The sequence below is a fragment of the Dicentrarchus labrax genome, unplaced genomic scaffold, assembly GCF_905237075.1.
Source record: "Dicentrarchus labrax unplaced genomic scaffold, dlabrax2021, whole genome shotgun sequence".
In the NCBI taxonomy this organism is placed as follows: Eukaryota; Metazoa; Chordata; class Actinopteri; family Moronidae; genus Dicentrarchus; species Dicentrarchus labrax.
In genome coordinates this window covers 17,770,279-18,002,015 of record NW_026136713.1, presented here as the reverse complement: position 1 = coordinate 18,002,015, position 231,737 = coordinate 17,770,279, and the positions used below count along the sequence as shown (strand labels likewise).

The 231,737-nt window shown below is 39.8% G+C and overlaps 15 protein-coding genes across 38 annotated transcripts; 8 read left to right on the top strand and 7 right to left on the bottom strand.

Annotated features, from left to right (window-relative positions):
* The first annotated feature begins 550 nt into the window (after nt 1-550).
* On the top strand, nt 551-3,746 carry dcps (decapping enzyme, scavenger). The gene is made up of 6 exons (XM_051419098.1): nt 551-799; nt 1,475-1,625; nt 1,699-1,844; nt 1,944-2,057; nt 2,895-3,005; nt 3,122-3,746. Exons 1-6 carry the CDS (start codon nt 593-595, stop codon nt 3,386-3,388), a joined length of 996 nt encoding a protein of 331 aa, XP_051275058.1. The 5' UTR covers nt 551-592; the 3' UTR covers nt 3,389-3,746.
* A 2,319-nt stretch (nt 3,747-6,065) lies between these two features.
* Nucleotides 6,066-58,244, top strand: zgc:66433 (uncharacterized protein LOC321250 homolog). Of its 6 annotated transcripts, XM_051419063.1 has the most exons (17): nt 16,638-17,273; nt 27,971-28,180; nt 33,278-33,360; nt 38,318-38,492; nt 40,401-40,527; nt 43,046-43,186; nt 43,275-43,334; nt 48,040-48,195; nt 48,748-48,844; nt 49,515-49,785; nt 49,879-50,413; nt 51,692-52,985; nt 53,160-53,263; nt 54,404-54,536; nt 54,631-54,749; nt 55,487-55,577; nt 56,575-58,244. In XM_051419063.1, exons 2-17 carry the CDS (start codon nt 28,131-28,133, stop codon nt 57,054-57,056), a joined length of 3,918 nt encoding a protein of 1,305 aa, XP_051275023.1. In that variant the 5' UTR covers nt 16,638-17,273; nt 27,971-28,130; the 3' UTR covers nt 57,057-58,244. The 6 variants fall into 6 exon arrangements, with proteins under 6 accessions (XP_051275022.1, XP_051275021.1, XP_051275024.1 ...); XM_051419062.1 differs by lacking the exons at nt 16,638-17,273; nt 27,971-28,180 and adding an exon at nt 6,066-6,204 and having other exon boundaries at nt 48,748-48,840; nt 49,514-49,785; XM_051419061.1 differs by lacking the exons at nt 16,638-17,273; nt 27,971-28,180 and adding an exon at nt 6,066-6,204.
* Nucleotides 58,245-64,293: 6,049 nt separating this feature from the next.
* LOC127374102 (LON peptidase N-terminal domain and RING finger protein 3) lies at nt 64,294-77,058 on the bottom strand. The gene is made up of 12 exons (XM_051419082.1): nt 76,206-77,058; nt 73,641-73,759; nt 73,391-73,513; nt 73,140-73,256; nt 72,677-72,881; nt 72,500-72,572; nt 71,766-71,880; nt 70,802-70,923; nt 70,221-70,379; nt 69,959-70,121; nt 69,672-69,821; nt 64,294-69,430 (listed from the first exon to the last, which is right to left on the bottom strand). The coding sequence occupies exons 1-12, from the start codon at nt 76,915-76,917 to the stop codon at nt 69,272-69,274; spliced, it is 2,217 nt and encodes a 738-aa protein (XP_051275042.1). The 5' UTR covers nt 76,918-77,058; the 3' UTR covers nt 64,294-69,271.
* A 5,303-nt stretch (nt 77,059-82,361) lies between these two features.
* On the bottom strand, nt 82,362-89,284 carry commd5 (COMM domain containing 5). The gene is made up of 8 exons (XM_051419101.1): nt 89,274-89,284; nt 87,419-87,631; nt 86,561-86,721; nt 85,928-85,956; nt 85,764-85,814; nt 85,445-85,540; nt 85,143-85,218; nt 82,362-83,178 (listed from the first exon to the last, which is right to left on the bottom strand). The coding sequence occupies exons 2-8, from the start codon at nt 87,537-87,539 to the stop codon at nt 83,077-83,079; spliced, it is 636 nt and encodes a 211-aa protein (XP_051275061.1). The 5' UTR covers nt 87,540-87,631; nt 89,274-89,284; the 3' UTR covers nt 82,362-83,076.
* On the top strand, nt 87,705-97,004 carry fam199x (family with sequence similarity 199, X-linked). The gene is made up of 8 exons (XM_051419096.1): nt 87,705-87,800; nt 89,315-89,495; nt 90,476-90,695; nt 90,897-91,055; nt 92,536-92,697; nt 93,202-93,385; nt 93,494-93,597; nt 94,313-97,004. The coding sequence occupies exons 2-8, from the start codon at nt 89,329-89,331 to the stop codon at nt 94,484-94,486; spliced, it is 1,170 nt and encodes a 389-aa protein (XP_051275056.1). The 5' UTR covers nt 87,705-87,800; nt 89,315-89,328; the 3' UTR covers nt 94,487-97,004.
* Nucleotides 97,005-99,422: 2,418 nt separating this feature from the next.
* On the top strand, nt 99,423-106,825 carry LOC127374109 (apolipoprotein L1). 2 transcript variants are annotated; one of them, XM_051419093.1, is made up of 12 exons: nt 99,423-99,708; nt 100,298-100,381; nt 100,543-100,598; nt 101,596-101,724; nt 102,636-102,726; nt 103,022-103,116; nt 103,238-103,321; nt 103,615-103,676; nt 104,330-104,410; nt 104,562-104,616; nt 104,727-104,915; nt 105,425-106,825. In XM_051419093.1, exons 4-12 carry the CDS (start codon nt 101,611-101,613, stop codon nt 106,235-106,237), a joined length of 1,584 nt encoding a protein of 527 aa, XP_051275053.1. In that variant the 5' UTR covers nt 99,423-99,708; nt 100,298-100,381; nt 100,543-100,598; nt 101,596-101,610; the 3' UTR covers nt 106,238-106,825. The 2 variants fall into 2 exon arrangements, with proteins under 2 accessions (XP_051275053.1, XP_051275052.1); XM_051419092.1 differs by having other exon boundaries at nt 100,514-100,598.
* LOC127375129 (apolipoprotein L3-like) lies at nt 106,672-110,768 on the top strand. The gene is made up of 7 exons (XM_051420963.1): nt 106,672-106,687; nt 106,964-106,983; nt 108,604-108,665; nt 108,760-108,846; nt 109,065-109,119; nt 109,665-109,853; nt 109,989-110,768. The coding sequence occupies exons 1-7, from the start codon at nt 106,672-106,674 to the stop codon at nt 110,766-110,768; spliced, it is 1,209 nt and encodes a 402-aa protein (XP_051276923.1).
* Nucleotides 110,769-112,332: 1,564 nt separating this feature from the next.
* On the top strand, nt 112,333-114,808 carry smim19 (small integral membrane protein 19). Its single transcript, XM_051418982.1, has 3 exons — nt 112,333-112,646; nt 113,484-113,608; nt 114,226-114,808. The coding sequence occupies exons 1-3, from the start codon at nt 112,513-112,515 to the stop codon at nt 114,282-114,284; spliced, it is 318 nt and encodes a 105-aa protein (XP_051274942.1). The 5' UTR covers nt 112,333-112,512; the 3' UTR covers nt 114,285-114,808.
* A 398-nt stretch (nt 114,809-115,206) lies between these two features.
* On the bottom strand, nt 115,207-125,271 carry pld7 (phospholipase D family, member 7). 3 transcript variants are annotated; one of them, XM_051418973.1, is made up of 13 exons: nt 125,185-125,271; nt 124,869-125,009; nt 124,014-124,115; nt 121,035-122,018; nt 120,624-120,811; nt 120,294-120,468; nt 119,783-119,897; nt 118,927-119,054; nt 117,975-118,178; nt 117,575-117,714; nt 117,256-117,421; nt 117,069-117,168; nt 115,207-116,423 (listed from the first exon to the last, which is right to left on the bottom strand). In XM_051418973.1, exons 2-13 carry the CDS (start codon nt 124,998-125,000, stop codon nt 116,221-116,223), a joined length of 2,637 nt encoding a protein of 878 aa, XP_051274933.1. In that variant the 5' UTR covers nt 125,001-125,009; nt 125,185-125,271; the 3' UTR covers nt 115,207-116,220. The 3 variants fall into 3 exon arrangements, with proteins under 3 accessions (XP_051274933.1, XP_051274934.1, XP_051274935.1); XM_051418974.1 differs by having other exon boundaries at nt 124,869-125,233; XM_051418975.1 differs by lacking the exons at nt 124,869-125,009; nt 125,185-125,271 and adding an exon at nt 124,566-124,838.
* Nucleotides 125,272-125,358: 87 nt separating this feature from the next.
* gpr137 (G protein-coupled receptor 137) lies at nt 125,359-130,913 on the top strand. Of its 3 annotated transcripts, none has more exons than XM_051418980.1 (8): nt 125,359-125,441; nt 126,935-127,405; nt 127,763-127,812; nt 127,952-128,192; nt 128,539-128,688; nt 128,823-128,948; nt 129,035-129,153; nt 129,902-130,913. In XM_051418980.1, exons 2-8 carry the CDS (start codon nt 127,025-127,027, stop codon nt 129,996-129,998), a joined length of 1,164 nt encoding a protein of 387 aa, XP_051274940.1. In that variant the 5' UTR covers nt 125,359-125,441; nt 126,935-127,024; the 3' UTR covers nt 129,999-130,913. The 3 variants fall into 3 exon arrangements, with proteins under 3 accessions (XP_051274940.1, XP_051274941.1, XP_051274939.1); XM_051418981.1 differs by having other exon boundaries at nt 125,360-125,436; XM_051418979.1 differs by having other exon boundaries at nt 125,384-125,615.
* A 641-nt stretch (nt 130,914-131,554) lies between these two features.
* Nucleotides 131,555-142,101, bottom strand: syvn1 (synovial apoptosis inhibitor 1, synoviolin). 3 transcript variants are annotated; one of them, XM_051418977.1, is made up of 16 exons: nt 141,879-142,101; nt 139,886-140,037; nt 139,661-139,753; nt 139,398-139,550; nt 138,387-138,435; nt 137,793-137,896; nt 136,578-136,704; nt 136,367-136,466; nt 136,106-136,171; nt 135,554-135,670; nt 135,171-135,328; nt 133,863-134,009; nt 133,558-133,704; nt 132,980-133,163; nt 132,666-132,781; nt 131,555-132,582 (listed from the first exon to the last, which is right to left on the bottom strand). In XM_051418977.1, the coding sequence occupies exons 2-16, from the start codon at nt 140,015-140,017 to the stop codon at nt 132,374-132,376; spliced, it is 1,902 nt and encodes a 633-aa protein (XP_051274937.1). In that variant the 5' UTR covers nt 140,018-140,037; nt 141,879-142,101; the 3' UTR covers nt 131,555-132,373. The 3 variants fall into 3 exon arrangements, with proteins under 3 accessions (XP_051274937.1, XP_051274936.1, XP_051274938.1); XM_051418976.1 differs by having other exon boundaries at nt 141,905-142,101; XM_051418978.1 differs by having other exon boundaries at nt 141,991-142,091.
* A 1,736-nt stretch (nt 142,102-143,837) lies between these two features.
* smad5 (SMAD family member 5) lies at nt 143,838-154,941 on the bottom strand. 4 transcript variants are annotated; one of them, XM_051419129.1, is made up of 8 exons: nt 154,262-154,457; nt 152,469-152,516; nt 149,644-150,584; nt 147,579-147,869; nt 146,341-146,457; nt 145,450-145,671; nt 145,102-145,358; nt 143,838-144,972 (listed from the first exon to the last, which is right to left on the bottom strand). In XM_051419129.1, exons 3-8 carry the CDS (start codon nt 150,044-150,046, stop codon nt 144,829-144,831), a joined length of 1,434 nt encoding a protein of 477 aa, XP_051275089.1. In that variant the 5' UTR covers nt 150,047-150,584; nt 152,469-152,516; nt 154,262-154,457; the 3' UTR covers nt 143,838-144,828. The 4 variants fall into 4 exon arrangements, with proteins under 4 accessions (XP_051275089.1, XP_051275090.1, XP_051275087.1 ...); XM_051419130.1 differs by lacking the exons at nt 152,469-152,516; nt 154,262-154,457 and adding an exon at nt 154,830-154,941; XM_051419127.1 differs by lacking the exon at nt 152,469-152,516.
* Nucleotides 154,942-157,167: 2,226 nt separating this feature from the next.
* ap1ar (adaptor related protein complex 1 associated regulatory protein) lies at nt 157,168-169,292 on the bottom strand. Of its 4 annotated transcripts, none has more exons than XM_051419132.1 (10): nt 169,096-169,292; nt 167,093-167,141; nt 166,981-167,007; nt 166,555-166,580; nt 166,346-166,442; nt 166,063-166,161; nt 165,160-165,224; nt 164,614-164,687; nt 164,352-164,474; nt 157,168-163,072 (listed from the first exon to the last, which is right to left on the bottom strand). In XM_051419132.1, the coding sequence occupies exons 1-10, from the start codon at nt 169,164-169,166 to the stop codon at nt 162,801-162,803; spliced, it is 903 nt and encodes a 300-aa protein (XP_051275092.1). In that variant the 5' UTR covers nt 169,167-169,292; the 3' UTR covers nt 157,168-162,800. The 4 variants fall into 4 exon arrangements, with proteins under 4 accessions (XP_051275092.1, XP_051275093.1, XP_051275094.1 ...); XM_051419133.1 differs by having other exon boundaries at nt 165,160-165,221; XM_051419134.1 differs by lacking the exon at nt 166,063-166,161.
* A 2,806-nt stretch (nt 169,293-172,098) lies between these two features.
* On the bottom strand, nt 172,099-178,024 carry cfap100 (cilia and flagella associated protein 100). 5 transcript variants are annotated; one of them, XM_051419122.1, is made up of 16 exons: nt 177,914-178,024; nt 177,503-177,594; nt 177,325-177,396; nt 177,131-177,234; nt 176,779-177,010; nt 176,602-176,666; nt 176,094-176,257; nt 175,838-175,918; nt 175,245-175,417; nt 174,779-174,863; nt 174,524-174,566; nt 174,260-174,414; nt 173,835-173,964; nt 173,099-173,301; nt 172,910-173,003; nt 172,099-172,445 (listed from the first exon to the last, which is right to left on the bottom strand). In XM_051419122.1, the coding sequence occupies exons 2-16, from the start codon at nt 177,519-177,521 to the stop codon at nt 172,320-172,322; spliced, it is 1,746 nt and encodes a 581-aa protein (XP_051275082.1). In that variant the 5' UTR covers nt 177,522-177,594; nt 177,914-178,024; the 3' UTR covers nt 172,099-172,319. The 5 variants fall into 5 exon arrangements, with proteins under 5 accessions (XP_051275082.1, XP_051275085.1, XP_051275083.1 ...); XM_051419125.1 differs by having other exon boundaries at nt 177,503-177,563; XM_051419123.1 differs by having other exon boundaries at nt 177,919-178,024.
* A 19,251-nt stretch (nt 178,025-197,275) lies between these two features.
* gabra4 (gamma-aminobutyric acid type A receptor subunit alpha4) lies at nt 197,276-219,755 on the top strand. 2 transcript variants are annotated; one of them, XR_007887284.1, is made up of 10 exons: nt 197,276-197,791; nt 197,938-198,056; nt 199,358-199,425; nt 199,891-200,111; nt 200,996-201,078; nt 204,857-205,000; nt 205,554-205,706; nt 212,389-212,645; nt 215,302-216,305; nt 219,085-219,755. XR_007887284.1 is itself a non-coding variant. In XM_051420528.1 (9 exons), the coding sequence occupies exons 1-9, from the start codon at nt 197,391-197,393 to the stop codon at nt 215,833-215,835; spliced, it is 1,980 nt and encodes a 659-aa protein (XP_051276488.1). In that variant the 5' UTR covers nt 197,276-197,390; the 3' UTR covers nt 215,836-219,755. The 2 variants fall into 2 exon arrangements, 1 of the variants encoding a protein (XP_051276488.1); XM_051420528.1 differs by having other exon boundaries at nt 215,302-219,755.
* Nucleotides 219,756-231,737: the final 11,982 nt, after the last annotated feature.

Below are 231,737 nucleotides of genomic sequence, written 5' to 3'. Positions count from 1 at the left end.
ATCTGTGTGAACAAACCATAGTGCTTACAACATAATGTCCAAACCTTTGTGTGATTAATTGATTACTAACTTATAATATGCACTAACCTACACTAAATTTTATACTACAAGTCTTATATTATATTTTGTAATATTCTTATTTCATGATATCTTATTGTACTTCCACTTCTGTACTCTTGCACTACATTCCCTTAAACTGCTGTGTCTAATTTGAATTTCTCCTACGGGGATCAATAAAGGTACATCTTATCTTATCTTATCTTATCTTATCTTATAATAACAGAAAAATATATGATCAATTATCTTATCTTATCTTATAATAACAGATAAATATATGATCAATTATCTTATCTTATAATAACAGATAAATATATGATCAATTATCAGAGAGGCCTATCTATATCTTTCTATTGAACCAAAATAAGATTGTTGTTGCAATTATAATGTTTTCCTCTGACGGTTTACTACAAGGCAAACAAGAGGATGGCCCTCTTGAGGCTGCAGCTCCACGTTTGCTGAGTGGATTTTGAGGTTTTGAGTTCTCATCTTAACCACAGCCGATCTGTGACCGTAAAGGCAGCAACAAGAAAACATGGCGGACACAACGACCAAACGGGAGGCCGACAGTGTTGGTGCGGATGAATTGTCTCAGAGAGTCAAGAGGACGAAGTCTGACGGTGAAAACGGCGGCGGGGAGGTCGGAAAGGAGCCCGAATCTCAAAGTATTCTGTGTGACTTTAAAACGACCAACGTCCTGAGTGATTCTGCGCGGGAGAAAAACATCTTCCTCCGCGGGAAGGTAACGGTTGTTGTGGGTAACTAACGGACTTCACTCCGCTGTTAGACGGTGTTTAACTAACTGTGGCTGTGGTGATGGAGTTGGGAGCCATTATCAGTAGAGGGAAAGGTTTTTTTCTGTTGTTATATTCATTCAAAGTGGAGCGAGTAGTTTTCGGGAGGAAGAATGTAATGTTTACTTCCGGTGTGATGTTTCAAAATAAGAGTCGGCGTAATAGTGCTTTGTTGTGTGTGTGATAGAAATGAGTGACACCCTGACAACTAACCCACATGCTTATAAAAGGACTGTTGTGTGTTTATTGTTTATTTTCTGCTAATGATTATCACATGCAGACGATGAGGTCTGTGAGGTTTTAAAAGGTCTAAAATCCAATCATTGAATTTTAGGCCTTAAAATGTGTTAAATGTGGTTTTAACAGGTGTTGGATTAATTTAGTTGACACTGTATAAAGCTGCATATTTCAGTCTCTTTTTAAATATGTTTTTGGTTAAAATAAATAAATATAATGGATTGCTAATGCTGTAACAACTATAAAACAAATCCTTTATATCTTTGGTCCTTTTTTCTGCCAGTATCTACAAGAAATAGGTCTTAAATTGTATTCATAATGGTCTTAATGTAACCTGTTGAAACCTGCTGAAACCCTGATAAAACTCTTGAACGTGTCCCCACCAGCTCGCCGATCAGGAGGCTGTGGTCATCCTGGAGAAGACTCCCATCAGAGAGGACACCCTGGCTGAGCTTTTCAGCGGCTCCACGCTGAGGCTGGAGATGAGGAACGACATCTACAGCACATACCGGTTACAGGCGCCCCCCCATCTCAATGGTACTGTCAAGGAAAAAGCTAAATCCAGCAGCCACTTTGGCCAGCTAAAGAGCAGTGTGTTTCTGTTTCACAGAGATCAAGACCACAGTGGTGTGTCCAGCTACAGAGAAGCATGTAAAGAAATACCAGCGTCAGGAGAGTTTCCTGGTGGAGGAGACGGAGGAGGATTATCAGTCCATCACTCGGCCCTACATTGAGAAGCAGAGTTTCAGCGTGAAGGTCAGCCTTAATTTGCTCGTCTGCATCATAATGTGTACTTGTGAATGTACAACATTATCTGTGGATGAACTTAACATCACTTTCAACCCCCCCTCCCAGTGGGTACACAACATCCTGGAGAAGAAGGCAGAGGCCGACAGGATCGTTTATGAAGATCCAGACCCAAAGGTTGGCTTTGTCCTCCTCCCAGATTTCAAATGGGACCAGAAACAGGTGAGAAACCAGAATATTGACCTCAGCCGAAGCTGAATGTGTTCTTGTTGATCATCAAACATACAAAAACACGACTTTAGACTTTATACATGCTGTTAGGGACTGCTGAAAAGTTGTGCACATGCATGATTAGGATATTAACATATATTATAATCATGTCACTGATGACATTTGTCTTCTGTGCATTAAGAGACAGCTTCTTTCCACCGGCCTCTTTCTGTTTCAGATTAATTAACACTGTTAAAACTCTATGTGGTGGCCAGAATTCCTTCATTTGTTAACAAGGCTTTTATTGTATTTATCAAACTCAGTGTAGAAAGATAGAGCTGGCAGCGAGATAGTTATCAAACATTGCTCATGCAGGCAGTGTGGATGGGAGGTAAAGTTAACTAGTCAGGGTTCCTTCTTAAGCCCATTAATGAGTTACATGTTGTTGTGGTTGATACATGCATACACAATGTTAATTGTACTTGCAACAATCCCTTTCTACTTCTTCCTTTAATAGGCTTAATAGGTAAGAAGAGGAATTTTCTGCCAAATCAAATAAATTCTGCTCTATTTGAACTGTTATTTATAGGCTGTGGTTGAATTAATGTCAGAGGAAAACAGCCAAGCACGGCATGAAAGCGCACTAAGAGTGTCCAATATAAACTTAAGAAGGAGAAATAAAACTGGGGTTGAATGCGTCAATACAAAGCCTACAATGTCCTTGAAAGGTCCTGGAAAATGATTTCTTAAAAAAGACTATCAGATAGAACAGGGTTGGTGTGAGCCATACTTTAAGATCCTGAGGCCACTCGACTTTACAGTTACACAATATCTCTCTTCTTCTTTCAGGTTGACGATTTATACCTGATCGCCATCACACATCTGCGAGACATCAGGAGTCTCCGAGACCTGACGTCAGAGCATCTACCGCTGCTGCAGAACATCTTCCAGAAAGGGAAGGTGAGGTTACAAAATAAGAGCAGAAAATGTGCTCTTCTGTCATTAACATAACTTTGAGTGTTGTAATCGTCGTCTTCAATCAATTCAATAACGATGCCTGTTTCATTGTGACTCAGGAGGCCATCCTGCAGCGCTACGACCTTCCAGCCAGTAAACTGAGAGTCTACCTGCACTACCAGCCGTCCTACTACCACCTCCACGTCCACTTCACCAAGCTGGGCTACGAGGCGCCGGGCTGCGGCGTGGAGCGGGCCCACCTCCTCGCAGACGTCATCCAAAACCTCCAGTCCGACCCCAAATACTACAAAACCCGCACGCTGTACTTCCCCCTGAGGGCAGACGACGGACTGCTTGGCAAGTTCAAGGAGGCAGGGAGGCTGTAAATGATTCCCCCCCGTTGGTAGATTCCTGTCCAAACTGTGTCTGGCTGATTTCAAGGTGTACAGATTAGCTACGGATGTTTTCTCCCAGTGTCATTTTCCCTCAACTCAAGTTTGTAATGTTCCATAAAAATAGTAATTATTTAATTATTGGAGTGTTTTACACTTCAGCTGATTAATAATCAGGTTTTATACGTATTTGGATACATTTTTATAATCGCATTTCATATTATTCCTGCTTTCATTTCAAGAATAGGAGAGAATATAACCAATGGATATTTTAATGTTTTAATGTTTTTCATACGTTTTCTCTGTTTCTGAATGCTGCTTCTTGAATTAAACTTGTTGTTTTTTTTACTCAGCCTGTTAATGTTGTCACTTTTTATGAATGTGAGACAGTTAAGTCTTAAGTAGACACTTTAGTTACTTTACTTTTGTCCTGAAGTGCCAGATTTTAATCACATCTCATGTTTGTGAAGTAAAAGTAAAGGATACGTGACTTAAGGGTCCAGTGTGCAACATTTAGGAGGATCTATTGGCAGAATATAATATTCATAGGTATGTTTTCATTAGTCTATAATCACCTGAGTAAAGGAATCATTGTTTCATTCCCAGATTGTCTAATACAGACGCGAAAGGTGTTCAGTTAGTTTAAATATTTCTATACTTTGTTTAATCAGGAAGTCACATTGAGATCTGAGAACAATACATTACAATAATTTATATATATATTAATACACATTCATAAAAACAGCAGTGTGACAAATTCTAAATAAATAAAATAAAATATCCTTGAAACAGAATAAAAGAAATACAAGCTTATTATATAAAATCAATAAAACCTCAAACCAATATCAGTGTGTAGCTTCACTGTGCACTATCTGTCTCTCCAAGATCATTAATCCCTGCCTTTACAGGCAAATAGATAAAAGTTCTGATCTCATCTGACAGAGAGGGAAGGCCAGTCCACCTTCTGACTCAATGACAGGTGACATATTGGTTGTAAATCATAAATAAAGAGCTGAGTGATACACATCATCCACATGTTTAAGATGAGAGAAGTCTATAAATAATATCACCATAATCCAGTGCAGAGAGAAAGCACCTGTTCCTATTCAAAAATCTACGCTGCAGCCTTAATTTGTGATTTAAATTGGTTTTAAAAGTAAGTTTGTCATCAATCCAGATGCAGATGTATTTATAATGAGGAACTTTCTCATCAGTGTATCATTTAAAGGTTTATATCTTCAGCAATGTGATGCAGTATGTGCCCACTAGATGGCAGCGTTCATCCTAAAAGGGTCCAACTTTGTTTTCTACTGTGCAACTTTCTTTATGCAAAAAACACAACTCCAGTCTTTAGAGTATACTGGGGGGGGTTCTGCTGTGTGTCCCCCCCTTACAGGAAGAGAGCAAACAGTATGTTAGCTGCTATAGTTTTTGCATGTTGTGTAAACACAAGGCTATCATTTCCAACCAAACTATATTTAACCTGAGTCCGCTTACATAGCTTTGGTGCTGAAGTACCATGTTTAGTTGGATTGATAGCCACAACGCCAGAGGTCACAGCTACACACACACACACACACACACACACACACATGCACATACACTCCTCCTGCACAGTCTGACAAACACATGAACTGAGATCGAGCTGCTTTTTTTTAACAGTTTTTATGTTATATATGAACTGTGCAAGTACAGCATTGTTTTTTTTTTTACACTTCCTCAGATGTTCGGACCTGATACAGGATTAAATTGTTTGTTAATATGAAAACGGACATCATTTTCTTATCTCATCTGAAGTCAGTTTGGGCGGTGCTCCGCTTTGTATTGAAGGTGCCTTCAGGTGTTCCTCGGAGTAATGTAAACTAATTAACAGCGCCCAAACCTGTGAGGGAATAAAATGATAATCTAATTTAATAATTATTATATTAAACATTTTAGTGTTAAGAAGCTACAACTTCTTAATGTTCTGATTAATAAAACATAATATAGGGAGCACATAGCCTATATTTAAAATGATTTTAAAAAGTCAATAATTAAACATTTAAACTTTTCGAAGTGTCAGTGGGTTCTTAAAGAGAATTTGAAGGGGATTAATGGATTATAAAATCAATTTATTTTTTACTTTAATAGCCACACAGATGTTGTTTTATGACCAAATGATGTAGTTAGGGTTTGTTTTCAGGTTTTTATCTGACAGTCGAATATGTATTTTATATGTATTTTCTTTTGCCCATGGTATCTATTTATTTATGTTCTTTATGTGTATGTTTATGTATTTGAATAAGTATAATTTACAAAAAAAAATCCCAAACTTTATTTTAGTGAATCATGGCAAATGCAAAACAATTTAACGATTAACATTTAATTAATTCAGAGCCACAAGAGAAGCAGCACCTCACTCATACAACTTTCTTGTTAAGACATTATTTTGGACTATCAGATGCCAAAAAAGACGAAACACAATACTCACTCTGTCCAACAGAAAGTTAGTTTAGGGATAATATTTATATTTATAATTTTATGCTTTCATGAACCCATGCTGAGTAATAAGCCTAAAGCTAAACAGTGACTAAAAATAAGGATTTTTGTGCAGGCTACAGATGCTTTAATGATCTGTAAGTTTTCCTTCATTTTTCTTAGTGCCTCCTACATTCCGAGCTGCCCCTGAACGCAGCGCCGTAGAGCAGAGGACGCCAGGGCACGACTGAGACAAATAATCCAATCATTAGTCCACTAACAGCGCTGATGTCTTGGTTTCAGTCTCTGAGGGATGACTTCACTCTGAGGCCGTTTGAGATACAGCAGACACAGTAAGTGTTTATCAGCTGGACTTCAGCTGGCTCACACAACAACTTCAGCTGGAGTTGGTAGTTTACTGGACTGCGGGGGATTATGATGTTTGATCGATCTGTTGGTCCATACGGTGTCCTGCAGTGCTTTGCTTTTTTGTTTGTGCATCGGCTGAAGTTGTTGAGTGTATGGGATCAGGGTTTTACTGGCAGCACTGAGGCTGATGTAGGTGGGCTGTGATTACTCTGAGGAGTTCTTGGAAGTGTAATTCTGAGTTTTTAAAGGTTTTATTTAGACCATGGCTGTTATATTCCCACTGAGAACTGCAATTTGTGCTATGATATATGATTATATTTATTCACTTCCCATAAATAATCTGTGTTCAATCAGTGTAAAACGTTGGCTGAACTGTAAATTGTGTTGTGGCTAATTAGAACAAACCTTTGCCAGCAAAATAATGAAGTCTACTCACATACAAACAAGAGTTTTTCACTACATTATCCAATGCCAACATAACTGATTTAGGTCAGATTAGAGGTTATTCTCATTTATTCTGTATGAGTTTGGGTCATTACGATGTGTTTCTGGTTGAAATATGTGCAAGTAGGTTTGGGTTGAACTGTCTTAAATTGTCTGATCTGTCAGTGGGACCCTGGTTATAATCCACAGCTGTTCTTAATGTGTTATGTTCTCCCGTAGGAGTTCACTGCTTACACACATTTCCTCACAATTTACGGTAAAAAGCTCGACTGTTTACCAGCTCTCATGCAGATTTACCCTATTTCTTTTCCTGTTAGAATAGATTTAAAGTCATATTCCGCTGTTTTCATGATACTGTAACACTGTGACATCATACAAACACACACTCTCTCTCTCTCTCTCTCAGTGTGACCGTGTGTGTATGAGCTCAGTGTTTGGTGGAGGCAGGTCAAGGACGGTCCAGATTAAACAGTTATCTTTCACTGTGTGGGAACCTCTGTAATCCTGAACACAGACTGATTCAGAATAGGCTCGTGTTGTCTGTCAGCGTGAGAGGATGAATGGCTCTATTGATCTGGGCTCTTGATGATCTGATCCTCATGTGGACACCCTGTAGAGAAATGTCCGACTGTGGTGCGCCTTTAAACGACAATGAAGCAGACAATGATGTTAGACTAGACTTTTGCGGTAAATCGAGTTAGCATTATCACCCTGGACGAGGATACGTGAGTTTAAGGGCATCAGCGCAGGTAATCTGACTGAGGAGCTTGATAAATATGCTTGTGTGTGTGTGTGTGTGTGGCCTGTCAACTGTCAGCTTTCCTGATTAGAGGGCTGATCAGGTCATCTGTCACCGGGTCATTGAACAAACCCTTTTACAGAGACGTCCTGTTTACCTCTCTGTGAGGAAATCCTATCATGATAATTCACTGATACATAATTAGATCATTGGACGTGCGGCTGTCGCTGCGTCCTGCTCGCTGTGTATTTGTTTGTGGTTTATTTCGCGCATTGTGTTGCCGACTGAGTGACAGCCGACTTTGAGACTATGAGTCTTAGACCATTTCCTGCTTTTATTAAAGGGATGCTGCACCAGTTTTACACATGGCAGTCAGAGTAGTTGTCATAGTACTACTCAACCTGGGAGCGAAGTTGTATAATGTCTTGTGTGGCTCTGGAGGATGTTTACCAGGCAGCATCAAAGAAAAGGATGTTGTTGGTTGCATTATGGGAAATGTAGGAGCCTCAGCTGCACAGATTTGTGATATTTTATTAAATAGTATTGGAAGTTTCTCCTATACTGCCTTTAAAGGTACACACACGTATCAAATCAGTACTCAGTATTAGCCGATAAGCAAAATTCAGGTATTGGGAAGGAAAACTGCCATAACATCTTTAAATAATCTGTCCCTTGTGAGTCTCCCAACTATGGAAGTGCAACACAAAATCATTGTAGTGCCCCTTTAATAACAAGCTGACATTAATTAGGACAGCTTGTAGATGTAGTTAGTCACAGCCCAGAAACCTAAGTGAAGAGAAAAAGTACATTTCTCCCTCTAAAGGTACGGTCACATTAGTCCTCTGTTTAACTACATTCATCACATGTCCGATATAGAGAATAAATGGATATTGATCCGAGCGATCAGTGTAAACATGATGGTGAAACGTGCTGGAATAATTAACCTCTTAGTGCATCAGTGTTTCTATGGCCGCTCTGTCGGAGTTGACCTCTGACCTGCGAGCCTGCCGCCCGACTTTGTCCATTACCTCCTATTACAGCGAAATTACAGACTATAAATACTCATAAGACCTAAGTGTAATGCGACTGTACCTTTAGTGTGTGTTGAGGATAAAGATGATGGAGGAGTTTTTAGACAGTGAGTGAAGATTCTTGTAGATAGTTTGTTTGATTTCCTGTGTGTGGGGAAGAAAATTGCAGCCCCAGATGATGATTTAGGCTGATAAGGTATTGTTACTTTATTTTACATAAATGGAGTGTGTTTGCGAGCATCTTTGTAGTCTTCTTATTTGCTTCATCTGTGGTCAGAATAGGCAGCAGTAGCCTGTTTCTTAACAGAGATAATCAGCAGCGTTCGCTGCCCACAGACATCACCCTGGGGGGAGAGAAGAGTTTGTGTGTTCCTCATCCTTTCAACTATTGTGTCCCTCTGCAGTGTGTATGATACAAAATACAGTTAAATACAGAAAAGTAGTGGTACTGTACTGATTTTAAATGGCTAATTGGCTACTTAGAGAACAGGACTGCCAATATATAATGCTGATATCAAAACCAAGAAAAACTATGGACAATTCTGTTCTATTTTATAGGAAATTCAGGCATTATGTGTGCAGCTGGATGCAGGAAAGTTATAGTACAGGGCTCAAAATTAACTTTTTCTCCACCCTCTCAAAACTCACGAGAGTACTAACATTGTACCACAGCAGCCACACTGACAAGGCTGCCTGCAGATGTGTCTGAAGATATTTATCAGCCTCATGAGCGCAGACATCAGATTGAAGACGAGTTATGACTGAAAAAGATTCCTTTTACTTAAAAATATAGTTTCTTTATTAAATTATAGAATTCTTTTTTAGAGGTAGAAACTGTGCAAAACAATGCCCATTTCCTTTTCTTTGTAAAAGTGAAACTGAAGTCTTTGCGCCTTGATACCACGATTCATATTTGGTAATGTGTTTCTGTCTTTTGTGTTTCATATTCTGTTTGTTCCTGCAGCGTTTTAAACTAAGTTAACATACTCTTGTTTATTAACTTGTCAGATCAGAACTTACCCTTGAGAAACAAATTCTCCGTCTGCAGGTAAACAAGAAAGCACATCTGTTCTAAAACACTCAGACCTGATCACAAACTCACTGACCATCCACCACTGGACCGACGAGATGCATCATTCGTGTGCTGACACTCTATAAAAGCTTCACTTTCAGGTTATTAGGTTGTCGTCATTCAGTTAAACCCTTTGAATCCTTGTGTCCCTCCTGTTGCTTCAGCACACACACACACACACACACTCAGAATAGGTGCGTAGAGTTGAAGACGGCTGTTTTGTTTTTATCGCCCCATAAACCTCAGCTGGGACCTGAGATGGAGAGAAAGAAGAAGAGTTCTTAGCTTGTTGGAGGAGTGTGTTCTGTCTAAGATCTCACACACAACACACACACACACACACACACACACACACACACACACACACACACACACACACACACACACACCACCCAGGGCGGCAGGCTCAGGGCAGGAGTATGATTACAGGGCTATTTACATTACAACATAAAGCGAGAGAGAAAAAGGGGGCGAGAGATTGGCAAATGGAGAGAGAAGAGAGAGAGAGAGAAGATGGTTTCCAGATGTGAGGTGGAATTCAGAGAGCTACAGCGACTCCCCTCCTCCTCCTCCCTCCTCCTTCTCCTCTGTACAGAGAGAGATCTGGATCAGCCTGTGCATGTTGTAATGGAGAGAATAGGAGACAGAGAGAAACCACAAAACAGAGGAGAGGGAAAAGGCGTTGCACTGCAGGGGTGGGTTAGAGGAACTCCAGCCAGCAGAAAGAAAAGAAGTGATGGAGATGAGGAAGGGGATGGAAAGAATAAAGAAGAATGAGGAGAAGGAAGGAAAGCAGGGCCTCTCGGTCGACCACAAGTCCAGAAATCCAACTGGGGGGAATTCAGTCGGTGGAGGTTGTTTTAGTATCTGTGGGCAAAAAAAAATCCAGCAAAACGAAACACTATTTTCCAAAATACCAAGCTTTATTCCCCAATCATCTTATCTGAGGTTGTCTCAGATGTCTTTGTACATAGCACATCAATTATAAGTCATGGTAAGACAGACATAAGCACTGTGTGAAACAAAAGTAGTCCTGCATTGGCAGAGCCAGGTTGTCGGAGAGCTCTGCCTAAAACCACACCATGGCCAGGCAAAAACCTGTACTCTAAACACATATTAAATCATGTGATTCATTAATAATATAAATAAGAGGTACCCAAAACATCACAGCAACCACATCACCCTGCTCAGAAAACATTTGCCTTCTGGAAGAATTCAACAGTCACAAGGACATTTTATTGTGAAAATCCTGTGTGCAGAGTGTAGCAATACAAAGAACACCCATTAACATAAAATCTGTAGCAGTGCGAAGGCGCCTTTCTCCTGATACTGATTACTGTGCTCTCTAAAAACTCTTTCCTTTCTCATTATTCACTCCACAGTGTTACAGACACCACAAATTATCGGCTCTTTCCCGCTTTTTTTGCCATTGTGATTTCCGAGAGAGATTCCAGACAGTACACCCCCCTCGATGTAGGCGGGATTCTTAGCTGATCGCCATAGCGATGAAGTTGCGAGACATCATCGTCAATGCAACACAAACATAGGAGGTTACAGGTTATAGCCACAATGGAAAATCAATAAATAACGGTTCCAAGAGAGTCGAGCCGAGCTGTACCACGCACTGAAAATGAGGCGGTTTAGGTTTAAAGTAAGTCTTTTGTTTTTGTGAACCTGAATTAGGCTAATAAAATAGCAAAATTAAGAGTTGCCTAACACTAAAAAACTGTCTAAAATATCTTTGTGAAACCGGCTCTAGGACCTTAAACTGAAGCAGCTAAATGGAATTCAGCCATCACTGATGCTTTGCTTTGCCAAAATTTCCGTGGTCCATCCACAAAGGTTATTTAATCAGTCCTCTTCTCAGGACTGTGTACGTGTGGCCGGTAATTGACATCTCCACGACTCCAGAAGTTTTGTTGCAAAGCTAACAAGAGTGAGGATGACACCACTTACAGCTTTATTTGTATCAATGAGTTTAGTGAGCTCACGTGACTCACAGCTCCGCCCAACATCAACCTGAGCAGAGTTAGAAACACCTGTGTGTGTGTGTGTGTGTGTGTGTGTGTGTGTGTGTGTGTGTGTGTGTGTGTGTGTGTGTGTGTGTGTGTGTGTGTGTGTGTGTGTGTGTGTGTGTGTGCGTGCGTGCGTGCGTGCGTGCGTGCGTGCGTGCGTGCGTGTGCGTATTCACTAAAAACTATTTTAAAAGATGATTGTAATGTTTTTTATGGTTATTTAAGTCACATGACGAACCGACTGTATATCAAGCAATCAGAAACATCCTCCTATTGGCTGCACTTTTACTGGAATTCAGATAGCTCTGCACATGAAGTTAAAAGCTGTAAAAATAAATCCACTACTTCACGCAGATACACAAACAATAATAATTATTGATAGGAGAGACCTCCACTTTGTCTTCCAGTTGGTGTCAATCTCTCTCGCTCTCTCTCTCCCCCCTCTCTCGTTTTCAGTGGGCTGCCTCAGGAAATACCAACATCCACTTCTTTTTTTTTCTTCGAAGGGAAACTGACCGACATTCCTCTTGGCTCTATAAACAGAAAGCTGTATGATTGATATGTGCATATACACATATATATACACACACACTCACATTTCATTACACATATCGTGAAGAATTGAGCCATGCTCTTGGATCTGTTTTGACGTGTCAGCATTGAGAAATTCATACACATACGCAGTCAGAGACATTGGATAGCTGTGTTTTGAAAAACTCCCCCTGTTGATTTTTGGGAGCTAAAACGAGTGAGGAACCAGGTGTTTCATATACTGACATTGGGGTCATAAATCTCCCTCCACAGGGGCGTATTTAGATTCCTTCACGAACGACTCAGAGCAGAGTTCATTTTCTAACTTAAAAAGCAAAGCAACATGCCAGGATTGGGTGTGCTGTGACTAATAATAATGGGTCAAATGACTACGTGAGAAGGGGTCGCTGGTGGCGACAGAACTACAGATAATTATTACCCCGCAGTTCAACTAATAGTGCACAGATCAGCCGATAGGGAAACCAATAATTACCTGCTTCTCATGGCCGATACTGATAAGATATCATAATAATTTTACATTTTTGTATCTTAAAAAGAATTCATAACCTCTTTCTTTTATACACCTGGGATAAGAAAGAGTAATAGGGCATAAGCAAAGATGGATGATTTAATATTCCATAGCTCTGTTATAACCAAATATCTATACCAAACATTACCTAAAAAAAAAAACAAATAACAGCCTGATATATATCGTACATTCCTACACAGTTTTTTAGCATCTTTCAGCTCATTGTTTTGGTTTTACAGCCTAGAACTTTGTTTTGGTTCACTCTCATCGGCGGTGTTTTCAGTCACAGGAAGCTGCAAAAAAGCCACTATACACAATCTCCTCAGCATCAAATGAGAGACAGAAGTTCAGCTAGAGACTTGATTGCATGACACATAATAGCATTGCTGTCTGATGGTAAAAGTATTGCATTAAAGCTATGAGAAGCAGGTTTCTAACGCTGGAGAAACTAGCAAGAGACGACCTCTAAAGCCACTCCCCCCTCACACATGAACATCCAGGGCCTGAGTTGTCATCGCTAACCGTATCCAACTATCTCATGTTTCATTCATGTTTTCATACATAGTTACTACATGCTACATAGTTGAGGAAAATAACAAATAAAAAATGACGTCTTCAAATATTTTCTTATGGAGGTGATGCCTCTGTAATGTCATACAGCCTTTCTGTATTTAATGGCCTCTATATAGTCCAGATCCTGATATTTTACACCTGTATACTACATGCTGTGTATTTATTTAACATACATGAATTCCTGGATTTATACACCCAGAATGTAAAACTCATTATTATATTATTATAATTTAATTGTATATTATTACATTATATATAATATAAGAATTCTTCACTGTGAACATCAGTCTGTACTGTATTGCTCAATCAAACCTCTGCGTCACTGCCTTCTCCACTTTCTGGTAGCTGAAGGCTAGACTTAACTTGTTTAATTGGTTTGACCCAGTTTTACCAGACTAGATGTGTTTTACATTTCTTTGATTTTTAAGCATTTTTTTTGGTCAAGTTTGTTGTAAAAAAAAAATCAGCACATATTACATCTTTTGTTATCGCTGTTGCAGCATCGAGAAGCTAAATTGTAACAAACTTGTTTCTTGAATGGAAAAAAGGGAGAACATGTAGATTTATGTGACTGATTTATTCAATTTCCTGAGAGTCTGACATCCCTGCTGCAGCGAAGACGGAGAGATTCAGGATGGGAAATCCCAGGATTCTGGTTCCTGGAATTAATCTCAAGGAAAGCCGAGACCACACTGAATGCATTGGTGGAAACGCTTATTAACACATACATTAAAATGGTGGAAATCCTCTCTCAACCCTACTTCACCCTGAGAGGGTCCTTCCTGATGGTTTCTTGGCAGTGTCATGTGGTAGACACTTCTATGGCGAGCTGTGTGTGTGTGTGTGTGTGTGTGTGTGTGTGTGTGTGTGTGTGTGTGTGTGTGTGTGCGTGTGTGCAAAGGAATTTTTCAATCCCAGCATGCCAAAACTGATCTTGGCGACTGTGTGTTTGTGTATTATGCTTTTGAAATAGAGCTGCTGAGATCTGGAACTGATAGAGGTTGACTCTGTTTACACTGACACACACACACACACACACACACACACAGATGCTGCGGTGTCTTGGCTTATATCACTTTCAACATGTTTGAAATTTAAAAAATGAATCACACAGACAACATTCAGTCTGGGCATGTTGAGATTGAGAAATTCATTCCACTATCACAGCCGTTCTGATGATTAATGTGATCTGAATGTTGCTTTCATGGGAAAATGTTGCAGCGACATTAAGATCATACTTTATGTTATTGTGTAGGATTCAGTTCAGTGCTGTTATGGGGTGACAAAACAATTTCCCTTTCACTTTAAATCTCACTCATCCTCCTCGGACTAAAAAAGCGTGTGAAGAAGTGCCCTGTCATAGATGATCATTTAAAAGGTCTGATTATTTTTAACTGTGATCATTTTAGGAAACTGGCCAGTTCGCTAAAATTGACTCCTTCTCTTGATTGTGTCTGAGAGGATCTAGCAGCAGGGAATCAACCCTTATGTCACCTCGCAGCCTCACACATATAAGCACTCGGAGCTGTAGTGGCTGTAGGTAGATAAGCTCCCTTCTTATAGTGATTAGCTGCGACAGGCTGTTGCGCGACCGCCAGGCCCCTTACTGAGGCAGATACAATGATTAACATGAGGCTCTGTTTTTGTGCAGCATTCGACGGACAGTGACTTGCAGGAGTTGGCCAATTTAGTTAAATCAAGCTGCACATTTTTAATATTGTAATACACAGTAAGGCATGTTGAAATCTCTACTTCTGGTTCTTGAACCGTGGTTCAGGATTCTTGGAACTAGCACACCAGCCCGTTTCCACCAGTTCTGTGTGAAACCATTGTTATCAAGGATGCATCTTCAATGGAAGGCGCTGCACAATGCACAAAAACTAGAGTATGACACGCCTACTTTAAAGGAAAACCTGCTTCTTGTTTTTTTTTACCTTCCCATAACTATTGAAAACTAGGTACGTGAACCAGAACTGAGCCTGTTCCCTGTTGCTGTAAAAGCCCTAAGATGGTGTTTTTCCATTCCATTTAAGGTTCTTAGAGACCTTGTTGCTCTTTAGGGAATCAGCCCGGGTTTCCAGCAACCATTGAAGGATGTATCATCAACAGAGAGCGTTGAACAATGCACAACAACACACCTACTTTGGTTCCCAAGGAATTGACTATGTTTTGGTTCTAGCTAGAAAACCAGTTTCTTCTGAACAAATTAAATTTGGTTAGCTCTGAATGGTTTAAAACTAGGTTCTTGAGCCAGAGCGTCACCAGTTCCCTTTTGCTGGACAAGGCCTACTACTTTTGACACAGTTTCCACTTTTATTAAACATCCATATTTGCTAATGGTGGTGACGCACACGGTAGCCTACATACGTTGCATTTGAAATCAAACTACCACCTCCATTATAGAGGTCCCATCACAAGTATCTGTCAGCTGAGAGAATCAATGCTGTCATCACTAAGTGCTGTATATTGATTCATTCTGAAAATGCTAATCCATTATATGAAAGTAGAACACAACAGTGTACCAGGATAGTCTATACCGAATGGACCTCTTAGGATATAAAATCCAATATGGCCCTAGACACAATCAAAGTTGGGTTTTACATTTTATACGGCCTTAACTTCACTAAATTGGTCAAAAACTGTTTTCAGCAGAACTTAACTTAAGTTTATAGATACATACAACAGCTAAATATTCCACTTTGTTCAGCAGCTGGTGGCTAACTTTCTGTTGTGTGGTACGGGGCAGGTAGCTTACAGTTTACAGCTGGAACAATGATCAGAGCAGTGAGAGTGATTTAAAACGGTGTTGTTAAAGTTGCCATTTCACCAAAACAACGAGCTGAAAGATGCTGAAATGTTAGTAGATCTCTGTGTTGGATTTTCGTGGCATCTAGTGATTGCAGATTGCCACTTTACTGCTGATGTCTGTATGTAGAACGGGCTGTGAACTGTGTAGGAGCAAACTACGGTGGCCACAAAAGTCCCCATCTAGAGCCAGTGTTTGGTTTGTCCATTCTGGGCTACTGTGGAAACATGACGATTCAACACGGCAGACCAAATGGTCTGTAGATAAAAAATAACTCATTCTAAGGTAAGATAAGAGATTGTCTAAGATATATCACTTCCTCCCATCACTTACCCCCTTACCATAACAGAAAGTTCAGCTTTCACAGTTGCCAGTCCTGCTTTTTTTCTCCAGCTAACTGATCATTATAGTGGTGTTCCTCCAATATAGCAGTTAAAGTTACACAACTTCAAAACAGTGCGATCAATGCATCTGTTTAAAGTATTCATCGGAGAAATACAATATTGCCCCGGGTCAGTTTACAAAAGAAATACGTTTGTACAAAAACTAAACAGAGAGAGAGAGGGAGAGAGTCAAAAAGGAGGTCATGGGGGGCAGTCTCTTGTTCACACTTTGCCTCCTCCCTCACTCCTCCCTCTTCATCCTCTTCCCTCCTCCAGCCCTCCCTCTTCTGCATTACCAGTCATGGTGACCGGGAGGAGAGGAGGGAGGCATGCAGCAGCCACTCAGTCAGTCATTTAGTCATTTGTTTTCCCTCTAGCTCACTAGCGTGTTGTGACACTCCAAGGATTTTATTTTCACTACACTTATTCTGTAAGACGCAGCTCTGTAAGAAAAACGTCTTTTTCTTCCTGTTTTTGAAGACACTCAAAATCTTGATTCACTTGAAAAGGAGATCCCTATAATTCAGTGCTTCTTGTGTGATGTTCTGATCCTGTTTATAATCCCACATTGGCTGCTGTTGTGTGCTGGTGTGGCTGTTGTGCCTCTGCTGCCAGAGTGTGGAGAAGGGAGCTTTGTAGGAAATTCAAAACAGGGGGGGAGGAACCTCAGAAGATGGTTTGACTTGGAAGACAGAGAGAGCGATCATCTGTTGTGGAGCGGCATCTTCTCTGTTGCAAGGAGAGACAAGTCTTTGGTTTTCAGGAAGAAAAAAAGGGATGTGAGACAATTGAAGGTTTTATATCCCATTCTTGGACAAATTTTCTTTAAGAAGGAAGAAGTATTTTGCTTTGGGAAAGAATCTTTTAAGTTTTTGCTTCAGTTCAGTTTTACAACATGGCTGGGATGTATGGATGCTTCAAGAGCAGGAAGTAAGTTTCTATTTGTAGTAAATCCATTGTATTTATTACTAGTAAGATGTGATTATGATGAAATTCTATTGGGATTCTTTCTGTTGAACCAACTCATAATAACTTACTCAGATTTCTCCTGAAGATTGCAAGGTCCTGTTTTGCCGTCACACTTATGACACAATATTACTCATCTATATTGCTTCATCACACTGTCCATTCATCATCATGCACAATGTTTTCAAATCTCTGTCACAGGATGGGGGTGTTGGCTCCTTAAAGGGATCTGTCATTTCCATCACATAATTATATCTTAATAGAGGACTACTTGTAACAGCATGTGTTTAACAGTCACACACTCTGCTACTGGAAGCATTTAAATTCACAATTGGCCACATCTTGTGCTGAAGAGCAAACATATTGACCACAACACAAATCTGCTGACAGAAATTACAAATCTCTTCTTAGAGTGCACTGATTTCAATTTGCATGTTGGGGGTTTTCCCAGAGTCGACTCTGTCTTTTGTTTCAGCGTCTAATAGAACTTTTGTTTCTCTTTTGTTCATGGAGACAATTAATGGCTTGTAGTTGGCGCTGCCTGACAGTCAGCTGTATGAGTCAGGGCTGATTGACTGAAGAGATTTTATACTGGAAGTGAATGATTAGTCAGAAAGTCCCAGAACTAAACTTGGCTTTCGTTTTTGTACAGAATAATCAGAAAGATGATTTCCTGTAAGATCTCGCTCATGCAGCATCAAAGCCATGTTGTTGCTCTAGCTGTGGATATATTATACTTTTTCCTCATTTAAATTTAAGTGCATGTTTTCTGTTGTAGCTCATGGAAGTCCTCAGTGATTTTAATGCTTTGAATTGTCTATAAATAGGACTCCGGGCTTGGCAGTGTGTTTGGACCACAGAGGGTTTAGGATAATGAGTGCCTTTAGCTTTTTGACTACAGTGAAATATCTTTTTTTGTTCTAGAGCTGTGGAGATGTGGCGTTGGGCGCACTGATACCCCCTTCTACTTTCTTTGTCTTTGGCCTTTCAGTCTCATGACAGGACAACAATACAAGCCTTTATGGCCCACTCAGCAGAGTTGACTTAGACAAACATTTTGTTTGTGCGTGTGACACAGAGAAAGAAAGTGAGTTAGGAGAGGGGATGAGTTGCAAGACAGCTTCAGATCCAACTAAAGAACCACAGTTGTGTTCTCCTGGAAATGGTTCATACTGAAAACCAATTATTAATCACTTCTCACTACCAACTGTCAACACGCAGACAAATCCAGACATGAAGTTGTATTTTCAACATGGGAATTCTTGTACATCATATGCTTGGCATTTAAGTGGCTTAAGTCCTAAGAACACTGTTAGGCAACTGACTGAAAATGATGTTTCTGCATTACATTTTCATTTGTTTGGATTACAACGTCCTCGCCTCACCCTCACGTTCAAAGTGTGTTGGAGAAACTACAGCGGCCGCAAAACTCGCGAAAAACACTAAAGGCCCTAGAAGAGGACCCGCTTCCTCTGTAGACAAAATCGGCTAAATGTTACACACTAAGCAGGGTACCTAGATAGATAGAATACTTTATTTATCCCGAGGGAATAAATAAAGACAATATACAAAAAGTTTGGAGGGTGGCGTCTCTTATTTAGAGAAAAACACAGGCAAAAGTGTAAGGAATTGATTAAATAGTGTGTTTAGCTGATCTAATGTATGATGATGATTATTATTATTATTATTATTATTATTATTATGTTAAAGTACCAGTTACTAACAATAGCAGCTCTGTCTTGCTTTCTGTGGGCTATTTTAGGGAATTTAATCTCTGCAGTCTCACACAAACTCGCTATGTAAGATAGTGCTGGGTTTACCAAACGTATTGGAGAGACCTCACTCTCAAAAAAAGTCTTCTTGTTGTTTCATTACAAGTGAAACAAACTTGCAGAGTTACTGTTAGCTTAATTTACTGGCTAGCTTCGTTGGTAAAATCTGCCAGCGACAGTTGTGATTTCAACAGACTAAAAATGAGAAGCCTGCTTTCGTCTAACTTTGTTTTATGTCGAGAACCCACTGTTAAAAATATGAATTTCTTCAACAAAAATGTTAAAAATCTTAAAAAGCATGAAAAAGCTTTACTGACTAAAGATCAGATATGTGATAGATTGTGATATCAAGACAAAGAAAAGTAATGTATATTTCTATTCTTATGTACATGAAATGAAGGTATCTGTGTATAGCAGGATGCATGAGAGTTACAGTACAGAGCTTGAATCCAGCAGCCACACTGACAAACCTGCCTGCAGATGTGCCTGAGGACATTTTTTGTTTACTGGCCTCAAGAGCGCAGACATCAGCCTTTCACTAGTTTATATTCAGCCCACCAGAGAAGAGTGTAAGTAGGTGGGAGTCACAGCAACTGTGTGTCCTCACTTTCTCACCAAGCCACATCTTTCCCTTTTTCAACGCTTCCTGGCCCAACAGTCATTATGTAACCACAGCAGGTTGAGTTTGTTCAGCAGGAATGGTGATGCAGCCGTAGATGAATGTAGACTGAGCGGAGTGACTGATGAAAGTGTTTGGTCAGTTTCTGTCTTGAGTCCATGTAAGGCTTGTTGCTAAGAGCACAGCCACATTTCAAACAGGAGGTGGTGGTGTGGGGGGAAGGAGATGGAGGAGAGGCAAAGAGAAGGACAGCAGGAAGACAAGAGAAACCCCAAACCCAAAAGAATGGTTTCTACATTGTAACTAAACCTCAGAGGGAAGGAAGCTTTTTGGAGCTATTTGGACAATAATGGTATTTTTTAACAATGATTTTAGTTCATTCAGTTCTTGTGGAGTTTTAGAAAAAAAGGAGTAAAGATCAGAGATGTGATTTTTGAGACCACTTTCAGCTAATTCAGAATGCCAGAATAAACTCTGGGAGATACTCTGAGTACATCGAGCACTTCCAGTGGTTTTTCAGCCGCTATCGTTTATTCGAGGGATAACAAGATATACTTTTGATCACAACAAATTCTTCTGAAGCTTTGGCGATTTTCCCTTAAACTACTCAAGCTTTGACTGCTTTAACCCCCGACTGTGTCACCACTCTGGTTGCGGCCAATTACTCTCCATGTTTACCTTGCTCCTGCTGGATTACAGTACTAGATTAATACAGTCAGGCATGCTGGACTAAGAAGCTATAAGCTCTCTTTTCTAGCCGGGAACTCCGAATACAGCCAGGTTTTGTTTTAGTCACGGTGTCTCACTATCACAATCTGTGGTGTTTGTTTTGTTTACCATTTTCCTCTTTATAATTGCAGGTTTTATATGATCCACATAGACATCGGTTACATTGGACTCACGTCAAACCACATTTTAAAACTCGGTGATTTCCAACAGATTGCTGTCTAACTTCACCAGCACTGGGATCTGCAATGATTCTGCTCATATTTTGTTTCTAAATCTCAGTTAGTCCTATTTTTCACTCTCAAGGCCTTTTTGATTTTGAGTGGCTGTTCCTACATCTGATAACCAAGGCAACTGTTTTTTTTGGCGTTCATTCAAACAGCACAGATGTGCTGCATTAAAGTCTACTGTATGTTAAAGGTCATTGTAGTTCACTGGCACGTTATGATGCTCAGTGGGTTTAAATCATGACTGCTTGAATGCTAAATACAATGCTGGGAATTTCAAGGTTCCTGTATCGAGGTCATTCATTCCCAGGGTCCCAAAGGAACACGGATATGCTCCCAATGTATCAAGGCAGAGGAAGTTGGATGCTTTACCCATAGACAGGTTTCCCATACAAACAATGCTGGATGCATATGTGCTGCAGGAGAGTAGAAAACACATTACCACATTTTCTTGATAGCTTGATTATTTAGAAATGAAGCAACTTTCTCTGGTTAGCTACCACGACATATATTACAGAAAGAAATGTCTGCTAGTAGCTAATGCTAGCTGGGACTATATGCAAAGTTAGCTGTAGTTAGGGGAGTATAATCCAGAGTTACATGAGTTGGACTCGAATAAGTCAAAAGAGACTTCTCGACTTGGACTTTAACACCAATGATTCGTGATCTTACTTAGACTTGTAGCCGTTTGACTTGAAAATACCTTAACCCAAGCCCAAAGACGAAAAAGAATCAGTCAGCCACAAATCAATTAATTTCCCTTCATTTATTAAAACAACTTAACACTATTTATTCCCAGCAAGTCAAAACTTCCCAAGATTCACTTTGTTTGGACCAATCCGACAGCGTCCAATGAAGTTGCAGGACAGACGTTGAAGAACTAACGTTACAAATTGGAAAAAAATTATACTAAAGATGTTTTCTTCTTCTTTTATTAAAATTGCATTTCATATGGCGAAGAGCACATTATGAACTCACAGTTTCGGTCTTGGGACTCGACTCTGGACTTGAGACTAACCTCTGATATAATCCACTCTGATCCATGCGGTTATTAAAAATAACACACTTGCGTCTTTGTGGCCTATGAGTTTTGAACAATGACCATGTATATAATTGCAATGTCCTCAGTTCCCTTTGTTACCCATCAGCTCTCCAACACAGGTAAGAAAATACCCAGAAAGTACTTAAAAACACACACAAGTAGCTTCTTTGATCAATCGTTATGTTTTTAATAACCGCATACAGCAACTCGTGTTAGATCATCATTTTTTCCACCCCTTTAAATCAGTGCTGCACCCTGTTACTGTAACAAAGTGGCATTCTTTCGCCTGAAATTTAATGAATAATTTCCTTCGTAGTCATCCTCTCCTGCTGACCATGCAGGCGTTGAATAGTTGAATGGGTCAAGAGGAAATACCGCAGTTCTAAAGGCCATGTTCCCAGTTAGGTAGCTATGTGCGGTTGGACGAGAGACAGAGAAACAGACAAAGAGAGAGAGATAGAGAGAGAGGAGGGATGGTGAAATAATGAGACTGGAGGTATAAAAAAAAAGAATGAAGAGACAAAAAAGAGGAGGAGGGAATAAAGAAATGTTGGTGTGGAGCTGTGTTATCTGGCCACATTCTTTATATATTTCTCATATCCTTTTAAGGCACTTTGGCTTAAATTGAGCTCCTTCAAGTAATGGAACTGGGTGAGACAATAACAAAACCCATGTTAAAGCTCTTTAACATCTGGGGAGAGAGAGTAATGGGTCAGTGAAAGATGTGTATCCTGCGTGCTGTTCCCCATTAATGTTTTATTAGATAACATGCAGAGAGACATGTGACAAGATGGCAGAAGGAAACAGCCAGAGTGGACCTTGTACAGCGATCAATAATCTGCCACAGGATGAACCACATCCTGGACTTTCCTTTAATCTATGATGTCTGAATCCCTGATATATCTGATATTTCTGTCTTGTTTAAAGAAATAGTTTGATTTATTTTGTTTGGAAAATACATAGAATACATATTATTAATAACGCTCTCAAACAACAACTGACTGGCTAACAAACAATGGATGTAAACGACCTCGTTGGTTAGCTCATGTTTTGTTCTGCAGCAAAACGCTAGCAACTAACCACTTAACTAGGTAGCTAATGATTGGTATATTAGTTAGTTAGTTTTCTAGCATTTTGCTAATATTCGCTAACTTTTATGTATATACATCTTCAAAATATAGTCGTCTTTTCAACGTAGCACATAGCGAATCTAAGAACAAGAAAGGAGAAAGGTGACCGAGGCTTGCTCGACTGTCATTGGAGCACAGAGCAAAAAGGGGCGGGACATAGGAAGGTTCAGTTGTACTTCATTTCAGAGAAAAGTGAAGGATAACGAGGAGAGACAACCAGAGATTGGAGATGAGATACAGCCAAGATTAGTAGCTCTGAACCTAAAGCGTCATAATTCTCTGTAATGTATCTGTTATTATTATTCCAGCATGCCAAATACAATCTCGTGTCGTTTAAAATATACAATAATGGCATGCTGGAAATGTTTAAACATACACTTCTTCAAATTGCATATGACACAGACTGCACTTAATGTTGTGTACACACTTTGTAGTTGACATGCATGCTGCCTATGTGTGTATATACAACACGTCTGTCTATAGCTATATCTGTCCTCGCTGGCTCAGCCCAGTTTATCATTTCAGCTGACTGGAAAAATACTTCTACTCCCTCTTTCTTGATTCATTTCTGCCATCTCGCTCTCTCTCTCTGTTTCTCTCTGTGGAAATTGAAGGCTTGCGGCTCGTCATAGATCTGCTAACATCATATTACTGTGGCCAATTCATTTGTACTCCCCTCCGCTCAGCCTCTCATCTCCTCTCTCCACGCTGGGAGTCAAGTTAAGGACTCGTTTTTTTTTTTGTGTCTCAAACATAGGGAATAGATTCTTGAGCTCTCGGGCCAAGAAGCTAAAAATACACTTTTGCCTCGTCTTTTTAGGGTTCCCACATGAATTCCACAGTGATATATTGATGGCGATCCTTGCTACTGAATTAAAAGACTGAAGATTGTAGCCAAAGTTTGAATAGTCCAGATGAGTCCATCCCACAAGAAACCATCACACTGATCATCACCTCAAATATCACTTTTGTTTTGTCACAAAATGTTAAAAAATGAAAAAGCACTAGGTTTTCTGCAAAGCATTTAAAACCCACACGGAAGAGTGTGTGAATGAGCAGCCCTTTCTTCAGGGGATGGATTGTACGACAGAAAACAGAATTTCATTCATAAACAGTGTTGGCTCTTTCCGCTCTAACAGCTCTCACATGACTACGGTTTAACTCTGCGTTTACTGTGTACAACCACACAGCCGAGGGATTTGTTCTGTTAGAGCCTAATGGAAAATCTTTACTGTAATTTCATTATGTCATCTAAGGGAGAAAGCATTACAAGCTTTCTTGAACTATAGTCACAGTTATATGCACTGAAACTCAGCAGCGATCGGCGTTAGATTTCAGTGCTTTTCCTCAGCGATGTCAAAATATCTGTTAAAAGCTGCCGTACACAGAACATTTGTGCTTTTCTAAGCTCCTAACCTCTGTCTCTGCTGCTGATACATTGTAAATCTCTTACCCTGTGGTCCCTAATTGCTGTAGTAATGTAATCAGGTCCATATTAGCCCAGTTTAGTCCTGGTGGTACAGAAGGATTAGGACTGGAGCGGAGTGGATTTGTGCTCAAAGTCCGATATGGGACCTACTATAGAAGCCTTACTAGATTGGATTATCCGTTTTAGATAGACGAGAAGATCCATGTGTCTGTTTACAGAGAGATCATTTTATAATCATGGAGGGGTTTATTATCCGCATTAAAATTATCGTATATTTTTTGAGTCCGCTACCTCTGGTGAGCATGGCTATACCCACCAATGTGGTCACTGGTATTTTTTCCAAGTGGTATACCATAAAAGTTGTGAAATATTTGTCTAAAAATAACTACTTGTTGCTTTGATGTGTACCCCACAAGGTCAGTTTTTGGACCTCGGTATTTCTAAAACCCTGCAAAAAGCAATTCTGGTGAGATACTACTAAACAACTGCGTCTCTGTGTAAACATAGAGATTTAACTAGCTAAGAAAAGAGCTCTAAAAGACTTTCCTCGTTAAACTGGTTAAAAAACGGCAAAAGAATTAGGATTATGTTGTGTTTAGGGTTCGGGTTGTGCTGACATAGGGTACTGGTATCTGGTCCAATTCAGGCGCTGCTCAAGAATCTGTGTCTGTAATGTTGCTATGATCTTCAGAGCTGTCGCAGTCAAACGTCATCTCAGACCTCTTCAAGTCGGTGCTGCCAAGAGCCAATTAGTCAGCACCATCAGCTGGTGGTGCAAGGAGTCTGGCAACACTGGTTCCATTGAGGGATTAAGGCTGAGCTAGATTGGATTTGCTTTACGTCAGAAGGACAGTAACCCTTTAGACAAAGTCAAGTTGTTATCTATGACGATGGTTTTCACTCCCATGTTGAACCTCTTTAAAGGTCCAGTGTGTAGGATTATATAGCAGCTAGCGTTGTGGTTGCAGATTACAACTCTCGTTTCACCCTCCCTTTCCAAACGTGAGGGAGAAACTACAGTATCTAGAGCCAGTGTTTAGTTTGTCCCTTCTGGGCTACTGTAGAAACATGGCAGCCTGCACAGCATCTGTAGACAAAATCACCTCATTATATGGTAACGAAAACATAAAACGATAACATATTCTTATTTTCAGGTGATTATACACTAATAAAAACATCACCTATGCATATTATATTCTATTTCTGCCAATAGAGCCTCCTAAATGTTACACACTGGATCTTTAACTTGCATTTATGCCATTTTCTCCCATGCTGATCAGTAGGGTTGTGGGTTGTTTTCACTGTGTAAACCTGGACACTGTTCAGTCCAGTCACGGATATGTGTTGTCTGGATTTGGACTTTGTTTACAGCAGATGGTGTGGCACTGAGGTGTGTGTTAACTTTTATTTGTCTGTGTATATACGCCTCATTTTAGCACAGATTTAAGGTCATGGACAAATATGGACATGCTTGTCTTCACTCTGTGTGTGTGTGTGTGTGTGTCAGTGTGCGTGCTGACTGTATGTGGGTGTTAATGAGGTCTGATGATCTGTCTAATAAAGGCAGACCCCCTACTGGTCCGAATACCTCTCCGTGCTAATCCATTGTTATGTAATGAGGCGCATACACTCGCTCTCTCTCTTTCTCTCTCATGCACAGACGCACACTTGGTAGCTTCCAAATAAAGCTAATGGTGTGCCTGAGAGTGTTTACACTGCATGCAAAGCAATGCTGCAGAAGAATTAGTATCTAAAATGAAGCCAAGTTAACAGACTGCGGCCAGAATGTCAAAATGTTATGGTAAATGGAAACTGTAGGTAATGTGAAAGTGGTCTGAAGGAAAACAATATTGGTGTTGTGGTTTTGCGTTTTATAAAATAGAGTTCAGATCTACAAAAGGATGTATCTTGCTCTTGTGTATGAGAATATAAAGTGATGAGGGAGCTTCAGCTTGTTAAATGTTATGCTGTGTCTGTATAGTTTTTAGTGTTATGAGATTTATAAGGTTTCCACACCCTCTCTAAACACGTTAAACTGTAAGATGATGTTTTACTCTTTGATTTTTGCATTATATTTGTGTCACAAAGCTATAAAATTGACTTTAAATTACTTTCTAAAGCTCTTTTCAGACATAGAATACATGTCTGGCTTCACTTATGTCATACAGACATAAGTGAGTTACTTAAAGTAAAAAAAACTTTTCCACTTTCACAGTATTTGGCCCTTTCTGAGAGGAACAATCAATAATTCTTAAAATACCTAAATAAATTTCTGCAGTATCGAAACTCAAAGCCTCTTATGTTTGTTTTGTTTATTCTGGTTTATGGTTCAGAAATGCTGTAACCTATTTACCTACACTACGTGCTATAGAGTGCAGTGCTGTAGCCTACAGTGGGCTGTAGTTGGAGTCTACTAGAAATGGTCTGAACAATAGATTAACTAATGGATGTATTGTGAACTGCGTATGCTGAAAACTCATTGACAACACTTGTTGCTGCAGAAATATGATTTTTAATTCTGTATTATTTTCATTATTGCTACCTGGCAAAAACACTGTCAATATAAAGCGCAATAGCAAACTATTTATTACCCCCTCAGCTTTCTGACATTAACTGTCAACAAAGACAGGATTTCAAGCTGTTGTACTGGATTGAATTATACTATACAAGTGTATATAAACCCTATTATGGGGTCAATATAGCACTTTTGCAATAATGGGTCCCAGTAACATTGTAAACCAAATTTGGTAACCTTACCACGTCATCTCTCTTACATAATCTCATTGTTCTTATATATCGCTGTTATTTCTGTAATGTATTTATATATTATATTGCATTGTATTGTTTTGTAGTACTGATGACACTAATTGGTTGTTTGATTAATGAGCATTGTCCCTGGTAAGTAAGTAGTATAAACATCGGGGCTATGTTGACCTCACTCTGGCTACATTTTAAACCCAGTGTTTAAATAAATCGGCAACATGTCCCAAAGCTTGTAACAATGTACCTGATTTAAAGTATAACCTGAGTCAAACTGCATCAATATAAGCGACCCCTGAGCAGGCAATTAGTTGCCGTTTCCAATAATAGTGGTTTACCAGAGGGCATATAAACTACACTTATAATCAGCCAGCATATTAAAACCTTTATGTTTACATGAACAACAAAGAGATCTGAAGCTATTTACTATTCACCAAGGGCTTTCATTTTTTGATGATTAAATCGTTTGGCTGATTGCAAAGTCTGAAACTAGCATTAAGCCTGCTCTGACGGTAAATTTATTTTTTGCATCATTTTATACTTTTTTCTTTTACAAAACCCCCAAAAGTTCCATCATTTAAGGAGAATTTGGTTTTAAAATATGTCCATTGAATCAGAATCAAGCTATACTAGATTTATTTTTCTCCTCCCAGTCCGACTTTGTTGTTGCCAAGTAATTTGTTTGCTTATTTTAATGTTTGAGTGAGATAATAATTTCAATTGCTTACCATCTTTGGTTGAAAAACAGATCACTGCTTTGCACAGGAAGGCCTCTGTGTTTACTGTAAGTCTGTTTTCTCTTTTGTCCTCCTCTTCTTGCTAATATTCGTCTGTTTATCTAACTGACTCTTCTTTCCTTTCATGCTGCTCTTTCCCACAACCCCTCTCTTTGACCCCTTCCCTCCCTCTGCCTTGTATTTATCCGTATCTCCCCTGTTTTCTCACTGTCTCCCTAGGCTCTTTGCTTTCTTTCACTCCCCCTTGCTCTTTATTTTATGTGTCCCTTACTCATCCTCTCATCTATAATCCTCTTCCACTGTCTTCTCTTTTCGAATCTATCTTTCTTTTTGCCGGCTCCCTCTCCTTCCCCCTGTCATCCCTCCATCCTTCTCATAGATGAAGCGGAGGATGTCACCGTGGGGAGCTGGCTTTGGAAGTGGCCGCAGGTCAGTCATTTTGCCCCCTGACCATCTGATCTTGAACTTTATACTTATCCGTCTTTTAGAGAAACATACATTTTCAACATTTCTTAAGCCCTGCAGTTGCAATTTCCATAACACAAAAGTTCCAGTTGGTCTTCAACTTAAACATTTGGGAAATATACTTTATATATCACTTTCTTGCCAAGTCAGTTAGCTTAGCTAAGACTGGAAGCAAGGGGGGGAGTTGTGTGTTTTTGCAGGAGTTTTGGGCTGTAACCATTTCTGATGACCAGCAATTAGACACTTCCTGCAGTCTTCATGTCACTTTGAGGTTAGCAGATGAATTAGCAGAGCAAGTTAGCAGAGGCTCCGGGTTACTGTGTCCAGGCAAGAAATAGTAGCAGGACAAAACCTCCTGTGAAACAACAATGTGTAGTTTTTACATTTCTGTTTGTGTATCACATGAACAACATCATGTGTTAATAAAGCGTTTGAGGTGTAAGCAGGCAGATTGTTTCAACAGACAGAGCAGGACTTTCTGTTTCCCCAGCGATGGAGGCGGCGCTCTGTTCGTTCTGAAAGCTGCTCAGTGGCGCATGAAGCCAAAAAAGCCATTTCCCACTCCAAATAAATTACCCGGATAAATACGGACTAGAGACTTCTGCTTGCCAAGCCGGCTAACTTCCAGTTTAGCCCTCCGTTGGCTCCTTGAATGGGGATAAATAATTTAATCTGGCGAATCTTCTAGACTTTAAAAGTGTTATCGGACTGTGAAACTTCCTTTTATGCTCACTGCATTTACTTACCGTGGGAGTTGGGAAAGTTGCATTCAGATAAAATATAGTGCTAAAATAAAGTCCCTTCACGTGCTAAAGGTCTAACCTGTAACTTAAATAAGTCGACTGAATCAATCAGAGGGCAGAGATGTTACGAGCTAAGGGCCAGAATAGAAAAGGTTTATTATCTAAGTTTAATATAACGTGTCCCACATTGTTCCACACAAACACTTTTGTTGTGATCTGGTCACCCTATTTATATCTCAGCAGTAATATTTCCATTGACATTTTATGGCATACTAGAATTTCAAATAGTAACATCCTTCAGGCAGTTATATTGTAGTATTTAATGGAAAGAAATACGTTATAGAGTTGCATTCAGGGCCAGTAGCCTTCACCTGTTGATAGAACATGTAGTCCTGTAGTGGTGTTATTCTGTGTTTAGAGTGGTTTCCATTCTCTCCCTGACACTTCATTGTTTCCTGACTTCATATCATAGACAACATGCTGTATCATTGACTGTTTATTTGTTATTTTCCTTTGTCTGTCTGTTTCCTAGAGATGTTATTAAGGCTCTTGAACCAGTGTGTGTGTGTGTGTGTGTGTGTGTGTGTGTGTGTGTGTGTGTGTGTGTGTGTGTGTGTGTGTGTGTGTGTGTGTGTGTGTGTGTGTGTGTGTGTGTGTGTGTGTGTGTGTGGTGAACTTCTGGCTGCAGTGTCTTCCTGTGGCATCAGACAGGAAATGGATCAGGCCAGCACTATCTATCAGCTCATAACCACAACAACAACAACAACAACAACATCAGCATGTGTCTTTGTTTACGGACGTGTGATGCAAAAAAAGCAAATATCAGAACGGTATTAAAGACGTTATATCTCAGACTGTTTAGTTTCAGTAGTTTCTGTCTCTGCTGTAGAGGATCAGAAAGGTAAAGGTGGCGACGATGACTCTCATGACTTTAACCAGGGTTAAGATGATAATGGTTATGTAATGGTAATACTGACGAAAGCCCCTCAGCACGTCAACAAACCTTTTGGAATTTTCCATCTGTTTCTATAACACAAACTCTCTGTAAACACAGTTGACAAGAAGCTATCCAGCTGCTTCCTTAATGGAGAGAGAGAGCCTGTTCACACTAACAGCCAGCGTGGAAAACATGGCTGTCTTGTAAACTTTCTTAAAAGGAATGACAGTAATTTCTCTACCCTATTAAAACATATTTAGTATTATACTATATAGTATTATTATTATTATATACTATATATTATTGCTACATGGAAACTATTTTAGCTGTATGACTTGATCCTGGTATAATCATAGCTCTGTTTTATAGAAGGTAATTATTATTATTATCTATTGATAGATAGAATTTTACAAACGATGAAAATATTTATTATCTCTTTCATCCTTTTCGATTTCTGTCACTTTCATTTATTTTCTACCATTTTCTAACAGGTCTGTAACACTATTCCCTACAATGCATTGTATCTTATTAGTATCTTTCGTGTTTAAGTCCCTGTATAAAGATTTCCACCTGGCCCTTGTGAAACCTGTTCTTTCTCCTTAAACTCAATATTTCTCAATTATTCAATTCAGTTGTAAATGAATCGCGTTTTTATGCGTCTCTTTGTTAAGTATTTCACTTTCCACACAGTTTTGTGAGTTTTGACGTTGTTCTGTATAGTCTGTGGTTTTCACCAACAGGACACTGTTAGAAATCTTGAGGGAAAGGAGATTGATGACCTGCCTAATGAACAGTTTGGGATGCAAAGTCCTCAACAAGATTCACTCCACTTAAAAACAAATGTTCTCGGTATACCACAAGGGAAAACACAACGATAACATGCTGATGTTTAGCAGGTACATGAAATGGTCACCATGAAGTTCAAGACCTTTATTTGTCTCCAAGGGGCAATTGCCAAAGTAACAATAAAAAACAACAACAGCAACAGCACTACAGGGTGAGACGTACGGACATAAATAAAAAAACACCCATACATAACTATACATATTAAAACATGTATAGAGTACATGAGTACAAGTTCAAGTACACATAGTGAAAGAACACAGTGCTGATGTTAACATTAGCTAATAAGCCCTGAACAACTGAGGCTCATGGGAATGTCAACAGATTTGTACATATGACATAGTCACAAACCGCTGGAGGAGAAGTCAGAGGATAATCAAAGTTATTACAATTCATCCTCAACGCAATATTAATGTTTGATTTTTCTTAAAACTACAAAAAGAAAAACATCAAGGTGGCACTAGAAGAAAATTCAACATCACTGGGAATCATCCAACAGTTGACAGACTGACCCGACCATGAGAATAAGAAATTAAGTTTATTTTCTCAGACCAGTGTAACGTCGTCAAGTTTCAGTTTAGTTGTTCATTTTATGAATTTTGGCCTAAGAAAACATCTCTTTCCTCCCCAATCCTATTCTCATGACTGCACCAGATTAATGATGAAATAGCCACAATTATTCTGAGATATCAATTTACTGAAAATTGTATCAGGAACGAATCGGCTTCCTGCCAAACTACGCAGGAAGTCTTGTTCATAAAGTGCATAGCTAATTAGATTTGAGACTAGAATAAGGAGTCGTGTAAAACTTGGTGCATTAATGGTCCCTCTGTATGAGAGAGCATCTAACTGGTTCAACATGCTGGAGATGAACTCTCACATGGCCTCCAACTTCCTGTCTGCTGGACATGGCTCATTAATAAATAGTCCTGTTACATAAAGGGAAGCGAGCGCCTGAAACTTGTGGTTTGCAACGATAATCGCTTATATATGTCTCACACAGTCAAGTTAAAGGCCTCTATGCTGCTGCGCAGCGAGAGCCATAGCGTGATATCAGTAAAGCGGTTTCATGTGTTTGAGTTTGTGTTCGGGGGTTGCTGGGTATCTGCTGGTGCTCTGACGTGAATGTGTCAGCAGACAGAAGTGGATGGCAGAGCAGAGCACTGGAAACATAGCTGAGATGCTTCTGTTGAGACTGTTTGGACTGTAGTGAAGGATTGGACTGGAGACTGGATTCAGATCGGACCGAAGTGTAACACAACAGCTTGGACTAGAAGTTTTAAAGAGCAAGTTAAAGTTTGTCTCAGCAATTTAAGACACATAATTTATTTTATAAGGCAGCAGCTGTGTAATCCTGTTCTGTCCCTGGTGATTTCAGTCCATGCCAAACCACTTTCTGGGGTGGATCCACCAAATGCAGGGGGGATAAAAAAAAAAGGCCTGGCCTTTAAAATTTAACAGATTACTTTATAGTGATTTTAAAAGTAACAATTTAAAAAGCAGAAATTAGTTTAATGATCTGTTAGGGCCACATTTTAGAGACAATTTATTGATCTCAAAAAGCACCTTTAGATATCTCTATTTAATGCTTTACTAATGTGCCACAATAATGTAAGATTTTTGAGTTGAAGTATCTTAATTTGGGGCGGTTCTCCAAGTAAATATTGATATATGTGATTGTTTGCGATTAACTCAGCGTATATTTCTGCCACCCCATGAATATTCCTGAAGATCCATCCCCGCCTTAATGGGATTTCAGTCACATTGTAATCCAGATCACAGCGCAAGTGGTCAGGCTGGCATGAGTGATAAAAGGAAAAAAGGCAGATAAAGATGATGAACAGCCACAAAAAGCCTTTTTCCACATCCACAATTTGCACACACAGACCTTCCCTAAATCTGAATACCTTTATCGTATGTTCAGTTCAGCCTCTTTCACTTAGTTCAACAATTTCAGAGTCTGTAATGAGTTAAGATTAATAAATCTTACCTCATTACGTTCACATCACTGAATAATCGGATTATTTATATTGATTATTACACCTGTAGCCATCAAACAGCAGCAGTGAGCGTCTCCAAATTAAGAATGGGCATCTTTAGGCACAGTGGCACCGCAGTAGTAGCGTAATTATAGTTATTAATTATTCTGTCACTCAGACAGGATCGGTCAGTATCTCATGGTAAATCACATTCTGCACTTTTCTACACAACAGACAGATAAACTGTTACTCAGAGGTTACAAGCTTATCCAATCAAATCTTTCAGAATGAAGGATGAGCCCTGCAATGTTCTACCAAATTCTAAATTAAATCAACGATTGATTTAGTTTTCCTAGATTTTTAATGGAAATTGTTTATATGGATTGTTGTTGGGAAACATGAACATCCTCCCTTGCCTTGACCTTTTTTTTTTTTTTTACTGCTGTGTTATGCAAACAGTATATAAATCAATGCAATTAGTCGAGTTATCATTAAATCACAGCACAAGTGTTGTTTTGAGGAGCGGTTCTGCTCATCAGCGTCTCTCTCTGTCTCACAGCAGTGACAGCGCTGCCATGGCATCGGGACCTCCAGATGTGATGACCAATCAGGATCCTGCTGAGGTCGCGGAAGAGTGCTCAGGTAACAATTTGATTAAATGCTGAAAAGTTTTCATGTGATTGCAGTGAAGAAAGTGTGAATATCATAATAATAATGAGAAGAACTAGACACCCAATTAAACATTGTCTTTTCCTTTTTGCTTGAACTGGAAGTTTACAAGGTCATCTAGTGCAGTGGTTTTCAAACTGGGGTCCATGAACCAACAAGGGTCTGTGAGTGGGTGGTAAGGGGGACCCCCAGGGAAAGGACGGAAGTTGGGAAAAGGGAAGAAATGGGGTTGGCTGTTTTGATTTGTAGTGATCACTGATTGACTGTGAAGGGATTATTTTAGATAAAATCCTCTTAAATTGGGGGACTGTACAAAGTGTGTAAAAATGACTTTTTATGGTTAAGTCTATATTAATTCCAACTCATTCAATTTTCACAAGTAAAATATTGCATTATTAATTGCATTGGCTAATTTGAAACAGCATTAGACTCTCAATCCCTCGGTTGCCATTCATATATACACAAAGGCTCTGACCAATGTGATGACAGACATGATGTGCAAAGTTTGTAGTTAATTCATATTGTGAAAATGAAAAGCTTATTTACAAAATTTGACACCTAAGATATTTTAAGGTCCAGTGTGTAACATTTAGGATCTATTGGCAGAAATGGAATAAAATATACATAGGTACTATTTCATTAATGTATAATCACCAGAATATAGAAATCACTTGAATAAGCCTTTTTTATCTACAGACACTGTGGGTTGCCTTCCGTGGAGGCCATGTTGACCCACCATGTTTCTACAGTAGCCCAGAAGAGACAAACTAAACACTGGCTTACACGTTTTTAGCGTGTTTCACTGTAGTTTCTCCTTTGTGCTAGATCCTACACACTGGACCTTTTTATAAGTAAAAGTATAAATATTGCAGCAGCATTATAGATAGAGAACAGTCGTCTGCATACAAATAGACATCGAACAAATTAAAAATATAGAACTTATTGCTTTCTTTTGGCTTTCTTTTTGGCAGCTCCAGACAGCAGCAAGTGACTGAAAATGTTATAAATACCAAGAAATCTTTGATGTTGAGACATCTGTCCACAGAGCACACTCGGCTTCATCTTCCATCCATAAAAAGACACTGAAGCAGATCAACTGTGTTTTTTTTCTTCAGGTTTTGATGGGTCACTCCCTTTATATTCTGTCACCAGGTCTCACTCAGTAGGAATATCCACAAAAGTGGTAGATTTTGATATAAACATCTTAAACTTTAGCTTTAAAGTCAAAATGTTTTCTCAGGAACTGCTGACAAACATAACAAATTATATTACTGGGTGGATAGTAGTATATGGAAGTCTTATCATCTTATCAGCTATGAGATTTTGTACACACACACAGCAGGGAAGATCAGGCCAGGCTTTAACAGTCTAGATCTCCTCGCTGCTGTTGGCAGGAAATGAAGGAACAGAGAAAGCTATCATCATCTCTCACTCATATACAGACACACACAAAACACAGATGCACACTGTCTATACAGATGGAGAGCACATATGCTGCTGATATAATGGGAACAAGGAGGACGTGCTTGGGGAGGTCAGAGAACATGAGCACACGCCCACACTGAAACAAAGTGGAAGCAGTCTTTCATGTCTGAACTTTAGACTAGGTCTGAACTAGGACATATTTTATTTCTGACATTTCAGTGAAAATCTCTGAAAATGTGTAGTTTGTTGCAGGAAACACACCATTAGTGTGTAACGTTTGGTGAGTCACTTCTGTTTGAATCCCATATGGGAGAGTTGAACGTCAGGCGTGGATCCACAGATCACGGAGTCGTGTCCGTCTCAATCTGTAGGTGTTAACCCTGTGATGGTGCCAGACTGGCAGCTGATGTCTGATTATGTGCCGTGTTTGAATTGGATCTGCAGTTTCAAAGGGTTGAAGTCTTTAAATAGAAGTGATACAAGTCTGTTCCCTTCTTCCTTTAATTCTGCTCTTCGGGAGTTTAAAGTGTATGAAAACTTGGTTTCAAATCTAAAGTCATGTTTTTTAACATTAAATATTCATGACGTGGTACTGTAAATAAGCAAAAATCTGAAGTTAAAGTTCAGAAAAACACATCCTTGTGAATTATTTATAAAAATCTCACTGAAATTAAAATTCGTTTTTGCTAAGAGATCAATAAATATATAATATTGGTGTTGTTTTGACTTGTATACTAAGTAACTAAAGTAAATAGTAAAGTAAGGTAACCAAAATAAAACAACACCTCTATTCAAGTGATTATACACTAATGAAAACATACCTCACCTTTACATTTCTACCAATAGATCCTTTGAAATGTTACATAATGGATCTTTAAAGAGACCCTATATTAGCTTATAGATACTAACACCTGTTGGTATGACTTAAATAAATGATCACAATGACAATTTATTACAACCTTCACATACTGACAACAATTGAGAGCTAAAATATTATTACTGACATCAACCTCTTTTACATTCATCCTCTCCTCACCTCCTCATCTTCCTCTTATTCTCCACCTTAATCCTCCTCCTTCTCCTTGCAGTGAATAGAAAACAAAATTGCATCAGTTTTGGGGACAAAATAACCAATGTTGCTCTTAGAATCTGTATTATTAGGCACGCAGCTCACAAATACAAGACCGCCACCGTAAGTTTCACTCCAGCTGACAACGACCATGTCACAACCCAAAAAATTTAAATTATAAAATTATATAGGTTTAGGTTCCCTCTCCTCCTTTTTCTCACTTAGCCCACGACATTGTTTCCCAGTCAAAGGTCACCATCTTCTCATTAAGCTGAGGTCAGTTCCTCGTGATATTGACCTTAAAATTTACTATTTTGAATGTGTGCATGTATTCATGTTTGTAACTGAGCGAACGTATATTGGGAAATAACACATCTCTAGACCTACAATGACCATAAAGCTTAGCTGACCTTCCATTGAAGCAGTGGCCTTCTCCTTTGAGTGCAGACCTTTAACTTAATAGTCTATTGTGCCTAAAATAGCACAATAAATGGCAATGTCGACTGGTGTTTCCCCCTGATTTTTCATCTTGGCAGTGAAGAAAGGGCCTCTGAAGCCTCATCAGAAAGAAGACTGGAGAGTAAATATAGCAGTTCATTTTCAGGCGCAGACAAAAGAGAGGAGAAACTGCAGCCAACATTTCTTCACAGAAAATGGATGAGAACTGAATTTATCTTCTATTAATAGTCTGACAGGTGTTATATTTAGCACTCCACGCAGAAAAAACTGCTCTTTGATTTTGATTTATAGTTCATTTTTGTGATGTTTTTGAATGTGTCACATAAAATGTACCAATAACACACACAAGAGCTATAAAAAAGAAAAGAAATCAAGCTGCTATGATATCAAATGTAATATCGATGACATGAAAAGAAATAAACTCAATCATTTTGTGATTGTGTTCTTTTACCAAATGACCCAGAAATGCCACCAGGTTTAGATTCCAGACATATTTTTCAGCTGTGATTTCTCTCCAACCAGAAAGAGAGTATTTTTAGAGAAAGGAAGGAATGCTGAAGGATTCCCCCACAGGGTGAAGGACAAAAATGACACAGCAAGTAAAAAAAGAATGTGTTTTTTTTGTGGCCGAGGGATGTGAATTCTCAGAATAGTTGGATCGCAGTCGGTTTGTTTTTCTCCCGGCTCCTTCTTTTGTTCACAGTTCCTTTTTCCTATGTTTCCCCTGCGCCTCAGCCTCAACGACGATCCGCTGTCTGGGGAATAATATATCCGTATGTTGGGATAGGGCGTTCGATCATTTCTCTCCAATGGAGATGCTCCAAATTTGTTTTTGTGACAGTGAGTTTTGCGTCAGTCTGGGATAAGAGTTTCTTTTTTTTTCTTTTTCTTTTTTTTTTTAAGTATTTTTTGGGGCTTTTTATTGCCTTTATGATAGAGACAACTGAAGATAGACAGGAAAGGGGGACAGAGAGAGGGGATGACACGCAGCAAAGGGCCTCAGGTCGGATTCAAACCCTGGACCGCTGCAGGAAGGACTCAGCCTCGGTACATGGGTCGCCAGCTCTACCCACTGAGTTAACCGGGTGCCAGAGATAAGAGTTTCTAACTTTTGTCTGTATTGTAATGTTCATTTACAATGCCTAGTCAGGTCAGAGGTCAGGGAACATTATGCAATGCTCGATGCCGCCGACTGTCCTATAGCACTGATAGAGGTTAGATGCTGCTTCAAAAGAGATTAAGCGTTACCTATAACCAGATGGGGCAAATGTACACACATTCTTTACTCAAGTAGAAGTACAGATACTTGCGTAAAAGTAGAAATACTGCACTCTTGGTAAAAAGTAATCTACCAGGAATGTACGCTTGGATGTATTGGACTGGTCCTCATTTAAATAAATCTAGGGGCAGCATTTTTTGAGTGAAAGTTGCTCTGTACATAGCCATAGTCTTGTTATTGACACAAAGATAAGGAAATGCATCTCTCTTTATACTGATTATTTGACTTGAATAGAGAAACTACATGTGGAGACAGTCCACGGCCCTTCTGAATGTGGGACAGAGAGAGGACCGGTTGACATTTAAAGTCCTGCATGAGCGCCTTGCTGACTGAAAGCAGTGAAAGCAGTTTGTAGCTGTTTAAGGAGTTATAAAAGAGTTGTTGAGTTTTCCACTGCGGTGCTAATGGAGGTGGACTCACTGGGGGGGGTTTACAAGCAGAAGAGTGTGTGTCTTTATGTACATCAGTCCTGGTGTGTAGTTTCTCCTGGGTTGCCTTTACAGCCAACACAGGGCTAATTGGTCAAACTAGAGTTCACATGAGGGCTGTGTGTAAAGTTGCTGTGTGTGTAATTTTCTCATTAATACATAACTGTGCTGTTAGTTGTAATGGCTCACTGTGGTGCTGTCAGGAGAACTGTGAGGGGTATTAAACCAGCTTCTTTACGTTCCTTTCTTCCTTTCTCTCTTTTCTCACAGGAAAGAAGAAATCCAAGTTCCAGACGTTTAAAAAATTCTTCGCCAGGAAGAAGAGAAAGGAGCCACCAGCCGCAGGAGCAGACGCGGGGCTTAAAGCCAGCCAATCAAGCGACAATGTCAGCAAAACATCCGAAAATAACACGCTCACTCGATCAGAGAAGGAAAAGGGCTCTGGGTAAGATCAGACTAACTGTGTAACTGTGACTGCAACTCTCTTATATGAACCACTGACACAAGCTTCAAATACTTCTATGTGGTTTACTGGGGGAAATGTTGGGTTAATGGTTTCTTATTATCAGAAGAAGCTCAGTAAATGCACTTTGGATGAACTGAAAAGCTAATTTCATTATAGAGGAGAAAGGCTTTTAGCAATCTCAACCACCGTCTCTTCACATATAGCTTTATATTTGCTAGAGAAGGTTTACTGGATGCCTCATCTACACATTTCTGTTAGGAGTTCGAACTGACATCATCACATTTTCTCTAAACTGCGCATTGAAATGGATCATTGATTCCTTCCACGATGGTAGTTTTGCTGTAGATTGAGCCCATTTTAACCCAAAGTGTTAAAAAGTGCTTGCAGATAGTGATCCAGATCATTTGGCTCAGCTCAGGTCCTCGGCCCCCAAACGGCTCTTCATTTAGTACCCCTTATGGCTTTAATGATTCAGCCAAATTTAGCATTATTTGGATCTTTGATTGGTATCTTTGCATATATATGACTTAAATTATTCAAGGTAATTATATGAAACCTTATAATTTCCATAGTTTTACATTATGCTTGATTTAAAAACCTTAAATAATTTAAAAACATCAAATACTATTAAACATTTAATTTATATTGAACTATGTTTTGTATGTTGTTGTATGTATGTATGTAAAGGACGACTCCCATCTTTCACATGAAGGAGCCAGAACAAGAAGCAGTGTAGGGACCATGTTCACTTGTTCACAAACAACACTTCTTGAGATTTTTTTTTAACTTTTGAGCAAATCTGTTGGTGTTTGCCTCATAGTTGTGTTTATATCTATTATGGGACACTAAAACCCAAGGTAATTAAATCATTTTTGGTGGGTTGACAGATTCTTAAAAGACCAGTGTGTAGGATTTAGTGGCATCAAACAGTAAAGCTGCAGATTGCAACACCATGAACGCCTCTGGTGTCTGTATTTGACCACCTGGGAATGAGAACGAGCTGTGAAGTGAGTAGGAGAAACTACGGTGGCCATGAAACTCAGCAAAAAACCCAAAATCTACAACCAGCATGGAGGGTGAACCGCTGCCCATGTAGATAAAAATGTTTCATTTTAAGGTAACAAAAACACAACAGTTCTTATATTCTTAAGTGATTATACACTAATGGGAACAGATTTCTTCCAATAGATCCTCCTAAATGTTACACACTGGACCTTTTTAAAGGGAGTTGACCCACCCCAATGAAATATGAACAGTATTTTATTCAGCCATCACTTATTGTACACCACAAGAATTTTAAAGGAGTTCACCAACAAAACAAAACCACTGGGAGAAATTACAAAAATTAATTTTCCTGCAGCCCAGTATTGTGTTTCTATCCAACTGGTTGGCGTTCGTCTGTCCATTTAGATAAACATCTCCCCTTCTTGTGAAAAGGACAAATACAATTTAAGAAAGGAAGATCATGTTTTAACATCCATCTCCTGTCCTTCCTCAGCTGGGGCTCATGGTTTCCTGTTTTGGTAACAATTGGTGGAATCTTTCTTCCTGTGGACAATCTTAATTTCCTTTGTTTTTCTAAGCTGTGCCACTTCCTGCCTTGTCTACTTTTGACTTTTCCTCGTTGTGTCACAGGATATATCTGCCCCACTTTTATTGAAGCCATTCTGTGTTCATCATTATAATCATTAGTTAGTCAATATCAGTTTATTTTGAATGATTTTCTTTGAATAAAAGAAATTGCTTTTCAAACCCTCACCATTGTTGGTCTTTGGTATTTGTTGGCCTCCCAACATCCAGTTCTTTCTATTTTGTTTATTTTGTTTTAGGAACTGTGAAACATCACTTTCCCCTTTGTTTATTTCTTCCTCTTCCTGTTCCCCAAAGGTCAAAGATCAGCCTGGGCAGCAAGGCCTTGTCACATGACTCTGTCTTTGTTTCGGACTCATCGGAGGCCAACGATGCTCTGGGGGCATCTCAGGACAGCATTCATGGGAAAGTGAAATCACTACAGGTAAATACACATTTAAAAAAAAGCATACCAGGTCTTTTAGTTTGAGCTCCTGTGTCAACAAGCCTCTCCCTCGAGAAAAGGTCCAGGATGCCTCTGAAGAGACAGGGCAAGAGGGAGGATTTGAGTGCAGCTTAATAAGCAATAAAGAAACATCTTCTAATAAACAAATAAGGAATCACAGTCTGTGTGTTAAATTGGGAGTGAGAATGTCTATGATCCTGTGCTGTTCTCAGCTGTCATAAGCAGTATTTATCATTAAAGGAGTTGATGGAGTGAGACAGAGCGGGACCAGCTGATCTGCTGTATATTTAGTCAGACGGGCTGAGCTGAAGTGTATCACAGAGAGAGGTTAAAACCGAAGCGTCTGTCAAAGCAAAATGAAGGACCGGATGATGAAAAGAAAAGCGGACAGACAGAACAAACGTCTGTCACGACAACGTGCTAAAATGGGAAGACATGAGACGCAGACAGGCGGACCTGACCTCCAGTTAAACTGCTCCACTAAGCTACCTACAGGGGAGTGAGAATTAAACAACGTCTTAAGGGGATTTGCTAAAAAGGAAAACTTTCTCTGGCAGCTGTAACACAGAGAAAGTGTTTAGCTTGGCACCTGAGACAGCGATCACACAGCGTGTACGAGAGGCCGAACAGGCAGAAAGACACAGGGAGTAATAGTCCACAGTGCATTTATTACGCAATATTCAAACAAAAAGCTGCACAAGCATGCAGATGAAATGGAAATAAATAAAAATAAATACATCAACTGAATTTACTGTGGGAAAACAGTCTGATGGAGATTTCCTGTCCTTAATCCTCACTCTGAGCTGAGCTGCGTGTTGAGGTCCAGAGCCAAATATAAACACACTATATAAGCATTGATATGTTATGAGGTGTATAGTTAGAACATAATGCACAGTGCTAACAAGTAAAGTGCATATTACATGGTGCTCACTATGGTGGTGTTAGCTTGAATCCAAAACAACATTTAACAGTACAATTTATACAAACTTTTTTTTGTATAAATTGTACTGTTAAATTATATTTTCTGTAAAGTTTAGGCCCTTATGCTACTTCAGAGCTGTCTTCAAAGTGCCAGGACATAAATCTGATGGAAAAATACCAAACCCCTTAATGTTTCTCATTAATATTAGTTGCATTTAAAGGCAGAATGAATGGGAAAATCCTAAAAAAAAACACCACCCTCTAGAGGTGTCTGGTGGTATCTGCAAACACTCTTCCCTGCCTGCTTGTATTTTCTTCTCTTGCTGTGTTCAGGGTGTTTCTTCATGTCAAACTTTGGGCTAAAAAGCGTGTACCGCCCAGCCAATAACATTTCATTTCTGGTGTTGTCGAGCCAGTCAGGAGGGGCCATCTTTGAACGTTGTGTTTACAAACCGCAAGCGACATATCCTGCTCATTCTGCCTGTAAGAATGCTGACAAAAGGAATAATACATTAACACTACCACATGTAATTGGATCCTCAGTGGTAGCTAACTGAATTTGACATGTTAATGGATTCGGTAGCATATCCTGTAACAGTTGAGATATTCACTAAACAGTATCATTTGATGTAAAAGAAATCTATCTTTTCAAAAAGCTAACTTTTTTGGTGGTCACACATACGCCACATACATGAATTATAAGCATTTCTTTTTCATCTTGAATCATATGCAGTCATTTCACAACAGCAAAATAAAGATAAATGTATATAACACAACATTTTGTACTGTAATATACAAATTTAAACTCAGAATTAGCAGTAAACTGAATTTAATGTACTAGAAAGCTGAGTTTCTCAACACAACTGCCGATGGTGAAATAAGCTGTTTCCGTATTTTAGTTGGAGCTCCTCTCTGTTTCTGGATGTGTTAGAGTTACCGTAACAACACTGAAATATTAACGTTGAAATATTAACATTGAAAACTGCAGCGGTCGATTTTTTTTCTGTCAAGGACTTGTTGTGTGCCGGCGTCCAGCCCGGCTAAAGAAAAGCTGTATTGTCCAGTGTTTGCGTTGCACCTGAGTAAATGAGTCCTTGAGTGACTGTTACAGGGCAACACGTAACAGTCAGATAACAACTCTGTTAGTTTGAGTTTCTGTGATACCTACCACACACACACACACACACACACACACACACACACACACACAGCCTAAATAAACACTGTCTCTCTTGAGTGCCAGCTGACTGTCCTCCCAAGTCATTCTCTGTTAATCATACTCTACACTACTGAGGATTTCCTGACGGTAAAAGCGGTGAAACTTTGTAAGACACACAAAAGCTCAGTCAAACACACCTTTGTTCCCTTTCTTTGTAAAGCTGTACTTTATCTAACCGGTTGACAGTTTTGGCTCTTCTCCATCTCTGATAACATAAACTCACACAAAACCTGGAAAACACTTTCACTTCCTGCTGTAATATGTTTCCAGGTTTTTTTTTTTTTTATTCTTTTCCAGGTGTTTTGAACATAGATGACACACGCACACAAAGACAATTTTATTTTTGTTTTTCTGCAGCTCCAGCTGAAGCACGCCATCGGACTGGGCTCGCCTCCATCCCTCATCTGCGTGAAGAGAACAGAAGATGCTGGAACCATGTCCGAGGATGACGGCCTGCCCTGCAGTCCACCTGAGTACACGACACTCCACGCAGTCATGGTAACACATAATGTCCTCCTCTGTCGTCGCCTTGATTGCCATTTGCTGCAGACCGCACTGCTAACGCTGTTGTTATTTTCTCTCTCAGAATCAGGCGAAGAGGAACAGCTCGATCAGTCTGGAGAGAGTAGACAGCGATGACGACCAGGTAAACAAACACTTGAAAGATTACTCCACCTTTTTAGCTTTGCACTCAAATCATTACATAGATATTGTTCCAGACATTCCTTTTACTTGTCTAGACCTGGGGCCTACATCAATTACCCACAATGCAACTCGACCTCCAACTGTTTGGTTGGAGATTCAGGTGTGTTGTGCTAATAGAGGCTAATGTAGCCTCGGTTTTTGGTGACATGGGGACAGAAGAACTCTAAATCAAGCTGACAAACAGCCCTGGTTTATTATTTATTACCTTTTAGAGTTGTCCTGGCTAGGACATTAGGAGTCATTTTTTGGCCAATGTAAGCAATATTCACTCTCCCTTTAGATCTGTTTTGGTTCCCAAGTCTTGTGGGAAATATTTGAGCTTTTTAGGAGTTTGACATTAGACTTTAGTCACTAACGCGTTACTATGAATCGCACCAAAGTCCATGTTTGTGGAGGAAGTTGTGGTGGGCGAATGGGTTAAATACTGGACTTTCATCTATGAGACTGGGGTTTGACTCCTCTGTGAGACAATGTCTCTGGCTTTTTATTTTCAGTTTTTGTGTAATCTTCAGTTTTCAGTCACAGTTCTAAGTTTAGGCAACAGAAATGATTGGATAGGTTTAGGGAAAGATCATATTTTAGGTTAAGATAGCCCATTTTCATATTATTAACCAAAAGACCTGAAGGCTAACTACTTGTTTTACCATGAGCACCTGACCTATCCTACACAGGGTGTGTATTGCCAAGAAAAGCGGCGGGATTCATCAACATGTGTCGCTAACTTTGCCTTTCCTGCCATAAAACCAAAACAAGGAGCTAAAAGATGCAAAAAAAAAGGCTCTCCTGTCACTGCAGAGTTTGGTGTTTTTGCAGTGACAATGTTGCTTCCACACTGCAACGATAAATCCCTGCCCTCAGGAACCAGACTGAATCCACAACTCCAATGCGAGGCGCTATTGTAAAACAAATAGCCTGTAGCATGGTGTGAATTTCCACGGTGTGAAACAGTCATTCAAGTGATCTCATGGTATGCTTTGTGATTTTTAAAGGCCAGGAGGAACCTTCAGGCTGTGTGATTGTGACATTTCTCCTCATGTGACTACGATGGTAAAAACATCTCATGATCCAATCTAATCACAGAAACACCGCTCTTGCTTGTAAATAAAAGCCCCCTTCATACGAACTGACCTCCTCCATCTCTATTTGTCTCTCTTTTCCCACCTATATCCCCATTGTTTATTACTGTTTCTCCCTCTGTATCCTATTAGTGTCAGTCCCCTGGCTCATTGTATGAGTGTTCATCCCCTGTGACCTGATGTCTCACATGCTCTCTTAACAGTTAAAACAATCCACTGAAGTACTTTTCAGATGGACAGAAACGAGTGCCAATTCGTGATAAGACAAGTGTCCTAAAAAGAAAAAACCTCAACTATCCATTTAGTCCCGCTGGCTATAATGTGGGCTAAAAGCTCAGTCAGCAAAGTATGACAAATGAGCATTTAATGATAGTGTCGTTTTAGCAATTTCAGAAGGCTTTTGGCCAGTCATTTCCCCACTGAAAAGAACCACTAATGGCCAGCTACAAAGACATGCACACAGAAAACCTGAAAATATCCCTTTTTAAAGTGCATTCCACACACAGGAATGTGGTCAAGGACTGCAGTGACTTATGAATTGCAGTCGCAGTGGCACTTTCCGGAGCTTTTCCATTCACCGAGAACTCATGACAGACTTCATGGAGACGCATTTTATTCTCAAAATGAACTTCACTGCAGCACTAACAGTTTGGAGCCATGTCAGCCTAAACTCTGCTGGTCTTGGTCAGTCTGTCTGTATTTATTGTAAATAAAAAGCGAGGCTTTGTCATTTGGCTTGGTCCTTTCAGTTTGTGGCTTTGAGACTGAAATATTCAAGATGACAGAAATAATTTGGAGCTCTTGGTGTTAAAGGACCAGTGTTTAGGATTTAGTGGCATTTAGCAGTGAAATTGCAGATTGCATTGTCTGTATTTGACGACCTGGGAATGAGAACGGGTTGTGAAGTGGCTACAAACAAGCGAAAGTCCCTATCTGGAGCCCGTGTTTGGTTTGTCCGTTCTGGGCTTCTGTATAAACATGGTGGTTCAACATGGCGGCCTCTGTAGAGGAACACCTGTAGATAAAAACGACTCTTTCTAAGGTAATAAAAACACAACCATTCTTATTTCCAGGTGATTATACACTATGAATATTATATATATCATTTAGTTTCTGTTTGTATCCATTAAAATGTTTTTATCTTTGAGGACTCTTGAAAGAAAAGCCCAGTTGTGCTTAAAGAGGTAATTAACTCCAGTTTAACACCTAGATGATGGCTCCCCATTGTGGCAATTCATAATAAATCAGGAAAACAATATAGGACTGCACATTAGCGAGGCGCTAGTTTTTTCAAGTCACTCATATGAGGATATTCACGACAATATACTTATCTAATTGTTTTTTATTAACCCACAGATTATTATAACCCGACTCCTCCCCTCAGCAGCACTTCAGTGCTTTGTAGCTTTTGGTTTTCTGTCCCAAAACGTCCCTGTTTTGCTCCACTCTCACCGCTCTCATCAGTGTTGTTTTCAACCACAGCTGGCAACTTAAAGAAAACCCACTTGTATGCTACCTGCTCAGCACTAAACAGCAGACAAAGTTTCTGACTGGCTGGTGAACATTTCCCTTTGCAGTTGGTAGAGACCAAAACAGAGCTAAAAGAGAGCGAATATTAGACTTAAATTCTTCATCGTGTCCCTGCTGGATGTGTAAACAGGCGTGTGCCATTTTAATCTTTATATGGTGATAAAATGTCAGTGTTGTGACTACAGCTTGTCCAAACAATCAATTCATGCACGTATAAGGAGGCAATATAGAGGCTTTCATTTAGTCATCAGCAGATAGTCACAGAAAGAAAGCAGCAACATCAGTTCTTCTTTCTGTCTCATAAATCTTGAAAATGATCAGTATTTGAATGATAGAGGATTTAACAACTTCCTGCAGTGCTGATTCATACAGTACATTCAGAATGAAATGCATACTGCATCTGTAACACAGTAAATAGCTGTCATGTGCTTTGTGTGTGATGATGGACCTTGTGTGTGTGTGTGTGTGTGTGTGTGTGTGTGTGTGTGTGTGTGTGTGTGTGTGTGTGTGTGTTGATGGGTGTGGTCACCTCAAGCTGCTCTTCAAACCTTAAATGGAAATCTGCTACTTGACCTCTTCTTGCTCTGTGTGTCCCGTTCTCTGTTTCCTTTCTCTGTTTTTCTGACCTTCTTTCTCATTTCTCCGACCATAATACTGTACGTGTTATTCCACTGACCCACTCTGTCTGTGTGTGTCTCTGTCTGTCTGTCTGTGTGTGTGTGTGTGTTCAGAGTGCATTCCAATGGTTTCTCTGGCAGTCAGCGTGTCTGCTTGTAGTTATGGCGTTTAAATTCTGCCTCAACCCGCCTCTCTCTCTCTCTCTCTCTCTCTCTCTCTCTCACACTCACACTCACGCACACGCACACACACACACACACACACACACACACACACACACAGACACAGACACACACACACACATACAGACCTGAAAACTCCATAAACAAAAATCTAGATGTCAACAAAGAAGAACTGTGATCAGATTCCTCCAAATGTGACACAATCTCTCAGTCCTTTTTATGGCTTTTGCTCACAATCAGACAATAATGTGTGTCCTAAATAGTGTATAAACAGTTCTGGTTTCATTTGCTGATGTTTAGAGATATCCATCTCTGAAACGACTGCCAATACAGTGGAGATGATTTGACCAGAGAGTGGAGCTCAAAGCATCAAACTTAAAAACTTAAAAATACCAGTGTTTAGGATCTAGTGGCCCCTAGGTCCGCTCTAGAGCCGATGTTTAGTTTGTCTGTTCTGGGCTCCTAAAAACATCTCATTCTAAGAAAATTCACATTTTCAGCTCATTATACACTAATGAAAACATACCTGTGTATATTGTATTCCATTTCTTTCCTAAATGTTATAGTTTTGTCAACTGAAACAGTCACTGTGCTCTTTCAGTTTGCCAAAGCATGCATGGAGATGTCAAAATGTGAATAATATTGACTCTTTTTAGTTTTTTTAATGGATTAATAGATGCAATGTGGATTTGTCAGAGTAGAGAGAGAGAGAGTGATACTTCGCCAGTGATGACAGAGCAAGTGTTGGTCCTACAGATAAGGACTGCTAATATTTATACAGCTGCACTCTCTCTCCTTCCCTCTTGTTACTGGTCTAGCTCTATTTCCTCTGGTTTCTTTATCTGTCGCCTTTGCCATTTTAATGAAAATCCCCTTTGTTTTTATCATAATCAACCCCCAACCACTTCCAATGTTTGGCTCTTTGGTCCCTTAAATCCAGGATCACGATTAAGAGCGATGACTCAAAGCTGTGACGGCTGTCTGGACAGCCTTTGTGGATACTTTGGCATGTGGATATAATTTTCCCAGGACATGGGTGGACAAAGCCCAACTTTTGTGAATGGTTCCCCATCAGAGTTGTCTCCAGATGACTTCACAGATCTAAGTGTTGTTTTCCAGCTTTAGCAGAGAGTTATTTTACCTGTATTATCAAATGCCTGAGGGGTATTTCCTCTGTTAATAAGTTTATTTGTGAAGCTTTTTAGTGAAACCTTCTGTCTCTGTCTCCCTCTCTCCCCAGCTGTCCTGTGCTGCCTCCAGTAGAGCAGTGAGCCCCCTGGTGGTTCCCGGGGACTTCAGCCAGCCGGCCAGTCCCTTCGGATGTCTGGATAACTCTGCTGCCAAACATAAGCTGGGCCTGAGATACAAAGCCTGCAACAAGAGGAAACCTGTCACTGTAAGACATTCAGACACACACAAACACACAAACATGAGCACATACATTCTGATACATACATTACGTATACTTTAAAGGATCATTCTTGTTTATTATTGTAAGTGTGAACCTATTGTGACGTCACCTGTTTGTTTGTTAAGTACCGTTTTGAAGCCTCAAGTTTGGTGTAATGGATGTCTCCATGTCGGCAGTATGCAGTAACACAATCTCGATTCATTACTTGATCAGCACTGCCTAGTTTGACAGTTTGATCTGAGTTTTGTGCGCTGCGAATTCACTGAGAATGACTTGTCAATCACAATGTAGCCACGCCCTAAAACATACCCTGCTTTATGGTCTATTTTACTCTAAATTGGACCATAATTTAAGAAATTAACATCATGCTGTTTGGAACAAGAACTGAATCTAGTGATTGAGACCATGAACTCATTAGGAAACAGTTTACTGCACTAATAAAGAAGTCATTTTCAATGAAGAATACAAGCATCTTCTGGTTAAAGGAGTGTCCAACCATCAGAGTGGTAATGAGACATTGTTATTCTGTCCCTGCAGAGGCTGGAGATGAAGGCAGGAGGAGACTCTGTGCTGGAGGACCTACAGAACACCTCCATAACTGAAGATTTGGAGGAGCGAGAACAGAAGACAACAGGTCAGCACACCTTTTTTGAATTCATGTCAGTGACTCTGTAAGCATGGAAGCCCCTTAATCAAAATTAAATCCCTTATTTCATCTGTAAGGGAATAATGTAAGATACTATTAAATATCTGATTTCCATTGTCATGTGTCATGTGTCGTGTGATAATGCGCAATTACTATATAAAAACAAATAATTGTCAGTTTATACCTGAGCATAACACAGCTATGTTTTTGTCATTTTCAAATTGAAATTCAACTTGCCAACTAAACTGCTGCTCTATGTAAATTAGTGTCCTGATTTTAGTTCATTACAATGAAAATAAAATGATAAGGGTTTTTAAAAGGGGCCTGAAAATGTAACATATTTATTATAAATCAGGACATTTGCAAAATCTTTCCATTTATTTTTAAACTTAAGGTCTCACATTATCCACCAATCTGACAAAAAAGTACATTTTACATTTCATTTCATTATCATCATGATGGTAATATGCATAGAAGTGCAATTTAAAATGTAGATTTTTTTAATTTTAATATAATGCACATAGAAATTGATCTTTGAAACTCTGATTTGGTTAAATTATTTCCTCTTAACATTGGCAGCAGTAGACTTCCATATGCTTGCTGCTACTGAATCATATCAGGTTGATTTTTGAGACCTTTGCTTCTGTTTATGATTCAGTTGTTGATGAGCTAAAACCAAAGGTGGAGAAGGAAGAAGATGATGAGGAGGAGGAGGAGGAAGAAGAAGAGCGACCACAGAATTCCAGACAATCCCTGTTGAGAGATAAGGAGGAGGGAGAGGATGAGTCGGAAGCAGAACAGGATGTTTCTCGCAGTCTGGACACTTCCTTTCCACCCGAGCTGTGTCTCTCAGAGGAGGAAGCTCCGGACACCGAGCGCCCGCCCTCCTCCAAGCCAAGCTCAAGCGCCTCCTCTCTGGACAGTCCCAGGTGATTAGACATAATTTCCTCCTCGCTTTTGCCACCTCCTTGTTTTTTGTTTTCTCCTTCTATGAATCTGACCCCCTTGATATCTGCTTCTAGAGCCACACCAGAGCCCCCTGCTGATCAGAGAGAGTACTTGCTGGACCCCCCAGGCATTGGGTATGGAGCCGTGGAGAACAGGGTTGACAGTGACTTGGCGCTGAGAGGAGAAGAAGATGGAGTCCAGGAAAACAGGGGGGAGGAGAGCTCCTTCTTACAGGAGGTGCTGAGCTCCTTGAAGACCCCCCTCGCGTCTTGCTCACTGGGCGTGGAGACTGAGGGTGTCGTCCTGGAGATAGAGGAGGAGGTGAAGGAAAAGGAAAGAGAAGACGTAGAGGTAGAAGAAGGCGAGGAGGTGAAGGAAGAGGAGGCAGAGGTGGAGCAGCCTGTCAGTTACCAGGCTGCTCCTGCTGGCTCCTTCCTGTCAGATCAGACCAACGAGGAAGAGGAAGAGGAAGCCAGCACTGCCTCTTGTCAAGATGTTGAAGAAGAGGAGGAAGTTGAAGATACAGAAGAAGAAGCAGTAAATGCAGAGGAGGAGGAGGAGGAGGAGGAAGAAGAAGAAGTAGTGGTGGAACTATTCAGTCGACATGGTGTATGTATCTTTGATTCATTTGTAATATTGTGATTGTAGTAGCTTTGAAACCAGAGACTTAACTTAAACCTCTCATACTTTCTTTTTGGGAAGGGGGGGTTCGTATGAGTGTTTCAAAGTGGGATTCATTCTCTCTCTCTCTCTCTCTCTCTCTCTCTCTCTCTCTCTCTCTCCCCCTCTCTCTCTCTCTAAGGCTGTTTGTTCTGCTCCATTTCTGTGCAGGTTTCATTCACAAACATGTCACCCAAGAGTAAATAGATTTTTACACCGCAGAGCTTCAAGTCCCGCTGTTGGAAATCAGCACACAAAAACAAATTTAGCAGTGTCAGTAGTGGCTCTAGGGGGTCTCTGAAGAAATGATAGCATATTTCTACGGTGTCAACACTGTCATAACAGAATGACACAGGGATATGGTTTGATAGTTTGATAGCCTAAAAAACGTCTTGCCAGGCACAGTCAATGGGAGGTGAAAAATTATATCCTACTAACTGTAGACGTTGTCAGGTTGCTCATACTCTAGTGCTTGTGGACTAAAATCTATCAACAAGCCTCGATGTAGGCTTCAATACACTCATATGTTTTATTTTATCATTTGTATTTTAGTCCATTGGTTGTCATATTTCAGCTCTAAATTAATTAACCATTTAGGCCTTTTGGGGGCAGCAAAGACATGTGTCAGCACAAACATTAACATCCTGTATTATCACCTTAATAAACAGATGCTTATTTACATACTCAGTGCACACAGAGATGAGTGTACGTCACTCGTCTGTCAGCTCAGTTTTGGGTCTCATTACTCCTGAAATATCCGCCTCTTTAGCTGCTAAATGCTCCACTATGTTCACCAGCTAGTTGCATCCATCTGCTGTTTGCTGCTGAGCAGGTAGTGTGAAGTGGATTTTTCTAATTATTATCTGAAAATAACTGCCTTCTACGTCCAAAAGGTGCTTTTTTTCGGTTGTGAAGGAAATATTTTGTTGTCTGTTTTCCTGCAGTTTTTCTGCCTCCACTCTCTCTTAAAGACACAGCTGTTTGTGAAGATTGAATCATGCAAAGCTGAGCACAATAGGTCTCCTTTAATATAAAAGTGTTGATTGTAGTGGAGAAAGCCAAACTGTCTGTACGTGACTCGTACGACAGATCTGCACCACTTATGAACTGGTGAATGCCATTTTTTATTCAATCACTCGTACGTGCCACTGACAAAAAAATCTGTTCAATCAAGCTCAATTGAAAAACTAAAATCTCTTTTATTTCCCTCTCTTCTTTATCTTCCAGCCCAACAAGGAAGGAGAGAAAGAGGAGGCAGAGGAAGTCAAACCAGAGGAACAAAGTGATACGCTCACAGGTAACACTGTTAACCAGGCAGAGGAAGAGGAAGGAGAAGAGGAAGAAGAAGGAGAAGAGAGTGAGGGAGAGGAAGAGGCGATAGAGCTGGAGAAGGAGCCAGAGGTGGAGGAGGAGGGACAGGAGAAGAGGGAAGAGGAAGATGAAGAGGTGAAGGAAGCAAGAGAGAGAGTAGAAGAGGCAGAGGAAGCGATAGAAGACGAGAGGGACAACGCAGAAGAGGTGATGGAGGTGCTTCCTGGTGGGTCAGATGAAGGCGTTAAAATGGCGCTGCAGGAGACGGATGAGGGCGTGGACGTGGTCGGAGACGACCCCGTGTACATTCCTCATCACCCGAGTGATGACGAAAGCTTTGGAGAGGAGAGGGAAGAGGAAGAAGAGAGAGTGGAAGAAGGTGTAGAGATCAACCACATGGAACAAAGATCAGACCAAGAGAAAGAAGAGGATGAAGAAAACCAACCTGATGAAGATCAAACTGAACAAGATCTGGAGCAGGAAGGTGTAGAAAACTACCATCTAGACGTAAAGCAAGTGGAAAAAGATCAAACTGAAGCCGCAGAACAAGCTGATGTTTCCTCCAAGCCTTCTTCTTTGTCTCTCCAAGAGTCCCATTATGAGACCCAGTCACAAGAGAGCGGAACCATCACTCCCAGTAAGACCAGCACTACCACTCTCCACATAAATCTGATCTCTCCAAGCTCAGAGAAAGTCACGTCTTTCTTCCCACAGTCTCCAACTGCCGCATGTCCCAAAGAAAGCGAGGCGTCTTCTCATGCTGTGGCAGCCACAGAGCAACATGTGGCATCCACAGAAGAAGAACCAGCTGACACCGTGGAAACCATAGAAGAAGATACACAGTTGGCCCTGGAAGAAGAAGCTACACCTCCCGCGTCTGTGGAGGAAACAGTCGGTTCAGATCAGAGTAAAGTCCGCTTCACCGTCGCCCCCGCCTGGCAGAGGTCACACTCTGTAGAAGATGCCAAAGAGAGTTCTCCCTCCTCTCCGCCCGCCTGCGTCTCCTCTCCGTCGTCTGCCATCGCAGGGCCTGGAGGTCTGGAGGCGGAGGCTAAGAAGGACCCGGAAGTGAAAGAAGAGCCAGCGAGTCCGGCTAAGGTTGAACTGGTGTTGAGTCCTGGGAGAGGGAGGAATGCAGGGACCACTGCTGCCAAACCACAAAGCATCACAACGCCGCCTCAGTCCCCGGTTAAACATCAGAGCTCAGAAGGTGAGGATGTAGAACATGTTTAAAGGCCCTCTAATGGTATTATTCTCAGTCCAGTGTTTCTCTTCTCTTTGCACTACATGCACTGAGAGTAGTCCAACATAAGGCAAGCTTTCTGTTGGAGTTAAAATAATAAAGTTTAACCACAGACCAACCTTTCCGCCCTCCCGCCTGCAGAAAGCTCTGTCATAGCGGAGGGAAACCCCGACAACCCGTTTGGAGTTCGGCTGAGGAAGACGTCAGTTCTGCACCGCTTCAGCTCGGAGGAGGAAAACACAGAGGTGATTACACGGACTTACACAGTGGAAAGAAAACTGTCATTCTTTAAAAAGCATTGAATACAGACGGAAAGACCCATTTCTCTCAGAAGCAGAGAGAGGTTGAGTAACAGTTAATTTCTCACTGCCTTTATTTGAGATCTAATAAAACTGGTTGTTGTACAACTGGTAGTGTAATATTTCTATTATTATTTATATTATTTATGTATTTTTTATATATATTCTTCCTTTTTACTGGAGTCAGCCTTAAAATAAAATAATAATAATTTCAAAAAGATGTTCAACTGTCTGCAGGAATCTAAAGTTCTCTTTTCTTTTGAGTAAAATACAATAAAACTGAACCATAGCTTAATGCTCCCTACCTAAGGGATTTGATAGCATTAAAGCTGTTGTAACAATGATTTAACTATAGATAAAATGACCGCTTATATGTGAAAGGTGGCGCCACGTCTTCCCTCAGCTCTACAGAGCGTTTTAGTGTCTTTATAGCCTTGGACACACTACAGACTTTCAGAGTTGTGAGATCTCTGTACAGTTCACATTACGCAACTTTCAGCCTTGTAATCGGGAGTTTCCAAAGTATGTTTCATCAGGCATTAATAACCATTAATAACAAGCACGTCATGTTTAATTAGGAAAGTAGTTTAAAAACATGCACAAAGGGCAGACTGCTGGAACTGAGCGGATTATTAGCCTGATCAGCCAGCGTCAGTAATCAATACACACATTATTAAACCATTTATCAAACTAACAATTAACAGCAGTTACATCAGACAACATTATCATACTACAGCAGTTTTCTAGTGTTTCTGTAGTGGTGAAAAGACGTTAAAAATTATACATATTATCAGTTTGAATTCCACTAAAAGCTCCGTGCACCAAACTCCCTTTAAGAAATCCGACATTCCTAACGTGTCCGTAAACTCTATAAGCACGAGCTAAAGTTGTGTATTGTGTGTACTGTTTATAAGTTTTGTGGTTTTCAGCTGCAGCAGGCAACTTTTTTTAGCTAAAAGAAAAATATATGTTGCTTTTACATTGGACTTCATAAACACTAATCTTTCTCTCTGTCACCTGGATGTGTAACAGCCGACTGTTCAACGTTTTGTGTTGAATCTTGTATTTATTTATTATCTTCTTCAGCCTCCCATCGAGCCACAAGCTCAACCAACCAGCTGTAAAGTTGACTCGCCGCAGCCAATCGGTGTAAAGCCCTCCATAAGTCAGCCAGTCAGCAGCAAGCCAGCCCTCCCCAAGAAACCAGAGCGCATCTCAGGTGTGTATACACACATAAACACTTCTGGAGGAGTAAACAGTGTAGAGTTCAACCCATGGTGTAACAGTGTGTGTGCGCTGTGTTATTGATTCAGACCCAGCTGCAGCTCGAGGTGTTTCCAGTGGATCTGAGTCTCCCAGCTGGATCTCTGTGGCCAAACAGAAACAGAAGATCTATAAAGAAAACTCACTGGAGGAGATTACTGTCAAGAAGGTAAACTGTCTCTGTGTAGTTGTGTTTCATGTGGACACAAATTCCCAGCAATGCTCTGAAGTGACATTGAATAACTGACTATTATGGGGGGGGGCCCACAATAACAAAGGCCTCATATTTCTGTGAAAACTGCTTTACCAACCTCAATAACTGCATGCAGGGGCAACGTGACATAAGAGTCACATGTCAGTATGATCACAACAACCCCAGAAAGTCCCTGCTTACAGTTCAGTTCAGCATTATTCTGTAATAATCAAGGAGACATAACTGCTTTGTAGCCCAGATTTGAGCTTAATACCAGAGACACAGTCTGTTAGTTACAGTCCAATATACCGAAGAAACATTTTTAACACCTTGGACTACAGATGAAATTAATATTTTAGCTAATTCTGGCATTGTTTCCCCTTGTTATCTATATGTCCTGCTTGTTTACAAGTCTTGTCTGCTAATGTCGCTCTGTATATACCCTGTCTGTCCTTTTCCAATCTCTAAACTGCATGTTGTTTTTGCTTTGTTGTATCTTAGGAACCCTATTGAACTCCTTGGACAGGGACTTCTGGCATTATTTTTTACCACTTGTTAACAAAGCTGGGATATTGGCAGGCAAATCAAACTCTAAACAAGACATTAGATAATGTTTAGGTTTAGTTCTCCAGCAGTTTATTGCCCCCCTGCCTCCATGTGTCTTCACAGTACATCATCACACATTTATAACTTGTGCTGCTCTCTGTCATCAGGAGGAACAAGAGAGGAAGACTTCACTGCCAATGTACGTCAACTCAGCTGTAAGCAGGGAGCACGGCAACAAAACAGAGTCTACTGGCAAAGGTCAGGCACACACACACACACACACACACACACACACACACACACACACACACACACATACGGTCATTTGAAATAGCAAAAATGAATGTATAAAAGATTTATCAGCTGCAGCGGGAAGCATTTTAACAGGGTTTATTTTATTTAGTTTTGTCTAAAGCTACTATTTGTTCTGCAACTATAAGTAAAGGTTTTGACTGATGCAATGCTGCCCTCATCTGGACAAACTCTGCCACTACATCTGACCCAACAAAAATCAATTCACCTTATTTACATTTATACGGCATGTTCTCTGAGGTACTTAATGTTTGAATTGATCACAGATGACCGCTGGCTCACAAAGACATTACTGGTAAAGATGATAATGTATCAGAAATACAACTGTGAGATTTGTTTTAATTGCGGAGGAAGAGGGTGAAGCTAATTGTACAAGAAAAAATAGAAAAATAGTGTTGGTCCAGGATGTTTTATAAAGAGAAAAAACAATCCATCTGTTCTAGAAAATAGATCACCAGACCAATGAACTGTGCTGTTTTACATAATATTAATTGGTGTGCGTCAGCAAGACTAATAATTATTATTATTATTATTATTATTATGCATCTTTTCCTCACCTGTAACTCAAAATTATGCTGCTAATACCAACTGTGCATTAGCTCGTTGTGAAAACATGCACAGTGAATAATTATTTTTAGTTATATAATGCTTTAAAGGGCCCATTTAATGCTAGGTGGTATGACTTAAATTTGTGTCACTGTATTTTTTTAAGATTCTGGCAGATTCACAGTATTTCACTGTATGTATGTATAAATGAATGGGCCATTATATAGGTTTATAGTGGCTCATTCTACTGTTGGGAGACATTTTAAAGCCTCTATTCAGTCCCATAACAAGTACATTAAAATGTGTTTTCATATGATTATAGTGTTTTATAAAAATACCACTCTGCATGAACACACAGAAGCAAGTTTTGTTCAATGTGTTTCTCTTTTTCTTCCAGTGAGTCCAGAGATCAGTAAGTCTTCAGTGTCTGTAGAAAAGGAGGCCAGGAGGCTCGTTTCTCCTCCAACTCCAGTGCCATCTCAACCTCCTAAATCCCAGTCGCTCCCCTGCCCTGTCCCTCCAAAACCCCAGGTTCCCCCTGTCACTGCGAAACCCCCGCCCCAAAGATCCCTGTCACCCCCCACTCCGGTTCCTGTCCCCCAGAAACCTGTGTCTTGCACAAGCCCCCCTTCTCTCTCCAAAACGGCCACCTCATCCAAGACACCCCAGCCCCAGAGCACAACAGTTACCTCCCCTCCTTTTTCATCGAGAACCGCCCCGGAAAAGTCTGGTTCAAGAGCTCCAGGGCTTTCCGGCCAGAGCCCGTCCTCCCAGCGAGGCCTGCCTACCCCAGCGTTACCCCAGGACGAGCCACCCTGGATGGCCCTGGCCAAGAAGAAGGCCAAAGCCTGGAGCGAGATGCCCCAGATTGTCCAGTGACGGGCGCAGGTTGCAGTGAGGTCTAGTACGTGGGCCCCAGCTGGCTCAGAAAAGATCTGAAAGCGGCTTCATGTGAGCGCCTGAATGGACCACAATGCATTTGCACACAAAGAGTTGCTGTTTTCTCTTGTTTTATTATTTTTTTTACATCCTGGTTTCTGTCCTGGCTCAAGGCTTTGGATTGGTACAAACCCTCCAATCACAGCTAAAGACAGGCTCTTTCTTTAAGTCCTTACGTTGTACATTCATGTTTTCTAAATGACTTAAGTCTCACTTTAAGTGGATCCATTTTCTTTTTTCTTCAACAGTCTTGTGTGTTATAAGGTGCCTGAACGAGAGAAAAAAATACCTGTAGTCTCACAACAGTAAATATTAATTTTTATCTATGATTCCATTTGATTTCACTAAACATTTCAGGGAGGAGAAGAAGGAGACATTATTTTATAAAGATTTATTCACAGAAAGTTGGTTACAAATGAGGATAAAAAGTGTTTGTGTGTGTGTGTGTGTGTGTGTGTGTGTGTGTGTGTGTGTGTTAAAGCTCGCATTTTGAGGAAAGTGGAAAATATTGTGACCATAGAGTAACACAGGATAACATCCAAGTTAAGCTGAAGAAAAATGTGCTGATCCACAACTGCTGTCTGTGTGTCGGGTTCTTTAGACAAATAATATTTCTTGTAACATAATCCGCAGACGTTAAACTAATGATGTGTGTTGTGTTAGAGAGCGCTGAGTGTGTCCAATATGTTCCAGGTTTGTCGATGTAAATTATATTTTTAATTTTTTCTCTTTTTGATATTTTGAACCACAGATTATCTGTCAGCATCCTACAGAAAACCTCCGAATCTATTCAGGAATCAAGGAAATCTATCATCATGTTGACTTTCATGTGTTTTTAATACTTTTCGATGCATCATTATGTTGGCAGCATGTTGCAGATTATGAAACATTTTACATTGTAAATGAAACAGAAATCAATATATTGTTAATTAGCCACTCGGATGTTGGTTTTCTAAAGGAAAGAAAGTGTCACGGCTGAACGTTTTCTTTCTATCAATTAAATCTATCTATCTCACAGTAGCTATATATGTTTTATGCATTTTGTTTTATTTTGTATTGCCTTTTGAAAATTTGTCTTGTACATAAAATGTGCAGTAAAGAACAAAATAAATCTGTTTTTTTTCTGTGTTTTCTTGTTATCTGCCTGTATGTCCACGCTGAGTTTCTGCAGTGGAGTTGTAAAAGAATTACATTTTTATTACAGCATAAAACAACCGAGTGCAGCAATTTGAGTGTGAAAGTTAAAATGTAAAGAACACTCAGATGAAAATGAGAATGATTTTTAATAGAATACATTTTATGGTGATAATATCAGTATGGTCTCCAACAAAGTTATTACTGTTAACTAAAAACTAAAACTAAGTGTGAAAAAACCTTTTAGTGAACTGAAATGTCAAGGTGTTTGTATTGTAATACCTATATTACAGACAAATATCCCCCATATTATAGTAAAAATACAAAAACTAATACTGGAACTATTAAAAACTCAACTAAAAATACACATTTTAAACAATAAAACCTAAAGTAAAACAAGCAAACCCAGTCTGGAAACTAACTCAAAACTAATTGGAATTAAAAACAAAAATTAAAAACAGAATTAAGATTTCAAATCTTGATGCACGATGATGGGAAATTTATATTATGAAATAATATAATTAAATTACAGCTGATAGAGAAAAATGTAATTATTAATTATTAAATAATACATTAATGCTCACTAGATCTTTCTATTGTCTGTAAAAACTACAGGTTATAAACTTATTATTAAAATACAAAAATGTGAAATGATCAGCCATGAGAACCCAGTAATTATTGGCTTCTGTGACTCTGCAACCACAATTAAACACTTGGTAAACATTTTATAAACTGGTTCCAGTGGTTCATGCTAGCATTATATTTAAATTTCATTACTGTTTGGCAAATAAATAAATAAATAAATAAAAGGATTAATTATTTCCCCATCCACAGTTTAATCCCTGGGACTGTAATAAGATATAAGTAAAGATATAGGATTTACAGCACTTTGACTGCATTCCCCTGTACAGTGAGTGCTGGCATTCACGCAGGCCTATGTGACTTCCTCCTCCTGTGCGGCCTGGAGTTTGAGCCAGATGTTTGTGTGCGCTTGTGTGCATCAGTTGTGTGTACAGCATGAGCGAATGTTTGCATGTGAACGATTGATAGCCTGTGTGAGTGTATGCACATACAGGAAGCTGCAATCAGTGAGAGGGCTGCTTTTAACTCCCCAGATGTCTTTTCTGGGTGAGTTAGGTAACACCGCTGCTGCCCTACTTCTGATACATGCACTATTACACACACACACACACACACACACACACACACACACACACACTGGACCAGCCAAGATGTGCGATCTGTGTGTGAGTCCGTGCCAAGTATCCATAGCGATGACTGCTGGGTGCTGACCTTCTCATTTACAGGTTATATAACCAACCAACTTGGCAGGAATCACAAGCACAGAGGTGAGGAGACAAGTAGAGGAGGTGGGGGTATTAATGTCCACTTACAGTGCTAGGATCAGTAAAAGAAACTTTTAAAGACAGACTTGCACAAACAAAACAGCTAATAATGCTGCTGTGCTGCATTTTTAAACTTATTTATTCTAGTATTTATTTATTTTTGTCTTTTTTGTTCGTCCTGATTTCTTTATCACATCTGTTGTCTGAGTTGTTTGTAAGATATTTTGTCAAAGAGAAAGGCCTTGTCTTTACTGCAACCTAACCTGAATATGAGAATAATATTGTTAATGTTACGACAGGGTGTCTTTTAAAAACAATGTAATGCCAAACCACTCATGTGTGCATGGGGCTGCAGTACCCCCTAAGATATGGCATAGAGAAAACCATTAGTTTATTAAAATCTTTAAACTTTTTTAGTGGGATTTACATATACACTTGTATTTATGGCAAAAACAAGTTAGTTTACCACGTTTTTTTAGCCACTAAAAAGTTCAGTTTGTGTAAAATGTTGTTAATATCTATTAAAGGACCCATTTGTAGGATTTAGTGGCATCACATTGCAACATGGTGGCCACGAAACACGTGAAAAACACCCTTATCTAGTGCCAGTGGTTTATTCTTCTGGGCTGTTAGAAACATGGCTGTTCAACATGCCGGACTTTATGGAAGGCGACTCACAGCATCTGTGGATAAAAATGGTTCATTGTAAGATAAAAACACAACAATTAGTATTTCCAGGTGTTTACACACTACTGAAAACATATGTATAAATATTATATTTCAATTCTGCCAATAGATCCTAAATGTTACAAACTGGACCTTTAAATAGGATTTAAACTATCCCGGCCATTCAAATTAATGCAAAAACCATGAATGTCATGCCCATTGTACACATTTATTTTCAGAGGAGTGACCAAAAAAAGATAATTTTGCTGGACCAGTGTCACATATCATTTGGTGAAGTTCAGAGGTTTGTTTTTGTATCATCAGGAAACAACAACAGAACTGCTGAGTGCAAGTTTCTCAGTTTAACCAGATAATACAATATTAATTATGGCAGCACAGTCAGGAAAAAAAATCATATTGTGATTACGATTTTGATGGGAATGGTCATTTTTGCATCACAATTTTTAATTTTCCCTGAAAAAAAAACTGTTAAAAACATGATCATGTGACGTTTGTTGGGCTCTCAATAGAACAAGATGTGCAGGCCAGGACGTCTCTGCAGCTCTTGTGCTGTCAGATTGTTTGCTAAAGCTTCACTGTGTTGTTGTTTTTTGGACATGAGATGATACAACAGCTCTCTGGCAGCAGAGGAAGAGCTGGAGAGGAAGCACAGCAGCAGAAAAGACTCGGCAGGGCTTTGAGGTTTGGTCTGACTGACCCGACCTCGTTGACCTGTGTGTACGAACCCTGTGCCGGGTGAGGTCGGATTCTCACACTGTCATTGTTTCCAGTGACATTATAGCTGACCATTTGATCTCCAGTGTGACAATGAATTCCAATTAACAAGACAGCGACGACACCGGCTTGTTTGAGACTTGCAGGAAAAACTGACCAGTGCAGTCGATGAGGGCATTATCATATTTACAGCTGAAGACAAATTCAATCGTATTCTTCCCCTCAAAAAAGAATTCACATTAACAAGTGTCAGTCAACGCATCCTTGATACAGAACTGGCTGCCAGAGGAGAGACTCTGCTCCCAATGTGAGAGGACGGGTAGAGATACACTTTCCCACCTCATGTCCAAAGTACAAAACTTTAATAGGGAAATATTTCCCAGATATAACCAAAATATATCCTGAATTTGAATCAAAAGCATAATCTCCCCTATTTACTGGGAGAAATCCCCAAATGTGAAATGACTGCAGCAACAACCAGCACAAATAGAGATTAAAATAGAAAATAAATAATGCTCTTTGGCTGTTGTTTGTTTAAAACAACCAATGATTATTTTCATTTTTGATTAAACTGTCAATTATTTTCTCTATTAATTGATTGTTTGGTTCAGAAAATGCCAGAAAATGGTGAAAAATGTTGACCACCGTTTTCCAAAGCACAAGGTGACATTGTCAGAGGTCTTGTTTTGTCCACAACCCAAAGATATTCAGTTTACTGTCATAGAGGACAAACAAAAACACAACTTTTCTTATATTCATATGATTACACACTAATGAAAACATACCTATGATTATTATATACTATTTCTGCCAATAGATCCTCCTAAATGTTACACAATGGACCTTGAAAATCCACGAAGACCGACCAGTACTGAATCATCACGGTGAGTGCTGATTTGCATAAACAGGATAGATCCTAAACACCAATGAGAGCCTTTGATGACGAGTATTTACAGTATGCAATATGCTTGTCTCATTAAAGCCTCTATACCTCTATATTTAGAGGCGCTGGGATTGGCATAAGTAGGCCTTCAACCCTCCAAGAGTCCTTATACAACTGCAGCGAGCTGTTGCTAATCTGCAGTGTAATTATACTGAAGAGCAACAAATAAAAGGTTGAGCCAGGAAGGGAAGAAGACACTGCTCCTCGTCTGCCCTCTATCTCTCCTTCTCTAATACAGTTTGTCTCCTTTCTGTCTCTTTGTAAGTTTTCTAACTGTGACTGAGTGACCTACATTTGCACTGCTTGCATAAAGCGTCTTCCTGTCTGTCCAGCTTCCCCAGTCTGTCTCTGTGTTCATGTGTGTTTCATTCAGCCGCGCATTAACAGTCTGTGTGTTTTTTTCGGTGAGTGCGCAGCTCGAACATATTGGAGACATATGTATGTGTGAAAACAAGCTGTCACTTTCTCCGGCTGTAGTCCCAAAATGTGAAATCTCACTCTCTGCATCCACATGTAAGATTTCCTTCACACATTCTCTCTCGTGCTTGTTTTCTCTCTCTCGAAGTGTCAGTTTTGTTCTCTTCAACGGTCTTTTCTTGGCTTCTCACACTTGTTTATTCTGCCTTGTTTATCCCACCACACACCACCCTCCTCTGTCTCCACTCTGCTTGAATCTGCGTCCATCAGTGGTTTGCAGGCTTTTCCCCAGAGACCTTCTACTTCTGAGGAATGTTTGTCTTGACCCAAATGTTGTTGAAAGGTAACTCCACTAATGTGAGCTGTTAGCTAACTGGTTAATAACAGGATTCACTTATGAAATCCAACGACTCAGATCACGCTGCCAGCATGAACATATGAGCCAGTGTTGCATTTATCTAACTTAACTCAGCTCAACTTGAAATGTTACCCTGCTTCATTCCTCCTCGCCAACTACAGCTACATTTTTAACCCCGTCGGGCCCACTGTCCACATCAGGAGGGCAGTTATACACATTGTGTGCAACTAAAAAGCGTTTTAAATTACAGCAGAGAATCCAAAAATACCACATATGTCAGGCAGAATCTGAGGGGAAATGTGTATAAAAGGATGCACAATGAAGTATTTCTATTTGGAATAAAGAACACGGAGTCTTAGTTTTGAATATAGCTTCAATGAAGAGCTAAAACTGTCTGTGAACTGTGAAATTAATTTACCTTAAAGCTACTTAAGGGGGAAATTACAGCAAAGAATACTGAATGTTAAGAGGTTAAAATCACACAGTAGGTCACGTAAGGTCAGGCCAGCCCACATATCATATCAACACATGTGCACACACACTCTCTCTCTCTCTCACATAAACACATACATGAGAAAGACCTACAAGAGCTAAAGGCACAGTCACACACAGGTGGCAGTGGCTCCTTCACTGACACTAGCTACCTACCAGCTCTTTATCCAGGCTTAGAGCAGCTTTCAGAGCTGACTGACAAAATTTGGTTATTACATTATTATCTGGGATCTTTCTTCTAGGCATCCCAATTTATGTGCAGGTCCTGGCATAGCAAGGAAATTAACTCCAATATTAGATAGTAATTAGATTAGATCAGTATCATTTTTCGGTCATGTGGCCGGACAAAAAAAAGGTTTTCATCATGAAACAGGCTCAATTTTAAAACAGCAATACATAAAATGTTTAGTTTTGTTGGTTTAATAAGTAATACTAATAAGACTAATAAGCAGCTGTGAGCTACAAAGAAAGTCAGTTGTCATTTTGCAGATGCAGGAAAATAATATTAATATTAATTAAAATAATATGTAGTTTCTTTATTACAAAGAGTTAGTTGAGAAGATTGACACCACTCTCATGTCTGTGTATATAATATAAAAGGTTGAACAATTATCTCAGCATAACGACCAGTTTTTGTACAGATTAATCAAATTATGTTTATTGATTGCTTTATTAATATGTTATTTGTGAGCTTTAAAGCTGCCGGTATGTGGATTTTATGCTTATGCTAAGTTAGGTTGATTATAGCTTCGTGCAAACATTAGATTGGTATCAATCTTTGTATCTAACATGTGAAGGTAATCCTTTGTTTTTGTTTCTTTGTGAATCCTTCTGAAACCTTTTTACTGGAGCTATTATGTAGTAATATGGAGATATCTTAACAACAACATGTTGCTGGAAATGCTGACTACCTCCCACATCTCTCAGACTACTGTGCTTTGAAAGAATTGAGATTTCATCAAAGAGTTTGATTCATCCAGTGAATTATTGAACACTAACTCAGTGGTGTAGCCCAGTAATCTGACTCTTTACTTTCTAGAAACTCAGCCAGCCCTGCAGAACACAAACAAAAGAGACGTCAGACTCTTGTCCAGTCCAGCGTGTTCGTGAATCCCATGCAGGATCGAGAACACAAAAGCTTTTGGTTTATTCACAAGCTGTAGACTCAGACTGTACTTTTGCAAATGTAATGCATACTAAAGTTTTTTACTATCAAAAACAGACATGTACAGAAAATATCAGAGAGATGTCGAGACATAACATACATTCATCTTGTGCAAATTCACCCGGACACATTTAGAGGCCATGGAGCTCTACAAGAGATTAACAACCTTAGAAAGAAGCAGGCAATGTAGTCACTGAAGTCAGTGCAAATATTTGAAAACATGAGGAGCGCTTGGCAAAGTAAAGAAGGTTTTTTTTTTTTTAAGTTAGCAAAGCAAGAATGTGATATATTGTCAGTTGTGATTCCTCCAGACCATTGCTGTAAATCAGATGTGTTTTAGTCAACTCACACAAGAGGACAAGTGCTCCTTCAAATAAGTCAAATATTCTGGATCGGTATCAAATACATTACATTACATTAGAAACCTTCGCAGTCGACAAGTGACATAATCTCTCATCTGTGTGAAGTGTTGATGAAGATGATGCAATTTCAACACAAATTTGAAAAAAAAATACAAAAAAGACATTTTGGACCACAGAGGATACACATTATTTGTTTAGACTCTCAAATTACACTTTCAACACAGATTAAACAACGACAGGAAAACGACACAATTAGGAAGCATATTTTTTCCCCCTCTCTCTCTCTCTCTCTCTCTCTCTCTCTCTCGGTGGAAGTGCCAGAGGTAGTTACACTACTCAAAAGGTCAATGATTGAATTCTGAAAGGTCAGGATATCAAATGGGCCATAATCAACCATCATACTGTTTTTGCATAGCTCGTTATTTTGCTGTTGAACAGACCGGAGGCGTTGTAATCACAAGCCATTTCCAAGCAACAAACCCCACAGTGTAGAGGAAGAGGGTCTGTGGGTAACTCTGGGATCCTCTGTTAACCCCTTTAGGTTGGTGTCAGAGCCGGTTTGTCTGCATGATAAAATGTTATCGTGAGTTTGGAGTGCTACAAAAAGTCAAAATGATACCAAACCCATCCTGAAGTTTAAGAATTCAATACTTGACAAATGCCACTGTGTTCATGTCCCTCCTGGGTCACAGTTTATCACCATGCTGTTTCCTAATTAACATCTTCTCTTCTGAAACCATCTCTGTGATAATCCAAGAATGTGGACTCTCATCATAGATTTCAAAAAGCACAGACAATAGTTGTAACTGGAGTTAATTTCTCATTAATATGCGTCGACCGCAGTTGCAGGGGATAAGGCTGAGTTTGCCACAGTGGGAAAAAAGTCCTCGACAATGGCGGAGGTGTTGGTGCATTAATGATTAGTGAATTCATTTGAACCATCTGTTATGTAATCTGGTTCCACTAAAGTTTGACATTTTGGGAAGTGACGTGAGAGCAGGTATTGATCATTTCCTAAAATGTCAAACTGTTGCTTGCAGATACAATAGTCCCTAGAGGTTTTTGATATTTTAGATCTTTTGTTGTTGGTTGACAGTTGTTGAATGTTGTATTGTAAAGTTAAAGTGATAAGCAGAAGAGGTTTTGGACAGAGTATCCAACACTTAAATCCTTATATTTTAATTAATCCTTCCTAAGTCCCGCCCCTATTTGCTCTGTGCTCCAATAACAGTTGAGCAACTTTCGGTCAAATTTCTCCTTTCCTGTACTTAGATATGCCACGTTTAAATCTTAAAAAACATAAAACACGTCTTTTTCAACAAAGCAGAGCCTAGCACGTAGCATATCTGAGCGCAGCTGACCGAGGGCTTGCTCAACTGTTATTGGAGCACAAAGCAAAAGGATCAAGAAATCAAATGCTGTCAGTTAAAAAAATAAAACTTTGGATGTTACTTCAGTGGGATTTGTTTCAAATAATGGGACAAAAACTATGATTATCTTAAGATGTTAATTGGGGAACCCAAGGTTGTCGCACACACCATTACAACAGTTGCCATAGCAGTTTATACATCGAAGTGAAAATGGAAGAAGTCCAACTTAAGGCACTAGAACTGCCGCCACAGATGAACAATAATTCACAGATATCAGTGTTAAGCCAAAATCCATTTTGGTGTCATGCTTTGACTTTTTGGATGAGAACTCTCACAAATGAAAAACCCACTGGCTCCTCGTGTGACGGTATCTACAGAGGCTTTACTGTCACCTCATTCAGCAGGGGGGAGTTACTCACGCTCACAAATTGTAGAAAAAAAGAAATTATAGGAAAAGTATATAAGTGATTTGATTTTAGGTGGATTTTCCCTTTATGTTGTTTAAGGAAATACATTTGCCTCTGAATCTTAAATGTTTAAGAGTGATATGCTTTTATACTGGAGGGGTAATTATATTTGACTAATAGATTTTCCCTTTCCTGTCCCGTTTGAGCCAACTCATCGTGGCTTGTTAGTGGTTACCAGTTACGATATTAGCAAACATTACTGGCAAAGTTATATTACAACATGGTGGAGGGATAGTAAGCAGTTATTTGACTTGTTCATTAGTACAAATTAATATTAAATAACATCTTCAAATTGTGGGTTAAGACTCAAATAATGCATGAAGAGAATATAATTATGGGGGAAAATTAAAAGATTATGGTATTACACTTCATTTTACAACATTACATGGCTTTGGCCCTTTCAATACAAAATAATAAATGTGGATGATTTGACATGACACTCCCAGTACTATTACACATGAAATAAGGAGAGACAAACACATCAGTAAGTGAAGAAAATTATAAAAGACAAAGAACCAGATTGACAAAGAACCATGTAAAATCAAACACGTGTATATAAAATAAAAAGGTTTTGAAGGCAAAGCTCAACAATCTCTTGTAATTTCCAGAGATGAGCTTTTTGCCATGTAAAAATAGTTATGTCACAGACATCAGCAAGGCCTCTATATTGTTCAAACAACATACTTTTTTTCATAAATACGTTTGCAGGACTTCTCAAAATGTTTTATTCCCACTTATACTTATTTCCTTTCTGTGAAAATCACATTTGATGAATGGAAAAATCTCCATAAAAGGGGGAAGAAATGTACTACTGAACATGTAAAATGACTCCACAATATGTTATTCTGTGGATAGAAGGCACTGGCCTTTACTCATAGCATACATCAGTCATTTAAATGGAGATCACTGCAGTAGTGTTGGCCTGCAAATAGGCTTACACACTGTTTTAACTAATTTAACCGCCAGAAGATTTAACTTTATTCTGCGGTGACCACTCTAGCAATAGTGGACGTACATATCCTGAGGCCTGTTTCTTTCCCTTACTTAAAGTGGAAGTGCAAAATAAGTCAGAATAAATACTGAATAAATACACTCAGGACAAATATCAGAAATCCAGATGTTGCTGTCTGTATCACTGACAGGCTGTGAGCGTTACAAGTATCTCAGCTAAAGAGAGGCGGACAGTGAGGGAATCCAAATATGTTTAAATCAACATAGCTCGGATTGTGACAGGCCAATGACAACACTAAATTTGGGTCACCGGCGATCTAAAAATATGTGGTCTGGGAGAGAATCTGCCCTCAACTCCAGTTTCCAGAGTTCGCCCTGTGCAGTTGTCAGTGGCTGCCATGTTGGCTCCAAGCCGTTACCCCTCCCCACCCCTCTCTTGATGGTGCAAATGGTGTTTTTGTGCGCAATCTTAAAACTCTGGGGCTCTTTTTCCCCCCGAGAGAAACGTTGTTGCTGATGTTTGGGGTAAAAAAAAAAAAAATAGCCTTTGGAAAATGAGCACCTCAGCATCTCTTTCTGTGAAATGTAAACAATGTCACTGCATGCATAAATAATAATGACAAAATAAATAATGGAGAAAAAAATCCAACAAGTTTAACAAAAAAAAATTAAAATAAGGATGGATAAAAACACAAGAACAAGAGCCTTAAAGCACACCAATGTAAAGGGTCAGTCCATTGTTATTCAGCTGCAGGATGCCGGGTCAGACAGGGACAGAAATGAAAAGAAGGAAGGAAGGAAGACGGGAATAATAGCTGTCAAATATGATTATAGTAAAGGTGTCAAACTAGTAAACACATAAGTTTATCTGTAAATGTCTAACTTAGTAATGGGCGTTAAATTTACAGAGATTTCAATCATTATAATTAATCATTATCTAATCAGTTATTCTATATAATGAATCACTAAACTGTAGTGAGTGCATTTACACAAAAAAGGTTAATTGGTCAGAATTTATACGCACATTTAAAAGACACACAGTATGGGGACATTGATCGGTTGAATTAATGGAAGATGCCACTCGCAGTAGATTTGTATGATTCTGAACCGGGGGAATTTGCTTTAAAGCTATGTTCAGATAGGCAGCTCAGTCTGAGAAATCCCTCCCATCACACTGCAGTTTGTTTTGTTATTTTTTTTTTCCTTCTTTTTTTTTTTTTTTTGGCATGTCCACACGCAATGTGTATGCAAGAGGAAGAGCGTGGAAAAATGGAGGAGGGGCAGAAAGGAAAAAGTGCAATCTGGAAAAATGAAGACAAAAGGAGCACAGCAGCTTGTTGCTGTACACAGGGAGACAAAAACATACACTTAGCATGTGCGCATTAGCGTTGATACACTGATACATCCAATGTTAAACGGAAGGTGATGATTCAGAGTTCCCTCCTGTCTGAACCTAGCTTCTGCAGGTCTGCACGGTTGTTGTTTTCTGTACGGTGTGAAGAGTTTTATGCATGGAAGATGTCTATTTATTGAGATCTATAGTATCTTTCTTGCTGCTTTTTGTCTGTTGTTGATGTGTAAATGGAGTCCAGCGCTGCTTTCAGAACGGGATAGGGTGCTACAACGTCACTTCTTTGTGCATCAAAAAGGAAAAACAACAGGTCAACTGCTGCTTTTGAGGAGGGTAGTGTGTGCGGGACAGGTAGTTTACTGCATTTTCCAGGTGGGTGCACACACGTTGAGAGCATGTCACCGGTGCCTGCTGTGGGCCATGAAGAGCAGCACCTTGCGGATGCCGCTGAGGCGATCCTTCAGAGAGGTGAGGGCCAGGAACGGCAGCTGGGCTCGGCCTTCTAGCGGAAGAACGGCTAGCAACCACCAACACCACGAGGGACCGTTGGGACTGGTCTGAAGGGAGGAAGAGAAAGGAGGAGACTCAGTGAGAAGGATTTAAATACAATTCTATTCTTAGAAATAACTTTAAAGGAAGCTTTGGGTCTGTGATTATGGGTCATTGAACCTGAAGTAGATCTGAGATTAACTTAAATAATTAGACATTATTTAAAAAATACTCAATCAATCCCTCCAGGAAGTTTGGAGAATAAATAATTAAAGTGTATGACTTTGTAAATGATGTGTTCGTGTGTACCTGAAGTACAGGGTCTTTCCCAGGCATGGGTCCAAAGTGTCCTTCAATGCGATCCTTCTGCTCACTCTTCAGGGAGTTGACCCACACCAGGGCCTGGTCGTACACTGTGTCATGCAAAGACTGCAGCTCCCGCTCTGCCACGCCCTCCACCTGCATACACACACACACACACCCACACTGTTGAGCTATAACATCTCCAGGTAATTCTCCATCCCACCAATCCTGTCTGGCTCACTCTACTCCAGCTACCCCCCCGTCATCCACCCTCACCTTCCACCCACTCTTACCGTAACATCCTCCAGGTACTCTATGTCAGCCGTGTTGTATCCATCCTTCTCCCTGTGCTTAATCACTTTAAACCTCCGTCTGCCGATGGTGTCCACAACCGACCGGCCGTCGGAAAAGAACTTCACATCTTGGATCTCCAACAGGCACCCGTAGTCTGCAAACCTAGAGATCGGAGGAGGAAGAGGAGGAGGAGGAATGTTACATTTCCTTCGTATATTAAACGCATAAGCAAGCACACACAGGTACTATCCTTGTACTGACCCTTTGAGGTCGTCTCCCAGACACATGCCAAAGCAGTTGGTTCCCGTCTCAATGCATCGGCGAATCATCAGTCTGTAGCACGGCTCGAAGATATGGAGAGGACACGGCACAGTGGGGAAGGCCATGGTGCACACAAATATAGGCACATTCTTGTTAAGGCTGGAGAGAGACAAGGAGAAAGGAGAATGTGTTTAACAATCACAGTGTAAGGAAATAACAATATTTTTTGAATTAAGTCCTTAAAATTATAAAAAAAATAAAATAATTCTAGTCAATCAGTTTTGCTCCAGTTTAAGAGACGTAATTTATTGGAGACAAGTTTGTTCCAGACTCAGTGAGGTGATACTTGATGCCTGACGTGACGTAAGCTAAGGGGTCAGTGTGTCAGACCTGTGTTATCTACAGTGGGTCAGTAGGTCAAACAACAGAGGAGGGGATTCACATAGAGTGAGCTATATCCGTCACAAGCGATCAACCACACGCCATAACCTCTAAGAAGACCGGATTTGACAGGATAGGAGAAACCAGACTAAGTAGAGCATAAAGAAGTAATAATAGGACACAGGTGGACACAAACTTACTTGGAGAGCTCAGCCATCTCGTCCTGGTGGATTTTCTGTCTTTCTATGAGCTCAGAGGGAAGATACTTAGATATCAGGTTCTCCATTAATACCGTCTTGCAGTACTGCCTCTGGACCAGGTACTGGAGAGAGATACAGACAGAGACAATATTAGAAATAAGCAGAGGTAACAACGTACAAATACTTTGTTTATTTATTAGTTTATTTTTCTGAGAACTTGTTTATTTTTACACAAATATGTGTACTTTCTACTCCTTACACTCTCAAAACAGGCTCGTAACTTTAGTTTTGAATGCATTTGAGTGTAATTACTGTCTTTCAGGCTGTTGCATATGATGCCTGACAGACGTTACATAAAGAAAACTAGAGGGAGACTCCTATTCCAATCCCTTTTGCAGTTTAGCTTTGCACAGAAACACAGGCTGGTAGAAATGTCTTTCTTTACTCAAGTATAGAAGTTCAATCAGTACTTCCGAGTACCTGTACTTTTACTTCTAAAGAATGTCTGTACTTGTGAAACACAGAGAGACTGAGTTGGGCTCACACTGTTTTCATCCCTGTTAAGGCCTGTTCTATATTTATGCCATAACATCATCTTATCTATCATCTTCCTCATTCTCGGGATGCACCGAATCCTTACTCGCCATCATAATAACCATATTGAGCGATCGGCTTATTGGCCATGGCGTAACCGATCCAAATTAAACTCAGTTTCTGCGTCAGTGCCACTATAAAAGTCAGCATTTCCACTACTATCGGTTACATTCATTACTGTCTTGGCAGGCCACCAGCTCTGTTTTTAGCTCCATAGCAATCCCTGGCATCATGTTACCTTACATAAAGACGACCTCAATGAGGTAAACAGACTTTATATTTGGGAAAAGGTTGGATCAGTGCATCCCCGCTGGACGTCACTGAATGGGGCCTTATGGACTCATGTATCAGGGAGTATTACAGTGCGTACCTCAGAAAGCTCCTCTTTACAGAGCGGACACTTTGGGTTGTGGTCCAAACATCTCTCCAGACACTGAAGACAGAAAGTGTGACCGCACGGCGTCGTCACTGGCTCGTAGAAAAGTCTGGGTGGAGAAACAAAGGGTATTTTTTTGTTTGACCAAAAGCTCAAAGATATTTGTGATATATGACAAAGAAAAGCAGCAAATCCTAACATTTGAAAAGCTGAAATCAGAGAATGTTTAGCATTTGTTACCCTATTATTGTCTGATAAAAGACTACAATTAGTAATTTTAGTTTATTTGACATTTCAAAATATACTGTATGTCAAACACTGTGACAAATACATACATATTAATTGAAAATGCTGAGAATAACACAGGAAAGTTAGAAAAATAACTTATTTCTAGTCACAGATGACTAAGGTATTGTAAACCAACACGAGGCTACATTAAAATACAGAATAACATAATAACAAATCCAAAGTTCAGGTTATCTGCTGGGGTGTTAAAGTCTGCAGTCTACCAGCCACAACAAAGATTCTTTTTTTTTATTCTTACAGGCTGTATTTCTACATATTGATGTCCTAAAAGCAACCGCATATCACCTCATTTTATTACAGGCTGTATAACTGCCACCAGCAATTTAGCGCACGTTACATAACCGTTAATTGATATATTGTACGGTGTATGACTGTTACAATAAAAATTTAGATCAGAATCAAGCTGTAAATGCAAATCTCACCTCATACAAAGAGAACACTCCATATCTGTCGGGTCCAAGGTGTCGCCGACCCCTGTCGCCTCTGCTGCTGGCTCTGAATGGAGAAAATAATCGAAATACAAAATAAGACACGCTGCAAACAGAGAGCGGGTACGCGTGTTGCTCGGCATGTTTTGCGCACAGGCTCCAAAAACTCACCAGACTTGGATTTCTTGTGATCGTCGCTCCTCTCATGACCTCCCTTCTCCGCCTCCCCCTCTGTGCTCCTCCGTTTCCGTTTGAGGAGGGAACAGTGGTCGAGCCTCCTGACCTCAGGATTTCCCTGACCTTTGCCCTCGCTGCACTCTGACTTCTCAGGTGCAGGAAGAGTGAAGGCGAGGCTAAACTCTGGTGGCAGCAAAGTCTGAGAGAAGGAGGATGGAAGGAGAGGATAATGAGACCTCATGTACACCCAGGGTCATGATTTCTTTAACTACGGACTACCACACTGCCCTAAAAACTCCAGAAAAGGGTTTAAAGTTTTCAACTGATTCGGTAAACTGCAGCAGATGGATAGGATGTACTGTGTCTTTTTCTTTTCTTTTTTTATTTAGCTTCTGTCTATATAGTAAAAATAAATGTCTACATTATGTCTACATGATTTTGGTCTTAACCAACTTACCTCGGAGGGAGTGTTAATGCTCCTTTTGATGTGTGCCCTGAAGGACAGTATGTTGGGGTGGTCTGAGATGTGTTCAGGGACCTGATCTGTAACTGGAGTCAGGAGATCACCGAGGAGCTGAGAGGAGACAATAACAATTTAATAAATGTACACAAAGACGCTACATAGCTTTAAGCTGTTATATAAATAATAAGTATAACTTGAAATAAATACATTTTAAAACCATATTCAGTAACTAATGTAGGATTTACCTTGTGAGCCTCAGTCTTGGCCACTCTAGAGTCAGGTTCTACGGACAGACAGACCAGGTACTCTCTCAGAGCTTCCTCCGTCCTGCCCAGCGACACCAGAGCCTGGGCCTTACGGACATGACCCTGCAGGTAGGAGGAAGATATATTAAGTATTTTTACATTTTACTAACTGATTATCACATATATATAATATATATATATATATATATATATATATATATATATCAAAGCCACAGTTTGTCTGCCATACCTTGGACCAGTGAGGCATTAGTCTGCAGGCCATCTCGGCGTCGCTCAGAGCCTTTTCATAGTGTTTCAGACTGGAGTGGATCTGAGAGCGATTACTGAACAGTATGTGGTCCATAGGTGCTGAGGAGGAGAGGAAGGACAGTATAGTTAGGTACTAACAACCACAGTTAGATTATTAGTGTTTTTTCATTATAAACAGTAAAAAGAAAAAGATCATCACAATTCCCAACAGCCTGAAGTGACTTTAAAGTGTCTTCAAGTTGCCTGTTTTTGTCTGAGCAACACAAATATATTCAATTCACAATCATCTAAAACAGTAGAGATGCAATTATTAGACATATATAGACAAAACTAGATGTTTTATATTTTTGTAAGCTGAATATCCTCTAAAAAAAAGCCTCTATTATACTTCACATTTTTTTGCTGCCATTTTATAGCCCAAACAATGAATTAATCAAGTGAATAAACTGGTAGATTACCTGATAAGGAAATTAATCGTTAGTTACAGGTCTAAGTGGAACAGAATATGAAAGGAAAGGCCGCAAAAAAATGATTCTTTTTAATTCATATTTAAACTATTAATATGTTTTAATTAATATGTGAAAAATGTCCCAAAGTTCAGGAAGACATTTTCAAACTGTCTAAAACCAAAACATATTAAATCTACAATGATCTAAAAAAAAAAAAAAAAAAGACTAACAGTAAATTTATTATCAATAATTAAATACTCTTTTGATCAGCTAATCAATTATTGGACCAGCAGTTTTCCTCCAGCTTTTAAAACCTTTAAATGCTCAGTATGATTAATGACCCCTACACGGAGGCAACTGTTTCACAACATACTGCAGAAGAGAAGAAATTCACAACCACCACTTGTTTATTTTCTTAAAAACCTGAATTCACTGACGACGTCAAGTTTATAGTTACACGAAAGAAGGAAATGTTTTAAATGCATCAGTTTCCACATTACAAAAAAACATCAGGAAAAAAAAAAAGAAAAAGTGCTGTCTTACAAAACCATGCAGCACTATCAAGGTCACCCACATTCCAGGTTTCATAACTATAAAAACTTATGCAAATGTTGCGGTAGCCCGATGAGAGTCGGAGGGAACTACTTCACTGGATCTCTTTCCCACACGGGAAGTAAATAAACAAATCAATAAAAATTGAAATGCAGGTATAGGAGACGCCACGAGCGGGCGGTGTTATTTTACATGGCAATTTTAAAAGGTTATACAGAAGCGTGGTAGCAGAGTATTTACTGCACAGTGCTTACTTCCAACAAAGCTGCTTTGTTACACACACACACACACACACACACACACACACACACACACACACACACACACAGCCAAGTACAAACATCATGCAGGCCACTTGACCTTGTTTAAGAGCGTAGATTGCACTACCCCACCCTATTTTCTTTTTGCTTTGTTGAGCTCACAAACTAATTTGCCCTTATTTAACAACCCAAAAACATGAGTCAGAATGATGCAGTTAATGAGGCAGCTTTACTCCTCCACTAGGATCAACATCCGCTGCAGGCCAGTTCTGCAAGTCACTGCTGGTACATCCAAAATAAGGAAGGATGTGTCATTCTTTTGTCGGGTCATTATTTATTTAAAAAATAAAAAAACACCTTTGCCAGTCATGCAGAATCACTCTGAATAACACAGAGGTGTACAATGAGACCTGGAAACAGCCCAGGACTTTCCCCATTCTTATTACTGTGGGAGCTCACCCTGCTCAACAACAGCCATTTGTAGGTGTCTGAGCAGCTCCACTGCAGCAGCTGGCAGATATATAAACGCTCTACTGGTGGTGGTGGTGGTGGGGGGGACCCAGTGTACAGCAATGTGTTTCCTTTAAGGTAGGGTCGTGATCGGCTGGGGGAAATCGTGGTTTACTTTAACTCTCACCAAAGCAAGTAACTTTTAAAACTTACACAACGAGCCTGCAGAGCAAAATTAGGTCAGGTCAAGTATTCCTGGCATAGAAGACTACACCGATCATAGAGAACAACATAAAGTGTATGTATATGCAGGGGAAGTCTTCATAAGCAACATAAGATGTTATTTCACCACCAATAATCCCTGTCTGGAGGTTACAGATCTCCTCCCCCCCCCCCAATCACACCACCACTGCCTCTGTAACACCTCTGGTATCTGCTGGGAGCGTTAGTGTCTCTAGTGGTGACCTGCAATAATACCCTTGACCCACATTTGCCTGAATCATTGTCTGACGTTACACAATGAGGGAGCTGGAGGGAGGCGGGTTACGTGCTTACGCAATGTTTGGTCCACTAGCCCAGCCTACATAACGCTGTTATCCAACACATGGTGATAGGAGCGTCAAATGCCATCAGAGAGAGAGAGGGGCCGCGAGCCACTGCAACACACTTATGAAACTAAGTCATATAACAGTTTCTATTGTCAGCTTGATGTGCCATTATGTGATAAAAAACAACATAAAGCATGATGTTAAAGTAGAAATATGACACACACACACACACACATTGGTTTTTAATGTTTAACAGTGAGCAGAAGCAATAATAAAATAAACCTACCTATCAGTATGGCTTGGTTGTATTTCTCCAGAGCTTCTTCCATCTTCCTCTCGGCATACAGTACGTTGCCCTCCCGCCTCAGCTGGCCGGCCTGGTGCGAGGTCGGGAACCACTTGGCCAGCAGGTTGCTGAGGACCACATTGACCCTGTAGCTCTGGACGTCGGCCACCCTGGAGCTGTCCTTGCACTCCTTACACATCACCGGTCGCTCCTTCTCCTTCCTCTCCCTCTCCAGACACTTCTTGCAGAAGCAGTGTCCGCACGGCAGAGTCACCGGCTCGAACAGAAAGCTCAGGCATATCCGGCAGGTGAAGTCTTCGTACCCGCAACCTGTGGCACCGACTCCCGGGCATCCAGCCGCCGCCGCCACCGCCGCCGCCGCCCCTGCCTCCTCTCCTTTCCTCGGGCTCCTGTTGTGGCTCTCACCCCCGTCCTGCCTCCGGATGCTCCCGGACAGGTAGTCCACAAGGTTGGCCAAGTGGACAGGTCTGAGTCTCTCTATCTCCGAGGCTTGTCGGTACACATCGAAAGCTTCGGTGAATTTGCCCCCGAAGGCGAGCGCGTCAGCCCGCTTGACCATCAGCTCCTGCCGGCTCCCTGGATCTCCAAGACCCGCTAGCTGGCACTCGTAGATATCCGCCGCCAGCTCGAAGTTTTTAGACTGGAAAGCCTCCGCTGCAAGCTCCAGCATACTCTCACTCTCTGTCCCCATATCCCGCAGGTTGTCTGAAAGGCTATCACCTCACCTATGTGGTGCATACCTGGTGTCCGCTGCCCTCCATGTGTGCGTCCTCCGCTGGTGAGCTCCGACTACACTGCACGCTCATATTCAAGTCCAGGAAGTACCGATATTATTCTCAATGGAGCAGCGGAGAAAAAAAAAAAAAAAAAAGTGTTATGTAAAAGTTGTGTCATGTGACGCCGGACAGCTGTTCTCATTGGACGAGTTTAGAAAAACTGTTACAAAACAATCTGCCATGTAACAGTTACAGTGTCGGGGCGAAGGGGCCGGGAGTCTGTCTGACCTGCATCCAGGATTCTAGTGAACAGTGGCGGGTCAGTGTGGGAGTCCAGGTGGGGTCGGTGGGTCGGTGGGTGTGGACCATATCAGGGGTCAATGATTATAAATGATACATTTTATTAGTATCACATTTAAAGAAGTTATATCAAAGTAATATATGTTTATTAATTTAGTCTTTACTGCAAAATACAATGGGAATTTTTCTATTATTATTTTTATTATTATTATTTTTTTTAATAATTTTTTTTATTGCAGTTATAGAGATATTTTTCACAGCAGCCATTTTGGCATTAAATAGTAGGATGAACACAGTTGTTCTAAAGGGTAACTTTATTCCATTAAATAAAATAATTAATCAGATTACAGTTACATTAAAAAAAAAAAAAAAAAAAAATAGGGATTATTTATCAAGATTACAACTTTAAAATACATAAATTTTTTTAAATTTTTTTTTTTTAAATACACTAAGCAGACAAAATCTTTCAATTTCCCATTTTTTCCATTTTATTTTCTAAGGTCACATTGTTCTGTTATCTAATAGAATACAACTACATCGATACTTCTTACTGATATTTATTTTCTCTTGTCTTTATTTGCATATTTGATGTTGAAGTAATTCCAAAAGTAACAATAAAGTAATCAAGTTACGTTACTTTAATATTGTGATACCTGGATTAGGTTACTATTTTTCTAACAAGTAATTAGTAACTGTATCAGAATACATTTTTAAAGTCCCAAACTTGGATATTAATTATAATTTATTATAGGTTCATTTCCTTTTAGGTAAAATATGGGGGCTGCTATTTATGAAAGTTGGCTCACGCTACATTAAATGGACTGCAACCTTAATTAGTATCATTGTTTACTATTTAAAGTCAAAATGGCTGCTGTTCATAAGTTTCACACTGTTAATCTGCCAATCTATAATATAAACGGCATCCCTCATCAACAGAGGAGGCAGACCTATAAATAAGTCATATGTCTAATTTAGGAAACCTGATTAAAAAAACCCACAATGGACACAATAAAGAACCCGTCAGCACCATTAACATCAGTAAGATAAGAACTGTTCAGACTGTTTACAGGAGTATTTTAAGGCAGTAAAGAAGTTATTGTGCCAACCCCAGTTGGGTACAGATGCAGACTCAACAGCAGTTGTTTCAGATATGTACCAGTAAGACGGTATATTCATATCATACAGGGAATTAATACCGGTAGTTAATCCGGTACATCGCCCAGCACTACCCCATATGGAAATCTGCAAGCTCCTAAAGCATGTAACATTTCGACCTGCAGGGTTTTTCATCAGGACAAATATTGAAAGGCAGTCCCACAGATTGACGAACCGACACCCTCGATGATCAAACTGCATTAATCAGTAACTGTAGAGCAAATGTTCAAGTGTTTTAATGCGCTTGTTTTGGCACAGAATTTAATGTGTTATCGGTTCAGTTATAAAACTGATCTGGGGCAGCTGGTCAAAACATTTTGTGGCATAATAATTTGGGTGTGGGCTTTTAGAGGCCTCGTTCATATAATTATACAAGAAACATAGCAAATACGTGACCCTATTATGAAATGCTAATGTAACCTGTTATGTGACTTGTAAAGCAGTTATGTGACGGTCACAAAACTGCTTTACATAAGAAAATCAGCATGAACTCATTACATCTTATATGGATCGAGCACCTCTCTTTAGAAAGGCACCACGAAACGTTGCAGCAGTTATAATGTAAGCTCCGGACCACCCTCGGATGAATGCGAGAATGTGAATGCTTTTGCTCATGGGAAAACCTTCTGGATGCAACACCGCTCACTTTCACACTGACAGCTTCACAGAATAAGAATATATATATAATATATTGCTGTTAATTCTGGGAAGTAAACCAACGCCTCCACCCACTAGACTACTTCAGCGAGGCAGGTGCAGGGCAGGTAAACACGATCAGCTCTTACACAACCTGTAATGTAATGTAATGTAATGTCTGGAAAGAGATCATTTTAATCACATATACCAACGCAGGAGGATGTCAACCCCCTTGTTGCTGCCCCTCAGATCTCTTTCCTGGGCGTCAGACAAGGCAACAAAGCCTGGCCAGATGTGAACTTATCAAAGTGTGACAGTGACACAGGGCCCACAGTGTGTTTGATAACTGTGACAGGCAGCAGTTGCTCACCAGAGCTTTGAGGTTTAACCAGTCATTGTTGTATAAAAGTGTTTGCATAATGACAATGAATCATACTGAGGGAAACACAATGATAGTTTTGATAAAGTGAGATTGTATCTGCATAATATGCACCTACAAAGTTAGCACTGATAATACAACATCCCCAGTAATGACTATTTTAATGGTTGTGATATTGTCTTATACTGTATGTGTGAATATATAAGACACAGCGTTATGCCACTGAATCCCGGATCTTTAAGGAAGACTATGCAACTTTTAAAGGATGAATGACACATTCGTCGTCTTGCAAATGAAAAGAATTCATAAGCTGTAAAACACACCCTTTCACAGTACAGTACACACAGTGCTACAGACTTACTTGGTCTGGTATGTACTTGTAGTACTATTACGGTACATTTGAGCATTTTCCTATTACTGTTCTTTAGGCTCGCTATAAGGCCACAAGTAGCAGAAGAAGTAGGTTACGGTCAGAGTTTAATGACTGGTTAAGGGATTGGATAAAATAGCCCTTATACTACACGGTATTATTAGCATTACCCAAAGTAGTATTTCCTGCAGCCTCAAAATAAAACCTGTCTGCTGAAGGGGTTTGCTGTGTGTGCGCGTGGAGATTAGTGAGTCGATCAGTGTCCATGTAGTAGTGGTGCTGCTGGTAATATAGGTCGGCCGGTCTAGCCTGTGAACTCAATCCCACACACAGACTAAAACTCTGGGTGACATACAGTAAACGCTGCAGCAGACACAGACAGACTGACACACATGTAGGAACAGACAGACTGACATATATGCAAATGAGGGCACTCGCAAGCACGTTACGCAAGCACACAGACACACGCTGATTACACACACAAACATACACACACACACAGATAGTACACAATAGTCAGAGATCCTTGTGTCCCTTCATACCTTCAAAATTTGTTATGCGTATCTAAATAGGCCACCAATGCAGTCTAGCCAGATCTTCTAGCACAGGCTGTCTGGACATTGTATACTGGGTTTGGATCCAGCAGTTGTCCTCAAAGTCACCTCACAGACTATACAAGGTCTTATTTGGCTGGAAAGAAAGATGGATATTCATGTATCCGATAACAAGCCCGCGCTTGTGCTTGTCTGAGACGCCGGCGGTGTCTCATTTCACTGTGAAAACCTCATATTTGAGGGCATTGCCCCAAAAGAATGCATAAACAAACAAGAATGAAAGGCATGAAAGAATCAAACATGTGACAAAGGTCTTAAATTAGATTTGAAACTTGAATTCTGAGTTTGAGGCTACTGTGTGTGCCGAAGACTTGTATGACATTTTTTCTTATGGTTGTCTAAACAAGTAAAATCTGATTTATCTTGGTCTCTCTTTGTGGTCGAGCTAAACAGGATTAGATCTGTTACTTATTAGAATAAAGAGCAGATGTTTTGTGTAAAAAGTAGCCTTTTATTTGTATTGAAATCCCATTAGATGGTAATTATTGAAGGTTGGAGGCTGATAGTAAGGGCTTATTAGAGTGATGAATTATGTTACCATTAAAGATCAAAGTTTTGGCAGCTTTCACAGCTATATAAAGTCAATTACTGTGTTTTCTCTTAAGGGTTTAACCAAATCAGTTACGGATTTGAAAGGCTAATAAAATAGTGATTGATCATTAAATGACTTGTGTGCATCTCATACTTAATTTTCTAGGTTTTTTATTACTTAACACAGCACAATATTTTTGTTTCAGAGTTTTCTCTCTGAGTTGAGCCCCTAAATAAGCATTCAAACTCTGAGGAAACTCAAGTCCCATAATTCATGGGGTGTGGTCTCATTAAATGGACATCAGTGGTCTTATAAATATCAATAAAATAGGCTTCCTAATATTAAATAGAATGAAGCAGAACCATGAACATCATAACAAGACATGTTTCCAAAATCTGTCCCTCATTTATTTCTCCCCACACTCAGTAGTTTACTCAAGAGTGAGCAATCAATTGAGAACTTGGGACAGTCAAATAAAACGGGGGGCAGTAAATAGTTAACTTTTTAGTGAGTAGGGAGGGATTTAGGACAAAGCCTGTAAAACCATATCCATGATGCTAACATGCTGATGCTGAGCAGGCATAATATTTATCATGATCACTGTCTAAGTGTAGCATCTGCTAACATTTACTAATTGCTTGTAATGACAGCTGAGGCTGATGGGAATGTCACTAGTTTTGCAGATATTTGATGATCAACCAAATTAGTGGACAAATTCAAATTTCTACCCAATGATCGCACTAAATGAAAAGTCAAATCTATTACTATTCATCCAGAAGGGAACATGAATATGTGTAACCAAATTTCATGGAAAACCACACAATAGGTTTTGAGACATTTCACCCCAAACCACAAATGTCAACCTCATGGTGGTACTTGAGGAACATTTCAGGGATCACCAAAACCATTAGGATTCACCCTCTGGGGGTCATGAATGTCTGCACAGTTTCACGGCAATCCATCCAAACGTTGTTGAAATATTTTACTGTGGACCAAAGTGGTGGATTGACCAGCAGATCTGCATTGCCATCCATAGATTCATCCTGCTGATAGTTGACAAACCATATGTTCAACTGTTTAGTCTATATATATATATATATTAAGAAAAGTGAATTTTAAATGGGGGATTTAGGTGATTCCAGAGCAATTCTTCAAGTGTTAAGAGGTGTTTTTTCAGACTATTTTTCAGGAGAGGAATCAACGATTAAAGAGTTATGTGGGGCAGCTGTTATGAAACAATGTCAGTGGAAAATTAACCCTTGGGTGTGGTTTAGCTTTCTGTTTCATTTACTTATACAATAAATTGTATAAACCTTCAATCCTCGTGTGACTGAAGATGTTTTCTCAGCTATTTGTCACTTCTGTTGAGGCAAGCTGTTAAAAGTGTTGGCATATGAATTGTTACCTGCTGACAGTGTTAAAATCTTAAATCATTTCTTCTTTGCAAACACAAGAATGGATAGATTTTATTAGACAAATGTGGTTCAAGAGGTAAAAATCTTGATGTTAATATGGAAAACACATACAAAATAAAATTTGTTATACAATAGCGCTACAACACAAACGACAGCTAAATCTTTTGTCACTGGTTTGAATGACGTGTATAAAAACACGACATTCATGTACAAAAACAAAAAATGACCTTGTTCTTCCTCGTGTTTCTGAAGCATGTGAACAAGATGTTCAGCCTCAAACGCACCAGATCACATGACACCAGTTAAAGTGGTCACTTAGCCAGAGAGTGTCTGAGTGCTCACTTGACTGCATTTGTATTTTGGCACAATGAAAGCTACGCAGCCGTCTGAAAACGACCCGCCAAGGTGAATAATACTAATATGTGCAGTTTATAACACAGCAAGAAAAAGAGTGATAGTCTGATTTTATAGATTTGTTTTTAAATATAAACTGTGGCACAGTAAACTGTCTTCAGTGTGGTCATTAGGTATTCTGTATTCATGTTGCACTCTGTCAATAGTCAAGTATGTTGGATGCCAACACAATCAAATCATCAACATCATGACAGGCAGATTATGATCTCTCATAACATCATAGTTGAATTTTTTTTAAATGAGCGGCGGTTCGGTCAGTAAATCTCAAAGACTAAGAATACAGGAGAGTGTAAATCACATAACAGCCCTGTGTGACACATCAATCTTGAATCTGGAGAATGCTCCTCTTCTCCAGATCGTTCATCTCTTTGAGGATCAGAGCCACGTTGTATCGGAGCTCCTGGAATTTAGACACAGGCACCTGAAAAAGAAAACAACAATTCACAGACAATGGTAAGGAGTCCAGTGTGAACACCACTGCACAGCCAAGGTGGAGCTAAAATGTTGATACAGCATTAGGTTACCATGACAGGACGGTGGCCTTCACTGGGATGTTTGGAAGTAATGGCTGAGAGATTATATTGTTAATTGTTACTGTGCATACTTTCTTCTCACTGTCAGCACTTTCACTAAACTTAGTGCTGACTGTTTGCAGGAATTCCAACTTTCTTTTCCATGATTTCATTTTCCTACACACCTGGGTCTTCCGGGTGTGCAGTGTTTAAAAATAGTCACTGAAAAGAGTTTTTCTTGAACGTCTGAAAAAGACTTCACACTAAATGATTCATGCCAGAGTTTGACCTCTGACCTCCCTACAGGGTAAGTTTGGCTACTCGTAAAACAATGTAATCTAAACTAACACACGCATGTGTGGAGGTTTATTTATAGCTACTTTAATTTTCGAGCTCAAGGCTCAAGCAGACTGCGAGTTAACCAGCAGACAGCCGTGTAACTGAACTAAAAAGAAGATACAGCGACTAATTAAAAAGTGCAGCCACGTCTTCTGGAACAGTTCCTGAGGAGCACATATCAGGTGGAGATAAGGTGCATCCATCAATAGAACCCGCACATCGGATGTTGTTTCTACCAATCTTCTAATTCTGCTGTAATCTGATTACATAACCCGACGACAGCCGTAGTGGAAGACCTCCCTCCTGCGTCTGTCCACATTAGTAGCCTACTTTAGAAACCAGCGTCTATCCTGCCGTTATAGAGCAGGTGTGGAGTGTGGCGCCCCCTGTTGAGGGAAGCATTTTACTAACTTGCTGAGGACTTGATTCATTTTGCTGTAGAGTTTCTTTCTGAATAATTCATCACTAATTGCACTTATTTCCTATAATTGCTTATTTGTGAAGTGAGGATTGGGTCTTTTATACTGTAATATGAACTAATAGGTTTGTATGAACAGACAAAGACACACAGTCAGATACTGAGGCTGTAAACATTTAATAATAATAATAATAATAATTATTATTATTATTATTATTATTATTATAAAAAGGATTCAAGGTTATTTTACTGTCATTCACAACACAAGTTTGTAGAATGAAACTTAGATATAGTTCAATTTATTCTACTTTTAAAAAAACTAAAAATTGATAAATAAGAGTCAATAAATAATTGAGATATAAATAAATTAATAAATAAATAAGACTGATAAAAATCCTATATTCTTCTAGAAAAATACTAATTTGCCAATCGATTCTATAATGCTAGCCATTATTGTTTCCTTTGTAACAAACGTTGCAGATGCTTTAGGAACCAACGCTGTCACAATATATAAGAAGCACGTGGTACAGGTTCTAGGTTGGGCTGTAGTTACCTCAATTATTCCACTGTGATCCTATTATGCAACAACTGAAACACACCTACATTAGCTCATTGGCTCACGACCAACTTCTTTCTACACACAGGCTGAAGATAAACTGGGCCTACACGCTGTAGTGGAGAACTAACATTATCCACAGGACAAAGCTTTCACATCAAAACCAAAACCTTTATAGTCTGAAAGTCTACCTAACACCAATTTAAACACAAACAGCTGAAAAACCGGAATGCACTGTAGCTGATATTTAGATGTATTGTACAAGTATTGCCCAAAAACAGTATCTAGGTGAGGAGAGGGCACGAAACCACCTTCGTCTCTTTCAGTGGCTGTTAGAGTCAATGTTCCTTTTAACTTTTACTCCAGGACAATAACTGGAAAACGCTGAGGGGCTAATACGACTGCTAAACGCTGTCCTTCCTCAGGTCTTTCTTCAGTCTATATTATATAGATACATACTGGTGTAAAACAATTAGACATATATTCTATATATATATATATATATATATATATATATATATATATATATATATATATAAACAGGTCATATATTGAAGTACCTCAAAGCGGTGAAAGCTCCCATCTGACAGTTTCATCTGCATCAGAACAGAAGGCTGCAGGGCTCTGGCTAAAGAGCTGTGGGAACAAAGGAGACACAGAACAACATGGACGTCACTAAATATCGAGTTAAATCTCTTTAATGTCTACAATACTATTACATCTTTTTCTACTGATGGACTCGATGCGCAGCCCAACTACCCTTTTCTTCTTGTTTTTATTACAAACAAATATAAAAACACATTACATTCTCAGCTTCAGTCATCTGGTTACAGGTTAAAAAACAAAAACACATCTTCATTACCTTGTAGAAATGGCAACATCCACTCTCCATTTAAAGTCTTCTACTGTGGGGAGGTGAGGATCATTGCGGGAGGTTGCTGCCTCTAGAGCTGCACGGCTGCAAATACAAAGAGAGGTGTGACACAGCAATGATAATGCCTCCATGAACTGCATCTTAATGCCATCCACAGCAGCCACAATAGTGACTAAACAAATTTAGGTTACAATATTAAAAAACTAATGTTGTGTTCATTATTATTCGTGGTGAAGAGAGCTCTGGGGCTTCATGAGTGGACATAAAAACAGAAACTAAATGTAAATTTAGAGTAGATTCAACATACCGATTGCCGAAAACCACACTGGAGAAATCTGTGATAAAGTCCTCAGGCACCCTAATTGTTAAAAACACAACAGAAACAACAAACTCAGCATTTGAGGTTTAAACTGTCTAAAAGCAGGAGTGTTAATCAACACACTGAGGATGTGATACATTGAAGATCCTTACCTCAATTCTCTAAGATCTTCTTTAAAGGCCTAAACAAGGACACAAATCAAAGTAGCTTTTTATTTTGGATTTAAAATGTTTAAAATGTGTAATTCCATATTCATAAAGAGGAAGCAATTAGCATGTTCTGCCCACAAAGGAAAAAAAACAACAATAGATTATGAGAACTACAAAGTGAACAGAGGGTGAAACTGAAGCGGCTAAATTTAATTCTACTATATTTATTTTTATTATTTCACCTCTGCTTTCCCCAACATCTCAAAATGTCTTCTGCTTAAAAATCAAGTGGTATTTTTGAGCATATTTAATTTTTCAGAATTAATATGTAGATTGGAATTAACACACATCTCATGTGCTGTAATAGCAACAACAGGACATGTGAAACCAATAATATTAATGATTGTTTTGTTCCTTTTAGCCATGACGCTGGGCGAGAAATCAGAATACCAGGGTCCTAAAACTGAAACACCTGAATCAAACAGAGTGAATGAATGTTATTAGTTACACCTGTGCCTTTCCTGCTTTGACACGTCACCATGTTTGTAGTGGAAAATCTCTAAATATGTATGACGTCACTGACAAAGACTCAATTATATTCCGACATATAATTTCCAGTGTTTAACTCCAGCTTACCTCCTGTTTAAGTGACGATGTCGGGATGCGGATGGCCTCAGACAGAACTCTGTACATCCCAGCTACGATGTGACCGAGCCTCTCCTGTGGGATGGTGCTGCTCTCTGCTATCGACTTCATCGCCTCTCTGCAGTCCTTCCCCTCCAGCGCACTGACCACAGCTGGAAGAATAATTCATAGTGACATTTAACTCTCTTATTTAATGGCTTCAACTGCTGGTAGTGTACTTGTTATCGGGCAGGCCGCCAGTCTCCTGCAGATTTTCACAGTAGCTAATTCCTCGCAGTCGAGGGATTATATATTATTACATATATAACATGTCAATGTACCAAGGACTCTAGTAATAGAGGCGCTTTAGACCAGTGGTTCCCAACCTTGAGGTCAGCAAAGCTTTGTTGTCGTGTGGTTGTGAGGACTTCTTCTTTTTTTTTTTTTTTTTAAGGAGAGTAAGAAAACAAAAAGGAAATAGTTCATTTAGATTAGATTATTTTTTTCAGACCTGAACACAATCTTTATTCACTCTCTGCATTAGAAAAGTACGCAGAGCCAATGCAACAATGTCCAGCAGACACACAAAAGAAGGCTGTTAAACATGTATGATTGTTAAAATTAAAATAAAATACATAATACAGAGAGAGATACAAACATATCAGGGAAAACGCATCTCTTACTCAAATAATCCAAATGAATAAAAGTAAACACATTATACCCTGAGTGTTTTTTTTAATTCTTACTCTCTCACCACGCATTCAGACAGACATGTTAAACAAACAACTGTAGAGAAATTACACACATATAATTATTATTATATTATCTCATAATTGTTGTTTTAGTTCATCTGCGTTAACTACTGTTTACCTTTCAGCAGCTTCCTGAACAACTCCTGGTCCACATCCTTCACGTTTCTCGACATTGACTCGATTTCTGGCGGTATCCTTCCTCCCAGAAAGCTGGAGTCTCTCGCATGGCTCGCAGACATGACCCACCATGCACTAAAAATCAGAATATATCGACAACAGAGAGCAAAACAAGAGCTATACGTCCAGTTTTCTTAAAGCTCTCTCTCTCTCTCTCTCTCTCTCTTCTGTTTATGTGACAACCTCCGACCTTCACGTCACATGACGCAGATCTCGCTCCGGTAGTCTCGCGATGACAGATTAGCTCATCGGTAGGAAAGAAAGGATTTTGCAAATGGAGGTGGCAGAAATTATCATTCTTTGAACGACCAAAAAAAAAAAAAGGTTGGTGTTTTTTTTTTTTTAAATGTATGTAGCTTCTTAAATACAACTTTAACCGCCTGTTAACCCGCTAATATCTCACTACAGGAGGGAGGGGGGGTAGTTCAGGGTCGTTTTGTAAACGCTTCGTGGACTATTAGCATCTGAGCTAACGACGGTAGCTTGTGTTGTGTCCCAGTCACAGAGCCCCAAAAGCAGCTACCTCCTCTAATATCCTCTGCCCTCTTTCTTTCTGTGTGTGCGCGGCTGTGGGGATTGCAGGAGAAGCATTTCTAAATGTTGTCAGTAAAAAAAAATAAAATAAATAAATATTAAAAAAAAAGAAAAACAACAATTTTCTGGAGTTGGATGCTTCAACGTGGATGACGTCTAGTGTCAACATCAGGAGTGTCTTCCTTTACTCAGAAAAGTCAGGATTCACTTACAGTAATATATTAAGACTGTAGGAACTCTGTAGGGGAAAGGTTTTGGTTATTTTAGGATTTTAAGAATATCAGACAATAGTGGGAGAAATGTCCATCCCAGTTTCCAAGGTGATGTCTTCTCATGTCTTGTTTTCTTAATCCAAAATTATATATTATATATTCCTTGTAATGATATAAACAGAGAAAAGCAGGAAATATTTCATATATCAGAGACTGAAAATTATTTTAATTTTTTTTGCATGAAGAGTTGCTTTTTGGCTAATAATTTCACAATTTTGTATTTTAAAAAGAAATTCATAACCGGTAGTTTTTACCCACCTGATGGTAAGAAAGGCTGAGATGTAGTGAGCAAAGACGGGTGATTTAATATTCAATAGCTCTGATATAACTCATCTCACCGTGACACAACAAACACAAACAAACAGATCTGTTCTCTTTAACTGTTCATTTATGTTTATTTATTAAACTACATAATAATACAAAATATTACTATGGGCCAATAATTTATTGCCTTTAATTTATTATTGGGATAATTTATGAGGGTATACATTTCCTGTGATCAGCCAATAATTGTTGTGCATCCCCATTTTAAGGATTAATCAATTATCAAATGAGTGGATTAATTATTGCAGCTCTAGTCATTTTAGCTTTTTCATTCACTATAGCTGTAAACTAAAGTGCCATACGGCTGGAGTACCATCACAAAACGTAAAAAAAGCAGCATTTCTGAATGCAAAATGTTCACCGAAATGAGCAGCAACTGATGTACGTAGGAAATATCACTGCACGTACTTTAATCTGCACATGTTGTTTAACATTCAGAACATCAGCAGTGTGTCTGTTGTCTGGACTTTGCATCAGTAAATGTGTATACAAACGAACCTTTGTGGACACAGTCTTGAACAGCTGTACAACAGTGCAGTCAAATACAATACTCCTCCAATCAGTGCATACTTTGTAAAGCTGTTTTAAGTGTGTGTCAGGTGTCTGAGAAGAAATTTAAATATAGCGGTTATTACTGAGACTATAGCTAGCTGCATTGAAAGATGCTCTGTTTATGTTTGTCTCATCTTTGCCTCTGTTTCTGTGTCAGGTACTTTTGGCCATGTCTGAATCTCTGTATGAGAAGTTTCTGGCCCCGGAGGACCCTTTCCCTCTCCTCTCCCAAAGAGCCAACCTCAGTGATGTGGGAACTCTGGACGTCAGTGACTTTGGCTGTCAACTCTCATCTTGTCACAGAACAGATCCTCTACACCGCTTCCACAGTAACCGGCAAGTAACCGAGAGAGTGTGTGTGTGTGTGTGTGTTTGTTTACATGAATATGTCACCTGTCTGTGGGGTAAGCTGACTTTTAGAATGTATTTGTAGATTAAAAAAATATGGAAATTAAATCAAGATATCCGCCTTTATGGTAGAGTATCTGAAGACGCAAAAGCTGGACCTGCCAGTAACTGTCGCAGGATGTGCCATTGCTGCTATTGGTGGCAGTTTCCACATTACTGTTGTTGACGAATGTTAGAAATGTGCTTGTCAAGTGCTCATGTGCCGTGACCGTGCCAGTAAAGTCTGTTTACAGTTGTGGCAGTGCACTAGACAGCGGTCAAAATTAAGGCGACAGTAAAAAAATAGCACCTGGGACATAGATACAGTGTCTGGGACAGTAGAGAAATGTACCATTACAGCACATATGTAATAATTGAATTACATTTATGTGTCATGGAATACATCGTTTTAATTTTTACGTGTTCAAATTCACAAAATGTGAGATGGCACCAGCACAAGCTCGTCTGTCGGGCGCAGTGAGTCAATGAAACGATGAGAGTTACTGAAACAAAGTTATTAAACTACTTTTATAATGTAGAATGTAAAAACTTAGTTTGGGACAGCTGCAGGACACTGAGATCAAATAAAATAAAAACCACAGGCCTTCACATAAACCACATTACACCAAACTACACCATGCCCTCTTGTCTCTATAAAAAGGGAAACGGTGTGTTGAATGTTACCACTTACAGCCTGAGATACTAATTATATTGTGACATGACACTGGCACTGAAAATTGTCTCTATTGTCTCCTGACAATATGCCGCCTTCATATTTTCATACGACCTTTGTTAAGATGATCTTTGTTGACATTTGTTATGTATTTCACAGAGAAAGGCATTTACACAGTTGAAATGTACGCACACAACACACAATTTCTAGAAATGACTCAGAACATACTTTGACGTTGACTCATTGCTCTTCCCAGGTGGAACCTTACTTCCTGTGGGACCAGTGTTGCCAGCTCGGAGTGCAGCGAGGAGCTCTTCTCCTCTGTGTCCGTGGGGGATCAGGACGACTGCTACTCCCTTCTGGATGACCAGGAACTAACGTCTCTGGACCTGTTTCCAGAGGGCAGTGTTTGCAGTGACGTCTCCTCGTCCATCAGCACCTATTGGGACTGGTCCGACAGCGAGTTTGAGTGGCAGGTGGGTTGTTAGCCGGCCGGTTATCTGACTTAAAGTGCTTTAGGGAGGAAGTCATGAGTAATGAGTTGCTTTATTTGTTTGCACCAAACACAGAGGATGTGGATGTTACAGTGATTACAGGGCTAGTGTGTCCATTTCTAAATATTCTGTCGTTCTTTGTCCTCCTGCTCTTCATTGTCTGTCTATCTGCTGTCCTCACAGTTGCCAGGAAGTGACATTGCCAGCGGCAGCGATGTCCTTTCTGACATCATCCCGAGCGTGCCAAGTTCACCCTGTCTGTTTTCCAAGAGGAAGCCTAAACCCCACCCTCACCGCAACCTCGATGAGTTACCATGGAGTGCCATGACCAACGACGAACAAGTAAACAACACACATTTCTGACTCTGACACTCTAAAATGCTCATAATTAACAACAGTGAAACTGACAAACCTGCTGACTCAGCTACTAGATTATGGTTTTTGTTTTCGAAAACTGGAGTCAGCAGCATAATGGCATTGCATTGACTAGCTCACATCTTATAAGTGAAGTCATTTTTCCTTTCAGTATACCTGGATATGAGTGCTGAATCTCTCTAGACTTTCTTTCAGTCTTCATTTACAACCAGTTCCATCATTTGTATTATAATGTGAGATAATTAATTTGATTATATAGCGTAAAAACTGTTTTCCTCTATCAGTATTTAGCTGTGTTGTAGTTCGGGATGTCCTGAGCTGACCTACATTGATCAGGACTGATCCAAGGCAAATTTGTTTGGATGGATCTGTACCAGGAACCCATAGCAGTCCCTTAAAGTCAAATAATTTATATAACATAAGACAATGGCTGAATTTATGGTGATTAAAGACTGAACGCTGAGTAAAGATTCTCTATCTCTCTATATAGATATAGAGAGATAAAGTTTACACTTGCAACTTTGTAGTTAGCTGCCCAGACGTTAACATAACTGTCTCATTCCTTTAAGCTGTATCATTTTATAAAAATTCTCCAGTTTTTGTTTCTCGCATTGGTTTTGTCAGTTAGCTACTTCTTGCCACATCGTCTGCTTAGGTGTATTTGTTTTGGCTCGGTTCAGTTTACTTTGAATGATGAGCTTTCCATATTCTTCAAGGAGAACAGCAACCATGGCAGAACTGCGCATGTGCTATGATATGACAGTCATTACCATAAAATCCGTAGCTTAAACACTTAAGAGGCTTTGTGCAGTGCTCCTAAATGAACCCCTCAGCTTAGTGAAATATTTTGCTCAAGGGACAAACTTCACTTTATTCAACCGAGCACAGTCATTTCCAATCCATTGCTTGTTTGCTTCAATTACACCGGCAGTCTAAAACACCCCCTTACACTTCAGTGCAGGCAGCAATGCTTGGAAAAGAAGAACAAAGCTACGTGTCTCAGGGTTCCCACGCGTCCTGGAAAACCTGGAAATTTAGAGACTAGTTTTCCAGTCATAGAAACACCTGGAATTTGCTTAAAATGACCCAAAATCCTGGAAATATTTTAAGTTTTCCTGGAATGTTTTTATTGTATTTTAACTCCTCACTCACATCGCTGAATCTTCTGTAAAACAAGATAAATTCTGCTTAATCTGTATTGTTACTTCTGGGCTCTGACCATAATGTTATGGTGAAAAGTGTAGTAAACTGTAGTCGATTCACTGGAGACAGTTTATTACGAAATAACTGTAATAAACCAGAACACTTCATCATGAACCCTGCATTGTCTGGTAAATTAGATGACCGTTTGGGAGCAAATGCTAAATAAATGCTGTCAGTAAAAACTCCTGGAAGAATGATTTCTTCAAAAAAGCGGGAACCCTGATGTCTGTGTCCCCTTTTCCAGGTGGAGTACATCGAGTACCTGAGTCGGAAGGTCAGCACAGAGATGGGCCTGAGGGAGCAGCTGGACATCATCAAGATCATCGACCCCTGTGCTCAAATCTCCCCCACCGACAGCGAGTTCATCATAGAGCTCAACTGTCTCACCGACGAGAAGCTCAAACAGGTGGGTAGTGACACTGAAACGCGCCACTTTAACAATCCAAGTCTTCTAAGACACGTAACAAGGCCAGTTTTCTTCCACACGTAACCTCTCACTTACACCACAACCTGTCACCAAGTTGATCCACATGAGAGTGGTTGATGAGCATGAAACTGCTTTTAGAGTTACTTTATAATCTATTTACCCTTTAAATGCAGATGAAGCATAAATATAAATGCATTTTGGTTATTTAAAGACACTATGTGTACATTTTGTGATTATGGCGTCAGCTGATCCACTTGGTAATTAGCTCATGACAACATGTCCAAAATCACTATATATCCCCCTTTTGGGGAATGGGTAGCATATTTATTTGCCCTTTTGCTTCAGCTGTTATCATCATTGTTGTTTATTGAAGAGAATCACTCCTTGCTAATACATCAGCTCACCAAGGTACAAAAGATGGTAACCTAGAGTTATACAGCAGGTAAAAAAAAGTAAATGTTTTGACCTGTGTGTCGTCATCAGGTGCGTAACTACATCAGAGAGCACAGCCCCAGGCAGCGGGCCAGCAGCACCAGAGAGGGCTGGAAGAGGAGCAGCCACAGCAGCGCCAGCACCGGCGGCGTGAGCGGAGCCAGCAGCAGCAACGCCAGCATGGTCAGCTCCGCGAGCTCCTCCACTGGCTCCACAGCCTCCAACTCCGTAGCAGGTAGGATGCCACCCGGTTAGCTAGCAGTCAAGTAGCAGTTAGCGGCTCAGTTCTTATACTATTTGGTGTTCCAGGTTGTAATACCGTCAATATTTCCTTTTGTTCCAGGTGGTACAGCGTCCGCCTGTAGTGGGAGCAGTGTTGCCAACATTAGCAGAGCTCACAGTGATGGCAACCTTTCCAGTGCTGCAGAACGTATACGAGACTCTAAAGTAAGAAAATGATATTATTATGCTGGACAAGTAGCACACTATTTCCATTACTGGGAACACAGGAAAGAATGGGGACAGGCATTTGTGCAGCCTCATCTTAAAACATTTGAAGTATATTTTCCTCTGGACCCTACAATTTCTGATCCTACTCTGTCACATACATGTTATATTTACTTCAACTAATTCATTCTAGTTACTTCTTTGTTGCATTATGTTAGTACAAACTGTTTAAAGTGAGTTAAATACCTGTACAGTGCACATCTTTTACAGCCATTTTTTTAACCCCACCATTTCACAGAGCATGTTAGCCAGTTATGTCAGCACTAAGGCTGGTGGAAACACTTTCTTCGTTCTCTGTGACGTGAAAACTTCAGATTTCCACACAGTCAGATGAAGTACATCAGTGCATCCTGCTCATAGTTCGGAGCATTGCTCCTGCCGGGCTGCTGCAGCAGACGAGGTTGTAACGTCGTCAAGATCAAAAGGGGTTTAGCCACAACCAATTAACAGATTTGCGCTGCCCTCCGTTGACTGTCACTCTTCTCAGCTTCCATCACAGTTAGTTTTGTGGTCATTTTACTGTCGCTCTGTGTAGTCCACACATTTCAACTGACAAAATGAAAGTGGACTGATTACTTTAATCATGGCGTTTTTGGGGGGCGGCCAAAGTCATCTAGGTATCATCTCTAACCCCTTTTTCTCCGCTGTCTTTCAGAAACGTTCGAAGCAGCGCAAGCTTCAGCAGAAAGCCCTCCGGAAGCGTCAGCTGAAAGAGCAGCGACAGGCCCGCAAGGAGCGTCTGAGTGGACTGTTTCTGAACGAGGAGGTGCTGTCACTGCGAGTGACGGAGGAGGACGACCACGTCGACGACCTGGACATACTGATGTGACACCAGTGAATCAATCAGTGCTCCCTCTACGCCTGCTGTCTCGCCACTCGGCCGCTACCCTAGAGCTCATGGACCACGCTAATCCAGATCACTGCATGCATTAGCTTTGAGTAGGCTAATATGCTCAGAATTTGTAAGAGTAATGTCTCAAAGGCAGTAATAGCTTGTAGTAGCCTCTAACATGTCATATTGCTTGCTAATTCTAGTGTAGTACCGTTAATGCTCAAACGGATAGCCGCTGCAATCACTACTAAGCTAGCTACAGCAATAATACTGCTAATGCTTTGATTAGATTCAGACCTCAGTCTAGCCTGCCAGTGCTAATGAACCTAGAGCCTCGCAGATACACATAAATATACACTACCAATCATTTTTCAGCTTAATACGGTTAGCAAGAGGATTGCTTATAGATGCTGTAACAGCTACATCCACTGCTACTAATACAGCCACCACTGGCAGAAGGACAGATCAGGTAAGAGAAGGCCGAGTTTGGCCACATTATGCCGCTGTCGCTCTGTGAAAAACCAGGTGATGGCAGCAGGTTTATTTCTTCATAACATACAGGAGCAACTATATGCAAGTTGGCAACATTTGAGCTAATTTGGTAGTCGATCTCACCCACCTGCATACACATACATCCAAACTCTACAGGGCTATATCTGCACTGGCCAAACTCTGTTCGTCTACAGCTGTAGTTTAAACTGCTGCAGGTGACGTTACAGCGTGAGGCCTACAGTCAAAGTAGCTACAGTATGTGTCAGTTTTAATGTAACAGCAGATTTATTGTAAATACGAGTGCCCTCATAGGGACGCTTCTGGGGAAAACACAAGCTTTAGATTGAAACCTCACATTGATGAGCGACTTCTCTAAATGGTGAATTCAGATTCATTTCGGGGTAAGATAATTGGTCAAACTCATCCTTCAAAACTAACAAATAACATCTGAGATTCAAAGGTTCCTGGTGGAGACTGTAGTGAGCTGGTCTGTCTTTCTATCTGCTGAGTGTTGTGGTCCCATTTCACTCTTAAAGGCTTAGAGGGAGCACTGAAAACAGTGCATGTTTAAATCGCCACTCACATCGAGTCCCCGTGTGGTCCAAAAACTAACAACTCGCATCATTATTTGCAGACACCTGTTTAAAAATAGCTTATGTGTTGTAAATAAATGATAAATAACAGCATATTTACTGCTTGTTTTAAGGTTCTCCTTGGTGATAAAGGTTTGATATAAAGTTTTTTTTCCCCTCTGTGTACATATATAATGACAAGGTAGTGAACTAATTGGTTATCATAGCTTGAAAATGCTGTCAGTTAGCACTGGGTCTTTGCTATGTTTTGAGTCTTATTTTGAAGCATTTAGCTGTTCTGTCACGTACTTGAGTTTGGTCGTCGTCTCAGACATCCTTTGAACTCTGACTTTGTCAAGTCCTCTTGGTTTCTCTGCCAGCACTCCTACTGTATGTTTTGCCTGAGACAGACCTAAATAATCTTCATCATTTACCTCTGTTTACATTTTTGAATGATTTGACCTCCGTGGTAAGTTATAAGCATTTGAGCGTAAAGTCTTACAAGAAGTTTTTTTTTTTACGGATCACCTTGTGTCTGTCCGTGCACTGTATAGCTGGTTCGGCTTTGGCGCTAAACTTGAGCTGGTTTCTTAAGAATGTGCATCTAACATCGAGCCATTAACTCAGCTTCCAGAAGTGTGTTCATTTCGCTCCGTTAAAATATTTATGATGTACGAAAAGGTGTTGACGAAGCACTAACGCCTCAAAAACAGCCTTTTGTGGAGGTGTAGCTACCATGCCATTGTCATGTTTGCTAACCTGAGATTTTGTTTGTGTTTTTTTCCCCGTTTTTTTTGGTTTTGTTCTACCTTGTATAAGAAACACTTTCCCACAGCTTCTCGGCTGTATCGTGTTAAACCACTGCAGTTATTGGGCTTAAAAGCCTGCTGTCATTTCTAATACTTTATGTGTACTGAGCTTTGGCTCTTGTCTCTGTCTCATGTATAAAAGTTATTAATTACAGCAATTATGTTAAATGCAGCTTTATGTATTCTGTAGTTATGAATTAGTAAAACTCTATTTTGAAAAATAAGATAATTTTGAGAAAAAAAATAAAATAAGCCAGTGTGATGCAACAAAGTTATTTGTGTATATACCATGTAATTGCAGAAGATGAATGATATTGAACTGATTAAATATGGTTAAAAAAAGGCTTTAGTGTAAACTTTTTGTTGGGGAAAATGCCCTCACTGTCATTGTTAGATTTATTTTACACCAGACACACGTTGAGGTAAAAACATTTTAACTATCAGCTACAATAACAACAGTGTTTGTTTTTTTTTACATGTATTAGTTCTTACAAACCACTATGGAGCAGTGTTTTCCTGCAGCCTGGCTGAAGCATATTGGATACCGGAGATGTTGGTGCTTCAGGCAGGACTGTGTGCAGTCCACCCAATGATTCTGATTCACTGTAAACTTGACAAATAAACTTACATTGTTGCATCCTATTGTTCTTGTCTATGATGGTGTTTTATTAAAGTGAGGCTCTGTTATTCTGTCATATTCGTAAGAGAGTGCCTCAACATTACAAAGTCAACCCACCGCTTTTGGGTGTCTGGGGCAGTACAAAAAAAGAAGCAGAAATATTCTTTTAGTTATATATTTGTTGGTGTTTTTATTTCAGTAAGTATTTTTTGAATGAGTGTTTCTTTAAATGCTGAATAGACTGCACACTACATGCCTCTTTCACTCATTAACACACATTCAGTGTCTCTTCAGGTGATCATTTGTACCTGCGTTAGAATTTAAATGGGACTTCTCAAGCGAGCAAGGAAAAACTCAGAAAAACTCCCAGATGTGGAAGTTTTGGAGGAAACCTTGAGAAGGACCACGTGAGAAGGGACCACGTGAGAAGAGACCCCCTTCCTGGGCTGTGTTGCGATGCCTAGAGGATTTGTGATCCAAAACTGCCCTCAGGGGTGTTCCTGGTCTGCAGAGGTCACTACCTATCTAAAGGTCAGGGTGGGCCTGTGTGGTCCGATTCAACAGACGAGCTACTGTGGCTCAAACTGCTGATCGGTGATTGTGTGCCTCTGATTGTAAGAATGGATTCTCAGTGGAGGAAGAAGTACTCGGAAAAACTCCTTGTGGTACATTTAAAGGACCACTGTGTGGGATTTAGTGGCCGGCGGTGGAGCTGCAGATTGCAACTAGCTGTATTGGACGATCTGGGAACGGGAGCGGGATGTGAAGTCATTTTATTTGTCTTCTTTTATGATGAGTCGAAGACAAGGACTTGTGGATTACTTGTGCAAACTCAGGTACTGAAACACAAGGACAAACAAGTGGTGGAATTTCCCCTAGAAGTCTGTCACTCTTTCCTGTTATGTACATGCAAACAATGGATTTGGGTTATGTAATTAATCCCGTGGGTCTCCTGTTATTTCCTTTTGGAACATAAACCCACTTGGCATGAATAACCGTGTCCTCACATAACCTTTCTTAAGGTTATATAGGTCAATAGGTTACACACTGCACCTTTAAGTACAAGTAGTATGCAGGCTGCTTGAGTACTTTGACCCACATCACTCCTCACACACCTGCACTCCGGCAGGGAAGACAAACCCAAAATCATCGTCACACACGTACGTATAGTGCCGCGGGCCGTCCTCGACCTCTTCGGGGTTCCCTTTTGTCCGGCTCGGGTTTGAGAAGATCTTTTTGCATTTTTTCCAGCAGGAGGAGAAGAACTTTTTAAACTTCCTCTTCTTGCCTCCAGCGTGACGAGGGCGCTCCTCCTCATCCTCAAACTTCACGCAGTCTCCTTCAAAAAAGTCATAAATGACAGAGCCGATGTCTTGTTGAGGCTTCAGCTGCACGTTTCTCACCGTCACAAACCTCTCGCCAACTGCAGCTTCTCGCCTGTCTTCCTCCCTGTCTTCCTGTCTGCCTTCCTCTATGTATTCCTCCCTGTCTTCCTCACTGTATTCCTCCCTGTCTTCCTCCCTATCCTCCTCAGTATCTTCCTCACTGTCCTCCCTATTTTCGTCAGTATCTTCCTTACTGTCTTCCTCTATGTCTTCCTCACTGTCTTCCTCACTGTCTTCCTCTACGTCTTCCTTATTGTCCTCACTGTCCTCCTCTTTGTTTTCCTCTATCTCTTCCTCACTGAACTCCTCTCTGTCTTCCTCACTGTCCTCCTTCCTGTCTTCCTCTCTTTGAGGCACGGCCTGTACCGGCCCCATCAGAGACTCTTCACTTCTTCCCAGCATGCTCAGGACCTTTATTTCCAGCTCATCTTTATCTCGGAGCAAACTTTTCTTTTCCGCGTCCCAGATTTTGGCTTTTGCATCCATTTCCCGGGCGATGGTGTCCCTCTCCTTCTGGACATCGTTGAGCTGCTGGTAGAAGGACACGTTTTGTTGGAAGAGCACCTCATTGTGCTTCATGAGCGTGTCCAGGTGTGCTTCTAATTTTTGATTCACAGCACGGAGACTCTCATACGCATCAAGGGACACTGTGAGCCGGGAGGAAAGCATGTTTGTCTTCAATCAGTAGGCCTATGCTACTATAATAACTGTCGCTGTTGGTTGGGTTTGTGTGCTCTTTTGTAAAATGACTTGTAGCGAAAGTTAAAGTTGTTCTCTGCCACAGAACGCCCCATGGAACCTAATGTGTGCGTCATCACATTCCAAACGTCAACGATCAGAGGGAATCGAACGTGACGTAACGTTCGAATTGCAGCCGCGGGTCGCCCTACGTCAAATCAGCCTCACGGTGAAATCACTGCGCATGCGCCAAAGATTTCTGCATTTCAAACAATCACAATCCAAATCTCAAATATCCACAAAAAGTAGTCAGACTTTTTAAAAGTGCTTTTATTTATATTTTCATTCTACTCAGGTCCTTTATAAAGTAGAAATGCTTGCACATGTGCAGTTATCCACTCTAGTTACCCATAACCACAATGTACAAATGCAGTCTAATTGAACCTATAATATTCTGACGTGTGTAGTAGAAAATGGAGATAATTTTACACGAGTAGGCTACAATGAGACAAAGTACATAACAAGTGTGTTGCTATGTCAAGGAACCGAAAGGAGGGAGACGCCCTGACCGGGACGCTTTCGCTTTCAATCCCGCACTCACCTGGCGCGGACATCACCATCAGGACACCTTTCCGCCCACCTGGAGACCAACAGTTACGCATAAGTGAGTTTAATAGTCTCATGAAGTTGCTTTTTCTTTTTCTGGCGTGAAAGCAATGCGCTTCCGTAGTTTTGACCTTTTGAGATGGAAGTGTGCCAGATACTTCTGTTGATTACTCATTCATGAATGATTAACCTTCTTCCGTCTCAGGCCTCAGTACACATCCCTGTACAGCAGGTGCAAAAAGAAAATGTGAATTTAATTCATCAATCCACAATTATTTTTATTTTCTTAATTGTATCATTTCTTTGTGTGTGTGTGTGTGTGTGAATTGAAAAAAACATATATAAACTAATAAAAGTAAACTGAACTGAAAACTGAACTAAAATAGAGAATTAACTGTAACACTGAATTAGAGCAAGTGAACGTACTCTAAAACTAAACCTGTAATGAAGATATAAGTAACAGTAATTCTGGTACTCAGTCATAATCAATCCCAAATAAAATCGTAGCTCTCTTCTATTGGTGGAAAAGGTTGAAAAACAAGATATATCTCTGCTTTCTCTTACCCTGCATAGGCCTACTTATCTAGTCGGCTGCCACATGTCATTTGGTTTGCAAGTCTGTAAATTGTGAATTTTCTTCATCACAGGTGAAGCATATGAAACTGCTTTAAAATCTTTCACTTATCTTTCCTCACCTTGTGGTCCACATCATGTGAACAGCAGCAGCTCAGGTGAGAATAATGATGGTTACTACTTTACTTTTATTACTTTACTACATTTAGAAACTGAACACTCATACATACCTTTTCATTGCAACACATACCTTTCACTACAGTGTACCATACAAACTGTATCCGTTTCAGATTAAAAGCTCTCTGTGGTTTCTGTGGAGGCCTTTCTTATTGTAGCACACAGAGGAGAAGATAAGGGGACCTTGACTTCGTCCTTGTAAGTACACACAGGGTAATGCTGGCTATATTAGAACCAGCAGTGCTTCTTGTAATACTCTTTCTTTCTTGTTTTTATGTTTCTGGGACTTTATTTACTTTAGAGTTCAACTATACTATCAAATAGTTTAAACTATTTAAACCAGCATGAATATTAGTTTTTTTGTTGTGGCTATCAAATAACAAATTACAGATAATTCATTTATTTGATACTTTGGTGCTCATGGTTTCCATTTTACATATATATATATATATATATATATATTACTGTGGAGAATTGAACCAATCTAACGATGTGTGTGCTTACTGGCTGGCAGAAATGCTCTTTGTGTGGACACCACACATTATATTATATTACATTATATTATATTATCACTATGTCAGTGATGGTGGTGAAAACTCAGCTGTGGGTAAATAAGGGTTCAATGTTTAAAACCCCCAGCTGAGAACTGTTAGTGCTTTATCCAACCAAGATTAATTCTGACTTGATGCTTTTCTAGTTATCCTACTGTTTTACATTAAACATTTTCTCTAAAATGATTAGGCCAAAAACAATCCAAAGTTGTGAAACTCTTTATTGATCCCACACTGGGGAAATTCACTTGTTGTAGCAGCTGATGAGAAAAAAAGAAAACAAAGAAAATAGAAGAAATGCAAGATATCACGAAAAAGCAAACTACAAACAAACTATGTACAGTATGGTCATATAGATGTGATTCAAAGTTAAATTATAATATTGCACAGGTTACAGAGAGAAGTAGTGGCATATTGTAGAAATAAATAATAAATAATTACACCGGACATTTTATATGATTACTATTTCGGCCTCTTAAGAAGGTTTTCCTTGCCACTGTTGCCAAGTGCTTGCTCAGGGTGGTTATTGTTGGGTCTATAAGGAGTACAGTCCAGACCTGCTCTATTTGAAAAGTCTCCTTCTATTATGATTTGACACAAATAAAACTGAATTGTGTGTGTTGGTTTATGTTGTGTGCCATTAGGTGATTACAACGAAGATGGGTAAAGAACAGAGCACCCTTCAGCAGAAGGGCTACACTATTGAAAAGGAAACAGAAAACTGGGTTACAGCCACGAAGGACGGTGACAGATTTTTCATAAGAACGATGAAGGTAAGTGCTGAGCACATTTTCAACTTAACTTCACACTAAACAGAGTATGCCAAGGATTTCTCCCAATTAATACATTTAGTTGGAAAAAGTAATAATATAAACATCTGTGAAAAGAAAGGGTTATAAACTGATATAATGCTTCTTCCTCGTCTGAGCTTTAATTAATTGCATGCAGTTGTTGTTGTTGGTGGAGTACAGAGCCATTTGTAAATCTGTACCCTCGGATTCATAATCTGTATTTTAATATATGTATAGCAGAATTGGAGTCAGCAAGTGGTGTTAATCTGGAGGTGTATGTTCAGTGTAGTGTGTTAGAATATATATAGACAAATACAAACTGTATCCATTTCATATTAAAAGCTCTCTGTGGTTTCTGTGGAGGCCATTCTTATTGTAGCACACAGAGGAGAAGATAAGGGGACCTTGACTCCGTCCTTGTTGTTCTCTGGACTTTCTGTTTTTCCAAGTACACACAGGATAATGCTGGCTATATTAGAACCAGCAGTGCTTCTTGTAATACACTTTCTTTCTTGTTTTTATGTTGACTGGGACTTTATTTACTTCAACTATACTATCAAATAGTTAAAACTATTATTTAAACCAGCATGAATATTACTTGTTAATGTGCCTATCAAATAACATCAATGAACTGAACGATTAAACTGTGCAGAATTGAACCGATCTAACGATGTGTGTGCTGACTGGCTGGCAGAAATGCTCTTTGTGTTGACACCACTCATTATATTATATTATATTATATTATATTATAACTCTGTCATTGTTATCATGGTGAAAAGTCTGCTGTCTGTAAATAAGGGTTCATTGTTGACTACTACAGGCACACAGCTTTGACCTGTTAGGTGCAGGTGCCTCTTCCAGACCATTCGTACACAGTGCTATTTTTTTAACAGATTTCCCCAAATGCAGCATTAATCTCAGAGATGGAAACTCTCAATTCAATAACCCATCCTCATGTTACGAGCACCAACAATTCTTTTAAAGGTAAGTCGTCAAAAATGTGCAACAAATGTAATAGTCTTAATAGTTGCAAAATATAATATTATTGTACATGTAATGAAGTTATGATACTAAAGGTAGAGTATTAAACCAGTGATTGTTTTGAGGTGTATGAATGGAGGTTCTTGGAGCCAGTCAACAAACATCACAGGTCCATTTGCTACATTGACGAGAGATAGTCTCCTTAAACTGAACGGACTTTTGGAAATACAGCTATCAATAGTGAGAGATGACTCCATTGAACATGCTACCAGTGACTATTTTCCCTTTTGTCATTAAGATGAAGATCATGACGTGTACTACCTAGTGGCGGAGCACTGTCACAGTGGGAGTCTTGCAGAAAAGGTCAAAGGGACGAGTCTTGATGAGTCTCAGGTATTCATGCAAAAGATATTCCATCTCTACACTTTTGTCCTAAGCAATTCAAAATAAGTGCATCAATAAAAGATCTTAGTAAATGTTTATTTATGTTGATGTTTATGTTTATGTTTTCTAGATACTGAGCTGGATTGTTGAGATCTGTATGGCACTGCGAACCATTCATGAAAACGACTTGTTTCACAAAAATCTGACACCACAGGTACAGCAAATCAGTGTGTACATCAAAAAAATACAAAATATGTAGCCTCTAAATAAATAAATTGTAACGTTAATAGTAATATAAATAAATCAAAACACAACTAATAACATATATCTCTGACTCTGTTGCACTTACATACACTTAAACACCTCTATTATTCCCAGTGTAAATCAAACAGCAGGTAACTGTGACCCCTGAAATGTAATAACCCCCATATGAATGAATGAACTTTCCAGAAACATCAGTAGTTACTTTACTGACAAAGTAACAGTTTGACCGTTTCTTCTTTTTAGAACATATTCTTCACAGAATTTGGAACTCTGCGCTTGGGTGGATTTGGGAAACTCAAGGGAAAGTACTGTATAACTCCTATTTTAATTACAAACATATAAAGTGTATATATACTGTACATTTTTGGGTGTCGAGCTTCCAATACATACACATATAATACATTACATAATAATAATGTAAATAATATTTATTATTTAAATGCACTTAAGTTGTATTTAAACCTTTTTTTTACATAATAAAATTATATGTGTCAAGACTGTATTAAATTTTTTTAAAAGGAAAAAACACTCAAACACAAAAATATGCATGTAATGTCATCGACCCACATAGTGAGGGGGGGTCTGACTGATTGTTTCATTACATGACAGTTTTGTGACACTGTGTGCCTTTTGTTCTGAAAACAATAAAAATATGTTATGTAAAAAAACATAGACTGGAAAACCTGTAAGCCAATCCTTTAACTCCTTAGTAAGTGGAACATATTTCAGTCAGGACCACGTTTGTCAAAAGAAAACTTTATTTCCAAATGCAGAATGTTATATTCGGTGGTGTGGCTCTGTTCTTGGACCTCACTGCCCTTCCATGTGCACACAAAGCTTAAGACAAGGAGAGCAGCAGTAAAGACCCCACTGGGTACAGAACAGAGCTAGCATCAATACTGTATGCATATATATAGCATACTGTATGCATATATAAATCTGCTTGTTGTTTACACAGCATTGTAAGTTCTGCAGGAGGGGAAGCAGTTAATTATCTGGCACCAGAGGTCTTCTCAAGTGCAACATATGACGCTAAAAGGTAAAAAGCTTCATACCAGAATATAAAAATGTACATCTTCCAGTCCAATGTTTGTTATTTTTATTGAGACTGTCCCTTGTATTCACATTTGTTTTTCTACTTCAGTGTGCAGTATAGCAGAAAAACTTAAATCATCTCTCTCATTTTGTAGTGACATTTGGTCGGTGGGATGCATACTCTACGAGCTCTGTACTCAGAAATTAGCGGTAAGTTTCCCAGAGATGATCATGTCATAAAAAATGATAAATTGATATGATAAAATAAATGACAAACATGAAACAAAATTATGTCAAGTGTTTTCTAAATTCTTCTTCAGTTCTCTGCAGAGACCACAGTCGATCTCAACCCCAGAATTATTTCTGGTCCTGTCCCTCGTCTCCAAGACACGTGGTCATCTGAGTTTCAGGAACTCTTTAGTGACATTTTGCAGAGAGACCCTGACTCAAGACCTACAACCTATGAGATTTTGGGGCGTCCCATTGTTTTACAATGTCTCTTAAAAAAGGTTTGACACTTATTAATAATAACATCAGTAATTGTCCTCACTATCACAGATCCCAACCTTCTTCCCCAACTATTACAAAAATCCTGCAGAATAGGCATGTAGCCTCGTATATTAGCAGGCAAAAAAAGGAAACTGTAATCCATAATAGTGACAGAAAAAAAGAAAAGAAAGTGTACACTGAGCAGAGGACATATTTATCATACTAAAAATCTTGGTTTCCATTTTCTTTTCTACGGTTACACTGTTTGTTGTTTTATACACGAATACACGTCATCTTATTTGTATTTCTCTCTCTCTTCTTGTCTTTATTTGTATATTTGAAAATGTGGTAATCCAAGATAAACAGAAAGTAATCAAGTTACCTTACTTTAGTATTGTGATACTTGAATTAGGTTATTGACTTTTTAACAGGTAACAGGTGTATCAGATTGCATATAAGTTACCCTCCCAGCCCTGGATAGTAGTTGTATGTTTCTGTATCTCTGACACTGACTATGTCTTTTCCATAGAGTGAAACAACTGTAGAGAACCTTCAGATTCAGTTGGGCAAGCTGAGAGCTGTGGCCGACAGTTTGGAAAGTGTGCACCAGGGCGCCACCATCGGCAGTCTGGCAGGAGGAGTGATCGGAGCAGCAGGAGGGATTACCTCCATCGTGGGTCTTGTTCTGGCTCCCTTCACTTTGGGAACTTCACTTATTGTCACTGGTGTGGGAATCGGGGTGGGTGTTGCTGGTGGGATCACTGCCGGTGCCTCAAATATCACAAACATGGTCAACCAGGCCTCTGATCGCAAAGCTGTTCAAAGCATCATCAAAGAGTTTGATGAGAAAATGAAGGCAGTGGCCCTCTGGCTGCAGGAGATCAGCTACAGTTTGGAGGCAATCTCCAGACGTTACTCAGGTGATGTGCCTAGTGATGAGGACAGCAGTTTCAATCAAGAAAACTTTGCAAAGCTTGGCGCAAGGATAGGAAAGGGCTTAGGAGGCGTTAGTGAACTGTTTCGTCTACTTAGAGTAGCAAACGTTGGCAAAATCGCAGCACAAGCATCCAGGGCAGTACGAGTGGCAGAGGTAGCCACTGGTGCACTTTCTGCTTTATTTGTGGCAGCAGATATCTTCTTTATTGCCATGGATGCTAAAGAGATTCACCACATTAGGCAGACAACAGCAGATGGTCAAACACAATCTGAGATCATGAAATTCGTCCATTCCATCAGGCAGACTGCAGACGAGTTGCAGAAAGGTTTGGATGAGATCAAAAACCTCATTCAAATCATCCCCTCTCTTGAGGATGAGAGAGAGTTGGAATGGGAATGTATTTAAAGTTGTGTTGCTTCTGGGTCGTACATGTGTTTTATAAGATTTAGAGGGGAATATCCAAAGAAAAGTATTGTTAATCTATATTAATACAATAATACATGTGTTTGTGACAGTACTACTTGAAGAAATGCTGAATATTTATTGTGTTTAGAGTAAAAACAGCACCAACTCATGATGATAATAATGGTTATTAAGAAAGGACATTTAGGAGGATCTATATATTCCCTCCTAAGCTTCCTATTGGAAAATGACGTGCAATCAGCTGATTCCCTTCAATTGCATCCAATGGGCAAATGTCATTCAGGGCACCGTATTTAAGCTGCTTTAGCCTGCCTACCTTTGCTCCCTCCTCTGCAAGCCCAATGCAACCCACCCCCACCCCAGCTCTTCCTTTTATGCTGTATCTGATTTAATCAATGTAATTTATGTTGCCATTGATGCTAGCTCTGTTCTGTACCCAGTGGGGTCTTTGCTGCTGCTCTCCTTGTCTTAAGCTTTGTGTGCACATGGAAGGGCAGTGAGGTCCAAGAACAGAGCCACACCACCAAATATAACATTCTGCATTTGGAAATAAAGTTTTCTTTTGACAAACGTGGTCCTGACTGAAATATGTTCCACTTACTAAGGAGTTAAAGGATTGGCTTACAGGTTTTCCAGTCTATGTTTTTATACATAACATATTTTTATTGTTTTCAGAACAAAAGGCAGACCTCATCCTCATGTTATGAGCACAAATAATTCTTTTAAAGGTAAGCCCTCAAAAATTCTTCCGAAACATAATTGTGCCATAATATTAAAAAAAAAGTAATGAAGTTACGATGTTAAGAGTATTAAAGCATTGATTGTTTTGTAAATAATTATTTTAGATTTCGTTTGCAAATGGTGCAAATCTGACAGGATAGAAGGAATCACACAGGTATTTAGAGTCAGTCAACACATATCAATTCCATTTGCTGCATTTACGAGACCTAATCTGCAGATCTCCATAAACTGAATGTGTTTTTGAAAAATAAATGTGTCATATGTTTAAATATTTCATTTAAAACACACTCTGATTTTGTTATGCAGCTAACTTAAACGTGACAAAATACAAAAAGGGCCACTTGGTCCACAGTGATCTGACACCACAGGTACAGCAGATAGCTTTGTGAGCCACATATGGAGGTGTGGTATTAGATCACAGCCACACAACTTGATAAAAAAAACTTCTGTGTAGGATGCATTTAAGGAATTGGAAGATCCTCCATGATGGCGGAGGGGGAAGATTTTTATGTCGCAGGAGGAAAGAGGAAGCATAAGTTAGCGTAATGAAGAGCACCGATGTTGCATCAGAGACAAAGTAAAATAGACCATAAAGCAGGATATGCTTTAGGACGGTGCTACCTTGTGATTGACAGCTCATTCTCAGTGAGTCCGTCCAGCTCAACGCACTACACTCAGATTAAACTGTCAAAGTGGACAGTCTCGATCAAATATGAATCAAGATTATGTTACTGTATTGCCTATTTCTCACTTAAAAGCTTTTCAAAACACATATTTTAATGTACTGTTTATCTGTGATACAAGAACGTGTGTGACCAGGAAAGTCCCCATTGTTTCCTACTATGAGCAAGTTGAAAACTAAGCAGAGCCAATGAGAGCCACTTAACACACAGTGCATCACCTCTGCCGGCCCCGACTCTATGGCGACAACCATAACCATTTAAAACCGTACTCCACAAACCAATAGGTGACATCACAATATAGGTTATAGGTTAAATTAAGTGTCTGGAGTGTCAGTCACCTTATGTCCCACAAGCGTGTGCCTCTGCTACTCTCAACATGAATGTAAAGGAAATAGACTCAATAACAGTTAAGAACACCAGATCAGATCATAGACATGGACAAAATATTTGGTCCGTCAAAATAACACCACTCTACGTCTTCTGACCCCTTCATGTCAGACAGTCCATGGGCAATTAAAAATATTGTAGAGTCTGCCTTGTACTCATTCCCACTGACAGGACTGATCTATTTGTGGACGATCTGCCATTCAGATCTGTGTTTGGACAGCCTCTTTATGGGCGGACTTGAGCCGGAGCTTTTAATCAACATTTATTGGTATTTCATGTCTTGATGAACTCAAGACTTCATCCTCTCCCTGTGGTACGCAAACTCACCTTATTATAACAACTTCATTGTGAAGACAGCAATCGCCTGCCACACCACCTCTGTTCTTTCCCGTGTAAACTACGCTGTAACTAGGCAGGGCTGCTGTTATGAATAGAGAAATGTTTACCCCTGACGTGAACTATAACCCCTACATTTTGGAATTAAATGTCCAGAAGAAATAAAAACAAACTTACCGTTTGACCTTTTCTTCTTTTCAGAACATATTCTTCACAGAATTTGGAACTCTGCGCTTGGACAGATTTGTGAAAACCAAGGAAAAGTACTGTATAACTCCTTTAATTACAAATATAGTGTAAAGTATGTGAGGAATATACTGTATGCATAGATAAATGTTGTATTTCTTGTTTACACAGCAACACTAATGTGAATACTGCAGGAGGTGAAGCAGTTAACTATCTGGCACCAGAGGTCTTTGGAGGTGCAACGTGTGATGCTAAAAGGTAAAAAGCTTCATCTTCAATGTTTGTTAAGTTCTTTTACTTCACATTTAGATGCCAAAATGTCTAACAAACCTATCTACTTGTTTTGACATGTTTCTGCCCCTTAGTGGCAAAAAAAAAAATTAATGCATCTTCATGTGACGCTTCACTTTACTAGTACCTTTTCCTTTTTCTTCTGTACTACTACTAATAATATCAATACTTTCTTCATTTTGTAGTGACACTTGGTCAGTGGGATGCATACTCTATGAGCTCTGTACTCAGGAATTAGCGGTAAGTTACTCAGAGATGTGCATGTCATCAAAAATTAGTCATAAAAAAATGTATGAGAATAGAAATAAGACAACAGCTGAAATTGATAATAAAAACTTGCCTCTAATGTGGCGAACTTGGCTACACTACATATTATCTTTTTTTGTAAAACTCAAAATGGTAATGTCATGCTTATCACAGATCATTAGGACAACATTCAATATTCTGTAACTCTAATGGGGATAAAAAAACAAAAAAACTGAAAGACTTTTTAATTGATTAATCTGTGTTATAAATATAACATCAAATCTGATCTTGACAAAGGCCAATATTTGAACTAAATCTTGATTCTGACCCAACTGAAAGAAAAGAGAGTGTCTACTATGATCACATTATGTTTTACGGTAGTGTGATGCACTTGTAGTAAGTAATTGGTCATACGCACACCAGACTTGGGATTACTTTCCCTAATGTTTGTGATGAGTAATTGCAATGACATTACTTTTATATTATTTAATGATGATTATAATTATATCAAGTGGTTTCTAACAATAATTCTTCTTCAGTTCTCTGCAGAGACCACAGTCAAACTCATTGCCAGAATTATTTCTGGTCCTGTCCCTCGTCTCCAAGACAAGTGGTCATCTGAGTTTCAGGAACTCTTTAGTGACATTTTGCAGAGAGACCCTGACTCAAGACCTACAACCTGTGAGATTTTGGGGCGTCCCATTGTTTTACAATGTCTCCTAAAAAAGGTTTGACACTTTACAGAAATAAAAAAATTCTTTATCACAGATTCAAATCTTTCCCCAACTATGATCCTACAGAATAGGCACTTAGCGTAATATAGTAGTTGTATGTTTCTGACACTGACTATGTCTTTTGCATAGAGTAAAACAACTGCAGAGCACCTTCAGACTCAGTTGAGCAAGCTGAGAGCTGTGGCCGACAGTTTGGAAAGTGTGCACCAGGGCACCACCATCGGCAGTCTGACAGGAGGAGTGATCGGAGCAGCAGGAGGGATTACCTCCATCGTGGGTCTTGTTCTGGCTCCCTTCACTTTGGGAACTTCACTTATTGTCACTGGTGTGGGAATTGGGGTGGGTGTTGCTGGTGGGGTCACTGCTGGTGCCTCAAATATCACAAACATTGTCAATGAGGCCTCTGATCGCAAAGCTGTTCAAAGCATCATCAAAGAGTTTGATGAGAAAATGAAGGCAGTGGCCCTCTGGCTGCAGGAGATCAGCGACGGTTTAGAGGCAATCTCCAGAGGTTACTCAGGTGATGTGCCTACTGATGAGGACGGCAGTTTCAATCAAGAAAACTTTGCAAAGATTGGCACAAGGATAGGAAAGGGCTTAGGAGGCGTTAGTGAACTGTGTCGACTACTTCGAGTGGTAAACGTTGGCAAAATCGTAGCACAAGCATCCAGGACAGTACGAGTGGCAGAGGTAGCCACTGGTGCACTTTCTGCTTTATTTGTGGCAGCAGATATCTTCTTTATTGCCATGGATGCTAAAGAGATTCACCACATTAGGAAGAAAAAGGCAGATGGTAAAATACGCTCTGAGATCATGAAATTCGTCCATTCCATCAGGCAGACTGCAGACGAGTTGCAGGGCGGTTTGGATGAGATCAAAAAACTCATTCAAATCATTCCCTCTCTTTAGGATGAGAGAGAGTTAGAATGGGAATGAATTTAAAGTTATGTCTTGCTTCTGGGTCACTAAGGTGACATGAATACATGTGTTTTATAAGATTTAGAGGGGAATATCCAAAGAAAAGTATCAATAATCTTCAAGTGGGTTTATTTAATGTAACTTTCCAAAACAGAATGCCTCTATATACCATATCAGTTAATCATAACAGGCTTAAATTTGCATTTTTGTACTATTAACTATTTCCTCCATAGTTATAGTACTTAATTTACTTCTCTGAATCTACCTCTAAAGTGATTATCACGACTTACTATTTTGTGTGATTACATCTTGTTTTTAACTTTGATTGGATTGTCAATAATAATTGTATTTGTGATAGTACTCCTTGAAGAAATGCTGAATATTTATTTTAGTAGAGTTGTATTGTATTGGACATTTTCTTATTCAACTTTAATAAATTCTGCACCACAAATTTAGTATATAGATTTTTCTGGTAGTTGTGTAGTTGTGTACAATGTACAGTACAATCTGACAGGTTACATATTAATTTAATGTAAATTAGACAGTCACAAATAATGACTTGTTTTGATCTGATTGTAGCTCTGTGGTTGCTGGCAATTTGAACATAGAGTTGATTATTTTCTGTTTTCTTTTCATTATTTTGTACATTAATGTAATGCACAGTAAAAGCCCCTTTGTGTAGGGTTGAAAAAAATCTCAATTTGATGAGTTATAGTTGTGCACATGGCTGTACCCACAAATCTGACCGATGGATCCTGGACTTTTTTCCCAGTTTTTACCAGTATGGCCTCAAGAAAGAAATTTTGAAAGTAGATTTTTGATCATATACATTCTGCAAACATGTATTCTTATGAGTTATTTTCCAAGCTCAATTTCATCTTGGTAAATCTAGATAATTGTGTATAGACTTGCTGGTCGTCTCCTCAGTTAAAGTCGCTATAACCATATAAGTGCATTTATAATACATGTGATTATTCTATATATCCATACTGATGAAAATAAAGCAAGTTATAACACAGATTTCCGATCATATTACTTTTGTCTAGGTGTTTCTGTGACTCTGTGATTCAGTGCTGTTATCTCATAGCAGGGAGGGCTTAAGTTTAAATCTGTCTGGCTGGAGCCTTTAGTCAAAGTTTCCCCTGTGACTGTGTGGGTTTTCTCTGGTTTCTTCACATCATTTAAAATAAGATGTTCTTTTATTGATCCCCCGTAGGAGAAATTCCAGTTTTAACAGACATGCAGATTATGTTAAATGGAAAACGTCCATAGCTGCATGCAGAGGTGTTATTAAATAAAATAAATAAATCATTATTAGGTATAAGAATTGACCTCACTATTCTTACCTTACCTAAAATATGACAAAAATCCTGCAAATAGCCTCATATATTATTTGTATATTATTATAATATTATTATCCTGATCAACTGGAACTTTTACATCTATTTATTTTTGTATAAAAGTTACATAATAAGGCTTTAAACAGACTATTTATAAATGTTTCATGAGATTAAATGTTTGCCTGCAGGGGGGGGGCAACAGCGCCCTCTGGAGCGTGCGAGCTACCCAGAAACAGTAGCAGAAGAAGAAGAAGGCGGAAGCTGTGTCGCAGTGTTGTTTACATTGTTGAGTCGGTCGCTGGTAAACCGGAGCTAAAGAAAGCGGATTTAGTGGGATTTCTTTCTGTAAAATCACACATTTCTCAGCACAGTTTGGCAGCGGGCGTCGTGTTTCAATGGGTGCTCACGGGGTTTTGGGGAACGAGCCCGAATCTATCGATTATTCGGTGCACGAAGCCTGGAACGAGGCCACTAATGTCTACCTGCTGGTTATCCTGGTCAGCTTCGGCCTGCTGATGTACGCCAGAAAGTAAGCTCCGTTTGAACCCTTCACTCTGTCCCAAAGCTCATCATTGATGTGCTATAAGCGTTTGGTTCAGTTACAGTTATCCCTTTAACGTCCTCTCTAAAAATATAAAAAAGTTACGCCATACTCCATTCAAGAAATTCACATTTTAGTATTTACATGGTTTTATGGTTGTGTGCGCACTTTTTGTGGAATTATTTCATTAATAAAACTATTTTTTAGGGTCTTCTGGACAATTCGGCGTATATATATATAATACTCCAAACGTAATGTAATTTAATTATTAGTGTAATCTACTGTCAGAAATTGGGACAATCATTTTTTGCACATTATTAAACTGTACATTTGATCTTTTATATCTATATATATATCTATAGATATATATATATATCTATAGATATATATATATATGTATATGTATGTGTATATATATATATATTGTTCTTAATATATGTTGTTTGTATACCTGGAGTTTGTAACAGAAATAATTTCCCCCTGGGATTATTAAAGTATTTCTGATTCTGAAATAAATGATGATATTCTTTATCTCGATAGAGTTCAGTTCAAAGGGGCTTTATTGGCCAAAGCAAGTGTAAAATATATTAATGTAGAGATTAGTAAGAAGAAAAATACTTATAATAAAGAATAAATTAAATTAAAGGTACACTTAGTAGCCCTGTCTCCTTCTCCTAGGATTATTTTTAATCTGGGTGGTGATTTAGAGATTTAAACTATCTAAATGAGTTTAAATTGTTTAAATAAATATTCCTTATGTTATCAAATGTTTTACATTGCACTGTCTCTCTTTAACATCTCTCTCTTTGTCCACTTTTAATTTAGAAACAAGAGGAAGATCATGCGCATCTTCACTCTGCCCCCCCCGCCGGCAGCCACCCCGGAGCCCAACTTCTACGACAGCCTGCAGAAGGTCCGCCTGAGACAGCAGCTGGAGATGTACTCGCTGGGTGAGCATCAGTGGAGCTCTGGGCTGGTTTTACTGGATTGCACTGACACTCAACTGGAGAGATAATGGGGCAGATTTCCAATGTGATCAACTTGGGGTCAGCAGGGGGCCACAGAATGGTTGATAATAGGGTATATATATATGTATATGTATATCTTGGGTATAGTTTTCCAAATTTGGAGACATTTTTTTAAATTACCACAACATAAAGTCTAGTTTCACACATTCATATTAAGGCTTATAGTCCATAATGTATCGTTCATCCTTTCTTACTGTAGAGAAAAGAGATATAATAAGTAGTTAACAGGCATTGAACACCTCATAACTAGGTATGTATGAACTGTTTTATTATCTCTGCATATTAAAACAGTGAAATTAAGCCACACTTTGGACCATTTCTTCCTTGCTGTCATTAGAGTTTGAGTTCGACGTCATTGTTGTACCATTGCAGCTGTCAGAAAAACATGCTGGCTTGATTTCTTGATTATCTGTCATCCCTACTCATAGCTGGCAAACGCTTCTTATGTTTTAGTTTCAGTCTAACTAGGCGCCTGTGTTTCTTGTCATCTTTCGGGCTAATCTTGAGTTAAACTGTCTTCTGTTCTTCTTGTGTTTTAGCCAGAAAGTTTGAGCAGCAGCAGGGCCAGACGGACAGTGTGCAGCTGTCCATGGAATGAGAGCCGCAGGGGAACTCGAACCTTTCTGTCAGAGCAAACACTCCTGCGTCTTCAAGCACTCTGCACACACGGATAGGAAAGGACTCGGATTGGCTGTCGTGATCAGAGATCGTTCAGAGGCCGCTAACTCCTCTCCTGGTTGTTTCTGTTTGGCTCCTCCGATGAGGAGCGTCTTCATTCACCTTCGGTTGTCTCTTCTTCGTCTGTTATGCTTGGAGTAGGTGTCGCCGGATGGAGGGAGAAGCCAAGGGCAAAAGGGGGGGAATGTGGCATCGAGCAGTGAGTCTTCCTCCGCTTCGAGGAATGATAAACATGTAACTGCAGCAGATGTCCTTGAGATACTTTTTGTAAGGCGTGAGATTGAAGTCCACCATGAAGAATTTTTTTTTTTTGCACGTACAACAAATGTCCTTTAAATGTAACATAGTTTCTAGTTTCGTTTGTATTTTTACTCGTTTTTAAATGTTTTCTGGGTAGTAAAATCTAAATTCTTGTATGTGAAAATAAAGACACATTAACTGAAAGCAACTGGAAATGTTTTAATTATGAGACCTGAGTTAATTTAATAATGATGACGCTTCATTTCTCTCTGTGGCACAACTTCAAAAAATTAATCCAACTAGCCAGATGAAATAACCCCTCCCTTCAACCATCATTTCATCCAGCGCCACCAACTGGTCAGAATTTACTTCACTGGGATGTTTGAATTTCATTGTGCAGGATGTCATGTGCACAGTTTGACACTAGAGGGCAGTTTTCACATTCATTTGCTGAAGTAGGAAAGTTTCTCTGTGCTCACCTTAAATGTCAAACTTTAGAAATTAAAAGTAATTTATAGATTGTAAAATGTTCCAGTGAGGACGGAGTAGATGTAATTTAATAAAGTTTTAACTTCTTTGTGGAAGAAAACATTTCAGACACATTATTATTCCAAGCAGAGCCTTTTTATTTGTCTTAAAACATGTCTGGAGGGGATCTTCAACTGTTTCCAGTACTTTGGTTTATGAGCAGATACAAAACTACTGACATTCCCATCAGCCTCAGCTGTACTTTGAGTTTAGTGCTCATTAGTAAATGTTGCATGCTAACATACTAAACTAAGATGGTGAACATTATACCTGCTTAACATTAGCATATTAACTTTTACTGTTATCATGTTAGTTCAAAGCACCACTATGTCCGAGTACACAGAGCTGCTAGCGTGTAGAGTTGTTCCACAAATGAAATCCTCAATGTCTTAAACCAAAAGGAACTGCATGGAGAGGTAAGTATGAAAAGGTTTGGTAACTCTGGTCAACCAACAACACTTAAAACCACTATGACTCCATTAGTGGAACAATGTTTAACTCCTTTCATGGCACTCAAGAAGCTTTTAAAGATCACCAATCAGGTTTTATTTATACTGATCATACAGTAAACTGCTCCTGTTTCATCCACAGTCAGGAAGTGGAATAGTTTGAACTGATGCAGCAACAAGACCTCAGGTATACAATAGATAACCCTTGTCAGAAAATGATGAAGGATATGGATATTCCGTAATTATCAATACAGCAACAGTAGCCAGAGAAGAGAAATATACAACACACACATCTGACTACCTCTCGCACCTCTTTGGCAAAAGTGTTTAAAAAAAAATGCTCCAGGCATAAAATTAATTGTACAAAGCGAATTCCCTTGCGTCTTAACTCATGTAAGACAATTGTCGGAACAATAGAGTATAAAAATAACACGTTTTCAAAACGAAATATAAAAAAAAACGCAATTATGTACAAAAAAAGAATCAGGCAGCCAATCAGGTTACAGCAATAAAATAAACAGTGTTCATTCACACAGTACAGCAAGCGGATTCTTCACAAGTAAAAAATAAAAATTCAAGTGGCAGGAACAAGCGAGATGCTCATCTACAATGCAATGTGCTTTATTGAACAGCGAACCCTCAGTGTGGACCACGAGGGCAGGCGTCCGTAGCACCAACAGAGAGCGCGCTGGCATACTGGGACGTCCAGTCTCTGAGGAAGAGCTCCTCTGCTTGACTCTGCAGAGTCTCTTGGCCTTTTTTAACCTCAGAGTCGGTCTGGTTGACTACCAAGCCCACGCCGGCTGTCTGGGTGAAGTAGTTCTCCGACCAGTTGGACGTCCCTGTGGACGCAGAAGCAGTCAGTTAGATTCAATGACAGTTGAAGGAACTAATAAGACAAACATCTTTCTTTTCTCACCACCACATCGGTTCCATTAAAGAAAATATCTAGTAAATACTAAAAAGCTAGAAGGCAATCATGTTGGCTGCATGTAACGATCTTTCCCACATTGTGCGGTAAAAGATTATTTACTGTTAGAGTGGTTCGAATTGTTTTAAGGGTCAATAAAATTACAGGATTACAAATTAGTGACACCGAACTTTGTTGTGCTGTTAAATCTGCAAAAAACCTTTATCTTATAGGACGTTACTGTCTATAACCTAAAGTCCTAAAAAAGCTTATAGTTTGCGGGGCATAAAGAATATTTAAATATGTTTAATTTGATATTTAAAGCAATTTCAGCCAACTTATTTAAAAGGGAGACAAGCTGATCTGCTCCTGGTGGAATTGTTTTTTTTAAATTACTTTTTGTTTTTATGAAAATAAAAAAGGACTCCAGACTAAAATGTCCTGATAAGAGTGACATATATTTATTCTCTGAACAAAGCATCATGTTTTGTAGCTACTTATATGTTTTCTGTGAAAAATAATGTGCATGTCCCAGTTGATACTGCTTTGTTTGAAGTAATAAGTGCGAAAAGCGTACCTATATAGACCACTCTGTCTGTGACCATGTACTTGGCATGATTGACTCGTGCAAAGGGAATCTTCATCTGCTCTGCTGTTGAAGGCACTATAAAGATTTTCTGCACAGAAACAAAAAAACAACAAGAGTTTAGGACCGATCTCCGTCCTGTTAGGGGACACTGCGTCTTAGTCATCGTGCAACGTACCACGTCAATGTCACACTTCAGTGGAGGCTTGTTGAGCACCAGCAGGGACTGCAGGAAGGTGAACATGGCGCCAGGGGAGTGTTTCCAGCAGCTCACCAGGAGTCTCACCTGTACCTCTCTGGTGCAGGCTGCAGCACGCAGCGCCGAGTCGATGGCGGGCCAGAACCTGAGAGAGACAAACACACAGCTTGATAAGGGTCCAGGAACTAGTCTGTGTCAATTTGAAAAACATCATGCGTTACATTACTTGTGACTGTAATCCCTGTATCTAATCATTTAACTTTAATTACTATTATAAATGGTAAACACTGGTCGTCACCTGAGTGGCTCTGTGTACTCAGACAGAGGAAGATAGTCCATGACAGAGATGTAAATGAATTTCTGGGCGTCGTCGATGACGGACAGGATGGTGGAGAGATCATCTGAGCGGCCACGAGCGGAGAGCTGCGGAGGGGCGCTCTGCAGGAAACGGATGTAAGACAGGAGGTAAGAAACCATGGGAGCAACCAGAGTGAGGAAGAAGACTCCAAACACAGCTGGATGCAAAGCTGGACACACCCCTCCTCTTTTTCAGAACATCAGAAATACCATTATATCAATATACTTTATAAGGATAGGAAGAAAATACATACCCATTAATTACTGTCAGTTACTGATCAATTTTGTATTAAAAAATATCTGTATTATCCCTTAAAATGCACAGTAAGAAGCAAACTTACAGACAGATAGACTCGAGCAGGCACACCGTTGAACTTCAGGCGCAGGGGATTCTGGGAGCTGGACAGGGCAGAGACACGAGCCGGCCAGTACGGTGGCAGGGAGCCGTTGCTCGCACCGCCGAGGCTCCAGTACACCCCAAAGATCCGAAACGCATCCTGGGCCAGACAGCTGCAGTCCTCCACCGACAGGCCGACCTCCTTCACCTTGATTCAGCAGAGCACACAGGAGGAACGAATCCGGTTACAGACACAACTACGACTGTGACTGCATGCAAGCAGTGGTGGGGTCATCGGCCATCTTGTTCCACGAAGCAGATTTAATGAGTCATGAATTGAATTTCCTGATCACAACCTGGAAGGACCTTCAATCTCTAAGCAGCAAGATTATTTCAGTCAATATATAGATCAGGAAAATGTCTATTTATCCACCTTTTGGAACTAAAGTTGCTTTTACTTAATAATAACCACTAATAATAAGCTTTAAGTTGCTTATAAATATTACTTCTAATGAACACATGAATATCAGGCAGGCATTGATATCACAGCTGATTTAGTTTATTACACACTTGTGCAGCCAGAAGTTAGAAACTCCTTTCAGTAGGTTTAAAAAGTCTGTATCGTTGAGCAGTGCACCGTCTGAAGCTAATCTACAAACTGCTGTCTCACTGTAGCGCACTTAATTTCACTTGTGTAATAAAACACTAAGTTAAGGTAATAAAAGTGCCTTCCTTCTCAGTTTAATCTAGACTGGAGAAGAGCTTTTACCTCAGAGTCAGGCTCATGCTATTAACTGTCTGGGACATCAGATCTACAAATCTTTGAGTGAACTGTACTGAACCTCTTCCTCCTAATGCAAATGATCGTGTGGGGTAAACGTAATGACCACTATGTCTTATCCCGTGCCCCCGCTGACGCAGATACACTTGAAAATGCAAATTTTTCTCCGTGTTACCTGACTTAGAGAGCGCCAGTCCATGTTGGCACTACCCAAGTACAAGTGCTTTTGATCCACCACCCACAGCTTGGTGTGGACAATGCCTCCAGTTACAGCCTTGAGGTCCACCTCTCTGACTTCTGCACCTGAACAACAACAAAAACAAAAAACACCCGATGAGAAATCACTGCAGGGTTATAACCCCCACAATGTTTGCTGTTTTGTATCTTGGTTTGAAAAACTGATGAGTTAAATTTGATTTTTTTTTTTTTTTTAAAAAAGGTACAAACATCTAACGTTTTCTATGGATAGAGAATTCCCAGACACCTTTCCCCTTTTGCTCTTAATTTTAAATTCCTGAGGGCAGAAATGTATCTAAATCTCACATTTGGATCAACAGGGTGAATCTGTTGGCTCTCAGTGGTGATGGGATGCTATTTCCTGTCTGCAGCCTCAATCAGAAACTAAGGGCTTGTGTCCATATAGCGTTTAACCCTGTCCATATAACCCTGGCAGGTTGCTGGGATGAAGTGCTTTTGTGGCGAGAGAAAGAATATCTTCTTAAGTTCAAGTTCCCCATCTAATATGTGACTGGTTGCAGTGACTACACCAGTGCCTCTCAGTTCAGATGTTCAACTAGAATCGCTCTGAGCAGCCGCACATAAAAAAAAAAGACGCTGGGTGCAGCGCTTTTTCTGTTGGTGGCTGCATGTGCTCCTCACTGGGACAATACACTGTGGACACAAGCCCTTAGGCTGATAAATGTGTTTGTTTTGACCTACAACTGATGCTGCCTAGTTCAGCTTCAATTTGAGCTGCACACAATAGAGAGATGACACAATGTGCTCCATGTTATCAGGTGATGATGGTGTACCTGTTGCTGCTAATTCTGCCGTATCTAGAGTTGAGGTCTGGGGGGCGTTGACGGCAATCTGGAGTTTCACACCTTTGGATTCAAGTTGTTTAAGCTGCTCAAAGACGGCTCTTCCCTGCAGAGCATGTGGAAATATATAATAACACATTAGAGCAGGGATCTCCATCCACGTCCCTCTGGCATGATGTCAAAAATATAATATAATCCAGCCTGCAAGATTAGAATTATGCTTTTCTATTAGTTTTATATACATTTAAACTACCCCTTCATACACAATTAAAATAAAAACACAACTCTATATTCAGAAATGATAAGAAAGGAGCACAACAAAAATGTACAGAAACTGCTGTTTGCATTGCTCTTTCTTGTAGTAGTTGAACACTGAAGTGGGCCTCTTATGAGATGACAATACCAGCAGTGACCACAAGCCGACCTGAGTTGGGGTCAATATATTCAGTTATAAATGCTTGATATGCTGCGTCACGAGACCAGGGCATGACACTGAACTAACCTGAGAGTCAGAGGACTCAGCGGAGTCGCTGCCTCGTAGTGTGAAGTAGAAAGCAGCGATGTTGACCGAGCTTTTGGCCTTGTCCAGCAGATGTAGCCAGCTGTCTGCGATGCTCTGTCTGGACGAGGGAGTATACGGGTAGAGGCCTACAGGGATACTCTCCACCAGATGCACTCTGAGTAAGGGAGAGGAAAACTAAAGCTAGAATCCAGTCATCATTTTAATCACAATAGCTGTTCAACCTCTGAGCTCTGATAAGGCAAGTTTCACAAATTCAACTTATGCAGCAAACAGCTCAAAAGAACAACTCTCTGAGGATCATTTTCTTACCTACAGTCGGTGCTGCAAGGCTCTGGTACTAGGCCAAAGCCCTCCAGCATGTTCAGTTCCAGCTGAGCTGTGAGCTGAGCCACAGACATGGGAAACCCATAGTGCCAAACATGCTGGCCAAACCCTCCTAGAAGCAGCAAGGTGGTGGGCAGGATGTAGAAGAGGGAGAAACTGGAGCACCCGGAGCTCTACAAAACAAAAGTACAGTTTTAACTTGTGAACAAATGTGTAAAGTTACAAACATAGCTTTGACAGGAGAGTGGGAAACAGCTGAGGACTGTGCTTCATACCAAAGCTGTTACTGCATACAGGGTGTGGCCAAATTCCCAATTTATATGCCTGACTCTGTTGAGGCTACCGAGAACAGTATGTGGAATCTATGAGGCAAACAACAACAACAACATAACTCACCTTGGTTGATCTGGCTTTCGCAGCCTTCTCGGGTGTCACAGGAGAGGTCGATTCATGACCACCAGCTCTTTCCATCGCAGGATCTGAAGACTCCAACTTGCTTGTAAGTGGTAATGCATGAAGCTCCTTCACCTCTCCTGAATCACGGCCCTCAGACTTTTCACCTGCCGAGTCATCCTCACATTCAACGTCTGACGAAGATCTGCTGTCCTTTAATTCGAGTGTGTTCATCGGTTCCGTCTCCCACGGCGGCTCTTCGTCCATAATGGCCTCCTCTTTGCTAACCCCGGTTGCCTGAGGGATCTCCGCAGACTCCAACTTTCTAGTATCTCCGGAGGGAGAGAGGGTAACCCTGCTTTTAACCGCAGCAGTGTACTTCTCCTCTGTGTCTTTCGGTGGCTTTTGGTTGACGGAGCCCTCGTGTGGAAGTCGAGATATGGGGGCGTCCGGTATGGTGTCAGCTTCTATTTCAAAGGTTTTGCTTTTGTCTTGGTCTGGTAACTGTTGCTCTGACCCTTGCTCTGGTCTGAGGGCGGGCCTGGGGCTTACAGTCATAAGAGGGCACTGCACAGACTCAGACAAACTCCAGCTCTTTGGTGTGGTGATTAGAGAACTATGGGCCGCTGCAGTGGCGTGCTCTGTGCTGATGAACGGTGAAGGGACTTCAAAGCCGATCTTGGGGGTGCGGACCGACGGCAGGGGGAGTGCGGTTTCTCTGCCATCGGGCGGCTTTGACTTCGAAGCCTCGACGCTTCCGCTTCCAGCTTTCTTGGGAGGCTGAGCTACGTGGACGGGGGTATCTTTCTTGGGAAGAGGCAGCTCCAGGCCCTGGCTCGCACTGTTAGGTCGTTTAAGGAAAGTAGGGATTCGGGAGACGGGTTTCCCACCTTTGCGGTTCATTTCGTCTCTCTCTTCGAGCTCTCTTCTTGCAGCCTTGTCGTCAGCCCAGAAACGGTCCAGCACAACACTACAATCCTTCAGTTCCTGAGGAAGACAGAGCTTCATAAGAAAAAAACAGACATCTTGTTTGCATGTATAAAAATGTATTATCTAATATAACATCTCTCTCATCATATGCACATTAGTTTTAACCCAGTGACTCTGAATAGCTTCACAAAAGTACCTTTAGTTGCACACAACACACAAAATACCTTTTAAAAAAGCTAGCAGTTAAACATCAACAGACATTTTCAAACTCATCTGGTCTTTTGTTCCTCGTCCTGATGCTGTTCACCAACAATATTTCCACCTGTAATTACCTCGAGACGCGTCTGTAGCACTGCGGCAGCTAGAATAGCCACACCTATTCAAATGAGCTCTCCTGTCTGATCCACCTCAGCACGGCCACCACCGCGGACTGTTTGACACGTTTGTCATGGATGTCAATATTTGTTTATGAGTGTTACCGTGGCAACGGCATCTTTTCACAATCCACAATGCTTAGTTTTTTTTTCATAAATACACTGACACAGATGGCAACCACCTGGCATTTTTCAAAAGAGATACAGAGGGCGGTTCATCAGGGTGTGGCCGGTCTACTGGTCCCATTTCTGTGGATGCTGTAGTCACTTTACAACAAGATGTATTGTTGTCCTCCCATTAACAATAAACGCTGACATGTGTCTTTCTTTCCCAGCAGTATTTAATTTACGTTATATTGAATGTAACTGAATATCTGCCACCTGTTTTAAAAGCCGATTCTTTCCTCTTTTTCACATAACACCTTTTTACATGTTTTATTAATGATGGATTCCACAGAGCGTCTTCAGTTTCAGGGCCCTGGTATCGCTCAGGCTGGCTCGCTGTCACACTGTTATGACTACTTGAACACTTGAACAGAGCAGACCATTGTTAACATTGTAAAAAAGGGCCTATTTTAGCCTGATTCATACTGGATTTTTGAGTCAAATACTAATATCTGCAGTAAACTAATATTGGTTGATATGTCGGTTTAGTTCTAATTCACCTTTTAAATAGTGCAGCACTTGTATATGTATGAAAGTGGCTGTATATAAATATATAAAACTGGGGTCTCAAACTTTCGGCCCAGGGTCTTTTTCCAGGGTTATTAAAATATAATATAATCCTGGCTGCTGATTTTTTTCCCCCTAGCTGTTTCATATGAATTTAAACTACGGTACTCCTTCATATGCAATTAAAATAAAAACACAATTCTATTTTTAAACTAATGGCAACGCTCAAAGGTTCGGACCTTCATTTTTTATCGTTTGGCTGCAAAGATTATAGAAAATGACAATTGTTGTTATTGTATGATGTTGGTAATGCAATTGTTTTCAGAATATTACTCTTTCTTGTAGTACTTGAACTTGAAGTGACAATACGAGCAGCCTTTGAGACCCCTGACTTAAAGACTGGTAGTTGATATTGTCACAGACATATCAGTAACAGCAAATATGTGGACAGATATTCAAAAAGTAAGGTCATATCTAATACTTCTTAATTTAAGTTTGATGTATATATGTTTCATACTTATTCTTTCAAATAAATGTATTTATATTAAACAATACTGAGATCTTTATTCTCATAATCATCTTTGTTTATAAGTTTATTATATTTAACAGTAAAATAATAACCTAACTTTCTTGATGTTTACAGTATGTGATAATGATAGAAAACGAAGATATAAACACACACATACTGATTTTAACACAACCTTAAACCTCCAGTAAATGGTTGAGCTCTCCTGTTTAAATAACTTACTCAGGGGCTTAATATTTAATCAGCTTTATTCCTCTACAAGCAGATAAAGACTCTTCAGCACCTGCCTGACAACACTTCCTGGTGGGGATCACGTGCTGCTGCACAGACGTTATTCCTCTCACCACATGGCTGAATGAATAGGAGTGGTGCCACACCCAGGCACAACTGTGGACAGCTCGCTGGGCCTGTACAGCTAAACATCTGACAGCCAGAGGTGTGTGTTTGTTTGGGTTTTCTGTAGGGTGAATAATAGTCTACCGTAACATCTGCCTCCTCAGCAGTTTCCTCCTCCAGCTCAGCCAGGGGACTCGGATGCGTCTCCATCACTTGGCTCTGGACAGAGTCTGACTCATCTGACTCCTGACAGGACAAAATCGGTTATATGTGCACGGAAACATCCGCTTCAGTTATATATCTATATATAGATCTATATATCAGATAAGATAAGACAAGATAGACTCAAGAATAAGAGTTATTGATATTGAAAATAGGAGGTAGGACAGTGTAAATAAATATAACTGCACAGGACAAAACATATGTACAGTGTATTTTAAAGGCACTTAAAGCCTATATAATATAATCTTAATGTGTCTTAATTACATTGCACAATAAAGCTATAAAATAGTGCTAAAAAAAAAGTGAATCAGTGTTAAATGTTGGCTGATCCCACATTATCAAGTCAGCTTTACATGCCATCATGTCACATTTAAAAGGTTATAATCTTCATCTCCAGTTTAAAAATGGGAAAAGCATGTAAAACAGTACCAATCATAATAATCTCCTGCACACAGACACACAAATAAAACTCACCATGCTGCAGTTGAGTGTCTGTGTGGATGGAGGTCCAAACAATCAGCTCTGACTGTGAACGCTAACCAGCTTAAATAACACCCGAAAGTGCGAACAGCGGCACATAAACGGTGAGTTTACAGCAGCCTGGTCGCCTCCTGGTTGTGTTGTTATGATTCTCCTCCGGGTTGCACAGACAAACGCCGCTTTACAGTTGACATTGGCGAGCTACGTGGCCGACTGTGAAGTTTTCAGCGGCGGAGGAAGAGGAGGCGGAAAAGCTGAGTTAAAAAAAAAAAAAAAAAAAAAAAAAAAAATACCCACCTCGTACGTAGTGCTCCAGTTCAGGCGGGTCGACCTCCTCTTCCTCCTCCTCCTCCTCGGTGTGGCCGCCGGCTCTCCTCCTGCCTCCCCCCGGTGCTGGACGGACTTTCTGGAGCGCAGCAGCATCGGCATCTTGTGTCACTTTAATAATGCAGCACGAAGAAGAGAGAAAGAAAGAAAGAAGCGTCACCGCGAGATTAACGGTCGAACCGTTACTAGGAAAAATAAATAAAAACCGTTTGTAATGAGCGCCCTCTGCGGCGTTAACGTTACACTAAACAAACAACAGTTAATAAAACACATTTTCTACGCTGACCTTTATAAACAAACCCTTCTGTTTTTGAATTAGACTGAGTGCTGCCCCCCTTCGAGACAAGTAAACATCAAATTGAACAAACCGCGATTTCCTGTCATCGCTGATTGGCGGTTGGGATCCAAACCGGTGGCTCCGCCCACCCATGCGCAGATCTGATCAGCGCATTGCGGACGTGCAGCCGGTAGACGAGGGGGGGTCAGGGGGGGGATTACCGCCGTCAGCTGCGTATCCCGGAGATCGATGTTCACCAAAGTAAGGTCTGTTGTTATCGATACTGGGTGATCGATCAGCCACAGCTCACGTCTGGGGTTATTGGGAACATTAACGAGGTAGTGGACGTTTATTGTCGCTTAGAAGAGAGTTGGTTTCAGTGAGATCAGCCGCCTGTGGAGCAGAGACGAGGCAGCAGGCTGGGTTACTGGGGTTCAAAGGTCGGTGATAAATACCCTGCACAATGCCATACAGTCAGATATTACACATATTATATCAGTGTGACAGCTCTGTGAGAAATTACTGTGAATGTGTGTGCCTGTTGTATTGTTGTTGTTGTGTTTGAGCCTCTATAATGTGCCTGTTGTGTTGTTGTTGTTGTGTTTGAGCCTCTATAATGTGCCTGTTGTATTGTTGTTGTTGTGTTTGAGCCTCTATAATGTGCCTGTTGTGTTGTTGTTGTTGTGTTTGAGCCTCTATAATGTGCCTGTTGTATTGTTGTTGTTGTGTTTGAGCCTCTATAATGTGCCTGTATTGTTGTTGTTGTTGTGTTTGAGCCTCTATAATGTGCCTGTTGTATTGTTGTTGTTGTGTTTAAGCCTCTATAATGTGCCTGTTGTATTGTTGTTGTTGTGTTTGAGCCTCTATAATGTGCCTGTTGTGTTGTTGTTGTTGTGTTTAAGCCTCTATAATGTGCCTGTTGTGTTGTTGTTGTTGTGTTTGAGCCTCTATAATGTGCCTGTTGTGTTGTTGTTGTTGTGTTTGAGCCTCTATAATGGGCCTGTTGTATTGCTTTATAATGAGGTCTCTGTCTATAGTTCACATTGATGTGAATGTTATTAATGTGATGGTCATGTAGCGTTGTAATTGTGGCATGGGATTGCTGTTGCGTTGTCATTAATGGTGAACTGTTTGTAAACTTTTTTTGGAAATGTTACTGGTAAATTAAGTCCAGTGTGAAGAATAGCAGCCAGACAACGTCGCAGGAGATTTAAACTGTACTAAAGTGCACTATGATATATAATATTAGAGCTGCATGGTGAGATAACATAAATCATATTGGGATTATTTTTGAAAATTGCGATTTTTGCATGATAATCTTCATTTTTACTGGAAGAAACTATTAAAATTGAGATGATGTGACATTTGTTGGGTTAGATTTGTACTTGGATTTGGATATTGTACTCATTATTTGTATGCAGCTCTATAATATATACAGTAAAACTATTTTAGAGGGAGGCCTTATGAGAATAGCAGAATCAGATATTATAATTTTTGTGATATTGACAAATCTACCGAATGTAAATGTTCTTATTTATATGATTTCAAGCATTTATTTGCCTAGTAGAGTTGGCAGTGTGGTTAAATGATTCTGTTAGGTCTATATTTTATATCACAATACCGTCAATGACATCAAACAATCTGTTGAGTAACTGTTAATATAACCAGATATTAATCAGTTAATTAAACAGCTGACTAATGTCCTCCTCATTGCTCATGTGTTGCTGTTGCCTCTTGTGATTTTGTCCCTCCCCTGCAGGTCTCCCACGTAAACCCTTCAGGCTGAGAGGAGAAGGTTCGGCGGTTTCTTTGTGAAGATGGACAGTTAGTTGGTCCTGTCAGTACTCCAATGGAAGCTCCAGTTACAGCTGCCCCTCCTCCCAACTCCTCCACCCTGCCTCCCCCGTTCCCCTTGAACCCGGCCATCGCCCCCTCGGTCCAGCTTGGCTTCACTATCTTCTATACCACTCTGTACGCCGGCCTGTTCCTGGTTGTGTACGTCCAGCTCTGGCTTCTCTACCTCTACAGACATAAAAGATGGAGCTACCAGAGTGTTTTTCTGTTCCTCTGCCTGCTCTGGGCGGCCCTCCGCACCACCCTGTTCTCCTTTTACTTCCGTAACGCTCTGGAGGCTAACCACCTACCTGTGGCAGTCTACTGGCTGCTCTACTGCTTCCCTGTCTGTCTGCAGTTCTTCACTCTCAGCCTTATTAACCTGTATTTTACTCAGGTAAGACTGAGGTTATTCTCTTTAATGCACCAGAGGGAAATACTGATGGACATTTACAAAAAGATTGTAAAAAGAATTATTCTGATGCAGCCACAGTGATAAGAAAAAGACTTCATGTCATAAATAATAAAACAAATAATAATCAACATTTTTAGAATATCAGGGTCATAATCTTTACATAATCTTTAATCTGGGAAATTCCTTTCAATAACTTTGTGCCAACCGGATATTAAACTGAAGTTAGTAAGAAGTTAGTAAACGCTTCAGAGCGACCAGAAACAGGATGTTTATTCAATGTTTCTTTTGCTTTCAGTTTCATGCTTAATGTCAGATTTTTATTTCTCTCTTGTACCGCAGGTGTTGCTCAAAGTGAGAGAGATTTACAGTTCAGAGGTGGAGAGAGGACTGTAAGTTTCACTCTACAGTACAGACTATACATTTAGAATAATATTGTATCACACTTTCTCTCTGAACGATTAATTAAACCTCAGAATCAACATATAACCACTAATCCATTCGTTACTCTGGCTTCCATGTCTTCCTCAGCTGGCTGGCACGATGCATGTATGGTGCACTGAGCGCCATCTTCCTCTGCGTCAATGTGGTCTGTGCGGCTCTCGAGGACAGAGGTGCTGCCGATGGGTCAGGCAAGTGGACCTGGAATCTGGTCCTGGTTCGAGTTCTAGTCAACGACTTGCTCTTCATCCTGGATGCGGTGTTACTGGCCGCCTCGCTGCTGCTCCTGACGAGACACTCGCGCTCCACCAGCCCCTACCTGATCAGCAAGGTGAGCTCTGAAGTGACGTGCAAATATGTAATATAATATATAATATATATATATATATATGTAATGTAATATACGTTTTTGCTATGAAATTGTGGTAAAAAGTAAAAAGTTGCAAAAATAGTTGAGAATTTTTTGTATAATTCATTAAAAATTCAAGGCAACTGTTCCAGTGAGAATAAAATCACTAGTAGTTTAGTGAGGAATATTATAGGAATTATAGTTCCCAGCATTTTTAACCCATAAAATGGACTTAAAGTCAGGATATATATTTTGAGAATACCCCTGTAAACACTTCTTACCCTCCTGTATAATTCTGAGGCTAACAGTGGTTTTTATACCTGACCAGGGGACCACAGTGTGCCGTACAGCCGCTCTGGGAGCTGCAGTGATCTTGTTGTATGCCAGTCGAGCCTGCTACAACCTCACAGTCCTCATTCTGTCGCAGAGCCACCGGGTGGAGTCATTCAACTTTGACTGGTACAACGTCTCTGACCAGGTAATCCTCCCACATCTGAGTGTAACACACAGTTGGCAGTGATGGTTGTCAGTATTTTATAAGATTGAAAAAGCAAGAGCCTGTAAAAATGCCAGTACACTACTAGATAACTGTGTGTGTGTTTTTTTTTGTAGGCTGACTTGCGTGATGAACTGGGCGACCGGGGCTACTTGGTCTTTGGCGCCATCCTCCTCATATGGGAGCTGCTCCCGACCAGTTTACTCCTCCTCATCTTCAGAGTTCGCCGGCCTACTCAAGAGGTAGATAGAACATCTGACACAAACTGCACTGAATGTGTATCGCTGAGTGGAAGTCATTGCAACCTGTGTTTTCTCTGACTCTACAGACCGGCAGCATGGCCATCAACAACAGGGTCCTACCTCGTCCATATTTCTTTGATGACCCTCAAGGCAGCGATGAGGATGCGCCTGTTCCGTGGGCACGCAGTTCGCATCCACATGCAAGGTACTGACACTAAAACCACGTTAGACTCACAGGTAGAGCTGGAATTATTAGTTCAACAAGAGAAAATGCAAACACTTCCCAGTTGCAGCTTCTCTGATGTGATCATTCACAGCTTTTCTTTATTTTATATAGGTCTGCAAATATTGTTTGATCAATAAATTGTCCAAATAGGGCCATCACAGTTTCTTAGAGCTGAAGCTGAAATGTTTAAATGACTTGTTTTGTCCAACCAGGAGTGTAAAAAAAACCAAACCTTCAAAAGTAGTCACTGTACTGTGATAGAAACCTAAAACCCACTTTACACTGGACAGAAACCACAGTAACACTCACTAACATCTGGCCTATATCTTAAGTGGGAAAAGTGCAAGTTCAATCTGCATGTGTTTGGTGTAAAAGGATAGAAATAAAGCAGCAAATAGTCTCATTTGAAAATCTGGAACCAGAGAATCGTTGGTGTTTTTACTTAATAAATGTCTGAAACAAATAAGTGATAATCACAATTGTTACATCTAATTTCCCTGTTGGCTGACTAATCGATTAATTGTCTCAGCTCTAATTTTATATACTTGGTTTTGGACTGTTTGGTTGGATTAAACAAGACATTTGAAGGTTCGGTGAAACTGTGATAAGCATCTTTCAACAAACAACATTTTATGGACTAAAATAAATTCATACCATATGATGATCCTCAAACACTGCTCAGCAGGCACAGCTGTCATCTGTTGCTCCTCTTCTCGCTCTGTTTCAGCTGGTACGGATCAGAGACCGCTCCGCTCCTGTTTGCCAGCAATCCTCCAGACCAGAACCACCAGCACCACACCTTCTACTCCACTCCCCAGAACTGACCCCGACTCCTCACCGCCATCAGGGTCATCGTGTCCTCGATGACATTTATCTCGAGGACGAGCGACACACAGCAACCACTCAGTAGCAACCCCCTCTCCCTCTCTCCTCTGCAGTGTTTTTGCACTGTAAACCTCAGGAAACCACCACCAAACAGTGAATATGCACCTTGTAGTTTTTGAACAGAGAATATATATTTAAATCGTAGCTCAAAGGGAACACACTTTGGTGGGAACGACCAAACACTGTGCTCAGTGATCTCCTTGTGAAGGTTAAGCTGAGATTGTGTCAGTTTGTTAGCTTGTTTTAAATAAATCCATGCCCCATTGTTGAATTAAAAAAAAACAAACGAGCTCTTACAAAGTCCTAAAAATGGCACATTTAGCTTCGTTAGCATTCCTTATTAAATGAATACACGTTATGTAATGTAGCTCAAAAGCTCGCAGCTGTTTTGTGAAGGTAACTTTTCTCTTACACTGTTTCAAGTGTATAAGAAATTGACTAAAATACAAAATGTCAACTATTTTTTTAAAGACCAGTCATTTCTTTTGACACCTTCAATAAATAATTCCACATCCACAGGTTCTGTTTTGTAATCTCAGACCTAAACATTACTGAAGGTATTCACATCGCTTGTTATTTTTATGTTTTACAAGTTACCTTTCGGGCCAATGTCTGCTGTTCCTTTTGTTCCTCACATTTGATTTTCATCATTTTATTCCCTTCCTGTAAAATTTTATTTTGATCTTAGTTTAACTTATTTTAAACAAATCAAGAAAAATCTAAATGTTATTCTCCTTCATGTCTTTACTGGAATGAGGCTTCCTCGGAGCACGTCACTCAACTGTGGCGTTGACTTTACTGCATAACTGATATTTACTATGTAAACAACAAACTAATAAAAAACATCAAAACAAGCTTGTCCGACCTGTAAAGCTGCAAACTGTGGAAAATAGTTGTTTCTCAAGGTATGTCATAATGTTTTTACACTTTTAAATGTTTTATCTGTTGGTGAACATCACGTCTACTTTTATTTTTGTCTTTTATGTTACTGTTTAATAAAACAAATAGTCTATTGCATTACTCTTTATCTTACTGGTCTGTGATTTCTGCATTATTTGGGAAGTTTCCCCAGAAAGAACAATGTCATTTGGTACTAATTATATTAAAATCATTTGTCGGTACACACAGGGTCCGATATGGATAATTTTGACAGATGTGTCAAAAAAACAAATACAACTCAACATATACAAAGACTTAAATTTCCAATAATAAATGAGTAGTGAATGAAATCTTTCGAGGAAATTCGTCCTTCCTTATAATTAGTACCAAAACACATACTTCTATCAGGAAGCTTCCTGGGAAATTACAGACCTGTAAGATAAAGAATTACTGCATTACTTACAAAAAAAAAACAATAAAAGCAGACATAATATTTACAGGGTTTCATGTCTTTTACAGAATAGCTCACATTGCTTCATTTGAATGATGTTTAGAGGCCTAATGAGGTAAAAAAAAAAAAAAAAACGACATTTCACAAGGAAACAATAGGGGAAAGTAACAGAGATAACTTCCTTTAATCATCCTTTGACCACTCAGATTCATGATGGGAGTCTTTGGGGTGGGGGTGGGCCCGACCCCGAGAACATCCGTATGTGAACATACAAACCAACATACGTGTTACGTCGCTGCCATTTCAGTCCAACAGTTTATTCTGCATTATGTACAGATCATCCTATTAAAACTCTTTATACAGTATGTACACATTCAAATAAATCAGTATGTTACAACGTCTGCAGTGGCAACAGAAGAGTGATGAATGTTAAAAGAAAAAGAGCCAAAGCCAGAGTAGTTAATCAACTTCCTTTGATTTGAATTCACTGGATCTGACACTGATCCAGGTGCTGTGTAACATGTTGATGTGGTGAATGGAACCACCTTTTTTGTTGAAGAAAGCTGAATTAAACAAAAATCAAAGTGCCTCACCGACAGTAAAACTACCAAACACATATCCAAACACCATCTCTCTCTCACACTGACCAAATAACTGGGTTCCACGTTCCTCTTCCATCTGATTAAACTTACAAACATCTGCAGCACTCTTATTGCAGTAGTCATTTAGGGGGGAGGGGGGGCAGGGGGAAGGTGGTGAGAACAAAAAAAAAAAGAAGTCGTGCTATTGCTTTCTGACACAGAACAGTCCAGATAAGCGGCAAAAATCATTGCGTCTCCCAGCAGTCTGAATCCAACTCGACACAGTGAGCCTGTGGAAGGCGAGGGCCACGAGGAAGAGAGGCAATGAGGAACCAAAGCAACGATCAATCAGCTCAGAGTTCCTGTTGGTCCAGAGCAACCTGTCCGAGTCAGAGCGCATGGATCAGTTGTCCGGAGGGGGGGAAGATGACGATGCTGTTGCAGTCTCTAGTTTACGAAGGCGGCGGCGTCTCAGCTCAGCAGCATTTGGCTCTCCGTTCTCGTCCCCCACCTCCAGTCCTTCATCCATCGCCTCTTGCCTTTCTGTGTCCGAGGCAGCAGAAGTGGAGTCCGCTGGCTGAGAGGAGACTGTAGCTCCGTCCACCTGCTCAGCTGGAAACGGAAATAAAATACTGACTCAGGGTCCAAGTCTTTTGATTGAATTGTCTCTTGAGTTGACCTGTCAGTTTACTTACAGCTGGAAGAGTCCTTCTCCTGGCTGGGACTGTCTGTGCTACTGCCGGCTGCAGGGGATGAAGCAGTGTTGTTGGTCCCACTGGCTTCTCCGGTGCTGCTCTCAGTCCGAGGAGGACTGTGGAGGCAATGAAGGACAATTCAACTGAAAATTGCTTTTTGGAAACAAATGTCGTCAGCTCTAAGGTTTCCTGTTACAAAAAACAAACAATTGTGCCACTTGATCTTAAATTACTGAAAAGGTTTTATACATATTTCAATAATTTAAGCTTAAGTTGTGAGAACATGCGACTTAAACTAGAGGAGGCTCAGTTACGTGAGTGTGGCGACGGTGCTGAGGTAGTGGTGGATGTTGAGCATGGCGGCGTCCAGCAGGGTGTGGATGTTCTGGAGGCACTGGAGCCTGGCCTCGAGGCCGCGTCGGCCTTCTGCTTCCAGCTCCCTCAGCTCCTCCTCCGACAGCCGGGACAGAGACGGAGGAGGGGGAGGCATTGATGACACTGTAGGAGAGGAGATGAGAGACATTGACATAAACTAGTTCAGGTGAAAGAAACTTCCACTTATGGCGTGTCTCCAATGTGTGGTACGGCCCGGCTCAGCTTGCTCTTTTTACGATATTCCAAGTGTGCTGAGCCGATACTAAAGGTGGAGTGAAAACACTACAGACCACCGATTGGTCAGATAATCGTCACTTAAAACACAGAGCAACCAGAGTTGTCTCGTTACACTCTGATGCTGGATTTCCCAAACTCTTCTGTTTTTTTTTCCAGCAGAAATGCAAATGCATTTAGCCTTTTCAGAAACAATGTCCATGTACTTATTTTCTGCAACAGTCAAGTCAGCAAGTGTATATTCATTTAGATCTGCAAGACAACACAGAGTGTTTGTGCTTACCGAAGGGAGGAGGAGGTGGCATGGGCAGCCATGGTGCAGTGGGGAAAGGAGGAGGGGGGAAGGAGAAGGGGAAGCCTGGGATTGCTGATCCTGCAGCAGCAGCAGCTGCGGCAGTGTCTGCAGTCGATGAGGTGGGCTGGCTGGTACCTGAAAATAAAACAAACCAGGTGCACCGATATCATCTCTCTAACTCTGACACATTGAATTAACAAACTGCTTCAGATTGTTTAGGTTTGATTTCCTTTTGTGTGCTGTGGAAAATTGTGGTGGCTAATTTGTTGCAAGAGAGCACGAGGTATCCTTACCAGCTGCCTGCGTAGCCTCTGTGCTGCTTTGGGGAGCATCAGTAGCCCCGGGAGCTGCAGCTGCAGCAGCAGGAGGAGGGACTGCAGGGAAGGGACCCCAGAAGGGGAAGATGCCAGGAGGAAAGCCAGGTAACATTCCTGGTGCGACTGCAGAGGAAACAGAACCAAAAGAGATCCTTACAGACACTGGAGAAGGGTCCAAATATGCATTTACCAGAGGAAATTAATATTCTCTGGGGATGCAACGTGTCGTTCCTCCAGTCCGACCATTTAATATTGAGTATCCGCTGAGCCGATACTTGTATTTTCCAATTTAATACAGGTGAATAGCTCTGCATTGCATTAAGAAAAGAATTGCATGCATCCATGCTGTTCCCTAATGTTTTTTTTTTTATTTCTTTCACAAAATTTCATAACAAAGAAGGTTATAAAATAGCCCAACAAACCCTCTCTAATCTTTTTTGGCCTTTGTCCCTGTCTCAAAGGAATTTATCTCTCCCTTCAAAGGTGTCCTGCAGTGTTTGTTGCTTCAGGGATTGATAACATTAATAAATTACTCTCATTGGCCTTTTGTTCATGAGGCTTTTTTTTGCACTTTCATTGGCATGGCGAGTGTGCAGCTCTCCACCGCTGTCAGCAGAGTAGAGAAGAAACACACAGTGGAAAGTTGACAACAGCTGCACCGTGCATGAAAGCTTCGTGAGTGAGAACACCTGTGTGACAGCTGACGTAAAACAAAGGGTCGGATCGGGCTCAACGTAGCTGATAACAATTAGTCAAAACATGCTTTGATCCGCCCTAATACCAATCCTTGAGATCCCTAATAGTGCTCAACATGATCAGCAAGACTATTTATTAATTAAGCTGGAAAAAACTGTATTTAACTTAGATCTCTGGACTAGTTTCTCCAAACTTAAAGCCACAATGAGTGAAAATGTGCGATAGAAGACTGCACCAGGATTGTCTAATGTTTCTACAAACAAAAACTATAGTTATCTATAGTTACTAAAGTTGTGCACATAGAGGCTTTAAGTTCACGAATGGTGAAACAGTCCTGATAGCAGCAGGTATAAAAGTACATACCGTCTGTCAAACAGGTAAATGTACCCAGGTGAAGCATTACTCTCAGGTATTGGAATGTGCACTGTTGCATAAGTTGTTTCAAAAGGCATTTTTCTCTTCCTCAGTGGCAGTTTTACTGCTGAGGGCACCCACATGACATGCGTTCTGGACTGCACATAATTTGGGTGTGCGTAAGGCTGGAAGCAGGAAGACAGCGTTTGTGTTTGTACTGGTTTTGACTCTCACCATTGGCAGGTGGGGCTGCGGGGGCGTTGGCGGGGGCCGCGGGAGCAGGTGGCGGGGCCTGGGCTGGAGCTGGAGTCTGATTGTTGTTGGAGGCCCGGAGGACGTCCATGCGACAGGTAGGACAGGTCTGCTGCCTCTGGAACCAGGAGCGCAGGCAGCTGTGGGGAGGAGAGGAGGGCAAAGCAAGATAATTTGATGTACTACAACAAACAAACAACAAATATTAAACACAAACGCAGTTACAAAGGTCCTTTTTTATGTCGTGTTTAATTTGCCACACTGACTCGTTCACTGTTTAAATACAGGAACTGTGTGTAACGTCAGTAAACATCTACTCTACGTTCTGTTTGTTTGCAGTCTAGAATCTTTCCTGCAAGACTTACCTGGAGTGGAAAATATGATTACAAGGCAGCTTCTTGGCTCCAGTGACCATTTCCTCCCGACAGATAATACAGACGTTGTCAGAGGCCTGCAGGTCTTCAGGAGTAGCGTCAGGGTATCTGAACAAAGGCAGAAATGAGAAGAGAACGTATTAGTTGGGTTTTTATTCAGCTTGTACTGTGTGTCTGTGCGTATTGTCTGATTGCAAATAACCCACGGCTAAAGATCATTAGATGAGATGAAAGATGAGCTTAGAGACAGTAGAAAAACAAACTATCCAAAATTGTACATGCGGCTCAACGTGTAAAATTTTCTGTAGATATTCTGAAAAATTAAATACGTTTGCTCCAACCTGATTAAGAGCTTGTCAAGGTTAATGTGTAACAGTGTGTTTATCTCCAAATGGAGGATGGGCATTCATTTGTATAAGGGCCATAGTCCATGTCATTAAATGAGAATTAAACTTGACCATGTTTGTTTAACCGAATGACATGTTAATGACAATTAATAAGACAAACAAATAGAACATGGTGCAATCAGTAAGAAATACTCACAGTGTATTCATGTTGCGGATTGCTCTCCGAGACATTATAGCATCTGTTACAGCTTTCTTGAACTGCCTGAGAGAAAAATGAAAACAACACCAAACTCAAAACATGCAAACAAACTCATATTCCAAACATTTAAAAGATAATTGAGACCTGTGTGAGAACTCTGACTTACAACAACAGAAAGCAGTGTAGTGAAAGTAATAAAAATTAAAATAAAAGAAAACATCCTCACACACAAATACAAAAAGGCACACAGCTGCTCACCTCATAGCCAGATACATGGGCCGGATGGCGAACAGGGGGAAGGTGTGGACTTTTATCATGATGGTCATGAATGCAATGTACAGGAGCACTTTGATGAAACCTGGAATAAAAACTAACATTTGAGTATGGCTGCCACCATTTCATCTTCAATTATATCACATTGTCTGGAAGGAAAATGTTCCAGCATCACGGATTGAAGTGAACGCAGTACCTGTGAAGAGCTCAGTGTAGAGCATATAGCCGGCCTTGTTGTCCCAGGGATTCTCACTCTGCAGGTCAATAGTGTGCAGAAGGTATTTAACGAAGGTCGTCAGCACCATGGTCAGCAGGATGGCATACTGAGGGGGAGATACAGACATTTATATCTTCTTCTTGTCTATGATCTCAAGACGCTTGAAAAGTGCCACTGCAGCTGGGATACTGGATGTAGATTAAAGATCGATATGTTATTTCTGGAGCTTTAAAAAGTAAAATGTCTATACAATAAATAAACTGTGGCCATGAGAGTGCACATAATTCTCATCAAAAGTTGAGGGAGAGTGAAACATAAGAAAGAAATATATACTATGTGGAGATGAATCACATTTGTCCAAAGAGTCTTACCCACATTTCTGTCTTTTATTTTTAACATTTTAGGACTTTTGTCCTTTGTTGGAGGGGCCTACAGAATGGCCGTTGTAGAAAGTATTTAAATATTTCTATATTTAAAGTATTACAAACTGTGTATCAGCGGCAAAATAACGGGAGGACGGCAGTATTAAGTTCCTGCTAATGAAACCGAATATTCTCTACTGCTGCAGCTTCACATTAAAAGTATTCAACTGGTGAAACAAAAGTACATTTTTATCATAAAGTAGTTGTCACAGGAAATGCAGTTTGCTTGTCTGTGAGCTTGTTGAGCCGTTAGATGAAGAGCTGCAGCTGCACACCTCGACTTCCTCAGCAGAGAGATGAAAAGTGCTATAGGCGGGAATCAAACCCAGGTCGCTATGGAAATGATTCAGCCTCAGTACAGGTGAGCTACCAGGGTGCTCCTCAGTCTTGACCACATTAAAAACTTTTAATATCACAAGAGAAAAAATTACTCTTGAGTAAATAAAGGAATGGACTGGTTGCACAGCAGACATTTTGTCTTCCCAAAGCCAGAAAAACAGGTCGATGGCTCAGTTCCATTAAGTGTCAGTGTGACAGTGAACCAGCAACGGTGAACCCTCTTCTAAGTGGAATGCAGCCACCATTAATACACCTGTGAGTTTCCTGCTACCACATGCCAAAATGTCTGCTGTGCAACCCGTCCATAAGCCTGCCAAAGTGGGATGAAGGATTAAGATTTGGAAATGATCAAAGGTAGGTTAAATAAGCCCTTTTTAAAAAAAAAAAAAAAAAAAAAATGCTTAAATTAATCTTCAACTGAAGTAGGACAAACCTCAAATCCAAAGACAAGCTGGACAGAGGCTCCTCGGGTAATGATGCTGTAACAGGCATGGTTGACAAAGAGGAAGTCCAGAATACCCAGCAGTCCCATGAGAGCTGCAGGAAATAAAGAACAACACTGAATAACACCTCTGTGGGGAAGGCTGCAGTACCTACATGCAGAAGCTCCGGACAAGTACATTAAGTATTTAAAGATGTACACTGATTTTCTAAGTATCCGATGGACCCTTCTTTAGAAACTACTGGTTCTGATTCTGGAAACTGCCATGGATAGAGAAATGAGCTGTCCTGAATGAGACACAGTAGGCTGGATGTCATCACCACAAATGAAGTCTGACAAGGAGTGGATTTTGTAGTAGTGTTCAGAAAATGGTGTCATGGTCTGTTAACGTCAATCATTCAGGTGTTACGTTCAGGGGCTCCATTAAACCGTGGTGCACCTGGCCTCATGTGCAAACAGCGATGATTTGCATAGTTTCATTTACACTGCTTTCATAAACAGAAGCAACAGAACAGAAAGAGAGAGAGAGAGAGAGAAGTCAAAGAGTTTAAAGGATTTCTGACATGGCTGATAACGTGTACTTACATAATACCCTGAAGTGAAAAAGCCAAGATATGTTTGGACTCCGTTCCATCTGACAGAGAAAGGTTTAAAAACAGAACGTTATTCACTTGTAGTTAAAACATGCACAGTCAATTGTGACAATGAATTATCACTGTACATATGAATGTCAACTCACTAACAGAAGGACAGAAACCTGTAACGTGTTCCAGGTTGTTTGATATTCAGAAGCTTCCTCCGTTCACAACATCCTCTCCTTCCAAACAATACTTTACTCTGCAGTTCACTATAGTTGTTTACATTAAATCTGTAACTGAATAGAGTGCTGCGGTAATGAGTCCTAAAACCCAGAAATGAGTAAGCATTTTTTGGTACTTCTGGTTCTCACACCTAAAAGTCTTATAAATGGGTTTCTGGTTGAATGGCTGACATAAGATTTTTGCGTTTTGTTCTACGATGTAAAATACATCAGTAAATATCCCACCTGTGAATTTTTAAGCTTTTATGTAAAAGGAAGTTGTTAAAAAGTGTCTAAATGACATTAAATGTCAACACACTAGTCTGCCTTTACTACTAAACTATTCTCAAACTTCCCAACTTGTAGATTTTAATTAAATGATTTAATTACAAGTTGAAAGTTTAGTGGTGGTGATGTTGAAGTCATGCGACTGTGCTGCAGGTAATTTATAGCCTAACGTTAGCTTTTTTTTACTTCTGGTGATCGCATTTACGCCTCAAAAATCATAAAATTGGTGTTGATTTGAGAAGATTATCTTGCTGAACCAAACATGTAAGTATCATAAACCTTTGTTCACCACATTTTCTGAAATAATCCAATGGAAAAATCCCAGAATCAGATGCAAAACTTCAGATAACAACGTTTGTTCAACTCTGGTATGCAATCTTAGTCACACGCCATCTGTCCCATCCTTTGTCCCATATTTCCTTTCTTCCTTTAAACAATGTGCCGTACAGTGGATGAAGTATACTGTGTGCTATGTAGGATGAGGAAGTGGTTTGTCTCTCGTCACTCACAAAGTCCACCCGGTCCTCAGCAAGCCAGTGGAAGCACTTAAGGAAGAGCAGGAGGGTGAAGAGGGCGACAAAGCGGGGGGAGAAGTCGTCCCTGAACACAGTGAACGCCAGGCACGTCTCGGTCACCGCGTACCAGGAGCGCTCAATGAGATGCTGACGGTAGAGCGGAGTGATTGCACACGTCATTTACAACAGAGACAACGCATTAAATATTAAAACTGAATGTGTCCTATGATGAGTCATAAATATAAACAGAACTCTACCTCCATTTCTGCAGCCCTTAGCTGTCCAAAGAAGACCTTCCTCATGAACTTTCCCAAGAGAAACACCAACACGAAGGCCTGAATGTACAACACCTGATACCAGAAACAAAACAGAAAACAAAAAGGCTGATTCGTCACATTGTTACGGATACGGCCTCCGAGAAAATATAGTCAAATTTAAAAACACATTAATATGGGTTAAAAGTGACTCAGCGCTGCTCTTACCGCCATGCTCGGGCTGCTCTTGGTGAGGTAGACCACAGTCGGGTAGAACTGATGTTTGAGGAGGTAAGCATGTGCCACCACAGCCCCAGTCAATGTAAGACTGGTGGCGGTCACCAAGGCTGCTCGTACCATTTTGGACTCAGCTACAGATACTGCGGTAGGGAAACAGATGACGGGAGAAGAGAAGGAGAAGGAGGTGGTTGTTACATGTGAATGCTGACTGAATGTAGCAGAACAACACATAAAGAAAGGGTAGCGCTCTGCTGGAAACCATGTGGTCACAAGGAAATTGTCGAGCTTTTGCAGCCTGTCATTCATTTGAAATGAGATATCTGCTCTGCAAACTATGTGGTCATTGATAAATAAATAAAGCTTTTCACCGTCTCTTTCAGTTCGTAAATGCTGCCTCTCATCCCAGCAAGCCTAAATGTTCTGGAGGTTAAAAATAATAATCGAAAAACATATAATTATGATATTTGGGGGGTTTATAGAGTATTAGGATGCAGCCACACTGATCCTTTGTGTCTACTCTAGGCCTGATTCATACAGCTGAAAAATGTATGACAGCAAAATGTTTCATTTCAGTTAGTTTAGATAATTATTAATAATTTTAAAATTACATTCTTTAATGAAGACCAGGAAAAAAAAGGTTTAATTTAACTGCTGAGAGTATCACAGCACACCAGTAATGATTTTAATGTTTTGCTATATGGTATTTCTGATATATATCTCTCTCCATAGTGCATTGTTTCTTGAGATATACCGGATGTACTGGGACTGGGAACATGTTGCATACTCTGAAGGGTAGTGTGGATTCACTCCGATTCACGCCAGGGTGTATTCGTTATGGTGGTTTACATTTAAATGAAACTGAAGCTAAAACATCCTATTGAGCAATTTTCTTCTTACTAATGATGAAGTGTGTCTGATGCAGATTAATATTACGATTTGTTTCATTGCCTCGTCTATTCTTCTGTTAGGAAGTGCCTGATTTCACCTGAAAAACACCTTTCCGGGGGTCATCATCTGTTCAGAAACCAGCCACAAATTAAAGTTTCTTATTGTTATCAGTTCATGCTGCTGCTTTCTGTGGCAATCTCACTCATGCAAAGTAGTATTTTCAGAACCTGCAACGTGGAAGCCGTTCAGAGCGAGATGATATGCTTGTTGCTGATTGGAGGGAGGGGGGAGGCAGATTTGTGAGGGTCACAACATGTTCACTGTTTTGTTTAAACTAAATAGTGTCCAGGGTTTAATATTAACCAAACTCACTCTCAGGTCTTAACTGGATACACTTAACTAACAGAAGACCTTTAAGGGCTGTTTGAATAACATCTGGTGAGACAACACAAGAGCTGACAACCTGCCAGGTGAACTTAAGTGTTTGACTTTGAGACATTCAACCCTTCACAGCAAATAAACCCTTTTTAAAAAAAAAAAAAAAAAAACAGCATCACATTTTAATTCTAATTCTAAATAAATCCCAGCTGGAGTATTAGGTGAATGTGGTTAGTGTTTGTACTGGGCAGGAGATGCAGGTAAAATGTAAAATGAAACTACTGCTCGGTTTTTATTTTCACCTGTAACTTGCACTTGCGTTAGCACTGCGTACACTCCCACTTTTCTTGCAGCTACGTTAAGTTACAGCATCCCTCCATACACTTGTACATTCATCACATCGGGAGCAACACAATATAATCCCCCCCCCATTAACTTCATATTAAACACCAACACGCAGCTTTTCCCTGGAGAGGAGGTGGCTAACGTAGCTCGCTCACATTAAATCCAATATGGTTTAAAAATCCTTTATAAAAAAGCTTCCCGGGATAAAACAGAGAGAAACTTAAACTAACAAGCTAGTAAAAAAAAAAAAAAACACAAAATAGCAGATATATTAATAAGGTTACTCCAGAAACCAACTAACTGTCACAGGTATGTTAATTAGGGTTAGTTAGCGATAGCGTTAGCTACCGTTAGCTCGCTAGCTGCTTACAGCTGTCAGTAGTCTGCGGGACTCACCGACTCGATGTCTGCGGAAGACTTGCTCCGTGGTTAACTTGACGTTTGTCTCTCCCCTTGCCTGCTAAAGATCTCTATTTTCTTACCGGCTACTCCATGTTTGTGTGTTTTTCGCCGCAGCCTGTGTAATAAGTGTTATCCTCGCCCCTGCTCGTCTGGCTACGTGTTTATCTTTGGCTTGCTCCTCGGAGCCACCTCACATCCGGCCGCGGCGGGAATTTCACGCAACGGCAATTTCGCGCTTCACCGGCGTGTTGCAGCCACTTGGTGTGTGTAAAGCGAGAAATGAAGATAGTTGTTTTAAGTATTTAGGGATTGAGACTTAGTATTTGCGTTTGAGCGGTGATTTTACGTGTTGCGGGATTTGTGGTGTTGTATTTGTATATTTTGCGTGGCCCGTCTTTTAGGAGATTTACGGTAAACACCAACGTGGACCAATAGGAAGTTGTCATGCTGATTCATTTGTGGTTCTGTTCCTGGTGCTGCTGCACTGCTGATATTAATGTTTAACTTAATATCTGCTGGGTTAACGTCCATTGCCATTAATAATATAAATAAGGGGGCAGTTTCAAAGGGGCCAGGGTATTTATTTAAACCAGTAATAAACCTTAATTTAGTCATTTCGCCTCTTATCCAAAGGTTTCTTCAGTTAATCTATCATAGTTAACCTCTAGCTTCCAAATGTGGCTTACTGAAACATGCATTTTTTTATTTGGATGCTAAGGAGGCTGCAGAAACACCTCAAATGTGGTAGAATATAAAAAAAATAGTTCATAAAAATGTTTAAGTCTTCCTCCTTTTTTACTGGATATGTGCGTGTACGCTGGTATTTATGGAAGGAAAGAAGTGTTGCCTCGTTTTTTAATCAGTTTTATCTGCTAAAAAGTTGCAGAATTTATGTTAAATGTTGTTAATTGATGTCAAGTAGGCTATAAATTATCCTGGCCGTTCAAATGAATGCAAGAACAATGAGTCTCATGCATTCAGCATTTAGTATGATATCATATAGACAGACTTTCTCTCGGCATCACTGTTTGGATTATATGGAAATCAATAGAAGCAGAAAGAGTAAACATTCAAAATACTAACTGAATGAAAACAAACAACATGCATCCCCTTATTAAATAAAAACATACCTGAGTATCAATTGGTAATCAACCTAAAGCTGATAATTAAAGGACAATATCCCAACTGCAGTATCTGTTGACTATTATAGTTTAAATCTAAGCAGCAGGTGATGGCATCATGCAGTGAAGGCGTATTATACCTGTATGATTTCTTCCCCTTGTTTCCAGAATACAGTCAAACATCTGATCCATTTATCATTACATAAAGACAAACCACTTTATTACATAATGTGTAATCCTCCACACAACAGGATCTTCTCATTCGAAACACACATCTCATTTAAATCTGCCTTTTTTTATGTTTGAGTTTTCCATTGTAAGCAATAAATGTTCTTAATTAAATGTTTGAGTATCATAAAGAACATTATTATTGTGAGTCACTGTACATTTATTGATACTCAGAGAGCTTTACAGCAAATAGAAATAAGCTGCAGGCTCCATGTACTCAACATTTCAGTCATTAAAATTTTACTATTGTCCTTGTTTGCTTTTATGAGTTTGCCATAGCGACGTTTAAAACTGTGATCAGTGTTGTTTAGATTATAAATTTAACATCCACTCGGCAGCACGTCTAATAACAGCTATTCAAACAAGTGTAATCAGAGTAGAATGGAGAAGTGGTGATGTGCTGTAAATCTAACATCAGTCTGAATCAATCTGTCTTCTGTACGCATGCCTGATTGTATTGTTAGTGTTGATCCATCCTGATTCGACACAGTTCCACACTGTTCGTGGGTATCGAGAGGGATTTCAAGTATAAACTAAAACCCTACAAGAACCGAGAAACAGACAAAATTAAACAATCATTGTTACCAAATAACCTGTTTATTTCATTGGGCTAATGAAGTAAATTATCTATCAACATAATGCCTTGGTACCCACGCCAAAAATTTAATATGCCTCCACAAAATCCATGAGTGCACAATATTGTTAATACAGTGAGTATGGAAAATACAGTCACTCTTCCTTGAACTTTAGAGTACAAACAAGAATCAATAATGATGATGTCCATTGTCTGATTATATCATAAATGACTACTTCTATTGCAATAGATGTAACATTCACAATGTTGTTAGCTTATGGCGTGTTAAACTTGTTCAGTGATTGATCTCCCATATCAAAAAAAAAAAAACTATCCGGTCGGCATACATAACCTTCTCTTAAAGGCAGTAGCTCAGTGTTCATGTCTAGCAGTAGAGACTATAAAAAGCATTTTGTTATATTTGAGTCTAATGGTAAACATAATCGTGTCTATATCTTAAAATTGTAAATATCTGACATTGAGACAACAATGTAAAAAGTGTTCAGTAAAATTCAAATTTGTCTGTCGGACATAAGGCAGAGTAGTGAAACAGTTCTGCTTCATTAAAAACTACACATACAGAGAGATAAAAACGTTTGAGAAAACGATAAAACTTTATGCAAAAAAATTAACATTTGACAGATCCAAGCTTGACAATGGAGCCCTCAATTCTTGCAGGTGTCGTCAGCATTGTCAAGCAGTAGTGTGTCCGTGTCGTTACTGCTACTTGGGCATTCCTTATTCCTCTCTTTCTCCAGGTATTTGCTTGTAATGTTACTCTGTTTCAACAACTGATTCCAGCTGCTGCTGCTGTTGAACTTCCAGCCAGAGTTCAATTCAATATCCCTTCCCAAAGTTAAGTGTAAACAGTTCAGCCATTAAGACCACCTTAAATTATAAAATCACTGGAGGGGGAGAAAAGAAAAGTAAAAAAAAAAAAAAAAAAAACAACAAAAAAAAAAAAAAAAAGTAGAAAGGATCTCCAAAGTCCATCATTAGGACACAGAGGAGATTGGGTTGAGAGGTGAACCCATTTGTGTTAGCACCTTGTCCAGCCACTGGAGAGGCCCATGCAGATGCACCTCGATCCAGCAGGGGGTGCTGGTGACGTCCTGTCGGTGATACTCCGCTCCCCAGCCCTGCGAGGAGGCAGAATAAAATTAAAACAATGACAAAGATGATGTTAAAAGAGAGGATGATTGGCGTATATAACTGTGCCTGCTTTACGCCCTCCCCATATCCTGTATTATAGTTCATGAAGGCCTTACCTTGACGAAGCTCATCCTAATGGTACACATCTTAGTAAGCTCATAGACGGCCTCAAAGCCGTGGTTGACTGACTGGGCCAGAAGCTGAGCAAACTCCTGGTTGTTGAAAATCTTTAGGCTACATCCACTGGGGATCTTGCAGACAGTGGTGGGGTGGAAGCCGTGGTGGTAATTACAGTTACGGCTCTGGACAAAAATGCTGGTGTCACTGAGGCACTCCGCGTACACCTCCCCTCCAACATAGTACAGGTGCACTCCTGGTTAACAGAGACGGACAAATGATGGTCAGGACATTCAGACAAAACGTGAACCTCACACCAACTTCTGCTGTGTTTGGGTTAGTCGTACCTTTGCCGATGTGTCTGCGGGTGTTCTCGATTGTCGAGTTGCGGTTGACGTTGGACAGCAGTCCGAGGCAGAAGCGGTTCTTGTTGTTTGAAGGGTCAGTGAAGCCATCCACCAGCACGCTGGTTGACGAGGCATGGTAAGCCTCACCTACGCGATTGTTAAGTTCATAGTAGACGATAGAGCACCAGTGGCTCGGCTCCTCGTACTCCACTGGTTGCACATCTGGAAAAATTGCACAACAGGACGGATAAAAACAGGTGAGTCATAAACTTCGCTGTCGATAATCTTCCCACACACAAATATCTTCTGGAAGGCATAAGACATTAATTAAGATGCATCTTATAAAGCAATATGTTTTTAGTTACAGAGAATAAATTTCCCATTGCTGTATATAAATCTGTCACTATGTGCCTGTTACTAGCGCACACAAGTCTGTATTGTATTGTTATTTAGTTGAATCACAGGAGGTGGACAGAGCAGTGTACTCCACCCTTCTAAGACACTACACAAATACAAAATACCATAAAAACCATTAAAAGAAAGGAATGATTTTATGTATTATCAGGCGTCAAATAAATTTAAAGTGCTTTTTACAAATCTTAATGTAGAAAGAAAACAGAACAATAATACAATAAATATTGGATTAGACAAATATTCACTATTAAATGTAATTGATAAATGTAATCCAGACTCCTCAATAGTAGTGCACAGCATTAAGCTGCACAAACAAATACACGTTGAGACAGAGGAGAAACTTTTTTACTGCAGTTTTCAAACAGTGCCTCAATGGACGATTCTCTAGACTTTCTTGTTGGTATTTCACCCTTTTCACCGTTGGGTACTTTTTTTGGATGTAGTTTTATTGTCAGTGTAAATTTGTGCACTCCTCACCTCCTCTGGCCATGTTCTGCGGCACCAGGCTGCTGCTGCTGCTGGTGGTTTCCATGGACTGGCTCTCCTGGCCCAGCTGCTCATCTGGGGGCATGTAGGCTGGGGGTGGGGTGTCAGCTGAGACATTAAGAGAGCAGTTAGTGAGGATGAGACCAGTTGTTGCTGCTGGCAAATAGCCTTACACACACACACACACACACACACACACACACACACACACACACACAGATGTCTCCCTAGACTTGAACAATCATCACAGGATCTGTACCCCGGAAATGGTGTCAGATTTCACATATCCCTCACTTGCTAAGCCACATGCTAACCCATTCCCGACAGAGATGCAATATGAGCTTTCCGAGCCCATATTGAGGCACACAGGGGAAAAAAAAAAAAACAATGCAGAAAACCTCCACTTAGACTGCAGCGAGGACATTTCGGCGATAGCGACGCATGTGAGTGTAGACAATGACGATCGGGGGCTTTTCAGCACAAATAAGCTCAAATCCTAAAATCCTAAATTGCCATTAAAAACTTTTTCTGCCTCACTGCCTGCAGCCACCGGATGTGTCAGCAGATCTGGACTGGAGCAGAATAGAGCACTAGTCACCACACACACAGACACAGACACACACAGTTATTTCTCTACTATACCAACGCTATTGAACAGGACAGAAAGGAATGTCTCATCTGAGTGATATTTTTATTTTATGTTGGATGTATCAGTTTGGTTTCCAGTCAGTAACTATGAGACAAAAAGGCCGCCTGCTTCACTGAGTTAGTGCCTTGACAGCAGCCAGCAGCTCTGGCTCTGGTGGACACTGCTTAGCTGGCATTTCCTTTGTTCTCATTTAGGGGTGTAGCTTGATTCGGATGAATATAATAACTTGGTTAGAGTACTGTTAAGAAGAACCTTTTTCATTGCCCTAGTGTGTTATACATGGGTTTAAACTGATAGTAAGTATAAAAGATGATATTTTAGTAAACAATTCATCAGTGTATTGCAACCAAAATGTCCCTAGACTGGGAGTTTTGTACATGATATGATTATTAAAGTGGATGTATCTAGATCTTAGGTTGTCCCTTACTTAAAAACAAACAACTTAAAAAACAAAAAAAATCACTTGAGACTAGTGTTTAATAACAGTTAGCCTGTTGTTGGCTACATGACAGCGACCATCCAGACAAACAATAGTTTGGCGTCTTGCCCAGGGTCAGGTACATGAGTATATTTGGCGTACCTGGGAGCTGGAATGGACTGGAGGGCCCCGAGCTGGCAGGAGAGTTTGGGTAAGTACCACTGCTGGCTGGAGAAGGAGGATACGGGGAGTTTGGAGAGATGGGAAAAGAACCGCCTCCACCTCCTCCGCCACTGCTGCTGCCACCCCCGCTGTGTGGCTGCTGGAAGGACTCTGGAAAGGTGGCGTTCAGGGGCATGTGCGGCTCGTTGTGGGTGAGATTGCGGAACTGTACCAGCAAACTGTGCTGTGGATTGAACTCGCTGTGCCGCGGTACCAGGACAGGGGGGAGCACTGTACAGTGGGACAAACAAGGCAAGGGAGAAAAATTAGTTACAGAAAGGTATTTTCTTATCATTGAGAAAACTACCTGATCATTATGTTAGGAGCTCATCTAACACAAACGTCTTTTACTAAAAAAAAAACCTGTTTGAAGTATGACTTTCTTAAATGCTTTTCCTTGTTAATAATGTATCCTTTCCATTAATAACAAGGAGATGCAGCCAATGCTGGAAAGAGAAGCTCCTGATGAGCATGCTCTTAGAAAGGTAGCCAAGGTGCACACACCGTTATGTGTCGCACTGGGACAGCCGCTACCAATTATTTTCTCCAACCATCATTTGACCTATAAGGTACCGAATGAAGCCCTTCCCAGTTTCCTACATCCTTAGCTGATGTCTGCATGTCTTGTTTCATTCAACCAACAGTACAAAAATCTAAGATATTTAAAAAATGAAAAGGCAAATCTTAACATTGGAGAAGCTGAAACCAGAAAATAACTTTGCTTAATACACAACTTTAAATCCTTTTACAATAAACTAGTTGCCAATTACTTTTCTGTTGATCTACTGATTGGTCAATTGTTTCAGCTCTAATGTACACAAACAAACTGTAGGGCCAACATCTTATTCCTGTAGCATGTTTTGACATTGACATGATAGCAGAGACATGGAATTTCAACAAACTGTACAATGTGCAATTTTTACACAGAACCAATATCTTTCAACAGGAGCAATTCTTTGTTTTAGTAAACAAATACAATCCCCCAGTCTTGAAACAGTTAAATATAAAAATACAAAAAACACTGCTCAACACCAACAATCCTGCAATTCTCCAAAGCCAATTTAGACCTTGGTAAAGATAAAACCACAGAGGCCGTATTTTTATTTTGAACTTTGTCAAAGGGAGAGTGTGTGTTTCCCTAGCCTTGATTTTCATCTCCTGACTGACTTTAGCGTCACGGCTCCAAGGTTGTCCCTCAAAAACTACCCAGCGAGCTTTGCTTTAAATGATATGACGTGCAGTCTCTCCTGACCGACATGTGATCCATATCCTTGAGTTGGTCAATACAGAGCTGGCAATCCCAAATCAGCCGAGTGTCAGAGAGGGGCTGTCCCCTTAGGGTCATCCGTGAGTGTATGTGATGTTGTGTGAGTGACGGACAGGGAGAGAAAGAGAAAGAAAGAGAAGGTAAGAGAGAGGGAGAGACGGTAGTGATGAGAAAGTGCTGGGAGTTTAGTCTGAGTGGTTTATGCATTTAGTGAGGCACTCTCTGATGCCACACCCCATCTGGAGTGCTTGAGGCATATAATCTAATAAGACTCCAAAAGAGCTACTGATATTGATTTTCTGTGAAATGGAGGGGGTGGGTGGAACAGGCCTGTGTGATGACAGCCTCCTGACCTTTGTGGATTTGTTTACCAGTTCTGCAGTTTACTCAGAGCTCAAGCTAAAAGGGATGTGCACAGCTCCACACTGGTCTAATCCGCCTTATATTTGCTGCTACTCAGCCATTGTTGTTCAGTTTTATGTGTTAGAAAACATTTCTTGTCATGTAAATTAACAGATTTGGTGACGACTGGGCTTTACAGAGCACCCAAGAGTTAAGAAGCTAATTTGGGAAGGTAATGAGAACAATTAATTAAAATGAGAGAGATGCTAATTTAAATCGTATTTCTTTACAACAGTTTAGAGTACGTATCAAACATTAACTTTGCAGTATAAAAAAGAAACAACCTGAAGTCAATACTCTTTGACTACCCTATTCGCAGAAGGCATGAGTACCTACCAGGACTCTCCACTCGCTTGTAGTGATATGGGTTGATGCAGACCTCCTTCTGTTTGGAGCCAAACGGGTACTCGCACACCTCCAGGGGCTTGAGCTCGTGGTGGGACTGGAGGTCTGGCCACCGCCACACTCTGCAGTAGATTACATGAGGCAGACCTTTCCTGTGGGAAACCTGTAGCCGGCCGTCCAGTGATCTTGGAATGGTAACACACTTGCTGGGCTGTCCGGGGCAGCTCAGAGCTTTCTCCAGGTCCTCCATGGCACCTTTCTTCTTCTTCAGCTTTTTCACCAGCGCGTCCACCGCCTTCTCTGCCCATTTCTCCTCCTCGTCTCCCTGCTTCCAGCCGAGCAGGCGCTTGACTGCTGGGCTCGTGAAAGAGAAGAGACTGGACATGGAGGTCATGCTGGAGGCTGTAGTGAAGGTAAAAAGGGAGGACTTCTGCGGTAGCGGGTCACTCCAGGGGGACCAAGAGGGTCTACAAGTCCCCTGCTGATGGATCTCCGACTAGCGTTAGTAGACGCTAAATCAGTGTGTGAACGTGTTGTCAACAAGAGAAACCACTTTGGTGTGTGTGAGTATGAGAGGCCAGCAGAGATGAGGGGTGGGGTAGGGGAGAGGAGGCTTTAGCCTTGTCTGACCAAGGACAGGAAGCAGGGGAGGGAGGGGAGTCAGCAAGCAGGACGCAGCTGCTGCTGCTCAGGAAGGGCCCTGCAGCAAGCTGTCCGGACTTGGGTCACCACCACTGATGGAGGGGAGGAGGTGCAGGCTGCAGGAGCTGAGATCAAGACCTCTGTCGAACTGACACACTGCAGCAGGTCTCACTGGTGCAAGTGGACAGGCTAAGATATAAGACTGTGATTACTCCTCAACAACTCCCAGCTCTTCTCCGGGTTTCACTCGTCCAACCAGTGCACAGTCAGTGTTTCACTCCACCAGCCTTCTGTAAGAGAGCAGATACATGTAAAGATCAGAACGCCACTCAACATCTGTAAATAACATCACAATGAAAATATATTTTAAAAATCCAATTATGAATAACGCCCGAATCTCAGTACAGCATGTGACAAACACTATTCTCACTCAACAGGATGATCAAAAAGCCCTTTATCCCCTTTTCTGATCTGAGACTCAGTCTGACTGAAACTTGAATGACGTAATTATCTGATAGGTGTTGTATGTAGAACTCGCAGACAGTCATGCATAAGAAAAGACCAAAAACATGAGGAGAAAAATCTCTTGCAGCCAAACAAATGACCCCCACCAACACGGGAGGTTGGCAAGGTGGTTTATGAGACAGCATCTGAAATAATAATATATAATCAACAATAAATGGTGTCCTGTTTTAAACATACAGCCAGTTAAAGTACAACTGATTAATGAATGAAAGGAAAGGAACTGGTTCCTAACCTGTGAAAGTTGCTATTTCAACATGAATATATTTATAAGGCCGAAATGGTACATATTTAGGGTATATAGTAGTTATTTTTAACTATGTTGAAACGGGTAAAATGATGCTTAAAGCGTGGGCTGAAACAACATTCACTTCCTTTGTTTGAGCATGTGCACAGGGGCAAAAAGTGAGGATATCAGCAGAGATCTGAGCAGCACCTGTTACATTAAGAATCAGAGTGAAGGTGCATTTAATAATCATAATAATAATAATAATATCATTATGAAGTACAGCTGTTTGGAAATGCTGAGGCAAAGGTAGCACCAGTCAGAAAATAAAATTACTAATGACCCCAAAATCAAATTAGTAAGAATAAATGAATAAATAAGAAGCTTTTATGTAACTCCTGTCTTATTTACAACTTTGATATTATACATATGATATAAAGTATGGTTGAAAGTATCCATCAGTCACTTCTGCACTGCACAACAAGAAGTCACAAAAGACGTAACACTGAATCAAAATTAACGGAAGATCAGGATGTCTCCGATGAAACCACAACCAACTAATGTGGAGACCCCGAGTGTTTCTAACAGTCTTTACCAAAGTACAAATACACTATGGAAACAAATCATGCTGCGATATGTAAAACTTCTGTCCATATCATGCAGCCCCGGCAACCAGACAGTCAAACACATGTAGCCTGCAGCAGCAGCAGCAGCAGCAGCAGCTGTTTGGGGGCTTGTGAAACTGGCCATAGTCAAAAAGGATGTGACCACAAAGAGCTGCTTCCTCCCTCATCCCATCTCTGCCCCGATCCCTCCCTTCCAGCACACAGCTGTCCAACAGCACTGCACCCACTTCCACTGCTCATTGTTCTACATGCACATGAAAGCGCAGGGAAACCTCCAAAAGTAGAACATGTAGGCATACAAAAAAAAAAAAAAAACCCCCATCAGCCAAATACTACTGAGTTTTTCTGACAATCACCAGACTGTGTTCCAGCAGCTGTTTCCATGCGGGCCCGATCAGTCAGAGATCTCGATGTAGCCAGAGCCTCTTTTTAGACTGGATCAGCAGTGATTCATCAGTTTATTGTAGAGGAGTGAGCAATGGCAAGTGACAGATTTCAACATAAGGGCAGATCAGATCTTCCTGAAACAAGCAGAAACTATTGTTGGATGTGGATATAACTTGCCTGAACGGACAACTACAAAAGCTGATTTGCATCTCAATGACTAACCCTTCAGATAAAGCCGATCATCTCTACGAACTGATAGCGCTTCGCACTGATAGCTCTTTGTGTATTCACCATCAAAGGCTCAAAATCAAATCAATCGTGACCGGACATACATTTTTTACATTTTGATTGACTAATCATCGTCTAAATTAACTGTAATTCTGTTTGAAGAAAGGTTTTGTGGTCCGACTTACACAAATCATCAGTCGTTCCTCCTCAGAATTCCTGACGTTATATGTGAACTAAAAACAAAGAGTATGACTTACATATTTTGTATGTTAAACGCAGTCCTATGAATAGCCTTTCTATTCACATATATCCAAAAAAAAAAAAGAAGAATCCATGAACAATTTTCCAACATTTTAACAGTTTAAGGGCAGAGGATAGTGGAGATAAGATACCAGGAGGCTGTGACCATGGGATATAATCATGATGATGAGAATCAATAATCCTTTTCCAAAAAGCCCAAATCACTCCATAATAATTAGAAAAGAAACAAACTGGAGGTGGTAGTAGGGTTCGGACGATATACATTATTATCAAGATAAAAAAACTAAAACATTCAGATAAATGTATTGTTAATTGTCTGATTTATGCATGTAGGGTATGGAAAGCATGGTTTTGTGATTATCATGGTAATATTGTGTGTTGTAATCATTTTGGTAAACATAACATTTTAATATTGTCCCATGCCTGTTAGGTCAACAACAAAAACCACCCAACATCGCAGTTATATTGGCTTTCATCGGCAGTAACTCATTACAGCCAATAATATAACATCCCCACAGTAACTAGTAGTGTAAGTAATTACTAATACATTTCAGTAATAATATTAGTTACTCCCCCCCAACAAAAATAATTAGTTAAAATTGGAAACGCAGCTGGAAATACTCAAATTACTTTTATTTTAACAAACAAAAATTGATTTTAATCGATATATGTCTGAATTTTGGGGCAAAATGACACAATTAGCTACTAATTTAAGGGTGAAAGCTATATAACTAGTAGTGTAACTAACTATTTTTTGGACAAGGAGTGATAAGTAAAGTAATATTACTTTTAAAAAGAGTAATAAATTACAGTTTACGACTCAATAGTCCAACACAGTTCATGAGTTAGCTGTTGATCAGTTTGGCCCCAGTTAAAAACTAATGAATTCCGTCATTCTCGCTTTTAAACAAGATCTACAAACACAGGAGAAACTCCACAACAATATTCTGCTTTTTACTGAGTGAAAACATGTCAAACAAACCGCCTGACAAGAGAGAAAACACAGGGGACAAACATGGAAGCAGCAGCACCACCCAGAGAAAGAGAGAAAGACGCATCTAACGTTACACAAACCCCTTAAAGAAAAACAGTAAAAAAATAGCTTTTAGTTGCTCCTCTGATTTAACTGTACCAAGGGGAAACAGTCACAATACAACCCTTTTACTGTTCAGTGCCATTAACATTAGCTACCCCCCCACACACACCTCCTCTCTCTCTCTCTCTTTTAGGTTTGTTAGCGAGCAACCCCTTCGAGAATGTGCTAACTAGCCATGAGCTAACACCAAGCTCAAACCTAACAGCCGTTGGAAACAAACAACCCTCATCAACGGCTACTTTAAAAACAGTTGTTTTAAATAAATAAATAAATAATAAAAAACACACTTTTTAAACACACACAACCTTCCTCTATCCACACTTCTTCACGGTTAGCCGAACTTACTTCACCCTTTCCTCCTCTTCCTCCTCTTCCTCCATTCCACAAACTTTTTTTTTTTTTTTTGAACTTCTCACAGCCGAAGCTAAAAGCTACATGCTAGCTGGTTAGCCTAGCCCTCCGCCGAGGGGAAAGTGAGCCTCTGCCGCCCCCCCCCACCACCACCACCCCCCCGGTATGATGTGCGTTAGCTCGCCGGAGAACCACTTTTTAAAAGCACAATTAAAAATATATCCCCCCCCTCCTCCCTCTCCTTCTTAACCTCTTTTTATAGTCACATACCTCCTTAGCAACGCACGCAAGCCATTATAGTCGTAGGTTGTTGTTGTTGTTGTTGTTGTTGTTGTTGTTTTTTTTTGTAAGCGGTTAAGTTCCCAACTTTGTTAAATATTTATCTTTTCGTTTTTCCACCGCTTCTTCTCCTCCGTCTCCCCCGTGCCATGTCCTCCAGAGTCCGGGACACAAGTAGACTGGAGAGGCGGAGTGCGTATCACTCCGCCTCTCCCCCCCCTACACACACACTTTGATAAAGTAGTGCTCGCTTTGGTGCTACAGCTAAAGTAGAATAGGGAATATTTATATTTATTATAAAAATATTACCAATATATGAGCTGTAAGAAAAGTAGTATATTTAATGGATTTTAAAAAAATAATTTAAAAAAACACTCGCTTTGCAAGAAAATAATCCCAAATTAACTTTTTTTTTTTTTTTTTTTTTACACTTTTGACAGTTATAGAAAGATTAGCACGGCTCGTCAACGTCACAACATAGCACCAGCAGGCAAAAAAAAAAAAAAACAACTACAATTTATTTTTTAATATTTCAGTGTATGAAAGTAGGGATTCTTACGGTGGTCGTGCTGCGGCTCTGGAAACGTCTCACAAGTTAGCTGGCTCCACTCAGTCTGGAGCACTGCGGTCTGTTGTGTATTGTTGTCCTTTTTGTAGTCACTTCTTCGTAGCTTCAACCAGTCTCTCCCTCCTCCACCCACCCGCCCGCCCACCCCTGCTGTTGTTAATCCGTTTAATTTTAATTAAACAACCTAATAGGGGTTTGCTGTTCCCCACACCCCGGGTCCTTGCACCGCTGCTCTCCTGGTGAGGATAATGTTGGGGAGAGTCTTCTTCATTCAGAGTCTTCAGAGTGCAAATGAGACGCAGTGTTCATGTTCAATCACTAGTGGGCAGCCTGCACACAGCTTTGAGTTAAAGTATATTTACAAGCATCATGTCAGGTATTTATGAGTAAATCTTTAAGACAACTGGGGAACAGAGAAGTGGCTTAAGACTCTCTAAACTACTTGTGTTGTATTTTAATTAAACCTTTTAAGTTAAGTTACATTTTATTATTTAGTTTTTTTCCTTTTATCTCTCCTTTTCTGTTAATATATGCTGCTTGGATGGATTTATTGTTAGGTATGCTTAGCATCCATTTCCACTGATGATGTTTGTTACTTGAAAAAGCTTAATAAAGTTTAATTAATGATTAATTAATTATTTTCTTGATTCCTCCTCAGACCTATTTGTCTAGGGACACACCACATCATTTATAGCCTAAGTTAATTTACTTAACTTACTTAAGTAACTTTCCTAATTTACTTTCATTACTATTTATTTCTATCAGCCATATGGTGGAATATGTTTACACTCATGTTTAGATTTACATGTACTTCGTATGGTAGGCTCTTATTATATCTCTTTATTTTTACATTTTACTATATATATATATATATATATATATGTGTGTGTGTGTGTGTGTGTGTGTGTGTGTGTATTGTTTTAAATATTGTGTGAGTGGAACAACTGTAGTGAACAAATCCCCCCTGGGGATCAATAAAGTATTTCTGATTCTGATTTACAATGTCTGTCCTTAGATGAACCTTTAAAATACATTAAACTCAACAAACAGACATTACAAAACACACAGGACTCAGAAAGAAAACATACAGGACACAAAGTAATTAAAACATAAACATTAAAGCATAAAACATCAGAAAAAGGCTGTTTTTACGTACAGTGAAGGCACCTTAAAGTTCCCATTGGATGCTCCACGTGTTACTGAGCCTGAAGCTTTACGTGGAACCACAAGTTCACTGAGGTTATGGAGACATTTGTAGGTAAGTTTAAGATTAGCAAAGTTAATAAAAAACAATATCATAACATATTTAATTTCCTAAGAACATAGATGTGTTTTCCTGCATTGAAAGAAACTTTCAGGTAACAGTGAAAATCTTCATTTAAAGGTGAATTTATTCTCATAAGCTCTCACTCTATAGATTTAATTTATTATTTAAAGGCAATAAAATTTGAAATATGTAAAGTGCCTGTTAAATCTTACATACATGTATTTAAAAAGACCTGTAATTCACCAGCGTCCATGTGTATGAGCCTTTCCTGCTGACGTTTTCATCAAACACATATACTGAATGTTCCTGGTAAAAGGTGGATGAACGCCACTGTGCAGACATTAGTTTGTGGTCGCACGAACTGGAGCAGGTTTACCGTTTGCTACTACGTCAGGGCAGAGGGTTTTTGATGGAAAGAACTGGTCCTGTTCAAAGAAAAATGCTCATAATTATAAACACAAAGCATCTGTGACCTTTTACGTCAATGTGGATTACACAGACTGAGCTCATCAGACTGCGTGTCATCATTATATCAACTATTACAGGAACAACTACACACCACGACTTATGTGCCTGTTTATTTTGAAGCCAGATTCGCTCCAATCAGTTGGTGTATGTGCTTTATAAACTGACCACGACAACCAAACGCATCTATTAACCCTTTAATCACACTCACACCAGGTTAATATTTGATCCAGGCATGAGGACAAAGCTCTGTTTACTTTTAAATCTACAACATGTCCTTCTATTACTGCCCCCCCCCCATTACACATCAGCCTCTGAAAGAAGTCAGACTGTTCAAATACAACCAGTAGAATCGATTAGAGGCTATTTTTAAAACAACATCACAGTGTTGCAGCTCACACTTTATATTGATCCAATTAAATATTCACAATGAACGGTGATTTAGCGACAGTGAGACGATTATTACGCTCATACATACTCTGGTATCGAGTACTCAAATATTTTACTCATTTATGTACAATAATCTGTCGTCTATATCTACCGGTTCCACTTCATTATCTCCTGCAGTGGAACAAAGAAATGCCATGACAATGCAAATATGCAAAGACAACTTTTATTTACAGAGAAGTCCGAGCTGCACATTTCATCTTGTAAAGCTGTTCAGTCACAAACATGTAAAGAAATAAAAATCAACCCGCCTCCCTCCAAAAATCCACCGTTATACAGTTCTTTATACATGTGCACAATTTATTCTAGTTTTGGGACAAACTCTCTGTCAATGGACAGGTGAAGATACAGAAGATACTTTTTTTTTTTTTTTGGTCTCATTCAAGAAAAAACTTGTAGTAACTGTGAACCAAACTTAAAAACACCACATTTAAATGTATTGTTACTTTACCGATGTATTAAACATATTGAATAATCTAACAACTTGACGCATTCTTCCAAGTTGTAACATTATTACCGTCGGTTTTATTACACATTTTTGTAACCCGTGATAAAGTAATAAACCAGAGGAGCCCAAACATAGATAAATAAATAATAATAAAGCACTTGTAGATGCAAAATGGTATTAGGATCCCAAGTTTCCCTAACTGACTGACTTACACTACACTACACACTCTGACTACACTTTACTCACAAATAATAAAACCACATAAAAAGTGATTTATATGATATATATATATATATTTGTTAGAATCATCTGGCAGGTCAAATCTAACCTTATGGCAGGTAAACTTTGGGCAGCACTGTAAATACACTTATAAATCATAAATCATCATTGGATTATCCAACACATTCGGCAGGTTTGACTACGTTCAGCTTGTTCATTTTGTCATCAGTGAGGAGTTTACTCGCTGCACATCCCAGAGGTCACCTGGTTTGATTGACTGGTGATCAAACAGGTGAATAATCAGCGATCGAGAAGGTGACAGGAGACACATTTTAAATCAAAAACAAAATTAGGCAATCACACATAATCACACAAGCCTTACTCTACTTACTTCAAAATCCAGAAATATGAAATGTATCACTTCCTGTTCACAGCAGAGCTTTACCAGGCACAGTCTGTTCGGGACAGCTACTGAGTAACGCTTCCATGAACTGACAGGAAGTTGAATCACTGTTATAGTTTAAACACAGACCAGCAAAGGGGACATTTAGTTTTGTGAAATTTAATACAGATTATCAACAGCGCATTCCTACATCTTGAAGCAACTAGAGTAAAGCGACGCTTCCAAAAACCTCAGACGGAGGAGCACTGGCCTGCTCCACTACGACTGTAAAAAAAAAAGGTTGAAGAAGAAAAAGATCTTTTAATGCTGCCGGCTGCTGGTTGCATGGAAATGTGTCTCCTGTCACCCAGGCAGCCATTGTAAATATGAATTTGTTCTTAAGGTCTTATAAAGCTTAAATACATTTTTAAAAAGTGTGTTGCTCGGCCAGAAAAAAAACTTAAAATGAGTCTGTGCTGCATGACCTGTGTGCTGTGAAAACCAGAATATCAGTAAGATAAACAGTCTGTGAATGTGTTGAATCAACTCTTTGTAAACAGTATATATGTACCGTATCATATGTACTGAAAAATCTAGTTTCCTTTCAGCTATTTCCATCTATTCTTTGCATCATTTTGTCCTTTTTTTGTTATTTACTTGAGAGCCTCAAACAGCACGCTTCCCCACCCAAAAGCTAAAATTGAACTGTGTAGCATGCCTTTAAAGGACCAGTGTGGAGCATTTAGTGGCATCTAGTGGTGAAGTTTCAGACTGCAACTGACCGCTCGCATCTATACTCGACGTCCTGGGAATGAGAACGGGTTGTGAAGTGTGTACGAAAAACTATGAAAGAGAAATGCGAAAGGCCCCATCTATAGCCAGAAATCTACAGCCGGTTCAACATGGTGGACGGAAGGCGCTCCAAGGTGTCTGTAGATAAAAACGGCTCATATCAAGGGAATGAAAACATGATTCCTATATTCAGGTGATTATAGACTAATGAAAACATATCTATTAATATCATTTTCCATTTCTGCCAATAGAGCCTCCTAAAAGTTACACACTGGACCTTTAAAGGAGATACAGTAAATACATTCAGCATACATTAAGGAGGTTATTTGGTTGTTTGTCCCGTGACTAAGTCATATCATTCTGGGAATTATAGAAATGAGCAAATACTACAAATAAGATACTAGAACTAACTTTTATAAAAAATAATTAGCTGTACAGTGTGAACAGGCTTACAGTTTTATTAACAGTATCACTGGGACTCAAGGGAGCCCTGACCCACAGCAGTGCTATCTATGTTCAACCAGTGGAGCTGTGACAAAGAAACACACTCAGTGCAGTGTATAAAGCAGAGGTAGACCCAACTCTCGTCTTAGGATTCATGTACCTCTAGTTCAGCTTTGTAGAACATCCAGAGATCTACTTTTTAAGTTCAGAGTGTAGATTTGTGATTTGTATTAGGATGGGTGCTGCCTGTGGTTCTATAAATCAGGGGTCTCAAACTCAAACAGAATTTTTATTTTAATTGTATGTGAAAGAGTAGATTAAATCGATATGATAAGAAAAAAAGGTGGATTGTGCTCTCAGGGAGGGCCGGCAGTTTGAGGTCCTGGCGCTAAAGTCTTGTACTTTCGGTAAGTGTGCTAAAAAAACACTCAAACATTGACACAGAAACAACTGACTTCCAGCAGCAGCTCACATTAAGGTGATGATACCTCGTGTACACTTGGTCATTACAGTGAGTGTATGGGATGCCCGATACATTTCTCTATTACATTTTATTTCTTTTCTCTTAGGCTCGGTGTGACAAGGAATGTGAAGATACAGGTTTTTTTGTTGTCGTTTGTTTTGTTTTTTTTTACAGAAAATTACAGTGATTAATCAGAGATCACGTAATCACAGCAAAAAACATAATATTCAAATGTGCTCAAAACAATATTATTTTTAAATTACACACTCAAGCAAATCAAGCCGTGTCTCGTCTACACACTTCTACAGTAGTGCACGTGTGTCCGATCAGTTTCCTATTCAAACAAGTGAATCATTTCAGTGAATGTCTCCTATGAGCTGCTAACACCAAATTAAAAATCCACACATTGCAGTGCAATCAGTAAACTACTTTTGATTCACACAGATTAAATAATAAATGCAAGAAACACTATCGTTTCAACTCATGCTCGACCGTACGTGATGGGTCAAAATATCAGGATATAAAACTGTAACGCAACAAGAACTGGAACAATGTATACAGCAGCGTTGGATCAATTGTAGCAACATGACAAAGTTTACACCACTGAGTCATGTTTGCATGTTTGGTAACCTTGATCTTTTTTTCCCCCATCCAGACTCCACAAAATATTGCTTATAATATTAGCAGTGAACAACAATCAGATTATGATTCATGAAAGTTTCATATCAGATTAAATCAAAAGTCATTACACAAGATTTGTTTCCTAAATACACCAAATGCCAGCAATGATTCGGAAATCAGTCAAGTCTCTTTTAAAGGTGGCAAAGGGAGTGATTTTAGTTTTTAGTGAAGATTGTCCCACCTATTCTATATTCTACAATTATTCCCCTGTATTTCAGAGCAACTATTCACATTAACAGTAAAATTATTTCACTCCAGTTGTTTAGATTTGAGACGTATCACATGAAGTTAGATCTAGAATAACATCCAGAATTAGTGCCATCAAATTATTGCTAATTACAGTTTTTTCATTTCCATATTGTTTCATACCGTTCAGGCTAGTGTGGCAACTCCTGAACCAGAGATTTTTACATTTAAAAATCGCATTTAAAAAAGGTCCAGTGTTTAGGATAAAGGGGCATCGTTTCGCCCTCCATTTCCAACCGTTAGGGCAAAACTATGGTGCTCCAAAACACGCAAAAAACTAAATTAGCCCAATCTAGAGCCAGCGTTTGGTTTGTCTGTTCTGGGCTACTGTAGGCGACCCGCAGCGTCTGTGGATATAAACATTTTCACTCATTTTCAGGAAACAAAAACACAATGATTCTTATTTTCAGGTGATTATACACAAATTAAAACACATCTATGAATATTAAATTCTGTTTCTGCCAACAGAGCCTCATATAATGTTACACACTGGACCTTTAAAAGATGTGCAGTTTAGAAGCCGGTGATTTAGAGTTTTAAATATTTGTTGGAATAAGGAACCTGGCTGCTGGTTTGCTCATCCTCACCACTTAAAATCTCATTTACCTTCTTTTTGCTTTATGCTTTTGCAAATCAAGGACAATTATATGCAAATTATGTTGAGCTGCATGAAGAGCTGCTGTCCTTGAGAATCCATGATATATAATGTATGTGTTGAGGACGTCATGGTGCCTGGCAATGATTCTGCTGTTCTGTGCTATTGGTTTTGACATAAAAAAAAGGTCTTTTAATAAAATCTAAGAGTCCAAAAAAAAAAAATGACATTGGGTTTATATAGAGGAATCATTGTATGTGCTTAATTATGTTGTTTTATAAAAAAGTCTCTTGTTAGATGTTCACTAATGAAAATTGAGCATATTACTGAGGGACAGTGAAAGTGTTTTCATGCTTGGGCCTCTTTATTTTTATTTTTTATGAATACGAGCCTGTTAGCTCTGAGAGGTGGACAAATTTAAATCAGATATGAACGTGGTTTTGAGGAGTTATCCTGTTTGTTTGTTTCATAAAATATCAGAAAATGCCTTAATTCCAGTCAGAGTAACATTTGGTAGAGCCCAGATTGGCCTTTTTACTCTGCATCATATTAGGCTACGCACCCATGCATAAGCTGTGTTTATTATAGATCACTGTTGTTGTGCAATCAATCCAAGATTCAGAAGAAAATTGATGATAAATACCCCATCAACTCCCCCCAAATCCTCGGTCCAGGCTCAAATGTAGAAACAGTGATGGTATTATTATTCTGATTCATCAAAACAGTTTAGTATAATGTACCTTTTCATAAGCAACCCTTATGTGGAATTCAGTTCCTCTTTTGCCATCATGCAATAACTCTATACAACTGAAAGGCAGAGCTGAACCTAAGTAGAGAAACTGAGGGCTGTGTGAGGATATTTTTTCTGTAGTTTGTGTGTGTGTGTTTTTTTCTTTTTTAAATACACTTAAAGACATGCTGACCACTGACCAAGGTACTGGCCTCAGAACTACAGTTGCTTTCCAGGCACTGCACTGTGGCTGCTAAATAGTTCGGACAGGTCAAATGCAGAGGACAAATTTCCCTGCTGGGATTTTAAAAAACACAACGTAACTTCATAAGTTACACTCCATGACTCACTCCCCCCCACCCACCAACCAGTGAAAAACGTCCATAAGTGACAACAATTCAAAAAAGCAGCCATCTGCTTTTTTTCATTTCAGCGTAGCTTGGCAGCTTCTGTGAGGTCATCAGAGCACTGTGCATTGAAAATAAGCACTCACTGAACAATGTGTCAAATGGTAATGGATGGAAACTGATCAGTTCAAGTTACAATGCATAAAATGGTCGGCTAATTTGGCAAATGAAGGCACTGAAAGAATGAGTGTTTGATTAAATACATCTCCACACTGTACTGCAGTGTAGAGATGCACAACATATTCCCGCAGCATCAGCGTCTCATATCACAGAATATGAAGAGAAAGTAAGTACATTTCCATTTCATGAGGCAAAAAGCTGGTGAGCTTTGACATGAAGAGAACACACAAACAAACGTCTCCTTTGGTGCTAGACACTATCTGTCCTGGTTGTCCAACCTGAGGCCACGGTCCGAGGTGTCCTCAGAGGGAGTGTCTAGGACAGGATTGACAAACCCTTGAAATTCAGTGTCTGCATTGTCCTCTGGATGCGTACTCACAAAATCATTCTCCCACTCCAGCGCGTTGGAGTCTTCGGAGGCCGAGGTCGGGCCGCTGTTCATCTGCTTGCTGCCGGGCCTCAGGGCTGCACGCAGGATGTCCTCCTCCGTCCGAGACCTCTCCCAGACCGGAAGTGCACGATTGATTCCTGTGGCACGAGGACACAAGCTTTTATTCTGACAGCAGAATTCACTAAAGTCAGAAAACTGCTGCGGGCAGTGATCTGGTGCTTCAGAGAGAATCAAAGAAATCTGTTTCTACTCAAGACTAATCCAAGATTAAAACTTTACAAACTACATTTAACTGTATTTGTATGGATTGAATAGAACCTAACTTAGATGCTATATATGTATATAGGATCTTACAATGAGCGCTGACTTGACCATTTATATCCATCAGGCTGTAATACAAGAAAAGTAGTAGTGGGGAAAAAATAAGAAAGTGCCATGAGCCGTAAAGTATAGCAGCCCTTATGAAGCCAAAGGGGGACACACAGTCCCAGAGTGCCCTGCTTTTGAACAATGCATAATAATACCAACAGCCCTTTGTAAATTATATTAAAATGAAATAGATAATAGAGAAAGTGGGTTTTAATAGACAAAATTGACGTGAAAAGAAAACACATATTGCTGAAAATAGTTGCTGATTCATGTTTTCCTTTACATACTGACGTGCAGGAAAATTTGAACACTTTTGTTCCAACTGACACATCAGGAGGAAAATACAACTCAGTGACATCCCCACAGTCTGGCAACAGCACAAAGATGACCGAGACGAAATGAATAAACAGACCGGTGCCCAAAAAACGGCCCAATAAACTAAGATCAGCAGATTTTACTGCTGATGTTTGGATGTGAAAATCCTGTCAGCTGTGAAGGATGCATTCCTCAGGAGTCAGGAGTCAGATAAGAGGAAAATGCACGCATTGAATGTCTGAACTCCGAAACTCTATTTCCAGAAGTATTTAAGTCATACTATAGCTCCCCTTGAGCACTGGCTAAAGGAAGACCACCCGAGAATCCACAATTCGGATTAGCTACTGGATAGCGACCAAGAAATCTTACATACTGACTTGTTTCACAAATGTTATTCATACATTTGGATGTGACTTTTAAAGAAGGATTGATACATATGTGATATAGTGGTTGCACTGTGCACAAATGGCCTGTTCTGCCTCTTCCTCCTCCTCTTTGCTGCAGTGTCACTGAAAAACAGAATCAGTCTTGGCCGAGAAATAACCAGGAGCTCTGGTTTGGAGGCAGAGAAAGCTCTGAGTTGGTCAGGCGTCAATCAAATGTTTAATGGATCAGTGATTTGAGACAGACCAAAAACTACTTCATCTTTGTAGCTGAAGAGTCAAAGGAAAGACTCAACAGCTCAGCAAGAGAACTTTGCTTTCCAGTTTGAGCTGAAAATGTAACTCTCACCTTCCTCGTCCTCCCACTCTAGATCCAGTGAGGTCCCGTCATCGTTGGTGGAGCGAGTCTTGGTGGTGAAGTCCCAGCTGCACTCTGTGTTTGGAGTCACCACGTTGGTGTCAGAGGGCAGTCCTGGAAACAAAGAGGCAATTATTGTGCATGTTACGTTTGTACCTTTCCATGCAAACGCAGTATACCCTGAGCTTATGAACAAATGTATGTATACCTGTATATTAATAGTAATATAATCAAGGCTTGATGGTTCACTTACTGTTACTCCTAAAAGCCTCTGACTGGGCTTTTATATTCTGCAGGTGGACGTCAAAATCCTCCCCTGAGGTTTGTCTGGAACAGGCCATAACAACAATCAACACAACAATAACAGTAACCGTAAGTCATAACTCATAGCTTTGACCTCCTGCTAGAGGTTTTTCTGATAACTGTTCTTTAAATTTGGATGAGACAAGAGCTAAATACTGCGCTCAGCTCTGTGCGCTTGTAGCTCCTTTCTGGCACAGTGAAGATTTAGTTAAGCATTGAATTCTGAGACCGGATACCTTGTAGTGCTTTAATATCTGTTCTGCAGCCTACACACTGCGAGACTGCAGGGTCAAACAGTGTGCTCACATTATTAAATCAATGTTTCTGTTTAGAGCTTAAAAAATGAATACTTAAGATCCCTTTAAATACATCCAGCACTACGGTCTATAAAGTATGTCTCCTTTAGTACCTACTAAAATCTACGCAGAACCACATGACCGCAGCTTGTCCTCAGCTAAACAACAATCCCGTTGTCTAATGAACTTAAGTGACTCACTTTCTTTGCTGAGTTTCACCGCCGGAGCCATCTGCTTTGCCCCGTTTCCTCTGGGCAGACAGCTGCTAACAATAAAACCACAGATCAAGAAAAAAGATCATATCTCCCCATGAATAAAACACAGACTATATTAATAAAAAACATTGAACAAATTCAGTGTTATTAAGGAAAGGTGAGCAAATAACTTTAACAAAACAACACCAGAAAAAGCAGTGGGATGTTGAATGAGAAGCAAAGAAATATGTAAATCTTTTACAACAGTCCCATTTTCATTATAAAAAGTAAATGAAAAACAGTTTTTCCTGCAGGAGGCCTTTTTCTGAAACAGTATAGGAAAGATATAGCCATGATTTTGACCTCACTGCAAGACCATTATATGCCAATAATCCACATTTCTCTATTCGGTGATGATAAAAGCCAGGCAAAAATAATGATATTATTTGCCACGTGGGCTTCATCTTTTCCTCCTTTCACTGCTTGTGCTTATGAATAAGGTTAATGCCCAGTTTTATGTCTATTGGCACCACTTGGTCCTTGCTGTATATTACACATCATTTACTGGATGTTATTCCATCCCGAAGTAAAATAAATGTGTCTCTTCTGCTTCTCTAAGATAAAGTGATGGAAATATTTATAATTAGCTTTGTTCCATTGCAGCTATAATGTGTCTAAAGGATTACTATGAATGCTTACAACGCTAAGAAGTTGTTTGTCAGGTGAAAGAAAGCACTGAAACAGACAACAATATCCCCGACAGGACAACAAGGACTTGTTAATGAGGACAAAAAGGAGGCTGAGGACTTGCTGGGAAGCCTCTGCACAGGGCCAGCAGGTTAGAGGAGAAGTTGTTTTAGCCAAGCAGTAAGTCAAACTGGCAGAAGGGAGCGCTCAGTGCCGCCTCACCTCCTTCAATTTGCGTTCACGTGCCAACCTGGCGGCCTCACGCTGGGCGGCATTTCTAGCCTCTTCTTCTAGCCTTAACTTCTCCTCTTGTGCCTCTAACTGAAGCAGAAATAACAAAAATGAAACAAACACAAAAACACAGAACAGAAAATTACAAAACAGAAAAAACAATGCAAGCAAATTAAAAATAAGCAAAAATATGTCTTAAACATAAAAATGAAATAACGGGGACTGTTAATCTAACAAAGACCTTTAAAGATGCTCTTTTAGAAGTTTGTCTTACCTCCACTTGCAGCTTCTGGTCTATCAGCCTCTGTTTGTCTGTGATAGCAGTGTAGCGGTGCTCCTTGAGGTGCTGGATCTCATCTTCACTGATGGGCCTTATAAAAGAAATAAAACATACTTGAAGGCAAACTGCTCTTTTTAAAAACACTATTTTTATGAAGGAATATTCGTGATTATGTTTTTTAAGGTTCACAGCAGGTCTCTTACCTCGGGCAGGGCTGTGGACTCTCAGCCTGCAAAGCAACAAACAAAATCTTACCAAACAGCAATGTGAAATGCATCTTCCCCGCTGCACTGTTTGACTCAAGTGCTACTAGTCTGGGACTCTGCAGACAGTAATCGAATTACTCCCTGACTGCTGTACCACAATGATGGGTGCGCATTGGGGCACCCATCATTTTCTATCCATCAGTGGAGGATGGCTAATGGGAGTCTGACAGTAAAAAGTACCCTGGGAGAACCAGCATAATTCAGCTTTTAATCAGACCTACGTCTTATACTCGAGTCTATTACAATTTAATTGGTTCCTACACAGCAATAATACAGTTGAGAGAAAACTCACTGACAATGTTTTTTTTTCCTTAAACTAATTTGCTGAAAGGCTCTAACACACATCAGGAAGATCAGACTTACCTCATCGCTCTCTACCAGATTTTCAAACTGCAAAATTAAAAGTCAGAATTAGACAAATAATATTATACTGAATCGTCATTATTACATTTGTTTTTACAATTACGACTCATACCTCTATTGTGTAATGCTCCCCCGTGGTACTACTTCGGAAATATTTTGACCTGCATGAATAATAAGAGAGCGTTAACACACCTGTAATGTTAGACAGTAAAAAGTAGACGATGGCTTAAACAATTAAAAGGCGCGGTAACTATTATAATCCAGTAAACTGGTTTTCATATTCAGCAAATATTTCCTCCAGATCCACTCGCTTCCTCCGTGTGTGTGTGTGTGTGTGTGTGTGTGTGTGTGTGTGTGTGTGTGTGTGTGAGTAACACAGTGTACACAGCCATGCTACAATTACCACAAAACTGTAGCTTGTGATTTTACTGTGCTGACTAATTTGGTTTGGTGTCAGTAATTGGGCAGCTACAGTATCACAGTGTGTGTGTGTGTGTGTGTGTGTGTGTGAGACACAGTACAATTTGTATATATACATCTCATGTAATAGCCTACATTTAAAGTAGTAAATAAGTTTGGAATCTTAAAAATGCTTGGGAAAAAAAGTCAATGACTTTCATTAATGACCAAAAACCTGTTTTGTGGGTTTATTATTGATGTCCTGACAATATGTTTACATGGATGTATTTTAATTCGTAGCTTGACCTTTGAAAAATAAATAAGGAATCTCTAAAGATCCAAGGTATGTAGGAATGTGTGCATTTAAGAGTTAATGGCTTAATTGTTTTTTCAGATATTTTGACGTGTGACAGCAGGATTGTTAATGATGCTTCAGTCTTAGAAAGTGAATACGAGGACCGTGGAAGAGGCTCGCCTACAGAGAATGCAGCCATAATTAACAATATTGATGACAACTGTGTGTTTTGTGCCATCACATGTCAAAATGTCTGCAGTGAAACTGGTCCATTGATCTCTTTTTGTCTGAAACCTTGAGGCAAGTTGCACTCGCAGTGACTTCACAGCTGGCGGTTGGACGGGTTTTGTGACATAACTGACCGGGAATGTAAATATATATAAAAGATTGTTAAAAATATGTGAAGATTGAAATTGGTGAGATTAAATCGAGGTCTCAAAACTTCTATAATCTGATAAAGAAAATGATTGTGAAATGTTATAATTTGTCTTCAATCTCATAGTGTTAAAAAATATCACGAGACAATTGTTCGGTGTATTGTTACATCACTATAACTGACTTATTAATTATTTTAATAATATATTATTATTTTCATTATGTCCTTGATAAAGTTAAGATTTAATAAAGTTTTTAGGATGTTCAATCTCTTGTTTATGTTATATCCTTCTTTCTCCAACAGCGTATTAAGTGTAGAACAAAACCAGATGGTTTCATTTTACGATGGTTAAAACCTGAGCTAAATAAATAAAATGTATTAATACAGCACATTTAAAACCACCAGAGAGCAGAACAAACTAAAGTGCACAGCAAGTCTGTAAAAGAGGCAAAACAAATACGTGCACACATTTAAAAACATAAAAACAGAGACTTGTAAGAACAATATGTAATAAAAAATATTACATTATACATGTTTTATATTTATATGAGAGCTAGTACTTGTCAGCTCCAATCAGTGAAAACTGAGGAAAAGAGTGTGAAACATGTTGCTGCTGGAAGAGAAATAAATCCTCCCATAAAAACCATAAATTATTAACATTACATTTGGTGACATTATAAGGGCCTGCACAAACACAGAGAGCTGGATCTAACACATGCACCAGGGTTGAGACTGAAGACAAATATTGATCTATAATCATTAATAAAACCCTTCAAACAAACCCTGGATCAGCCTTTATGCTGAACTACAGGTCCCGACTGGTGACAATAAGGGGTGGGGTCTTGATTTGTGTTGTGTGGCTGCAGGTTAGGACCCCCCCGGGTTACACCAGACTAACACACTGAAGTGTTATCGGCTCTCCAACTTCGAGCTAACGTTAGCAGCAAGTAACCGGATACTTTTCCCTTTTTTTTTTTTTTTTTTTTTTTTGAAATGCTAACAGTTAGCTCGCCTAGCTTTCCTTTTTGTTTCTTACTTAACTCACCCGCCTCCTCTCTGGATCCGGTTGGCTTCCCTCCTGAAGAGCCCGACACACTGTGCCCAGCAGTTACCCATCGCATTGTCAGAAGATGTGCTGTTATCTGGCTGCCCGAGCTGCTTAATGTCCTGCTGACAGCTGCTGCTTCACTGGAGACAGACACATCTCCACAGGGCTGCAGCCACTTCCTCATCCTCCTTCCTCTGCGGTGGATGACAGAGCACACACACACACACACACACTGGATGCTTGACATTGCCACCTGCTGGCCCTTTATGGTCATTTTTTTATGTACATTCGTGGCCAAAAGTTTTGAGAATGACACAAATATTAATTTTCACAAAGTCTGCTGCTTCAGTTTTTATAATGGAGATTTGCATATACTCCAGAATGTTATGAGGAGTGATCAGCTCAACTGCAGTTAATTGTAAAGTCCCTCTTTGCCTTGAAAATGAACTTTATCCCCCCAAAAAAACATTTCCGCTGCATTTCAGCCCTGCCACAAAAGGAGCAGCTAACATCATTTCAATGATTCCTCCGTTAACACAGGTGTGGGTGTTGATGAGGACAAGGCTGGAGATCAATCTGTCATGAGTGAGTTAGAATAACAGACTGGACACTTTAAAAGGAGGATGGTGCTTGACATCATTGTTCCTCTTCTGTTAACCATGGTTACCTGCAAGGAAACACGTGCAGTCGTCATTGCGTTGCACAAAAAGGGCCTAACAGGGAAGTTTATAGCAGCTAGTAAGATTGCTGCTCAGTCAACCATCTATCGGATTATCAAGAACTTCAAGGAGAGAGGTTCAATGGTTGCCAAACAGGCTCCAGGGCACCCAAGAAAGTCCAGCAAGCGCCAGGACCACCACCAGTGCAGAGCTTGCAGCAGGCAGGTGTGAGTGCAAGACTTTTGGAGGAAGGCCTGGTGTCAAGAAGGGCAGCAAAGAAGCTGCTTCTCTCCAGAAAAAACATCAGGGACAGACTGATATTCTGCAAAAGGTACAGGGATTGGACTGCTGAGGACTGGGGTAAAGTCATTTTCTCTGATGAATCCCCTTTCCGATTGTTTGGGGCATCTGGAAAAAAGCTTGTTCGGAGAAGACGAGGTGAGCGCTACCATCAGTCCTGTCTCAAGCCAACAGTAAAGCATCCTGAGACCATTCATGTGTGGGGTTGCTTCTCAGTCAAGGGAGTGGGCTCTCTCACAATGTTGCCTAAAAACACAGCTATGAATAAAGAATGGTACCAGAACGTCCTCCGAGAGCAACTTCTCCCAACCATCCAAGAGCAGTTTGGTGATGAACAATGCCTTTTCCAGCATGATGGAGCACCTTGCCATAAAGCAAAAGTAATAACTAAATGGCTTGGGGAACAAAACATAAAGATTTTGGGTCCATGGCCAGGAAACTCCCCAGATCTTAATCCCATTGAGAACTTGTGGTCAATCCTCAAGAGGGCGGGTGGACAAACAAAAACCCACAAATTCTGACAAACTCCAAGCATTGATTATGCAAGAATGGACTGCCATCAGTCAGGATTTGGTCCAGAAGTTGATTGACAGCATGCCAGGGAGAATTGCAGAGGTCTTGAAAAAGAAGGGTCAACACTGCAAATATTGACTTGTTGCATGAACTCAGTGTAATTTCAATAAAAGCTTTTGATACTTATGAAATGCTTGTAATTATATTTCAGTATACCATAGAAACATCTGACAAAAACACCTAAAAACCCTGAAGCAGCAGACCTTGTGAAAATGTAATATTTGTGTCATTCTCAAAACTTTTGGCCACGACTGTAGGTTTTAGGTCAAGGTTAGTAAAGTATGTCAACAACATTTTAGTTAGTTATGGTTATTATTGATATTATTAATGTTATTATTATTTATTTTAGGTCAAGGTAAGTATACGGAAGCCCATTTCCACCAATATGATGCGGAAAAACAAGGATTCTTTAAGTCATTATAATGAGAAACTTTCTCAAAATAATGATTTAGTATCTCAATATTTTGACTTTGACTCAAAATAATGAGAAACGTTCTCATTATTGTGACTTACTAAGTCATCATTTTGAGATGCTAAGTCAAAATATAAAAACAAAATAGACATAAACTACTATGTACAGTTATACATACATAAAAAACAAAAAAACAATAACATTTATAGACAGTAGACGAGAGTGCAAAGAATGCTGAAATAAATATACGTGCAGGTTTCTTCATGTACACATGAGGTAGGTGGATATGACGGTATATGCAGTACGCACAGAATAGGTAGATATATTTAAATTATATAATTTATATTTAAAAAAATAAACTTTCAACAGTGGAAAAATAAATGCTAGTTTTCAGGTTCAGTGGATGTTGCTGTGTACCATTGCCACCTTGTCTGCTGTCTACAAATGTTATTGTTTTTAGTTTGTTTATATATACATACACATATATGTATAACTGTACATAGTAGTTTATGTCTATTTAGTTGAGCTTGTTGTCCTGTTTATTTTTGTGGTTAGTCTGTGTTTGTACATTGAGTCCAATTCCTTGTATGTGTACCTGGCCAATAAAGTGATTGTGATTCTTGTGTACTTACAAAACTAACTAAAGTAAAATAAAAGTACACAGGAAATGTCTTCAGTTTTAGTCTCTGACAATTCGGTCAAATTCATCGACACAAGCATGAAACTGTGATGTCTAAATGACTGTGAATCAACTGACCTCACAAAGGATGCGTTCAGACAGTGTGGACAGTCCAAATCACATTAAAGCTGATCTTTATTATTATTATTATTATTGTTATTATTATTATTATTGGTCCAGATCAGATACAGATTTGATTCATTGCAATGTGACCTCAGTGTGAACAGTCCTATCAGAATTCATGTGACTTTACTGTAGATTGACATTAGTCACACGGATCTGAGAACCACTGATGTATATATGTTATAATATATATATATATATATATCTTATATATATTAAGTAAGTGTTAATATTCAACAGTTAACACAACCAGGGACAAATCAAAATGCTTTATTGTACTTTACATAATTCTCTTACACATGCATATTTATGTTCAGGCATTTTAATGCACACCATAATTATCTTTGATTGTATTTGTATATTTTATGTAATAGGCAACCCAATATCCACTAATGACACATTCTTACTCCTCAGCTGCTGTGTTGGAGGCATGATCTCACTAGTTTCTTACATAATTTTCTTTTCTTGGTTTTTTCTACTCTATGTCCTCAGGGGTGAAGAGGTAGGCTTGGATCTCATCTTCATCAGGGGTGTTGTCCACATTGCTGACTCTGACTTTCTGGGCAACAGGCATGCACCTGGGCATGAGCTTTCTCCCAATCTGAAAGAAAATGAGGTTTAATTTATCAGTGTGGACTAGTGGAGGATGTCATTAATATAAATGTGGTAATGATTTACTGATATTGTGACGTTTACAAGTGGGAATACAAAATTCGGAAAATAGTATAAAAATAGGGTTGCACAAGCTGGTAAAAACATCATATTGAGATTACGATGTGACTGATGATTAGTGTGGGACTCATCGTTTTTGCATCACAATTTTAATTTTCCCTGAAAAAACAATTAAAATCACGATGATATGAATTTTTGGGGGGGTTTCTACCAAACAAAACATCGGTTTCTTACATCTGGTGAACAAGATTTGTAGGTCAGAGCACATTTTACCTTTTCTTAACGAATTGTAGCTTCTTGCAATTTGCATATTGACCATATTGTAATAATTGATAATATTTCGATTAATTGCAGTGCCCTATAAAAAAGGCAGCTATTAAGCAAGTTGCTTACTATTTTCTTGGAGTCTGCCAGGGATCTTTCCAGGTACCTCCTCATCCTTTCTTTCTGTTTCTCTTTCTGCTCTCTCAGCTTTTCTTCACGCTGCCTGCGACACGACGTAGGAAAAGAGAGTAGATTTAAAAAAATATAGTATATTATTAAAGCCACTGCCATTTGACATTAGTAGTTACTGAGACTTACCTGCTCCTCTTCTCACTGTCCTTGATCTTCTTCATCATCTCTAACCTCTCTTCGGGGATGCTCTCAAGGCTCTGCAGCAGTAAAGACATATGGTTCTCAATATCGGACAGCTTCTCCAAGGTGCTGAGGTTGGTCATCCTGTCATCCACGCAGCAGCGATGGACGTCTGCCACCTTCTCGCTCAGAGTGTCCAGCATGACATCCTGTAAGCAAGAGGGGGAAAAAAGGAAGAGGAATAAGAGTTGACGAGACCAGACGTCTGCTGCTCAAAAGCTCAGCTCAGCATGTTCAATCAGAAAGACTTATTCATTCACAATTCTCCCTCTCGCTCTTCTCCCTCACACTCTGTCACTATCTCCTTCAGCCAATCATGTCGTTGCTCTTGCCGTCATTTCAGTGCGAAATTGTTGGGACCCTCCTCCACCCCATTCACCATGAGTTCATCATATCAAGCGCCCGGATTGAGCTCATCAGAAGTCCACTCCTCTTCAAATCCAGATCTTCAGCATTCTCTTCATCCCTTCATCACCACAGCCACCAACATCAGTGTCTAGACTTCATCAGGGGGGCATTCCTATACTAACCACGGCTTCCCCAACCACCTTCAAATTCACATTTCTCATCTTTGTTGTGCACGTCAACTAAATATATTAAATATAATCGGTCTCTCCTGATTGAAATGCCACCTTACGTGACCACTGGGTGCTGTATCTTGGCTGTCATTCTGCTTCCTCACCTGGTCTTCAGTGTTCAATGAGATGTGGAGCTGAACCTTCTGCTTGAGCTTGGCGCCTCTTGCGTTCTCTTTGCTGATTCTCTGGTTCATGTCGTTTATCTGCAGTGTTAGCTGCTCTTCGTCCTTTTCACTTCAGACAGAAAGGATTCAGCATTCAAAAGAGGACGGGGATATGGAGCAAATAGTGTACAGAGAGAGAGAATGAATGCACAAAGTTTAAATAATAATAGTGAGGCAGGTTTTTATTCCTGTGACCATAGAGCTGTAAAGTCAGACTGAAGTAGAAAAATAAAAGAATAAAAAAAGGAAGGAATATATTTGAAGTGAGGTACCTGAAGAGTTCAGGAGAGTCTGCTCATTTTAAAGCAAGACAACCGACTAAAATACACTAACAGAGCTTTGACCCTTGACCCATGTATGCTTACATCTTCTTCCTGGTTGTCTCCATGGTCTGTCGGAGGTCTTCCAGTGTCTCTTCCACCCGTGTGGAGTTCTGAATCAGGGACAAGTTCTGCTCAGTCAGCTCTGTCACCAGATCCAGCAGCTGCTGGGGATCGGTGAAGTACAGCTCTGGCTCATCCTGCAGAGGTGAGATAGACGCACTGTGAGTACTGCAAAAGAAAAATACTCAAGATGAAAAGAGATAAGTTAAATCGTAGAAGTAGATTTTTTAGTTCGGAGAAACTGACCTCATATTCTGAGTTGTCACCATCCAGTTTAGAACTTGTGATCCTGGAAGGCCAAAAAAAGAGTTTGGCGTCAGAAGAAAGCAGCATGTAAACAAATGATGACGATATATACATACTGGATATCGACGAGAACAATGATGTACAAGGACATTGTTTTTGCATTGTACTAAAAACTTAATGAAAGTCATGAATTATCCACCTTTTCTACCACCAGATAAATACTTGATTGGAGTGTGCGTGCTGGTGTTTCCTTACTGTGTGTCGCTTTCGGCTGAGGACGTCCTGGACTCTCTGATAGAAGGCAGCGCTCTACCTGGACTGGAAACCTTATTCTCCCAACCTGTGCACGTTATCATTCAAATCATCATAAAAACAATAATAATAGGACACCGGGGTCATAATGTATGTGCCTTTTTCTCTCTTGGTATAATTACACAAGTGTTATCTGTTGTTTATTTTTGACTGGGAGGACTGGGAGAGGGGGAAGGGACAAAAGGAACTGTGGGAGAGTTGGGTGTCATTTGTTTTGGCCCATTTATTATCCTAATTGTTTGTATTATTGTTTCTTACGGTGTTATAATGTCTTTCTTCACCTATCAATTAAACAAATTGTTTGTTGAAAATAGTTGTTTTAAGAGTGAGTTCATTTTGTTCATCAGAATAAACAGAGGTCAGCCATAAAGACATCTCGGTGTCACAGCGTACTTTCCGTTCTTAATACCTGACTCCTCGGGCTCCCTGTTCTGCTTGTCCTGAGCGTCTTCGTCAGACCGGACTTTAGCTTTCACAGCCTTGGTCTTCTGGGCCTCCTGCCACTCTGGAGGAGACAACTTGAACAGAAGCTCCTTGTACTTCTTGTAGTCTATCAGGATGTCTTCAAACTTTGCGAGTTCACTATGAAAAAGAAAGACTAGCTTTATGATGTGTTCACGCTGATGTATAGTTCTTCACTTCGCCTACCTTTTACCTTTTGGGTAAACGAAATGCACGGATACCACTTCTTTTCAGACCAAATACAAGTTAACTGGGTGTTTGCCAATAGCCTGTAGTGATATGAGTACTTAACAAATACAATAACAGCTCTAACAAGGGCTTTGAAAATATATAAATTGCTAATGTTGTTCCAAAATCTCCAAACTTGGGTTTAAGGTTACGCAACGTCACATGTGGGGTATTGGAGTAGGTTCATGATTAAATTTACATGAGCACATTATTGGATCCGACACCCGACACTGGTATTGAAATCAGTGCATCACTAACTAAAACATGTGCACACTCATACATGTTAATTATAAAACATTATCAGAGTGCTACCTTTTTATGGTGCCTATTTCAGCAGTCAGTTTTTTGATCTCAGTGTTCTTCTGCTGTTTGGACTGGGCCTCCCGTTCGAAACTGACAACAGAGACAAGACAACCATTTGCAGTGCAGACTTTTTAAACATCATATTCACGTCCTCTTGTTAGGACAAAACAAGCCTGTATTCAGTAGTAATTTAACAGTTAAACACTAGTTCAAGACCCACCGTTACATTTTCAGTCACAACAAGGAGTCACATCTTGACACTTACAATGTTCTGGCCTCCACGGACTTCTTCTCGTTCTCCCTGAGGAACTCTTCAAACTTGAGGTTGTCTCTCTCGATGATCTTTTCGAGCTTTTTCAGCTGCCCTTCCTCTTTTGCGATGGCCTTGTCCATCCTCAAAATCTCTGACCTCTTCGTCATCAGAGATAACTGAGGAAGGAAGGGAGGGCAGATGAAGCGAGAGGGTAAAGCCAGACATATACCGGCAGCGGTTAAAAAAAGATATTGATTGAACCAAACAACCACAGTGCAGTGCTTTAAATAATCCTTTCATGTTTGTTTAAATCCCTCTTTCATTTCCCTCCTTCATAATGTCTTTTTTGATGGTTTGTTGCTTGGGTGGGAACAATTATGTCTTAACTTCTGTTTCGGATAGCAGAAAGACATCATGCTACTTTGTTTCTGAAGTTGTTTTTCATTCCAGTGAGCCTTTCAGGTGAATCTAAACAGTTTAAATGTGAAAACAGAACTGGAAGATCAATGAAGTCATTTACCTCCAACACTGCCTTCTGCCTTTCCATGGAGATTAGGTCATGTTTGCTGTCTTTCGTAATGTTTTCTGGGGACAGAGGAGAGGACGGACTATAGTTAACATTCAGATTAGCATGTTAGCCACGGAGCACAACAAACAGGGTTATTAAAAAGCTACAAGTAGCACCTTCACAACTCACCTCGTTTCATCATGGCCATCTTCAGCTCACGTCTGCCGGGTGTTTGTTTAGGGAGAACTGTCCTACTCTTGATTTGTTTTAGATTCTTCATCTTCTCCTTTTCTTCCTCTTCCTCCTCCTCCTCCTCCTCCTCCTCCTCCTCCACTACCAGCTCTTTCTTCAGCTTGGCCATCATTCGTGCAGCGTGGGTCGACTTCTCATCAATTGGCAAAGCCAGGAATTTACGCTGCTCCTGTGTATGGAGGAGAACAGCAGCAGGACATTGAAGACACTGTGTCACACAAGTATCACGCAGTTTAAGTGTAAAACAACTTATTTATGAATTTATAATTGCACTCAAACACACACCAACCTCTTTTCGGTTCGCTTTTTCATTTATGCTCAGTAGAAAAATGCTATTACTCTCAGGCACTTTGAATGGGCTCGGTCGAGTCTCCCTCCTCCTCCTCCTCACGTCTACACACAATGTGATAAAGAATTATTTTTTTTTACAATTTGATTGTCTCTGTTTTCCATTGTAAAGATCTGTCTCTTTGTCCACTGTACCTGGTTTATGTGATTTGGCAGCACTATCAGTCTCTGAAACAACAATGCAGCCTGAGGAAATCTCTGCTCCTTCTGTTGAAGACATATTGTTAATACTGGTACACATTCCTCATCAAACACTGACTGTATTCACACTGCGTCTCCTGTGTGAAGCATTGGCATTATAACAGGTATTTACCGGGCTGTGGTGACGACATCTCTCAGGTTACTTCTGACATCTGGCTCAGGGTTTCATTTCACTGCAGGGTTACAGAAAGAAAACAACTCTTTCTGTGGATGACAAACAGCACGAACACAAATGAATTATTTATATAAATGTTCTGACAAAGTCAATTCGAGGCAACCTTCAATTTGCATTTATTTGTTCACGTCTAAAATGTGTTTATTGTTTTTAAAGGCTCTGCACAACCACACAGGTGTTTTCACTCGTTTGCTGAAACATGTAGGGAGTATATTATATTATATTATATTTGGACTCTTTAAACTGTCTTGTAGAGGCACCCATTAGCTTGCCAAACAAAGTCTAGCTGCTGTACAGGTTAACATAAAGTTAAAACTTCTCCAATTTCTATGTTAGTATTGAACTCACCGTACCGTCTGATGATGCTGTTCATGAACAGATTTAGTAGCTATCTAATGTTATAGCCTATAACTCACATCAGTTTACGTTCACTCGCTCTTTAAGCTGGGCTGTTGCGTTTGTGTACCGTTGTCATGGTAACTGTTGCCTTCAGGGTCCCCTTGTAAAAAAAAAAAAATCTCCTTTAAGGTGGATTTCATTGCTTGTATGCATTACGTAGCCTAAAATACTTGCAACTGTTTATTAAGTCATTATATTATCATTTATTTATTTAAATCTGATATTATTCTATTTGATACACGTCATCGCGCTGTATTTTTGGTCATCATTTGGTCTTTCATTGATTATTTGGTGACTAGAAACATTAAATGATGGAAAAATTCAAGTCAAACTAAGTCAAAAGAAGGCTTGTAAGACAACAATACTTTGCTGGTTGGTTTGACAGAGTTACAGGAGGGGGTCATTTTATGGGCCAGTCATATTCATCCTCCACTAGATGGCAGAGACAGATCACACAATTTGTTTTAGCCATGTTTTAGTATTTCCTTACTGCCTTCTGAAGAAGAGAAACACAGATTTCAGGACTATAAGAGATCATATTAAAGGACAAATAGACATTTCTGTATTTGTAGTGAATAGTGCACCTGTGTGTACCAGTGATAACATCTTCCTGAGTTAAGTTGACTTGCCTGCCAGCACTTCTTTTAGTTCATTGTGTGTACCAGTGAATATACTTAGAACCTGATACTGTACATTCCCTCCCACGCATCCACACATGACCCTGCACATCTCAGCTCAACAAAGCAGCCCACACACTACACTTGCTTGTAGGAAATCCCAGTGTCAGATTGTCAGGTTAAATGCAAACACATGGGGGAGTGTTGGCCCTCGCAAACAGAAAAGGGCACGTTGTGCGGAGAAAGAGGAGTGATGTGTTATTCAGATTTTAAGAAACAGTTTGATGCTTGTCAGGGGAGGAAAGAAAACCTAAGACAACCACTGGCACAAAGATTTGCTTTACTTTTCCCAACTTTCTATAAATCTTTGTCAAGTATAGTCTCAAGTTTAATTAAAACAATGTTTCTGAAGCTGGTCCTTTACAGTACAGTTGTTCTGCATACAGTATCATCCACTGGCTGCTGTAGTTTGAAGATGCTGTAAAGGCAGCTGGTTTCTTACAAGGTTGCATGGGTTGTTTGAGCATTGCAGATTGCCTCCGCCTCCTCCGCTTTGTAGCCCAAAGACAGTAGATATTTGGTATTATATAAGAGGTGAACATCTATGCATAATGAGATCGACAGCTTTTCTTTATACATAATTAACCCCACAACCTTCAGTGAACACAAACATCTTAAAAAAAGCAAAAAGCACATACATATATATTACCAGACACAGGGGGAAAATAGTCAGAAAAGAAAGCAATTTCTTGGACAACACATTAATTTCCAGTCTGCTAATAATAAATGTGAGATGGACAGGTTCTTAAAAGCTAATTCTCTCCCTCGTGTCTTTGCAGTGAGTTTAGGTGGCTGAGTCAAGAAAGCAGCACTGACCTCCTGTCAGGAGACAAACATTAGAGCAAAGTTGGAGCTGCGACGCTGTCAGGCGGCTGTGAGATGCAGACTGAGCTCAGGTCCATATGACTGTGCTGCAGGGCTCCAAACTGAGACAGCAGTTTATATAAAGTGAGGCTGTTTTACATGTCTGCTGCAGCTCTTGTTCATTAAACTATATTACTTCCTTCCCAGAATCAATGTGCATAATTCACAAAAGATGAGATAAGTTATACAGACACAGGAAATATTCCTAAATAATAAATCCTACTTAAATATGGTTTGTTTTTAAATACATGTGATGTTACTGAGTACTTTGTTCATAACAATAAATTCAAGACAATAGGGATAGATTGATTATCGGCTTGGCCAATAATCGGATCCAATATTCAGCATTTTTCGGATTATATGTATTGTTATTTTGTTTAACCGATTGCCAGTACAATAAATTAATGTTCCGATACAATTTTTTCCTTCCCGATAACAATTCCAATATCGGCCGATACTGAGTGTGTTTAAAGTATATATTGTAAATATAAATTTTCTTAACATACCACTAACCCTGTATGATTGCTATTATTGTTTAAGGTTGCAGCTGGACAAGGTGGAGATCATTTTGTATTAATAATGTGAATGTAATGGAATAAAAAGTAAGATTTTTGCCTCCAAAAGGTAGCTTAGTGGAAGTATAAAGCACTTGAGTAGACTTACTTAGTTACTCCACCACTGATTATTCTAAAATTAAGGTATTAAGACATATATTTGACTGCTAATGTATATTGGTTCCAAATATTAGTTATCAGTTTCCTTGATTGCTAATAATGGGTATCTTTATTATATTAGTTGATGCTCACAGGACAAGACAGTGAAGCATTATACCTTACCTGTAAATGTGTTAATTGTGTATATAATTGATAATTGACATTGCTAGTTTGTCATTTGAGTGACGAGACTCATTCTTTAGGAACAGCAGCTGCTTGACCTCTGGGCAAGTTTACTGTGAGATAGAGTTTGGGGGTAGAAGAAAGTAGAGTTGAGTAGAAGTTTAAAATAATTTACCACAGATTGTCAATAATAAGCTTAAAATGAATTTTAAGTTGTACACTAAGTCTTCTCAACCTGGGGTCCTGGGAGCCTCAGGGGTCCTTGAAGGGGTTTCAGAAGGTTCCCAAGAACTGTTCATAGGTTCCTTCAGTTACCCTGCCAATCTGCAGTAGACACAGTCTTATCAAACAGGGATCCCTGAGACTACAGCTTATCAAAGACAGGTCAGCGGCCTGATGTGTATCAATTTGTGGGTCCTTGACACATTTTGAGAACCACTGATCGAAACAGTAAACTTGACAAAACTCATCTTTCGGGACACACAGGCTGTGACGTGCATCAGCTCAGATGTCCCAGTACTTTACAGAAATTAGCAAATGTGAAAAAATTCTACAAAGAAACACATTCACACACATAAAGAGCCCAACAGAAAGCTTGTCCTTCCTACTGCCAGGGACAGTTTTTAAGAGGAGTTTGGAGGGAATGGAGAAATTGGTTGGTTGAGTTTGGAAGGGGGAACAGATATATATATTAGAGATTGAGAGCTTCATCCAGATGTTTGGATCTTGATCATCTTCCCCCAGGTCTCTGTGGTGGAGAGCAGGTCGTATGTCTCACTCGGCGACGCCTGAAGTTGTTTGTCCAGATTTTAAAACCCCCTTTGACAAATTGAGATTCTGGGTTCAGTGTGAAGGATTTATTGATATCTAGTGGTGCAGATCGAAACCTCCTTTCACCCTCCCCTTCGAAGCGCAAAGGAGAAACTCGACCCTATCTACAACCAGTGTTTGGTTTGTCCCTTCTGGGCTACTGTTGCAACATGACAGTTCAACATGGCAGGACTCCATTAAAGGCGACCCGAAACATCTGTATGTAGAAATTGCTCATTCTCACGTAACAAAAGCATAATGATTCCTACATTCAGGTCATTATACACTAATGAAAACATAGTTATGATTATTATATTCAATTTCTGCCAGTAGATCCTCCTAAATGTTACACACTGGACCTTTTAAAGGTATAATTTCAGGTTAAATAAGTGTCTAAGGTCACACTGCAGAGCTCAGTCATCCACTCAGAGTCACTCAGCCATTAAACTGTAAATATGAGCCTCTGTCCTGTAGTAAATATCAACATGTCACCAAAACAATAACATGTATCCCTCTGCTGTTGAAGCTGTGTGACAACCTGCCATGTCTCCACACAGCCAGCAGAGGCACATCTGCTCCAGTGCTGTCATTTGATTTTTATTAGCAATGCAACCACTCTAATAGGTTGTAACAGCCACTTACAGTACAGGGTCTTACCGGCACGGCACTGGGGATTGTGCTGTCTTTAACTTTGGTCTGGTACCAAAGAACTGCCGCTAACAGTCGAAGGCATATTCCCCAGCTGGAAGAGAGATTTTATCAATAAAGAAACTGGTTTCTGAAGTTCAAGGAAAAGTCTTTTGGACTCACACGTATTCTTGTCAAGTCAGTTATAAATATTTTAAAAATACTGGAGTGCTGCAATTGGCAAAGCCTCAAAATTTAATGAATATGCTCAACTGATTATATTTGGTATTATGATGATCCTTTCCCTGCTCCAAAAGACAATCTATTTAATTGAATGAATTATTGCACTGTGAATTGGGAATTTGGAAAGACATTTTCTCAATATAGGACACTCAGAAGCATGTCTAATGCCAGTTTACACTGAATAATTATTTACTGGGAAATGAGTGAATTTTTCAGCTTGACATAAAGCAAAGAAATTGAGACATTATTCAAATCCTCCAAATGTCTGTCTATCAGCAGAGCCAGCTCAGTTTATACTTGTTTTTCATGCAAAGAAGGTCCCATGAAAGGTCTGAGAGTATTAACGTTTTAATTTTCCTGCACTCGTAAAAAAAAAAAAAAAAAACATTTGATGAGCACAAACTGTAGTCTAAATTTAAATTAATATGAACAACATTTATTTTTACACACACATGCTCAGTGCACTAAACCTGGAAGGGGAAATTAAATTGACGTCTTGCCAAGAAGTTCCTCTCTAGTAAGGCCACTGAGCAGCAAACCACCATCCTGCTTGTTGTACTGGTGATTGGTGGAGGAAAGACAGCTGAGGCAGGAATGAAAAGAGGAGAGAACAACACAATTATAAATGAACAAAATATCTTTAATGGTACTCAGAGCTATCGTAAATATGCATTTTCATGTGATTCATTAATGTGTTTTAAGCCTCATGGTCACAATTAAAGGTCCAGAAATTGAATATAATATACGTGTTTTCATTAGTGTATCACCTGAATACAGGAATCGTTATGTTTATCTTACAATGAGACATTTTTAGCTACAGATTTCCAGCTGATTTTAATAGATTTTAATATTGCTCCACCAAAAATAAAAGCTTACTAATTAGTGGTGCATGGACAGATAGTAAGAGTTTAATTATTACTGAATCAATATTTTTTCTCTTACCTGTAATGCTATTTATTCAATTCCATAAAATTTTATTTGTATAACACCAAATCATAACAGAAGTTATCTCAGGACTCTGTTCAAATAGAACAGGTGCAGACAGTATACTCTCAGGGATGACAAAGACACAGTGAGTTGATTTGTAAGTAATGTTATACATCATTCACTGTATTGATAAGTCTGCAAGTATTTGTTTTTGTGATGCTGGAAGTTATTTATTCCGTGTTTTGAACAATGAGACTTTCAGTTGCTCTGACACATTCAGAATTTTTACCTTCATCACTTTTTTTTGTTAGCATTCAACAGGTGGCTGTTAAAATATATACAGTATATCTAAATAATTAATAAAAAGTATTGATGTTTGGTGAACAGTCGACTATTGGCTTGAACTAACAATTATTAGTCGACTAAGAAAATCTTTCCAGACATAGACATAGGTAAAAGCTTTGATAAACTTGGCTGTGGGTTGAATCACCAGTTATATTCAGAAAAGTCACAGTTTATCTCTTTAACATTCAGCTGAAGTAGCCTGGCGTACAAATATCACACCTTCAACTTATTTAAGTCTATCTGTATTTATTGTAATTTCTCGTTAGTCCTTTAGACCCTAATGAATTTGAACTTTGATGAACTTTCTTGTTTCCATTTGTAAATTTAGGTACTTGTGAAAGATGTGTCTGTGAGAATGTACAACTGAATATTTGGGGGGCTTTGATCCCAGCAGAATTAATCCTCATATAATTAAAAACTCGTTAGCAGACAGATGCCTGGTCTTGTCGGGAGAAAATGCTGTCTGTATTTGGATACTCTGGTGACAATTTGGCAGCAAAAGGACATCTTAAAGGGAAAATATGTAACTGGTGGGATTAAATAGACATCTACGTGTCTTCTTGAGGCACATTTAACGGTATTTCATAACGTAACCTACAGTATGTTGGTCGTTGTCTATATATTAGCATCTTGAGTTTACCATGGGAAGTACTTTAATTAGAAATGTTTTATACATTGATTGTACCCCAGGAAAGTTAATTGCCATTGAGAGTTATGGGATCCACCTCTTGGACTAAACCACTAATGACGAAGGATAATGAGCTCTTTCACCTTGGCCCACAAATTTACTTCATTTAAACCCAGTAATGGTGACAAATCTGAAATAATCTATTCTGGGAGGATAATAATAGTCTTTAATGCTTTCATCAACACTTTGATATTTGTTTTCCTTCCTGTGGGATTAAAGAGATAATGTGATCGACTTTAAAGGGATAATGTGTTGTTGCAAATAGCTGTCCTCTGGATATTTAACTTCATTTACCACCCACTGTCTCCATTGCTCATGTGTCCAGAGATAAGTTCTGTCATGGTCCTGTGAGGAACATCTGGGGAGCGATTTGGGGTTCGGTGTCTTGCTCAAGGACACTTTGACATATGGAGAGGGGGATCAAACCACCAACCCTTACAATTAATGACCACCATGTGCTAACCTCTAGTTTAATTGACCTGAAGGGATTCGCGAGCATCTTTGGTTACAACCTGGTGGCACGCCCCTGGCCGTCTTCCCTCATACGTATAGACTGGTGCTGATAGTCCTCACTGTAAACGAGGACCTATAACAAAGACTGTCTCATCGCTGAGGTGTAAAAATAGATTAGGATTTAATCAGAAGACAATTGCATGCAAATCAGTTTCCCTTGAAGTGCTGTGCCACTCAAGGGACGGAAAAATTAAGGAGATTTGGGTTAGATTCCTTTCGGCAGCCATTTTACTCCTCTGAGACCTTCTTGTGTTGGTGTCTCTCTCTCTTTCTCGTTCTGCCAGAATAACTCAATAGCTGCTCCATTCACTGCCCATTCATTGTAAAAAACAAAAAATAAACCCAAAACAATTGTATTATTTGACAAATTATATAAACATTTAGAACAATCAGAGATCATATCCACCAGTATCAGAATCAGTTCTTTGAAATGTGCACCTCCTGTGTGTGTTTGTGTGTGTGTGTGGGCAGTGTAAACGGACCATTGTAAATGAATCTGACTCTCATCTCATGCTACGATCTAACAGTGGTGAAAAAATACTGGTGGAAATATGACTCACAGCAGATGTGGTTACACCCTGTTAGTGTCTCATCATGTTTTTGGACTCTCGGACTCTTCTTGTAAATACTGGACATATGGACCTTTTATTGTGACATACTAGGAACCCATCTGCCAATGCATTTTTGCAGTCAAAATATCCATACGCTCTGAGTGGAACATGATTAATCAAAAATTATAGCCAAACTGGCAGTAAATGAAAATCTCCTGTTGTGAAAATCTGTTGGGGATTAAATCTGGGGCCAACTTCTTTCTCCTAGATCCATAACAGTGCTGAATTATATTACTTTTACGTCTTGTGTTTACGGACCAGTAGTGGCAGCGGTGAAGTTGCAGATCTGACTGAACCAACTGAATACTTTGACTTCCAAGTGTATAGAAAACATGGTGGTTCAACTTGGCGGACTCAGTGGAAGAAGATAATAACATCTCATTCTAAGGTAACAGAAACACAATAATTCTTATTTTCAGGTGATTAAACACTAATAAAAACATACTTATGAATATTATATTCAATTTCTGCCAATAGATCCTCCTAAATGTTGCACACTGGACCTTTAATATTTTGATTTTTATTATCACTTGTGGTGACAAACCGACTCTACAGACATAGTTTTCAAACTCGGACCCACCCACAGCATGCTTCCCCCAGCTCCAATGGAGTTAGCAACTAGTGAACTGCTGAACAAAGTGAAGCATTTAGCTGCTAAAGAGCAGAATATGTCCCTCAAGAGTTGGTTGAGAGAAAAAGTAGAGCAAAAAGGAAAGCAATTACTGAAATGAAAATGAAAATTTTGCTCCGTGTCTGCTGAATATGTAAACTGACAACTATTTGCTAACACATTTGCCATTTTCCACTGTGTAAAATGATGATATGTGGATGTTTACAACTTGTTCTGGTGCCAACAAGTGGTCAAACAAATATGTTTTTGCTGCTTTATACTACACTAAACACTGAACACTGGACACTATCTGGTCTTATGCTTAAAATGGTTCAATTTTGCATTTATTTACAACAGTTTACTACTAATGTTTACATAGAAAAAGTCAAATGTAAATAACATTTTACAACTCAGAATCAAATGCTTTATAGTTGATTAATCTTCAATCTATTTATCACTCTGAAAGTGACAAGCTTCTCAGGCTGAATCAAAAGTGAAGAAATTAAAATAAGTGTCATGTTTCATTTTCAAGTTATTCCCTTGAGTTGCGCAGTCACCAGATATCTATATCAGATAATGGAAATATATTGTGAGATCATTATTTATTAACGCCTTGCGAGGAACACGGAAGTCTTTGGGGAAAACACGTCTGTTCATGTACAACATAATTGCGACAACATTATTCAGAACGGGGGATGGAAAAGAACAAGTAAACAGGCCTGCACACACTGTTGAGGATAACTGTGGTCGTCATGGCACACAGTAAATGAGGCAGAGAAGAGTAAATGGATAGTAAATGAATAAATGTTTTGGCTGCAGGAGGAACATTTATTTTTGAAGCATCATACTTTCCTGTATGAAACTCTACAGTTAAATCTGGCAGATAGGCCGATTCAAAAGATTTTCAACTTCTGTTTACAACTACTTCTTCTCGAAATGTGAAGGGATTCCACAAAACATCACTAGAGTCCAGATGTCTGTAATGTTCTGGCCTATATCTCAGTGTTGGAAATCTGGCTATTGGTCCAGGCCCTCTCCTGAGAGCCTCCTCTGAGAGTGAAGGTCTATTTCCAGTGTGCCTATTTATACAGTGCCTGCCTCAATAGAGAGGCGAAATGAACCAAGATCTTCCCCGGCAATCAGGCCAGGAAACTGAGGGCTTCAATGGATCAAAATCCCATTTTCACAGAGAGACGTGAACGTATCCCACCATTGCAACAGTTCCCAAAATCAATATAATCAATGCAGCATTACATGGTTTGTATGTAGTGGTGGTGGGTGATAATTCTCTGCCGGTTATCACGAGAGACTCCTTTTAATCCATTTTAATCTAAAGAATATTGATTAGTGCAGCTTTAAAAGTCTTAAAAAGAGAAATATTAAATGCAGAATGACATTACCATTCATGTCTAGACAAATTGAGTGAACTCCAACACATACTGTTGAGCGAGGTGATGATATAGAGATTACTTTTTTAGTAGGTTGTGTTATTAGAATTCACTCTGCATAAAGAGCATCCTTTTTGCATGCAAATACACGTAACATACAAGTCTATAATTTAAAACGGATGTAGTCTTTGTGATGTCGTCAGTAGGTTTCTAATGATCCAATGTGAAGCTTAGTGTGGTCGGCTATGGCTGTTGCCATCTTGGAAGTCTCAGCTAATACAAAAATGGACAAATTGTGGAGTGTGGATGCAGCTGAGGCGGACTGAATGAAGCCTAGTGACTGAAAACTGTTAATAATGCATGACTTTAAGCCTTGATATGATTTAAACAAGTGAGTTATATAAAAAATAACCCCTGTACAGTTGTCATAAATGGCATATTTAGAGAGTGGAAATGTTTTTGTACCAGGCAGTAGGAGTGTTTATTTCCGCTGTAAAGTTGGGCATTTTAATATGGGGACTTCTGGAGATTGACTCACATCTGTAGCCAGCCTCTAGTGGCTGTATGTTACTTCATTTGCCACTTGGTTACATCCATATTTATTCATGTCTGTATCCTTCAGAGAATTTAAATCACTCACAATCAAAAAGAAATCAGTTCCCTTTAAAATCTTAAAACGTTTTTTATATTGTGAAGATGTGGAATCATGTTGTCATGTAAATTTAGTTTGTAACAATAACAATGTAAACTTGTTGTTGTCTGCTTAAAGAAAACATCATAGAAACAGGTGCTGGCTTAAAGTTGAAACTTGCACATTAGTGAAGGGATCCCTTCACAGCAACTGCATTCATTAGCCTAATCTTCTGGGTTGGGAGCACTCTTTTTTTCTCCCCCTGCTGAAGTCTCTAACGGCTGGATAATATGTCTGCTCCAGGCTACTGCTGCTAAAATGCCTGAAGGGCGCTGGAACAGTCTGCTTTGTGTTTCTAATCACAATAAATGTCCTTTAAAAAAGACTTTCTGTGAGGACACAGCTAATTATCTAGTATATTTGTAATATGTAGTGTAGTAGTTGTAATGTTGTACATAATTGCACTTCTTTCTGGTAGCATTCACTTGCTGTATTTGCTTTTATTTATTTATTTTAACGTTTGAAATGGCCCGTAATGTAACTATCAAGCCAAAGAAAGACACTCCAAAATTGGCATCCTCACTCAGCTCCAGGATTTCATGTTGCCTGCGGAGATTAAAGTGATGACACAGTTGTGACATGCCAAGTTTGTCCTTGTGTGGGTGCGTGTTGTGTGTCAATGATACCAAGGTTATCTGGTGTCACCCTGTTTCTGCCGCAATTGTCATGGCTCAGCAAAATGGCTCAGTAAAGTGTGGTGGCTACATCTGCTGCTGCTGGTGGGGGGCCCTGGCTGCTGTGGAGAAGACTGAGGAAGCGGAGCAGAAGCAAACTGGGACCGTGTTTCCAACATGTCTTCCACCGGGAAACGCTGTGAGTGCCATCCCCAGAGCAGGATTTGTTCATTTTTGGCTGCATAGAGAATAAAATGTCATTGAAGGGATTCAAAACTATAATTAGGTGTTTGATTTCCAGCAAACATTAACAAAAGAATAAAAGAACATTGACAGATAAACTCACTTCTGTTTTATTATCCTGCCAAAAAATTATACTCAGCTGGTTTCTGTTCTATAATTACTTTCTCTTTATTGGTAAATAAATGACTATTATCCATTGTCAGATTTTTGGCTGCCATCATTGTTTCTTGACTTTTTGCTTTAAAAACTTGATGCAAAAGATTGCAGTAGCCTAATTTATTCATTAAAACCACACTTGCATATACACATGTGCGCAGAAACACACCATTTGCTGCAGGGCAAACATTCTCCCACCGACATTTACGCCTCTTCTTGCACCTCCCACCGGCCACGTCCCCTACAGACGGATTCAAAATCATCACCAGAAATGATCTATAAATGTGTGAACGCCTCATTTCCGCCTGTGTTTAACTGAAAAAAAAAAAAAGCCCACCGCCTACAACAGCTGTGCTCCTCTGCATGCTGGCTACTGTATGCTCATGTGTTTTTGTGTTAAGACTAAAGAAAGTTATTTTCAGTAACATTTGGTTAAGCTTAATCATTTTTTAATCCAAAAACACAAAGTCTAGAGAATCTTTTTAAGATATTATATTTAGCTTTAAATAATCTATCACAATAACCTTTAAACAATGATCTAATCAGCCATATTTTCTTACTGGTGGTCCCCAAAAATATAATTTGGGCAAAAAGAAGTGGAAATTATTTTGTAGTTTGAATCACTGAACATTTGTCAGATGGCTCCCAGAAGAATTTGTCCATTTAATTGAAAGAAACAGTTCTACATTTTGGGAAGTGAGGTGAGGAGATCAATACCACTCTCATGTCTGCGTTTAGTACAATGCTGCATCCAGGAGGCAATTTAGCCTAGCTTAGCATAAGACTGGAGGCAAGGAGAAAAAGCTAGCCTTTCTTTGTCCAAAGAGAAGAAATACGCCTACCAACACCTCTAAAGCTCTCTAATTAAGTAACAGGTTGTGAAAAAGGCCAGTTCTCCCCTACTAGTCCTCCCCTAACCTGAACTCTGCCTCACCAGTCGGTTGTGCAGAGGGAATGTGGTTCTGGTGATGGCAGTAAAGACTTAAGCGGAGACATCTGTGTGGTTCTGATCGATCACCTGCAGTGGGTTACTATTGAAGTGAATCCAGCATAGAAACAGCAGGGAAGCGACACCTTCCTCACACAGTTGTATCTCGTGTGTTTAATGCACACACAAACAGATAATGTGTGGTTTTAGGTGGAGTTACATGGAGTAACTATTTCCAAACAACAGCCGGGTTCAATGACTTACTGAAGTATTGTTATCACAGTGTTATCGTACCCTTGTATAGGCTGCAAGGACCAAAACCAATGCTTGTGCTCATTGACCATATCTGGCAGTGCACGCTAACCAGGCTGTCACAAGGACTGGGAAGTTGGATGAACTGTTGTTGTTGTAACTCCCTCTGAAACCTCAAATTGTCCTTTTTACATCTCTGTTTGTTTATGAAGAGAGACAGCCTTCAATGAAAGTGTCATTTCTGACCACTGTACTTACTGTACAGATGTATGGGGTTATATGTGTGTGTGTGTGTGTGTGTGTGTGTGTGTGTGTGTGTGTGTGTGTGTGTCTGTGTGTGGCAGCTCAGCTTCTGACTGATCTCAGTACCAGAAACTTAAATTCTTTATGTTGCATCCCTTCATCCGCTCTCCTTTTCCCTCTCATCTTTGTATGTCTATGAAGTAAACTCATAAAGCCGTTGAATAAATGCAATTTCATGTAAAAAATGATTTCTCTCGGATACATCAGGTCTCGTAGCCCTTGGCAAATTTGCACCTGATTGCGTCTTTCCATTGAGTTTGTATGCAATCACACCACCTCTAAAATTCACCCTGCATTGTGTCTGTCTGAACACACGTAGTCAGTACCTGGTTCCCAGTTTCCTGCTTCGCTAAGCTAAAGCTAAACCCCCTTTTGACACACGCATCAGTTTTCTTCTCTCACTTTCAGAAACAAAGCCAATTAGTGTAAAAGTTGAACTATTCCCAAGATGCACTCTCCAATTATGATTCTCACACACTATGTCATCAGCTGCAGCTTCACTCAGATAGAGTATCAGGCTGTTATACTTTCAGAAATCGATGGCTTCCATGTGGTAATTTAAGATTTACAATTAAAGAAATTTTATTACATCAAACAGTGGGTTTACATATTGAAACCCTGCTGCTGCTGTAGCAGTAGTTACAATACAAAATACTTTGTTGTCCCTGTAGGGAAATCTGTCTTGGACTCAAATGCTGGACACATAAAGCTGCCTCCATAGTATAATAATAAAAAACATAAACCAAGCAGCACTGCACATTACACATATTACTGCAACCTGTGATAAGTTCTGCCCTTAAAATGAAACCCTATGCTTTGGAGAAGGTGTATTTACACTTATCTTGTAATTAAGCTGAGACAATCTGATCTTGATGTTCTGTTCTTTCACACAGAAACATTCAGAGGCACGAGTTTCACTCCAGAAGGAATAGATAGCACAATTCCCCTAAAACCAAACTATCTCTTTAAACTGCGGCGAGTGCCTAGTACTTAGAAGCCGGGACATCAGACAAACCAGGGCTCTGGGACATTATGGTAATCTAGTGGACACATCTTTATCATGGACATTTCGCTGCAGTGCACTTCAAAATGAAGATGAGCTCAGTCCCAACCTCTTTGGTCGGTTTCCAGTTGCTCAATAGCCCAGACCTAAACGTCACCTAAGAGTGACAGAATCGTCTAGAAAGAGGGAAATTTACCACCTGTACATTAGAGGACACTCAAGTGTCGTCAAGTACTTGCATGTAATGGGTGGGCAGGCTTGCCGAAGTAGATGAGAGGCCACTAGGGCACTGCAGAGCATAAATGACTCCAAATCAGACTCACAAGTGGATAATGGTTCAGGATGATGCCTCCTTTGCCTTTGGATGTACCGACTTCATTTTCCATAATTGTGGGCAGCAATAGCACAGAAGAAAAAGTGCTTCTTAAATATATTAAGATATTATGTTCTGAACGCTCCTCTGAAAATACCATGCTCCTGGAGGACTCGTCAGTGGTCACATTTTTAATTATTTCGGCAATTTGTGAACCTTCAGACTAGGGACAAAAGAGCTCCAGAGCACAAGTGTTTGTTTGCCTTCATACTCTGGTTGCAACCTCTAAGAGCTGGTGTCACAACTTCCCACTGGTCCCACAAAGTCTTAATACAGGTAGAAACTGGCCAGCAGCAATGTGGGTTGTGAGGTGGTAACTAGAACCCTGAAGGAAAAGATTTATGTCAATATTCTTTCTTCTGCACATGGATGAGTTGAATTTGATGTTATTTTTATACACTTGTATGTCAGTGAAGGTGGGTTTTTCTTTTTAATGCTATTTGAACCCTGAGGGGAAATTCTCCTTTTGGCTCCACCTCCGCCTCTACAGAGAGGTCGGAGGTCATGGTCAGCAACAAAGCAACATCCCTGTCTTCCAGCCAAGGACGGTGTTTTCTGCTCATGTTTTGAACAAATTCAAGCTGGGTTTTTTCCCAACCGCTGAGAGAGAGGCATGAGAGAGCAGCCTCGGTGGATAAATTCACCCTTGATGAATGTGAGTTTAACATGGGGCAAACGGATTAACGAGCAATTTGGAGGTTTGCTTTGACAAATATTTTTTAGAGGCAAAGCTGCACTAAAGCCAGAAATTATTTTATTGGATGAGTGAAACTGCATTAGGTAGAGTGAAAGAGACATTTTTTTCATTCTGCACTAAAGCATTCGTATTATTCAAACCCAGTATGAATATGTACGTTGTGACAAACTGCAGAAAAATAGAAAACATGCCCCTGAAGAAGACCCATGGATGCTGCTACATAAAGAGTTATTAAAGAGAGATTGCAAGCTCAACTTCCACATGTAGACTAGAGAGCGTAATCCCACGGGCTTTAAAAATAATATGGTCCTTGGTGACAAAACTGTAGATATTAAAGGTGGAAATCTCAAAAGGTGCGTAATGAATGGACCAGGAAACAAAACAAAATGTGAAAGGTGCCTCTCAAACGATGGAGTTGTGTAGCTGGGGTCCTTTTGAAAACAACAACCAATTTTAAAACACACAATGTACCACACTCTACCTGTTAAGGGTCAACAGATGACCACACACAGTAGCTCTCCTGTTTATTGTAAACTGTTGAAGACATTTGCAGTGTGCACTGTTGATGACTGAAACACGACTATGAGTCTACAGCCAAGCATCTCTGTGAGGCTGTAAGTAGGCTCAGTGGTGCTTGAGCTAAATGCTAACATGCTCACAGCGACAATGTTATTATGCTGCTGTTTAGCAAGTAAAATGTACCATGTTCACTGTAGCCATTAGACTAAGAACAACAAATGCTGATGGGAATGTCACTAGTTCTGCAGATATTTGGTCATAAACCAAAGTATGGGACAAATTGAAATTATGACCTGATAATGGTGCTGCAGGAACAGTCTCATAGTGATGAAGAGGAATTATCACCCAGCTTTGTATTTCCCCTGAGCTTCGTGCTGTGTTTTAATTCATTGTTTTTGTTTTACCACCTGTAACTTTACAATTCTGGTTAACTCTCAGTGCTTTCATCAACAGCTGCTGTTCTCAGTAGAGATGCTCTGATAAATCCTCTGTAGACAAAGTCAGCGACTCGCTGGTGAATAAAGTGGAGCATTTAGCAGCTTAAGAGCCAGGTATTTCCCCCATGTTGTATAAATAACTTTATAATGCAAAATTATGTCAATAGCGTGTTTACAGCTTGTTCCCCCAGTGGCCACAAAAAAAAGAAGAAGAAGCACTAATGTCTACATCGTCAGCTTTAACTCTGGGAAGTCTTTTTCACTCAGTGCCATGTTTGTGGTTGCTGTTATCAGGAGTAGAGAAAGGAGTCCATTAGTCTGGTCCCTGATGTGTTAAGAACAGTTCACCATTTGAAGTAGAAAGGAGGGCGACTGAAGAGGACACGGTTTCTTTCTGCCTTAACTGTCAAAGTAAATTAATAAAAGAGCAACATTTTACTCTTTTTGTGCTTCTGTCTGCATCTTTTTGGCATCAGGTGTTCCTTCCTGCTGCCACCGTTCTCTTTTAAAAGCTACACATTCCTATTGTATATATGCTGACATTCACATTTTAGTTTGTAATATATGCACGGTTAAGCTGAGATGCATGTTAAAGAAATGAATTACTGTTGAAGTAAAGCAGTGGCATAAGCTCTACTCTCTGGTGTCTCATTTTCAGTCTGTGTGTCTCTCCCTCTGCATTTGTTTGGTGTTGAAGATGTCACGTTGGGCTTTTTTTTTTTTTTTTTTTTTTCGGGCGGTGTGATTTCCAGACAGCTTGACTCGTGGTTCTGACTCATTAGCTTCCTGCACTGCTACAATGAGCCTCATCAATCGTAACCCCCAAAAAAAAAAAAAGAGCTGCTTTCTCCCTACCTGGCCATAATAGCTCTCTTTGCTCAATAACACAGGCTGGAAACAGTCTGGCTGTGCTTGTTGCAGGGAAATAAATAACAGCATTTCTATAAATTCGGTCAAAAGTGAGCGTAGTTTGACAGTGATACATTTTTTTTATGCTATTCAGGCTACATCAGACAGGATGTGGGCACATGTTGCATTGGGCACAAAAAGCTGTGGTCCAACACATGAAGGCAAGAGATGCAGTGACCTGCTGATCACTGGCTAAAAATGGGAAATGGGACAGCTTTTTTCCTTATAGTTTGACTTACCTACTTCAACAACATTTACTTTTAATTGTTTGATATATCTTTGCTTCTAAAAGTCCCCTGGCTCCACCACAGGAACTTAACATAACCAAACTTAGCTTAGCTACCTTAATTTAGTTTAACCAGACTTTAACCTACTAGTTCTCCGTGAAATTGATAAAACGCATGCAAAATATTTACGTATAGTAATGATAAGTTATAAGTTACGTGTGTTGATGGTAATAGTTTAGATCAGTGGTTCCCTGGGGGTCTGGACCCCCATGTGAAGCTTTGGTGACCATAACAAGGTCTTCTTGATTTCAAGGGTTGTAATAAAACTCAGTACGGTTATATCTCAGCATTTTGTTCATTTTTGTGAAGAAAACTAAATTAAATTGTTATATTTAAAGTTCAGATTATTATTTGAGATATATATATTTTAATACCTGAACAATATATAACACGCTATATTAACAGAGCCTTCACTTTCAGCTAAACAGCCTCGTCCTGCATTAGAAAAGTAAGTCAGGGAGAAGAAAACACTAAATTTGGCAAACAAACAAGACTATTAAGTGTTTATGATTGTTAAAAAAGATTTAAATACATAATACAGACAGAAAAAACAAGTTCCCTAAAATGATCAGGAAAACTAATAAAAACTAATAAATAAACTACAAATTCATCCGATTTCACTCATTTTACACAAACTTGCAGTTATTGTGTTCACTATCTGGGTTAATTGTACAGTTTGCTCTGTACTGGGTCATCAGTTTACTTAAGGACAGAAAAGGTTTGCCTTCGGGGAAAACGTCGGAAACAACCGCTTTAGGTGTTACTATCTCATAGAAAATAAATCAAATAAAAGCTTGACTACCTACAAACTGTACTTGAATAAATCTTACTTTCCCGTTCTCTTTACCAGTGAACAAAAGCACAATATCGAGGTTTATTTGACTGCTAGTCTCAAAATTAGTGTCTGTAAAGTTAATGAGATCTCACTGTAACTGCCAGACAGTAAAGACAGCAGTCTTTCATGTGCACTGAGCTCCTGCTAACAAGCTCTGCTGCAGCAGCTGTTGGTGTGTGTGTGTGTGTGTGTGTGTGTGTGTGTCGTCAGGTTGGGACTCTCTGAGGGCTGTCATCAGACCCCACGTGGATCCTACAGGAGGTAATGTAATGACCCCTCTACTGCCTCTCCCCTCAACCCCTTACAACACACACGCAGCAGCCGTCACAGAGCCATGCCTCACCTCTTCTACCTTCTTCCTTCACACACACACACACACACACACACACACACACACACACACACTCATGCGCTCACACTGATAAAAAACTAGGTTATCATAGCAGTTATTTCTGCTGCAGGGCATATAGCTTACAAAGCAGAAGAACCTGTTTCGAGGCATCTCAGGACAAACTGTATCAGAGACAAACACGCGCACACACACTAAAGCCACAAAAAGAATAAAATAATAGAATTTAAATTAGACTCTTTAACAGTTATTTAGAGCTCCATGCGTGCCGTGTCTGAAGGCCACAAATGTTAACACAATAATAGATCATGTAGTGTAATTTAAACGCAGGACATACTTTCAGGGAAAGGTCAGTGTGGCATAATAAGGCCAACGTGACTTTTTTCCAAAACTGTATTTCTGACATTTCGAGGCATTTGACTGCTGTTGAATAAATATCATTACAGCCTTTTTGTACAGTATGCCGAAAGTGCTCCCATAAAAAGAGAAAATTGTAATCAAATGTCTAAAAAAGAACACAAATGAAGAAAAAAAAAATAAAAAATCACTTGGACGAAAGCCTGCCCCCACAAAGAGCACGCATATTACTCATCCCCCACAGAGCCGCCTTGCTCTAGTGTATTGTGGGAGGACTGGGGTGGGCGGCTGTGCAGGGGATTGGGAGCTGCGTTATAAGACTACACCACACATGACTTCAGCTCGCATGTAACATATCAGCATAATGTTTCCTCACCTTCCCCTCACACTAAGTGGCTTCTGTTTCAGCCCAGTGTGAGTGAGTGTGTGTATATATACTGTATGCACTTCAAAACTAATCAGGAAAGCCAGTGTGGTGGAACCCAGACATCTTGTTTATCCTGCGAGATTTACCCACACTTCACCTTCAGAGCCACACATGCTCTCACTTTACATACCCGCAAACACACACACACATTCGCACACACACAGAGTGAAGGTCTTGTGCTTGTCCCAGGTGCAGAGAAATCTGTGAAGCAGCATGTGGCTTGTCCCAGTTCCTCTATACAGTACCTGTGTGCCTTTGTGTGTGTGTACGTGTGTGTGTGTGTGTGTGTGTGTGTGTGTGTGTGTGTGTGTGTGATTGCGTATTGCGACAAGACTGACCCATTTGAATCTTAACACAGGCGCTCACCAATGCAATTCCTGAAACTAGTTCAACATGTAGGCTAAGCTGCGTATATCAATGTCACAGAGCAGCAGGAGTGATGGACACTGAAGGATGCTGGGGGGGTCAAAGGGCACGCAGGGAGCACAAGTAGGACATTAAAGGAGTATTTAAAGCAAAAAGTGTTGTTCTATGTGTGATTCTGAAATACAGGGTGAGGTCAGGGTGCCAGGAAACGCCAAATGCTCATACGGGGCGCTGAGGAGACGAACTAGGCCTCCACATTCTGCATCCTCTCATTCCCTGGGAAGTCAGAAGTCATTTCAAAGCACTGCACGTCTAATGTGTGTCCTGTCCAAAGCAGGTGTGTGTGAGAGAGAGAGGGAGGGAGAGAGAGAGAGAGAGAGAGAGAGGGGAGAAGGAGAAAAGCAAACAGAGACAGAGAAGAGAGAGTGAAAGAGCTGTGGAGGGAGGGAGAGAAAGAGAGAAGCAAACAGAGAGTGGAAGGAGAGAGAGAGAGAGAGAGAGAGAGAGAGAGAGAGAGGGATTGGATTGTTTCTTTCCCTGGATGCCACCAGCAGCAGCAGCAGCAGCAGCAGCAGCACCAGGAGCAGCTCGGATCTGGACGAGAGGTGACCGGGGGCTGAGGGTGAAGGTGTGTGTGTGTGTGTGCCTGTGTGTGTTTGTGTGTGTCTGTCTGTGTGTGTGTGTGTGTGTAGCGTCTGGCGGAGAGACACTGCAGGAGAGAGGCTCAACTTGCTCCCTCTCTGCGCCGCTCTGCCCTCTGTGTGTCGCCGCGTCTCCCTCCCTGCGTTTCCCCGGGACACAGACATCTGGCGTGGTGACATGTGAAGAGGGCTTGGAAGTATGGCATGCAAAGATGGTTTCTGCCAAGAAGAAGGAGACGGTGACAGCGATGCGCCCCGCTTTTATTCGGACCCTCTTCTACTTTTTCTGTTTGGCGACTTGGTGAGTCCCCACAGTGTCTCTCTCTGTCCGTGGTGCTGAAACCAGACAAAAACGACACTAATAAGGCTTCTCTCCTCTTCTTTGGTTTTTTTCTTGAAGTTATGGTTTCCTGATTCTTCTTTTTTTTTTTTTTTCCTTCTTTCTAGTGTAAAGAAAATCTCTGGACAGACAAAGAAGGATGAAAGGATCTATCCGGAGAATTTTACTCGCATTTTAGACCGACTTCTGGACGGCTATGACAACAGGCTGCGACCTGGATTCGGGGGTAAGTAGGGAAATAAATGCGATTATTTTTGTGCAGTATCAAGCATTTTCCATATGAAAAGTGCTGATAGTAATCACACGACAGCACTGGCACACTGTACATCTTAAAATTAAAAGAGGGAAGAGGCAACGTTATCTTTTTATTTTACTTGTTTTGTGCCATATGAGGTTAAAATACGCCATAAAGCTCAATAATGTAGCTGTAAACTCACTACTGAGCACCAAATATACCTTATAAGTCATTTTTTACGCACAGCAATCATACATCCCCTCTGAAACACTTGAACTTTTTCTTATTTGACTTTTTTAAGTGCATTAAAATGACTGTAAACTCACCACTGAGCACCAAATACACCATATAAGTGAAGTCAAGTCAGTTGTATTTGTATAGCCCGACATTTCACCACCTTTAGGCCCTAAAAACGCCTCCATAAAACCCATTAACAGGAGAAAAATGGAAGAAAAATAGAAGAAAAATGGAAGAAATCTGACGGAAAAAGCATCAGAGGAGGGATGCTTCTTCCAGGACATGCAGTGGACGTTGTGCACAACTCATAATGTGGACATTATAGCAACAGTGTCATGTTCTCTGTGTGGGAGACTTGCATTGTATGGGACATGTTGCTTCGTGGTGTTTCACGACACACACGGGATGTGACATCGTGTTTTCCAGACTTGATCCTGTAAGCCTGGTTGTGGCTCTGCAGTCTGGCGAAGGGGGCCTCTAAGCTCGCACGTTTGCATGTTATATAATAATGGTGTGTATGTAGCGGGGACCGACGCTTAAATGCACAGTTCAAGCGCTTGAAGAAGAAGTGCGGATTTGGATTTCTGCACATCATGTCTGAAAACCAGGACGTGTTAAGAAGCAGCGTTTTCTTCCAAAAGAGACATCTCATTGGTTTATGTGCAAAAGAAAAGAAAGAAGAAGCAGCCTGTCAACAGAAATGTGCACACTGTGGTTTTGCTTATCTCTGCACTTATAAACAACGTCTGCCTCCACATTCATTCACTGAAGGCAAAAAAAAAAAAAAAAACACACACACAACAAACAGGATTATGTTTTTACATCTTTTAAGCTATTTTTTTTTTTTTTTTACTTCCATTATGCAGAAGGCTCTGGATGAGATAAGCTATTGTGTGTCTTTTTGGGGCTTGATGGGGCTGTACGGCCTATAAAGAGTGTTTATGCACAAAAGTGTAAATAAGACTGGTGTGAGGCTGGGCTGTGACACGGAGGGATTTAAAACAGGAAACAGTTATTAAATGTGACACTTGTTGTCTGTTTCATTGACTCTATAGGTCCTGTGACTGAGGTCAAGACCGACATTTACGTAACAAGTTTTGGGCCTGTGTCAGATGTTGAAATGGTATGTACCCTCACTTTAAATGTTTTATATTAAAGGTCCAGTGTGCAGCATAGTGAAGGATCTATTGGCTGAAATTAAATCGGTTTATAATCACCTGAAAATAAGAATCATTGTGTTTTTGTTACCCTTGAATCAGCTGCTACAGGTCGCCTTCCATGTTGAACCACCATGTTTCTACAGTAGCCCAGAAGAGACAGATCAAACACTGTCTCTAGAAAGGGCCAATAGATGCCATCAAATCCTACACACTGGACCTTTAATACTGTTAATACTTAAAGTGCATGCACCTTAAGCTCACAGAACTTTGTTCCAGGTAGTCAAATTATGCTCCAGGGGAAGCTCCATGAATATAACATGTTTTATTTAGCAGACTTTCTTCCAGATTAATGCAGATAGTCATGAAGCAATATCATCCCACCTTCCAACCTCTTCTGTTTGTTCTTGCAATTCTTTTCCCTGTCTTAGGAGTACACAATGGACGTGTTCTTCAGGCAGACGTGGGTGGACCGGAGGTTGAGGTACGAGGGCCCGATAGAGATTTTGAGGCTTAACAACCTGATGGTGACTAAAGTGTGGACACCGGACACCTTCTTCAGGAACGGCAAGAAGTCAGTCGCTCACAACATGACGGCTCCCAACAAGCTTTTCCGCATCATGAAGAATGGCACCATTCTGTACACCATGAGGTACTGCAGTAGCTTCACTCCATCACTGTGTGCGAGGTGTGTGGACTCGAGTCACACCACTTGGACTCGAGCCAGACTCAAATCACAAATTTGATGACTTCATACTTGACTTGCAGTTTCCAATGAAGTTGCAGGAGAGAATTATGAATGTTATTGAGTAACAGTTAGAAGAATTTATACCAAAGATTATTTTGTATTATTCACTGTGTTGTTAAAATCACATTACATTTGGTGAAGAGTTCATTAGAACTTGTTTAAGACTCAAAACTCAAAGTTTAGGACTTGGAAGATGCAAAACAATGAACTTGGCCCCACCTGATGAATAATAAACCAATACTTTAGCCTAACTTAGATCATATTGTTATGTTAAATAACTATATGTCATTTTCCTGCTATTTTAACATAATGTGTAATGGCTGATGTGGGAATCAACTCTTCTCATGATTCACAATCTATAGTTTTATGTTTGTGCTAATTTTAAAAAAAGTTGGAGAAAGAAAGAAGACAGACTTTGTTTGATTTAAAGCAATCAAGCAAATTTGCTGTGAAATCAAACCCAGTGGCTCACAGTGTCAACAGCGCAGAGGCTGCCAAATGTTTCAATCTTAAATTCAATATAGCAGTCAAATAACGGCTCCTTTGCCTTTTTACTGAACAGGGTTTGGTATAAACCTTCTATCTCATCACTGATATACATTCATATCAGAATATTCAACAGTGCATGCTCACATTTAGCGATCACAAGCTTCTTTATTAGAAACATATGAAGTGAAACCCACTGAATGCTAAATAGTGCCTAATATTTGCACATATTTTGGATGCATGTGTGTGTTTTTTGTGTGTGTGATCCTTTATTGAGCAGCTCTTCTTTTATACTGCAACAGGTTGACTATTAGTGCCGAGTGTCCCATGAAGCTCGTGGACTTCCCCATGGATGGACATGCGTGCCCACTCAAGTTTGGAAGTTGTAAGTCCTCTATGTGTGTGTGTGTGTGTGTAAGTGTCGGGCCTTGTTTTACTACATCTGTGGGGTCCAAAAACCAGGAGCTCACTTTACTTGTGGGGTCCAACAGGTTTGTGGAGACCAGAATGCAGGAAATCACAAGTTTAAAAGGCTGTTTGACGGTTAAGACTTAGTTTTAAGGATTAAGGTTAGGGTAAGGGACTAACGAATGAATAGGATAGACATATATTTAAAGAGGTATAAACAGAGATAGAGAGACATGGTCAGTAAACGATGTGAATTCTAATCTAATATAAGTGTAGCTCCCACCAGTAGTGGACACAAGGTTATGGTTGAAAACAGGGTTTTATTCCTCTGACAGACAAACTGGATTAAAGCTGAAAAATGAAATAGTAAAATGCATGTATGTCTTATACAATTTATGTCATTTTAACTGTACAACAGGTCGCATATACACTAACTACACTAGGATACACTAACACACACACACATACAAAGCAAAACTTAACCTTAAAAAAACAAACATCTTTACTGTATAGAAATGAAACATACCTCGTCCGGCTGCTTACTGCTTAAGAGGCACAAGAGGCACTAAACCTAGCTTGCTTCGTCCTTGTTCTTGTTTTCAGTCTTTTAATATGTGTATGTATATTTATATTTTTATTATTTTAACTTTGCTAGCACTTTACTTGCAAGGTGTTGATAATTTGGGTCGTGCGGGAACACTAGAACGGCAACAGCAATTAGGTTCACCTCCAAAAATACTACATCACAGGTAGGAACCAAAAACAGCAGCGACCAAACTGACAACGTGAGGCAGTTACACTAAGAGTAAAGTACACAGCAGACGAAGAGGGTAACCAACAACCAGATGTTTGCTGATTTGCTCTGACAGGACACATTTAAACCAGCTGTGCACTTGCAGCTAACTGGTGGCCAGTGATACAGCTACGGTATGTGGCCTCAAATACCAAAAGATGATGCCGGCCTCCACATTAAATTTTACGTGTTGTGCCTCCCGGTGTCGTTTCACAGGAGACCCACTGGATTACTTTACATCACTAAACAGGAGGCATCCCAATTCGCAAGTAAAACACAGCAGGTATTTTCAGCAGTGGTGTGACTTCATTTTAGCTTACCTGAATTTAGTTCTCAAAAACTTTACCGACTTCAGTGAGACAGAGCAGGGGGAAAAAAAACAGGATTATTAAAGGAAAAGACTTAGTACCAGATATGAAGCTACAGCCAGCTGCCAGTTAGCTTAGCTTAGCATAAAGACACAGGGTGAAACAGCTAGTCTGCCTCTAAAACTCACTAACTAACATGTTTAATCTTTTTTGTTTGATTTTAATTTGTGTAAAGTGTAAAAAGTGTCTGTTGCTGTTTCTACCTGTTAATTTGATTGATAATATAAATGCTACATGTAGTGACTTTTTTTTAGAGTTTAGGAAAGTAAGGAAGTCTGTCAAATCAAAAGTTTGCCCTGGTTTGGTCTGAAGAGTCAGTTTTTTTCTAAAGCTGGATCACATGACTATTCTCCTCTTGGCGCTGAAATGGATTCTGTGCTGAAAAGAGTGCTGAGGAGCTGAGCACTTTGTCTAACACAAAGCGACTGAATGCTAAATACTAAATAATGAAGTATTTCATTCTTCATTGTGAACAATGAAACCCTAGCTCAGCACCAGTGTTTATATTGGGACTACTGGTCAGCAAAAATGACTTATCTCAAATAAAGGAGTCTCTCAAATAGAGCAGCTCCGTCTTATCGGAGAAGAGCAGCAATTTGAAGATTACATCTGCAAGAGAAAGGAAAGGAAAAGACAACGAGTTTGTCTTTACACTCGCCCAATCCGCCATCAATTACCCAGTGTGGTGACATTGCAGAGGACAAATTCACATTTTCTCAGTTATTGTCATCCGTCTCTCCCTCCTCCTCCTCCTCCTCCTCCTCCTCCTCCTCGTCTCACCATCTTGCTCTGCTGCTGCTAGCCTCCAGTCAGGAGGAAGCGACCATGGATCTGATGTGGCCTGAAGCAAAGGAAAGGTCAGAATCCCTTCCTCTGCCTCAGGATAGTACAGACCTATGCAGCTATTTTCCATAGCTGGTGTGTGTGTGTGTGTGTGTGTGTGTGCTAATTTTCTCTCTGTCTGCCCTGTCGTCATTTTTTCTACATCTCTCTTTCTCCCTCCCTCTCTCCGTCTCCTTTTCTGTTTCTCCATCTGGACTTGTGTGCACAGGCATTGCGTTCCACTCCATGACACACCAGAGTCATTTCATTTTGGCAGCACAGTTGGTATCCTGCCGATGTGGGGTCCCATAGGGAGTGGCAGGCACAGACAACTGGCATTTTCCTTGTGCGTCCGCAGACTGGCCAACCTCGCCAGGGTACATACAGCAAAAATGCTCTGACGAGGCAATATTGGGAAATAAATGTATGAGTTAAAGTATCGTTAAATTAGAGACAATAGAGAATTTATCTGACCTTTTAAACTTTTGTAGGAGGCTGGATGTCAGGATGATGCATCAGTGAGTGAAAAATGACAGATGGGACCTCCTGTGAACTTTGACTCCAACCACATTGCATTGGTTTCAGTGGATTGGATGACGTTGTGTATTTCTATTAGAAAATGTCAGCCAATCGGTGCCATTTCAATGACATATGATGTAACATTCTCCTTATTTGTCTTGCAGAATAGTAAATTAATTACTCCCGAGGTTCCCTATGTTTGAATAGAAGTGAGGGGTCAAGCTGCCTCACAGGGCTGGTAGCCGCTAAAAAATTAATTAGTCAGTGGAGAGTGTCCTGTGATGCTGCTTCAGAGGCTTTTTTGCCTAGGAGAAACAATGAGCAGTAATCATTTTAACTTAAAACCTTCAAATTGAAGGAAATGTGTATTCAAGAATAAGAACTAGGATATAAACGTTTGCTCTTGTATTTCACAAAGAAGTAGTGTCAGGTATCAGGAGAGACTTCAGAGCTGTAGTCTAAAGTTTACTGGAAGAAGCAGACTTTATTAAATTACCAACGTTTTGAAGCAGGTGTGTCTTCATCAGAACTGAACAGAGACTCACATCCTCCTAAATAACTTAAAGAGACTCATTCAGCAGAAGAAGGGAGGGGACAAAAAACCACATTTAGGTAGAAGTTCAACTTTATACAGAATGAAAGAAGAGAAAAGGAAAATAAACATACAAACACCTATTAAAGACATTTCATAAATAAGTCCATAATATGTATCCAAATATAAGTAAACTATATTAAGTAGCTTGTATCAAAGCGCTATAAATAGCTATAACACTTACCTAATAAGAAACAACACAGCCTAAATTAGAAGAGTGAGCAGCATATAGAAAATAATCTATAATATCAATTGATGTCCCATCATATAAACATGCTGGCAAACCAAAAAGTATTTGAGGCTCTTATTTCATGTACAAAAACTGTGAAAAAAGTGGAATAAAGGCATTCTTAAGACTTAAAAAGGCTTTTAAACGATCAATAATGGCTAATCAGGAGAAATATGATAGGAGGTAGGACTCAGTAACTAAGTAAGTTGGATGAGGGTGTACAAATGTATCTTTATTGACAACACATGTTTATGCAAACACACACATCTATGCAAATAAAATCTATATATTTAATATGTATGAACAAAGACAGTTTACAGTATACAATCCCTCCAGTGCAAACACATTACATACATACACACACAATCACTTCTTACTTCACATCTTACAGTAAGTGACTCACATCAGGGTGGCTTTGCTGTCTGCCCACAGATGCCTACCCTAAAACAGAGGTGATCTATACTTGGACCAAAGGGCCTCAGCATTCAGTGGAGGTCCCTCCCGAGTCCTCCAGCCTCGTTCAGTATGATCTCATCGGCCAGACGGTCTCCAGTGAAACGATTAAATCCATCACAGGTGAGACTCGCTCGTCCTTTAACCATTTTAAGATATCAACTGAATTATACTGAATGCTTTCAAGCTAAAAGAGTTTGATGTGATGCACTTGGTTGTTTATTTCTCTAAAAAAAGAGTTGACTATCTTTTATTGAAAGAAAGAAGAGATGTTCAGCTGTCTGTGTGCATTGTACTATGTCAAACCTGGATTTGCCAGGTCTACTGTGTATTTTCCACATGAATGACAGGACAAATACTGTAGAAAAGCAGCACGGGTGGTAGATATTGGAAGGATTTAGACTCCGGCCTCTTGAATTCAAACACTGTAAACATCATGAGTCGAGGCTGTCACTTCATAAATACTGAAGCATCCAGAAAAAGATTTTAGCAGCAGAAAGTTGCAACAGGTGGCATGTGTCCATTTAGGTGAGAATGGATGGGGGGGTCACTAAAATATAGAGGATGATCAAATAGAATCAAATGTGATGTCTGTCTAAAGCGGCATTAACTGAAATCTGTCAGCCTGCAACTTTAAATTCTTTGTTAAACTAATTCATTCCTGTTGATCCTCCAGGTGAATATGTGGTGATGACGGTCTACTTCCACTTAAAACGTAAAATGGGCTACTTCATGATTCAGACGTATATCCCCTGCATAATGACAGTAATCCTCTCCCAAGTGTCCTTCTGGATAAATAAAGAATCCGTCCCGGCACGCACAGTCTTCGGTAAGTAGACCTCACACATCCCTCATCCTGCATAGCCTTTCTGCTCCCTGTGTATTTATTATATGTCTGCATGCCAACAGAGCAAACAGAGCTGGAGTGTCTCTTCACTGCACAACAAGGTGATTTTACAGTGTGAGGTGATTATGGGGAATATAAAGAGCTATAAAGAGAAGTTTTTTTTTCTATATTAAGATTGCAACGTGAAATGCTATAAGTTTTAAAACAGGTTTTAAGCTGACTACATAAAGGAAGAAAACATCTAAGCAAAGATGCCTCGAGCAAAGACAAGGAATGTGGATCTACAAAAATTGTTTTGGCTCATCACAATCCTCTCAAGATGAAATATAAATATCCCTGTAAATGGGTTGAAACTGTAATAAAACCTTGATGGGGAAAGATACCCCGTGAGAGTATTTGAAGTAGTTGTTTGAGGCAAGATGCACCAGGGGGTGATTTGGATTTGGATTGTAGGTATCAACAGAATTTTAATTATAAAGATATAATATAATAAAGATTATTTTTAGCCTTTTTTTCACCTATATTGGACAGCAGAAGCAGAGAGGAAACAGGGGAGAGAGGGTTATGACCAAGTAGGAAAACATCCGTGGCAAATGAAGCCGACTTAAGCTGCAGTTCGGCCACTTGAGGCTGTCCACAGAAGTGATCAATCTCCATAAGCCCTCATGTTAAAATGCCCAACTTTACAACAGAAATAAACATGCCCTGTTCATGATAACTGTACAGGGGTTAATTCACCTGTTTAAATTATATTAAGGCTTAAAGTTATGGTTGCTGTCTGTAACTTAACCGGTCATAATGGGGCAGCTGACTGGCGCTGAGGGATGCATCATAAACATTTGGCAACCAATGCACTCCACAGCTTTTTTAATTTTACACAAAAAATACCATTCTCTCTTTTCCACAGAATACATCTTTTTAAAAGTCTAAAGTTAATTTAAAGTGGCCTATGTATTAGATTTTGCAGCATCTGCACTACTAATAAAAACATACATATTAATATTATGTTCCATGTCAGCCAATATCCTCTTAAATATTACACACTGGACCTTTATGCTTGGTATTTTATCACATTTTCAAAGATTGTTGAATTATCCATGATTTCTACATTATCAGTTGCTTTCAGCTTTTTGGCCTGTGACCCAGTTACGCTCTCCCTGGCTCCCCTGGCACAACATTTGGGTCCCCGACCTAGAATAGACTGATGTGTGTGTGTGTGTGTGTGTGTGTGTGTGTGTGTGTGTGTGTGTGTGTGTGTGTGTCGATGGAGAGGCAGGATAACAGACAGAACTACTAAAACCAGACCTAGGTGTTGTTGTTTTATTATTAACAGACCTCTCACTTTGTCAACCATCCACTTATGTTGAAGGAAAGTCATTCAATGATAATGGCACTGACGCTTGTCCTCCATTTTGTAAGTAGTTCTAATAGATTATGTTTAAGAGCACCATTTACAATGGGTAATTTTAATGTATCACCATGACTAATGAGAGAGAAAGAAAAACAGTGTTGACTGTTATGTGGAGAGAACTAAATATCAGTGACATTCATTGTAAATCATTAACTAATGCTTTATTGATCAGTTATAAGCAGAACTTTTGGTTGCTGGCTGTGAAATGTCCATTTGACTTTGTGTCAATTACTTTTTGGAAAAAGGAACCTGGACTAAAATCCTTTTGTTAAGCGCTTATTAAGCAGTTATTATTGGCTTAATAACATATATAACTACATTATTACCAAATAGAAAGGATAAATAACACCCAACAGGATTTTTCACAACATCACAACCCTAACTGTTATCAGTGGTTTAAACCTGATCAATAAAGCATTTATAAAAGCATTAGTTACAACTTATAAACCTTTTATAAATGGTGCAGTTTTTATAATCCCCAGTATAAGCATCAGGGATGACAAAATAATTCAATTTATTTCTATTATCGTGCTTAAAACTCCATCGATTTACTCCTTAAACTTAAACAGTAACAAAATCAATATTGATGGAGCAGAAAAAGAGATATTGTCTTTTATTTTACACATTCAAAATCTGATATCGACATTACCCAGAATACAACTCGACTGCTGACAGTTCGGTCAGAGATTTGGGTGTGTAGCTGCTAATTTAGCCCTGAGCCGCGAGTCTTAAGCAAAGATGAAGATCGGGTTACAGAAAGTCTCGTAATCTCACGTCTTCCGGACCAACTAATTTATCAGAATTCATGCAGCTCCCTCTGAATGGCTTTATGTATAATATATATGTATATGTATATGTATGTATGTATTCTCCCCAAGACCTGTAAACAGACTCTGATGTTTAAAAATCGGTGGAGTTCCCCTTTAATTATAATAAGGGGGCTGTTGTTGGCTTGCAGTGACATTTAGTCAAACTATGACAGCATACTGAATCACTAACGGTGACCAAACAACCAACTGCCGTAACGACACACGCACTGTAGTGTCACCTGCATCCATTTAGAGCATTTGACAGACACAGTGTATGTTTCTGCTGTCGACTGAACAGTTTATGTTTTGAGTTTTCTAGCTGAGCAGAAAAACACTGCGTGACCCTAGAAGCGTCTCTCGGTGCCGTGCAGTGTAATAAAGCACCAGGGGATCAATGCCGCTCTCCCGCAGTGACCAATGTATCTGACAGTCCAGCTGCACGGCCCCCGCCTCCCCACCTCCCCGCCTCCCCGCCCCAAACTGTCCAGAATGACAGAGGCATCACAGCAGCGCAACTATTGTTGTATCAGTTGAGCCTCTGAGGCAGCGGATTTCTGGTGTTATCCGCTGTGTTTAAATACACGTGTGTGGCGGTGGTGAGTGAGGTTGGGGTGGGAAGAGGAGGGAGGGTGGTCTGTGTTTGGATTTCTCCTCTTCCTCCCTGCAGCCACACTCTGTTTTGACTTCCTGCCTCGGTGACTCAACCACTGTGTCCTGCTGTGAGCGAGGAAGAGGCAGTTTGTCAGGAAGACAAACAGGAGTGGAGGGATGATTAGGGTTGGAGCTTCTTGGCTACAAAAAGCACATTTCTTAACAAGCTCATTCACAGCATCAAATGGTTTGTTTCTATAATGAAGCTTGTCTGGAATGAGAGCGTGCAGGTGTGGCCTTTAATGGTAGAGGAGGTCAGATGGCTCCAGGAAACGCATTGATTCTCTTTCCTTGTGAAAGTAAGATGAGAAGTTTTATAACTCTCTCATGTCTGTGTCTGAATTACATAAATGGAGCTAGGAGGCTAGTTTATCTTAACATAAAGACTGTAAGCAAGGGGAAACAGCAACTCTGGATCTCTTCTGAAGTGTATTAATTAACACAGTGTATCTAGTTTGTTTAATCGGCACACAAACATAATATAAAAATTACATTTTGTGGTTTTGGGGAGAGATACAGGCTGGAGACTGGTCATGAATGTTTGACACTTTGTGTTTCTGTCCATTTGCGTGTGTTAGTTAACTGAGCCTCAAGGTGCTCTGTGCAGTCATGCATGATGCTTTGCAGGTTACATCACAGGAGCAGCCATGTAAACAGTCATTTTGATATTTTAGTTATAAAATCTTGATGTGTAAGTGTCCATTGGGCTGAGAATTCCTTATTAGATTCTTAACTGAAGAAACTGTTAATTTTATTCACTTTCATCCTGATGGAAGCGATTGTTGCATCAAGAAGAAACAAGTTTTAAAGCAAAGGTGAATAAGGCTGCAACATTACTGATTAATTAGTTGATCATTTTCTCAATCAATCAATTAGTTGTTTCCTCCATAAAATGTCAAAATATTATGAAAATGTTCATCAATGTTTCAGAAGCCTAAAGTGACATCCTAAAATATCTGGTTTTCTTAAAATTGTATCCACAAAAAAAGATTAATTATTTATCAAAATAGCTGGCGATCAATTTAGTAGTTAAAACTAATCAATTAAATCACTTTTTTAATGGTCTTCAGTGTAGAAATGGGAGGATTTTATACGTACAATTATTTATTACTTTCTAATTATAGCCTGTGTTTACTTAATCTCTACATTGTGTGCCATACATATTTCTCACTGTAGTCAATACTCTAGTGAACAAAAGCCAAGCATATTGGATTATTATATTCCGCACAGATGTACCGGCTGATGTTAATTAGAGGTTCTGGTAAATGTATTTTTGTGCTCAGCTAGCTGTTTTCAAGCTGCTTTTAGTGTTTTTTACTAAGCTAAGCTAATTGCCTCCTGGCTCCAGCTCTGTATTTAATGGACAGACATGAGGTTCATATGAATCCTCTGTAACACTTTATTTTAGAGCGGGTGTATAAAATTGACACAAATCTGTGATCATGAAGGAATCTCATGAATGTTTATCAGAATCAGGTTTATATCCAGGTAGGAATTTCCCTTCATATATTGGTGCATGACAATGTAGACTATCTGCTGTTGAGAAGCATACATTGACTATAACAAAAATATTATAAAGACAATAAAAAGAGACTTTGACATTAACCCATATCCTCATTCGTCTTATGCACACAACTGTAAATAAAGTGATACCAGATCTTCTCGTCTAGCACTTCAGAAATCAAACTATTTATTTTCAGCGACTAGATTGGTCTGTACCCTCTAAACTGTAACTGGTATTCAGCATCTGTTTTTCTATTTTCAGTATCTAAGGTACCAAAATATCCCCGCAGGCTGCAGTCTTGTCATTGTGCGGAGGTGAAAATGAAACAGTCGGTGTAAAGATCTAATTGGTTGACTGGTAGCTCAACTGTAGCACTACCGTCAAAAGAGTGAAAGCAAACTTATCTACTCAAATATAAAGAGGCTCAAATACAGTACAGCACTGCACTATTAACACATATTTATTTATTTATTAGTTATTTATTTATTTATTAGTACTGTAGACATGAAAGCTTTTAACGTATGCAAAGTTCCAGTACATCTATCAACCATCTTTTTTTTTTTTTCTTATGTAGAGAGCAGCTTTATATTAGAGGTTAATATCCTCCGTCTGTGGCCTCAAGCCGCAGCTCACCTATCAATGTCACCCAGCTGGTTTTGATTGACAGGTAATTATATGGCGGTCACGTCCGGGGCGCGGGGGATGAATTTATGTTGGGCAAGGACTCTGCAGCACAGATTGTTCCAGGTCTCCAACGTAAAGGGGATTTTCTCCAAATCACAGTATTGCTTTTGCTTAATAATATGAAGGACAAATGATGAGCTACAGGCTTATACAGTAACCTTCTGTTACACATGTGACCTTGTGTGCTGGCCAGATTAGGTTCTCGATTTATTTGTACGGTATCTCTATTGGTACAGCAAAGTCAAATGTGTCCTTTAGCAATGTGTGGTATAAACTCCCTTCACTTACATTGTTTGTACAGTTAGGATAGTCCACGGTTGCTGGTGTGGAGTACGAGATATACTTTTGGAAACTGCAATCTCTCGGTGACGTAATATCTTTTGATACACATCAGACTTGCAGCTATTTGGAGGTAGAGTTTGTCTGCAGGCAGAAATAATCCTATTGGCCGGGTTAAACCTTAATTGGCGAAGCAGTTGTTTGTCCTCTGTGAAGTACATTTGACTAAATCTCAGTGAAAATGGAAGAAAAAAGAGAGAGGTGGCAGTGACAGTCTGACTGAAGGAAAATATCTGACATTAATTTGTACATGTTAGCTTGTTAATGTGTAAAAAAAGTGTAATATGGTTGAAGCTTAATAGAGAATTAAGTTCTGCTCATCAATATTTTTTAATTAAAGGTCCAGTTTGCAACATTTAGGAGGATCTATTGGCAGAAATTGAATATAATATCCATAGGTATGTTCTCCTGAGTGCATAATCAGCTGAAAATAAGAATTATTATGTTTTTGTTACCTTAAAATGAACTGCTTTTATCTACAAACTCCGCTAGTCTGCCATGTTTCTATAGTGGCCCACAATGGACAAACCAAACACTGGCTCTAGATTGGGGTGTTTGTGTTTTTTGCATGTTTCACGGGCACCGTAGTTTCTCCTCCGCACTTGGAAAGGGAGGATGAAGCGAGGGATTTCCAATCTGCAACTATAGCGCTAGATGCCACTAAATCCTACACACCGATACTTTAACAATGAATAATATATTGGTAATGTAAAAGGCATCGTTCGTAGTGATGAACCTACAGAGAACCATTATGCTGTTCCTTTATTCTTTTGTGTTTTTCACACACACACACACACACACACTGCTCTCATAAAAGCTAAATTATAGCTCAGCTTCACTCCTGTTTTGGATCTGTTGTGGTCTTCACTGGCCCCCAAGTGGCCCAAAAGACCCCAAAAAACATTCAATCAATGCAGGTGTAAACACTGTCCTTCTTTTTGTCTTCCATTCCATAGAGCCGAATGTATTTGGTTCATTATCCTCCTGCATTCAGTTAATGAAATATGCTGATGAGGAGCAACATACTGTACATGGGTTATTGAACACTGTGCAAATGATCTCTATCATCATTTATTTGGCAACGACATGAAGAAAATCTCTTGCAGGGTTTCTCATTCTCAGAGCAGTTTCACAAGCAGATAAATGTTTAGTCTTAATTGTAAATCATTTTTACTACAAATTAGTTGTATTATATTTGGACATTTGGACTTGTGCGGTGACCTCTAACACAGATATGTTTCATATTGTCCTGTTTTTCCACTGAAGGCATCACCACTGTCCTGACCATGACGACACTCAGTATCAGCGCTCGCCACTCCCTTCCCAAGGTCTCATACGCCACCGCGATGGACTGGTTCATCGCTGTGTGCTTTGCCTTTGTCTTCTCTGCCCTCATTGAGTTCGCCGCTGTAAACTACTTCACCAACGCACAGATCGAGCGGGCCAAAAAGAAGCCAGCCAAATGTCCCCCGGTACCCCAAACCACGCCTGTCAAGGTCAAGGAAGGCGAGGAAGTGCTGCAGGTGATTTTTGTTTCCTTCAAAGTGGCCGTGGCAAATAGTGTGATAGTACTTAACTTCAAGGAGCACTTACACAGCATGTCCCTTATTATGTGCTTACTGTATCTGGCCTTTAGCCTAGACTTTTGAACGACCAGGAGTGGGCCAGCCTGAGGACTGTCAGCTGTGCTCCTGCTCATAAGAGCTGAGATGGTCCGAAATGTAAAGAAAAGAGCAGAAAACTGATCCCAGGATGTGCGTTTAGGCCTCTATGAAACACCGAAACCTGCTTGTATCTCACTGTTGAACTGAAAAGATTATGATGAGGTTAAGCACCACAAATCTGAGCATACCGTACTTAAATCCCAGGCTTCTGAAAGCTCACGTTGTTCCACATCAAATAACAAACAGGGCACTAGACTTTAATAAATTGGCGGTGACACACACACACTATTTTACGGTCGTCCACAATGTTTAGGCTTTTGTATATCGCCCACAAATGATGTTGATTATGTGTTCACTGTTCCCGAAAAAGGTCAAAACATGAATTCTACCTGTTTCTTTCACCCGATTACACAGATAATTGCTCCGTCAACCACAGCTCGACATGTTGGAACACGTGCTTGTTAAATGAGGTCGACAATAAAATTGAACACTTCAAATATTTCTTACCTGTTACCCCCAGATCAGCCCGGGTAAATTAAGCTTTTGTTCAGCCATAAATGTAGCTGCTAATTCGCTGACTCTGGTTTAGAGAAGAAAATGTGAGAAGCGAGAAAAGCATTCGAAAATAGCTTCACATCACAGATGAGTACGGCTACATCACGAGGTGTTCCTCAATTATGGTGCTTGCTGCAGGACTTTTATTTTGAAATTCCACATGAATACACTGACATAATCTCCTATGTCTGTGTCACTAGTTGAAACAAATTACATTGACACCATGGTAGCTGACATATGGATTGGATCAGGATTCATGAATATGCCATGAAGCTATTTTAGAGCTCTTTTTGTCAGATCTGATGAATGTGTTACAGATCAGTGTTCATGAAAGTGTAGCAGTGCATTTATGGTGTTGGATAAACACTGTTTTACAGATGGGATGGCTGGAGGAAGTGCGTATTCCTTCTAAAGAGAAGGAAATAAATAAATATATAGGTCTACTGTTAACTTATCACTGAAGCTGACATCACCCATGCAATGCGTGTGTCAGTTTTACACTAACTACTTTAAGTTGCCCCTTCCAGTCCAAATCCCAGTGTGGCGTAATCATGCCTGAATGCAGTATAGTGACAACGGCACTTCAGTGGATTAGTAGGTTGCCACGGCAACGCAGCCCGAGTACATCTGTATAGGTTTCAGAAAAGGCTCTGGCACTGTTAGTTGGGGTGGAGGGGGGAAATTAACTCTATTTTCCTCGAGAGCAGGTCCTGCTGGCGCTAACCAGGGCTTGGCAAGGGGGTCAGGGTGTGTTGATGGTTCCAGCTCCTTAGTCTTTTACCTCAAAGCAAAACCACTTTGCTTTCCACACACACACACACACACATATAGTTCCTCTGCTGCACATGGGACACAATAACACTTTCAGTTTCAGGGGGGGTGGATTATTCCTGCAAATGCCTTAGTACCAGCATCACACTCTCCCTGCTTGAAAACATCAACGCTCAAAGGATAAGCTCCTTTGACGCTACACTGCATTACAGCCCCGATGAAGTGCTACCTACTTTCTGTCTTAAGCTTGTGTGAAATGAGTGAAATCCTCGGTAAGAGACATCTGTATTGCACACACTCTATCGACTGTTTCCAGATGAAGGCCATCTGTGTTGGGGGGGGGACTGTAATCAGATCAATATGACGAGATTTATGTTGCCCGGTTGCTTTTCAGGAAGGAAGTTTTTACCTTGCTTGCAATTGCCTTCAAAACGAGAAGCAGACAGGAGGAATGTAAACTACAAATCCTCATTTTCTCAGCTTTATTTTCTCTTCTGACTCACTCGGACCAACTTTAGCTTGAAGTGCATGATATTATCACTTTGTAAATAAGTGTATTTATCAGGGCTTTAATTATTTTGTTAAATATTTTCAGCAGATGTAGTATCAACTATTTAAAAGGATATAATAAGCCTCTGAAACGCCTTTTAGACCATGATGTAACACTCAATCTCTTCACTTAATGGAACTTCCTTACTCGGATCAATAGCCCATTATGGACTATAAAATATAGCCTTGTTTGAGATATTGATATTGGACATTTTAAAAATCAGATATATTGAGCGAAACAGCAATTTATGATGATGATTCTTCAAATAAATTATCTTATTAAAGAATTGTGAACAAGGTATGTACTGACATTCAGGCTTGGGGAGTAACAAGTTACAACTGAGTTAATTAGTCAGGATACAAAAAAAGGGTAAAGTTACTTACTAGAAGACGTAATCAGATTACAGTTACATTTAGTAAAAAAAAGGGGGGTTGTTTAGCAGGATTACAATTTCAGTATACATCAGTTTTTCTTTAAAAACACATTGAGCAGACGACACATTTACTGTGACACTTGGATTTGGTACTTGTACTTTACATTTATTACATTTTTAAAGTGACCCTCTCAGCCTTGCCATCCCAGTGCAGTTCAACTCTAATAAATTAGAATATGATTGGTGTTTTCTCTCTTTGTCAACAGAATCCTGATTCCAACGGGAACCTGAGAAAGCGAATGAATTATATATCCCACCAAGGGCCCAGTAGTCAGCAGAGAGCCCAGTCCACCACCAACATTTCTGGAGTGGGAAGAGCAAGACCGCTGCGACCTTTAGTCAGCGGAGCCAACGGCAGCTCCTCCACCCTCTCCCGCTCCAGCCCCAAATCTGAGAGCCTGCTCAGCGTGGCCTCCTCCTCCGCCCAGCTGGTGAAGAGCACGCCGCAGGCTGCAGCTTCCACGCCAGACGTGATGGCGGCAACACCGTGCAAGCAGAACGCCAACTCCTCGTCTCTGCAGCATCTGCTCGGGCCCAAGCTGGAGCGCATCCAGATGATGGGGAACAAACTGGAGCTAAAGCAGACGCCGTGCTCTCAGCCCACCACTGCTGGTATGGGTGGAACCAGCAAAATTGACAAGTATGCACGGATCCTGTTCCCAGTGTCCTTCGGGGCTTTTAATATGGTCTACTGGGTGGTTTACTTATCGAAGGACACGATGGTGGCAAAAGGCGGTTAGACTTTGCTCTGGCAACAAGCGACGACTCATTTCTTCTAACAGACGGGAAGCTAAGGATTATGGGAGTTTGCAAACAATAAGAGGAAACTACTGTTCTTGCCAAACACATAAACAAAAAGTGCTCACCAAGCACTTCCATATCCCGGAGAACACACTCAGAATACATTTATTTTTTCTTCCTAAGGTCCTCGAACAGCAAGCATGGGAACAAATCAACCAAATTAGAAATATCTGAGTCAACAGAAGAAAAGAACACCTGCACACTGGAATATGCTACTGTCCTCTTTATATATCGTGCTACGTCTGACTGTAAAGGTCTTCATTGGCTTCAACTGCCTCATGATCCCTTTTGGCCTGCAGTCGTGGTTAAAGCATGGGATTTTTTCATTTTCCTATTTTTGTACCCTGCACCCGGCAAGATGTTTGGATGTGTGCACCACCGTCCTGAAAACGAACTACACCGACGCTATGTAAATATATAAATTTATTAGGATAAATGGATTTATATTTAATGATTACAGTGTACTTCAGTTTGAATACTAAGACTTGCTGCTTTGGTGCCAGCAGGCTAGATGATGCAAAGTTAAATTATTTCAGAGAACACGGGGGACTCTGGTAGTGGTTTCCAGGGGCTTTCTCTTTATCCTGATAAACTATAATTCCTGCATACAGGCCAAATGACAGTCACACTAAAATGAAGACAGGTTTTGGTCAGAATAAAAGTCCTCAACTGAGGCTGAGTGGAGCTTTGGCCCCGGAACTGATCAGCCCTGAAAAGCCTCTCTTGTACAGTACCTACTTGCAAAGCATCTTTCTTATACAAGATGGATTAACTAAACGGGAAATACCGAAGATGAAATTTGGGGATCAGTCGGGCAGAAAGTAGTAAAGACAAGTTATTAATTCCTGTAACAGTAGGATTTAAGCTTCTTTCCTGCCATAATGGGTTACCAAATAGTAGACAAAGATTGTGCAAGTGATTAAAATACAGTCATTGCATGAATAAATAGAGAAAGCAGAAAGTAAAGCCATTCGTCAGTTAGATCACCGCAGCAATAAAATAGTGAGTTGGTTGTTTGTTTTTAGGGACATTTGGCTTTCACAATAAAGGAACTGTTCAATAACTGCTTCGGGGGAAGAGACTGAGCTGACTGCTGTCATCCACCTCCTTGAATTGTGTCTAACAGATGTTAGACTGAGAATGAACCTGTTTCCGGTTTGTCTTCAGTTTTAACACATATTACATTATTTCACTGCATTGCATGTTGTTAAACCTGGGAAATGTCTCACGTGTTACTGGATGAGGCCTACGAAGGACAGGGGCAGATCTAGAGAAATATTCATGGGGTGGGGAGGCAGAAATATATGCTGATTTAATCACAAACAATCACATATATCAGTATTTGCTTGGAAAAGCCCCTAAATAAAGATAGCACATTAGTAAAACACTGAATAGAAATATCTAAAGGTGGCATTATAAATCAATACATTGTATTTCCAAATCAAATCTTCAGACATTTTTCAAATACATGTCTTTTTTCATTTAACTTAATCATCTAAAATGTGACCATAAAAGATAATTAAAATGATATGTGTTAATCAAAACAAATTTAACACGTTATTTTTAATGTTAATTTAAATTAATGTGTGAAATTTGACAGCATTTGACACCAAACTGTGGTAACAAGGTCTTTTTTAGAGATGGCAGCTGCCACCACACGGGCCCCTGGAGATCTGGAGCCAAAGCAGTGTTGTTGTTTTTTTCACATTGTGAAAGTTGGACGAAGCAAAGGGTACGTGTTTGTTTGAAGTGGAACAGCCTGTTGAGTTTTATTTTTCAGGCGGCCTCAGAGTTAGCTGATGTACAGCTGTCAGTCATTCATTCATCCGCTGTTAATTGGGCCAGCTTTAGGGTAATGGGATTTACGCTAGTTACACCATATTACCAGCCAGAAGTCTGAGTGCAGCGTTGCCTCTAGCCCTGCTGTAGGAAATAATTCAACATTTTGTGAAATACATTTTTCTGCCTTCTCTCTGAGAGTTAGATCAATACCAGTCTGAACCCTACATATAATATACAGCCAGTAGTCGGTTAGCTTCACTTTGCCTAAAGACTGAAGGCAGCCAGCCTGGATCTGTCCAAAACTAACAAAATCCATCTGCCAGCACCTTTAAAGCTCGCTGATTAACTTTACTAATTATACACCAGGAAGTCAGCTAGCAGGCCAGCTGGTTCCCACTGTTTCCACTCTTCCAATGGTAAGCTAAGCTAACCGGCTTTGCGCTTTAACGTACAAACATAAGAGTGGTATCGACCTTCTAATCTAACTCTCAGGAAGAAAGCAGATAAGTGTATTTCCCAACATGCCGAACTCAACTTGTAAAAGTCCTATTTGTCTCTGTAGAGATGTGATGTGACCCAATGCATTCAGTCCTGTCCTCCTAGAATATAAAAGTGGCCCAGAAAACCTTCAACCATATCGAAAACAACTTAAAATAGCCTCCTGTGTGATCAGGACCTACCCTCAGAGGAGATGAGAGATACTGCTGATAACTGAATATTTGAATGTGTGAAGGACGTCACTACCTAAATATCACACAACATGACGTCAGACGTTGTCCTCTCAGCCGCCTCCTGCGTCGAGGATTTCTTGTCATTGTCATTGAGTCCTCTCTCTGGGCAAAGTGACATTTTTAGCGCAAACAAGACTTCTGTCCAGAAACCATCACACAATCATAGTCTCGGAAAAATAATTAGACTCTCTGACATCCTTTGACATATAAATCTTCTTTACAAGATAATTTACAAGATACACCCTCAGTACATTTTGGCAAAGACCATGCTCCACAAATAGGACATAGTTCCTCATGGCCTAATTTACTTGTCTCCATTATTCAGTGGAGTTGAAGGTTAAACAGTCGGTGGATGAGCTCAGCTCCACTGTACACCTCTGCAGACAGAGATGTCATATGGATACGGCGCGTGTGGGGATTCATGATGTAGTGGGTGCCTAGTTTCTTGCTCCAATAGCCGTATCATCCATGTAGCCATGATTGTTGGCCCTTGTCGATCGGTTAGTGTAACAGGAGTTATGATGCTGCCACGGCGGCGAGCAACACGCTGGCTGATGGACAGATCAAGATGCCCGCCGCCACTCACCTCTCCTGAACGCAGTCATGTGTGAAATTGATTTTGCCTTTGTTACCTCCCTGTTGGCCTCACTCTCCCTTCTCTGTCTCTCACAACAGTGTACACAACAACAACAAAAAAGTCTCATCATGAAAACACAGAACGTCCGTGAACTAATGAGGAGCCTGTCAACAACAGATTGATGTTCAGTGTTTATGTGGCGTGACTCTGCTGCTCTAAATGTGTGCATGATTGATGGAGCTGTCAACGCCAGGTTGTGAGTTTTCTGGGGTTTTGTTGGGTTTTTTTTTTTCTTTTAAACAAACATGCTGTTGCTAGATGACAGACAGATAGTTAAAGATGCTCCACACGCTCACTCACAAGCTGACACTGGTGCAGGTTTGTGGAAAGTTCAACTTCATCTTGAGATCAAGCTCTCAATTAATCATTGCCATTTCAGCTGTTTAAATAGTTCAACGGTATCAAAATAGTGCAGATGGGTTGGGTAAAATGGGGCAGTCATTGTAGTTTTAGAGCACTTTTTGAAGTAAATCATGGCATTACACTCCCTCTAGTGGCTCAACTGACCCCTTTTTTATTTCGAACACAATCCTATTCGATCCTGCTTGTTGCCATTCAGGAATATTAATTAACATGATGATGAGAGTTTTTATTCAGCTTCTGCTTTTCTACCAGAAGAGTTGGTTTTCAGTTGGCTCTGAGGTGCTAAAAAAACTGAACGCTACAGGCTCAGGACGCTTTTTCCATTTTTATTGCTTTGCGCATGATTGCTTTTTCCATTTTTATTGCTTTGCGCATGATTGGGTTTACTGAAAAGTCACTGGTTTATAACAAAGAAACAAAAATGAAGCAGAGAATCGGAGGCGTCCAGCTTTCATTTACTTCATATGAACTAAATAATCACACTGGCAAAAGTGTGTTGTCCAAAAAAAGATTCACAACATTTTCTTTTTTTAGCAGAAGTTCAAAACTTAGTTTCCCTTTAAATGTCTTTTAAATTCTTTGCTCTCTGCTGACAAAGAAAAGCTTCCTTTATGTTATGATCATAAGGGATTTAAGGACACAAAATGTACGGATGTAAGGGTGATATGACTCACCTTGTTTTTAGGAAATAACTCCTCATCCTGGTAACAGTGTGACTTTGAAACCTGTGTATTTTTATATAAAGTGGCTAGAGAGCATTTTAAACACCCTGAAACCCAGTGCTGTCAGTGACATTAAGACAGTGATATACTACATGCCTAAACGGCTACACAAGTCCCTTTCCAGTTGATAGAGTACTCTCCAATAATGTCAAAAAAGTTTAACATAATAGTTTTGCACTGTAGTTTCTCTTATAAATCTCCAAATAAGTCTAGACTATTTCAGAATCAACCTGAAACATGATAGATAGCTGTTCACACATTCAATAACAAGAGCAAGACATTTACTGTAGAGTGTTTAATGATTGTGTAAATGGACTAAACAACTACATTTATTTATTAGAAGTAAGAGGCTGGGGAATTTGTGTAATTGCCTGGTTGTGTAAAGAAGGATTTCAGACCAGACTTGTCTGTATGTATGTTGTTATATCGCACTAAACATTTAACATCTTGAGGGAGATGAACCACTAGAGGGAGCAACATGCTGTGACTTCAGATGATCAGAATCAGACGGGCCTCAGTACATAACGCTCACACAGGCTGATTTGCACTAATTTCCCTGATTTTAAAGGGTTAAGTGCTCTGAGACTGAGGGGATTCAGAGTCTACAGCAAAATGAGGAACAGTTTAATTTCATGAGCCGCTCTCAAGAGATTAGCACAGCAACAATGTACAATAAACAATCTCATCTGTCTTCATAGATGGGAATCCTTCAGGCTGAATGTTGTCTGTTCGGGGGTCACTGGTTTAAGGGGGGGTCGGGGTTTCTTCAACACAGAAGCTTTAGCAACAAAAACTGAAAGAAATGGGCCTGAACTTAATTCCCATATTTCTTCATATCTTCATATGTTAGAAGACACTTTAACCTGAACTCTTATCACCAGTGAACTCTTGTTGGTATCTCCATTCCAGCTTTATGAGACATGTTTCGGTATCTTTTAATTATTTTGCTCACAGATACTATAGTTTTATCATATGTTTTAAATATTCTTTTTTAGCCCACTTTTCTTGCAGCTTGTGTGTCTAGATGGTTTCCTGTGTGATAAGATCTCATTTAACCCAGTTTTTGAATGGCATAGGCCATGATAATTAACGTGTAGGCCCTGGGTGAGTGAATATAGGATGATACATTCTAATTTGCATTATACTTTCAAGTCTTTTTGAGGGTTACTGATCCTCTCGGTGAAGAAATGTGTCATGATTCCCATCGTTTGTTGTGTCGCAACATTTACACACGTAGAGTGAAGAGCCTGACAGTCTTTTCTTCTGGTGCGTGTTTGCACCGGTGATGTGGAGAAAATTATTTCTGGAGTCACGATCTCGATGAAACCCTCAATAATAATACTCAATAGTAGGAGCACCAATTAAAGCAATATTTAGAGTATTAGATAAGCCACACAAAGACAGCAATAATGTAAACAAAAAGCATAGAACATGACATACGGTATGTACACAACCTTAAATTGCTTCCTTACATAAAGTAAAGCTGCACCAAAGGACTCATTACAATGCTTTTCCATTATGTAAGAATTTAAGATAAACACTTTAATTAATTCAACTCATAATCAAACACTAACAGACCCTCGAGATGTACTAATATTTTAACAAAAGTGCAGAACTTTGAATGCGCTGGTTTGCAGGTGATGTTACTGTAACATTGCCTGAATGAAATGGACTTGTGAATAAATGATAAATTGTGTATTGTGTACTTAGTATTGATGCCACGTTGAATTTATCTAAAAAGGTGACAACAAACTATGGTACTAACTGTACATTATTCCAACTTGAAGTGTTTGTCATCCTCTCAAGTTGTTACAGTCGACATGCCGATAAAAATATTTTTTTGAACTAATCTTTCATTTATTAGTCCTTATTCAATGCACTGTTTTGAAGAAACACAATAAAACATGTTAGACAAATCCCTGTTTCATGTTGTAACTTCATTTGATGCTATATATTATATTATAATATTATATGTCACAAGCAGGAGACACAGTTATACTGCTGGACATTTACCACGTGTACGAGTTTATTTGCTCTTAAAGCTCCAGTTTGCAACATTTAGGAGGATCTATTAGCAGAAATTAGTGTAAGAAAATAAGAATTGTTGTGCTTTTTGTAACCTTAGAATGAGAGGCTTTTATCTATAGAGGGAGCGGGTCCTCTTCCACAGAGGCCGCCATGTTTCAGACAAACCAAACACTGGCTCTAGAGAGGACTGTTTGTGTTTTTTTGTTTGGTTTTTGTCACCATAGTTTTGTCGTACATGCTTGGGATGGGAGGATGAGGCGAGAGTGTGACGATCTAGCTAGTGAATGTACGATATGCCCTCTCTCCTTTATCTCTGTTTTGGTCTCCACCAACTGCTGATATATAATAATTATAATCTGCAGAATAATTTTCAATGTTTTCATGACTTCAAACAACTCCTTTCACATTACACATTCATCTGACTTATTTATAGTGTCATATTAAAGCATCGTTGAAATCAGGAATCAGTCGGCTCAACATAAATACATCAGCTAAATATCTATCATGTAAATCTCCAGCCTTCTGCATCCAAATGTGTCTTAGCAGAAAAATAGCCATGCTGTCTTTAAATGAGCCAGCGCTGCTAGACCGAGACTGCTGGAAGCTCGGTGTCATGGTATAGTGATTACATTAAACTATTTGCCGGCCAAGAACAACCATCAGATAAGCTGCTTGCTGCATTTCGCTAAAAGCATAGAGGCTTCATACAGGGCTAATCTGATAAACTCGCACAGGCAAGAACAAGTGCAGATGTTGACTGAATTAACTGGAAGCACAGTTTTAGAAACTGACCTCACTCAGGTGGTGTTGGAAAAGTAACACACACCAAGGGTTGCAGTGAGGTGCTGATCACTAGAAGTAGAAAGTGTTGCTGGCTGTGTCTGGCTCCATATGTATTTTATCTTATATTTAACTGATGATAGACTTCAGCCTGACATAGGATACATATCTACACAGCGCACAGACAAACAACAGTGCTAAGATATTAAGATAAAGAACAAAATAGAGATAAAAAAAATGTCAATACAAAAGTGGATAATGAGACCAGTAGTCGAGACAAACCTAAAAGCCTCTCCTTCCCCGTTCCCTTCCCTGTGTCCAAGGAAAACAACAGCTGGTAAGTTATCTCGCCAGTTTTGTGTCACAGCTCATCACTTGTAAGGCTTGGAGAGTACCGCTGGCATCCTGCCGTTAAAGAAGAATAAACTGTGTAATGAGAACAAAACTGTAATAGCTTTTCTCCAGTGTTAATGTTAATTATAGATCCACGTAAAAGGGGGGCAGTAAATATTGGACTCACTCCACCCACTGTTTGATTCAGACAATTAAAGCTGCACTAATTATTATATTTCTATCAACAATGGGTCAAGTAACTTCATGTGAGTGCTGCAGGTATGAGTCCTAAATGAGTTAGCATTTTTGCTTCCCTTGCCTTGAAGTCAGTGTGTTTTGTGAATGGGTTTTTGGTTAGATACCTGAAATAAGGTCGGTGGTTAACAGAAGCTTAAGAGATTTTCAGACGTTGCTCTAGGGCATAAGATATGTTGTGAAATTTGAAGGTTTTACATATTTTGAAAAAGGCAGTTGCTAATAACGACCAAAACAAGACTACAGAGGTTGTTGGTGACATTAAACCTCACTAGTCAGTTTATACTCGTGCTCTTGCAAACTTTTCTAACTAAAACTTTACAACATCCAACAAGATTTAGCTGAAAGTTTCGTGGTGACATTGAAGTCATGCAACTGTAGTGTAGTTTCGTTTAGCGCCTGACGTAAAAGTTGTGTTAATTAATGAAGATTATCTTGCTGAACAAAATGTGTAAGTGTGTTCACCATTTTCTGCACTAATCCGAAATCCAATAGAAAAGTCCCATTGAGTCCGACTCTGATGTTCCCCTCAGCTCTGGTGTTTTAGTGACTTTTAGCTCATTGTTTTGGCTATCGTACTGTATTGGTTCATTCTGACCTCTCATTGGGCAGCTGATAAAGTCACTGTATTCTACCTGTTCAGCACCAAACAGCAGACAAAGTTAGAAACCAGTTGTTGAACATTGTAGAGCAGACATGTATTTCCCTCAGGATTTGGTAGAGACAAAAACAAAGCTAAATATTGGCAAAATTGATGATAATATGTCACTAATATGTCCCCCAAGAAACCCCCAAAAATCTATTCCTGCACCGTTAATTGACTTTTTTACAACTGAGATGTCCTTTAATTTCCTAATTTGCCAAAACTTAAATGCCAGTTAGTATGTAACAGCCGTTTTAGATGTTTTCTTAATGAGAAAACCAAATAGAAATGTCTTATTAATTTTGTTTGTTGCTATTGAGTATGTATTTTAAAATAATAAAGAAACTCATACACATCATGAGATGCATCTGCAGCTGGTTTCTCTTTCTCCAGCAAGAGTTTAGAAACAAAACAGATAGAAACTAAACTGTCCTTGTCACACTGTGAATTAGACAACATAAGGTATTTATGCAAATACAAATATTGTTTTATATTTGAGAGAAATTAAAGCAGTAAATGCAATTATAAAATGTATGGATTTTTAATTTTCTCATATACTGTTGCTGCGTTTTACATTAAAAACAGTAAAACTTGATTAAGTTTTATATCGGTTTGCTTGAATCAATTTAAACATGTCATGACGAGGAAACTACAGGTAATACAAAGTTATATTTACAAGACACTAATCAGATTAGAGAGAGAAAAACTATTACACAGCTCACACAGAGTAATGTGAAAGTCAGCAAAGAGAGACATAAAACATAAGTAAAAGGATGTCACAGGTCTTTATTTATTTGTATTTATTTTACCTTTATTTAACTAGTTAACTCAATTCAGAACCAGTTCAGAGGTCTACCAGGATGATGTGCCATGTAAAAAAACAGCGCTCACTGATTTTACAGTACACAGAACACAGTAAGTTAAACTGTGTCTGCCACCTGGTGGCTCTTTGGACTGCAGCAACTGGAAGTATAGTACAATACACCTCTGATGGATGGAACAGAGCAGCAGAAATATGAGCTACTGTCACATAGTTTACTACTACTACAAATAAACATATAACCTTATAGACGTGTTAAAGTTCTGTATGAACAGTAAATGTTGAAGAATTCAGGGCTTATTCTTTCTTTAGATATTTCCTGATTTAAAACAGGTGACTTTACTAACTTTAGATTATGATTATTGATTTATTTATATATAAGTATATTTAGTGTATTCTAAATACATTGGAATAAGCCTGTAAAACAGTCGTCATGTGTAAGGACATGACCTCCGTGTCCTCAGTGTTAGCTTTGTTCCTGTTTTACACTGTTGGATTAAGTAAAATTTAAAAGGTGACAATTTTTTATAGTGTATGCTTTTTTCTCATTTTTTTGTAGTTTAGTTATCATACTTTTTACCACCAAATAAATGATGAATCAATATGCACTGTGGCTATAATATCTACATGCATAATCACTTCTTTAGGCCACTGAAAGATGGAAGCTGGCACTCATCTTTTCATACCATTCATTAAGGAAAATACAGTAAATAATACTGCTCAGCTTTGTACTACTCTAATAACACAATTTAAAACTGCCCATCTACCCAAATCTGCAAAATAAAAATAAAAAAATCTCTGTCATTTTTCCAGTTTCTCTTCTGTACTGTGACACTGAGGTGTGTTGTTGTAGAAACCAGGTGTGAGGAGCCCACGGGTTTAGCTCTCTGCTGTTTGTACACCGGCCCTGGCAGTTTAAATTTAGCCGCGGATAAAAAGGGAATTATTGTAGAAACTCTGGAGCTGAAGATGGCAGACGCAATATGACCGGCGAAACATGGAGGACTGTCGAATTGGTTTAGTTTCCTTGGTAACCTGAGGGAAATTAGCAACAGTGAGTGCAGAAAACTCCTGCTACATAAATAGCACTGGCAAGGTCATGAACGTGACCTTTTAATTTTTATGAGCTAAATGTGCCTGTGATTCATCTCTTGAGTTATATAAGACACAAGAAGAGGCAAAAAATAGGATGCAGAGATGCAGCTTTAGCATTTTGCAACAGCGAGATCACCTGGCAACCGATAACATGAACTCCACATGAACTTTAGTCTCCATCTGTGTGCTCGGAGCTCAGAGCTGAGGTGTTTCTGCACTGCTCCTGTCAATCAAACACTCAAAGCGTTCAGGCCTTTAAATCCCCGCTGATGGATTTAAACTTCCTGTATGTTTTTGTGGTCTATGATCCTCAGCAGCTGTGACTTTGTGAAGACCCAGTACTTCTTTTTATATTCAATAATACACCACGCCACAAAAAAACATGTTAACTGTCACAACATTAGTGTCTTTAGAGGTATACAGGATGCGTATTAACATTTATTTCACATGTATGTAACATTGGATTTCAGGGATCTAGAGAGGTGGCATGGAAATGGTTAGCCTTCCTCAGCTGCCACCCCGGTTGTATGTCAAAGGTTTTTATTTCAGATTAATTTTAATGAAACGTGCTAAAACATGGAAATTAACTTGGTGATCTGTTATGGATGTATTTTTAGACTAAGTGAACGAAAAATTTCAATAAAAATAAAAAATAAAACTATTTATTTATTTCTAATGCAACCTTTAGATGTGTCTGTTCATTTGGGGAAGCAAATATTGATGTACGTGATTGTTTGTGATTAAATAAAAATATATTTCTGCCCCTTAAAGTCTCCATTAAACCCACTTGCCACCCCAATATTTTTCTATATCCGCCCCCGATCGATTTAAAAATAACAGTCCTCCAAAAGTAAATGAATTTTCCCTTTTTTTCCCCCTTTCTTCTGGAGCTGTTTTCCTGTTGACTGTATAATGTGTCCTGCTGTCGTAAATGCTCCGAAGAACACTTTTGTCAGTCCATTAAATAAAATTCACAAAAATTATCAAGACATGAAGTTTAATATTTTTTCCCTCCTGAATTTGCTTCGGGGAAACAAACACATTGTAAAAGTTTGTTGTTTATTTCACCCTTTTACTCCTCTGTACACACTTAATGTGAATATACTCAAATAATTTATTACACTTCGGTCTTGATGCACCCACACACTTTATAGACCTTTTATGTTTTTGTCGTGATGAATTTATGGTTTGTTTGTCAGTTCTTAAAGCCTGGTCCTGAAGAAATAATAAAAAAATCTCTTTTTTGAACCATTCCTTTTACATTTTCCATCACATTTTAGCTACTAAAGTTTTATCTTTAGCTTTAACTTATCAAGGACGCATGCTTGCCCTATGTTCATGAATGTGACAACGTAGCAGGCTGATATCAAAACGAATATAACACTTACTTTGAATTACATTTCAATGATCTTATAATTTAAGTATTTTCATTCAATTTTTGTAGTATTTTGATATTTCCTTTAAAAAATTATATATTTTTTTCAATGGTTCCTTGTACCAGAGCTTGCTACTGCTGGTAATACACGTACCATTGAGGAGAAGTGAAATAGAGGCAGGCAGGGAAATGCAACATTAAAATAAAATTACATATTTCTCTGGGTTTGAATTGTGTTTCAGATAATGTGAATACACAAGTATCTTTAATTGAATGCAGAAATGTCACACATTATATCTTAAAAATGTATCAGAGCCATCGTTAGTGTTGTTAGGATCTTCTGTTAGTTCGCTCTCCTCCATACGTATTAATTGACTTGGTTATCATTTCCAGAAGCAGATACACGTACATTACACATCAAAAATATGAATATTTTATTTGACATGTTGAATTGAGGTCACCTTAGAAGGAGCAGCTCAGGGGATGGTACTGTAAGTGAACTGAGCCTTTAGTATGAGGAAAGAGGAATGAGGGTGTGGGGGGGCATAATGGTTAATGATCTGCGGGGGAGGGCAGCTGTGTGTGTGTGTGTGTGTGTGTGTGTGTGTGTGTGTGTGTGTGTGTATAAAGCTGGTGAAATTTGACAAAGGGTTTTTTGAGGGTGACCTATCACTTTAAGAGTGTCAGAGCCCCTCGATGGGCTCCTCATCTTTTTTCTCTCACAACATCTTTCTTCTGCCATGCATGGCTTGTTGCCGAGGTAACAGGCCTGAGAATGGTTTAGCATTTCCAGCATTGCCTGGTGAATCAACTCACGCTGACATGCAACTGACAATAACATGCTGCATGACTGGCTCAGGTATTTTCTTCCCCCCAAAAATGTCAGCGGAGTCAACAACCACCTGGCGATATGCTCTTATCTCATATCAAAGGGGGGGGGGGGGGGCACATAATACGTATATACTAATACGTTTAGCTCCTCCGTGTGACGCCGCATAATAGGAAACTAAAGCAGTAAAAATCAAACGTGCTGATTGAAATGCCCTCGTGTGCTGACACAGTCACTTTTTCCACATCCGTTTCCAAATGGATGTGGAGTGAGTTACTGTGTTTCTCCAGCAGAGGACACTGTGCATGTGTGTCTATGTGTTTGCATGGATATTTGTGCATATGTGTGACTCATCTCACCCCACAGAACTATTAAGCTTTTTTTTTTTTTTAATGCTATTCTGCAACAAGCAAATGTTCTCAGACAGCCACTATGAGTTATTGGCTTTATCTAGATGATAGTTATTCTGACAAGGAAATCAAGCAGCTTGTTTAATTGCAGCAGCAGCAGCACACTTTTCTGTTACCTGTTTTTTTTTTTTTTACTGAGGTCATTATTGAGCTGCTTCCACACTTAAAGCACATCAGTCAATTCCTGCCTGCCTTAATCTGCATTTGTACTGCTCCCTTGGTATTCTTGCCCGTTTACAGGTTGCAAGCTGGTGGCTGTAAAACACACACAAAGGGTTAACGGACAAGTCTGTTACCAAAGAAAGGACAGATTGGAGTTACTCAGCCCTCCATTAATCACACTAATGATGAATTACTTTGCATATTTGGATTACACTAGTCATATTTAGTATGTGACTTTAATCAGAGTGACTTAAATTACAGTATTGCCCTTATTGCTTTAACATTTACCACCTTGACTCAGGATCATTCCCTTCCACACATCAACACCCAACAACAACAACCACTGATCCTGAAACACAAAACAACGAGGGTGACGGAGATGTAATTGTAATTAATGTACGTTTTTGGTGTTAATCAAATATTTACAGCTACTTTTCAACCTGGAATTATTAGCGTACCTTCCTCCACATGGACCAGATCAATATGCATCGTCACTCATTGTGCCCAACTGGGACTCACTCAGGCCTGGCAGTAGGCTGTGTATGATGCAACATCTTGCAATAAACAATGTGCTGTAAGAGTGTGTAACACAGAGGCCAGCAGCAAACCAAAACATACACACACACATGCACAATCACAGTTTAATAGAAATAAAAGAGATTTTTGTTTTCTGGTGTCCTCGATGTCCTTGCCTTTCCTCTGCTGGCTGTGTCCTACCTGTCTGCTTTGTTGGACTTGAAGGCGGGCCTGAGGGGTCGCCGTTATTGAGATGACCTGACTCATCGATCACCTGTCACAGCTATGGATTAGAGCAGAGATCAATGGGACAGCCTTCTAGTCTGAAGTATAGCAAAGGGAGGCAGCGACTGCTTGATAATGGCCCGACCCCTGAGGTCCAGTGGTCTGTTTTGATCTGTGTGTGCGTGTGTGCGTGCGTGTGTGAGTGCTCACTTCCTTTAATACTTCTTAAATCAGGGTATGTGCTGGGTTATCAGTCACCAGGTCCCTATATTGCTCTTTTATCTTTTTTTCAACATGTCTGAGCATTCGTCAGTTACCTGATATACAGCGTAAAGTATGTTGGTGCAGCACAAATGTGAAACCTCTATGTCAGTTTCTTATTAGGACCTCAAACACAACCTGAAATATCTATTCAATTTAAAGGATTCATGGCCGGATTAATCTATGAGGAGACTCTGGGAATAAAATGTGCCTATTGACAAATTATCTAAAATAATGAATGTCTTAAAACCCCATTTTCACACGGGACACAACAAATATATTACCCAAAACCCGGCGACATGCGGTGAACATGTTGGTTTTTGGGGTCACTGGGAATCTTGCCCTGACCACCCTAAGTGCCACCCCATTATCCTTACCTCTTCCACTAGCACTGTCTTTAATAGAGGCTATTGTGGGCTCAGTTTTAAAGCTAGCATTTCGGGAAAGGGGGCTAAATAACACTCCAAAGTTAGGCTACATTTTAGCGGTGGGGATCCTTTACCACTGATCTCAAGATATCTGACCCATGAGTCACTCTTTAGCAGACATGTCCACTTTATACTTATCCCATGCAGTTTTGAATGGGTGCCTGAACAATATTGGAGTTGTATAAATTGGGAATGACTGAGACACATACTTACTGTCATCCCTGTATGCGTCAGTGCCCTACTTGTGCCACCCTAGTCAAAAAAGGCTAGACATGTATCTGAAAAGGAGTGACCATCATCAACTCCATGAATAAAAGACATTCTGATGTAGCTGAAACATGACAAATTACACATTTTCTGTGCAATAATTCATATATAGTACATGTATTCTGTCAAACTGAGCTCTTTATTACAGTAATTCATAGAAACCAAACACCACAGGCCGCCTGCATGCGTGTGAGTAAGCAAGACCCAGACGGAGAGACATTACATTTATTTATTTCCCTCATATTTGTTAATTATTTTCATTTTATTCAGGCTATAGTTGTATTTTTTATTTTCCAGTGATTTATTTGTAACTATTTGTTTTCCTTTCTATATAGTAGAAGCTACAAGCAACACAACCATTCATTGTTTATTTTCTGAGTTATTGTAAACCTGCTTCTACATTACACATGTCAATACAACAAAATGTGCATTTTAAATCGAGAGAGAGACAGTATGCACTCACAAATTTAATTGACCAACAGATATATAAACTGTCCAACCCTTTGTGTCTGCATGTTGCTGTGTAGCTGTGATTCTCTATTCACTCTATTGACTGTCAGAAATTACACACAGTCTCATTCAGCACCTGATGAATCCTTAAAACTGCAGCACGTAACTTTTATAAAAAATAACCTTTTGTAATATTTGCTTTCACTATATCCTGACTGTAATACATGAGACATAACATCTGTGAAACTAGCTCCTCCTCAATGACATTTGTATGAATCCACTGCGCCTGAATAAAAAACACATAGAGAAAACAGTTGACTGTTGAGTTTCATTCAAAGGAGACTAAACAATCAATCATTAAAGCATATTGTAGCCTGGAAATAAGACTCAACAATCAATTATCTGTCTTTCCTCTTATTGGTTGTTCTCATTCAGACATGGTGGATTCTTTAAAATACTATTAGGAGCACTAGGAGGAGCCAGAAGAACCTGATTTGTTCCACAGATTATCTGTCTCATGTACTGCTGTCAGGATATAGTGAACCTTTCAGCAGATATGACAGTTACCTACTGCAGCTTTAATGATAAAACACACACAGCATGATCACTGTAGACCATTTGCAGCCAGGAACTGCCCCCCTCCCGTCACCCTGTCAGCCACTAAATGACACAGGCCTACTAACACAGTAAGTGCATATGCTGTTTTATTACTGGCTCAAGTATTTTCTC

What these genes read in the sequence shown, in the direction of transcription:
- cfap100 (XM_051419122.1), bottom strand. An exon ending in AAAAAGCGAACCGAAAAGAG is followed by an intron (nt 177,011 to 177,130) that starts GTTGGTGTGTGT and finishes CTCCATACACAG; the next exon opens with GAGCAGCGTAAATTCCTGGC. An exon ending in GAAATAGGCACCATAAAAAG is followed by an intron (nt 175,418 to 175,837) that starts GTAGCACTCTGA and finishes TCTTTTTCATAG; the next exon opens with TGAACTCGCAAAGTTTGAAG.
- gpr137 (XM_051418980.1), top strand. Translation starts at nt 127,025, where the DNA reads ATGGAAGCTCCAGTTACAGCTGCCCCTCCTCCCAACTCCTCCACCCTG. An exon ending in TTCGCCGGCCTACTCAAGAG is followed by an intron (nt 128,949 to 129,034) that starts GTAGATAGAACA and finishes CTGACTCTACAG; the next exon opens with ACCGGCAGCATGGCCATCAA. An exon ending in AGTTCGCATCCACATGCAAG is followed by an intron (nt 129,154 to 129,901) that starts GTACTGACACTA and finishes GCTCTGTTTCAG; the next exon opens with CTGGTACGGATCAGAGACCG.
- gabra4 (XM_051420528.1), top strand. Translation starts at nt 197,391, where the DNA reads ATGCCACCAGCAGCAGCAGCAGCAGCAGCAGCAGCACCAGGAGCAGCT. An exon ending in CCCACTCAAGTTTGGAAGTT is followed by an intron (nt 201,079 to 204,856) that starts GTAAGTCCTCTA and finishes GTCTGCCCACAG; the next exon opens with ATGCCTACCCTAAAACAGAG. An exon ending in CCCGGCACGCACAGTCTTCG is followed by an intron (nt 205,707 to 212,388) that starts GTAAGTAGACCT and finishes TTTCCACTGAAG; the next exon opens with GCATCACCACTGTCCTGACC.
- LOC127375129 (XM_051420963.1), top strand. An exon ending in CACAAATAATTCTTTTAAAG is followed by an intron (nt 106,984 to 108,603) that starts GTAAGCCCTCAA and finishes TCTTCTTTTCAG; the next exon opens with AACATATTCTTCACAGAATT. An exon ending in TACAATGTCTCCTAAAAAAG is followed by an intron (nt 109,854 to 109,988) that starts GTTTGACACTTT and finishes TCTTTTGCATAG; the next exon opens with AGTAAAACAACTGCAGAGCA.
- zgc:66433 (XM_051419061.1), top strand. Translation starts at nt 6,140, where the DNA reads ATGTCTTGGTTTCAGTCTCTGAGGGATGACTTCACTCTGAGGCCGTTT. An exon ending in TCCTCTCTGGACAGTCCCAG is followed by an intron (nt 49,786 to 49,878) that starts GTGATTAGACAT and finishes ATCTGCTTCTAG; the next exon opens with AGCCACACCAGAGCCCCCTG. An exon ending in TAAACATCAGAGCTCAGAAG is followed by an intron (nt 52,986 to 53,159) that starts GTGAGGATGTAG and finishes TCCCGCCTGCAG; the next exon opens with AAAGCTCTGTCATAGCGGAG.
- fam199x (XM_051419096.1), top strand. Translation starts at nt 89,329, where the DNA reads ATGTCTGAATCTCTGTATGAGAAGTTTCTGGCCCCGGAGGACCCTTTC. An exon ending in CCATGACCAACGACGAACAA is followed by an intron (nt 91,056 to 92,535) that starts GTAAACAACACA and finishes CCCCTTTTCCAG; the next exon opens with GTGGAGTACATCGAGTACCT. An exon ending in AACGTATACGAGACTCTAAA is followed by an intron (nt 93,598 to 94,312) that starts GTAAGAAAATGA and finishes GCTGTCTTTCAG; the next exon opens with AAACGTTCGAAGCAGCGCAA.
- pld7 (XM_051418973.1), bottom strand. Translation starts at nt 125,000, where the DNA reads ATGCCGATGCTGCTGCGCTCCAGAAAGTCCGTCCAGCACCGGGGGGAG. An exon ending in GGCAGAATTAGCAGCAACAG is followed by an intron (nt 119,055 to 119,782) that starts GTACACCATCAT and finishes GTTGTTGTTCAG; the next exon opens with GTGCAGAAGTCAGAGAGGTG. An exon ending in ACTGGCGCTCTCTAAGTCAG is followed by an intron (nt 118,179 to 118,926) that starts GTAACACGGAGA and finishes TGCTGAATCAAG; the next exon opens with GTGAAGGAGGTCGGCCTGTC.
- LOC127374109 (XM_051419093.1), top strand. Translation starts at nt 101,611, where the DNA reads ATGGGTAAAGAACAGAGCACCCTTCAGCAGAAGGGCTACACTATTGAA. An exon ending in CACCAACAATTCTTTTAAAG is followed by an intron (nt 102,727 to 103,021) that starts GTAAGTCGTCAA and finishes TTTGTCATTAAG; the next exon opens with ATGAAGATCATGACGTGTAC. An exon ending in TCTGTACTCAGAAATTAGCG is followed by an intron (nt 104,617 to 104,726) that starts GTAAGTTTCCCA and finishes ATTCTTCTTCAG; the next exon opens with TTCTCTGCAGAGACCACAGT.
- syvn1 (XM_051418977.1), bottom strand. Translation starts at nt 140,017, where the DNA reads ATGGTACGAGCAGCCTTGGTGACCGCCACCAGTCTTACATTGACTGGG. An exon ending in CCCATGTATCTGGCTATGAG is followed by an intron (nt 136,172 to 136,366) that starts GTGAGCAGCTGT and finishes TTTTTCTCTCAG; the next exon opens with GCAGTTCAAGAAAGCTGTAA. An exon ending in AATCATATTTTCCACTCCAG is followed by an intron (nt 135,329 to 135,553) that starts GTAAGTCTTGCA and finishes TCCTCCCCACAG; the next exon opens with CTGCCTGCGCTCCTGGTTCC.
- commd5 (XM_051419101.1), bottom strand. Translation starts at nt 87,539, where the DNA reads ATGTCTGCGAGCCATGCGAGAGACTCCAGCTTTCTGGGAGGAAGGATA. An exon ending in GTTCAGGAAGCTGCTGAAAG is followed by an intron (nt 86,722 to 87,418) that starts GTAAACAGTAGT and finishes TTATTCTTCCAG; the next exon opens with CTGTGGTCAGTGCGCTGGAG. An exon ending in AGTGTGGTTTTCGGCAATCG is followed by an intron (nt 85,541 to 85,763) that starts GTATGTTGAATC and finishes TTGTATTTGCAG; the next exon opens with CCGTGCAGCTCTAGAGGCAG.
- LOC127374102 (XM_051419082.1), bottom strand. Translation starts at nt 76,917, where the DNA reads ATGGGGACAGAGAGTGAGAGTATGCTGGAGCTTGCAGCGGAGGCTTTC. An exon ending in GCATTAACACTCCCTCCGAG is followed by an intron (nt 72,882 to 73,139) that starts GTAAGTTGGTTA and finishes TCCTTCTCTCAG; the next exon opens with ACTTTGCTGCCACCAGAGTT. An exon ending in GGAAAGACCCTGTACTTCAG is followed by an intron (nt 69,431 to 69,671) that starts GTACACACGAAC and finishes TCCTCCCTTCAG; the next exon opens with ACCAGTCCCAACGGTCCCTC.
- ap1ar (XM_051419132.1), bottom strand. Translation starts at nt 169,166, where the DNA reads ATGGGTAACTGCTGGGCACAGTGTGTCGGGCTCTTCAGGAGGGAAGCC. An exon ending in ATCTGGTAGAGAGCGATGAG is followed by an intron (nt 166,581 to 166,980) that starts GTAAGTCTGATC and finishes GTTGCTTTGCAG; the next exon opens with GCTGAGAGTCCACAGCCCTG. An exon ending in AGTCCACAGCCCTGCCCGAG is followed by an intron (nt 166,443 to 166,554) that starts GTAAGAGACCTG and finishes TTCTTTTATAAG; the next exon opens with GCCCATCAGTGAAGATGAGA.
- smad5 (XM_051419130.1), bottom strand. Translation starts at nt 150,046, where the DNA reads ATGACCTCCATGTCCAGTCTCTTCTCTTTCACGAGCCCAGCAGTCAAG. An exon ending in CAAGCGAGTGGAGAGTCCTG is followed by an intron (nt 147,870 to 149,643) that starts GTAGGTACTCAT and finishes CCCACTGTACAG; the next exon opens with TGCTCCCCCCTGTCCTGGTA. An exon ending in TTAGGATGAGCTTCGTCAAG is followed by an intron (nt 144,973 to 145,101) that starts GTAAGGCCTTCA and finishes GCCTCCTCGCAG; the next exon opens with GGCTGGGGAGCGGAGTATCA.
- smim19 (XM_051418982.1), top strand. Translation starts at nt 112,513, where the DNA reads ATGGGTGCTCACGGGGTTTTGGGGAACGAGCCCGAATCTATCGATTAT. An exon ending in CTGCTGATGTACGCCAGAAA is followed by an intron (nt 112,647 to 113,483) that starts GTAAGCTCCGTT and finishes CTTTTAATTTAG; the next exon opens with AAACAAGAGGAAGATCATGC. An exon ending in GCTGGAGATGTACTCGCTGG is followed by an intron (nt 113,609 to 114,225) that starts GTGAGCATCAGT and finishes CTTGTGTTTTAG; the next exon opens with CCAGAAAGTTTGAGCAGCAG.
- dcps (XM_051419098.1), top strand. Translation starts at nt 593, where the DNA reads ATGGCGGACACAACGACCAAACGGGAGGCCGACAGTGTTGGTGCGGAT. An exon ending in TCAAATGGGACCAGAAACAG is followed by an intron (nt 2,058 to 2,894) that starts GTGAGAAACCAG and finishes TTCTTCTTTCAG; the next exon opens with GTTGACGATTTATACCTGAT. An exon ending in ACATCTTCCAGAAAGGGAAG is followed by an intron (nt 3,006 to 3,121) that starts GTGAGGTTACAA and finishes ATTGTGACTCAG; the next exon opens with GAGGCCATCCTGCAGCGCTA.